We start from the raw sequence: 265,086 nt of genomic DNA, 5'->3' as shown, positions 1-265,086 counted from the left end.
ATCATTCTTAAAGGAGCTGACACTTCTAAGCATTTTCAGAAATCCTCGGACCTTGCATGAGATCAGGCAGGCTGCCAAAGCACGCCTCCAATGGACCGCACCAAGGTCCAAGGGAGCTGCTCAGCCAAGCAGGGTGGGGGGAGCTGGCCTGGTCCACGTGTGGTCAGGGGCGAGTCCTCCTCACTTCCCCAGGCCAGGGCCGCCGAGGAGGGCAGACCAGACCCACCCAGGCCACCGGGGCCTGCCTGGCTGCAGCGTGGCCTAGGTGCCAACAAGGGCCAGCTTGCCTCTCCTCCCTGAACCCCAGTCAATGCAGAGCCTTTGAATTTTTGTGAAGCCTGGACCCCAAATGTTCAACAGTGCCTGTAATCCAAAGTGGCTGGTAGGGGGAAGCTTATGGCTCGGCCTGGGGTGGGAGGGCACCGGGGTCTCTAACCTGGGTCTCTAAAAGAGTGAAGATTCCCAGATGGCCTAGCACAGAGCTGGACCTCCGGAAGCATCTGGTAATGACGAGAGGAGACACATAGCACATAAACTGAGTAACTCCCCCTAATTCCCACGTTGGAAACTAACCCCCGATGTGACAGTATCACTCTGGGAGGTGATCAGGTCATGAGGACAGAGCCCCAGGGATGGGATTAGTGACCTTATAAAAGGGACCCCAGGGCCTCTCTCACCCCCTTCTTCCCTGCAAAGACTCAGTGAAAAAGATGGCTATCTAGGAACCAGGGAGAGGGCTCCCACCAGACACCAAATCTCCGGGCACTTTGACCTCAGACGTCCAGCCTGGCTGTTCGGAAGCCTTCCATCCGTGGCCACCTGCTGGAGCACACCAGGACATGCCCTCACCATCGTGGTGAGGGGGACCGGGACAATGGGAGCCTTCAGGTGCCCTTCCATGCGGTACTGACGACGGTCCCCGGAGAGAGATGGTATATTCGCGCCCCCGTTAAAGACTCCCAGCCGAGGCTCAGAGAGGTGAAGCCTCCTGCCTCAGGCCACACAGCTGAGACTGGAGTCGAGCCTGGAGGCTGTGTCTCACCTCCTTCTGTGTCGGCCCGCCTGGAACTCAGAGGTCACCTTGCCTGTCCGGTTGCAGGTGCGGAGGACATAGAGGGTGTGGCCCAGGGGCCACGCGGTGAGGCTGGTACAAGCGGGGGCTCGGCCTCGGTTCAGGTGCTTTCCGGGGGGCACGGGATTCCTCTGTGAAACTGCCTCCTGGTGAAACTGCCTTCACTGCCCTCGCAGACAGGAGGGTGGGGAGGGGGCGCCAAAGGCCTCCCTTGGGGCCAGCATCTCACCGCAGACTTGGGAAGGGCCCCAGTGGCACAGCAGGGAGAGGACAGAGCCACCAGCCCCATGAAATGGCGAAGGTCAAAAGCAGCCCTGGTTACCGGCGCCACCCCCAAGTCTTTGTGTTGCCAAGGCAACGCTCCTCCTGTGCTACCCATCCTCGCACGGGGTCTGCTGCGACTGAAGCAGAAGCCTCTCGCACGCGGCTCCCCAGAAAGGGCTGGGCTAATGGGGAGCAGCTGCTCAGCACACCCCACACGGAATCGTAAGGAGCCGCCTTGGCCACTGTCCCCTCCCAGCCTCCCTGCTCGCAGGCGAGGTTCCAGCCGAAAGAGGCTGGTCCCCCCCTACTCTCCCTACCTGGGAGTGCTCCCCGCCTCCGTTGAGCAATGCTGCCCAGAGGCCTGGCCGGCCCCCGCCTCTCCCGTCCAGCCCCCTCCCTCCCAACTTCCCTCCCACTGCAGGGCAAAGAAGATGGAACCGGGGAGCCAGAACCTAGCGACCCAACCAGAACAGGGTGGTGGGGCTCTGATATCCTGATGTAAGACATGTCTATTAGGTCGGAGGATGGCGGCTGGTTGCCGGAGGAACCAAGCATGTGATTAGAGTTGGAGCTTTCAGCACCTCCGCAGGACCTCTGGCTAGGGGAGAGGGCCGGAGGGCCAGCTGGTCGCCAGCGGCCATGATCGAACCAAAGATGTCTATGTAATGAAACCTCCATGAAAACCCCTACATGACGGGGTTTGGGAGCTTCTGGGTGCTGGGAAGGTTGCACACCCACGCTCCTCCCCCCGTACCTTGGCGCGCATCTCTCCCCTGTGGCTGTTCCAGCCTTGTATCCTTTATCATAAACTGGTAACGGTAAGTAAAATGTTTCCCTGAGCTCCGTGAGCCCTTTTAGCAAAGGATCAAACCCGAGGAGGGGGTGGTGGGGACGCCCCTGGGACTTGCGATTGGCACCTGAAGTGGGGGGCGGTCTCGTGGGACGGAGCCCTTCACCTGCAGGGTCTGTGCTGACTCCAGGCAGCCGGTGTCTGAGAGCTGGAGCACTGTTATTGGAACCGAAGCCATGCAGGAGGGGTGAGGAGGGAGGGTCGGCTAAACCTCCGGTTCAGTGTCAGAGGTGTTGTGAGGACAGTGCAGAGGGTGGGGTATCAGCAGCTCTCAGAGCCCCCGGGGGTCCCCACTGCAGCCACAGAAGCTGTCATCGGTGTAGACCCACGGCTCTGCACTCACTCGAGTGCGCTGGAGTCTCTGGGGGGCTCTGGGAGCGCAGGGTCGCGCCCTATCCAGGGCTCCTGACTCGGTAGGACTGGGGACGTCCCAAGAATTTGCACTGCTGACAAGTTTCCCAGGCCACGCTGACGCTGCTGATCAGGGACCCCACTTTGAAAACCGCTGGTTTAGATGATCCCGTGTGAAGCTGACCTAAGCTGGCCCAACGTTCCACAGTCGGCTTTGCTTCTTCTCCTTACGACTGTACATGAGATTCGTGTCGTAAGAGTTTGGGTTTTTCCCCTTGGGTGCAGATGCGGTAGCGGAGAAGGGGGGCAGGTCTGACCGACCATGTATTTGAACACACGGGTTGGTTCCCTCATTCAACCAAGAGTTAGGGGCGGACCGTGTTCCTGCTCTGTGCTGGGCATTCCTGCGATCTGACCATGGAAGGATGAATTCTGGCTGGGGGCTGTGGGGACGGCCATGCCCCGTGCAGGGATCACTGCAGGGGGTCGTATCACGTTGCGGGCACAGGGCAGGGCGGCTGACTTGGCGCTGAACACAGAGAAGTGCGTTCCCAGAGGTCATGTGTCTGAGGGAGCTGGTTGGAGATGCAGAAACTCAGGCCCCTTTCCGCCAGAGCCCTGAGATCTGAGAGGTCCCCAGACCTGAAGGATGCGTGGGAATTACCTGGTAGAGAGGAAGAGAAAGAACGTTCCAGAAGAAGAAATCATCTGTGGGCGCTCTAAGAAGGGAAAGAAGTTCTGTTGGCCAGAGGGATGGATTTGGGGGTGGGCGTTGGTGGTTGGAGAAGCTTCTTTCCTTGGGAAGGGATCTGCCTTAGGGATGCACCTGGCTGCCCTCCACCTGACTAGGGCCACCAGACCTCTGGTCCATCAGGCTGTGCACTTGCAGTGGGTCATCCTACCCTTAACTGCTCCAGGAGGACGGGGGACCCCTCTCCCTGGTGCAAGTGCGGTGTTGTTTTGCTACAATTCCAAGAAGTCCACTCCGGCTTCCCCCTGGTGAAGGGGGCAAGGGTGGAACACATTTCAGGCAGCACTGGAAATGTGCGCTGGCCAAACTGTCACCGGGAGGCTCTGGAAAGGAGAGGCAGGTTGCCCTGGGTTCAGGGTGGGGACTTCAGAGATGGAAAAGAGGCAGAGGTCTTTAGAAGCCGGCAGGGTCCCCTCTGCACAAGAGGAGCCTGGAGGGTGGGGGAGAGGGGCCGCCGTCTGCTCAGCTGTGCAGCTGAGGACTGGGGCCCGGGTCCCTGGCCCCCCGGCCCAGTTTCAGCCCCCGAGGACGTCCCCAAGGGCCAGCCGTCCATTCCCAGCCCACTCTGATGGTTAGAATGTGCCTGGTCACGTTAAACCAAAACCTGTCTCTCAGCAGCTTCCCTGCCTCGGCCCTTGGATCTTTGAAAGATGTCCTGGTCCATGGTCCATGATCCACCCAACCCATTCGCCAGTCTCCGGGAGCTCGCCGATGGATGGAACAGACTCTCCTGCAGTGTCCAGGGGTCAGCCTCTCGGTCACTTCCCAGGGCCTAGCACGGGCAGGAGTGGGTGCCAGCTCCCATGTGCCGAGGTGACCGAGGCCAGGAAACTCGCCAGGCACGGGGGTCTCGTGAAGTTGGATGGGACAGTCCCTGACTCAAAGAAAGCTGATGCCAGGAAGGGCGAGATGTTCCGGGTCTGAATGTCCGTCCCCAGCCAGCAGGAGGGGAGAGAGCCTGGCATTTTCAAGTGAGAGAAGAAGTGCCAGAGGCCCCCAACTGGCCCTGGGCACCCAAGGGTGCTGTGGCAGGAAGGCGGGAGCTACCCTTTGGGACCAGGACCTCCCCTCGGCACCAGCAGGGTTCGGATTAGGGAAGGCATGCAAGAGCAGATCCACCCTTGCGCCCGGACTCTGAAGAGCCCCATGGTGGGGTGATGGTGTTCCCCCAAAAGATATGTCTATGTTCTGACCCCCAAGACCCGTGGATGTGACCATGTTTGGAAAAGGTCTTCGGAGATGAAACTAAATCAAGGACCTGGAGATGAACTCCCCCTGGATGTAGGGGGGCCTGAATCCAGTCACCGGCACCCTTATGAGAAAGGGCAGGGAGGCGGGAGACACAGGGGGTCGTGCTGACGGCCGCAGAGATGGGAGCCATGCCTCCGCACCCCAGGGATCGCCTGCAGCCAGCAGAAGCTAGGACACAGGTCCCACCCGCCCTGGGAGCCTCCAGAAAGAACCAGCCCTGCCCACATCTTGATTTTGCACTGTGCCCTCTAGAACTGGGAGAGGTGTCATTTCCCGCCGTGCGTGTGGGGGCGACTTGCGCCAGGAGCCCCGGGGAAACTACCGCAGGCCTGGATTCCCGCCCCTCCGGAGTCTGGCCTGGAAGGCGCGCAGCCCTCTGGATCTGACGCGGGCAGACAAGCCGCGGTGGGGCCCCTACCCCAGCAGGGCTGGAGGCTGGCTCTAGGGGGCGCGTGGGGGTCGCAGGTGCTGGTGCTGGCTGTCCCTGCTGGGCAGGTTCCACTCAGGAGCACGCAAGCCCAGTGACTCAGGTGGGGATGCTGTCCCTGCCTCAGCCTGGGGGCCCACAGCCCCTCTGGCTGCTGACCTGGCCCCCCCAGACCCTCCGTCCCACGCTTCTGCATATTGGCCTCTGCCCCCACCGTCTCCAGGACCCCCTCCCTCTCTCCCGGGAGGTCACAGCCTGCGGTGCCTCTAAGCCCCTGCGTCTCTTCTCCCTCGGGGACTCGCCGGGCGTGTTTGTCTCTGGTTGGCAGAGATCCCGGGCGGCTGACCCCTGGCCCGCTGCACGACGGCAGGCCGCCGAAGCGCGGGCTCTGTGCGCACCGAGCCACCGGGTGGCGGCCGCGGCCGTGCGGGAGGCGGGGCCGGGAACAGGGCTCTGCGTTCTTTCCCTGCCGTTTTGCAACGACCACATGCTTGGCGCCGAGCTCTGGCGGTCCCCCAGCAACATTCTTTCAGAGGATCAGCTGCTGCCACATCAAACCTTTTCTGTCCAGCTCTCACTGGGGCCCAGGGCCCGCCACCTTCGCCCGGGGCCACACGGGTGGGGCACAAGGAAGACAGCGCGCATTTCAGGGTGCCCCGAGCAAGTCTGTGTGAGGCCGTGGCCGAAACCCGAGGTGTGAGGGCCTGAGCAGCAAGGGGACTGCTTTTTAAAAAACTTTCCCTTGTGTCAGATTTCCTCAATAAAAAAAAAAAAAAAAAGTAAAAACCAGACAATAAAAACCTTTCATTGCACGAGGGATATACGAGTATTCTCGGGGTCAAGGGGTGGGCCGCGCATCCCCTCCCCCAGCAGAAACACGGACACGGGTCCCATGCTCCTCACCCCAAACCAATAACTGTGGCAGAGAGGGTGGGGGGCTCCGCTCGGCCCCTCCCTGGGATCACCCCACGCGGCCCAGTGGGGGAGGGGTGGTCCCGGAAGGAACACCTGAGTCATTTTGGGAAGGGTTGGGGTGGGGGGATGGAGACCCGGGAGACAGCCGGGAACGTTTCTTGTCTGTCGGTCTAACTTGATGTTGTGTCTGGAAGCTCTTTCGTGTGCACATGTGGGGCCACAGAGTCCCTCTGAACAGCTGTGTGATCTTCGCCCCGTCCCCTCCACAGAGGCTGTAATGTTTCAAACGTATTCGAACGTGCCCCCCATCTCCCTCCGCGTCTGGGGCACCTGCCGCTGTGTGGGCTGAGGCCAGGCCGCTGCTCCCAGGGGGCCTCTCGGGTGGGCAGCCCGTGGCTGGGCGCTTGCTGAGGGAGCACTGCGACAGTGGCATCCGGAACCCGGGCTCCCCGGGGCAGTGAGCATGTCCGTGGCGGGGCGCTGGTGGTCTCAGTTCCAGCCTCGCCACCGGGGTCCAGCCATCCTCAGCCTCCTGGCTATGGCTGATTTCAGATGGCAGCTCCTGCGGCGCCCGGGGGGCTCCGTCGGTGAGGCGTCTGCCTTCGGCTCCGGTCCCGATCCCGGGGTCCTGGGATCGAGCCCCACATTGGGCTCCCTGCTCGGCGGGGAGCCTGCTTCTCTCTCTGCCCCTCCCCTGCCCCGGCTTGTGTTCGCTCTCTCAAATAAGCTCTCTCAAATAAATAAATAAAATCTAAAAGATAATGAATCAAATGGCAGCTCCCCCACCCCCCGACAGGAGGTGGAGGCCATTTTCTCCACCCTTGGATCTACGGTGGCCTCGCATCGTGGAGCCCTGCCCCCACGTGCCCAAGCCTGCGTCAGCATTCACCAGGATGAGAGACCCCATGGAGAGAGGGGACCCGTGCTCCCAGCTGCCCCACCCAGGTGAGGTCCCCGACAGGACGAGCCCAGCCAACCCTGTGGGGGCAAAGAGGAGCATCCCAGCAGAACCCAGCCCAGACTACAATTCCCTAGGGCCATGTGCACACGAATGGTGGACTGGTTTGTTAGTGGGCCACTTACCTGAAATACTAACTTCCTTAATTGTTGCTCAGTCCCCGAACCTGGTTCTTCAGCCTTTCCATCCATTCTGCGAGCTTTCTAATTCCTTCCATAAACCCTCTTCTGCTTAGATTCACCAGAGTTGTTCTGTTGTTTGCAACTAGGAGCAGTGGCCGGTATAGACATTGGTGCTGGAAATGGATTCCAGGTGAGCGGCCCTCGGAGAACATTGGGCTGAAAGCAGAGAAACGCCCACAGACCCACCGCGTGCGGTGCTGGTGACAGCACGGGGCAGCGGGGCTCTCCCACGCCGTGGGGGTGGGGGCACTGGCACTGTCACCAAGGAAGAGGGTTTGGCAGCGTCCACGAAAGCGAAAAGAACACCCCATCAATTCCACTCCTAGGGGTACCCCCGAGACAAGTGAGTCCACGTGTCCTCCAAAGGGCACGTGCAAGAATGCTCACAGAGGCTTTACTCAGAATACAATGCTGGACACAACCCTGATGCTCATCAGCTGTGGACTGGGTTGGAAAACTGTGGCAAATTCATGTAATGGAATTCTGCTTTGCTGTGTGGAACGACATGCATGAACCTCATAGACAAAATACTGAGCCCAAGAAGGCTGATGCCGAAGGGTACGTACTGTATGATTCGATTTATGTGAGGTTCGGTGTTGACAGAAGTCAGAGCAATGGTTATGGGGGTGGGGCTGCGGTAGTACCCGGGAGGAGGCATGAGGGAGCCCTCTGGGGCTGAGGGAAGTGAGGAAGACTTTATACATATATGTGTATATAATTATGTGCATCTATCTATAAAGATACGTACGAATATACATATATGTTATAAACCAGTAAAACTGTCTCTCGAAATTCCACTGGCACACAGGACAGAAATCTGGTATTGCATGCAGTGCAAACCAGCTGATTCAGTTACTGCCTGTGGTCACCTGGACTTGAAGTACCCACCGGAGGCAAAATGTTGGGCACCCTATTGCTGCCCGTAAAATAGTATGAAGAACAAAGCGTATTCAAGGATTGTAGGCTCAGGGCAGTTGTTCCCAATGGGACTGAAGTAAGGGTGAAGCAAGTGAGCCACCTTACATGCAAAATGTAAAGATGCACTCAGCGTCAGGGGACAGACACCTTTTGTCCCTTTCAGCTACCTCCTTCCTGCTTCCCAAAAGGCAGACATGATGGCTGGAATCCCAGCAGCCATTATGGACCATGAAGTAACCTTGAGGATGGCAGTCACATGCTGAGACAGTGGTGTGGAAAGAGGAGGTGCCTACCTCCAGAAAGACTGCCTCATCTCTCCTACGTGAGAGAAAAAGAAAGTATCTCATATAAGTCACCGCTATTTTGGGTTTTCATTAGATGAAACCGGAGCTAAAAATACCCAGTACAGGTGCATCCATCAGAGATCTGGCTTCACTGCTTGAGTGTCTGAGAGTCATGCTAACTGTCTCAACTGGTTGATGGACAATGGGACTCCCCGGAGACCCATGAACTCCTCGATACGATGCAAATAAAGGAACTCAGGACCCAGGACCCTGAAGTGTGCACCTCTGCAGTTAATCCGTAGCCTCTCATCTGGACAGACCCGGACAGCTGTCTTTCCTGAACGTCCGGGGACATGGACGGGGCGGAGGCGCCAGGTGGCAGGGGCTTCCCGACTGCAAGGGGGAGGATGTGGCCAGCTGCCCGTGAGGTGCTCAGGACCAGAACAGATGCCTTCACGAGCTGCTAACCCAGGGGTGCTTGAAATTCACAAAGGCGCACTGGGGAGCGCAGGGGGCCTGGCGGGACGACCACCCAGGAGGTGTCTGGGGGTTTGGAGTCAAGTCATGCTGTGCCCTCTTCAGCAGGCAACCTCTCTTCTTCCAAGCCACGACCAGCTTTGAGCCCCAGCACCTGAACACGGGTCCTGAGCCGCCCTCCGTGAACTAGACGGGATCTGAGCCACCAGCAGCAGGCAGAGTGGCCCAATCAAGCCCCGGAGGCAGGGGTGACTCGCACCTACAAACTGCTGCTATCCTGCGTCTCAGCCCCCGCTCCCTCGGCCCCCTACAGGCTCACGGGGAAAATGCAGCCTGGTTTCAGGCGCACCACAGGCATTGTGGCCCTCCCTTGGGGACTGAAGGTTGAGCAGACATCTTACTCTCCATCTGGGTACAGGGAAGGGGGTCTGCAGCTACCTCGCCTGTGCAGGAGGCGAGGGGTTTGGTCAGAGAGCCTGGGATGGAAGGAGTACGGTGGGGGAGGAGGGACAGCAGGCTTTGGGAACTGGACGAAGACAGATGTCTTAGAATGGTCACAGAGGATGAGAACGTTTACGCCTGGGGACTGTTCACGGAAAGGCCCCCCTGCAGCATAGACTCTCCCGCCACAGGAGTCCGGCAGGCTGCTTAGGGGCGGTCTCGCCACCGCCCCCCCCCCCCCCCCCGCCCCAGCCACAAGGGCCTGCTCTTCTGGCTCTCCGGGTGGCCGTGGTGGCAGGGAGGGAGGCTTTGCCGGGGCTGACCTTGGCCTGGTCACCCCGGCTGATGTAATCTGACCTTTGCTTCTGAGCCCTCACCCGGCAGCTTATGAGGCTCCCCAGGACACTTGCTCACGGCAGACACCCCCCAGCCGAGGAACTGACATTTATTCCAGATTGGGATCGGCCCTCCTCAACCGTCATACTGGTGTTAGTGCTACCGACCCTGGACTAGCCGAACAGCATGGAGGCCGCCCCCCACTCACGCAGGAGCCAAGGCCCGGGGATTCGGTATGCGCAGCCCGTGACGCATCCGTGGCGCGTGGCTCGGGGTGACAGTGACGAAAGGTGGAAGACCCTCGATCCAGAGGCGTGTCAGCTGGGCCCGGAACCACCCTCCTTCCAGAGTCCTTACAAACCCCATCATCTCCTGCCAAACGTGTCAACAATGGCTCTCCAGCCCACGGCACACGCTGAGCCCGTGGCTAGTACGTGGTTCTCGCGGAGCCAGGGAAGAGAAGTCAGCGGTGCCCGAGCCGTCCAGCTAGTCACCGGTGGCGCCCTCGGAAACTCTGGGCCCTGCCGCGTCAGGGAGCTTACACCCGAGAGACCAATGTCTCCACCAGGAGACACCTCCATGTCCCACTGAGTTGGAAGGTGCCAGTCTCACCATGCCCTTGGGCCAGTCCAATGGGCGGAGAGGTGGCTCGAGGGGAGCCGGGGGAGCAGGGCTGCCGCGCAAAAGCGTGCGGAGGGTGGAAGGAACTCGGGCAGATCCTCGGGGGGCAGGGGGCCGAGTGTCCCCGGGCTGCGGGCTTCCTCACAGGCAGGGGCCCCGGGAACCGGGGCAGCATAGGAGAGGAGAGGAGAGCCACAGTCGGCGCCACCATGGGGCTAATTCCACCGGCGGCGTCCCCTGCTGCGTCCAGGGCGTCCTTACACCAATGTTTGCTCTCTGTCGTCAACGCACGATGCAGGTAAAATGATTGACTTGGACAACATCAAGGGACCGCCACAGGAGTGGCCAAGATGGTGGAGCAGGAGCTGGGTGCGCCATCGGAGCCGGGGGGGAGGGAGTTGAGGGGGGCAGGCGGGAGGCTTTGTGCCCCTGCTTTTGCGTCTGCAGTGCCAGTGGGGAGTTAGTGTGTGGCGGGGCCTGCTGCCCAGCGTCTGAACCCCCCTCCCATTGGCTGAGCTTGGTGCCGCCTCCCCTTCCCGAGGCCAAGACGGTCCGGAGGCTCGCGCTCAGACTTCGGCGGAGAGCGGGGGGCACGGGGCCTGGGTTCAGCCAACCAGATGCTTCCACCGGGGACCCCGGGCCTGGAGCATGTATCACAGAGAAGCAGGGACAGTCCAGAGTTCCCATCCCCCTCGCAGTGGGGACATTCTCACGGGGGCCCCGCCTCGGCCCCCGCCCCCGCCTAGATTCTGCGAGTCCCTCTGGCCGGCCCGCCCTGGCGCAGGCCTTGTTTATTTGTGGTCGGGCACCTTGCTGAGGGGCATGGAGGTTGTTCTCACAGGCACTGGGTCCCCGTCCCTGGGCACGCGTGCGAGGACAGACAGAGGCGCGGTGCTGAGCTGGGGCCGCTCCTTCTCCCTGGAGCGCATCCTCCCAGCCCCCCGCCCCCACCCCCCACCGCATTTCCACGCGCCTGCTGCTCTCATCTTCATTTCCCCCTGGAGATCTAACCCCAAGTGGGTCTAGCCCGCACCTTCCCCCGCACCTCCTTTGGTTTTCATCACCCGTTATTCCAATTTTAATGACCCCGCATGTTTGCCTACTTGTGTCCTGACGCCCAAATCATAGCTGCATGAGGACAGGGACTGTGCCTGCTCATTCTGCGCCCCAGGGCCCAGCACACCCAACGTCTGAGTGCAGAATGAACTCATGACTCTCCACACGAACACAGGAACTTGGGAGCCACAGCGCAATTTTAGTGATCTCAGATGGGGGACAGCAGAGGACAGGGAAGTGAAAGTCGGCGTGGAAAGTCCAACAGCTGCCCCAACCAGGTTCCCCTGCTTCTCCACCTGGAAACCAGCCGGACGGTGGGGGCAGGGGGGTTACTGGGACTTCTAGGCACAGTGGTGGCCATTAGTTGAAACCTTCCAGTACTTTCTCTAAGCTCAGAGAGATCAGTGGAAACAGGAGGGCCCTCTGGTGGCCGCCGTTGGGGGGTGGCTGCAGACAGGAAGCAGCGGGCAGTTGGGAAGCAGCTGTGGGGGGGCTCGGAGTGGCGCTGGGAGGCCCCTGGCTTCTCCAAGCTCCGGTCTAGTCCACGCCTGAGGAGTTGGTCAGGTAGAAGGGGCGGATGACCGCTTGGAAGCTGCTGAAGGAGCCTGCCGGGCAGGGGAAGAGGGAGGCGCTCCTGGAACTGTTGGTGCCCAGGGCGCTGGGGATCATGGCCTTCTGGCCCTCAAAGTTGGTGACATGGGCCACAAAGCGCCCCCCACAGAGGATCAGGGCTTTGTTTTCATAGCCGATGGTGGGCTCCGAGTAGTAAGACTTGGAGAGGTGCAGGAGGGGGACCTCATCCGAGGAGCATGAGAACCCATAGTTCCAGCAGCTCTGGAGGGTGGGAAGGTAGATCAGAGACCAGGAGATGAGCCTGGTTTGGAACAGGAAGCTGGGGTGCTGTGGGGTCTGGAAGGACCTGGACAAGGCCCTGGAGCTGCCGGAGACAGAGGCACTCCAGGTGGACGAGGTGTACAGCCGGGGCCGGTAGGCATCCTCGGTGAGGTTCAGGCCTCCGTGCTGGGCCAGCAGCCGCAAGGGCACGGTGTGGAATTCCAGCGCCTGCAGGATCTTCTTCTGGAACAGCGCCTCATGGCTCCAGTACAGGGACAGGTTAAACCGCAGCTCGAACAGGTCTTCGGGCAGCATCATGGGGAACCGGACCTTCTCCACCAGGCTTTCCACCTCCCTGTGGGAAGGCTGCTTCTCCTGGCTCCACACGTCCAAGGCCATCAGCAGGGCCAGCTCGCTGGGCACGGCCAGCTCACTCCTGGAGAGCAGGACCTGCAGCAGGGCCGTGGGCACGCCGGGCCAGGCCTCGGCCTGCGTCAGGGCCTTGAAGTTCCAGGCCAGGAACTGCACGCACAGCTCCTCCAGCACGGGGTCCCGCGTGGCCAGTGCATAGGTGTAGAGGTCCAGGGGCGTCTGGAAGGAGGGGTCCTCGGGGAGGAGGACGGCAAAGAGGCTGGCGCAGAAGCTCTGCAGCCGCCAGGCCCTGTAGTCAGACGCGAGCTTGTGGAAGCACTTCACGGACGTCAGGGAAATCTCCAGCCTTCGGGAGTAGAAGTACCTGGGAGGGGAGCGGAAGCTGAGCACCTGGTGCACCCTGCCCCTGCAGGACGACGGGGTTGCCCGGGTGTGTGCCGGGCCTGCCTCTCCAACACCACTGTCGACCATGTGTTTGCCACTGACCCACAGACACCCCCGGGGGTGCCAGCCATCGCAAGAGGCACTCCGTGCCCCATGCCTTTATCCTTCGGGTCAATCCACATTCCAGCCTCAGGCTGGCTCAGAGCCACGTGCACAGACAAGCAGGCAGACCCCAGGGCCCTGGAGCATGACGCTCCGTCCTCACCCAAGGGAGGCAGCCCCACCACCTCCTGTCCCCCGCCTTCCCCGTCACTGCTGTCCCCTCGGCCGGCACCGCCCCTTCCTTCCCGCTGGCACACCCCCCGCTGGACCCCTTCAGCCCTGCTTGCCCCCCGTCTGCTTCCCCTGCCGACGGGGAGCCCTTGCTCCCGGTGACCCAGGGCACGACCCCAGCTGGGCCAGGGAAGGCGGGGACGGGCACCTGCCCTCGTCCTCAAACATGTCACAGAAATGGACCTCACTGGGAGGGGCGCAGGCTAGCCACCAACTTCTCATACTTGGCTGGAAAGAAACCATTTTCATCTCATGAAAAATTGCCATTTGTTGTTTTCTCTTAAATGTCACTGCCTGCTATATAAAGCTTTAGGTCTTAAGAACAAAAAGGAGCAGTTCTTTTTAAATGGATGCTTGCTTTCTTTCTTTTGCGGGGGGAACCAGTAGTCTCTCTTTATTTTTTGGAAAGCACGTCTGCCAGTTTGGGCCGACACCTTTGGCCCCCGTAAGGCGGGGGGCCGGGGGCAGGTAAACGGATGCTTTCTGAACACCGGCCCCTGCGAGGCCCCAGCAGGGTGGCCTGGTGGCACGGGTGACGGCCCAGGCCCAGGACAGGCTGGCCCCTCGTGTCTCAGTTTCCTCATGCGGGGCACTGGCTCATGCACGCTGCCGAGCGTGTGCAAAGGCCCAGGTAAGACTTTCTGATGGGTGTGGAGTTGCAGGGGTTCTACCTTTCACACAAGCGAGGTCAGTGCATGAGGAGCGGGAGGATGAATTCATAACTAGGTTGTAGGTTCTTGGAAATACTACACCATATCCTTAGGTTACCTACGAGGTAGGGGTGGTGTGTGTGTTTCTGGGCCACCCGATTTCTCCCCTACCACACAGCTGTCCGGGCCCGTGTGATGTGGTGTTGCGAGGCAGGTGGCCCAGACCCGCGGCCTCGAGTGTGCAAGGAGCCTCCTGCTCCGGGCGACACCCGGGCCCCTTCCCAGCTCTGCCCCAGGCCCCTGTGGCAACCTTTCACCAATCCAGCCATCTTGTTCCTGGCGAATTCGTAACCCACAGAGCATTTGAGACCTCTTAGAATACTGGCAGTTCCCTCGGGAGATGTTTTATGCAGTGTTTTGTGGAAGTCGGTGTATCTGTGTGTGACAGTGTGGGTGTCAGTGCAGAGTATGCAAGTATACGTAGGAGTGTGTGAATGTGTGTGCATACATAAGTGTCGCAGCGAGTGTATTATGCACACGTGCGAGTGTGGAATGCACACGACTGTGAGCCCAAGCATGTACGCCCAAGCGTGTGCACAGGTGTGAATGTGGGTGAATGTAGGTATGTGTGTGGGGGTGAGTGTGCCTGTACGTGTGTGTCGTACACACGCTTGTGTCCACGAAAGCACCGATGTGCTCGGTGCCGTAGCCCCATGGTTTGCTGTCGGAGGGGAGGTGCCCAGGCCCTGGTACCCCCATCCCAAGGGCGGTCACCTGATAAAGTCTCTGACAACAGGCAGGCACTCTGTGTCCACCTCCATGGTGACCGTGGGGCCCGGCTCCTTCCACAGGGCCTGAGCCTCGGGGTTGGCAGACAGGATCAGCCTGTGGACACACAAGTCCAGGCCCTCCTCCTCCTGGTCCCTTGCCCTCACGCTGATGGACAGGTCACAGCCCCTCTGGCTGTCAAAGATCTGCTCAAGGGCTGCAGGGAGCTCATCTGACAGGTCAAGGGTGTGGGCATCTCGAGTTTCTAGAAGGGGCAGAGGGGAGCATATGGTTAGGTCAGGTGCTGTCACCGAGAACACTTCTCCTCCCTGGACTCAGGCTCCTCCCAGCTCCATCTACTCAGGAAGGCTCGGGGAAGACGAGGGTGCCATTCCCCTCTGTGGCCCAGAGCCTCCCCGCCCCTGTTGAACACCCCCGGTCAGATCCCCTGCTCCCCCACATTCAGGCAGCCCCTCCACTGACTTCCAGAGTCCGAGGCCCCACCCGTTTAAAACCCTGACCCATCAAACAATGACCCAGGCGGCACCTTCTAAAAACCCAGAACTTCTCCCTGGTTTGATGGTCTGAAGAGTGAGGGTCTTATGGAAACTCGATTTCGAGCTTTGGGGCCCCTAGCAGGCTCCCTCAGGAACCGAGGCCTAGAGAAGCGACTCCCCCCCACCAACAATCCCAAAGCCTCGCTGGGAACCAAACCGCACCTGCCCTTCCTTTGCCACGAATAGGTTTGAATCAGTCCTGACACGTCAGCCAGGCGGGTTCAGCCCCACTCCTCTGGCCCCCGCTCCCACATGGGCTCCCCACCACGACTGCTCCCTGCCCTGCACCCCAGGCCCAGGTGCATCTCCTGCCCGCCCCACCCCCCGTGACCCCTCCTTGTGTCAATGCTCTGACTGGCCCCCAAGCCCTGTGTGAAGCCCAGGAAGAAGGACAAGTGGACGACAGTAACACTGGATTCAGGGACCGAAGAACACAGAGCACCTGGCAAGGTCAGCACGCGTGGCGGGGCTGGGGGGGGCAGGGAGGGGTGCGAGGGCGGGCTCCCGCCAGCAGGGCAGGTTGAAGGCACATTCAGCTTGCTGTCGAGGCACGTGGGCGCATGAGGACCGACGACCGGGACAGGCTGGGGTTTAAAGAAGCGACAGGCAGGTGGCCCGTGCAGGCGGCCTGCGGCTCTTGCCAGATGACCCCAGGTGAACGTGGCATTTCTGAGCCGTGCCAGGGAAGGGCGGGGCGGGGGGGAGTTCGGGATCACTGCTGGGAGGGCCGGGCCCTGGAGGCTCTCCTGTCCCCTCCCAGCCAGGAGGGTGTCACAGGGGAACTGGGCACAGGCGTGCCCTCCGCATGGATGGCGCGCGCGCCCCGGGGCTCACCGTTGGTGCAGACCACGCCGGCGTCTTGGTTGTGCCTGCAGTGACTCTTCAGCCAGCCCAGGGACCTGCAGCTGGCCAGCGAGGGCTCCGTGCCCGTGCACTCCACCTCATCCAGCATGACCGGGCCGGCGCCTGGTGGCACAGCAAGGAGGACGGGGGCTGGGGCGTGGGGGGAGAGCACGGGGCTGCTCCCCCAGGAGCCATGGGAGAAGCGCTCCGCGGGCCTCCCGATCTGTGACCAGGGCCGCTCGGCCCTCACGCTCCCCTGCGCCGTCTGGCACCGGGTAGAACCTGGGGCCCCCCCATCCATCCGAGCCGAGCGGGACTTCGGGTTTATGCTTGGAACACTGTACCACGAAGCAGCCTCTGTTGGCTGTGTCAGGGGAGCTGTCCCTGCACCAGACTCCTCGGGGTGGGGAGGGGGGGCTGGGGGGGGACTGTTTCAGGAAGGGACGTGCCCTGAGGGAACGGGATGGCCTGTCAGAGCCCCTGCGGAACTATTTCAAATGTTTGCCAGTGCTCCGTGAGTTAGGAAGGCCATGTGCGTGTCTCAGGTGACAGTCCCTTCCTGGGACAGGCTGCTTGGCAGCGAGGCTCCGCTCTGGAGGACCTGGGGACAGGCAGGCCTACCTGGCCCAAAGGCAGCTCCGCCCAGAGCCTCGGTGGCATTCGCAAACCCCAGGGCCCGGCAGACGACGCTGGCATCCGTCAGGTCCCACAGGTTGTCACACACGGTCCCCCACTGGCCTCTGTAGAAGATCTCCACGCGACCCTCGTTGGCGGTGTCCCCATCGGCCAGCCGCATGTCCCCATCTTTCTCACCTACAAGGCTCCCGAGGGAACAAAGAGATCAGCAGGGATGAAGGCCAGGCAGCTGGGCCTCCATCGCCACAGAGAAGCACTACCTCGCCCCTCACTTCTCCCAACTGGGGGGGTTCCTTGTCAAGTTCCCCCCAAGGGGGTGCCCACTGAACCATCAGCTTTAAAGCCCCCCATCCACCCTTGAGGGCTCACCCACCAGGAAGGAGTGGAAGATGTGCACCCCCCCACCCCCACAGAGAGTAAAGCGCCTTTTCTTGTCTTTGAGGTCTGAGTCCTTCCTCCATGGGTACGAGAAGGAGCAGGAGGGGCAACTGGAGCCCCGGCACCTGAGGGTGGGGGAGGTGGGACCCCGGGGAAGAATGGGGGAGAAGGAGGGGCCCACGCTGATCCCACCTGAGGGTGTCTGGGGCTTGCGGTGCACCGTGCGCATCACAGCAAGGACCGCTGGGAGGCCTGGGGCGGAAGTCCTGGAGTAGCAGGCCCAGGGACCCCCAGAAACACCAGCAGAACGAGCCGGGTGTACAGAGAAAGTGGGATTGTTCTGGGACAGGGTCAGGAAGGAGCTGGGTGCCATGCTGGAGGGCGGTTCTCAGCTGGGGGAGTAGCCAGCCTCCATGAGGTCACCAGGACAAGGAAGGGCCTCCTGAGCCCGAAGGGCAGAGAGCATGAGGACCGGCGTCTGGAACTCTGGAAGTCTGACTGTATGGAAGGGCCCTGACTCATGACCCTCCCGCCCCCCGCACTTGGCCTGGCTGATGGGCTCCTACGCTCAGTCCCTCTGGTTCCCATAGGATGAAATGGAGAATCCTTTGGTATCCCCCCAGAACCTATAAGCCACCATCACTTAGGATAACCAGGGCTTCAAGCAGGAGAGAAGACCCGGGCTAAACGTTGCCTCGATTTTCTGCGACGGCTCAAGGCCACAGAACGGGGAGCGGCAGCTTCTCAGACTGCCGCTTTCAGCATTCCTGGGGTGCAGCTCACCTTGAGTCCCTGCAACCAGCAGCCACATCCAGAGGAGCGGTGGGATGGCCATGGCCTCTCCTGGGAGCGGAGGCCGTCGTCCTGCGACAGAAGGAAGCAGCAGAATCAGACAGCAGAGCTGGACAACCCTGGGGACTAGGCCCCCGAGTGTCCAGGACCCTTTAGACCCTACGTGTGGAGGACAGCAGACAGGCACAGTCCCTGCTCCTCTGAGCTGTGAGTGTGATAGGGGTCCCCCACCTGTCTGGGGCGTGGTCCTCCAAGGAGGACTAAGACTTCCCCAAAGGGGAGGGGACCTGGGGGAGGTCTCTAAGCAGCAAGACAGTGGGAACAAAAGTCCGTCTCAGAAAACCAGCCCTCGGCCTGGCCAGCAGTGGGGTTGGGTGGGAACAGTGGAGGGAGGAGTCGGGGGCATGCGAGCGAGGCCCAGACCGGGAGAGGCCTGGGTGTGCGTTGGGGGGGGCTTTATCTTCAGGCAGTTGGACCCCTGTGGGAGGGCCTGGAGAGCTATCTGTGAGCCCCCGAAGGGAGGGGACACATCAGGAGGCCACAGAAAGCCAGGCAGGAGTGACAGAGAGGGCCAGAGGAGGTGGCTGGGAGCAGGGAGGAGGGGGATCAGGGCTGAGGTCTGGGACTGACTCTGCAGCTGGGTAGGGGCTGGGGGAGCAGGGTAGGGAGGAAAAGCTGAGTGGGTGGCTGGGTGGGGATCTGCCCGATATCAGTGTCCCCAAGAAACAGAAGCTCTGATAAGCTGTGGCCACCAAGGCCACACAGTCAGACTGGGTGGGGCACAGGGAGCATGGGGAGGCCCAGCTCTTCCAACTTTTGCCTGGAGTTCTTGCTTCTCTAGAATTATTTGGGCTTGCTTTTCGTCTTCATCCCCAACCTGCTCCCCACCTGCTGTCCCTGCCATGTTCTGAAAGTGGAGAAGTCAGTCATTGTCTCTCCGGCTCATGAGAATCCCGTGGCCCCTGCACCACTCCGAGGCCCAGCAAGTAGAGCACGAGGCAGCTGTTGTGGGCACCCCTACGGGTGAGGGCCTGGTGGCCCCAAGGCAGCACCCCAGGTCTGCATTAACAATGGCCAATCATGCACCTGGTATATTGTACCCAAATGTGGCTGCCCTTGGGGTGGTCATGGCCACCTGCTGTAGACCGACTCCCTTGTATCAGAAGTTGGGATAGGGCTGCCTGATCCTGGCTCATTTGGTGCCTTTTGCAAATTAGAAAAAGATACTCTTCCTTTGGACAGGCATAGGCCTGGGCCGAAATGCACAAACTGGGGAGAGTGTACTGGGCTGAATTCCAAGCCTGCTTGCCCCTTCGTCCTTGTGCAGTGAGCAACCTGGGCAACTGTACATATAGAGACTCTATGGATCTGGGAGCAGCAATGATGGTCCCTGGGCTGAGGAAGAGCACCAGATCCCCAGTTGGGTACAAACAGGGAGATTATACCCACTAGGTGACATTGGGTAGAGAGAGGGACACCCACTTGAGAGCAAAAGGCATGAGCTTACCTGCCTGAGGCAACTACTGACGGCTGCCCTGGAGTCTCTCAGCTTCCCGCTGCAGGATCCCTCTGTGGCCTCTCCTTCAACCCAGAAAACCCTCCCAGTATGAAGTGTGGTCAGGCTGGTCCCAGGAAATACCAGAGAAAACAGTCTAGTTTCGATTTCTAGAAACCACCTGACTTGGGTTTCTTCTGCGATTGGCTGCCAACAAGGCTCCCTGGGTGCCCCCCCGCCCGCCCCTCAGCTCTGACTGCGGATGTCGGGGTGGCAGTGGCCCGAGGCAGGCAGCGTAGCTGACCAGAACCACAGCAAGACGGCCAACAGCTACACGTGAACGTAAACGATCTAAGCTGCACGGGCCCCCAGGGCTGGCGTTGGGGGAGGGCAGAGAGGGGAAGCGGGGGGACAGCGGGAGGCAGAGTGAGGGTAGGCACAGACAGGCAGGGTCTGCACCTGCCGGTGTGACTGTGGGCTCCCGTTGAATGCTCTGAGCCGTGTCCTGGGTCTGGCACACTGCCAGCAGGGGGGATGCCGCCAGGATGGCTGCTCATTATGAGTCTGCCTGGCTCTGAGTGCTTGGCATGCCTGACCTCCCAGAGAGGCCCCCCTCTGCGAGGCCACACAGAGTCGTCCCCCTGACAGTGGGAGGGAGGCCCTGAAACATGAGACAACATGCTCAGGTATGCAGCCAGCAATGGGAAGAGCTGGGCCCCACGCGCAGCAGTGACCCCCAGAGCCTGCGCTGGTCACCAGCAGAGGATGCCACCCACCCCCAACACTGGCTGTTCTCCCAGCGTCTCACCCCCGGCGGGGCAGGGGACAAAGCCTCTGGAGTGGCTGTAAAGTGTCCAGCCCCGCTTCCAGCCATCCCTGGCCTCCAAGAGGAGGCGGCACCCACGGTTCTCCCTTGGGGAAGCACCCTCTCTCACTCCCACGCTGTGCTCTGAGGACCCCAGGCTCCCCCAGAGTTGGACCCAGAACTGACAGCTCAGAGCCCTGCAGGCCCCTTGCCACAGGGATAGTGTCAGGGAGGAGCCGTGATGGCAGCCAGTGCGGCGACAGTCAGCTTCGGGCTCTTGGAGGGACCCTCTAGGGGGCATTTGGGCAGAGTCAGGACACGGAGGCAGGAGGTCCTGACGGTGGTCTGAGCCCCTGGCTCCAGCTGGCCTGAAGTCAAGGTCAAGTTCTGGGATTTGCGGTTAAATGAGGCAATCAATGCCCTCTATTGTTTTGGTCACCTGCATCCCAAGGTTCTGGATGAGAGCTGTCCCTTGGACTGTCCCCAGGTCTCTTTAGCCTTGCGGCTCTCAACCTGGTCTGCACATGAGAAGCACGTGGGAATTTTACCAACTCCCGATGCCAAGGTCCACTCAGTCTCCATCTCTGGGGTGGGGACATTCATGGGCATTTTAAAGCCTTCCAGGTGGCTGCCATGTGCAGCCAGGGCTGAGAGCCACCGGCAGAGACACACTTTCTCCCTGGCAGCCTGTGGTCCCAGGGACTGAGCCCCGAGGTCAAGCATTTAATGGCTATCTGCCCGAGACATATGGTTTTAGGGAGTGGCATGGTTCATCTAGCTCCCTCCAAAGAAACTGTAGGTATCCAGGAGGAGAAGCATCTGGAAACAGTGCTGGCAAAAGAGACCGTGGTGAGTTTTAAAATCCCATCCAGATCAAGGAGCTTCAGGTTTGTTGGCACAGAACCTCCGGAACCTTCCTTCACATAGTTTCCACGGAGTTCCGCCCAAACAAATTGCCTGTCAGGGAAAGGAGACAAAGGAAGTCCTTTGGGAGGTGTTGGTGGCGTTAGCTTTACAAATAAAACTGCCAGTTATCCTACCAGCAAAAATCAGTTTATTCAGGAATTGCAACCTGGAATAAGCAACCAATGGCAGAACCACAGGCAGGTCCACCAAACAAAGAGGAGGCTCTTCTATAGAGAGAAGGGGCATTGTTAGAGACAGAAAGCCCCTTGGAGTAAACTGGGAGTTAGAAGCATGGGGGTGTCTCACTGGCTGGGCTGTTGCAGGGGGAGGAAGAAACCTTCCTTCCACCAGGTGGGGTAGTCAAGTGGGGTCCCGGTGCAAGGTGCTCTCTTCCTGCTGGGTCTGCAGTGGGCAACAGGCACTGGCTGGGAGAGCTCTCCCTGCTGGCCGCCCCGCTCCATTCTAACCCAGTTTCCCTTTTATTAATGTTCACAGTGGCAAGTTTAAAACTCAAGATGCTGAATCTTTAGCCCCACAGTCCTGGGAAGTCCTTCGAGTTGAAGGGAGTAAAATATAAGATTGAGGCCTCTTCGTGGAATCAGAGTACCTGCTCCCCCGGGGCTTTCCACAAAGGGGACCATGGAACCGGCACTTGAGATGCCCCGCTCCTCTCAGTTCTGAGAAGGAGACTGAAAGCCCCGGACACCACGGATGCCAGGACCCGGCTGTGATGGTGTGCACAATGTTGCTGTCACCAGGAAGCCACTGCCACCGAGGCAGGAGAGAACGCTCAGCTAGCTTGTAGGCTACCCCGCCCCCTTGCCCAACATCCATGCAGCCATGCACTGCCACGGCCCGTCCACACGCATGATACTCAAACCCCGATGGGAAGCAGCTACTCTTCTTAACCCCCTTGTAGGTGAGAAGACAGAGGTGCAGAGAGGCAACATCGGCCCAGTTATCCAGCTGGAAGGGAAGGAGCTGGGATTCAAACCTATACTTCTCTTTTTAAAAAATTGGCTTGAGATACAATCTACATACAATAAAATGCATAGATTGAATGAGTTTTGACAAAGGTATATGGACAGCAACCATGACCACAACCATGATGTACAGAACATTTTCATCACCCCAAAAGTGCCCTTAAGCCCCTTTGCAGTCGGTCCTCATCCCTGGCAACCACCTATCTGCTTTGTGTGTTTTCATATAAATAGAAACATACAATATGTAATGTTTTGTATCTGGCTCCTTTTACTTAGCACGATGCTTTTGCTTTTGAGATTCACTCATGTCACTGCAAATACCAGTAACTGGTCCATTTTTGGTTCTCTGTTCTAGCCGCCCCCCCCCCCCCATGGACGGACTATAGTTTGCTTATGCATTTCTGCATTGACGGGCATTTGGGACATTCCCAGGTTGTGACTGTTATGAATAAAGCTCTTAGGACCGTTTGGGGAGCAGACTTGGTGTGAACACAAGCTTTGCTTTCTTTTGTGTAAAATACCTAGGGATAGGGTTACCTGGTCATATGACAGATGTTTAACTTTTTTTTTTTTTTTAAGTAGGTTCCAGTGCCCAGTGTGGGGCCTGAACTGACAACCCTGAGATCAAGGCCTGAGCTGAGATCAAGAGTCGGACGCTTAACCGACTGAGCCATCCAAGCGCCCCTAGATGTTTAACTTTTTGAGAAACTATCAAACTGTTTCCCACAGTGGCCTGGCCATTCTGCATCTCTACTGGTAATTGTCTGAGAGTCCCAGCCACTCTAAATCCTCACCAATACTTGGTGTTGCCAGTCTTTTTAATTGTATCCACTCTGGTGGGTGCGCAGTGGGGTCTCACTGTGGTGTTAATGGCTAATGCTGTTGAGCATCTCCTCACACGCTTGCCTGTCACTCGTACATCCTCTTTGGTGAAGTGCCTATTTAGATCCCAGGCACGTTTTAAATCGGGCTGTTTGTCTTATTACTGAGTTGTACACATTCTTTACATACTCTGGATGCAAGTCCTTTAGCAGATAGGATCTACAAATTTTGTTTTTATCTTTTCATGCCTTTTCATCTTAACAGCGTCTTCTGAAGAATGAAGGTTTCAAATCTAGATGAAGCTCAAAGTCTCATTCTTTTGGTGTCATGTTGAAGAAGTCTCTGCCTGGCCCAAAGGTCTGCTGTCTTCTGGAGTTTTGTAGTGTTAGCGCTTGGATTTAGTTCTAGGATCTACTCTGAGGTAATTTTGTGAATGGTGGGAGTTAAGGGTTTCAATCATTTGCTTCCATAGAGGTAAGACTTGTCCCAACACCACTTACGCAAAGACAATCTTTCCCCCACTATACTACTCTGGCACCTTGGCCCAAAATCCATGGACCACACACATATGGGTGTATTTATGGACTCTTTTGTGTTCCTTTGATTTACAGGTCTATTGTCCTGCCAATATAACAGCTTCGATTGCTTATAGCTTAATATATATTAAGTCCAGAAGCCAGACAGTAGAAGTCCTTTGACTTTTTCCATCTCAAAATTGAGTATTCTCATCCATCAAGACAGTATATTGTTCCACTTATTTGGGCTTTGATCTCATCCGTGTTTTGCAGTTTCAGTCTATAGATCTTGCACATGTTTATATGTAACTATTTATATCTATTTCACAGTTTCCAATTTTTCACTGTGGCTACACAGAAATAACTTAGTTCTGTATGGGCACTGTGCATCCTTTAGCTTTGCTAAACTCAACTGTTAGTTCTGGTAGCTATTTTTTTGAAGATTTCTTAGGCTTTTCTATCTAGTCAATCTTGTCATTGGCAAATAAAGACAGTTTTACGCTTTCTCTTCCAGTCTGAATGACTTTCTTTTCCTTGGCTAATTGCACTGTCTGGGACATCCCATCAGACGATTGTGAATAAAAGCGATGAGAGCGATGTCAGTTTCCTGGGCCTGATCACTGTGCTTACAGTCGTGGGAACTGTAAGGTGTTAGCACCAGAGAGGGCTGCATGAAGGGAACAGAGCTATACTATCTAAGTTTTACGTCTGTGTGGTTTAAAATGATTTCACTATAAGAAGTTAAATGGTGGGGGGGAAGTGGTGAAAGTGGCCATTCTTGCCTTGTTCTCAGACGTATGAGGAAAACATTCAGGCTTTCAGCACAAAGTATGACATTAGCTGTAGGTTTTTTGCAGATGCCCTTTATCAGGTTAGAGATGTTCCTTTTTTGCCTAGTTTGCTTTAGAGTTTTGTTTGCTTGTTTTTAAAACCATGAATGGGTAGTGAATGTTGTCAAATGTTTTTTCTGTATCTTTGGAGATGATCATATGGTTTTTCCTTCTTAGTCTGTCAATGCGGTGGATTACATTGGTTTTAGAATATTAAACCAACCTTGCATTCCTGGAGTAAATCACACTTTCTCATGAATTATTTTCACTTTTATATACAGCTGGATTCAACCATCTAAACTTTTGCCAAAGATTTTTGCATCTATGTTCATGAGGGATACTGGTCTAGATTTTTCTTTTTTTGTAATATATTTGTCTGGTTTTGGTATCAGGATGGTGATGCCCCCATAAAATGAGTTGGGAAGTGTCCAAAATCATGGAAGATTTTGTGTGGGCTTGGTATAATTTCTTCTTTAAATCTTTGGTACAATTCACCAGTAAAACCGTCTGTGCTCAGAATTTTGTGTGAAGGCATTTTATTTTTGTTTTATTTAGATCTTTTTAACAATTTTATTAAGGTACAATTTTACTTTGAAACTTACCAATTTAAAGTGCACATGACAGGATTAACATTTGGGAAGAAATTAATGTCACTTTTTTTCACTTAGTTCCAGTGTGGTTTTTGGGAGTTTTCTTTTTGCTCATCAGTTATGTGCTGTACAGATGAAGAGTACCGTGTGGGCCAAAGTCACCACCTGTGTGAGTCCAGAGGCTCATGGCTTCTCAGAGGGCTGAGGGCTGGTTTTCAGTTCCTTGCTCCTCCACTGGCAACTCCCTGTCTGGTCCCACCCCAGGCTGACACACTCTGGCATCTCCCTCACGGCTCTCCTGGAACTGTTCTCACGAGGGCTGCCAAGAACACCAGGTCCTCCTCGTTGCTCAGTCCACAGATACTTCCAGACCTTCTTACTTGACCTCCCCGTGGTATTTGATGGGTTAGGCTCCCAGCAGGAAACAGATGGCTCCAAACTGGGGTCACTAAGGAGGCTTTAAGAAAGGGGCTACTTACAAGGTGTGAGTGAGCAGGAGTAGGGGCACCACAAGGGGTAGAGTGGTATCTGGAGCTCGGACCACTCTCAGGCCAGAGGGATGAGGGCAGGGAGCAGTCACTGGAGCGTCGGCTGAGAGTAGAGGGACCTGCCTCGTGAGATCGTGCCGGAGGCAACCCTGCGGGAGGGAATCGGGGACCCCCCAGCTCATCCTCCTCCGTCCTGCCAGTCAGGATCTTCACAGAGGGCACAGGTGAGGCTCACTCAGGTCAGTCTCTGGGGACCAGAGCAGGGCAGGGAGGAGAAGGGGAAGGGAGGGTCTGAAGAGACAAAAGGGACTCTGCGGGCACACTTGGCTTTAAGACATCACACTCTCGTTCCTCCTATTCCAGTTCAGGCCTCTCTTCTTCATCGGCCCCTCCCTTTCCAGTGCTCCTGCGGCTTTGATGTAGAGCTTCCTAGGATCCTGCACGCCCTTGGGAATGGTCTCATCCCTGCAGCTTCACAGTCATACTAACGAAGCCCTAACGGGTCTAGACCTCTTTCCTGGGATCCTCCTCATCACCCAATCATCTGGAGCGCTCCACAGAGCGGGCAAGTGCACACAAACTAAGCATTAGGGGCTACTCACGACAGCATCTTCCCTTTACAGATGAGGAATGCAAAGGACAGAGAAGTTAGATAAGCTGTCCCAGGTCACACAGCACCAGTGTCAGGGCCAGGACTGGTGCCTGCGAGTGACTTCACAGTCATCTTCTTAACCATCATGACCAAAAGCGCTTCTTCAGATTTAGGAAAAGTCGGGACTGGATGATTCATTTTCCAGAAAAGGCTTTCCCCGTCTGTGATGGTGCCTGTCCCATGAACTCCCATGGCATGTCAGACCCCAGACCCCAAACAGAAGGACAGAGCGCACCCTTCCGTGAGCTGCGCAGGCCCTTGGCCTCCAGCCGACACAGACCAGGCGACAAAGAGAACACACAGTCCCCTCTGGCACTTTATTGTTTACAAAACAATGGCTCCAGCTGGAAGGAACACAATCATTATGCTGACAGCAGCAGACAGAGAAACAAAAAAATGTCTAGCTTTAAAAGAGTCGAAAATCACTGATGGTGAGAATGCTCTTCGGGGCACCTAGGCCGTGGTTGACAGGTCTCAACTGAGTGACTGTCCCAAGTCCTCCGACCTTCCTCACTTCACCTGTGTCTTAAAAACTCACAGCCCCAACATCAGTGACATTTATCAAGGAAGTGGGTCGGGAAGCCCGGCCAGGCAAAGTCAGAAAAGACTCGGGCCTTCCAGCCTATGTCCAGCAGGAGCCCAGTTCCAGAGAAACGTGTCACATTCTTTTGCTAGATGTTTTATAGTGGAAGAGACACAGCAGCGCAAAAGGGATCCTCGCTGGGTTCCTTCCTAGCAGGTGTATTAGAGTCTGTGAGAGAAGTCTGATGGCCCTTCCAGGGCCATCACAGCACCCCACATCCTCCTGAGGGGACAGGGAACTTCAGGAGAGGGGTGCTGTGGGCTGCTGGTGGGGCCCTTTTTGGCTCCAGTCCTGGCTGACCTGTCCTAAACCCTCTACCTTTGCCCTGGAGCATGGAGAAGAGGCTCAGGGGTGCAGACAAGCAGCGTTTGTGCGAAGTTTCGAGAGAAGACTTCAAAGCTCCCTGGAGAAGGGGAATAAAAGGTCAAGGGACAGAAGCCATCGGGCCAGGTGGGCGTCCTTGCTAACCCCGGAGGACAGAGCCCAGCGCCCAGGACCCAGGGTGGGCGTGGCAGAATGTAGGGTGCCACTTGGGTCAGGAAGTAAGATAATCATTTGCGGAAGTCTTTAAAGGCATGACAACTTCTGAGAGTTGCTCATAAAAAGCAACATTTTACCTTTGTGTCCTTTGACCAAGGATTTGGAAATGCTTAAAAACTTGTCTTACCAACTGTCAGAACTTAATTCCAATCTCCTCCACCACTGGAAATGAAGTTAACTATGGGACTTTGCTCTGTGTGATCAGATTTGGTGATTCCGAGAAAGGAAATTGGTTTAATTAAAGTAAGTTAATAATTACAACTTCAAAGTGCTGCATGGCCAAAGAATTTTCCTGAAGGGAAAAACTGGAGTGAGTCACATGAAGTGGAGACGGTCTGATGTGAGGCTGAGGACAAACGAGCAGGCTTGTGTCCTTTCCTGCAGAATTGGGGCAGATGCGTCCCTGGAGGCCTGCCCTCACCCACACAGCCCTGTAATTCTCTGCAGTGTAGACAGATTCTTTTCCAGGAACTTGGAGAAGTGGATTTAATGCACGAAGTTGACGAAGAAGGAAGAAAAGGAGGTGGCCTGGGAGTTCCTGACGGGCAGGTCCACTTCAGACTCGCTGTTTTCTTCCCAGAGGGAGCACAGTGCTTGACACATAGTAGGAGCTCAAGAAACATTTATTGAATGGAAGAATAAACAGAAAGAGGAGAAAGGAAGGTCGGATGGAAGAAGGGCAAGGCCGGGTTACAAAGGAGGGGGTCCCAGCTTAGGATGCCTGCAGGGACCAGCTCCCACCACCAGATGGCAGCGCACACACGGGTCCAGGCCCCGCGGGGACCAGGCCCCTTTCCCAGCTCTGAGGACTCCGGGCTCCGCCGCTCCAGGCACCCCTGGGCTGAACTCCCTGAATCAGGCACACACCTCGGAGTTTTGAAAAGGAAAAAAAAAAAAGGCAAAACAAAACACCAAAGAAAAGTGCAGTCCTCTGGTTTTTATAAAATTCGAGTCCTGATGGAGCTGAAAACCTGTCCACCTCTGGGCCTTGCCAGTTTGAGTTTCGTAAATTTAAACGAACTCTATTCCTTCGTATTTCACGTTGCCGATCTTGGTCTCTGGCAGTAGGAAGCGCCCGTCCAGCGTGAAGGCCATGATGTAGGTGGCGATCCGGCCCCTGTCCTCCTCAGACTTGAGGGCCACGATGATCTGGTCGTCAGTGTTGGGGATGAACTTGAAGGAGGAGAAGCCGTGTGTGGGGACCACGTCCCCCACGCGGCTGACGGAGATGTCGCCAAAGTCCTGGGCGGCGCTCAGGAGCAGGTTGGTGCCCTTGCGCTCGTCATCCTTCTCACTGTACTGCTCGTGGCTGGCCCGGCGCGGCAGGAAGAACCATCGCTGCAGCGTGTCGCTCCAGCAGGCGGACTCGTGAATGAGGTAGCCTGGGGACACACGACAGACCCACAGGTCACCAGACCACCCGGTGGGCCCGGCCCCACCCCGCCGACTGGGTGCGGGCAGGACTGAGCGCCACGCGGGAGCGCGCCTGCAGGGCCTCCTTCCCCGCACGGGCTTCCCGCTGCCGATGCCGCGAGGTGGCCTGTCCTGTCCACCGGGGCGGCGTCCCCGTTCGATCCTCTGTCCTACGGGCCTCTCCACCTGTCCTCGTTCTCGATTACCCAGGGCGACAAAGACCACACAGGCCGTCCTGGCCCTGGCACCCCATCTCTGGTCACCTGCGGCCGGGAGTTCTGTCTGCATTTCTGCTTCCTTGGTGCTAAGGAACACGGAGGGCGGGGCCGGGGGAAGGGAGCGAGATAAACAAGCGGGTTTGGTTTGTGAGGCAGAGGAGGCTCAGGGGAGAGGCTGCCCTGAAGTTGAAAAGGAAGTAGCATACCCCCTATCTGGAGGGCGAAGCAACGTCCTCAGCGTCATGCTCCCCAAGCCCAGAGCTGCCTGGCCGCTCCGAGCACCACAACTCCCCACCACAAACCCCGACAACTCTTGGAAGATGAGGCGAAGAGCCCAAGCCCTGTCCACCTTGCTTCTACTGGGTCAGGGGCGAGGCCCAGGCCCTGCCCTCAGGGAACAGCCAGAGAGCTCAGGCAGGAGGGGGCTGCAGTCTGAGATGGTGGGAGGCAATCTGTCAGGGCGAGTGAAGGAAGAGCAAATGGCTCACTTGTCCCCAGAAGCCACTGGCCTGCTGGGAGCAGCCATCACAGACAGAAATCATCAAAATTGAGCCCGAAACGACACTGCTGTGGTTTGAAGCAAACGCTCGGAGGAAGCGCACGCGCAGCACACCATCATCTGTCCGATGACCCCCCAGGCGGGGCCAGTCCCTTACCTGGAGGCTGGATCCCTGCCGCGGCCCGCAGAGCGTTATAGCTGGACACCCAATTCTCGTGGTCCACGCTGCCTCTGCTGCCCACCACCTTCACCCACTCTGGGTTTTCGTTCATCACTTCCCCCGTGCTGGTGGTCCACTCCTTGCCCAGGCCACCCACATACAGATGCTCGTCCTTCACAGCCAGCCACTCGGCTTTGAAGCCTGGGGACAAGGAGACAAGGGGGCGTGCCTGAGATGACAGCCACCCCTCGGCTCCCCAGGTTCCTGTGGGGTCCAGCAGCCTTGGGCATCAGAGGTCACCCATGATGGGTCTCCCGTGAGGCAATGATGAGAGGGCGGGGGGCAGGACAGCCTGGCTCTGGGCTCCATTCTCAGAGGGTCAGCAGCTGGGCACCTCCCTCCGCCTTCTATTCTCCCCCCCCCCCAGGACCGGTCACATTATCTTTGGCCACTCGATCCAGGAACCCTCTCCTGGAACAGCCTTTCCCAAACTGATTCAAATGGCTCCTCCTGCTGACACCTCACCTAAGCCCCCACTCCCAAAGGCCCAGCCAGCCACTTGTCAATCTCCTCTGATCCCCAAGCTCTGTTTCTCAAGCTGTATGCCCCAACCTCAGGATCACCTCCAACCCAGGGCAAGAGGAAGCACTTGGGGTTATGATTACGGCAGAGAGCAGTTCCTCACAACCGTGCCTGGCGCCCACGGAGAGCAGGGGAAGCGCCAGTAGCCGGAGCTAAGAGGGGCTGGCAGGGGCTCAGAGAGTCTGCTCCGATCAGTGCATTTATCCTCTTAGGTTTATTTGCTGTGAGCCCAATTTGAAGGTTGCAGCGCACTCAGGCTGGGTGGGATGCTATCCCCCTGCACCCTGTGTTCTAAATTGTGCTTGCTTTCCCAGATGTTTTGCAAGCTTCTTGCTGGTCCTGAGGACCCAGAGCTGCAGCCTGCCTCGAGAAATGACAGCAGCCTGCAGAATGCTTCTCTGCAGGTGGGTCCGGAGGGGACCTGCTGAGTTCCTGTGGTCCCAGGGGCCTCGCCAGCTTCCCCGGGTCACTTTTGAGAAAAGACCCTCTCCATTATCAGGCCTTCCATCCTTTCTGATGACCTGACCACAGGACAACCCAAGGCTCTGCTTTCTTCCTGATCCAACGGGGAAGAACAGAATTACAATGGCTGCCCATAAATGCTGACAGACTAAGGCAGGAAGTGGGCAAACAGTATCTTCTCTGAAACTTGGTCCAGATAGCGCCCTGCCCATTGCCCCAGGCTTGGGCAAGCACTGAAGGGGTTTTCTCACTGCGGGGAGGGCTGGCAGACAGCGTGTGTCCCACAGGCCCAGCTAGTTGCTTTTCTGATCTGAGAGAGGCCAGCAGCATTTAGCTTCCTGGAGGGTGCAGACACCCCCACCCCCCCGGGGAGCGGGGGCAAGCACGGAGGCTTTTGTCAGCTCCCCCCAACCACGTCCAGCGCCTCCCTGCCCCTTCCGAGTGGCTCCCTCTTGGAGCTCTGTGCTCCCCGCTGCCTGAAAGCCGTAATTCCTTTCCAGCACACGGCAGAGCAGCGGGTCACAGAGGATTTCCAAGCTCGGATCCCACTCGGGTGGTCACTGCCACTCACGCACAGACCCTCCTGCTGCTGTGTTTTCAAAAAGGAGTGCTAAACTGACTACGTTTACCTTTTCAATAAAGTCTCAGTTCAAAATGGGAGCAATCTGACACCATGGCTTTAAAGGTAAGACACTTGGGGGCTGTCATTCCCACGTGCTCTGAAGATACCTTTGAAGATATAAGAAGGGACTCGTTCCCAGGAGCGCCGAGAGCAGCAGTGGACAGGGCCCACAAACTTGTCCTGGAAAGGACCCGCTTCCCGGCCAGTCTTCTAGGAACAAGCTCCTACTGCAGAGACGACTGGTGTGAGGCTGGCCCTGGGGTGGGGCGGCCATGGGTCAGAAGCAGGAGGGAGATGGCTCTACCTGGCGGTCCCTCCTTCTGGTCGTGTGAATGCTTTACCACACATGTGTGCAAACCAAACTGGCAGACAGTCAACCCAAACCCGTCCCCCAACACCCCGGCCAAAGCCGGGAGACGGAGAGGGCCCGACTTACCTTTTCCCACGGTTCCATCGCCATCGGAGAGAATCACCCACGGCACGGCTTTGGTGCCCTCGATCTGGTAGATGACCCCTGTCCGGTCGTCCACAGAGTAGAGTCTCCCGTTGAAGACGATCAGCTCAGACAGCTCCATGCCCCGCCCCTTTTCAGCTAGGTGGGACTCCAGGACCCCGTGGCCTTTGTCCCACTCCACGGCCACCTTGTCCCCACTGTCTGACAGGGTCAAGTAGCCCTTCTTCAGGTAACTGAACCAGGTATTTTCCTCTTGGGCTCTAGATTCTGTGTCCAAGTCAGCAATAACCGCGATTCGGTACCGAGTCCCGCCCGGCGTCCTCTGGGGGGCAGACAGGGGGTAGGTGTCATTGTACTGGTCAGCAGGTGCCTGGCTGAGCCTCCAGTTGTGGGCGTTGGGTGCGGGGGGCCTGCCTGGGGGTGGGCGGTGGGAGTACAGCAGCCAGAGGACGGCAGCGCCCACAAAGGACGGCAGGATCACTTTCCAGCGGGGGCGGAAGCGGGGGTCTGCTGCCTTGGTCATGGACGCCAGCACCGGAAGGCCCCCCACACTTATCCGGAGGGAGTGCATAGGCTCATTCCATTCCAGGTGGTTGGAGGGCTGGACGGGCATCAGACTGAAGGGCAGGCGGGACCTGGGCACCCAGACAGAGAGGACAGGGGTCAGCGACCTGCAAAGCACAGTGGCTTTCTAATTACTTGAAGGTGCAGCACGGCCTGAAGGCTGCCTTACCCAGAACGGCACGGCCACTACTTTGTGGCCATTATTACCTCCTTGGCTTAATTAAACCTTGATTCTAGCAATATCTTTATTTACTCTTACTCAGCAGAACGAGAAGTCTTTCCAAAGCAAGATTATTCCATCTCCTCTGTCTCAAATGGCAAGATAGAAAGCTCAGTGAGGGCAAGTTCTGCGTAGGCTGGTGCTTTACCAGCTCAGAAAGAGGGAGCAGCTGCAGGTGAGGGAGGGAGTGGGTCTGGACGGGACTGGGGTCTGGACAGGACAGGGCAGCAGAGAGGGTCCAGATGTGTACGCTCATCAAATGTCACCTCATTTGAGAAGCTCTCCCTGAGGGCTCTGCTCCCAACAGCACCCCCATTTATCACCTTCCTCAGCATCTGCCACCCCTGCAACATCACGCTACGTAGCTATCGGTGCGCTCAACTGTGTCCTGCGCTCCTAGGACAGTGCACAGAGCAGATGCATGGTCACCCAGTGAGTCCTGACTCCCTCCTGGGCTAAGTTGCTGTAATACTAATATAAGTATAAAACGGATTTAAGCTAAATGGAAATACTTCTGTTCTTGACAAAGTCTGTCCTCTGGCGCCCTTCTATTAATGCAGTGTCTGGCCGGCCCTCACGGCCTGGAGCCCAGCATCAGCACACTGGCCCCCAAGGACGGCTGGCCTCACCTGGGCCTAGCTTGGCCTGGGCCCCTGGCCCTGCTCCCGAGGTGCAGCACCGCAGCTGGGCGGCGGTGGCTGGGAAGTTCAGTTTTGCACCACCTGCCCCCCACTCACGTCCCCAGCGTAGACCACGCAGCCTGGTCGGCGTGGCCACAGCGGCGCCAGGCCAGCATTTGTCTCAGGGCAGCTGCCAAGCTGGGGGAGCAGAATCAGCAGAGCATCAGCCCTGGGCTGCGGCTCTCAGACTCTGGCTTGAGCTGTCACTCAGTCTGTCCAGGCCTAAGACAGTCCCCTGGCTGGACCACGGGGGCATTTCTGCTTCCTGCCAACCAACAGCGGGACGTCAGGGGCAGACGCTCCTCTCACTGCCAGGCGGCAGTGGGGAAGGGCGAGGACCAGGCAGCTCCACACCACCCGGGCCCCTCCCCTGCACCCCAGTCCATGCAGCTTGCCTGTGGGGGCCACTGAGGAGCTCCCGTCCACACCACAGGCCGCTGGCACCGAGGGTGGAAAAACATGGCAACGGTTCCACGTGGAAGCCAGCCCTTCCCTTCTCTTGCTTTTGGACAGATGTTTAGGTTTTGACATAGGGTCAGGTGCTGAAAAGGGCCCTCTAAGGAGCGAGCAAGGCGCCAGGAGGGTGCCATGACTGGGGGTGGGGGGGCAGGCTCGGGAAGCTCTCCCGCTTCTCACCTCAGGTGCTGGTCCCAGGCTTCCTTCCTGGGCGAGGGCTCCCTCCTTCCCAGGAAGTGGCTCCGTTGTGGTCACAGAGCTGGTGGCTGAGCCTTCTCGGCTGGGAAACAGGGGTTCCGGCCGCTGCCCCTCCTCTGCTGCGCCCAACCCCAGGCCTTCACAAACCACAGCTGGGCCCAAGCCACCCGGCGTCCATCTCCCACATGACGTGGCCACTGAGCTCTCAACTCCTACATCTCACCTATTCCAAATTCTGCCTGGATTCCTGACGCATTCAGAAGTTACGACTGCCAAGTAAGTCTTACTCCCTCTCCCCACACCTCCTCACCCCCAACTCCTCCCTCAGGAATAGTGCTGGTGATGGGGGAGCCTCCACGTTTGCAGGTGCCCAGGGGCAAAACTTTCACTGAAACCCTGGGAGATGCCCTTTTCTGTGCGAGATTATACTGCGACCAAAAGTTCTGAACCACGAGCACCTTGAGGACCCTAGGCATGCCCCCCCCCCCCCGTCCTTCCACAGCAGCTGCTCTGACAGCAGGCCTGTCGATTCGGTCACCCCCTCTCCACCGCACCCACCTGCTGCCACGCCCCTCCCTGCCGACCTACTTGCCCCCCAACAGCCAGCGACCCCTGCTATCCACGCAAGCAGATCAAACCACGTCTATAGGAGTAAACCCTCGCCACTATGGGGCCCCTGCCAGGACCTCGCCCCTCTGAGCCGGCTCCTCTGCGGCAGACCACCCCTGCGGCCCTCATGCACCCCTGTCCGGCTGCCTCACTTTCTTTTCTGGATGTCCCTCAGGAAGACTTGGCTGCTCGCTCGGGGCCGACCCCCACGTGCCTGCTCACTCCCCAGCATGGCAGCCTGCTCCTTCTCTTCACCGCCCTCTGCAACTTACGTAACTACTTCAGCTCTGCCTTAGCGCCACAGGGCAGGGACTGGTCCACTGCGAGCTTACTCCCCAGGGGCCCACGGCGGGGCCAACAGTGGAAACTCTGCACACCTTTGCCGAAGGTATGACAAATACGCCCACACCTTCAACAGCCCGTCAGCTCCAGCCCCGGGCCCCACCCCGGTGACTGCAAATCCACAGCCCTGCATCTGCCCCCCCCCCCGCCCCCCGGCTGTCACACCGGGTGGTAGCCTGGTGTCACCATTGTGATGTGTCGTCCTACTGACCCTGGTTTGCCCCCTCTCCATTCCTGAGTCGTCATCCTGCCACTGGTCATCTCGTCACAACTGCTGCCCGCTGGCTTCCCACAGATGATGTGGGGACCGAGGGTGGAGCCCCTAGGGTCACACCGCCCGTGCATCAGGCTGCCTGGCCCTGGTCCAGGCGCTCCGGGGAAAAAGAGCCCCCATCCTGCTGCTTGGGGACAGTTCAGCTATGCCTGCTTTTCTGGTTCCTTCACCTTCTACATACCTGTCCAAATCTGCCACCGAGTGGCCATCTGATCTCCAGATTATACTCTCAGGTATGCTGAAAGCACCCAATAAATATTGTAGATGAGTGATTATCTGCGAGTGAACAGAGAACCACCCCCAACCCGACACCTTGGTCCCTTCCCGTCCCTCACCACCGTGAAGAGGAATGGTGAAGCCCCGATACTGAATAAATGGAGAGAGAACCCCTCCCAACCCTGTGACACCTTGGTCCCTCCCTGGCCCTCCTCACCCTGGAAGAGCAACCAGCCCTCGGTCCCTCCAGGATGCTCCGTGTCCCACAGCTAAACCTCCTGCCAGCAGGGACTGTGCGACTGCACAGTGACACCCCCCAGGTCCTCTTCCTCCTCTCGGGGTCCTTCCCTGCCACCCACCTCTTCTGACTCTTCCCTGAGATGATCTCCGTCGCCAGGGGCACCACCACTACACAGTGAGGGCTCCCCGTGCCTTCCTAGCCCGCATCTGTCCCCTGAGTTCCGGGCCCAGCAGGCCCAGCTGCGGAGCCTCCTCGTCTGCCTGCAGGCACCCGAACAGGCTCCCTCAGGGATTTACTGGCCACTCAAGGGCGCTCCCAGACCTCAGAAGGCATCCCAGGGAACAGCTGGGTCACGTTCTTGCCTCCTCATAACCCAGCAGGCGCCAGGAGCCCTTACTGGTCTGGTCTGTACCCCGGCTCCGGATTTGGGTCCCACCTCACCATGGCCTCCTGGTGAGCTAGACCATCCGGGTCCATCCGGCACTAGGCCATTCACCAGCTGCTCCAGCTGGCATCTCTGGGCCTCAGCTCCTTCGCATGTGAACTGTGACAGAACAGCGCCGACTTCCCAGAGCCGCGCAGCCAGCTGAGTCAGATGCTGCAGGACGCGGCACAGATGGCCTGCTCCTGTCGCCTGCTACCCTCATCACGTCACTAGCACCTCTGCTCACCTGCCCGGAGGGCCCAGCTTTGTAAGTAAACCCGAGGAGAAGGGGCTGGCCCATCCTGTAAGCACTGAGCATGGCAGCAATGTGAAGGACTCTACAGCCCGCGAAGTTGAACATATGGACTACCTGTCCCTCCACAGAAAAAGTGTGCCGGTCCCTGGTCTAGACCCTCTCAAATCCATTCTCTGCACAACTGATAGAATGATTTTTCTAAAAAGTGAATCTGGATCAAAGTTCTTTGCCAGATCCCAAAGCTGTCCCACTAAAGGACAAACTCCTCAGCTCCCCCCGCCCCGCCCCCCTGTGCTGGGCTTTTTACAATTCCGTAGCTCACAGCCAAGCCCCTGTGCGTGATGCTTCTCCCCCCTGGGATGACGATCTCTCTGACCACACAGAACCATCCGGAAGTCCCTGGCTGTGCCACCATAGTGATACTTCTGCTGTCCCTTTCCCCTCCTGCCCTGTATCTATGGTGAAGGACTCCCTCCCCCACCAGTGAGCTTCCCTCCTGTGGATACCCAAAGGTGTCCAGGCCTCACCCCTAAACCTGAGTGTCCCCTTATATGTCTATAAAGACTTTGCAAGATGTGACTTAATTAAGGATCTTGAGATGGGAAGATGATCCAGGGGAGCCCTAGATGCAACCCTGAGTGTCCTTATAAAAGGAAAGCAGAGGGACATTAGACCGTGACAGAAGAGGCCAAGTGACCAGGAAGGACGAGAGGGGAGTGATGTGGTCACAGCCCAGAAGGGCCTGGAGCCCCCAGAAGCTGGAAGAGACAAGGACAGATTGTCCCCTAGAGTCTTCGGAGGGAGCACAACCCTGCTGACTCCTTGATTTCAGCCCAGTGACATGAATAGTGGATCTCTGGCCTCGGCACTATGACAGAACACATGTGTGTGGTCTCCAGCCTCCATGTTTGTGGGAACTTGCCACGGCAGCCCTGGGAACAAACGCACCTCCTCACACACTGTCCTTTGTGCCCCCTCTTCTGGGACGGGGCTCTGTCACAGTGCGGACCGCACCGTACTGTCACCATCTGCCCTGCTCGACTCTGAGCTCCTGGAGGGCAGGGGCTCTGTCTTGTTAGGTTGGTTCCCAAGACCTGACCAACAGGCAGAGCACTGGGGGCTCCGTCACCTTTTGTTAATAAGAGAATGACCACTTCCAGTGATAGTGGAACTCTGCCTTCCAGAAAATCATATTTGCCACTGGAACCATCTCTCTTTGCATCAATACCCAACCTTGATCTTCATCCCTCCATTAAGATCCTACAAATTACTTTCATTTCGTAGAATAAAATCAGATGCCTTTCCATTTATTCTCCACAACCCCAGGCTGGCTCACACCCAGATGACGGTGAGCTGCCTGTCTTGTGCAGAACGAGAGCTTGTGTTTTTATATAAAAACAAAAACAAAACCAACCCCCCCACCCCCAAACTTCCAGCCATGAACACCAACTGAAATGTACCAGTGAAGGTGAGTGCCAAATGGACAAAGCTGCTCCCAGAAGAGGGGCCCGTGTGAAGCTCTGCCCTTGCCCACACCCCCGAAAGCTCGAAGCAGTTTAAATACTTGCTGTATTGTGACAAGAAGGTGGTCGGTCCCACCACCTGCAGCCTAATGGGCTGACTTTGTATCTCCAGAAAAATTAGAACCAAGCTGCTATGGTAAAACGTCACGGGTTCTTTGGCTGGCCACACTCACCTGTCCAGGTGGGCCTGCAACCAGGTCTCTCCCATTCAGAATCCCCCGGGGACTGCACCCCTGCTGGCTTCCTTTCTCCTGCGCAAGCCACGCTGCAGGGCAAGGTCCCTGGAAAGAGTCACCCAGAGGAACCAACACCACCCAGGCTGCTCCAGGCCCAACTGCCTTCCCCACCCCCTCTTTTTCAGACAGGTGTTAAGAATGGCTCACCGACACCCCTACATTTCTGGTTTCTTTCACTAGTACTTCCTTACAACACAGGCCTGAAACAGCAAGGTGTAACCCTGTGTCTTTCCACTCCCAAGCGGGTGCCTGGACTCCAAGGGGAGTGGCACTGCCAGGGAGACGCTCCTGTCCTGGCCCTTGGAGGGAGCGGCCACCCCTACCTTCTCGGGCCATCCTTAGACCCACCACAGGACTCTACAGAAGGCTCGAATGAAAGGTGGCAGCCATTCCCGACACAGCCCACAGCCTAGAGGGTCTCCTTCTCCTCTTCCTTCAGGTATGTGGCAGGTGGCAGAACAAACAGGTTTAACTGCAGCTGCTAGAGCAAAACTCCTCCCTTTCAGGATCTAGGAGGGGCAGGAAGCAAGAGCGCAGCACTGAGATAAGGAGGCCTCCTCTGCCTCCCCCCTCAGACTGTGCTTGGGCCCCTCAGGCCCCCCGTCCTGCACAGCGGCTGCCCCCCCGTTCCCCACCGCGGTCTGTGAACTGAACGGTCCTCCAGAGCTCATGTCCAGACGGCAGGCAGGTCACAGTCCCCACTCTGCTTTCTGCCTACGTGCACTTCCTGGCTGGAGAGCAAAGAGCTCAGCTATTGACCCTGCGCTCGTCAGAGTGACACAGAGTGACACAGAGGCCCTGGGCTTCAGAGTCTCCAAGAGTGTGGGTGTGTCTCAGGGGAGCGAACATCAAACACCCACTGCGGGCCAGGCTCTGAGAAAATGTTACCCAATTCAAGGCCTTCTCCCGCTTTGGACTCACCAAGGCTGTATTGTACTTGAAAATTTCATTTTGAATTTGGACGGGGGTGAGAAGCAGAAGGAAACCAGGAAGGAACAAGTCACACTAGCCAAGTCTGTCCTTCAGGGACTAACTGAGGTCCTCCTCCCAGACAGCAGTTTCCTTAACGGCTGAGACTCCACACCTCCCACCCCCTTACTCTGCATACAGCAGGTACTCATGACCGCTTCCTGAAGCAAGTTGAACGCAGCTCAGGATACCTTCTTTTTCAGCTGTGTTTTGTTTATAAGCTAAGCTCCTGAGAGAAGTGGGGTTTCTATTACTGCTGTGCGCACTCTGCGCAGATGCGGCGGCCTGACACCACACACTCACAGCCCTGCAGGACAGAAGTCTGATGGGCCCCACTGGGCTAAAATCAGGGGCTCCCACAGAGAACCCTCCTCCCGGACGGCTCCTCCTTCTAGAAGTGTGGGCGTTGCTTGACTTGCAGCCCCTCTTCACCTTCCAAGCAGCAACATCGCGTCCTGCGTCTTTCTGCTACCCCCACCCCTGCTCTTCTGCCTCCGTTTTCTACTTCCACCAGCCATGATTACACTGGGCCCACCTAGATAATCCAGGATGCACTTCCTAGTTCAAGGTCAGCTGATGAGGACCCTTCCTTCCATCTGCTACCTTCGCCCCCTCCCCCTTGCCATGTCACATACTTGCAGGTTCTGGGGGTTAGGACGTGGACATCTTGGGGGGGCTGTTATTCTGCCAACCACAGAATGGAGACAGGGAAAGGATGTCCAGCTTTCCCAGGGGCTGGACCGCCCACGCACAGCTCTGTCCACAGCGTGGGCGGCACAGCTCCAGAGCCCGGCACTGTTTGCATTTGTTACATCACAGGAGGGCTGTGTGTGAAGTTGTAGCGTCAAGATTATACATCAGGGGGACTTTCAGCAAAAAGTTACCCTTCCAGTCGAAAGCCACGTCCCAAACAACACTCCCCATTATCAGGGTTGTTTTCCAGAGAGCGTGAAAATAACGGGATGCAATAAAAATTCCACCATCCACCCAAATCAGTGGGGTTGCACCTGCCCGAACCCATCCTCTGTCCTGTTTTCCCCAGGGCCGGGCCCACGGACACAGCGGTCAGCAGGGCAAGACGCACACAGCCCCACACAGCCCGGCAGGACCCCCTGCAGCCATTCTGGATGCACTGGGATCTGACACTTCCACACTGTCACTCAGGGTCTGCGTGATGCCTCGTTCCCCACGGCATGTCCCCGGGTGAACATGGACGCAGCGGCACTCTGCTTGGGAACCCCAAGCTGTGAGTTCCAGGTAATGACTGCACTTGTTACCGATGAACAAGCAGGAGTCAAAAGAAACATGCACAAAAAGAAAAACTGAACATCTTCCCAGATTTCCCTATTATCAGGATGTTTTTGTCTAAATAATTGTCTTGGTCTCATGAGAAGGAAAATCCACATTAAAGTCCTAAAGCCACAGTCCAGAGTATTAGTGAAAGGAAACGAGCACTTGTTAAATTTTCCCTCCAGTGTCCCAGGTACCATTCCACAAAGGTCTACACGATACAGAAATGACGTCCCTGTCACGGTGCTGATCCATTTCAGGACACTGGACTGCTGTCTCAGATCTGAGATGCTGTTTTTGAAAGAGGAAACACTCAGGTCTCTGCATAGCGACTCCAGACGGCTGCCGTGAGGGTCTTAAGACTCAGATGAAAGGGGCTGGGTACTTGTGAGCCTGCCCAAGCCCACCTCAGAAGCCACACACAGGGAATGGGGGGGGGGCACACCACAAAAGGGAGGCCTGCTCCTGTCACACTCCAGGTCTGTCCGCATCACCTCTGTGGCTCAGGAAGCAGGGCAGATGAGGTGCACAGTTGCACCAACTGCTGAAACCAACACATCCACTACCTGGCTGTGGCCGTGGAAGTGTGGCAGGAACCACAGATACGGTACAGTTTTAGGGGGAAGAAGGCTTTAGCTACAGAAGGCATCAAATGCTCAGATGGACACCTTGACTGAGGGACCATAGGGGACACAAAGTGGCTCCTATACACTTGCAAGTCTAGGACTTTCTCCACCGCCCTGGGGTGTGACACGACTTCTATGATCAGGTCCAGTGAGCACACCAAGACTGCTCAGTCTCCAGGCCACCGCCTGAACAAACGCACGCTTCACGGGCGTCCTTCCCCCTCCCCCACCCCACCCCGCCCAGGGTGAGACACCCGCCCCAGTCCAGAGGGGAGAAGACTGGCCCGTCAATGTATCTTTCAGTGGGGCCCTGGAGGCCAGAATAGAAGGCTGATTGAGGCCGTCAGGGAGGGGCCCTGGGACGCCGCTGGCCGCTGAGCCCTCAGGTCCAGGCTGGACTGTCCTGCTCAGAGGCCTGTGGGGTGGGGCTGGGAGCTCGGGGCGGGGTGGGGGTGGGGGGAATCTGTCCCAGTACAGCTCCAAAAAGGGAGAGGAAGGAGAGGCTGCAGCACCTGCTTCCTCTTCACGGACCCTCCTGTGACCCTATGCTTTTGCCAAGTTTTGGTCCTTCCACTGAGGAGCCAGCAAGACGCAGCTGCCATCAGCAGACGCATGGTCCCAAACCTATGCTTTGTGGAAAACGTGCTAGGGAAAGCCGTCAAGCATGCACTCTGGGGCAACAGTGACAAGGGAGGCTGGTGTGCTAAGAGACGGTGGTTTCCCGGGGACACTAAGGTGCCTGGGAGAAAGCTGGACCTGGCAGACAGGAGAGTGACTGTGAGTCCCGGGGGCCCGCCAAGCCTGGAGACACACAGGACAAAGGGAAGGCACCAAGCAACAGGGATGGCGGAGGAGGCGCCACAACCCAGGGACGAGGGCATCAGGCCAGATGGAGGAGCGGGAGGAGGGTGGACGGTCGGGGTGCCACAGGAAGGAAAGTGAGGCCTGGGCTGGGGGAGGCTGGCCTGCTGCAGGTGTGACAAAGTACCAGACGGAGAGGGGAGGGCTCCCTAATGGGAGAGAGACCCGGCGTCACAGAAGGGGTACTAAAATCATGGTGGGGGGTGGGCAGGAAGGGACTGGACTCTGGGACAGCTGTCCCAGTGAGCCAGGAAAAGGAGTCCTCCAGGGTCCAAAGTTGTCCCATGATAGTCGGAGGGGGGAAGAATCCCTCAAGCCAGAGGAGGAAAGAGTCAGAGCAGGGTAGGAGTCCCCTGAGTCGGAGGGGGGAGGAGTCCCACGCCAGTCGGAGGGGGGAGGAGTCCCACGCTAGTCGGAGGGGGGAGGAGTCCCACGCTAGTCGGAGGGGGAGGTGTCCCACGCCAGTCGGAGGGGGGAGGTGTCCCACGCCAGTCGGAGGGGGGAGGTGTCCCACCCTAGTCGGAGGGGGGGGTGTCCCACGCTAGTCGGAGGGGGGAGGTGTCCCACGCTAGTCGGAGGGGTGGGTGTCCCACGCCAGTCGGAGGGGGGAGGTGTCCCACGCCAGTCGGAGGGGTGGGAGTCCCACGCCAGTCGGAGGGGGGAGGTGTCCCACGCCAGTCGGAGGGGGGAGGTGTCCCACGCCAGTCGGAGGGGGGAGGTGTCCCACGCTAGTCGGAGGGGGGAGGTGTCCCACGCCAGTCGGAGGGGGGAGGAGTCCCACGCTAGTCGGAGGGGTGGGAGTCCCACGCCAGTCGGAGGGGGGAGGTGTCCCACGCCAGTCGGAGGGGGGGGTGTCCCACGCTAGTCGGAGGGGGGAGGTGTCCCACGCTAGTCGGAGGGGGGAGGAGTCCCACGCTAGTCGGAGGGGTGGGAGTCCCACGCTAGTCGGAGGGGGGAGGTGTCCCACGCCAGTCGGAGGGGGGGGTGTCCCACGCTAGTCGGAGGGGGGAGGTGTCCCACGCCAGTCGGAGGGGTGGGAGTCCCACGCTAGTCGGAGGGGGGAGGTGTCCCACGCTAGTCGGAGGGGTGGGAGTCCCACGCTGGTCCTAAGGGGCAGGTGTTCCGCACTAGTCAGAGGGGGGAGGAGTCCCACGCTAGTCGGAGGGGGGAGGTGTCCCACGCTAGTCGGAGGGGGGGGTGTCCCACGCTAGTCGGAGGGGGGAGGTGTCCCACGCTAGTCGGAGGGGGGAGGTGTCCCACGCTAGTCGGAGGGGGGAGGAGTCCCACGCTAGTCGGAGGGGGGAGGTGTCCCACGCTAGTCGGAGGGGGGAGGAGTCCCACGCTAGTCGGAGGGGGGAGGTGTCCCACGCTAGTTGGAGGGGGGGGTGTCCCACGCTAGTCGGAGGGGGGAGGTGTCCCACGCCAGTCGGAGGGGGGAGGTGTCCCACGCCAGTCGGAGGGGGGAGGAGTCCCACGCCAGTCGGAGGGGGGAGGTGTCCCACGCCAGTCGGAGGGGGGGTGTCCCACGCTAGTCGGAGGGGGGAGGTGTCCCACGCCAGTCGGAGGGGTGGGAGTCCCACGCTAGTCGGAGGGGGGAGGTGTCCCACGCTAGTCGGAGGGGTGGGAGTCCCACGCTGGTCCTAAGGGGCAGGTGTTCCGCACTAGTCAGAGGGGGGAGGAGTCCCACGCTAGTCGGAGGGGGGAGGTGTCCCACGCTAGTCGGAGGGGGGAGGTGTCCCACGCCAGTCGGAGGGGTGGGAGTCCCACGCTAGTCGGAGGGGGGAGGTGTCCCACGCCAGTCGGAGGGGGGAGGTGTCCCACCCTAGTCGGAGGGGGGGGTGTCCCACGCTAGTCGGAGGGGGGAGGAGTCCCACGCTAGTCGGAGGGGTGGGAGTCCCACGCTAGTCGGAGGGGGGAGGAGTCCCACCCTAGTCGGAGGGGGGAGGTGTCCCACGCTAGTCGGAGGGGGGAGGAGTCCCACGCTAGTCGGAGGGGGGAGGAGTCCCACGCTAGTCGGAGGGGGGAGGTGTCCCACGCTAGTCGGAGGGGGGAGGTGTCCCACGCTAGTCGGAGGGGGGAGGTGTCCCACGCTAGTCGGAGGGGTGGGAGTCCCACGCTAGTCGGAGGGGGGGGGTGTCCCACGCTAGTCGGAGGGGGGAGGAGTCCCACGCTAGTCGGAGGGGGGAGGAGTCCCACGCCAGTCGGAGGGGTGGGAGTCCCACGCCAGTCGGAGGGGGGAGGTGTCCCACGCCAGTCGGAGGGGGAGGTGTCCCACGCCAGTCGGAGGGGGAGGTGTCCCACGCCAGTCGGAGGGGGGAGGTGTCCCACGCTAGTCGGAGGGGTGGGAGTCCCACGCCAGTCGGAGGGGGGAGGTGTCCCACGCTAGTCGGAGGGGGGAGGTGTCCCACGCCAGTCGGAGGGGGGAGGTGTCCCACGCCAGTCGGAGGGGTGGGAGTCCCACGCTAGTCCTAAGGGGCAGGTGTTCCGCACTAGTCAGAGCCAGGGAGAGTCCTGCGTGTCGGTCAGGGCAGGCGTCTCTCAAGTCGGAGGGGGAGGTGTCCGCCGCCCGTCAGATGAAGGAGACCGTTTCTCGGGAGTCTGAGGGCCGGGGGCGGGACGTGGCGGGGTGGGAGGGCGGTGGCGTGGGCCCGTCGCGAGGGAGGGCGCGGCGGCCGCGGGCGCAGCCGTCACTCACCCGCTGCAGGTTGGCTCCGGGGCCCGCGGGCGGCGGGGCCTCCCTGCGGCAAGGCCGGGACCCTGCGGGCGGCCGACTTCCGCCCGGCGCGCTCGCCTCGTCTCCGGGACGTGCTCCCGGCAGCCTCTGCTCCGCGGCTGCGCGCCGGCGCGGGCGGGACTGCTGGGAGCTGTAGTTTTTAGTGCTCGGCGAGCCTCTCCGGGGGCCGGGACTAGAGCGAGCGGAGCAGACGTGCGCCGGCACCACCCCGCAGGCCCGTCCCACCGCTTTGTTCTGGAACCCTGGCCCGACAAAAGCGGGAGGCGGGGGTAATTTCTCGAGCTGAGATTTTAGGACCTCTTGCCTGGCCCTGTCGACCCCCGTGGTCTCCCGGGAGGCGGGGAAGCGCGGACCCCTTCCTGCTACCCTCATTATCACAGAGCCCCTCTGCTCTTCTGATCGGCTACTTAGGAAAGCTGATCAGTTTCCCGAGCAAAGATCGGGGTGCAGGTCTACAGGCTTGGAGTGTCCTGGCGGGGAAGGGTGCTGGGGATGGGGGTGGGTTCCCTGCCCTTGATTCACAGTCAAGGAACCTCCTCCCAAATAAGGGTATCCAGTTCGCCCTGGTTCTCCAGGCCCCTCCCCGGCCCCTGAGCTATTTTAATGGACTATATTAAAAGGCATCCCTGCTCTCCACCACCAAGTCCTGCAAAAATGCCCATTTTAAAGAAATCATGAGAAAAGCCTGGTAACAGAGCTAGGCGAGGGCTGGTGCTCCGCGGGTCTGCAGCTTCAGCCATGATTTGTGCGCAATCACCCCAGGGCCTCTCAAGAGCCTTCCATTAGGTAACAGATGCACAAGAGAAAAATTCAAATTATGTAAATGATGTCCAGTGAAAAATACCCCTCCCGTCCCTGTTCCACATTCCCTGCCCGGAGGCAGTCATTATTACTAGTTTCTTATGGTTATTGTTAGAGAGATTTTGTGACACGCAAACAAATCATAAATGTGTATATTAAATTACCTTTTTAAAAAACCAAATGGAAATTTGCTAAACACTCGGTTCTGCATTTTTGGCGGGTGTAAAGGGGACAAACCCTTCTTGGATTGATTTGTTTCACGTTAGGTGAAACTGAGTTCTAACTATATACCATATAATTACTATTATTTTAAATTAGTCAAACCTTTTATTTACTAAGATATCTGTATCTATATACGCCTCCTAGCTTGACAAAGAAAAGGCTAGTCCTGCTATCTTGAAAGGTCTCCATACTCCTCCCCCTTCCAAATCCCCTCCCACCCCAGGAGGTGAATGCGATCTTGAATCACTCTCATGCCTTATGTTATAATTTTAGCAAATAGGTACATATGCCTCAACAGTAGAGATGCCTATTATAACTTGTACAAAAATGAAATAAAACTGTATGCAATGGATGGGAGAGCCTGTTGGTCCACAGATATTATCAGGTGTGTTCACTTTGCCAATCTGATGGCTTTAAATGCCTTCTCATTGCCTGATTGCTGAGCAGTTGTGTATCTTTCCTATATTTTTTGGCCATGTATATTTCTTCTTCTGCAGATGCCCCAACATCTCAGTGTCATGTTTAGGAAATAATCCATCCTTTCCCCACTGGGCATGTATGCAATGCCATTTTTTTGTCATAGATCAAGTTTCCATATATCCATGGGTCTGTTTAGGGGCTTTCTCTTATGTCGTATTGGTATAGTTGCTCTTGTCGGCTCCAATACCACTGTCTTCACTCTTACCTCTTTATAATAAACCTTCATGTGTTGTAGGACAATTCCCCCTCACCCCCTTCCTACATCCCATCCACCCCTAACTTTGGGGGTTTTGAATGGAATTGCTTTAAATCTACAGATTAATTTGGGGAGAATTGAGAGGTTTTTTTTTTTTAAAGATTTTATTTATTTATTTGACAGAGACACAGTGAGAGAGGGAACACAAGCAGGGGGAGTGGGAGAGGGAGAAGCAGGCTCCCCGCTGAGTAGGGAGCCCAATGCGGGGCTCGATCCCAGGACCCTGAGAGATCATGACCGGAGCCGAAGGCAGACGCTTAACGACTGAGCCACCCAGGTGCCCCGAAAACAGAGTTTTATGATGTTTAGCCTTCTACCCAAGAGCGTGGTTTGCCTTTCCATTTACTTAGGTCTCCGTTAATGTTTTTCAAAAAGGTTTGTAATTTTTCACTTCACAGCACAGCTTGTTCTGTGTGGTTATGTAGAGATGTGTTTCCTTCTCTACAGAGCTGCGTAGTAGTCCACTGTGTGGATGTCCTGTTATTTCTTTTACCAGGCCCCTAAGGATATGTGTGATCTTCTTACATTACAACAATGCTTCAGGGCAAATCCTTGAGCTCACGTGTTGGAGCACAACTGTGAGTATATTTGTAGGATAAATTGCTGGAAGGAAGATTACTAGGTCAAATGGTGTTCTCATCCCCTAGTGAATAAGACACTCGCCTTCCTGCCTTCCGGAGAGGCCCTGCCCAGAAAGTGCTCTTCCTGTGCACCTAGGTGTTGCTGTGATTTAAATTCTCCTCGCTTCCTTTGCATCCTTGGAGACGTCACCTTGGCCTTCGTCGAGAACTTTTCTCCCCCTTTTGTTTCTGTGGCTCTCCGCAAAAGACTAAAAAACCTTCATTTTAATCATCCATCGTGTGTTTACCTATGTCCTCGCTCGCTCATTTCATAGTTAAGGCTTAGAATGGAGCAGTCCACCAGGGGGCCCTCCCATTTTATTTTTCAAGTAAAATGCTGCTTGATGGTGCCGGCTACGTGTTATCTCTCAAAGTGCCAAAACAGGAACTCCCACCACAGGGATGTAAAACACCGAGAGATGGAGAAACTGAGGCATGGGACAGTGAATGCCTGTTTGGAGTCAGAAAGCACATAGATGGCAAAAGGCAGACTGCAAATGGTGCTTTCTTGTCCCTGACGGTTCGTCTTTGCGTCCAGTCCGTGGGGGGCTTGGGGGGCTTCCAGAGAAAGGCTTGTCCTCCTTAGACAGAAGTCTTCTACAAGCATGAGGGCCGGTGAAGCAGCAGATGAGCCTGTTCTGTCCTTGCAGCTGCCAGTCTTGATCCCCACCTGCCCCCAGCCTTCCAGAAGGCAGGCACTGCCATCCAGGAGCAAGGAGTGTGGGCCAGCAGCCAGGGCGGCTGAGTCTGGCCGCCAAGTTTCCATCTCTTCCAAATCTCCACGGAGACTCCCTCACCCCCACCCTTTGGCAGTGGGACGCCACCGTCTGAGCCTGCCTGTGGCCCCCTTTCCGAACAGAATGCAGAAGTTTTTGGTGCCGCTCTATGCCCTCGTGGGATGGCTGGGCAGCCCGGCCCAAAATAGCTGGGACAGGCAGAATGTTGGGGCCACAGTGGGAAAAAAAAAAAATCACAGTGCTGCTAATGACAGGCTGTGCTTATCTGGAACCCAGCGTCTTACAGACGTTAACCGAGGTCACATAGTTTTTTTCCAGGGATGAGAAAACAGATGGAGTGAGCAGCAGTGATATGCCCAGGGAGAGAGGAGGGATTGCCAGACAGGGCAGGACATGGAATAGGCTGCCTCCTGGGAATGTTCTCTGCCCCCCGTGAGTCTCTGAGCTTTACATCCCATGAGCTGCCCTTGTCTGAGGATGTAGGGCCACTTGGGAAGGTTCAGGAAGCCGTTAAGTGTTTGGCCCAGACGTCCTTGTGTGGGAGGTGTGGGATCCTAGGGAGTTCCAAGATGGGTATGACCTCTAACTCACTTGGGAACTGAAGAGAGAGACCTGGGGGAGGGGGAGGGGCTCATCATTCTGGTTGGCCCTGGCCTCTGACCCATCACCGGGCTGATGAAATCGCCCTCAGGCACTGCTGCTGGCTTTGGGTTCTGATTTGTTTTTTTTTTTTTTTTTTTTTTTTGCCAGGACTCTTGTCCTTAATTCTGGCCAGGACTTTCCAACGGGAAGATATTTGCTGAATTGGGAGCATTCCTCCCTGGTTGCCTGAGGGCACTATGGCCCTAAGAGAGGACCAACAATCGGGTAGTCTGCAAGACCATCCCTGGATTGCCCAGTGTCGCTTTCCTACTTCCAGTTTTAAGGCGGTGATGAAGTGGGTGACAGAGCATTTAGGGACCTGGCCAGCTCTGTGTTTGGGTGACAGATTTTGTTTCTTTCACTGAGGGTTGAACTGGCCTGGTGAATCTTTGCCCATTTGCCTGTTGGCTTGAGCTGTGGGCTGTGATGCCTGAGATGTGCTCTGACTGTAGTTTCTTTTTTTCTGGAAGTTTCCACGCCCCTGAGCCTTCTGTCTGATGCGACTATCTTGGGAAACTCCAGATCCTTGTTGCCACATTTCATATCAGTGCCCCTCACCCTCCTGGTTCCTGCCTCAAGAGATATGAGTAATCCCCTTCCGAACCTCCTGGGAGATGTGGGGGCTCGACCCAAGAGGAGGGAAGGAGGAAGATTATACTTACCATAATGACAGTTATCACGAACATTCTCGTGCTTTGTATCTGCTCTGTCAGGCCTTTCATCAGTCGTGTGACAATTACAGAGTCACAATCCTTTACCCCAAGTCCCCAAAATACGAAAAGCTCTGAAAACGTGGTTCCCCTGCCGAGTTTGGCGTGAAGGACTTTAGCAGAAGAGTGTGACCCGCAGTGTTGTGAGGGTATGCAAGCGTCGGGTGGGGGGGGGGGGCCCTGCCCCGGAGCCCGGCGGGGTGAGATGCGCTGAAAGACGTCTGCATCTTACTGTGAACACATCTGACTATGGATTAGAGACCCTGGACCTATCTCTGCTTTATAGACAAGGAAACTAAGGCCCTCGGAGGTTGGGGAGCATCCCAGGCTCAGGACTTAAGGCCCCCGGCTAGAACGAGCAGCTGCCGCTGGAAGACAGGGTCATTATCTGGCTGTATTTCTAGAGTTCTGCTCTCTATTGGGCCTCTGGATTCCCGTCTTGGAATTATCTTTAAAGTAACTGTCTTTCAGGGACACCTGGGTGGCTCAGTCGGCTAAGCATCTGCCTTCGGCTCAGGTCATGGTACCAGGGTCCTGGGATCGAGCCCCGCATCGGGCTCCCTGCTCAGCGGGGAGCCTGCTTCTCCCTCTCCCTCTGCCTCTCCTCCTGCTTGTGCGCTCTCTGTCAAATAAATAAATAAAAAATCTTCAAAAAAAAAAAAGATAACTGTCTTTCAGTTCTTCAACACTAAAGCCATCTCGGATGGAATAAAGAAGGGACAGATCTGCCTCTGTTTCTCTTCCAAGCCACATGCCCAGCTTCGTGTGTGTGGAGTCCTGGGGTGGAACCAGGACTCCCAAGGTCTGGGCCTCCGGGGTAGGGCAACGGGGAGCTTTCCCATTGCATTCAGGATGTTTCCTGGTTCAGAGGAGTTCTGAGAGACCCAGCTTGTCTAAGGTCCCAGATGAAGGCCTGGCAGGGGCTGCACAGAGAGGTGGCCTACTTGTCTCTCCTGCTTTTCTTGTGTGTCTCCCCCGTGCATCCCTGCAGCGAAGGCCAGCTGAGGACAGAGCCACTAGGGGAAGGTCAGCCAGTGTGCTAGGCCTGGGTCTTGTTGGCCAGGAAAGCGTGCAGGAACGAAGACGAGCTTATCTCTGGGTTTCCTGTGTCGATAAGCAAGCAGGGATGTGAGTTTTGCCAAGCCTCAGGCACATGCCAGAGACCATGAACGATTCCCGACTGTTGTAACGCCAGCCGAAACCCCATCTCCCAGGGAGACACGATCCTGCCGTAGTGTCCTTGAAGTTCTCCAGGGCCACTTGAGGATCAGGGCATCCCTCCCTTCATTCCCACAGGAGCCGGTGGGCTGCCCGGGTCTCTGTGGTGTGGCCGCTGAGTCCTCCCGGCTTCGCCGCCTGGAACAGGTGCTCTTCTTCCATCTCCACGTTCTATGCTCGGCTGGCATGAAGGTGTGCCTGCTGGGCGTGAGGCTTGCACGCCCCCCTTTCCTCTTGATTTCTCAGCCCTTCAGGCAGACACGTGGTGAGCAGCAGCAGGAAGGAATTTCCAAGGCAAGAGAGAGTAGGGTGCCGTCTCTGCGCTTTGCCCGGAACATCCCAAACCAGCACCCCTGTTTCTGCATCTCCCGTCCACAGGTAGCCAGAGACAGAGGCCCTTGGGAGAAGCGATGATGACAAACAACAAGCTGCAGGTGTGACATCCAAGCTGATCAGGGAGAACGTGGGAACACGGTCCAGAAAGAAGCAACAAGAAAGCTGTTGTCACCACAGCAGAATGTCATTACTCTGGCTAGGTCCTTCCTCTTCTTGCCATATAAGAAGCCAGAACTATAGGGGCGCCTGGGTAGCTCAGTCTTTAAGCGTCTGCCTTTGGCTCAGGTCGTGATCCGAGGGTCCTGGGATCGAGTTCCGCATCGGACTCCCTGCTCAGGGGGAAGCCTGCTTCTCCCTCTCCCACTCCCCCTGCTTGTGTTCCCTCTCTCGCTGTCTCTCTCTGTGTCAAATAAATAAATAAAATCTTAAAAAAAAAGAGAGAAAAAAGATGCCAGAACTATCCGCCTGACTCAGTCTGGAGATGGAGACCAGCCTGACCAGGGCAGCTCCGCAGAAGCCTAGAGCGCTATCAGGGTGCGAGGTGGGGCTGGAGGAGCCCCGTTAGAGCTTGCATCTGAGATGACGGAAAGGCCTGGGTTTCCTATCAAGGAACCAGAGGCTGATAGAGACCGAGCAAAGCTGACGTCCCTCCTGGCCCTACCCGGACCACACTGTTCTCTGGAAAATCTGCACCCCCAGCCAGGGGTTCCTAAACTTTGAATCACAGAGCTCTCTAAGAATCTGATCAAGCAAAAGACCCTCCCTGTTCCACAATGAACACGTGCAGGCACACACAGCTTTGCTTTGTTTTTTTTTTGGGGGGGGTCACATGTTCTCCAAAACCTGTCTGTGGTCCCTGGACCCCAGCGGGGAGCCTCCGGCTGAAAGCGTGTCTCAGGTCTGCCACCGTTTGGGGACTTGATCCCACAGGGTTGGCAACAAGTACCCCCTGGACTCCTTAGAACCGATCTCCCACCACCCAGCAACTCGGGGTCCCCCACCTTCTCTGTCCTGGGCCCCCAGCCGCCCCCACACCTGGAGGGACCTCCAGAGGCTGGGAGTGGTCACCTGCACCCCCCAGCCTGGGCCAGCTCCCCGGGCTGGCTGGGATGAGGGCAGTGCTGGCTCTCCCCTGCCCGCGGGCACACACACAGTTAATCCTCGGCGGCCGCTGTTTGGATAATATGCGCTGGGAGCGTTGGAGGCTCCGCGGCCCCGCTCACATCTGGCTGGGGTTTACTCTTTACGAGTCTGTCCCGCTTTCTTCGTCTCTTCCTTGACTTTCGAGAAACCGCGCTTCCGCTTCTGGCCGGAGAGACCTCAGAACGGAGGAGGTCAAGGTGCCGGGAAGGCAGGGACCCGCTGTTGCCTGCACCCGCCGCCCTTTCTGCACCTTCTTCCCGGAGGACTTTTTCCGTCCTCCTGGCTCTCTCCTCTGACAAGTCTGTTCTCCCCTCCCACCCCCGACCTGGCTGGGAGGAGGCCCCGCTGCTGGGAGATGCTCTAAGCCCCGAGAGGCCACCGCAGGATGCCGGCTGGAGGTAGGTAGGGGCCCTGGCGGGCGGGAGAGGACGCAGGGCTGTTCCACTCCTGCTCCAAGGCTTCAGCGCCGTGATTGCCAGAGCGGAGTAGGAGGGGCCGGGGTGGCAGCAGTGGCAAGGGGCAGAAGGACCGGGAGTCGCGGGGCTGGTCCGGCGCCCGGAGGTGCAGTGGAGAGCGGGGGCTCCGTCTCCCGCTGGGACGAGGGAGCAGGGGCTCTGTGGCAGCCGGATGCTGTCAGGAATGATTGTGCCTGCCTCTTCTTTGCAGGCTGTTTATCTTGCTTCACACTTCTCTAGGCGTGAGAGAAAAAGGAATGGTACCCAAGTCCCCTCTGTACCAAGCGGGGGGCCCCCACCCCGATACTGCCTAGATCGCCTGAGAGACAGATTTGCCCAGCCCTGCCGGTGGCTGATTTGGACCCCACACAGAACAGGAAATGCTGACATTGGCTCCCGCACCTAATGGCCTTGGTGCTCCTGGAGGGGATTCAGTGTGGACAGGGGAAAGTCATGTCCCTTTCTCCTGGGGGACCCTCCTGAGCTGCCTGCACCACTCAGAACCTTCCCTGGCTTAGGGCCGAGTCACCCAGCTGCCGTTAAGCTTCTAGACCTCCAAAGCCTCTCTGTGTCGAGACCCCACGTACAACCATGCTTTTCTAGGCTTTCCACGGGGACAGGTGTGATCCCGATCTGCCCTGGGCACCCACATCGTGTTAGCCTGGTTGCTAGCGTGCTGACTCCTGGGCAGCCCCGTGTCCTCTGTGGGCACGCACGGGCCCTCCCGGTCCACTTGGAAGGGACGGGGGAAGCGGCCTCCCTCCGCGACTCGTCTGTCTCTTCCATCTCACCGAGTTTCCAGGAGTATGGAGGCAGTTCGGCACACTGGAGCTGCTTCTTTCCAAGCTTTGAAAATGAGGCGTGTCCTGAGAAACTGAGTTTTCTCAACCACTAGCTACATCCTGGGTCCCCGGGGGGAGGATGTGAGGTCCTCCAAGGCTGCTAGGCCTTTGCTTTTTATAGTGCAGGAAAGCACGCAGTCAGCCCCACAAGCAAGGTTGCAAACACATGCACTTGACTGCTGCATTTGCTGCTGGGCGAGGCCTGCCCCAATGCCCCACTAACTAGAGGAGGGAAGAAACACACGGGAAGGGGAAATGGGGCTGAGGTTTGGGTTATCTCGTCCCGTCTCCCTTCCCCACTCTCCCTCTTGACCTGAGAGCCGAGAGGAGCTTAGGGTAAATGGCAGCCATGCGTGTCCCGCATGGCAGGCGCTGAGCAGATGTGGATTCAATTCTCGTCGAGTCTATCAATGGCACTCTCACCGCTGAAGAGCTCAGAGAGGCTCATGACTTGCCCACACGCAGTAGATGGAGGACGCTTGGAGGACCTGCATCTCTGTGCCCAGAGAAGGGGTGTAACTTGCTCAAAGGTGCACAGCTTTCCAAGCCGAGGCTGGGACCTGAGCTGCTTAAGTTTGCAAGTGTCCGCCTCCCAGCTGTCCATGGAGAAAGTGCCCAGGGGCAGGAAGTATAGCCAGGTTCTATGTCCCAGGGACCCCACCCTCTCTTCCCAGTCTCTCCCTCCTCCCTTGAGCCTCTTGTAATGCCAAGGGAAGTGCTCCCAGTGAGCAAGAGGTCAGGGAGACAGAGAAATGCGGGGGCAGGAGGTCTTGGGTGGGGCTTCCTCCGGCCTGAGGATATCGCTGCCTGTCCGGGACAGGTGCAGCCAGCCAGCAAGGGTCACACTCACAGGCGGGTGCTGAGAAGCTGATGTGGTCCCAGAAAGGTGCACAGCCAGCTCCCTCTTCACAGGGCAAACCCAGCTCAGCATAATTTTTTCAGAACATGCTTCTTTCTGTTGTTCTTCCTGGTGCCTCTGGTCCTCCTCCCCCCAAGCTGTAATTAGCATGACTCATAAACCAAATATTCTGGCACTGAACTTCACCCATCAAAACAAAGATGAAAAGAATTTTGTAGATACAGTTGCGCTGCTGGGCGTCCTCACCGGACATAAGCTTGCCACTGGGGCTTTGTCTGCCCGGGCTGGCCCCGTGTGGGGGACCCTGTTCTGGAACTGGGAGGGGGGGGCTGGGACTCCAAGGGCCCTAGGGTGGGGGTGACAGTTCACAAAGGAAAGGAAGAATAGAAAGGTCCTCGTGCCTAAGGCAACTCTGCTGAGCCACTGGAGAGGAAAATGGGTGTTTCAGAAGAAGCCTCGCCTCCCTGCCCAGAGAGCCCGTAGATATTTAGGTGGAGGTGATGCTCCCCACCCCTCCCCCAGGCGCTTCATCTTGGTGGTGTAACTACTGCGTGGGCCTAGGGTTATTAATTTTTTTTCCTGTTTTTACCTGCTGAAATCTGCCTTCTCTTTCTTAAAGTCAAGTGAGACAAGGCAGTCCCCTGGACATGACTGTGGGTATATCCCTGACTCCGCACTCGGTCTGCCCACTCGGAGAACAATTTGGAAAAGAATCATCAAAGCCTGCACAAGGCGCTTCCACCCTCTCTCTTGGGGCAGCCCAGCGAGCCTAGGATTCGGGATTGTCAGGGCCCTGCCAGGGGATCTGTGCCTGGTTCCTCAGCCTGGCAGGGTCAGTCCTGCTCTCCAGCACGGACATGCGGAAGCAGGCCCGCCGGTTCTCTTCCTGCTCTGCAAGCCCTGTGCTGGGCTTCTGCTGTGGCAGCCGGTGTCCTCTGACCCTCATCCTCCTGCCTCCTGGGGAGGGACTCAGGGGTGTGGGCAGGAGCAGGAGCTCTTGAGCCCTGGTGGGGGGGGCACGTTTATCTCTGGTTTTTCGTCAAAGTTGCCACGGAGAGGTCCCGTGAGCAAGAGACAAGAGCTCCCGGCATCCTTTTCAGCCACTCATCCTTGCCCACGCTTCTTTCCAGGACCGGGCTCAAAGTGGGTTGGGTGTGGGCAGAGGCACGGAGGTCCCCTAATGCCCACCCCTGCAGGCCCCTGGAGTCAGCCGCTTCTCCAGCTATGGACCGGACTGGCACAGTCCTCCTGGGGCATCCCACCCTGTCCAGGATGGCTGTCAAGATGGCTATGGGCCAGGCTGGGCCTCAGTGTCTGACCATCTCCCTGGCTCCTGTAGGAATTTTCCTTGAAACAAGACGGAGCAGGGCTGGAGACTGCGGGCAGGGAGGGTTGATGGGAAGGGAGGCTGGAAAAAGAGGCAGACAGGCGGGGGCAGGCAGTGGAGGGATTTGGGGGAGTGGAGAAGTCAAGTTCTTGGTGCCCAGGGCCTGGTCAAGGGCTGTTGCTGGCCACAGGTAGAGCCATACTTGGGGAATTCACCAAATCCTTTGCTTGGGGTTGTACCCCCATCCCAAGTGGGGCCATCTGGTTACCAGCCGCCCTCTCCCCTGGGGACCAGGGAAGGAAAAGGACCTTGTCTGAGAGAGCTGCCAGCCCTGGTGGATTTGCAGGTGTGTGCAGGCCAGAAGTTGGGCTGGGCTCGGCAACTGTGCCTTGCAGGTTTGTGCGGCTGGTCTGCAGAGTTGGAGAATGGGGTGTGCTCGGAAACACTGGCGCCCTTCCTTCTTGTGAGGAGTCTAAAAGTGGCTTCTGGTGAGAGATGGGTGGGTCTGAGTGGTTTGGGGGTGGCCCTGGGGCTCTCAGGTCTTTTGGCATTCAGGACACCCTCTTTCTCCACGAAGTTACGGCTATGAGAGCAAGACCCATGGTTCTGTAAAGTGGCCATAGAGCTCGGCTCGAGGAGCCCTTGAGAATAACACCTACAGAGCAAGCAGAGCTAGACCTGCTGGGGAGGTGAACTGGAGCCCGATGCCCACCTTCCCCTTTTTGTTCCCTTCTCTGCTCCTACATTCTCCTGCGTCGGCTCCCTCTCCGCAGGAGCCTCTGCTAGGGGCTCCACCCACGCCTGATGCCCAGGCAGCACCCCCAGGGATGCACAGACACAGGGCACCCATGCTGCTCCCCACTGCAACGTCAATTCTTTACCCCTTCGGTTCCTGCTAACTGCACTTGGCCGCAGGTCCCTTTGCAACCCAGTGCTCTAGTCGGCTTCTCTCCATCGGAGAGCACTGGGGGCCAGGTGAGACCATTCGCTATCCCTGCACGACATGGGCTTCCCCCTCCTCCTTTTCAGAGCAATGGGCTGTTTCTCTCTACCTTGCAAAAGCAAGGCTCTAAAAATGCACATTCAATGGGCCACACTTCCCACACCTCCGACATTTTGAGGTATGGGGTGGTGGTGGTGGGGTGGTCCCTGGTGATTCTGTGCCTAAATCCAAAGGAATTCAACTCAGTGGTGGGTTTTAAGGTGGCAACAGGGAGATCTTAGCACATGGCTTCCGTGACAATGGTTGTCGTGGATCTCCGTGCCCCCTACCATGCCTGACACAGGTGCTGCTCAATAATCTGCTGAGTGAATGAATGAATGAATGGAAGGCCTTGGCTGGTGGATAAATTCCTCAGGGCCAAACGCCACTGCTCCCGTTCCAGCCTTAGCCAAGTGAGCCCCGCAGGTGGATACCCAGACAGGCGGGAGCGCCCGCTGGACTGTGGTTTGGCAGGATGAGCCTGCCTACCTGGCATCTTTCTGGAGGCCCCTTGAAGTGGGATGGAAGGCACTTTGCTGTCAGACACATCTCTCTACCGTGGGGCCTGGGCTGAGTGGCTCCTTCACTCTGAGCCCATTTGCTCATCTGAGACATCGAGGTGCGTTGTAGGGGTCAAGCTCAACGGCATCCGGAAAGCACTGTGCCTGGAGCCTGGCACACAGTGGGTGCTTGCTTAGTCAACGGTAGTAGGGCTTTGTTAGAGGGAACCTCTGACAAATGACGGAGCTGCTCCTGGGCCCATTAACTCGCTTGGCCATTGCACAGGGTTCCTAAGAATGGGCTCAAGGATTTGGCTTCCTTCAGTTCCATGGACTCAGTAGCATATACCACCAGCGAGGGGCATGTCGAGGACAGAACTATCCCCCCTCCTAGAAAACGTGATCTCTCTACCGGGCTTGACTCTGGCCAAGTTAGGTGGCCCTCCCTGGCCTAAGCTGTATCCATGGTAACTCCAGGGGTTCTGCTCCCCGGGGCGGGGGGGGGGGGGGAGAGGCTGTATTTCCTTCTTATCGCCCTTTGTCCGGGGCATCCACCTGGTGCCAGAACTCCGGACTTGAGCGCGCTAGGTCAGTTTATACTCCACGCGGCCCTGCTTGTCCCCAGGCCCCTCCTTCGTGGTCCTTCTCTTTGCTTAGAGTCAAATCCCCTGGAATACACTAAATGCTCTCTGAGTCCCCAGGGCGGGGTTTATTTGTCATTGTTCTAAGTGGAAAATAATGTGTACTTAATGCAAAAAAATATGTGCCTGTTAGAGAGGAAAAAAATCAGAGAAGCCAAAATAAGAAAATGGCAAACATCCCTGTTTTCATTGCCCAGAGATAATTGCTGCTAGCAGCCAGGTGGGTGGCCTTCAGATCCCAGTGGCTGAGTGCATGGACGTGCACTGATGTGCGTGTGTTTCCAACCCAACCTTCACTCATCAGGAACATCTCTCCACGGCGGCAGTCTTCTGTTTACAGAGGTCGCTAATTGGCGCGGCTGGCTGAAGCTGCCCCTCCCCCACTTGTTTATTTATTTCTTTTTTTATTTATTTGCCTTTCTGTGAAGCACATATCTCCAGGTTAGGTGGCTTGTAACCTTGGTAATGGAGGCAAGGGCTTGTAGCCCTTATGAAGCAAGAGATTTTCGGAGTGCAGATAACAGGAGCATCTGAGGAAAAGGTGGCTGGATGGCCAGACCAGGACTCAGCCTTGCAACGGCACTCCAGAGCCCACCCTGGGTCACTCTCCTCCCTTCCCTCCTCTCTCCCCAAATAGCCCCCTCCCTGGAGCTAGAGAGAGGTCTGAACGCCCTGAGGCCCCAGCAGAAAGTGTGGGATCCTAGGTCCTGTTTGCACATTGGCTCTGCTGAAAGGTGAGTGTGGAGTTCCATCAGGGTGGACCATCAGACGGCAGGCACTGGGGACGTAAGTGGAGAGGAGACACAGCTCCCTGGGAGGGGCTCCTGGATCCGGGGGTAGGGACGCTGGGCTCGGAGTGCCTTCCTGGAGGAGTGCCCTCGGGCTGGGCTCTGAAGAACACATGGTGGATGAAGAAGGTGGTGGGGGAAGGGACAAGACAGAGGAGAGCCGGCGGCTGGTGTTGGGTCTGCGAGCAGAGCCCCGAGCAGCTCCAGATGGCTGGAGCCAGGCGGCGACGCAGCCAGAGGCAAGCCAGGAGCCAGGTGGTGAAGCGCCAGGTTTAAACATTTTCCTTATTTTCACGGGAAGCCTTTTACGCCCAGGGTGGAATTCGTGTTGGCAGTTCTGCAAGGTGCGTCTGGTGAGCAGGTGGGGAGACGGAGAGACAGAGCAGTGGGCGGTTGAGAAAAGAAAAGGTGAGGGGCTGGGGAGGAGGGGACTGGAGGCCCTCGGGAGGCCGGCTGACGGCTCAGAGGTGAGGGCGCACGGCCCCCAGATTTCTGGCCTGGGCGCCCCGTGTGAGCGGCGGCTGTAGCTTCAGAAGCAGGTATGGTGGGGACGGGAGCAGAGTTAGCTAGGGGCTCGAGGTGGAGAGCAGGGGGCAGAGCAGAGAGCAGGAGGTCAGAAGACAGATAAACCGAGCTGTCCCGTGGAACTTTCTGCCACCATGGAAATGTTCTCCCAGCTGTTCGAGAGGGCGGCCGCCTAAAACGTCCTGGTGCGGCTGAGAACCGAATTCTTCATTTTTGCTTAATTTTAGTGAATTTATACTTAGCAGGGGCTAGGGGCCACTGTTCTGGGGGGCGCAGGCCGAGAGCTCCTTGGCCAGGCCAGGGTGGGGACAAGGACTGGGGAGGTGTCACTGGAGAAAGTGACAGAAAAGTGTGTTTTGAGGGGGAGGAGCTGATGGCCGAGGCCATCGTCTGGGAGACACCTGTCCCTGAGGGCGAGACGGTGAAGGACAGATGCTGGCAGACAGGCTGAGCTGGAGCAGGGACGGAAGAGGAGGTGGCCAGCCCAGCACTGTGTGCATGCTGAGCTAAATTATATTCGTGACCTAGAAGCCACTGGGTGTGGGACAAATTTCTCTCTTCTGCCACGCTTCCTTGGGAGGTGTCTGTGGGATGTTGGGGTGATGTCTAGGTCCCAGAAGAACCGAAGACATTGGCACTGCTTGTACAGACCCTGAGGGCGTCCCGGCTGTGGGTAAGCGGGCCCTGGGCCAGGCCACCTGCAGAGCAGGCTCACGGCAGGGCACGAGCTGTGGGGGGCTCTTCTCTCTCATGCAGTTCTCAGAGCAAGGGCGAGCCTGCAGCCCAAGGCCTGACAGCTGGGAGGTGATCTAAGGACAGTGCTCTAGTCAAGGAGGTCTTTGTTTGCACTGGGATGGACTCGGAGCTGGGGAGGCTGGGCTGGCCAGGTGCCCCCGGAGGCCCGACGCCTGCAGCCCACGTGGTCTCGCTGTTTGCGGGGCCTGGGCAGAAGCCCGTGCCCGCTCTCGGCGCCAGGTGAGCCTTTCCTTGCCGAGGCACTGTTGGCCCAGGAGAGATGGAGAAGTTTCAGGTTGGGGGGACCGCTTGCCTTCTCTTTTCTTTACTGTTTTGTCCCGAGCCAGCCTCTCTGCTAGGCAGGGAAGAGTTAGCCCTTGCTTATTTTTTTTTTTTTAAAGATTTTATTTATTTATTTGAGAGAGAGAGAGAATGAGAGATAGAAAGCACGAGAGGGAAGAGGGTCAGAGGGAGAAGCAGGGAGCCCGATGTGGGACTCGATCCCAGGACTCCAGGATCATGACCTGAGCCGAAGGCAGTCGCTTAACCAACTGAGCCACCCAGGCGCCCTAGCCCTTGCTTATTAACCAGTAAGTAGCTCCAAAAGACCCCATCTCCATCCCTGGCCGTGTGCTTTGGAGGTCACCAAATAAACCCCAAAACCTTAAAAAGTAAACCCTACTTCTCTAAGCCGGAGAGCAGCTCCTTGGAGAAGGGAAAAGAAAGATTCAGTGAGTGGCACAGGTTCCAGGCAGGAACTGACCGATGTTCCCTTAATAAAGGGCCCTCATGCCCCCACCACTGCCTCCTTTACAGGGCGGGCGGGCGGCGGGGCGTGGAGCAGGGAGGGTCTGGGGCCAGCTAGGCTGCCTGGCTACAGAGGGGAAATTAGATATTAAATGGGTTTCTGAAATTGGTGAACAAGCGCCGCTTATCAACTGGAAGTCACTCTGCCTCCCTCCTTCCCGTCACCAGAGGAGTTTGGTGAGAGGAAAGTTAGCGTGACGAATGGCTTCTGGGGAAGGAAAGCAGGAGTCACGTGATGGTCATCAGGGCCAGAGGGACACCCCAACATGGCGCTCTCTCCTTCCTGGGCACCCCAGGATCTAAACCGAGCAGGCTTCCTGCAGCTGCTGGAGAGCTCTGAGCTCTTCAGTGGGAGAGTTCCAGCAGATGTCAAAGCGGAGAGGGGCAGCCTCGGAGCTTCCTTTCTGGTTGGGAGGATGCTGGGGAGCGGGAGGTGGCAGGAGCAGATGTGCGGAGGGGGCCGCGGCGGCGCAAGCACTGTTGACGCCACGCTGAAACAAGGAGTGATCGCATGCCACGCTAACTTGCATTCTTGGCCTAGAAGCCATGAGGTGTGGGAGAAAGCCCCGTTTTATGCCAAGCTTCCTCTGGAGCCGTGTGTAAGATTTTGGGGTAATGTCCAGGCACTACAAAAGCCAGACAAAGATATTTGTCTTGGGTGTATTGAAGTCTGGGCCCCAGCCAGAGCTCCTGGAAAGCATCACCTGGAGGCAAATGGCAGAAAGGAGGAGAGACCTTCAGGAGATATTAAAGGGGGTGGGTGACTGATTTGATGTGGCGGATGCATGAGAGGAAGAAGCCCAAATGACTCCCAGATTTCTGGCCGGCTGCTTGTTCTGAGCCCTGCTTCCTCCCCGCCCCCCCACACCGTCTGGTCCGATAGCGCTTCCTGCCATGATCGGAACGCTCTGTTCTGTGTCGTCCAGCGTGGGAGCTACCAAACATATGCAGCTACCGACGGCTCGGGATGCGGCTAGTGTGGCCGAGGACCTGAACTTCGAATTTTATTTAATTGTATTTAATTAGTTTAAAATGAAATAGCCACACACGGCACAGCGGCCGTCGCCCTGGATGGCGCAAGCCTTGAAGCTTCGTTACGCACTTTACCACTTTGATCCCACGTTCGCCATTCTGTCTTGAGCCGCGATTGAGTGCACGTCTGTCTCTTCACTGGACTGTAATCTTTTCAAGGTCAGGGAGGGAATTTCACATATGGTAGGATCGCTCTCTCCTGAGCTCCGACACAAGGCTGGGCACATCGTGGGCCTTCGGTGAGTCCAGGCCCATGCAAGACGTTCTGCTGAGAGGGAGGAAATGTCTTGTCTTCTAAACTTCTTATCCAGGGAGATCCTAGGCTTCTTGCCTCCAGGAAAAACTGGTCACCCGCTGAGGATTAAGGAAGAGGGAAAACCATGTTTATAAATGCTTTTGTCAGATGGCACTGGGCTGGGTGTGGCATCATGGCCAAACGCAAACATGTGGCGCCTGGGCTCTGGGAGTTTCCCGGCAGATCCCAGGCAGGGCAACACAGAGGGCGGTGGGACGGATCTTAAACAGACACCGGGAAACTGCAGTGTAGGTCCGAAGACTGTCTCTTTAAAGGATTCACCCCGCGTCCATCCCATGAGAAGGGATGAAAATTATTAACGAGGAAGTGTTCTCAGACCCCGTAAATGGCCCAGCTCCCTCTTTTGCACCCCCAGTCCTGCAAAGGAGGTTCTATCTCTTGGGGGGAGGTTAAGCTGGAGCTAGATGGGAGGGCTGAGGGCAGAGCAGCCGAGGAGCCACGGGCCTTCTGGGGCAGGGAGTAGGAGGAAAAAGGTGTTTGTGGAGTTGCCATGGGATTTGGCAAACGAATTTCTTCACAAGGTTTGAGAACGGCAAGTCAGGAACTTGAGTCACGTTGCAGTTGGCCTCAGATGCCTTGACCGCAAGGCAGCCTGGAGACTGGACCGCGTGGGCCAGATGGTGAGGGTTACACACCACTGGCCAAGAAGTCCCGGGGGCCCGGCCCTGCCTCCGCTGGGTGCAACGTGGTCTTCTGAGCGAACCTTCCTGGGGGCAAAGCCTCACCCTCTGTTGGTGACTTCATTTCACTGGAAATAGCTAAAAGTGATTTGGAGCCAAGTTTGTTTGGATGTTGGGCAATACTGTTTTTGCCCAAAAGTGACTAAAATGATCATAATGTCATAATGCTGACTTTTCTGTGGGACTTGGTAAAATGGCTTTTCAGATATTTTTGAAGAAGGAAAGATTTCACTCAGGGTTTGCTTTGTCCCCAAAGAGGAGGTTCTTGAGGAGAACCACCAGCCTCTTCTGCCCTTCACTTTGTCAGCCTGGTGCTTCTGACTCCTTGTCGGCTCGCTCCCCACTGATATCATCACCCTGAAGGCGGCTGCATCCAGGTCCCCACTAGGAAGAGACATACCAATGTGCCAAATGGTGCTCCCCCTGGGGCTAGAGCACTGACCTTCAGCTAGGGGGAATTCTGCCTTCCCAGGGTACAGACTTCCAGCAAAGTCTGGAGACGTTTTTGGCTGTCACAACAGGGAGTGGGGGGTGGGTATCAGTAGAATCCAGTGCATGGAGTCCAGGGATGCTGATAAATATCTTGCAGTGCACAGGACAACCTCCCACAACAAAGAGTGAGTCAGCCCCAAATGTCAATAGTGCCGAGGCTGAGAAACCCTGGGGACCAAAGAATCCGAGGTAGCTTTTTATGTGTGTTTGTTTTTATCTCCCGACTTTTCCAAGATTAATATATGTTACTTTGATTTCAGAAAAAAAAATGTTTGAAGAAAGGAAAACCTCTTTTCCTTTCAAGTGATGCAAGCTTGGCATTTAAAGGAGGAAAAAAAAAGAGTAATTATTGAGGTGCCAAGGTAAAACAGAGGAAATACAGAAAAAGGGAAATAGACAACTTTAGAAAAGTCCATTTCACAAACATTTGTTGGGCAGCGATCAAGTTCAGGGTGCTGCAGGATGCTCGGCCGGTCCAAGATGAACAAGACCAGGAGGACAGGGTCTGCGGTGCAGAATCTTACAGGCCAAGCAAAACTCTGCAGAACGAGACAACAGGAAAAACAAAATCTGAAAAGAGGACAGAGAGGTTTTGCCAGCTGAGGGTCTGGGAAGGCCTCGGGAAGAAGAGGAGGTGCTTGAGTTGGGTCTTGAGGACCGGGTAGCGTACGGATAGGATCTGAGGGCAGCCTGTTGAGGTCAAATCCGCTGCCCCCCTCCAGCCCCCACTTACAGGTTGGGTGGTCTGAGGCTAATCAACTTCTCTACATCTCTGTTTCCTCGTTTGTAAGTTTGGTAGAATAATGGATGAATATTGTCTCCTTGAAGGATTCACCGCAGACTCCTCCGAGGCTGCTGGTGGGATAAGAATTACTAATGAGGAAGTGTTCTCAGACCTAACCCTGACTTGTAAGATCAGAAGAATCAATTGAGATGATGCCTGGACACTCAGCTAGCGCCTGGGGCAGCTGTAGGTCCTATGAGGCTGGTTTTTAATAGAAGAGAGGAGGAGAATGGGAACTCCTGGCCAGGGGAGCAGGTTGTGTGCGGTTGGACAGATGCCAGGAGTTTAGGGGAGCGGCTGGAAGCTGGGATTCAAAAGCATGGTCCGAGGCCGAGGAGCACTGACAGCACCTGGGGCTTTTGGTAAATGTAGACCCTCAAGCCCTGTCCCAGACCTGCTGAATCAGAATCTGCATTTTAACCAGATTTCCCAGGTGGTATGTGTGTACATGAAAGTCTACAAAGCAGGAAGCTTGAGCACAGGATGAGGGATGCCGTACAATGTGGCTGAAAAGTGGGGACAGACTGGGGTGTCATGCATGCTCTGCCAAGGAGAAATGATGGATGGATGGATGGACAAATGGACAAATGGATGGACGGATGGATGGGTGGATGGATGGATGGACAAATGGACAAATGGATGGACGGATGGATGGACAAGTGGATGGATGGATGGATAGGTAGATAATTTTAATATGTATTTTATAAATTCACATAAACATGTACAGTAGAGATTCTGAGTGGGGGGCTGGTCCAAGTAGTCTCTTGACCACTGGGCAGGTCTCTGGGCCCTGACGCTTGGGAGGGATGGTTGGTTGGCAGAGAACTCAAAGGTGAGGAGGCCCCGCTGATCCACTGCAGTGGATGGGGTGGGGAGTCATGCAGGGATTGAAGACCCAGCAGAGGTGTGGGTGATAAGGGAGGAAGGGATTTCTGGGGAGGCAGCCTCCCTAGCTCAGAGGCTCATCACATCTCTGAGGATCCACCCAGAGAGCCTCTGGCTCCTGCTGTTTCTGTCCCAGGCTCTGGTTCCCAAATCTCTGTCTCCCCCATGTTCTCTTGATTTGGCATGGGGGCTTCAGCAGGGAGGGCTCCCAGGGCAGCCTCTCTTCAGCGCTGTAACGGCAAAACCACCGACATGCAGAGTAAAGAACAAAGCCCCAAAGTCAACCTACTAGCTACAAGGTCATGCCCCACCAGCTAGAAGTTCTCCGAGCAATGGGGGTGTTTGAGGGGAAGCCCATGGCCTCCCCCAGCCGACGAAAGGAGCCTTCATCTGTGTAGATGATTCCTGACAAAAAAAGAACACTGTCTTGGGATTTAATTGTCCTTAAACATAAAAGAGGAATTAAAGAAAAATCAGACATGGGACCTTTCGAGATCTGCCTCTCAGTAGCGACCTGGATCCCACTTGTAACTTGGCTTTCGAGGGGTGGGTGGTTCTTACTTCCCCCAGACCTCCGTTTCTCACGGGGCAGCTGAAAGGGTTGAACTCTCTGTCCTCACTGGGCCTGTGAGGTGCTGCATTGTATGTTTTGGTGAGAACCAAGATGGGTTTGGATCGCCCAGTTACGCACTCCTGCCGCGGGGAGGTTTCCCCGCCCGCCACAAACAGCCAGGCACACGGGACTTCTGACTCCAGACTGTGGAACATGCTCCCCGAGTTAGCTGGGGTAGACGCCTCCAACGGTGGAAAGGGATGGGATGTTTTGCCTATTTTAAGCCCAAGCACTGCCCCCTAATGGGCTCACTGGGGACCCACAGTGGACACGTCTTTCTAGAAGGGCTATTCTCAATACTGGCCGAGGAGCTGTCCAGAGCTTTCGCCTGAGAGGTTTGGCACCAGCCCAGCCGGCTGAGGCTCCATGGGCCAAATGTGTCTGTGCACGTGCGTGCGGCCGTGTGAGAGCATGTGGGTGTGCGAGCGTGCATGTGGGTACACGTGTGTTGAGAGTGTGCAGACATGTGAGTATGTGAATATGTGAGTGTGTGCACATACAGGTACTGAGTGTGCTGAATGCGTGTGGGAGTGTGTCGAGTGGGTGAGAATATGCACACGAGGTGTGTGACGATGCCCTGAGGTGTATGAGTGTGTATGAGTGAATGTGTTAGGATGGTGCAAACGTGTAGGTGCAGGAGTAGGTTCATGTATGTGCTAGCGTTGTCACATGTGAGAGTGTGTGAGTGCATGTGTGCACCTACCGCGCATGAGAACTGGGTATACAGGCACACGTGTTGTAAGTTCGAGAGCACATGAGTGTACACGGATGAGTGTGTGGAGAACGTGCGGGAGTGTGTGAGTGTGAGTGTACATGTGTGTGGTCACCCTCCCTGAAGGTGCCGTGGCTGAAGCATTCCGGGTTTCGTGAGTCTGGCCACGGCTCGGGCTGGCTTCTCTGCAGGGCCCGCTCCAGCCCGCGTCCTTCCCCGCGTGTGTTTCCTGGCAGGGACCGGCAGGAAGATGGGCTCCTGGGGACTGAGACTCGTGCTGGCGTGCTGCCTGCTGCTGGCCTTCGCCTGTGGCCCGGCGCTGGGCCGTGTGCCACAGGGTCCACAGGAGGTGCAGGAGCAGGAGGGGACCAAGGAGCCGCCGCTGGACCACGCTGAGAGGTGAGAGATGGGGAGGTGTGGATGCAGGAGCTTGGGTTTGGTGGGTTGAGCCTGGGGTCCAGGGCACCCCAGGGGGGGCTTGTTTGGGGCTGGACGTGAATAGCCAAAGCTGAAGGAAGTGTCCTTGCCGACACTGGTGCTGGAGGACAGCCCAGCCATTTCTCCTTTGAGTGACCCCAGGGCCTTATCTGAAAGTGAGGACAGTGACCCACCTTGCTCTAACCCCAAAGGGATTGGGTTTCTGTAAGGTTTTGCAGACACATCCTTAGGTAAAGACTTCCCCCAAACCCCAACCCCAGCCCTCCGTTTGTCCTTCTATTCTAGCTTCGAGAATATCTTCCAGGGCTCTGAGTGCTACTTGCAAGTAGGAGGCAGGGATGCTGCCGTGAGCTGGTCCGGGGACCCTAACCATCTGATCAGGCTGCCAGTGGCAGAGGATTGCTCAGGGCCGGCAGAGAAGTTGTGCTTTTCTAGGAAAATCATGAATTTCTCCTGAATGTCATCCTCTTCATGGATGTGACCTTCGATAATATAGAGACTTTGGGCTATTTGGAATATTTAGTAGGGATGCACAAAATGCTTAGGATTGCTCATGAAACTGTCATTCATCAAATGTGAGGTCCTAGACACCTGGGAGACAGGCTGATGCTTTGGATTTCTTCGTTATTCTGAGTTTTGGGTTGACTTGATACCCACGGCTTCAGGCTGTCTTCAGAGGATGGTGTAGGACACGCCGACATCCATCATCTCCTCCCCCTCAGCCCCTCCCCCACTTCTCCCCCTCCTCACTTTTCGTTCAGTGAACACTGAGTGCTTTTCATTCAGTGAATGCTGAGTGCCTACTATTGATCTGGCCATCTGCCAGGCACTGGGGGACATGCACAAATGACAGTTCTAGCCTCCAGGAGCTCTGAGGCCATGGGGAAGCAGACACACATGACCCAGAGCAGTGAGGTAGGCTCTGTAGTACAGGTGTGCCCACAATGCTGGGGGTGGGGGTGGGGGTGGGGGGAGAGACTGAGCAAAGGAGTGACCACATCTTGAAGGATACCTGTGCCTGGGGAGCATCCCAAGTTCAGGAGGAGCGTGTGGCCGTGCTAGGTGGGTTTGGGGTAATGGGGTTGATGTTGGAGGGTGGGAAGGGGAGGGGAGGTAGCCTGGTGGGGAGGGGTCTCTCCTGAACTTAATCCTACAGGGAGTCATGAGGGATCATCATGAAGCGGGTGGGGAACATCACGGAGAGGTTTCAATGTCATGACATTCCAGAAAGAATGCTGGAGAAGGCAGGATGACTGGGAGGTGTGGAGAGAGGCAGATTCCAGGAGAGCAGTCAGAATGGTAACGGTCCCCCAGAGTTGGGGAGGCCTGAAGGCCCAGCTTCTGCAGGTACCTTGGTGCTGGGGGTGGGGTGACTGCTCAGGACCTCATGAGCCTCAGAATTGGGTGGCGAGGCTGGAGAAGCCTCTTGAATGAGCCTCAGATTCCATTCTGGGTGACCGGTGATGGTGTCGTGAAGAGGGTTTAGAAAGAGAAGTTTCCAGGGGCAGAGCGATGGGCCGACACTTTTGGACACATCACCTTTGTGGGGCTTGCTGACCGTAGATGGGTACTTCTGGCGAGAGGTGGGGGTCCACCTGGGAGTCCGGTGCTTGTGCGGCGTGAATTTAGGGGGTACAGACCCATTTCCCGGATTGTCTGGGGTTTAAAAGCAGGAGCAGAGGTAGAGAAGGAAGCAGCCATTGAGATGGAGGGACCGTCTCGGAGATGTCACAGCTCCAGAGCCTGGAGCAAAGAGCGGAGGCCAGAATGAGCAGTGGGTGCCGTAAGGTGGCAGCGTGGAGCCCTCAGCGGCCACCTGCCCAGTGTCCCTAGTAAACAGTAGAGTGGCTCTCCAGGGGCTGCAGCTCAAACGAATCCCAAGATCATTTACAAATGAGTCAGCTTAATGTCGCATCTTCTGGAATCACAGTGGCATGAAGGGGACCCACGGCTTGGTCACACATCATCTGAAACCCCTCCCAGAGGGGCAGATCTCTCCGAGCAGCCTCTGTCTCGCGGGGCCCTCAAATTAGCACTGTTTTTGTAGTCACTGTTTCCATCACGAGTATTGCCATGACCAGAAGGCAGAGGAGCTCTTCCAGAAACTTCATGTAGGGTCCCAGAGTTCGCCCAGAGCCACTGCTGTCTGTGTCAGGGAAAGAGCACACAGTCTGGCACATCCAGGCCAGAGGGAAGGCGTGCAGGTAGACCAGACCCTCCGGCAGCAGAAGAGAGAGGGGGGTCCCAGCTCCCAGAGCTCGTGGCCTTCCCTGTAATGCCTTTATTCCCTTAGGGATGAAGAAAACCATGAAAAGTACAGCCCCAGGCAGGGTGAGGAGGCCCCTGCTTCCCGGTGCTTTCGCTGCTGTGACCCTGGCAGCCCCGTGTACCAGGCCATCCCCATGCCGCAGATCAACATCACCATCTTGAAAGGTCAGAGGGCTGCAAAGCCACCAAGGGGAGCTACCCCTGGGCGGGAGGGGGGGGTGCTCTGTGCTGAGCAGGGAGAAGATGCAGTGGTTAGGGTGGATGAGGCAGGTGCAGAATGGCTCCCGCAGGGCCCGGCGCAGGGGCAGGCTATCCTCTAGGGGTGAAGGAGGAGAAACTCCCATCTGAGGCTCTGCCCCCTCGCCAGGAGGAGAGATTGGAAAGAGGCCTGCAGAACCAGGACAGGGGGAGGGTCTCCCCCCAGGCTGCACCCGAGCCTCTGTAACCGCTGTTTAGAGGCTCGGTGGGCCCCGCCCCCTCCGCCCCCAGCCCACTTTCTGAAATGCCCCGGGCCGCCGCGGTCCAGATAACCTAGCACAGCCCTGCGAGGTCTGACTGAGGAGCTCTGGGGCGAGCCTGACATCTGCAGTTCATTTGTTCTGAGTCTGCCATGGGCCTGGCCGCAGTGCCTGTTGCATTTGGACAAACCCCCACGTTCCCTTTTCTTTGCCAGGACTTTCCAGAGGGGGGGGAAATGATCGTTTCTGGATGAAAATAGAACACTCCTTATAGTTGGGTCAGCTTGCCTGACACTGCGTGTTTTCCTGTCCTTTTAGGTGAGAAGGGTGACCGGGGAGACCGCGGCTTGCAAGGGAAATACGGCAAGACGGGCTCCGTGGGCGCCAGGGGCCACATGGGCCCCAAAGGGCAGAAGGGGTCCATGGGGGCCCCCGGGGACCGCTGCAAGAACCACTACGCCGCCTTCTCGGTGGGCCGCAAGAAGCCTCTGCACAGCAACGACTACTACCAGACCGTGATCTTTGACACGGAGTTCGTGAATCTCTACGGCCACTTCAACATGTTCACGGGCAAGTTCTACTGCTACGTGCCAGGCATCTACTTCTTCAGCCTCAACGTGCACACCTGGAACCAGAAGGAGACGTACCTGCACATCATGAAGAACGGGGAGGAGGTGGTGATCCTGTACGCCCAGGTGAGCGACCGCAGCATCATGCAGAGCCAGAGTCTGATGCTCGAGCTGAGGGACCAGGACGAGGTCTGGGTGCGCCTCTTCAAGGGCGAGCGGGAGAACGCCATCTTCAGTGACGAGTTTGACACCTACATCACCTTCAGCGGCTACCTGGTCAAGCACGCCTTGGAGCCCTAGCCCGGAGGCCCTTCAGCCCTGCACTGTGCTCGCTGCAGCCCCTCCCCAGGCCTGGCTTCCCTGCCCCAGCGCCCCAGCTTCGCGGCCTTCTACATGACGCCCCTCAAGGAAGGGGAAGCAAGAGCAGCTGTGCTTGCCGGCCACGCGGGCTCCTGGGTGGGCTTAGCAGGCAGGCACCTGCGAGGAGTGGGGGGGGGGCTCCCAGGTCCCCTCCGTGCGCATATCCATACGCGACCCCGCGGGCAGGCCGCCACATGGCAGGGTGTCCCAGAGTCCTCCTTGCTCCCGGGGCTGGAAATAATGAGGGAAATTCTAAAGTTTGTGAAAGGAGCAAAGGTAAGCCATGTGGGAAAAGGGAGGTATAATTTTGCCTCTGCTCCAGCTGCACTGACTCCCCGGGGAGGCTGCTCTCCCCTGAGCTTGCATGTTCCAGAAGACCGGAAGTAGACGCGGTGGGCCACGGGGGAAGGGGTGGAGGGCGTGGGGACCCTCTTAGGCCATGTATGAGCCTTCTTGGGCAACAGCTGGACTGACATCCACGTCTGGGGGACATCCTGGCCTTGCCCGCGGGATCAGCTGGTATTTCTGAGCCACAATAGTGAGGGGGTTCAGGTTCGGGTAGTGAATGTTAGCTTTCAGCCCTTGGCCCTGGTCTCTGGGCTGAGAGAAGCAGCCTGCTTGCCAGAAGCCACAGACTCCTGAGTGCAGCTGGGGACCTCAGGAGCCCCTGGGTCTGCAGATGTTTCCATGAGAAGCAAAGCTCAATACATCCACGGCACAGCCATCCTTCCCGGCACGGCTCTGCTCCACGCCCCCCTACGGCCCAGGAGCCCTGCGCAGGGCCTTCACTCCTGTCACCCCGGCATTCCTCCTTCTAGACGGGTCAGCCACGGAAGGCACTGGGGCCTTCGTTTTGTAGCAGGATCATGCTTAGATAATATTTTCTACAAAACCTCCTTGCACACCATCTCTGAGTCCTATTGCCCAGAGGGTTCAACACTCGGCAGCCCCAGGGCTCTCCCCCAGGCCTCTTTGGTCAGCAGCCCGAGACAACATGGGAGGAACTTCCTCTGGGCCCCAGAGCAGGGAAAAGCTGGAAGGGGCTGGAAGGCTCCCCCTCCACCTGTCTCGGAGCCCCCATGGGGTACCATCCCTCTGCCCAGGAGAGAAGGCATGTCTCAACCACTGGAGTCAGAACCCTCTCTCTGAGGTGGGGTGTAGATGTGCCCAAAGGGGCTGCTGCCTGGAATTGGTGCTCTGGCCTGTGGGTGGCTTTGGCCGGGTGGCCCTTCCCTGCCTCTCTCCATTAATGCCCAGGGCCAGAGTCCTGCCTCTACCTGCTCGGGCCCCTGAGCCCCTCCAGGAACCTTCCTTCCCACCGCCTGGTGACCCTTGGTCTTGACCCATCCCTCTGCTCTCCCTGGGCCTTGCCACCGGGTCGGGGGTCTGCACATCCTTCCCTCTGAAGGACTTCTGCTGGTCAGACTTGAAAAATGGAGTTTCTCCGGGCGTGCTGGTGAGCAGAGTGCCCGCCTCCTGCTTTGTGCTGTCCCAATGCTCTTTCAGAAAACATTAAACTTGGACCATGTGTCTCAGCATCATGGCCTCCTCAGTTTGCTCCTTGAACCAAACCCTCCTCCTTCCTCTCCCCACCCCTGCACCCCACCTACTGCCTGTTGGAAGCCTGGGGGTCCCCAGCTTGGCACCCGGGAACATAGGTAGCCAGCGGGCACAGCCTGGGCCCTGAAGGGCCTTGTTCCTCAGGGGAACACACTGTATAGGCTCAGCTGGACATGGTCGCATTGGGCACCCTGTGCTTAGCGGAGCCTTCGAGTGGCAGGCAGGAGGCAGGGCTTAGGCAAGGGTGGTCTGGGTCCCGGGGCTGCTGTAACAAACCGCCACAAGCCCGATGGCTTGAAACAATACACATTTATTCTCTCGCAGGCTTAGAGTCCAGGACTCCTACACTGAGGTGTGGACAGGGCCATGTTTCCTCCCAGGTCTGTAGGGAAGGGTTCTTCCTTGCTTCTTTTAGCTTCCGGTGGCCCCGGTATTCCGTGGCTGGTGGCCGAGTCACTCCGGTCTCTGCCTATCTCCCTCTGCACGTGGCCTTCTTTCTTGTGCCTGTTAGACCTTTCCCTTAGACACCTGACATTGGACTTAGGGCCCATCCTGAATCCAGGATGATCTCCTCTCAAGATCCTTAACTTAATGACATCGGCAAAGACCTTATTTCCAAGTAAGGTCACGGTCATGGGTCTCAGGGGTGAGGAGGACTCGGATGTACTTTTTGGGGGAATACAATTCAACCCACTACAGTGACCTGCGGGCTTGAATACCCCCACCAACAGCTTCCTTCGTGCTCGAGCCGTGAAGAGATGTTCCTTTCTCTTCTCTCTACAGCTTGTCAACTGGGTTAGCGGCCAGGGCCCTTGCCTGATGGCCAGCAGGGAGTGCAGTGTCCTTCTTTTGCCTGGTTCTAGGATCAGCCTGTGCTCAGCCCTGGGCTGGGGCCAGGTGGGAACCAGCAGATCCTGAAATTCTGCTCCCTGTAAGACAAAGAGCAGACACCGCCTCCACAGAGCCGCGGCCATCCATAGAAGGAAGTGCCTTCTATGCAGCTGGGAGGAGGGGCTGAGGGTATTCCCCAAAGATGTATGGGAGGAATGGGTCAGCCTCACCCAGGTGCCTACTGCCTTGGGGTACAGTCACACGGACATTGTTAACACCTGTTCTATCGCCCGCCAAGCCAACGTGGGAGACGAGGCGGCACCTGCTCCCAAGCCCACACAATGCCCTCTCTCGCGCTTTGAGCTCCCCCACACCCAGCCCTTCCTGCCGCTGTCTTTCCACTCCCTTCCTGATTGCATTTCTCACTCTCCAAATATTTACCCTGCATCTGCTTTGTGGTGCTAGGTGCTGGGGGCATCATGACACATAAGATGGGGTACTTGCCTTCCGGAGGACTTTTCGGGGATGTTAACTACAGTCCGACATGGATGTAGCCTTCTCAGAAGAACTGCATATGTGGCACTTAGTTATCGGCTCCTTCTGACTCCCCCCTACAAAACTGTTTACTTTGCATAGGCCCCTTCCCCTGTGCCCTGACCTTGGCTAGTAAGGCATTGTCTAGCCATTCCTGGAAAAGACCTGATAAACTCAGTTGCAAAACAGATACTAGTGTTTTAGCAAAAGGGGGTAGAGACAGCTGATGACTCAGCCAAAGGAGAGAACTGTTTACGCTACAACTTTTAGAAGGCTCTGTAATCAGGGGTGGGAGCGGTGAGGCGTGCACTCCCCATCCTATGGGGTTATCATGTGTGTGTGCGCACATGTGCGAGAATGCAATGGCATGATGGCAAACTGGGTTTTTGAGGCCATAGTAATGGGAATAAAATGAGACCTTCTCCCAGATCATGAAAACAACAACAACAACAACAAAAAGGTAACAGAAAATAATAAATAAAACAAGATGCCTTCGGATGCAAAAGAGTGGAGCTGGATCCCTACCTTACACCATATACAAAAATTATCTCAAAGCGGATCAAAGTTCTCAATATAAGGGCTAACAGTACAAAATTCTTAGAAAAAAGTATGGCTGTAAATCGTCATGACCTTGTATCAGGCGGCTGTTTCCTAGGTGTGACACCAAACCCCAAGTAACACAAGGGAAAATAGATAAATCAGACACTGCCAAAATTTAAAATTCTGGACTTCAAAGGACATGACTGAGAAAGTGAAGGGACAGCACAGAATGGGAGAAAATATTTGTAAATCATAGATCTGATAAGGGACTTATATCCAGAGTACATTAAGAACTCTTGCAACTCAATGATTTAAAAAAAAAAAACAAATTAAAAAATAGGCAAAGGGTCTCAATAAACATTTCTCAAAGCAGACTGACAAATGACCCATAAGCCCCTGAAAAGATGCTCAGTATCATTAGCCACCAGGGAAATGCAAGTCAAAACCTCAGTGAGATACAACTTCACAACCAACAGGACGGCTGTCATCAAAACGACAAATGTTGGCAAGGATGGAGAGAGGCTGTCACCCTCAGACACGGCTGGCAGGAATGTAAAATGGTGCAGCCACTTCGGAAAACAGTCTTGTGCTTCTGCAGAATATTAAGCATAGAGCTACAGGTGACCCAGCGATTCCAATTCTAGGTGTATCCCCAAAAGAAAAGAAAACATTGTGGATGAATGTCCTTGGCAGCATTATTCATAATAAAAAAAGCGGAAACAATCCAAATGTCCATCAGGTGATGAATAAATGAATAAAATGTGGTCTGTCTGTACGATAGAACAGTACTCAGCTCTAAAGAAAGTAGCGACACCTGCTATAGCCCGGATGAACCTCAAACACATGAAGCCAAATGAAAGCAGTCAGTCACAAAAGACCACTTATTATATGGTTCCACTTATGTGAAATGTTCTGACCAGCAAATCCATAAAGACAGAAAGTAGATTAAAGGTTTCCAGGGGCTGAGGTTTGGGGGAAGGGAGTGAGTGCTAACAGGGACAAGGTTTCCTTTTTGGAGTGATGAAAATGTTCTAAAATTGATGGTAGGGGTGGTCATGTGACTGGGTGAATATACTAAAACCATGGACTGCACACACGAAATGGGCAAATTGTATGTTTTGTAAATTATATCTCAGTAGTTACAAACACACACGTGCGCGCACACACACACACACACACACACACACACACTAGCACGCCTTGCCCTTCTCTGTTGAGGCCTGGGGAGTCCTGGAGCTCCAGACAGGCGACCTTCAGAGCCAGGCTCATTATTCTGGGCATGGATCAGGAGGGGGTCAGGGTCCAGGGTTCAGTGAGGTGGGATGGGATTGTCAGGCTTAGTTCTTCCAAGAGCATTACTTAACAAGCATTTTGGAACCAACTGTTGGATGAGATCACACAAACGCAGGAGGCTGACTCAGGTGCCAAGGGAAGCAGTCCACAAGGAACAGCTAATTGAGGACCATGTTCTCTCTGATGTCCCCACACAGCTGGAGTAGGGCTTGGAGAGGCGTAGCGACCTCAGATGCCCTACATCAGCTGGCCCTGGTAACCAGCTCCTCCTAGGGCAGAATGGAGCAGAGCCCATTTCTCTTTATGCAGATGGTCAGGCGAGGACAAGAAATTTCCAATTTAGAGATTTTCACAAATAAGAGTAGAAGTCTGTATACTCTAGATAACTCGGAAACCTCCCTGCTGAAAGATAAGAAAACGTTCCAAAGGTTTAACTGAGATAGGCACCAAGTGAGCCGTCCATTCGGTCTGAGATCCTCCTTACTAAAAATATCCAACCAGTGTGTATTGCAGGCTTGCCGTGCGGGGGTTGGGGGGGGGTTGGGTGGGAAACTCACAGCAGCATTATCACAATCAAGCATTACAACAGCTACGCTTGCTACATTTGAGGAGATAAAGGTAAGACAGAATTGTGGCAGAGAACTTGAAACTAATACTAATTAATACTAATAAATCAAAAGGAACGTCCAGAAGTGAGAAACAGAAGAAGAGACACGAAGGGCTCTGTGGCGGAGCATGCCAGCATGTTGTACAGAGTTGAAGGGAAAAATCAGTGACTTGGAAGATTAAATCAGAAGAAGATATTCAGAAAGGAGCATGGAGAGATGAAGGGAGGGGAAATACAGAATGGAGAACATATCTGCATGGGGGGGACGGTGAGAAAGCCCAACGTGAGGGTGGCTGGAGTGCCAGATTTGAGAAGAAAGCGGCTGAGAATTTCACTTGATGGATGAAAATCACGAAGACACAGACTCGAGAAACTCGGTGAATCCCCAGCGGCATGAATGACAGCAAGGGCGCGCCCAGCACAGACACAGTGGGGAAACTGTTACAAACCAAAGACAAAGAGGAAAGCTCAACCACAGGGGAATGTTTTCTTTCCCAGGAGCACTAATGAGGCTGACAGCTGACCTCTGGACAGAAGGAGTGCAAGCCGAGTGAGAGGGGAAGGGCACATTGGAAGGACTGAAAAGTCATAGTTGTTGATCTAAAGTTCCATTCCCAATGACAGTATAAAAAATCAAGACAGTTTCAAGCAAAAAAACTTGGGAGCCATTGACAATGGCAAAGCTGCACAAAATGAATGTGATCCCAGAGGGAAGGTCAGAAACACAGACTTGAATGACAAAATGGTAAATTGGGTGGTAATTCTAAACAAACAGTGCCTGTATATATACAAAATATGTCTTGGGGGCACCTGGGTGGCTCAGTCAGTTAAGTGTCTGCCTTTGGCTCAGGTCATGATCTCAGGGTCCTGGGATCAAGCCCCTGCTTGATCGCTGAGCGTGAAGCCTGCTTAAGATTTTCCCTCTCCCTCTGCCCTTCCCCACCCTGCTCATGCATGTGTGCGCGCCTTCTGTCTTGCTCTCTCTCTAAAAGAAAAAACCAACCAAACAAACCCACAAAACTATCACATCAGACAAAGTAGACAATAATGCACGAAGCGTTACTAGAAACAAAGGTGGTCATTTCACGATGATTGCTCAGTCAATTCACCAGGAAGAGAGAAGGTAAATTTAAAATCTACACGTACCTAGTAACACAGCCTCTAAATATGTAAAGGCAAATGAACAGGAAAGAACAAATGCAGAATCATAGTGGGAAATATTAATACACCCCTCTCAGTAACTGATAGAATAATCACATTCTTTTTTTCCCCTAAGATTTAGTTATTTATTCTAGAGAGAGAGAGAGAGAGAGAGAGTGTGTGTGTGTGCAAGCACGGGAATGGGCAGAGGGAGAGGGAGAGGATCTCAAGCAAACTCTGTGCTTAGTGCAGAGCTGGACTGGGGCTCGATCCCATGACCCTGGGATCATGACCTGAGCCCCAATCAGGAGTCGGACGCTCAAATGACTGAGCCACCCAGGTGCCCTTAGAATAATCGTATTCTTTAAAAAAATCAATAAATAGAGGATTTGAGAAATATGATAAGAAAATCTAACTTAATGGTCATTTTTAGAACACCAACTGCAAAATACATGTTTTCAGGTGCACATGGCCTATTTTTTTAAAAATTGACCCGGTTTTAGCCATAAAGCAAGTTCTACTTTCGAAGGACTGAATCATACAGAGTATTTTCTCTGCATATATTCAGTTATATACTCAACTATATAACTCAGTGATGCTAAAAATCAATGACAAAAAGCAAATTAGGGCACCCCCCTATGTTTGGGAGTTAGGAAATATACTTTGAAATAACCCATGGATTAAAAAACAAATCACAAGACAGTTAGAAGATATTTTGAAATTAATTAAAATAAAAAAAAACCCCACGATGTAGCAAAACCTGTGGGCTATACTAAAGCCATGTTTAATGTGCTGCCTTCACTCAAGCATCAGAGATGAAGAAAGGCTGAAAATCAATGAAACGGGCGTTCACTTAAAGAACTTAGGGTAAGAGCATCAAATTAACCCCAAGAAAGTAAGAGGAAGAAAACAACAAAGATAAAAGGAAAAAGCAATGAAATAGGAAGAGAAACAAAAGAAACATCACTCCAGATGCTGCAGACACGGAAAACAGGACGTGAATTTGAGGGACGACATTATGGTAACGCATCTGGAAAATGAGATGAAATGAGCACTCTCCTGGTTCCAAAAAACCCATCACGCGATAGTGATGCAGAAGGAAAGGGAAGATCTGAAGTCTTAAAAGAATCGAATAGACTCTGTAATTAAAAAGCTTTTAAAAGAATCAACTTGTGGGCTCAGATTGTTTTATGAATAAACTTTTGCCAAATGTTTGTGGACAAGCAAGCTTAATCTCCCAGAAAGGAGAAAAGGGCACATTCCCCACCTTGTTTCGGGAGATGATCATAATGTTGATGGCAGCACCCGGGAGAGCACTGTGGGAGGGGGCAGTGCGGGCAGGTCCCTCGCTCAAACAGAGGAGGGAGAATCTGCATCAGCCCCCGAAGCCCGCAGTAGGAGGGAAGACGACTTGTCACGAGCAAAGTGGGTTTATTGTGGGAAGACAGGCTTGGATGACATCGTAAGGTCAATGTGTTTTATCACATTAACAGGGACTTACAGTGAACGTGTTTGATGAGACCCAACCCAACCCTAACCCATTCAGGATAGAAGAGTCTTGGTAAACCTGCTATTGGCAAGGAGTTCCCTTGCTTAATAAAGCCCACCTTCGGAAAAACCGACAAACACGTAATTCCAGGTGAAGCGTGGAAAGTTCTCTCTGGAGACCTGGGGCAAGGCCGGGACTCCGCGAGGACACTTATCTGGCATTGCTTTGGAAGTCTCGGCCAGTGGGGTAAGGAAGGGAAAGTCAATGCAAGATGTGAGGATTTAGAAAAGGAGGAAATAAAATTGCCATTATTCGCAGTTGACGAGTTACACAGAAAATCCAAAAGAATGTGCAGGTTAATTAGCAGCTGATAGATGTAGGGTCGATATACAAAACCGCTGTAGCAGCAACAAACAGAAAATGAAATTTGAAAACAAACACTGGAGTTGTTATCATTTGTCCCATAATAAACCACTTAAAACACTCAATATCTTGAACAGACCCACAACTCATTGTTTCTCATGACTCTGGAGGGTGGCTGGGTGCTTCTTTCTGCTGGCCTTGCTGGGCTCCCTCTCCGGGTCTGCTGTGGGGTTGGGGCAGCTGGACGACGTCGGGCTCACGTGCACGGTTGGTGCCCGTGGGGTTCTCTCTCCACGTTGTCCTCCACCCCTTCTTTACAGCACGGTGCTCTCAGCAGAGGGGGCCACAGGGGCAGGGGCAGAAGCTGCACGACCTCCCGAGACCTAGACTCACAAGTCCCACCCCAGCTACTTTGGCCATATTCCACCAGTCAGCCCAGAGAAGTGGATAATAGACTCCATCCTTTGTCGGGAGGAGGGGAAGAGAATTTGCAGCCATATCTAACCCATCAGAGATGCCACTTACACGTGTCCTTTACCTACTGGGGCAAATCTAACAGCAGGCGTGTAGGATGTTTGTATGGAGCACTACAGAATATCATTCAGATGATATAAAATCTAAATCTGTGGACGGTGTGTTGGTTCTTGCCCTCCAAGAAGCAAACACCAAGGCAGGACTGGATGGGCATGAGATTTACAATTATAAAAGTCTATAGTCAGGAAAAGCCAGATGGAAGAGATGCATAGGGCAGAGGATGTGGGAAGGTTCCATGCGCTCTCCGGAGAGGGGGTGGGGTGGGGGGGCTGGGGGGAGGTGTGCCCCCTCCCAGCACCTCCATGGGCTCACCAACCCTGAAGCTCTCCCAACCCGGGAGCTCAGAATTTGTACAGAGGCTTCAGTGAATAGGCATGGTTGATTAAATCATTGGCCCGTGGTGATGAATTCAGTGTCAGTCCCCTTCCCCTCCCAGGAGGTGGTGGGGGTGGTCCCAAAAGTTCCAACCCTCTCATTGAGGTTGGTTCCAGGTCAAACCAGCCCCCAGGCTTAGGGGCTTTCCAAAAGTCTGGGAAGCCCGGCTCCCTGACATGAACTCTGGTGTGGCTGAAAGGGGCTTATTATGATTAATAAAAGACACCTTTTTGGCTCTTATCACTTAGGAAATTCCAAGGGTTTAGGAGCACTGTGCCAGAAATGAAGGCCAAATATACGTTTCTTTTTAAAGATTTTATTTATTTATTTGAGAGAAGAGAGAGAGCGAGTGGGGAGGGGGAGGGGCAGAGGGAGAAGCAGGTTCCCCACTGAGCAGGGAGGCCAACAGGGGCTTGATCCCAGGACCCCAAGATCATGACCTGAGCTGAAGGCAGGCACTTCACCAACTGAGCCACCCAGGTGTTCCCCAAATACACATTTCTTATTATGAAATCACAACACCACAGAGAACCCAAACAGATTCAAGCATGTATGGACACTGATTTTCCAAAAAGGAGCCCTGCAGAGCACTGGATGAAGGGCAGTCTTTCCAAAAACCACAGACTGACTGGAGATCTATATGATAAAAAATAAATTGAGCCCTCCTCCCTCACGTCATAAACAAAAGTGAATCCAGCTGCAGATCTGAAGGTCAAAGGCAAAACAGTAGCACTTCTAGAAAATAACCGGACGGAGCATTCCATATGGTCATGCCTTTGGGGTAGGGAAATACATTTTGAAAAAGACACGAAAGTACTAATCATAACAGACAAGACTGATGAGTTCTGCTGCAGCAAAATCAAGGGCCGTTCTGGATGGCGCAGAGAGAAGCTAACAGGATTTGTGAAGTATTTAGAACTTGATGGAAATGTCGGTGCTGCCTATGGAAACCTGTGGGACGCGGTGTAAGGCATTCTCGGGGAGACATGTGTTCCCCTGCTGCATTTATATGAAAACAAGAAGGATTTACAAATAAGTGAACCAAACTGTCCACTTTTGAAACAGAAAAAGAACAACAGAATAAATCCAAAGACAATAAAAGGAAAGAAAATAAAAGCTGGAGGTTAGGGAAACAGAAAACAAACCAAAAAATAGGACAAACCTAAGTGCCGGTGTTTTGAAAAGACTAATAAAATAGACAGTCCTTTCGCAAAAAGCGGCAAGGAAAAAAAAAAGACACAAATAAACAACACTGGAATTAAAGAGAGGGCATAACCAAGAGATTAAAAACTATGATCAGGAAGGACTTAATACCCCACATCTGAAAACCTTAATGAAACAGACACTTTTCTAGGAAAACATTTATTAGCAAAACTGGCCCAGGAAGAAAGAAAAATCTGAACAGGCCAAAAAACAAAAAAGGGAGATGATATGTTAAAGACCTACCTCCAAAGGCATCTGGAAGTCATATATCTGCAAAATACACACACCCCACCACTAAATGTGACAATTATTAGCTAAAAATGTAGGAGAACATCTTCCTGACCTTAAAGCTGGGACAGCCCTCCTCAATAGGAGAAATCAGCCAAGTCATAAAACAATGTTAATAATTTGACCATCTCGGATCTGAAATGCCAATCCTACGAGATACCTTGAAAGAGTTCAAAAGAAACACAGCACATAGGGCACCCGGGTCACTCAGTTGGTTAAGCATCTGCCCTGGGCTCAGGTCATGATCCCAGGGTCCTGGGATGGGGCCCCACATCAGGCTCCCTGCTCAGGGGGGGACCCTGCTTCTCCCTCTCCTCTGCTCCTCTCTCCCTGCTTGTGCTCTCTCTCTCAAATAAATTAATAAAATCTTTTTTTTTTAAAGGCGTGCAGCACACGTATTTGCTCCGTTTACATGTATACAAAGCAAAGTGTAAGTATGTGGGACATGTGATACACTCCCCCACATCAGTAAGGAAAAAATCCCAGCAGAAATGGGCAATGACTCCAACAAGATAGTCTCAGGCAGAAGGATTCATTTCCAAATGGCTGGCCAGCATTAGAAAAGCTGTGCAGCCTCACATTAAAACAGCCAATTATGTGCGCCCATCAGGTGAGCCAAAGATCCGGAAGTTAGCCAATACCAGTGCCGAGAGAGGTGTGCGGTGACGCAGACGTCCCCCATGCGGGGAAGAGCGTCAATGTGAGAGCCCCTTTGGACCAGCTCCTTAGGGGCTGACTGTTGAGTCTGGAAATGTGCGCGGGATTACTGTTAGCAACTCCTGTGTTTGTATCTGAAAAAGAAAAAAAGCACAAAAACCAAAAACCCTCTGGGTGCCCAAGAAGGTTTATGCGAAGACATTCATTTTAACATTTAAAAAACGAAAGCAAACACAAGCTTGCCATGGAAATGTCCACTGATGGGTAGCGGGGTAAGCGCATGCTGGTGCGTTGAAGAGGCAACGTATTTAACAACAGCAAAAATGAACGTGTTAAAGCCACATAAATCAGCATGGCTCGATTTAAAAAATATGGTGGGATGGGGGAAGCAAGATACGGAGTAATCTGTACAGCATGATACTATTTTTATAAGCCACACACCATGTTCCAGGTGCATACATGTGTGTGAAAGGATTTACAACATCTGGAAGGATACAGGCCCGACTGATGAAAACGGTGAAACACAGGGGCATTTCTGAGGGACAGAAGGCAGGGAAACCAGCAGGGCGGTGGGTTAAAAGGAACATTAGCTTTATCTGCAGCACTCTACATTTCCAGAAGGAGAAAATGCAGGTAATGTGCGTGTAGGGACTGGGCGAGGGCAGGCGCCCCACGTATGCCACTTTATTGTCACACAGTGAGCGCGAGTCCACGGCTGGAGCCACACAGGCAGGCCGTGTGCAGGGGAGCACGTCCTGGATTTTATCCGGAAATCTTACAAGGTTAAGGGTTTAGAGGGCCCAGCCAGATCTCAGAGGGGACTGGAGCCCCAGCAGGGACCAATGTGACCTCAAGGCAGACGTGCGGGCCTCCAGGCTCATCCTGATCCCCACGGAGACCAGGAGCCACAAGGGTCTGCCAGGAAGGCAGCAAGCAGGAGCCAACACACAGGCCACAAGACCCACTCTTCCCGGTCCCCCTAGACCAGAGGCCAATGCTGTGCAGACGAACAGAAAAGAGAGACCCGGGCATATTTTTCCCCCCAGAGACTGAGCATTACCTAAGGGCTGTTTAGTATATCTCTATGAACTATGTTTTGATTGTTAGGATGAAAAGTTTATTTATGTAATCAGGAAGCTGCAGGTAAGCACTTGCGAAGAGCTGGTTAAGTACAGGACAAATCAAGACTTTACATCTTGTGGGCTCACCTGATCACAGCTGGAGTGAGCTTCGTGGCCCTGCTCCCCCTTCTCCTGGCCAACCTCCCAGGGCTTTGCACTCTCTGTCCTCCCCGTGGACCGCTGTCTCCCGCTCTAGCTCATATTCCACAGCCTTAGTCATCACCCCACGCTTGGGGTTTATGGAAGCTTGGGGCCTCACAAAGTTCAAAGTCTGCAACCATAGTAAAGAGGCCACTCAACTTGGCTTGGGCAGCAGCTGCAGCCCAGCGCTGGACACTCCCAGCTACACAAAGGGTTTCGGTGGCGGGGGGAGGAGAGCCTCAGGCTGGCCCAAGCTTGGCCCTGTGGGCCCCAGCCCTGCATCTGGCCTCCTTGGACTTCCTGCTTCTGAAAGGGGATGTCAACCACCTCTATTCTGACCTCATTCTGTACTTTCTAATTGATTAAATTCTTCCTTGCAGCTTATCTCTTAACTCTGGCAAAAGACCCTTAACTTTGGCAAAGTATCCCTATTCCGAGTTGGGAACCTAAACTACCCCCTTAAGCCACAAACACTGCCCTGAGCCCGCAAGACCCCGCGTGATTGACCCCAAGACAATGATCAACCTGACGTTCGCTGCCCACCAGCACGCACCCACCCACCTTTGTCCCACACTGTCCTTATATAAACCTAGAAGTGTTTTCAGCACTTTGGAGACAGTCTTTGAGACGCTGTCTTCCCGCTGCTGGCCTCACTGAAATAAATTCCTTTCTCGTTTCCCCACCACTCGTGTCTCTGCCTTTGGATTTTGCCAACGGTGAGAGGCCGAGCCTGGTCTGTCTGGGACCCCGGGAGCCAGGTGCTCGTAAACCATTGGGCCCCAGCTATACTTCTCTTCCCTGCTCAGGCCCCCTTCCTCCACATTTACTGTGAACTGTACCCAGCTGGGAACTAGGACATCTGTGAGATGCTTTCAGGCCCTGTGAGCCTGGGGACCCTGCAGTTATTGCACAGCGCAGATTTGGGGGTAGAAAAAAAAATCCGTGCCTCAGTGGAACACGATGCATCGTCTACCATACGTCCTTTCTGCTGTTATGTGACTCCAGGCTCCGTCTCTTTTACCGCGTGCAGATGGTCTCTCTAGGGGTTCAGTGATCTCCCCACCCCCACCCTGCAGAAAACCTAGTTCTGCCTCAACTTAGATATTCATTTCAATGCCCCTCATCTATAAACAGGTCTCCTTTTCTATTTTCTTTGAACCGGTTCTAACATCCGTCTGACAGCTTCGCTGATTAAGGAGCAGAGTAAGTCTTTATCTCTTGTCCGTATTTACCTCCGACTGAGAATTAGGATTTCACCTCCTCCTGAAAATTATCTTTGAGTAGGGTTAGACGAACCGAGCTCAGATCTAACTGCTACAGCTTACCGACTTTGTAACCTTCGCGACATTTCTCTTCTCCAAAAGGGGGCTGGCGGAGACGGACACACAGCTTCGGAACCCAGGGCGCCAGCGCAGCCGCGGCCCCGCCCCCGCCGCGGCCCCGCCCCCGCCGCGGCCCCGCCCCCGCCGCGGCCCCGCCCCCGCCGCGGCCCCGCCCCCGCCGCGGCCCCGCCCCCGCCGCGGCCCCGCCCCCAGGCCTTCGTCCGACTACAAAGTCCCCGCCACCCCAGCGGAGCCCAGAGCGCGGACTGCTAGTCCGCGGGGCCGGACGGGGCGGGACAGCCGTACCGCGCAGTCCCTCCATTGGGTGGGGGGGCGGGCCCGAGCCTGTGATTGGCCGGTGGCCGGAGGCGGGGACAGGTTCAGGCCTGCGATTGGCCGGCGGCGGCGGAGGGAGCGGCACCGTGATGGAGGCGGCTGGGCCGGTGACCCGGTCGGCGGCGCGTAAGAGGGCATCCAAGATCCCGGAGGAGCAGCGGGAGCGGCGGGCGGCGCGGCGGCGACCGCGGAGGAGGTGGGCCGGGAGCCTCAGCGTCCTCTCCCGTGAGACGGGGTGGTGATGCCCTCCGCCGCCGGCCGCGGGTCCTCGCGGAGGGGGCCGGCTGGTGGCATTGGTGCCCTTGCAGGACCGGAAGGGGGTCGTGCCTGGAGCGGCAACATCTGAACTGGGTCTTTAGGGAGCATGTGGCGAACGGGAGGAAGGGTGTTCCAGTCGGAGGAACGGAGTGGGCAAAAGCTCAGAGGCACGAAAGGGGTGGACGCGTCCTTCTGAGCCCATGCTTGGTTCCTTGTTGGGGCATTTGCGCACCTGCGGGGAAGTTAGCAGCACCCCTATGGCCTTCTTGGAAGCAGCATCCCTAGCTTTGTTTTAAACCCTAAAGAGTGAGACCAGGGGTGTTTGAGACTGGACAGGGATGGCAAAGGAGTGGCTGCCGGCTGGTGGGGAAGACGTTTGCTTTTGGAGGAGAATGTTGAGATGGCTGGCTCCCTCCTGAGGGAGGAATAACAGGTGGCAAAGGTTATCTGGTACCTACTGACGGTGTTCTGATAGGTGCTGGAGCAGGGGAGCTGAAGGATAGAGAAATCATGAAGGAAAGGGGAAGAGCAGGGTGCAGAACGGAATTCTAAAGGAAGCATTTTCCCTAGTGCTTGCGCTTTCATGAGACTTGAATGTCTCATCCCCTCCACCCACCCAGGTAGTTTCAAGGTCCCCTAGGAAAGTTATGAGGAAGTGGCCGTGGATGTGGGAGACTTAGAGAATTTCCACTTTGAAGCCCGTGGCCAATAAACGGCAGCTGCAGTGTCTTCTCACGTTCTAATGATAATAATTGCTTTGAAAAGAAAGCTAATTTGGATTTATCCAGGGTTTTCCAACTCTGTGTGCCAAAGGTTAGAATCCTCCACGACAGCTGGGGAGTTAGCGTGGGTTCCACAGAACACATCCACGGAAACGTGGACTGGGGAGAAAGCCTGGCCCTGCTCTCTTAGGCCCTGAAACTCTAGTTCTGTGAGTTTTCTGGCCCCTTGGCCATAGCAGAACCTGTGGACAATGTGAAGTCTGACTTTGGTCTCTGCAGGGTGACATCTGGGGGGCTGGTACAGGGGGCTAGGTGTATTTAGAAGAGAGGAGAAGCCGTGGTGTGTCCAGGCGGAGGGTCCTAACACAGGCTGCTACAGGAAGATCGGCGCCCACTAGTCCCTCTGGTTTGATGGGTATTTCCATAGTTTGCTTTCAAAATGTAAGTCCGAGAATAGCAACCCGTCCTCCACATGTCTAGATGGGGCCTAGTCCATCTGCTTGTCAGTGTTCTTTTTCTTCATGCTTTTACTTGAAAAAAAAAAATTTTTTTTTTAACTTCCTCATTGCTTAGAATTCAGGAGCAAGAAGAAGCCGTCTTTCGTGAAGTGGTCAGTTTTACCCCGGATCCTTTGCCAGGTGAGACGGACTGAGGCTCTGAACACTGTCTCCGGGTTCACTCCTGGGGCTTCGGGGCAGGCCTGCCCCTTCCTGGTCTCGTTTTTCTCTCTCAGTTATTGTCAGAGCATCTCTGGGGACCCCATACTTTCCATCGGTTCCTCATTGTTCCCTCCTCTGACCAGCTAGATATTATGACAAGGACACCACCAAACCCATCAGTTTTTACTTCTCTTCGCTGGAGGAACTCTTGGCATGGACACCCGACATGGAGGACAGCTTCAATGTGGCCTTGGAGCCCTCTGAGTGTCGGCAGCCCCCGCTGAGCAGCCAGAGGCCCCGCACCCTCCTGTGCCATGACATGATGGGCGGGTATCTGGATGACAAGTGAGGCTTCGTGAGGACATGGCCCGCTGTTAATTCTACTGCCTGTTTTCCTTGCCTGGGACGGGGATGGCGGGGAAGAAGGCAGGGAGAGTGAGAGCCGTGTGGCAGAGAGCCCTGAGGTGGAGACAAGCCTCTGGACCGGACTGCCCTGTAAGAGGACATGGGTCAGGTGAAAGCTGGGGCCTCGGGCAGCCCTGACACCATTTGCTTCCGGGGACGGCGTGCCCTTGAAATCTGGTAGGCGGGGCGGGTACAGCAGCAGGCACCCCCTTCCCAGTCCTGGGCCCAGAGCTGTGGTCCTCACCCGACCCCTTCAGCTCTGACGCCATCCTCGGCCCGTCGGCTCCGGATGCCCAGCTGAGTGTCCCTCCCAGCCAGGGGACACTTCCTCCAGAGTGGCTGCGTGGTCCGCTCAGACGTATTAAAAGCCCATAAAACAGTCTTGGATGGGATGATAGAAGGGAAGGTTTAGTTGGAGTCGGTCACCAAGGGACAGGCAGAGGCAGGTGGCGACATGTCGGGTGCAGCTCGTGGCTATCAGCCCAGCCTTACATGCACGGAGACGGTCCTGGAGAAACTGCTCAGGGGACGGTGCGGGGACACCAGGCACCTGGAGTTTTTGCATGAGCCCTGCCCCTTCTCTTTTCTCCTTTGTCTGTTGAGGCTGACAACGCTCAGCCGCTCTGCCATCGGGTCCAGTGGTGACCGCCTGCCCATCTTGGTGAAGATGTTTCCCTTAAGACCTCCTGATCTCAGGGCCAAGGTGCAGTCCTGCTTCTAGCTCCACCCGGTGTCTATACCGCGCCGAGTGCGTAGCGAGCTTCTGTTTGTGTCGCCGGCCAGGACTGAAGAGAAGCTTCACCAGGGTCCCCGTGTCCTGGGTCCCGACTGCTCTGTGTCTCGCGCAGGTTTATTCAGGGCTCCACGGCGCACAACCCCTACTGTTTCTACCACTGGCAGTCCATCGACATCTTTGTGTACTTCAGCCACCACACCGTGACTATCCCCCCCGTGGGCTGGACCAATGCTGCACATCGGCATGGGGTCTGCGTGCTGGGTGAGACCCCGGGGCTTGCCTCCCTCCCGCTCGTGAGCACACCTGCCAGATGACCCGGTAACAAAAAGGCCTTTGTCTGCTTCTGAGGGAGTAGGGCTCCTCACCTGGGGCTGCCTTGATAGGTTAGGATAGGAAAGGCCAACTTCTGGAAGGGACCAGGCCACTTGGTCACTGTCATAACCAAGACAATGCAGCCATAAACAATAGGCGAACAGCCGGGCTGTGTTTATGAAATAGGTGGTGGGTGGACGTGGCCCACGGGCCCCAGGTGGCCAGTCCATGGGTGCGGTGGTTGCTTCTCAAGCTTTCTTTCCCCGCACCTGAATCATTTATCGGCCTGTTTAGCATTGACTGCTGGGCTCGGCCCACGGGGCGTTTGACTTCCCAGAGACCCGGGACGGCCGAGCATGTGAACGTGCAACAAGCTTGCAGGCCAGGCTACTGTGCTGTTGCAGGAACCACACTTTGCTAACTGCTGAGTTCGCCTGACCTCGTTTCTCCCCGTCCTGGCAGGGACTTTCATCACCGAGTGGAAAGAAGGTGGGCAGCTGTGTGAAGCCTTTCTGGCCGGGGACGAGCGCTCGTACCGAGCCGTGGCTGATCAGCTGGTCCTCATCGCCCAGTTCTTCCGTTTCGATGGCTGGCTGATCAACATCGAGAACTCTCTGAGTGTGAGCATAGCCTTCTCCTGGTGCTTGCCCGGCCCAGTCACCACGCACTGTCCTCGGCTCACCGTGGCCGGTTAGAGCCAGCCCAGACACCTGTGTCACTTCGCCGAGAGACAGAACCTTCTCCGGCACCGTGTCCAGAAACCTTGGTTGGCTGAGCTTTGCCTTGCTGCTCCTTCAGGGCGCCCCTTTCCTCCGTCCGCTTTGCTTGGGCTGCTCGTGCGCCTTCCCCTGGCACCACCCTCCCCTTTCATGGCGTTTCATCTTTTCTTCATTGTTGTACCCGTGTCCTTCCTGCTTCAGAAACGAAGGACAGTTGGGGCCTCTGGGAGGCTCAGTCGGTTATGCATCCGACTCTTGATTTCGGCTCAGGTCATGGTCTCAGGGTCATGGGATCGAGCCCTGTGTCGGGCTCTGTGCTCAGCAGGGAGACTGCTTGGGATTCTCTTCTCAAAAGTAAATAAAATCTTTAAAGAAAAAAAGAAAGGAAGGATGGTGGGAGACATCTGGCTGGACCCTCCCCTCGGTGGCTGGGGGGTTGGGGGACTCCAGCGACCGTGGCTTTTTTGTTGTCTGTGTTTGCTTCGGAGGTTAAGCTTCCTCCTGTCTGTCCTGCCCTGGGCTCTTCTGACAGCAGACGTCGCTGGGCCTCACCGAGGGTCTGCTCTGTCCCTCTCCAGCTGGCTGCAGTGGGGAACATGCCCCACTTCCTCCGCCACCTGACGGCGCAGCTCCATCAGCGGGTGCCGGGGGGCTTGGTGCTGTGGTACGACAGTGTGGTGAGGAGCGGGCAGCTCACGTGGCAGGACGAACTCAACCAGCACAACCGGTGAGGGTGGCCCTCTGGGCAGAGCGGGCGGGGGCAGGGTCGGAGACACGGGCCACCGGCGGGGAGGACCGGCGCGCTGTGCCGAGGGCTGCAGGCCGTGCACTCCCGGCTGGGCCCCTGCCGTGCGGAGCAGGCCGCGGTCTGGTCCTGAAGGCAGCCCGTCTGGGGGTTAGGATGGAGGCGAGCGGCGCAAGGGGAAGGAGGACGACGTCCAGGGTGGGCGGCCCCCCGGGCCCCTGCGTCCGGGCCTCATGGCCTGGCCTTGCTGCCTCGCAGGATCTTCTTCGACTCCTGTGACGGCTTCTTCACCAACTATAACTGGCGGGAGGAGCACCTGGAGCGGATGCTGGGGCAGGCCGGGGAGCGCCGAGCCGACGTGTACGTGGGAGTGGACGTGTTCGCCCGGGGCAACGTCGTGGGAGGCCAGTTCGACACGTACAAGGTGGGCGGCAGGCCGGGAGCTGGGGGCGGTGGCCTGCGTGCCTTCCGTGGCTTGGTTTTCTCATGGACCTTCCATTCCCATCTGCACTCAAGGGAAAGAGGGGCAACATTCTTCTCAGAGTGGGGAAGTTGAGGCCCGAGACACATGGGTGATGCCCCAAGGCCGGGCTGTGCCCTGAAACCCTAACTTCCAGCCCATTGCTGCAATCAGGTGCTGAAGGGTGCCGAGTGGGCGGTTTAAAGCATCGGGTGGGCTTGGGGAGCTCTGGCAGTGCATCTGTTCCCAGGCCGCTCAGGGCTAAGGACGTGGTAAAACAGCCAGTTTGGGGAATTGCTGGTTTAATAGTGAGTGAGATTTTTTCTGGCAAGGCAAGGCAAGTCACGTCGGCCGTGAGGAGAGACAGGGGCTTGCCGGCGCTGATGCATCTGGTGCAGGATAAGTAGGGAGTCCGCTCGTCTCCTGGGCCGTCAGCCCTGCCCCTTCCCCTGTGCCACGGGGATGCTCTTGCTCATTAATTAAGCTCTAAGTGAATAAATTAATCCAATAACTGAAGATTCTCTCCACCCGCTGTGAGTCTGATAACGTGATGAGAGGTACAGCGAGGGAGAGGCCCGTGCAGGCTGTGAGCCCCGCCCCCCCAAGCCCCCGGCCCGCTCACAGCCTTGCTTCCCACGGCTACGTGCTGAGGGGCTACTGGGGTTGAAGCCGCCCTCGGAGCTGGGAGGGAGGCCTCGGCAGCCAGGCTCTGCGTTCCCCCCTGACTGCTGTCTCCCCAGTCGCTGGAGTTGATCCGGAAGCACGGATTCTCGGCCGCCCTCTTTGCCCCTGGCTGGGTGTACGAGTGTTTGGAGAAGAAGGATTTCTTCCAGAACCAGGACAAGTGAGTCCTGCCCGTTCCAGGCAGGGGCTTGGTGTTGGCCGGATGGGGGCTCTGGCAATTTCTCTGGTTTCCCAAGGTAGTTCAGGCCTTGCTCTCCGCGGACCTTTCCAGGGCACGTGGGGCGGGGATGAGGGACTCAGCTTGAGAGAAGCCAGCCATCTTGGCTGCCTCCAGGTGGGAGGGCCCCAGCGACCCGTTAAACGGGAAGGGCAGAGGTTGGGGACCCCGGGGGACCACCCCCGCAGACCTGCATCTCCCACACATTCAGTGGGGTAGCTGCGCTCACTCTGGGAGGGGTGCAGGGGCCTCGAGTTGCAAAGTGTGAGTTCGGGATCCCCCTGCCCATTTCCCTGCAGGTTCTGGGCTTTGCTGGAACACTTCCTGCCCACACACAGCATCTGTTCTTTGCCCTTTGTCACTTCTTTCTGCCTGGGCATGGGGACGCGGAGAGTGTGCTACGGCCAGGTGCGTGGGCTTCCCGGTGGGGCCGCATCACGGCACACGGGCTGCGCTCCCTCTCGGTCTTTGGTCTCACCTGGGAGAGGCGGGGGGTTGGGGTGTGGGAGGGATGGAGGCTGCACTGCTCCCCTGACCCCTGGCGCTCCCCAGCCCTCCCTCGTGTGGCCTTGTCCTCCAGGAGGAGGTGGTGGGTCCCTGGTACCACCCAAGCGCCCAGGAAATCCAGCCCCTGTTTGCAGAGCACAGTTTGGAAGGGGCCAGGCGGGGCTGGGTGAAGACGCACTGCTGCCTGGTGGACGCCTGGAACGGGGGCAGCTCCCTGCTTGTCCGTGGGCTGATTCCGCCCGACGTCGGACATGTGGCCGTGAGGTAGGGGAATGAGTCGGGGAGCTATCTGTGGGACCGTCCGCTCCCCCCTTGCCCCGTCCATCCCTCACAGGCGGGCAGCAGCGGCCGGGAGGACGGAGGACAGAGCCAAGGGGGTTCTGGTGAAAAGCACATAACCTACAATTTACCGTCTTCAGCATTTTTGAGCGTGTGGTACAGTAGCGTTAACTCTCTGCCCGTCATTGTGCCACCGGTTTCCAGAATGTCCTCCCCTGTCCCACAGAACAGCTCCCATCCCCCCCCCCCCAGCCACCACACTCCGCTGTTTCGGTGGGTCCGACGACTTCTGATACCTCTTATAAGTGGAGTCCTGTAGAATTTCCCGACCGAGACTTTTCAGTCATGGGAGGGTCGCAGGCGGGACCAGAGTGCCCCCCCACCCCCAGCCCCGTGCTGCCGGACGCCCTGTTCCTGGTGGGCGAGCTTGGCGGGTATGACCCGGAGCCCGCGGGGCTTCTCAGCAGCTCCTGTGTGGCCGCTCATCCCAGGCCCTCCTCCGGCAGGTTATTCTCTCTGCAGGTCCCTGTGCCTCCCAAAATTTTCCTGTCCTTGGTATATAAGCTAGAAGGGCCTTCGGGTGTCGAGGTGGCGTTGGAGCTTACCACAGAGGACCCGGGCAGCTGCCACGTTGGTGGCATCCGGACACTGACTGGTGAGGGGGTAGGGCTCTGGCCTCCTGCAGGTGCCCTCTGTTGCTGGGGACGCCCTAGGGAAGAGGAGTCTAGAAAGTGCACCGGGCTCGGGGGGAGCTGAGGGGCGTGCAGAGGACAGGTGCTATCCTCCGTGCTGCTGTGGGCCAGGCCCGGACAGCGAGACCCACCCGCCAGCTGAAGCCTCTGGCCCTCAGCCCCCACCGGGCAGCACGGTGTGCTGTGGGGACCGGGTCCCCGTGCCGCAGAGACTTGGGGAAATGCCGCCTGCCAGCCATGGCATTGAGAGGGGGACATCTGTGGGGGCCTGGGGGGCTCTCTGCCTGTTCTCCCTGCCCCCCGCCCCCCGCAAGGCCTCAGCCTATGTGGCCAGGCCATGAGTGCCTGGCGCAGCAGGGAGTCTAATGGCCTTTGGGGCTCCCCCCCACCTCCCCCCCACACCCCGTTCAGTGGACACCTCCCTGTGTGGTTTCCTGTGGACTGTCTGCATTCTCAAGTCCCGGTCTCCTCCCCCAGCAGGAACAAGCTCCAGGCACAGTCCTCGACCCCTCCGGGTGCCCCCCACCAAGCTGGCCAGATGGGTGGACCGCTGTGGCCAGCAGCTCCCGGGGGGGTGGGTCCAGCGGTGAGTGCCTTTTCTCCTGGGGGGGGGGGTCTCCAGCAGGGGATGGCCACGTGGAGGGGCGGGGGCTTGCGTGAGGGGTCTTGGGTGAGAAGCCCCAGAACTGGAGGGATTGGAGGGGCCCTGGCTGACCCCCCTAGGATTCAGGCAGCCCCAGGGGGCGGGGGGCACAAACCCAGGAGGCTGCTGGCAGCGGTCATGGCCATGTCTTAGGTCCGGGGTTTCCCACCAGCCACAGGGTCCACTTTGGGGTGGACCTCCTTTCCAGTCACGGCTCGGGGCCTCTGAGCAGCCAGCCTCGAAGGTGCCGAGCGGAGGTGGGCTCCTTGTGACCGGCCCTCGTTGCCTCCCCTGTAGCTGCTACGAGGTGAGCCTGCGGGGCTGCCTCCTGCAAGACCTCTTCGTTAGCTTCGCGCGGCCTCCTGGCAGCCCAGAGGAGGCGAGCTTTGTCTGCCGTCTCGGGGAGATCCAGGTGAGGCATCTGGGCACGGGGGGGGGGGGCGGGCAGAGTGTTCCCTCTGCTCAGAGGGCCAGTGGGGTGGGGGTGCTGGGGAGCGGGACTGTGCGGGGGCAGGCACCCCAGGCCTCCTGTGGGCTCTGGGACCGTGGCGAGCCTTCTTTCTTCTGCCAGGTGGTGGACGCCAATAGCCTGCTCGCCCCTCTGCCCCGGGTGCAGGCCGTCACTGTGTCCCGCGTGCGCTGGCAGCGGGCCACGTCCGAGGAGGAGGGCCCCCCTGCCCCGCTGCGGCTCAGCTGCACTCTGCACTGGTCCCACCTCCTCTCTCCCGTCCGATGCTTCCGGATCCGCTGCCGCATGGGGACTGGTGGTGGCTCTCCTGGCGGGGGGCCGCCGGGGCCAGAGAAGCCCACGCTCCTGGGCCTGGCCTTTGTCAACCAGTATCGGATAGCGGAGCTGCAGGTGGCGGCCATGGGGCCCAGCGGGGACGGGCATGTGGAGTTCCTGGTGGAGCCCGTCCCCAAGGAGGGGTTTCTGGTGCCGCAGGCCGAGTGGGGCAGGGTGGCCCTGGTCTACTCCATGCCCCGCACCTGAGCCAGCATTAAAGCATGGCATCTCCCCGCCTCGAGGCTCAGGCTGCTTCTGCGCTGGGGCCCCACGCGGTGTGCGGAAGCCCACGGGCGCCAGGAGCCCACGGGCTGGGGCCGTTGTGTGGCGGAGGCCGGTAACAGGAAAACCAAGAAGTCCCTTTGCTGGGTTGATAATTTCCTGAGGTTAATGAACTCTGTTCTGCCTAATCCCTGTGCGGAGTATAGATTCTCAGGTACGAGTGACAGGATTTGGGAAAGCTAGTCCCATAAACTCCACGAAGGGTGTTTCCTAATAGGCCGAGAGAAGCTGATGCTCAACAGGCTTAAAGGGGACAGGAAGCCTCCGAGCAGGCCCTGGGGGCGATTCCCAGGCTGAGGGCAGAGGGTGGTGGGGGGCTGCAGGGGGCTGGGAGCCGGGGTGCACCTCCCCCCAGGCCAGGTGGGCCGCCCTAGTACAGCCCTTCCCGTTCGTGGCTCTGTTCCAGTCTTCTGTCCCGCAAGCAGGGCCCGTTTGTGGAGCCTTCCCGTCGGCCCCGTGCCCTGCTGGGTCTCTTCTGGGCTGTCGGTACTGGAGAAGCTTGCATGGAGCCAGACTGCGAGCCTCTGCCTCTGCCTGCTGAGCGGGGCTACCCAGGCTTGCGGAGCAGGAAGCCGGCCAGGGCCCCGGGAGGCCCCCGGCTGCAGCCTGGCCCAGCCCTGCCGCGGGAGCTCTGGCCGGCGTTCCTTCACGTCCTCCCGCCTCAGCCTCGCCCGGGCCGGGGGCTGAGGCCGCTGAGTGCCAGCAGAGGTGCTCTGAGGACCCTCTCCATTGGGCCCCCTTCCTCTCTTGCCTCCCTCTCTGTTGTCTAGCACCTTCCTTCCCTCTGCCTGTGCTGAGGCTGGCCGGAGGCTCTGCGCAGGGAGGAGGGGAGGGGGTGAGTGAACCGGAGACGGCTCCTCCCGCCACACAGCTCCCCTGTTGAGCCCTGGGCCACCGTGCTGGCCTCCTGGGGGTGGGCTCTCTGCACCCCGCAGCCTTGGGTGTCTGCCGTGTTGCCCAGCTCCTTTCCTGGGCCTGAGCCGTGTCCCTCGTTCTGGGGGGTCTCTTACCCCTTACCCCCGGGTCTCGTAGGGCCATCGATGGGGGCCGCTTGCCCATTTCTCTGCCCTCCACCTGTGCTAGGTGATGTGGAGTGGTGCCAAGGGCCAAGACACTCCCAGCTGGGGGTCCCACCTATGGCCTCGGGTGCAAGCCCCGGCCACGGACTTGGTTGTACGCTGTAGGGAGGGGAGAGGCCACCAGGTGGCAGTGCAGCCACACCACCTCTGGCTGGCTGTCCAGAATTCAGGAATCAGAGTGCAGTCAGGTGGCCTGGGAAAACCCGGCCCGCAGGACAGCAAGGGGCGTGTCCCTCCAGGGCTGCCTCCATCTCCATCCCCCTGGCCCGAGTGGCTCTTTCCCAGGGGGACAGAGGGACATTTTACTCTCCGTGTCCGGGACGTGGCCTAACCAGCTGGCTCCCCAGTGGGGGATGCTTCTGCCCAGCAGAGGGGGGTAGCTTAAGCAGGAGAGGAGGACGCCTCTGCTGCCTAGCCGGGGAAGCGCAGCACCCGGCACCCCCGACTGTCCCCGTGAACCCGGACGGCTCAGTAGGCTGGGGTGGGGGGGGGCACCTGAGTCGCTGCCGCTTGGAGCTGTTCCATCATCGTGTTCTCGGTTTGGACCGTTGGTTTGCTTTGAGCCTCCTGTTTTGTACCCGGGGATCTGGCCTTGCTCCCTGTGCCCCCAGAGGCGGGAGTCGGGCGGGGCAGGGTGCCCTGAAGTGGGCTGCTCTCCATTCTCGAAGCCTGTTGGCTTTAAGTGTCTGTGCCCCCAGTTTATGTAGAGAAGGAGGGAAACATTTGTAAGTGGCAATTACTTTCTTACAGTCTGGTGAACAGGCGATGAGAGGTGAGGGGCTTAGCAGAGCATGGCATGCGGCGGGGCCACCCACCCCCAGCTCCCCGAGAGCACCGTCCCCGTCCCACGGAGAGTAGAGGCTCGTGGGCAGGAAGATGAGTATGTTGGCATTTAAGCCTGCGCCCCTCTGGTGGGTGTAATCGCTCTGAAATAAATGAGGTGACGTGAAACATGAAGAGCTTGAGTTGGTGAGCGGCGTTGTGGTCGGGCTGTGAACGTGGTCCCGGCCCAGCCCCTCCAAGCCCAGGGCTTTGAATCTCTTGGCTTGACTTTGGCTTTCCTTCCCAGTTCCGCTCCCTCCTCCGAGGGGCTGGTGGGGGGGGGGGCGGCTGCCCGCCACCGCAGCCTTGCAGGGATGGGGACCCGCGCCCGTGGGCTTACCTTGAAGCAGCCCCCCCACTCCCGCAAGGAACCAGGGCTCCGCCCGACCCACATCACAGGGGCAGTGCCCGGGTGTGGCTGGGATCTGAGGGCCCTCTCTGGGACGTCCCCAGCCCTGTCCCCTCTCCTGCCTGCACCCGGCAGGCCATAGCTGCTGGGCAGCACAACGACGTGAGGCCTGGCGGGCATCTGTGTGCAGTAGCCGCTGCTCAGCTGGGAAGGGGCCAGGGCGGTTGTCCACCCTGGAAGCCGCTGTGAACTTCACAAGCCTCAGTGCCGTGCGGGGCAGGGCGAGAGGTGGCTTGTTTGGCTTGTTTTCGGTCGGGGTGGGGAAAGGAGTCTGGAGGATTGGGGCTGGCATCTCTTGCCCAGAAGGGTCTTCAGACTCCCCAATGGGCACCCCGCGGAAGGCCGGCTGGATCCTGGGACAGGCTGTGGGTCCTGGGCCCACCCTGGCAGGTGCCCGGTGCTGCACCCCGCCCTCCACCCTCAGGGCCCCGGGGGCTGCCAAATCAAAAAGAGTTGTCCTGGTTTGAAGAAAGAAATCTTTATTAATAATCTTAATACTGTTGATTTGAATGGTCACACCTTGGAAGCATACAGAATGGTAAGAAAGGAAGCCTGGGGCCTGGCTGCAGTCCTGGTGGGGGCGGGGGCTGGGAGGGCGGGGCCGGGGGCGGAGCTGCCGCAAGAAAAGGGTCCGGAGCAGCAGGGGGCTCTGGACGGGAGGGGCCGGGCGGGCGGGGCGCTGTACAACAGGAATAGAAAAGGGGCTCGTTTCAGGAGCTTCAGGAGCTGATGCTGAATATATAAAGTGAGGTGTGGTTTTTTTTTTTTTTTTTTTTTTTACTTTTTAAATTTCATGAGACAGTGGAGCCGTGTTGGGAGCCTATGTTTTGTATTTTTTGCTGCTTGTCGTACTCCAGCGATCCCTGCCTGGCGGGGGGGCTCCTCCCTGATGCCTACCTCTGCTCTCCCACCACCCCGGTGGGGCCTGACTCAGGTCCCGGGCGCCACTCCAGGCCTTTCCCCCCGCTCGCTCTCCCTGCTTGGGCCTGGCCATGCAGCCCCGTGGCACCGTGACTCCTGACCTCACCGTGCAGCCAGGCGCTGGCCCGCCCGGCCCTCTGCAGGACAGGGATGGGGAGGGCCCGGCCCTGCAGGTGGCCGGAGGTCGGCCTTCCCTCCCACTGACCAGGCCCAGGCCTGCCTCCAAGGGAACAGGAAACAGGCTGGTCAGGGCCAGAGCGCGTCCTCAGCCCCAAGGCCTCCACCCTCCCAATGCTAGCTCTTAGGTTCACGGTGTGATCCTGGCCAGGCTGCCCGGGAGCCCCCTCACGTGGAGCGAGGGGGGGCCTGGGCGCCCCACAGTTCTGGAACCGCGTCAGCCCTTAGTGTTGGGGTCAGACCCCAGGGCTGCTGGTCGGACGGACTCTGGAGGCCTACAAACTGCCTCCCCAGGCTTGCAGAACACGGTGTTGGCGGCATGGCACGAGGGGGAGCTGGGGCCCAGACAGCCGGACACGACGGTGACGGGCACGGGCCGAAGCCAGAGACCCCGGGAATGAACAGCTGCCCCCCCCCCCACCCCAGCCCAGCTGTCCCCTCCACTGGCACAGTTGGCAGCAAAGGTCAAGTCCTGCTGGCTGTTCTCCCCACTCAGGCCTGTGGCCTGTTCCTCCGCTGGGCCCCGCGCGCCCCGGGAGTGGGGGGCCGGAAAGGAAGACTTGGTAGAGAAGAGGCCCCTTCCCCTCCTGCGCTCCCCGCCGGCCTCGGGAGGGGCACTTCGGCCAGCACGGTGGCCGGGGAGGGGCGAGGGCCCGCGGCTCTCCTGGGCTCGGCGCCCTGCGGACGTGCTCCCTCGCAGTGGAGTGCGGCACCGCGCGCGACCTGGACGTGCTGGATGCTTCTTGGTTTGGTGGTTTTTTTTTTTTTTTTTTTTTTTTTGTTGCTTGGATCTTAACATCTTTTTTTTGTTTTGTTTTTTGTTTTGTGATTTTTTTTTGTTTTTTTGTTTTTTGTTTTTGCCCTTCATGGTCCAAGAAGGAAACGGTGGAAGCTTTCACTACAACAGAAACAGAAAGGCAGGACTTGCAGTTTCACCGAAGCAACGGCAGGCGTGTTGTGAGGACGGATGGGGTGCCGGGTGGGGAGGGAGGGTGCCGGGGCCCCGGGCTGCCCTGAAGTCCTAGCCCCCCAACCCCCACTTCTCCCCCCGCCCCCTGGCCTGTCCCCCAGGCCCAGCTTCCGGGAACCGGTGGTCCTGCGTGAGCTGAACTGAAAGCCGGCCTCCTCCTCTGGGGCAGAACGTGGGGACCGGTGTCGGGGGGAAGAAGGGGCAGCAGGAGCAGAAACCACAGGGAAGTGGGCTGGCTGGCGCAGCCTGTAGGCTCTGCTAGAGCTGAGCGGGGCAGGGGCCCGGCTGGCTCTGGGCGGACGAAGACGGGGCATGGTGGATGGACGGCACGGCACAAGCCACGAGGGGCCTGCGGCGAGACAGCGAGTAGGCGGTGCTCCCGGTGGTGGGAAGTGAGGGGCCAGCACCCAGGCCGTGATCCGCCCGGTCCGGCAGCTGAGAGCCGGTGGGCCCTGGCTGGTGGGGGACCCACACCCTCTAGCTGGCACCCAAAGCCCAGCTCTGGCATGCCAGGGGACCTGGGCTTCCCCGGCCCGAGACACCTCCTGCAACGGAGGAGGCAGGGTGTCGTCCTTAGCGGGCAGCCTACCCTATGAGGCTACCTGGGCCGTCTCGGCATTCGCTACAGGACCCCGGCCAGCATGTCCCCCACCCCCCAGGGCCCAGCGCAGCTCCGGGCACCATGCGGCTGCTCGGCCGCAGACCTAAGCACCAAGCCTCTCCGGACGGGAGGCTGGCATTGAGTGCTGTTTCGCCAAGAAGGCCGGCGATGGGCCTCCCCCTTGTGCCTCACCTGCTCACCCCTTCTGAAATGTACCCTGATAAAAGGATGTTTCCAAGCCTGGGGAAGGGGAAGGGTGCCGGGCTGGCCGGGACCCCATCTCGGGCGGTGCTGAGGTGCCGTCCTCGGAGCCTGGCTGGAGGGGAGAGCCCGCTGCTGGGAGGAGCACGGCGGGCTGGGGGCCCTCGGCTTTGGTGGGGGTGCGCGGGGGCATTTCTTCCTACACTTTCATTGCTTACAACAGAGGCTACGGAAGGAGCCCTGAGGCCCGTATGGCCGTGGCCGTTTCCGCCTGCACCGTATGCTTGTGACTGCTTCGGCGGGAAGCGTCCTCAAGAAACGTGAACCAGAAATGTTAGTTTCAGCTGTTTGCGGGTGAGGAGGGCAGATGCGGCTGCACCGGCCATCAGCTGGGGGAAGGCGGAAAGGGGGCATCGTCTCGGCCGGAAACCCCGCGTCCTGCGGACCGGAGCTCCTCCTCACTCCCTGAACCCCAGGGGACGGACAGTGGCTGTGGGGTGTCTTCTGTGGCTCCGTAGCCCCAGGGGATGGGAAGTGGGGGTCGCCCTGGCGGGCTCTATTGCTAGTTCTCGGGGAGAGGTCTTGTGCCCAGGCTAGCCCCTCCCGCTGTGTGCATACCGTACCTGAAATGGCTTGGGGGCACAACGTCAACAAAGTCAAAATAGGAAGCAAGGTTTCAGACATACAGGGGTAACCAGGGTCAAAGACACACACGCCATCGTGAGGGGCAGGGAGACCAGCTGGCTGGAGGTAAACCCTATGGGCTGTGGCGTCGCGTGCCGCTGACTGGGGGGGGCGCACTGTCCTCCTGGTGGCTGTGCCTGGCTTTGGACTGCTGGGTTTGGTGTGTACTGGGCAGTCAGTGTGAATGCTGCTAGGGGCTGGGCCCTCTTGCTAGTAGGGGGTGAAGCGGCTGTACCCTCCTCGGCACAGGCTAGCCTGCAACATCAAAGATGACAAACAGCCAATCAGTACCGCCTTTCGGTAGGGGGGCAAAAGCAAAAAGAAAAAAAAAAAAAAAGGAAAAACAAAAAGAAATCGCTAAATCCCGTTTTTTGCCCCCCTCATTAAGGTTTGCCTTGGGGAGAGCGGGTGCCGGTTCTCATGGCAGCAGGGGGCCCTGGGCCTAGTCCTTCCGTGGTGGGGGGACGATGGGGGCCGGGGGGCTGCTGGGGTCATGGGCCACAGCGCTCCTGGACAATAAGGTTGGAGATGTCTCTTGGCAACTCTCTTGGCTCAGGCCTGGCCCTTCCCCGGCCCCTTTCTCCTTAATGGGGGCAGGGGAGGTCTCGGTGCCCCAGCGGGGCTGCCTGCCCGGGGGGAGGGGAGGCAGGACTCAGGAAGGTGGAGGGACCTCTTGCCAGGGTTACACCAGCCCCTCGGAGCTTTAGGGGGCCCCCTAGGGCCCCTGCTCTTTGCCCAGGTCCTCGCCTGGGCCCTCCGTCCTGCTGAGCAGGAAAGGTCTTTGGCACACTCTTGCTCCCGTGTCCCTGGGCTGCCCTGGATCAGGGAGGTCTCCGGAGGAACCTCCTCCCCATCAACCAATTTCAACAGAAAAAGGAAGAAAAGATGGCAAGTGCCACGGAAAAAACTTGGAAAAAAAGAAAAAAGAAAATCCTACAAATAAAAATGAGAACGTAAGAGGGGCCCCTCTGTGAATGAATGAAAGCTTCTGGCCAGCAGCCGCACAGAGGGCCGAGCTGACCCTGGAGCCAAGGGGTCCACAAACTGCACTTTTGGGGCCCCCATCTGGGTGACTGCAGGCTGCTGGGGATGCCGGAAACTTGTTAAAAATCAAAAAAGTCAAAACAAAAATTGGAAGTAATCAAAACCAAGGGAGAAGGAACAATGAGTCCCTATTGGCTCTGGGCCTCCTCCCTCCTTGCCCCTCACCCCCCCCCGCCGCCCCCGCCGGGGGAAAATGTGTTCATCTTTGATGCTGGACGCCAAGCTAGCTAAAAACTGACACGAACAGCCCCTGGGGCTCGGGGTGGGTGGGCACAGGAGACAGGTATCCCCTGGAAGCAGGTCTCGGGGTAGAGAGTAAGCTGGGCTGCATGTGTCCACAGCTGACCATCCACACACATACACACAGACACACCGGCCCGCACACCTCTGGCTGCCACGGGCCCACCAGGAGTGCACGCGGCCTGGGGAGAGCGGGCCACAGTGCCGCAGAGGGGCCTCGTCCCGCTCCCTGACGTGAGGAAAAGGGGCGACAGGACACAGAGGGACCGCGGCGGACACAGCCCCACGAGTGGCGCGGAGGCCCTGCTGGCCTCTGGAGCCTCAGAAAACTGGGCAAAGCGGGCGTCCCAGGGTGCTCCCCAGAGGGCCAGACGTCCTTACTGGGCAGCTGCCCATCTGGGCGGACCTGCCTCCCTCAAAGTCCCCGAGGGCACCAAGGGGCAAGTCCTTCCCCAAACTTCCATCTAGGCCTTGGTCCCTCCGGGCACTGGTCAGAGGCCTGGGGCACTCCCCTCCCTCCCACCCCATCCTGGCTGTGGCGCCAGGCCCTCCTCGTCACAGCTGGTGCCCAGGGCCAGGCCGCCCTGCCCCCTTACCATGGTTCCGATGCTGTAGGTCGCTGCGGGGCCGATGGTGTGGTGGTAGGGGTCAGCAGCTGCATAGACTCTGCCGTAACTGGGGAGACAGCACAGGGAGGGAGGGGGGCGTGGGGGGGCGATGGGGGCAGGTGAGGGGCCACAACAGGTCTCTCGCCTCCTCCCAGACAGTTGGTGAGCGTCCTCCAGGGTGGTCCCGCCTGCCAGCCCCACCCCCACCCCCACCCCCTTCCTCCCCATCTTTTCTGCCCGTTTAGAAGGAAGGGTCCGGAACACAGCCGGGCACCCTCTCAATTCTCCCAGTGTCCACTGACCCTGACAAGGGGCCACATGGAAGAAAGAAGGAGTGCCCACAGAGCTGCTCTGGAGGGCAGAAAACCTGGACGCCCCGAGGAACAAGGGCCGAGCGCGGCAGAAAGGCTCAGAGCAGGACGGGAGGTCACCACGAAGGAAGTGGCCCTGTGTCCCCTACTCCACTTATTGTGTGTGTGGAATGCCAGCTTCTTGTAGGACAGGGCTGGGCCTGCTGTGCACCCCACAAACCCCCACTCCCCCCCAACACGTGCGACGGCGGGGGTCTGAGGGTGCCGCTGGGCGGGAGGGAGCCAGAGCCCACGCGCCAGGCACAGGGACTCCCACACGTCCCTAAGCAGGGGCTCTGTGCCCATGTGCCAGGCCAGGCCCCCCCTGGGGGGAGCCCTGGGGGCCTGCCCTCACGACCCAGAGCCACCCGCCATCCTCTGCATGTGCTTGAAGCTGGGCAGGAGGTTGGCTGCTCTCCAACGGCCACACTGCCCAGCTGGTGTCCTCAGACCCCCCCACCAGGAGGGTGCGCTCACAGCCTCTCCTCAGCGTGAAGGGGTCTCAGACCTGGCAGCCCTGAGCGGGGTCCGAGGGGCACCTGGGGGCAGAAGCAGAGCCTCCGAACTCCCCTGCTCACCCGGGGCCTCCAGCGCTCGGGGAGGGGCTCAGGCCTCCTGGGCTGGGAATCAGAGGAGAACTGAACGGTGGGGGGTGGCAGGGCCTCCCCCAGCCATGCCAGCAGGAAGTGATTAAAGAAATCGGGGGCTCGCTGGCTCAGCGCCCTCTGTCCAGACCCTGCGCCACCAGGGGGAGGCTCCCCCAGGCCCGAGCCGTGGGTTAAGTCTTCCCGTCTATCTGAGCCCACCCCTCCAGGGGCCTGTTGTCCTACTGTCTCTCTTCACCCCGACTACTGTCCCAGCCATACCTGTCGCTGTAGGCTGCCGCGGCTGCCGCAGGCTGAGCGTATCTGTAGGCTGCGTAGCCCCCCTGCAGGGAAAGGGGGAGGGAGAGACAGCACAGGGGCTTAGTGGGGCTGACGCAGCCTTTCAACCTTTACCGTGGCCAGGTGAGCACTGGCTGGCGCAGGCCTGGGGGCACATAGCTTCTGGTCTAGCAGAGGCCTAAGGACCGCAGATGGTCAGTGGCATGGTTCGAGGGGAGGCAGGGAGCACACATTCAAGTCCCATCCGTGGGCACCGATGATAGCGTCTGGCTGTGCTCATGGGTTTGGCACATGATCAGTGCCCACAGACCTGCCAGCAGCCCAGTGAGCCCCTGACTTTGATGCCAGTGGGTGCCAAGAACCCATGGGTGACTCTGGGGGCCACCCTGGACACTGAGAAGGCTCAAGGGCAAACTCAGATCATGTCTTGGCCCTGGCACAAAGGGACTGTCGAACTATGGGCAACCGCCCAGGACGGAAGCAAGGTCTCATGATGGGCTGGGTATGTGTGTGAGGTGGGGTCGGCAGCTGGGGCTCGGGGCTAGAGAAAGCAGTAGGGGCAGCCCCGTGAAGGGAGAGAGATGCCACAGGACCTCACCACGGGGTCCACCCTGGAGCCCCTGCCTCCTGGTCTCTCTCCGGGCCTCTGTACTAGATATGGGTGCCCAAGGGGGCTCACTCAATGTGATTAGGGACACAGGAGAGTCGCCTCTCCTGCCCCCATTACCCAGCGTCCTGTGGACCGGAGCACACGTGGGCACAGACAGCCCAGGCTCAGCTATGCCAAGGTCCCCAAGGACCCAGGGTCCTAGGCACGCTCACCCTCCCAGGTCCCAGGGATAGGGAGGGATGGGAGAGGAAGGGGGGCCGGGAGGGGAGAACCCTGGAAATCAGCTGAAGTCCTGGACCCCCCCCCCCCCCAGGGGGCTGCACTTACATAAATCTCAGCACCATAAAAGCCATCCTGATACACGACCCTGGAAGCAAACGGACAAGAGAGTGGTGGGAAGGCTGGAGAGGTGGGGTAGGCCGGCTCCGGCGTCTGCTGAGGAGGGAGGGGGCAGGGTGCCGGCCCTGCCCACGGGACTGGCATTTTAACAAGCGTTTGCTCCAGCGCCCTGTTTTGGTATAACAATAGAGTAACACCCTTGCTGGTCAGCTCCTCTCTCCCGCAAAGCCAGGGGCCCCTCGGCCCCTGGTGCTTACCCTCCCCCCACCCCAGCCCAGGCAGCTGTCCCCCCCATAGGGGCGGAGGGCACTGGGCCCAGGGTAACGGACCAGGGAGGGCTTAGAGCAGGCCCTCACCCAGCTTAAGGGCCAACCACCATCCCGTTAAACCATCCAGCAAGGTGCTGGGGCTCTAAATGTCCCCCAAATGCCAGTGACCCTTGGTGCCCATGGCAGGGTGGGGCTGGGGTACGATATGGGGGCAACTGCAGTGCGAAGGTCTGGGGGTTCCCACAGCCCCCCCCCCCCCCGCCGTTCTGGAAAAGCTGCCTAGCCCTTCTGGCTGCCCGAGGCCTCCCTCCCCACACCCCCTGGGCCTTTCTCCATGCCTCCCTCCCCGTGCCTCCCCAGGTACTCACGCTCCGTAAGTTGGGATGGGGGGCGGGGGCGGCGCAGCCCGAAACGTGTTATACACGGCCCGGCCCCGACCCCGTAGGTGCGCGCCCCTGTAGGCAACGGCTGTGCCCGTGGTGGGGTAGGGGAACCCCGTCACTGCAGGAAAGGGGGCCGGAGAAGAGGCGGTGAGAGGGAAGGCCCAGAGAGGGCGAGCGTAGGCCCAAGGGCCCGGCCTGGGCGCAGACACACCTGGCCCCGCCCAACCACACCCGCATGACCACGCCCCGCCCGGCCACACCCACCTGCCTACGCGCAGACCACGCCTCCCCCCTGACCACGCCCTCTGGCCACACCGCTTCCCACCCCCCCCCCCGCCCGGCCCTTCGCACCCAGAAGGAAGGCTCCCGCCTGTACCTGCATAGAATTCAGGCCCGTAGACTGCACCTACCACGGGATTTAGCTTCCAGCCTAGAAGAGAAGCAAAGAACCCCAATTACCGTCTTCCCCATTCTCTCCCCACCTCACACTATCCTGGGGCCTCCCACGTAAGGCGGGGCCTCTGTAGACGGCTGGCCGGACCGCCTCCCTTTGCAGGCAGGGTGAGCAGAGGAGACCCCGGCCCCACTCGGGATGCTGCCGCCTCACCGGGTCTGACCTTCTGCTCCCTAAATGCCGGGGACCAAGTCACTCCTGACCCGTCTGCCTGGCTGTCTTTGTGATTCATTTCAAACGGCGGCCCTCCCCAGCCTGCCCGGGGCCCCAGCCCGGCAGCTTGGAGTCTGCAGTCTCCGCCGGAATTAGGAAGGGACATCTGCAGGCCCACAGCCGGGATGAGGGGTCTGGCGGCGCCCCCGCTTCAGCACATGACAGAGCCCAGGCACCGGAAAGCTGTCCCCGGTGGGGGCCTGGCTGCCTTCCAGCAGGGTGGGAGGCTGCCGTGCGGGGCGGGGCTTCTGCCGCAGACCCCTCCCACCTCCTGCCCCACAGCTTCGGTCCCGGGCTGGAGCTCCTTCCCCACTGCCCAGTCCAGCCCTGGCCATCCCCAGAGCAGCCAACGGAACGGCTTCCTGGGCAGGAAAGGGCCTTGGGATTCGAGGTAATAATGACATTTCCTGAGCATCTCACCATGTGCCACGCTGTTCTAAACCCAGTCAATGAGGTGGGTGTCACACCCTCCCGTTTTCCAGATGAGCAAGTGGAGGCTCAGGGAGGCGCAGCAGCCTCACAGCCCAGAGACGGCAAGTGGCAGAGCCAGATCCAAACCAAACGCACATTCCTGGCCATTCCCTGGCCCCTAGCTGTTGGCAGCCGCCGCCTCTCCCCCTTTGCAGGTGGGCCGGCTCAGGCCACTGGCTCAGGGCCCTCCGCTTCTGGGCCAGTCTTCCTCTCCCACCAGGGACCCAGGTGCAGGAGTGAAGCCTGCTTCCATCTGAGGCCCCTGGGGATGGACACCAGCTGGCTTTGAGGGGGCTCTGACCCCAGGCGCTAGCTCAGATGGAATGGGCTGGGAGCGGTATATTGGACCAAGCCCAGCCCCCTGTCCCCCTCAGTGTACCTGGTCTTATGTTTGCAGGATGCCCTGAAGGCCCAGCTCCATCTCTCTCTTGACTTTGTGAAGAGGGACAAAACGAACTGAGCCCACTGGCCGGCTAGCAAGACACCTCTGGAGAGCATGGCAAAGGGCCAGACCAGGCCGTGAGCGTCAAGACTCTACCTGTGGGCCTCATACCCAGATTCTAACATCCCCACTGCTGGGTGGGTGGCCGGAAGGCATTCAGGACAGAGTGTCGGCAACCGTGTTCTTCCTGGGGGCCCATGCTCCACTTCCCATGAGACTGTGGCCACCTTCCCTCCCCTTCCAACATCACCTGACCAGTGTGGCTGTGTCTGAACATTCATGCTGAGACTCTGGAACCTTCTCTGAATCCCAGATCAGGAGGGAAGAAATGTTTCATCGCCTAAAAAGAACTCCAGTCCCAAGAACGTAGTCTTCTTAGTAAAAACCCATGACGGAGCAGTGTCCTAGAGCAATGACCCGAGCCCACCTCCCCTGGGCCCCAACCCAGTGGCTTTTCTGAGTCCATTCTTCGAGCTGGGACTTCTCTTGAGATGGTCCTGGCACATCCACCTGCCGATTCTGGAATCCTGGGCGTCTTTATCTGTCACTCTGGCTTCCTGGTGCCTCTACCCATTGCTTCCAGTCCCATTTCACTGTGTGGGACCCCAGATGACAGGCAGCTTGGAGACCCTCCTGGGTGTCTCCTTTGCTTCTTCTGTAAATAGTCTTAACACCCGGTCAAACCTGGTGAGCTTGACGGTGGACACTTCTGCCCCTCTCCCCCCACAACCAATGAATTTCTGAGGGCTCTGGAGTGTTCTAGAGTCTTCAAGCCACACTCCCAGGCCACCAGAGCCCGCATGCTGCACTTCACTGTCAGCCCACAGAGAACCTGGGGCCAGCCCACTGCGGCCCTTGTCCTTCTTGCTCAGGCCAGTGAGGACGCTTCGGTGAGACTGTTGCTGTGAGCCCTCAGCTGATCCTTGTGCGAGCAGTGCTGGTTCTGTGCCCGTCCTGGGCCAGGAACGCAGTGGTTCAGACGTGGACTCCGTTCTGAATTCCATGCTTCCTGACGTTCTCAGGCCTGGTCAGACAGCAGGGCGTGTGGCTCTTGGGTGAAGAGGGCATCTGGCTCCTGATGATCGTCCTGACCCTCCAAACATGTCTGTCTACCACTTTGCCTTCCGGTGCCAAGCACTCAACGGGAGTTCAGGACACTGGCAAAGTCAGGCACCCCCAGATTTTTAGGAAAACTGAGCTTTCATAGTCCTCAGGAAAGCAGGATGGGAGGCATAATAATCCAGCCTAAATGTGGCTCAACCAGACCCCTGTCCTGCTCCAGGAGGGCACAGAGGGAGGCCCTACTGGTGGGTCCCGCGGCAGATCGCCCCCAATGTCCTGCCCCTTGCCGGCCTGTCACCTGAGTCCCTGTGTGGCCGATCGCACAGGGACAGGAAGGCTGGGGGGTGAGAAGCCAAGCCCCCGCCCCGCAGGGAGACTGATCCTGACTGTGAGCAGGGCTGCCATTCCCTGGGATGGGGACCAACTCAAAGGGGCCCCAGGGCGTTGCCGGCTGCACGCAAACCCCTCCGCGTTGCCGGGTGGAGTCAAGACACGCAGCTGAGGGCCACCCCTCCACTCAGCCTCCGGGGTTCTGTCCTCAAGGAGGACCGGCTTCTGCTTGGGTCCGGCGCATGTGAGACCACTCAGTTGAAGCGCATTATGGACGGCAAGGCTCCCGTGGGGGCCTCAACCTTCCAGTGTCTCCACGGTGGGGGTGGGGAACTCTCCTAATCACCCTCACTTTCACCGAAGATTGAGTACCTCTAGCCCAGGCGCTCCCTCACTGCTTAGAAACTAAGTAATAATCCAGGAAGTGGCCACACCCACTGTGCCCGAAGCCTGTCCACGTGGTTTCTGGGTGCCCTGTGTGCTTGGGAAGGCCCAGGCGTCTTGCCAACTGTGTGGGTGGGGTGGGCGGCCCCAGCGGAGCTGGGACATGAGGGGGCACTTGGCATCCAGGGCGGTGGGCCTCTAGCGGCCGAGGCTCCTCCAGGGCCCGTGTCCGTGCTGACCGCCCCTGTGGCCTCCCCGAGGTCCTGGGCGCCTTACCGTTAGTGTAGGGGTTCGCAGTCTTCTTGTTGGTCATGACACGGGCTGTGGCATTATTGACCTACCCGGAGAGAAGGAGGGGGAAGGTGAGCGTGAGGGGAGTGTTGGCCTCCCTGCAGGCGTCTGACCACCCTGGTCCTGCTCTGCACTGTTTGTGCATGGCCACATGGAGGGGGGCTGGGGGCTGGGAGGAAGGCCCAGGACAGTCTCTGCTGCCCGCCTGGCCCCCCACCCTGGCCTGCCCTCCTCCCAGGCCGCCCCTCTCCACTGTGCTGCCCCCCCACTCCAGGGAGCCTTGGCCACCACTGCTCCCCCAGCCCCCGGCTCAGGTACCATGTCCGGCCCGCTGGTTCTTGCCCTTCATGTGCTGCTCCCACAAACCAAGCCCCAGTCTCTCTCTGGCAACCCCAGGCCACTGGAGAAGCTAGCTGGTGGACTCTCCACAAAGTGCTCTCAGCCCAACTGACAGACCGGCCCCCAAGACATTCTGTGCCCTTGTTGGCTGCTGAGGCCTTCCCAGTTGTGGGCACCCCTCTCATGGGGGTGGCACGCCATTCCCGAGGCCAGCAGAGAGTTCCTGATGGGACCCCTCGGGAGCAAGGCCGATGGGAGAGGGGGCGGGCGGGCGCCAAGGGGGTGGGTCCCATCTCAGCTATCTAAGACCCTCCCCCTGGAGGGCCAGGCTGGGGTGTAGAAAGGCAGTGGGGGAAGGCCTGTGTGGAAGGAAGTAGAGAACAGGGCAGGTGGTGGAACCCGGGAAAGGAGTCGGGCTCATTCTGCCTCTCCCACGTGCAGTGTGAACCCCTGGACCTCAGGTTGCATCCTCAGGTGCCCACTGGGCATGAACCACTGGCCGAGGTCAGGGCCTCCAGGACCCCTTCTGCTTCTGGAAGCCCTCCCCGCCCCCAGGCCTTTCCACTTCTCTTCTGCACTTGCTGCGGACCCCCTCCCCTCTCTGGCCACCCCTCACTGCCCTGCTTGTCCAGGAGCCCAGCTCCCAGATACCCAGAGCTGCTGCACTGGGGCGGGGGGGGGGATGGGGAGCCTACCAGAAAAGGGGCAAGGGGGGTTGAGAGGGGGCCCCTGACCTCCTCTCTCTGCTGCTCCGCGGGGCTAGGTCCCTTCCTGGCAGCTGGGGAGGGGAGGACAGGGGGCGGCTGCTGCTCCCTGGCGGACTAACAGCACCTCCCAGCTGGGGGACAGACTGAGCTGGCTGTGGTCCTTGGAGCTGCCAAGCCTCAAACACATGATTTTCGGGGCTCCTCCCAGGGTCTGGCTGATTCCCAGATTTGGGGAGCCTCCTCCAGAAAGCAGAGGGGGGGGCCCTTGGGTGCCCAGGAGGGCTGGCAGGAGATGGTCTGGGCTCTGGCCTTGGCGGGGCCCTGCCCTCCCCGCCCTGCCGCCCTGCTCCGGGGACCCTGGCCCGGCTCTCCGCAGGGTGGCCGAGGGGCGGGGGAGGGGGACCTGGGCGACAGTGGCAGTTCTCAAGGGCACGCCCTGCGCAGCGCACTTATCTGAGCACCTCAATTTTCCGTCCCTCTACGATCGTCCCATTCAGCTTCTCCCGGGCTCGGTCAGCATCTGAGCTAGTTTCAAAAGTTACAAACCCAAAACCCTGTGAGCGGAGAAGGACAGACACGGAGAGAGAGGATGAGAGGAAGGAAAACATAGGAGGAGTGGGGGGGGGGCGGGACAGTGGGGGGGGGAGAGGGTAGGGGGAGAGAGAGAGAAAGAGAGAGGGACTGAGTCAGGTGAGTTGAAGGAGAGGTCGGCAGCCCAGAGGCCTGCCCTGGTGCCACCAGCAGGATGCCCAGGAAGGGTGGGGCCCCAGGCGGGGGCAGCTGCTGGCCTGGCCCGAGCCCGGCCTGAGCTGACCGCCTGGCACCTCCCAGAGGACAGGCCAAAGCGCCAAGAGAGATGTTAACCCGGCCAAGGGGCCAGGACTGTCACCCTGATGCCCCCTGGGGGGGCAAGGGGGGCGGGGGGGGTCAGGACCTCCTGGGGACAGCCCCACCCCCCTTCCCCCCAGGAGCCTGCATGGGGGTCTTCCCTTGCCTGAGCAGGGAGCAGGGCTGGTGTTTGCCGGGCCCCCTCCCGCGGCCCACCCTGCAGCCGCGCCCCCGAGCCTCGAGCCTCGGGGCCAGCTCTCGGGCAGGCCAGCAGGGGGCGCCCCCCGGAGGAGCGGCTCGGCGGGCGGGGCCCGGGCCCGGGCGCAGGCAGAGAGGTCCCGGCAGCTTGGAGAGAAAGGAGCGCAGCAGCTGCGGCACCAACACAGGCGGCGGGGGCGGGGGCGGGAGGGGCGGAGGAGCGGGGAGTACAAGCACCCGTGTAGCTCAGGGGTCCTCGGGCGCGAAGCTCTCCAGGAAGGAAACGCACATTTCACACGTTAGCCTGGCGGGACCTACAGCCGGCGCTGTAATGGTGGCGGCCTCTGGGCGGCACCCACCTTGGAGCCCCGCTCGTTAAAAATGATCTCCACGTCTAAAATTTTTCCGAATTGCTGCAGAGACAGAGAGGGGAGGTGGGGAGACAGGGGAGGGTGGGTTAGGAGTGCCGGCCCCCCCCCCCCCCCCTCCCGGCATGCCTGCTTCCCAGGAGACCCTCACCTGCTGCCCGGTCCCACCCAGCCCTCCGCAGGGAAGAGGAGCGGCTCTTGGTGTGGCAGGGTCTGGGGACAGGAGACCCCTCCCCACGTTCTCATGAAGAGAGCTTTCCTTGCCTGTCTAAGGGCCAAGTGGGGGCTGAGAACCGGGGAAGGGGGCAGCCTCCCCCCGAGTCCCTGCCTGGACTCTGCCCCAAGTTACGGAGGATCACCTCTAATTCACCCTAAAGGGTAAAGGACTATGGATAGGTTCTTCCCAAACGGTAAGGTACTGGGAGGGGGGCAGGAGCCCCTGGGAGAGATGAAGTGCCGTGGAGGGACCGCATACAGCCAGCAGCCTGTGTTATCCGGGGCTGGGCTGTGTGGGGTGTGGAACAGCACTGACCCCAAACCCCTCTACCTGTCTGGGATGTGTTGGCCAGCAGGCCCCGATGCTGGGCCTGGCCCCTTCCCCCATCACTGGCCCAGGACCCCCAAGGGCAGCCCTGGCTCTCTCACTGTCACAGGAGACCGTGGACCTGTGAAACCAAATCCCTGCAATCGGGTCCCCAGCGGCCTGTCCTGAGGCCTCCAGTGTGTGTAACTGACGGGTGTCAAAGGGGGCAGTGACATGACACGGAGCAAGACAGCACTGCAATCCCAACTCTGATGAAGGCTGAAACAGGGAGGACGGTGCCCTGGTGCGGGGACAGGTGAGCTGACGCCCCAGTATGCAGACAGGTGAGCTGATGCCCTGGTGCGGGGACAGGTGAGCTGACGCCCCAGTATGCAGACAGGTGAGCTGACGCCCTGGTGCGGGGACAGGTGAGCTGACGCCCCGGTGTGGGGACGAGATGAGCTGACGCCAGTTGGTACCCGTTGTATGGGGACAAGGTCCCCGGTCAGGGTGAGCTCTGTAAGGCTGCTTTCAGTGGGGCTCCAGGCTTGAGGAGGCTGGCAGCAGCCTGGCCCAGGCAAGAGGAGCTGAATCCTGATGATTCCAAATCCCATCAGCCCCTCACTGTGTCTAAGCCCCACGTGCAATGGGGCCTGGCCTCCAAGAAGGGGGGTGGCTATTTGGGGTGAGGTGTGGGTGCCAGGGCCATCCGAGGCCACCCTCAGGGCACCTCCCCTTTGATGGATCCCATCTGGGCGGTGGGTGGCGTGAAGGCAGGGTTGGGTTCAGGGGCCAGAGCCTGCCTAGCTTGTGGCAGGGGTGAGGGTGGGCACCGTGCCGGCCGTGGGGAAGAGGGTACGGGGTGCGGGAAAAACCGTGGGCCAGGCGCACGAGGCTTCTGTGACCGCTCTGTTCTCGGACGCACAGCCTGACCGCCGCCCGCTCCCCCCCCGCGCCCGTGGGGCAGCCCAGCACGTAGTGGGCCTCGGCCCCGGCGTGCCGCTCAGGTCAAGCGGCAAGAAAGTAGCCACAGGATGTAAGGCCTGCCCTGCAGGTTCTCATGGCCACACAGCAGCTGGCCAAAATCCTAAAGCACAAAATCTAGGAACCGACCGGGAGAATCCAGGGAGCCAATCAGCCTGGGCTGGCTTCCCACGGCTGAAGCATTTGCCCGGAGCCCCATGGACACAGGCGCAGAGAGGTGCAGTGTTCAGCCCCTCAGGACGCAGGAGCGGCAGAGGACTGAGCTGCCCCTCCAGGTGGCCTCTGAGGGCACATGGGGTCTGGCACAGGCCTCAGCCCCGCGGGGACCCTAAGAAGCCCCGAGCACAGGTGGGGCGGTGTGGGGGGCAGATTTCTGGCTGCCCATCCCGTGGCCTCAGGGCAGGGCAGGGCTGGTCCCAGGAGGCTGTGGGATCCTGGGGGCGCGGAGCAGGGGCGGGTGGGAGCCGGGGGGGGCCGCACACACTCACCCCGAACATTTGCCGCAGGTCGGGGTCCCTGAACCGGAAGGGGATGTTGGAGACGTGTAGCCGCTTGGGCTGCTGCTTCTCTGTGGGGTCGGAGGGGTGCAGTGGCTGGCTGTCCGTCTGTGCCGCTTCGTCTGTCTGCTGTAGGCAGAGCACCGGGCTGTGAGGTGCCCCTCAGCTCCCACCCCGCGGGAGGGGAGGCTCTAGAGGCCAGGTCCCCCAACTCCCTGGACCTCCCCGTCCTGGGGCTGGGATCGGGGGGGGGTTCTGGGCGGATGATTCTCACTAGGTACCGCCTCGCAACCTCGGAGGTCCCACCGGCAGGCCTCTGCACGGGCTGCGCCGGCCGCCACCACGAGGCAAGGTCTCCGGGGCTGGGGGTGTCTCCACTCCCCCGGCTTGGCCCTGTCCACAGGTCTGACCTTAACGGTCCCTCAGCTCCACCGACTACTACGATCATCAAAGTCCTGGGTGTGCCCTTGGCCGGACACGGTCTAAGTGCTGGGAGCACGGGGGACCCGCGAGGCAAGGACCTCTGAGCCCACAGCCCCCGTGAGGACGAGGCCAGGACGGGCGCCGAGGCCACAAGCCTGTGAGGCTCCCCTGGGTGGACTTCTGCAGGGACAGGCCGCCATCACCACCCGGCTGGCCGTCAGCCCGGTTCTGTCGCTGCTGAGCCGCCGTGCCACAGGCATGCAGCGGGCGCTCGGTCAACGATGGGCCGAGGTGGCCACTCAGTCACCGTGACCCGGACGCCGGGCGCTCACGGGGACACACCAGCACCGCCCACCTCCAGCCCCGAGGCTCGTGCTGGCTCAGCTCGCTGGCGCGGCCTGTCGAAGTGCGAGTGTCCGGGAGTGGCCCTTAGCCGTTGACAGACACGGCAGGTGCACAGGCGGCCCGGCACCCACGCCTGGGGCTCCTCCGGGGCTCCACTCTGTCCCCGTGTCCCTGGGGGGCCGACAGGCTGAGAACGTGCCTTTCCCTGCTCCTTGCTCGCCTGCCCCAGTTCCCCACTCTTCTGTCAGCGTTTTCTTGGGATCACGTCCCTGGCCCTCTGCTTGGACTTGGAGCCTTGTCCAGGGTCTGCTTCTGGGACGGTGGGACCTTGGCCGGGAGCACGAGGCGTACCCCGGCTCCAGCACAGCAGTCCCGAGTGTCTCCGACACGCCTGGAGAGCAGGGGCGGGAGGCTCCCCTGAGGCCCACGCTGGAATTTGTACGAGGGCGAGTGCTGGTGGCCGTGGCCCCCCACGTGGCCTGAGAGCACAGGCAGCTGACCGGCAGTGACAGGCCGGCAGAGGGGAGACGCCCAGAGTCCGCTTCCCTTGGGTCTCGGAGAACCGTCGCGTTGCTTAAGCCACTCTCTGGTGGGTTTCCTTGCGGTCCAGCAAAGGAGTGCTGATGGGCACAACAGGCCTCCCGGAATTAGGGCAGGTGAGCAGGGCCAGGCCACTGTGCCCGAGGCCTCCTCCAGGCCGAGGAAATGGAGCCCAAAGGGTGGCTAGTGGCAGGAGGTCTGTCTGCGGACTCCTGAGTGGCTGCCCTCAATGGCCATCCGTTCATCCTCTCTGGAAGGAGGGGCCTGTTCCCCTATTCCGGCGCTCAGCCAGGAGGCCTCTGACCAGGCTCCCAGGCAGCAGATGCCAGAGGTGAGGGGAGTGGACGTCATCAGCTCCTGGGCTGGTGAGAGAGGCTGAGCACCTGCTCAAAGGTCCCTAACACTCAGGTTTGCACTCCTACGTCAGGAAGCAGCAACGGTGTGCGGTCCCCGGCATGGCTGGAAGCCACGGTCCTCTTGTTCACCTGGGGCGTGTATGACTTCTTCGGGTGGGGTGGCCGTCCTTTGAGGGGTGGCCCTGGTTCTGACGAGTGTGTGTTCTCGGAGTCCTCCTATCGGGCTGCCAAGTGATGCCCGTTCCAGGCTGGGGCTGGAGGTGATGCAGCACCTGGGCCCGGAGGTCACCAACCAGCCCCAGGAGCCAGATTACTGGAGCATCCATGGAGGAACCGCTGGTGGGTGGGGGTGGGTGGCAGGTCCACGGAGGCAACACCGGGCAGCCGCCTTTGGGTGCCTCAGGGACACCCGGGAGCTCCTCCTGTGAAGCCGGGGACCTGCGAATGCCCAACAGCCCCGCCTGCGCCCCCGTTTTCCTTCTCCCTTGGTCCCGCTCTTCCGTGCAGAGAGCAAGCTTGCGCTAGACCTCCAGAAGCTCGTCCGCGCCCCTGAATCCAAGCAGAACCCGCCGTGCACCTGCTGACTCTCCCACCCTCTGGTTACGACAAAGTGTGGCTCTTCCGTGCAGTGGTCAGGGTGCCCTCTGTCACCATGCCCCCACCCAGTGCATCTCATACACCCAATCCCGCCGCAGCTCCTGGGTGCAGGTGACTAAAGGAGTCACCCTGAATTTGGGAATTCAGTCCGAGAGGGGCATGTAATGCTGACTGCGGACCAGCAGAGGGCAGCGGTCAGCTCGGCCAGCGCACCCGGAGCACCCACGGAGCCCCGGGCATTGGGGGCCGTGGGGGGCCGCTGCCCAGGCAAACGTCCGGGCCTCCTGGGTTTCCCTTCTGCTTTGGGCCCACTGTGAGTCTCCACGTCCGGGGGGGGGTCCCAGCACCCCCCCCCCCCCGTGCTGCAGACCCCTCCATGGAAGCCTTGGAGGGGAGCCAGCTGAGGGCAAGGAGGGGGAATGGGGTGTTGGGGGGGCCCTGTGGAATGAATTGTAAGTGGGGCCAGAGCACAAGCACTCGGAAGGAGCCCCCTCACCCCCCAGCACAGCTACGGACAGAGGCAGATGAACGGGTTCTGTGACTGTAAAATCGTAAGATGTGTGGAGAAACCCCCAGTGTGAACAGACGGGCGAGGAGGGGCAGGGATGGGGAGGGGGCCGGCCTGTGGGGCCTTTCCCTGGGACTCCCCTTGTCTTTCCTCTTTCTCTTTTAAAGTAACCTCTGCCCCCAGTGCTCAAAGGCAGGGAAAAAGAAAACAGTGACCTACCCCCCACCGGCCTCAGTCACCCCTCCCCTCCCCCAGCTGGCCACAGGGGCTTTGCTTCCTTGTCCCTGTCACCTGAGCCATCATGCCCCCTCCCCCCACCCCCGTTCAAGGCCAGGATCCGACCCCTGGTGGACCAGGGGCAAGGTCCAGATGTGTCCAGCGCATCCCCCACCGTCAGAGGAGCCTACAGCCCCCCGTGCCTGGGCCTCCCCGAGCTTACTCGGCACAGGGAGAGGCCCAGAGAGCCCTGGGCAGGGGCTCATGGCTGGGGGGTCCGGTGGGGGCTCGGGCAGCAGGATGGCCTCGTGGCTGGATAGATCCAAGGCTTGCTGATATGACAAGAGGAAGAGATCCTGGAAATGTTTCTCTGCAGCCCCTCACGCCTGCTCCCCCAGAGGCTCCTGGACACGCATGTAATGACCATCCCCCGCTCGCCAGACGTGGCTCAGCTCTGCTGGGTGGCCAGTGCGCCTGGGGGAGGCCATCTCCACGTGTGGCCTCGAGCCGTCTGTTTATGACGATGTCTTTGTCATAACGGGCAGCCTTTCCTTGGGCAGAGCTGTGCGCTCCCACTTCGGACTCTGAGCGACAGAATATTCTAAGAGCTCTCTGCCGGCCACGCACCTGTTGCACTGATGCTGACCGAGGGTGTCGCCCGCTTGCCCCTGGCCGGCCAGCATGGCGGCGGTGCACAGCCGGGTCTCACCCCCGGTGGCGGGGGAGTGGGTGGGGGGGCTGGGGGGTGTCTTTCCATCTCTTGCACCGTGTGGCCTTTGGTCCCCTGTGCGCTGGCACCTGCTCGCTGGGGAGGGGAGAGGCCCAGGGGACAGGCCCTGGGAGGTTCAGGGCGCAGAGGAAGAGGGGGAGAGTGGGAGTAGCTTCTGAGCGTAGAAGCCCCTCTGGCTGTCCCAGGATTCGGGGAGGACAGGTGGGTGGGGAGAGCACCTGCAGGGGACCTGCGTGACCTTGAGCGAATGAGCACTCTGGGGAGGTGGTCCCCAGTCTGTACCCGTGGGTCCCTGCACAGTAGTGAGGAAGGCCCCGATCCATCAGCAGCTGCTGTCCCACACGGCACCCCCCGCCGCTTCTGCCAGAGATGACGAGCAGAATCCACACGCAGGAGACAGCAGGTCTGGACAGAAGCCGTAGCCCTCACCACCTGCTGCCCTGTACCGTCCCACCTGGACCCCAGGCTGCCTGGGTGGGGAGGGCCGAGAGGACGCCTCGGTGAGCTGAGGAGCCTTCATGCAAGGATGGGACATGGGACAGCTGACCCGGTGCGGAGGCGTTCAGCTTTAGCTGGGAGCACCGGGCAGCTCCTCTGGGAAGAAGGTGGCTACTGGAATCTTAGAGCAGGATGGGGTGCCCTTGCCCTCTCCGGCTCCTCCCGAGGGGGGACACCCGTGCTTGTAGCGATACCCAGGCTCTGAGCGCCCATGCCATCCAGTGGTGGCCAACGTCTTTGCCTGGGTGTCTTCGCGGCCTCTGCGTCTCCAGATGAGCCTGCAGGGGCTCATCTGGCCCCAGGCATGGCCAGGAATGGTCTCTCCTCTGTATCCCCGGATGGAAGACCCACAGACCCCGACGAGCTTGCGGGACTTGAAGAGACCCGGGCTGCTCAAAGGAAGGGCAAGGCGGCCCCGTTGACCAGGCTTGGGGCGCAGTTGGGTCCAGGCGCTTTCCTCAGGAGGCACTTGGCCGGAGAAGTGAGACTCCCACCTCTCAGTTGGGACGAATCCTTTCTGGGACTCCTGAGTCCCCTCCTGGGCCCATATTCTGTCACAGGCATGGAGGCCGCGACTGGCCCCTGTTGACTTTTAGGTCCCTGCCGGGTGGGAACTGGTGGCCACACCACAGGGCAGGGCTGGTCATCTCTTCCCTGTACCCGCCCGCGCCCCCCCAGTGCTGGTTCAGTGCATGGTGCACGGTAGGGTCCCCCCGACCGTCGGTCGAGGGGAGGAAGGCTTCATGCTCTTCGCGGTTTGGCTGCACCTGGCACTCCGGTGTCCAGGAGGTCTCCCGGCTCGTTCTATGGCGTAGGCATTCGCTGTTGCTTCTCCCCCATGGCACCTGCCAGTGTGACTGCCTTGTCTCCCGCACTCGATCCAGGGCAAATTCCCAGCCTCACCCTTTGTTCGTGAGGAGGCCTTGTCATGGGAGGTCTGGACGGATACACCCTGTCCGCCGGAGCCCTTCCGAAGGACGCCGTCCACCGGCCGTGATGCGGTCCCGCCGAGCGCTTCCGGCTCTGCTCTGAGCACACCCACGCCGTGGGTTTGAGGAAGCCAAAGCGGAGGCAGAGCGGCCCCAGAAGTACAGTTCGGCTCCCAGTTCGATGGCCCGCGGGCCTTGCTTCTTGCAGCTGCAGGAACCCCGGGTGGGGGGGGGGGGTCTACGGGTCTACGGGAGACTCCCCACACTGGGACGTGGGGAGTGGAAAGGTCTGACTTTGCTGGCGGCGCTCCACGCAGGGTGGAAGGGCACCGGCTGGCCCCCACATGAGGGGCCGGTCCAGCCCAGTGGGCAGCTTGGGTGGGCTCTCTCCCCAGAGAGCTTGGGGGGCTGCTATCCACACAGGGAGGGTGGGTAGTATCTGGGTCCCCACGGCAGCCTGGGAGCCAGGCCGGAAGGGCGGCTGAGGGAGCACAGAGGGGGGCGCCCATCGGGAGGCTGCTGGCCTCCTGCCCAGCCCCAGCCAGCCTGCACTGGGAGGGAGCCAGCGGGGGACAGCCGAAGGCCAGAGGTCGAGGCAGGGGTGGGCGCACGCAGACGGTGGGGAGGAGGGCCGGGGAAGGGGTGGGGCCAGCTGGTGGGTCCCAGGAGGGGCTGCGTCGTGGGACGCCCACTCCAGCCGGCCGCCCCTCGCCACGCTCCTCTGCTGTCCGGGAGCCTCTGGGAAGCGTGTGGCTCAGCACTTTCTCCTTGGAGCCACATTACAACCACATAAGTGAGGCTCTCTGATTGGAGAGCAGCCAAGCAGGTAGATTACGAGTGATTAGAAATGATCGCCGTGCCTGCCACCCGAGACACGCGAGGGGCCCTGAGCCTCCTCTCCCGTCGCCCTGCCCCCGCCTGTGCAGACACCCTGACCCAGGCCACACTGTTCCCCCCCACCTCCCAGGGACGGGTTGCTGGCGGCCCAGCTGGGAGGCTCCACTCAGGGGGTCGGGCAGCCATCGGGGTCACCGGCCACCCCGTGCCTGGTGTTAGATGAAGAGCTCCAAGGCGGCAAGGACCTGCCTGTCCATCTCGGAGGCCCCCGTGCGGGCCCTCACTGCCCCACCAAGCCTCCCCTCTGGGCGGGCACTGCTCCCTGAAACTCTGGGCTCGTGGGGCCCCTTACCGGCACTGTCTGGGCACCGGCGATGGGCTGTGTGCTGGCCTCGGTGCCCGGCTGCTCGGGGTGGGTCTGTGCTGGTGTGTACAGGGTCAGGCCGTGCTCCGGGGGGACCGGGGTCTGGCCCGAGTAGTCCTGCGTAGGATGTGGAGGGGGTGGTGCGTACTCGGCAGGGATGCCGTTCTGTGGCGGAGGGGGGTACTGGGCAGGGGGGTAGGGCTGGGCCATCGCTTCAGGCGGAGCCGTGGCGTCCTGATTGCCCTGCCGAGGGAAAGAGAGCAGGCTGGTTAGACGGCTGGCGGACCTGGACCCTGCCCCCTTCCAAGAGCTTGCAGGCTGGAGCGGGGGTTTCCAGAAGCATGGCCCAGACCCTCTGGGTGGGGGTGGGGGACTCCCCGACATGGGGCACCAGATCTGAGCCGTTGGAGGTGCCTGGGGAGCCCAGGCTTGAGACCACCGATGCATACTTTCAGACCCACATTAAGCTCGCGCAATTTTAAGAAGTAACACCATGTGATCCCGTGGACCCTCTACCCAGTTGATCCCGTCAAGATACAGAACGTGCCGGGCGCCTGGGTGGCTCAGTTGGTTAAGCGACTGCCTTCGGCTCAGGTCATGATCCTGGAGTCCCGGGATCGAGTCCCGCATCGGGCTCCCTGCTCAGCAGGGAGTCTGCTTCTCCCTCTGACCCTCTTCCTTCTCGTGCTTTCTATCTCTCATTCTCTCTCTCAAATAAATAAATAAAATCTTAAAAAAAAAAAAAAGATACAGAACGTGCCAGCAGCATGGGGGTCCCTTAGAGCCATGCCTTCCTCCCTTATGAAGGCTTCAAGCCCCGGTTTTTCCCATTGGTAAAGCAGGAGAAGGAGAACATCATCACAGCCTGCAGGGAAGATGATCAGAGTTGGTCCCACAGAACTGGGAGCCTGGCACCACAGGGCCCCCATCATGGCCCCGAAGCTGAGGTGCTGTCTGTGGGGCATGGAAGGTTCCAGCTCTGTCTTGAGACCCCCAAGCAGATCTCCAGAAGACCCCACCCCGTCCCTGAAGGCCTGCTGCCCCAGGGGCTTTTAGAAGCCATGGCCCTGGGGTAGGGTCCCAGCCACGTGGCAGGGCACAGGCTCTTCCCATGGGGCGCTTGGACCCAGAAGCCTCACCTGGGAGCTTGTCGGCAATGCGCACCCCAGACCTCCTGCAGCAATCTGGGCACCTGTGGGAACCCCTGCTGTAGCCCTGGGAGAAAGCCCCTCAGCCCCAGAGAAGGGACAAGGGTCCTCATGCTGTCGGGGGGGTGGAATAGGGGTGGGGTTCTGGCTTCTCCACTTGTTGTTCCCCATTGAGGATACATGCTGGGAGGGAGGGCAGGTTAGCAGCAGCCCCTCTGAGCAGGTGAGGCACTCTCTGACCTTCCGAGGGTGTCCTCGGGAGACAGTGTCCCCACCATCTGGAAGGACAGGTGCCATCCCTCACTTGAGTATCTCCCCAGTGTGGAAGGACTCTTGCACAGACGTGGACAGTCTCACCAAGGAGGAACCCCACGCACTCCTGCGCTGCCCCCGTCACCCTGGCCTTGGCATGTTTTGAGGTCTGTTTCCTTGCCCATGCCCCAGTGAGATGGGGGCTCCTTCCAGAGAACATGCCCGGTCTTGCTCTGTTCTTCATTGCTTACTACTTATTCACCCCACAACTGTTTATCAGGTGTCTGGGGGGGGGCGGTGCCAGGCCCGTGGCTCTGGCGGAGAGTGGAGCGGGATGGGCAGCCCCCAGCCTCTGTGGGCTCTGCCGTCCAGGGCAGGAGTGAATGCAGACAATTACCCAGAGCATGAGGTGACCTGAGAGGCCTGGCCTCCTGTAAGGTGCTGGTGAATGTGCACAAGACCTGGGCTGGGTGTTCTGCCTGCAGCCCAGGGCCCTGTCCCCCACTGACCGACCTGTCTGCCTGCCCAGCTCCCCGGTGGCAGGAGGCCTGAGGCCAACTCTCTGCCAGGGGCCCCAGCCCTTTTAAATCCCCAGAGCTAGCCCCTGCTCTCACTGCCCCTAAATCCTGGGGTGACCCCTGACCCTGCTGAGCGGTGGCCTCACGAGCAGAAAATTCTGTGCCACCCTCTGTCTGCAGAGCCCGAAGCTGGGGCAGCATCTGAGCTCCAGGCAGTGGGAGGGAAACACGTGTGTGTATCACACACGCTCATGAGTGCACACCCTTTGCTGGACTGCCCCCCCCGCCCCGCTCCAAAGTAGCCCACAAAGTCCCATTACCTACTGGGCAGGAGAAGGGGAGGGTGCAGGGTGAGGAAGGGGTGGGTTGGGGGAGGTGAGAGCTGGTGGAGGCGGAGGAGGCCCCGGGGTGGGAGGGACAGAGGCCAGGGCAAGGGGTGAGGGAAGCCGGAGGGATGAGGCAGAGGAGGAGGGTAAGGGAGAGGGAGCTGTCAGCAGCCTCGAGAGATCAATTAACTGATAAATATTTGATTAGAACCTACACCAACTCACATCTTCCCAGGGCCCCCACTTCCCCCCTCTTCCAAGGCTCAGGAAGGAGGGGCTCTTCTATCTGCTCGTTCCCACCCCACCCCCTACCCCTCCCCAGCGCCCTCTTCCCTGGGTCCCCTCGGGACTAGTGACAGCCGCCACTCCCACCGCGGCGGCTCCCCGGGCTGGAGCGCAGAGCCCAGACCACCAGGGAACCTACAACACAACGGTGGGATGGCAGGGTGGTGGGTTTGGGGCTCGAGTGCCCGTGTCTGAAGGGGTCTGGGTTGGGCAGGAGGCAGCTGGGAGATGGGGCATCCGGGGCCATTTGGGACGTGATAATAAATCAGCACATCTGAGCATAGAGAGCTCTCTGCCTTGCACACTAACTCACTGAATCCCCCTCCAACCCACCAAGCGATCAATAGCGCCCATTTCACAGCTGGTCAAACTGAGGCACAGGGACCGAGTGACTTGTCAGGCAGATACAGGAGGAGCGGGGATAGCAGCACAGATTGCCTGGCTCTCAGATCTTCACCTCTGCTCCTGAACGCATGACTGTGGCCCTTCATGGGGGGCCTGGGGGGTGTGAGGTTTCACAGCTCAGGGGCAGAGTTAGATAGAGCCTGGGATACACAGGGAGGGCTCCCCTTAGCCACCGGGTGGCCCTGGGTGACCATTCATTGTCTTTGAACAAATTCCCTCATCTGCAAGAGGTCATCACCGTGCCCGGACAGAGAAACGCAGAATAAAACCTAGCTAGTGTGATCTGGTGGGTCCTGGGGGAGATTCTCATCACCCCTGTGTGTCTCCTCCACATCCACGCTGGAGGTGGCTGTGCTCAGGTGAGTGGCCCGCACCCTGGCTGCACATCCCACGCCTGGACCCCTCCCCAGGGCAATTGAGTGGATTTACGATCAAACTTCCCCATGAGGTTCTGCCGTGCAGCTCGGGCTGAGGGCCCCTGGACCAGCCTTGGACGGAAAAGCAGAGGGTATCAGGTGCACCTGAGGGCGTGAAGTGCTTCATCCTCCTTCCTCGGTCTGCGGCGGCCAGAGTGGAAGAGAGGCTTGGGCTCTGCGGCATGAGCCAAGCAGACTCCTCCTGCTAGGCTGGGGCCTTGTCTCAGCTGGCCTTGTTTCAGAGCAGCTTGTGAACATATCTGGCTCCCCAGGGGACTGGAAATTCCCAGAGCACGAGGGCCACTCACTCACTCTCTGCTCCCATATCCCTAAACTCAGCACAGCACTTTGTTGAACTCAGAGAAGAGTCTCAATGCACATCAGATGAGTGGATGTGTGCATGGATGGATGGTGGATGGAGGGATGAATAGACAGATGGGGGCCTCCAACATCTACAGGAGAACCCCCTGGACCCAATGGCCCCTTCAGCCTACACACCCAGTTCGCTGCTTCCCTACAGAACAAAGTCTCTGGAATGAGCTGCCTTGATCTGCAACCCCCAATTCCTTTACTCCCGCTCTTTCTTAGCCCCACTCCAACTGGCTTTCCCTGGCACCATTCCCTGAAACTACCTTTGTCAAAGTTCCCACGTCTGCCATGTTGAAAACCCCACCGGACCTGGTCCCTCAGCAGCACTGACCCCTCTTTCTAGAAACGCTTTCCTCTCTCGGCTTGGTCACACCACTCTCTGTTGGTTCTTCTGCTTTACTGGAAGTTCCTTCTACATCTGTGTTACTGTTACCGTTTCCTCACATTTCCCCAACCTGTAGATGTTGGGGGCCCCCAAAACCCAGTCTTTGGACCCTCTCTGATGTGGCTAAAACTAAGGTTCTTAGTTTCAATTTAAAAATACCAACGGCATGTTGACCATCCCCAAGTTGTGTCTCCATTCTGGACTTCTCCCCAGAATTCCAACTACAGCCAGCCGTCTGCGCACCTAATACATAATTCGAGCTTGACCTACCCCTGAGGGGACTCCTGCTTCCCTCCTCGTTGTCGCCATCAAATCTGCCTCCCTTGAGGTGCCCCCGCCCACAGGCCAGTGCTCAGCCCTGCACCTGGGGTGACCCCTCTGTTGTTGTCCATTCCAAACAGTCAGGCAGGAAGTCCCATCCGCTCCACCTTTAACATGTACCCAGAACCCAACCATCTCGGCCAGCTTGCTGCTCCCACCTAGGTCTGACCCCCATGACTTCCCCCAGATTCTGCTTCTGCCCCTGCCCCTACAACCAGTCCTCTCTGAGTAAAATACAGAGTGCCAGCATGGCGCCCTGGCCCTGCATGACCTGGACCCTCTCCTCCTGGGCCCTCATGTCCTGTTTCATTCCCCTTGACTGTTCTATGCCAGGCATGAGTGTCCCTGCTGCCCCTTGAATGTCCAGTTCTGGCCTCAAGGACTCTGCGCTGGCTGTTCTTTCTGCAGGAACACTGTTCACTGCATACCCCACAGCAGTCTCACTTCCTTCAGCGTCACCTTCTCAGGGAGGCCCCGTTAAAATTGGGGTGCCCCCACTCTGCACTCCCCATCCCCTGGCCCGGCTCTGCCCTCCTCCATCTCAGAGTCCCGACATGGCCACCACGTCTTGTCTGCCTCCTGCCCCAGAACATCATCTCTAGGCAGAGTCTGCCTGGTGCTGAATCTCCAGCCCCCAGAGCGTGGTGACACGCAGTAGGACCGCGACAGACACGCACCTGGCGGATGAGTGAGCATGTCGTGACAGCGGTCACCAACAGTGCTATGTGTGCCCCGAGTGCCACTGCAGGGAGTCCCCACAAGCCCAGAGGCAGGACTCCCCACGGGAAACCGCAGACAGCCCACTCCGTGCCCCTTTATCTCCCGTTCGTTCACCGTTCCGCGGGGCAGGTATTTCGATGGCAGTTTTTACAGAGGGGAAATGGAGGCACAGAGGCAGAGACCGATAACGCCTGCCTGGGGCCCCAGGGCAGGGGAGCACACAGACGCGTTCCATCCCACACCCTCCACTGCACACGGGCCAACTGCAGAAGCAGGGCAGGACGGCACAAGGCGAGTCTGGAAGTGGAGGGCGGAGGGCGGCCCGTGCTGTGCGGGAACTGGCCCCTTCCAGCTTCTCTGGGCTCACGAGTGCAGACTGGGAGCATCTCTTTTCAGCTCCAAGTGTGGTGACCTCACCTTGGCAGCTTGAAATCGGCCAGAGTGGGAGTATTTACACCCCGAGAACTGGCGCGTGCTACCGGTCAGGGCTGGGTCTGTCCCAGGACAGGCAGCTGTTGGACGCCAGCACACCGCCACCTGACCCCCTCATCACTCCGCGGGGTGACTGTCAGGGCTGCCCTGGGGGCCGACGGCGGGGCACAGAAGCAATGCCAAACATGACACTCCGTAAAGCGAGAACTAGGTGCAGCCCAGGCAACATGTATGCAGCCCCTCCTCCCAGCCCGCATTTAAAGATGAGTCAGGTGCAGTCTGGGTCCGCGAGGAGTTTCTGGCCCGGCAGAAGCCAGCCGCTCCCAGAAGGCAGTAATGGATGCTGGAAGGTGGTAAGTTCCAGAAAGATCCATGTTCATGCATCTGGCAGAGGGTAACCGAGGAGGGCAGGTGTCGTGCGTGGCTAGCCTTGGTGGGGGGCACAGGGGCTCTCTGAGCGGCTTCACCTAGTGTCCGCCACCTGTCCAGCCAGCCCGGCTCTCCCCTTGTCTGAGAGGTGACTGGCATGGACTGCACCCCTTGCCCTCCAGTGTTCGGAGGGAGGAGAGCGAGTCCCCGGGAGGCTGTCTCGGGCTGGCTCTGCCCTGGACCAAGGCGGACGGGACCTCCTCTGCAGGCGGCCTGCTCCAGGACCCTCCCTTCTCGGTTCCACTCGCTGCTTCCTCCTCACCCCTTTGGGAGGTGGTGGCGGCTCTGTCACCACCAGCTGTGGGGTCCTGCACGGTCCCTGGCAGGCCCCCTCCACCCACCGTCCAGACACTTCTGAAAACAGTCTCCCTGTAAATAAAGTCACCTGGAATTACCCCAGGGAGTGAGAGAGCCACTGATACCCTTTCGGATCCTGATGATGTGGTGGAGGATGCAAGAACAGACCAGGCAGGCATCTCTGCAGGGCGGGCCCGGCCGGCCTCTCAGGGATGCCCCCCGTCCTCCCGCTTCGCCCCTGCCTTGTCTTGGCCCCTGCATTCTGCAGCCCTGCCTTTGGTACCAGGACCCTCAACTGCTGAGCAGCACTGGGCTCAACCTTGCCTCTTGGTCTGTGGAAGGGGGACAGGAGGGGAGGGTCTGGGTGGGAAGACCCTCATCTTCAAGAGCTCAAGCTAAGAACCTCCCTTCCCCCACAATGTCTGCCCACATCCCCCGGCCCAAAGCATTGTCTGCCCCAGCCTGAATTCCCAAGTCCCCCGGCCAGTGTGTTCCCGTCCTGCCGGGATGTGGGTCCCAGGGTAAAGGTGCAGTGATGGGCTGGCGGAATGCCAGGGGAGCAGGGGGAGGGGGAGGGGGAGCGGTAGCTGATGGAGCCCCGCCCGGACCCTTCTGTCCAACACAGTCCCTCTGGCTCCTGCTGCCCACGGTCCCTCCAGGACAATCAGGCTAATTGCCTCTTGGACTCCTCACCCCCAGGAAGGAGGGCGCCGCATGCCCCAGGCCCGAAGGCCAGGCTGCAGGGGGAGGCTGGCGGCAGAGGCTGGGCAATGAGCCATCTCTCCACCTCTGGGCAAAGCCAGCTTCCAGACAGTGCGGAGGAGGCGGGCAAGCAGAATGACCCGCGCGCAGACCAAACTGTGAGGGTGTGGTCGGCCCGCCCCACTCCGCCCCGAGGTGTCGGACCCTCCCCCTCACAGCCACGGCCCGCACATCTCTGTCTCCAGCACCTGCTGAGCCCCGCCACCAGGCACCAGGACACACCGAGGTGCACAGGCTGGGGTCTGCCCAATACCAGCGGTGAGCAGTGCCTGCCCTCGGTGCTCTGCAAACTTGGTGACCTCCTGGTGACCTAAGAGTTGGAGGTCACAAGCTGCATCTCACAGAGGGTACCCTGAGGCCACAGGCCACGTGGCGAGGGAGCAGGAGGTCTGAGACACTTGCAGCATGGAGTGATCGTTACATGGACGTGGGGAGAGGGCAGTGGGGAGAGGGGCCCGGGACAGATGCCGCTGCTCATGCTCCCTGTGGCCGGAACCATGATGGGGTGGACAGATGTCAAGATCCCAAGCCTGGGCCACAGCCTGCTTGTCCACAGGCACACGGCATGTGACAATTCACGGGGCCACGAGAATGGGAGGGCTGGTTTCCAGAAGACACCAGTCCAGAGAGCCCTTTGGGAGCATTCCTGGCCCGGCCCCCAGCTCTCCCCCGGTTCCGTGCAGAATCAGTGCTGGCAGGGGAGGCGGGTGGAGCTGGGGCTGACCTCCAGCAGGCAGGAGGTGTGGTTCAAGTCCCTGGGGCCTCCAGTGACAGCTGAGCCAGGGACCTCATGGCTCTGACCCCCCGTCTGGAGGGAGGTTCCCCACTGCCCCCCATCCCAGGCACATACACGTGAGCCAGTGGCCCACATCTCTGACCGTAGGTGACACTCAACCTGGCCCGCCAGGCAAACTGGGACTCACATTTCTCTGGCTCCCTGACAGGCACCCCCACTGGGTTCTGCTCTCGACCAACGCACAGCCTCCTTCGGTCTTGGAAGAGCTCTGCCAGAAAGTTCTTCTACGTACCGAGCTGAAATCTGCCTTCTGGAAACTTCCACCCAGCACCCGGCTCAGCCTCGGGGCCTGTACAACTGCAGTCCACGGACTCGCTCTCCCATGGCCGACCCTCCAGGGGCGAAGAATCCAACATGCCGCACCTGTCACGGCTCTTCCCCAGCGCCGGTCCGGGAACGCGCTATGGTCGTTCCCTTCTTACAGGTGAGGAAACGCAGGTGAACGGCTCTGTGTGGGTGTGAATCCAATCCGACCGTTCCGAATGGTCACCCTGGCTATAGTGCCTTCCCCTTCTCAGGTGTGGGGGACCTGGCGGACACCCACCTGTTGAGAAGGAGGCTCTCTCTGGCCGGGCCTGCCCAGGGCGGCTGGCTCGGGGGCCACGGGAGAGAGTCTCCCGGAGCAAGGGGACCACTCGAGAGAATGCAGGCACAGAGCCACGGGAGAGCATCCGGATGCTCAGGGTGACCGGCAGGAAAGGGGGGAAGAGTGGGAGAGACAGGAGAATTTTATTGGAGGGGATGGTCTTATTTTCATTTTTTAATGTGCCAACCATTGGAAAGTGAAGTTTTTGGGGAAAAAGAAGATGAAATTACAGAGAGGCACAGAGATGAAGCCGGGCCCACGATGATGTCAAGGGAACAGGCTGGATGCCCAGCGACGCCCGTCCCTGGCTGGATGCCCACCGACACCCGTCCCCGGCGAGCCCACGCGCCAGGGCTCTGCTTGTGTTCCTGCTACATGGCCTTGGTTCTGGGGAAGACGTCCTGCTGTGATTCCAGGCACACTGGGCAGGAGGGGTATCATGGGTTTTCTGGATGTCTCCAAGGATGGTGGAGCCTGGCCCTACTCTCAGGGGGGCCTGTGACAACCGGGATTCCAGAAAGGGACCCTGGCTGGGGGTGCGGGCGGGGCTGGCGTTCATGCATCTCTGCCAGTGGGGGTGCGAGCAACGGCGTGCGTGAACTTGATTGTCGAATACGCACAGACAGCCCACTTGGTGCCAGGTTCTAGGGGCCTGGGGCACACCAGGGAGGGTGGAGCCCGGCCTCCGGGAGCAGACACCCTCGTGGAGGCCCCCTGGGCATTAACTCAATTTGAAATGCATGATGTGATTTTCAGGAGCAGACAATTAGCCTCTCCATTGCGTTCAGCTCACGTTAACATTCGAATTTTCTGGCGGCCAACTGAGAGCAGAGGCTGGGACTGGAAGTGGCTCATGACTCAGAGAGGGGCTCCCCACGCATGGGAGTGGGGGGGCACCGATACAGAAATAAACAGTCCCAACAGTTTTCGAGGTCCTGCCACCATCCCAGAGAGGAAGAAAGGGCTGCTCTGGGATTCAGCTGAGGTCACTGACGTGGGAGGCAGGGGGCGGACAGCCACGGCACACGGTTTTCTCCCTCAACCAGGTTCTTGCCTTCTGACTCAGTTGCTTTCTCAGCCCAGAAACAGGCTGCTGTTATGACTCATGGGCTCCTGACCCCAAGTTTTAGGGCTCAGGCAGCAGCAGGAGAGCGTCCCTGCCAGACAGGAAGAGAGGTGCCCCCACTAGGCCAGAAACGCTAGGGGAAAGCCAGGTCTGAGCAGCGGGAAGATGATGCTGGGAGCCCTGGGGGGCAGGCTCAGTCCCCATTCCCATCCGAGACCCCTCCCAGCCCCCTTGCTCCCCGTCCTGCAGATGCACATCAGAGACTTCTCTCCTGGACACTCTCATGCCTCCCTCCCCAAGTTCTTCAAGATGTTACCCCAGAGGTGTTCGATGTGTGGGGGGTGGGGGGGTGTCCCTGCTGTCCAGCACCTTAAGGCCAGAGACTTTGGGATGGTACAAGAGGTGCTGGTGTGCCTCAGGGCAGAGCTGGGCTGCTATCACAGTACGGGCAACTGAGGTGGGCAGGGTGATGCTTTAGCACCTGAGCCCACTGGAACATTCCAGAACCTCAGTGGTAGGGGTGGGGTGGTGTGTGGGGAGGTGGAGCTCCAGACCATGAGACCCGTGAGGGCAAGGGCTCTTCATGAGTCCCCGGCCCCCTGACACAGTTCAGGCATACAGCAGGTACTGCTGAGTAATGCTGACGATTTGGGGAGTGACAGCCATTGGTTGAGGGTTTTTGAGAGCCCCGCAGTGTGTTAAGCAGTAAAAATGCGTTATCTCATGGAATGGTCAAATGATCTGTGAACGGGCATTCTCCACCAAGGGAAGAAACCCGGTGGGAAATTACTCACCCCCGTGCACACAACCAGCCTGCGGCAGAGCCGGGATCTGAGCCCCGGCCCGGCCGGCTCCGGGACCACGGGACACTGCCCGCCCCGTATGGACTGCTGTCCGAACGGGAGCAGAAGGGGTGTGCCCTCCACCCACGGCCTGTAAGAGGGTCCCCAAGCTCCTCGTGCTCACCTCCTGCCCCAGGACTCCAGAGCTCTGTCCCTGCTTCACAGAAGTCAGTCTAACCAGGTCACCAGCCAGGGTTTCCCCAGCTTCTGAGCTTGACGCTTCCCTCCTGGGGGCTCGCTTCTCCCCACCTTGTGGGGAGACAGTGGTGTGCTGGTGAGTGGTTAACAACTGGCTCTGGGGGTATGTGTGTGGTGATGCGGAGAGCCCTGCTTTGTGGCGTCTACAGTTCCCATGGTGTGAAGCTACCAGCATGAAGTCTCTGAACGCAAAAGCCTCATATGAACACCTCCAGAGACCCTGGGGAGGGGCCTGGGGCCTGGTTGACCTTCCTCATCCACGCAAGAGGAGGTCTGGGGAAGGCCAGCGACATGGCGCTAGGCGTGACGAGGGCTCTGCGAAGGGCTGGGGCAGGGGCTGCAGCGGGTGGGGGGGGAGCAGAAGTCGGGGTGTGGGGGATGGCACTAGGCGTGATGGGGGCTCTGTGCAGGGCCGGGGCAGGGGCTGCGGCGGGGGTGAGTGGGAGAGCAGAGGTTAGGGTCAGGGCTGGGGGGGGCTGGAAGGAAGGAGGGAGCAGGGCAGTGCTGCTTGCTGGGAGGGACGGAGGCTGAACCCACCTGAGAGACTGCTCCCACACCCCCCACCCCTGCCCCACCCGATCCATTCTGTCCCCTGGCAGCCACTTTAATATCCTTTATTAATTAGGCCTGTCAGACGCCACGTCACACTCCATATTACTGCATTCAGGGACCGTTTGGCGGAGGGTTCTGCAGCCACTGGCTCTCAGAGGTCCCTCCTCATTTCCTCCTTCCTTCTCTGGGAAGGGTCTGGGGCCCAGGCGGCCCCGACGCCCCGTCCCTGCTTTGTGTCTCTTTTACCACTGTCCCCAGCTGCTCATTTCCCAGTAAGGCCTCAAGCCTCTTCCTCATTGCCACTTTGGAGACTGCGGGTGGGCGATGGGGCCAGGTCACCCTAGCAACCTGCAAGGTCTGAGCCTGGAGCTCTGTGCACACCCCCGCACCCCAGAACACACGAGGCTTCCGTGGGGGCCCAGCCTGGGTTCCCCCTGAGCCCTCAGCACGAGGGCCCAACCCCCTGGGACGTCCTGGGCACCCTGCCTCTCTATGGACATGGCACGGGGCTGGGGAGCCTGGAGACACTTGTTCCGGTCTCCCCGCCGAGGTCAGGCTTCTGTGTCCGCACCATGAAAGCTAGCGGTGCTGGCCCAGAGCTGCCCCGGTGCCAGAGCAAGGTGCACGGCGCCAGCTAGTGCCTGCAAAGCAGCGTGCTCCATGCTCCGTGCGCACTCCATGCTCCCTCTTGTGCGTGCTTCTTATGAGCTCCGTGCGTGCCCTGTGCATGCCCTGCACCTGCTGTGTGTGCTCCGTGCAAGCGCCACGTGCTCTGGCAGCGTGCTGTCTGGGGGCGAGAACTCGGGACGGAACGATACCCTACCATCTTACCATCTTGCAGCTGAACTGTTGGCACTGCCCCTGTCAACCAGTGCGGCTGCAAGCCCAGGGCCTGAGCATTCCCCGAGACTTGGCCGCCGCCAACGGAAACCATGGGTCCTTCAAGGGTGTGGCAGACACACCAGCGTGTGAGCCCTGTGCTCACCCCAACTCCAAACTAGAGTGGTGAGCACAGCGGCCCTGGGCCTGGTTACTTCACGCAGTAGGAAAGATGCCACAGAGAGAATTTTACAGTTTTCTCGCTTTTGATAAGTGTATTTTAATAAAAATCGTTTCCCTCAGAAGGCTATGTATTGTAGGCACTTAGGATCATTTTCTGAGAAGGGGGTCCTAGTGCCTCACTGGATGCTAAGGGGGCTCAAGGAACAAGAAACAGTAAGAACCTCTGGCCCTGATGGACCCCAGGGGCCAAGAGATGTCACCCACCCACCCCCTAGAATGGAGCCAGCCACGCAGCCAGAGCCCACTGCCCCTTCGTCCAGACTCAGCCCCAACATGCTCCACTGAAAAGCCCCAGGCAGGGGGATGGATTTTCGCACGATTAAGCCGTAATTCCCTCCAAACCCACTGCATACAAATCATAAATAATGTGACTCCATAAATCCCCTTCTCCCATCAGCCGCACCTCCACCAGGCTCCCCTCCTGCCTGGGGAAATTAGCGAGGAGCCGTCTAGCTGATGGGGCTTGGAAAGTGGGGGGGGGGGCAGGGTTGGGAAGCAGGTTCACCCTGGACTGTCAATCAAGCCGGAATGAAACACCACCAACCAGTCCCAGCTCCTGGGTCCATGTAGAGCTCCAGGCTGCTGGGCTGGCCTGGGACCACCCCCTCCCCTCCATCACCAGCTGGGGCATGCCTCAGGCACCAAGCCCGGGTGGGGTCTCTGCAGGAGGTCGGGCAGTGGGGGGATGAGCACTGCCCTGGGGGGTAGCAAGGGAGAAGAGAGACTGCCCCCAATGAGCAGTGGTCCTTGCCCTATTTACAAATGCCCCCCGCGGGGCTCTGCCATGCTCTGAACCTACAGCTCTGGGGATGTGTATGCACGTGCCATGAAGAACCAGCAGCGGGCACCGGGCGCTCCCCTATGGGGACAGACGGGGCCACAGTCAACAAGAGACAGCGCTTCATGAAACCAGACCACTAGGAATGCCAGAGCGGCCAGAGGCAGAACTGAGGGATACCATCGGTCACCTGGGTGGGCCCCTTTGCAGAGCTTCCCCCTTCTGCCCCCGCAGGAGCACCGAGGTAAGCAGGTGCTGCCCAGCTCCCCCCAAGCAGTGGGAAGGGCCCCCATGTGGCTCTCAGCTGCTGCTCACGGGCCCCCCTCTGAGAACAGGAGGAAGGGGTACAGGAGATGAGCAACTCTGAGATTGGGAGAAGGGCACCCCCAGCTCTGACAGGCACTGGGAAAGCAGACCCTTCTGGGCACAGGGACCCTCTTCAATTGCTGGAAGGTGGGGCGCAGGCCCCAAGGAAGTGCTGTGTCCCAGGGATGATCCATTCACTGGCTTCTCCCCATTTCACAGGGGAGCCTAGTGGAGGAGGACCCTACCCTGTCCTGGAAGCGTTCAAACACCTCCTCCAGGAAGCCTTCCAAGCAATCCCTCACCCCTGTGATTTCCACTGCTCGGCTCCTCCTCCATCCTGCCCCAAGGCCCTCTGAGATGCTGCCGTGAGTTTATAACACGTGCCGTGAGCACGTGTGGACACCAGGCTCCTCCTCAGTGGGGTGGAGAGAAAACTGTCTGGGCCAAAGCTCCCTCCCAGGGCCTCGTGGGGACAGAGCTCCAGGACAGCTGTCAAGATGACCCCCAGCAGGAGTACCACCGGGAACCCACTCATGCTGACCCCAAGTGTCAGCAAGCAGCCCCCTGGCCACTCCCCTCAACCGTCTGGGGCAGCTGGCTCTGCATCTCTAGGAAGAGCCCTCTGCATCCACAGCGGCATCCCTGCGTCTGTTTCCTGCATATTCATTAAGGAATATTAGCATTATTAATGGCCCGTGGTCTTCAAGTAGCAAGTCAAACAGGATATTAAGCACACTGCCCCAGACACGAGGTGGGCAGGCGGGGGTGGGGATGGTGGGTGGGGGTGGGGTGGGAGGGGGTGGTGGGCAGGACCCATCCTTGGGTGTAGCCTGGGGTCTGAGCCTGGTGGCCTTGGGTCCTACACGTCCGCCTCTCCCTCCCACGTGCCCTTCTCCTAGTTACTGAGAGCTCTGCGAAGGCACACTCAAATGAAAATTCACAAAATGTAATTAGGAAGGTAAATTTCCTGGCAACGAAGATTACATAATGTGCTCCACAGTCAAACACCCGCCATGGATCTGGTTTGAGAACTGTGGGTTTATCCGTCGGTTGGGGTAACTCCCCCGGCGGTCTTTCTTCCCTGGGGACATTTGGGAGCTGGGGGTTGGTGCAGTGTCCCTGGGAGGGGGGACTTGGTGGGGACAGAACCCTTGGGTGCTCGTGGCCATGCACGGCAGATTATGTGGCTCTTTACAGCTGGACACAGTAAGGTCCCGGAGGTGGGGTCGGCAGGCCAGCAGCATGGCATGGCCTGGGAGCAGTTAGAAATGCAGATTCTCAGCCCTCCTGACCTCCCGACTCAGGATCTGTGACTCAGGAGAGAATTGCCACTACAGATCACAAACCCCAGACGTCTCACGAAGGGACCCTCAACCTCTGTTGGTGCCGACTGAGCTTGAGCCCAGCCTGCTGGGCCTGGGACCCCAGCTGGGGTCTGCTGGCCTGAGCTGAGGCTTGCAGAGTGGGGAGGAGCCTCCATGCCAGGGTCAAGTGATGTGGAGGGGTGGTCTCGCCTGGACCCTGGACAAGTCCTATGCCCGGCTGAAGGCACTGTTTTCTCTAGAGATGTGAGGCCTGGGCCTGCATCTCTAGAGAAGTGACCAGGAGGTGGGGAGGGGGCACTCCCACCCTCTGGGCCTGGGCAGACAACTGCTTAGCAGCATCAGGGGACAGTGACTGTGGGTGGACCCTGGCATTGGGTGAGCACCCGTGGTGCCAGAATAGAGTGAGTCTGGAATAGGTCCCCAGGGGAAGAACACAGGGTGGGGGGCTTGCTCCTGAGTCCCAGACAGCCCCCCGACCCCAGCACCGGGGGTTAGAACTTAGGAAGCAGCAGGGATTCTGCGTGACTCAGGAGGGACTCTGAGGGGCCTCCGCTGAGAATTACATAGATGTGCCCACAGGGGGCGGCGCCTCATTCCTTCACCTGTTTGCACCTCTGAGCACCTGTTCCGCCCATGGCCCCAGGACAGGGCTGCCCAGTGCAGCTCACCTGCAGTCCAAACAGCAAGGGACCCACAAGGAGGGACAGGCGAGGGGCTGGGGCTCCCTGGGAGGCCAGCTGGGTGGTAGGGATCCCGAGGAAGAAGGCGGGGCGTGACCTCCGCTCACACCTGACAGTCCCTGCCCTGCGGCCCACAGTCCTGCCATCGCCCACCTGCTCCGTTCACGCGCTGGGGAAGGCCGGCCTCCCCGCCCCTCCACCTCCCCCAGTCGGAGGGCCATCGTGGTGCAGCGGGGGAGGGGGCGTCACTGGGGCACACCCTTGAGCTGGGAGGTGGCTGGAGCCAGGAGGAAGGAGGAGCATTCAGGAACTGGACACAACCACCACTCTGTCTGGGGCGCAGGGAGGAAAGAGGGCAGGGCCTGGCCCAGGAGGGGAGCGGCCCCCATGCTGAGAAGAAGCTCCCAGGCTGCCAGACTTCTTGCGGTGGGGAGCCTGCTCCGGGGAGCCGGGTCCAACCTGTGTGGCCGGCTACTGCGCTTCCCAGGTGTCTGGTCTCTGCCTCTCCTAGCCAGGCTCTGTCCACCAGGGCAGCCAGGCCTCACTCCGCCCAGGCAGGGAGACACGGGCCCGGCCAGGGCGCCCACGGAAGGCGGCACCCACGGCGCCATCCCCTGCGATGGTGCTCACAGCCGGGCCCCTGCAGGTGCAGTCAGGTCTAAGGCACAGGGCGGGTGCGTGTATGTGGCCTGACAGGTGTGTCCTCAAGCAGCTTGTCGGGGGCGGGCAGAGGTCCTTGGGAGCTGGGGTCCAAGCTGTGCCAGCCGTGGCCTGGGCCTGGGAGGGGCGGCGAGGCATCCCATGTGCACCAGGCACTTCCCAGGAGACAGCTGCCCCAGGTCAGGGGTCGTTCTCCTCACAGCCCTGAACCCCCAGCCCACAAGTCTCTAAACGCTTCACAGCGGGGACTTTCCCTGGGGACCCAGGATGGCCTTGGGTGGGCTGGGTCCCGCACACCCAGCCACGGGCCTCTGAAGTCCACCCTTCCAACCTTCTCCCAGTCCAACAGGGGCCCAGCCTGCCCTCGCAGCCCCCAAGGTACCACGTGTTCTGTTCCGAATGTCAGCGGTTGGGCCACATGCTCCCTCGTGCACGCACTGCACGCACCACACGGATACCTGCAGCTGCGGGTATTCACACCTGCCCTGCGCTTGCCCCGCTTCCCCAGGTGCGCTTCCCACCAGGGCGGGGCAAGGCCTCTGGGCCTCACCCTCTGTGGCGGGCCGTCCTGTGCGCTGGAGGGCGTCTAGCGGCGTCCCTGCGCTCTGCCCGCAAGCCGCCACCCAGTGTCTCCTGACACTGCCACAAGTCCCCAGGTAGGGGCCAACCCAGCCTCAGTGCCTCTCTGGCCCTGACGCCCGCTCCGCCGCCCCCTCGCGGGAACACGCCTCCGTGTGACTGCGCACAGCGCCCACCCGCCCACACACCTGGCCCCTGGTCCCCCCCGCCGTCCTGAGAAGTGGCCCCGCCTTGCGGCCTGGGCACCCGGGCTTCCTGCAGAGGGAGCATGGCCCCGGGGGCGCGCGGGGGAGGGCGCGGGCAGGCGGAGGAGGCAGGCCGGCTTCCCTTCCCGTTTGGCGCCTGGCTCATGGAAGAGGCGAGCATGGATCTAATCTGCAGCTGATTAAATGTCCCTCATTAATGAGTTTCTTTAATTAATGAAGTTTTTGGGTCTGCTCCACTTGCTTTATTCCAGCCACACTCTGCCTCCTCAGCACAAAGCGGGGCCATTTCCTCCCGGGTAATTGAGGGAGCCGGGGCCGTTCCTGCCGACGCTGCACTTTGCTGATTGCGCCTGTCAACACGGGGCTGACAACTCCATCTTTAAGCATTTCTTCTCCAGAAGCCATGGGCACATGCATGCTTGCACAACACAGAGGGGGGCACACTCAAAGGGGCACCCAGAGCTTCACGTCGCCCAGGGCGTGCAGGGCACACGCCGAGGTGCGGCACATGGGCGCACACACGCCTGCACACGCACGCACGTGAGCATACCCGTGTGTGCACGTCACACACCCACGTGGCACACGCGCGTAGCACCAACTCTCACAGCGGGCACACTCACTCCCGGGCTCACGCACACCCACACACCCCGTCACACCACGTCCAGGTTCTAAGCGCCTCACGCACACCTCACCGACACTCGCACACACACACAGCCCAGCTCTCACGGTCCCGCTCCAGTGCGCGCTCACACCCACGTCCACACTCCTGTCTCCCGCATGCAGCACACATGCGCCCGAACCCACACCACTGGAAGCAGATGTCAGGCCGATGCCTCCTGCCCTCCCACAGAAGAGCTGGCTGGGGGTGCCCGGCACCCCGGGTGACCATGTCCCCAGGCCCACCTGTGGTCCGTCCAAGTGACCCTGCTTGGCTTCCTACCCCACTGTGACCAGGCACCAGCTCTGGGCTCCAGGGCCTAGAAGGATGATTTACTTCCTTTCATTGGCTCATGAAAAGCTCCCTGAATTAAAAACATTTATCTTCTCCTGCTGACGAGGATGCTGGACTCCACACCCACAAGGCTGGGCAGTCAGAGGCCACCACTCCACAGCCAGGGAGGGGGGACAAGCCATCCTTCTGATTCCTCTCTGGGTGGGACAGCACAGGATGATCCTTTAGGGCCAGGACTTGGAAAGAAGCAAACCTTCCCACAGGCAGAAATGGCACCGCCTGGGACTAGGTGCCAGCCCAGAGAGGCTTTGGCCAGGGCAGGACAGGGCACTCGGCAGGAATGACACAGAGGGACAGTCACACCGCCTGTGACTGGCCAGGATGTCCCACTGACTCATCATCCCACTTGGACAAGGTGGGCGTCACTGTCCCCACGATCCTGATAAGGAAGCCGAGTAGGGGTCCCATGGTCCGCCGGCTGGCAGGTGACAGGGCCGGCTCTGAGCACAGCCCCACCAGGAGCCCCAGCACGCACGCCAAGTCCCATGTCGCTGCCGGGCTTCTCCAGCTGGGGGCCTCCCCAGAGGGTCCTGGCAGCCCTGGGGGGGGCTCTGCCCACCCTGCCCCAATGGCCACACGCATTATCCCTTTACCAGAACCTTCCTGCCTGTTCTCTTAGCACCCTCCTCACCACACCTGAGAGGCATGTCTCATCTCCCAGAGGAGGAAAGAGGCTTGGCGTCATGCAGCTCACATAGGGCAGTTTCCAGTGTCTGTACCCAGGGCCACTTCCGTCCCACCACTCTGAGCCCCAGGCTCTGGCAGCAAGGCTGTGCCAAGCCCCTCCTGGGGCATCTGCAGGAAGCCCCGGACCAGCCGGCCGCCAGTCGCACATGTGTGCTTCCAGATGCCCGCGTGGGCCAGCAGCAGCGGCGTGCCGGCACGTCCGTCTACGTCAGCTGGAAAGCTCACAGTGGCCCCGGGAGGCCACGTCACCAGCCTCATTTTTGCAGATGGGAAAACTGAGGCTCTCAGAGGCGGGGCTAAGATCCCACAGCTCACAGAGGCACGGTGTGAGAGACGCCAGCCCACCCACAGCCCAGGCCATCTTCCCTGGACCAGCACTGCCCAAGTCATGTGCTGTGGAACTCCAGGCTCCTGGAATGTTCTAGGGAAGGCCCCAAGATGTTCTGTAGGAAAGAGATGTGTTTAACTGCCTAGAACCTGCCGTCTCCCACACTCCTCCGACCCAGAACTCTTTGCCCCAGGCCTACCAGAAGCAGGGGTCTTCAGGAACCACAGACTGATACCATGTGGGGTGGGACTGGGGGGGAGGGCATAAGGACCCCTGGACCCCGGTAGCGGGGTTGGGAGCTGCACCTTGCTGAGGGCCAGGAGGACAGGGGGAGGGGCCGAGGCAGTGAAGGAAGGGCTTTGGAGTGGGTCAGGTCCTGGACACTGCCTGGGGATGCAGTTCTGTACGTAGGGTATGGAGGACCCCAGGGCTCAGCAAGGTGGCTCAAATCAGCCGTGAATACAGACGAAAACAGGGAGCCTGGCAAGAAAGGATGAGACCGTGAGTCCCCAGAGTAGTGACCACAGCAGGCCGGGTGGGCTTGGGAGGGGACAAAGACCCTGTCCTTTAGTAACAAGCAAGAAGAATGGATTGGTCTGCTCCTAGTGTAGCTGGAATCAGTCATAACAACAAACAACAACAAACAACAACAACAAACCAAAAACCACAATCCAAAAAACCTGAACAAACAGGAAGCTGGAGTTGGGGCCAGTGAATGCTTCAGTGCGAAAGGCTGTGGCCAGCTGGGAGTCCTGTCTGCTTCCAGGAGTCACCTGGGGAGCACAGCCAAGGAGGCCACAGGCCGGGGCAGAAGGCAGAGGACCTGTCTGGGGGGCTGGAAGGGTGTCTCCCGGGGAACTAATTCTCAATTTGCAATTACATCACAAGTAGCCAGGCTTAGGTTTCTTTTTTTTACAGAGACTCAGAGAGGGTGAGCCTAGGGCCTGAGGTCACACAGCAAATCAGCAGGTGAGGGTTAGGAGGGAGGTAGAATGGGGCTGGGCATTCCAATTCCAAATATAGCGGAACCATAGCCACGCACCGAGGTCCTGCAGGCATGAGCTCCAGTCCTGAGTAGCGGAGAGTCCCTCACTGCTCTGGGCTTCTGTTTCCTTGTGGGAAGACAGGTATCCGAACAGAGCCCGCCCAGGCAGGTGGTTAATGCAGGTAAGTGGATAGCACAGTGCCATGTCGCCTCCGGGCCCCACAATGCAAGGCATGCTGCCGGAAAGGAGCGTGTTCATCGTAATTCCAGGGCCCAGACACCCCAGGGAGCTTTGGAGAACCAGCTCAGCCTCCCTTACCTGACCTCAGAGGAAGGCAGAGAAATGCGGGGAAACAGCCGGAAGAGAAGGAACACCCAAGAAATAGGGGTGCCTGGGAGCAGAGTTCGCGGGGCCGGGCACTTGCCTGGTGCCTTTGAGTTTGTGAGAAGAGAGGGAGGAAAAACGTTGGAGCTCTTTTCATTGTATGATGCTTTTCAGATGCCGTCTGGATCCAGGAAAATTAAATATTGCAACTTTTAACCGGAGCCACACAGAAAACACAACCTCGTGGTAAATAAAAAGACTTACCACCGTGACACTTTCACTGACAAAAGCCTCCGTGCACCTCACTTGTAATTATTCCCCAATTCGGTGACAATGGGCCCCTCCCTGGCCCCCAGCCCCCTCGGTCGATAATCCTCCCCACGAAGGGGTGGAGGCCAGGAGGCGGCAGGGCTGGGCCGGGCGGGTGAGGGCCACACTGTCCGGGATGGTGGGAAGGGGCCTGAATGTGGTTCATTATGACGGAGATTACACTGAAAAATCAATTTTTAATTGAATGTATTCTCTGAACAGGCCCTGTTGCCCATGGCTGAACACTAATGGAATTTCCATTCCAAGATGCCCCTTCTCTGTGGATGCCCCCTCCCGACCCTGCTGACCACAGCAGGACGGACCAGGCCAGGGGATCGCACCCCCCCCCCCCCCCACTGGGGCAGCAGCCTAACTACAGTGGGCTTCTGAGGGAGACGTGGCCACGTGTGGGTGGGGAGGGAGGGGGCGGCGGAGAGGCTGCCTCCTCCATGCAGACCGGTCCGTGGTGGGGTGTGCGACGCCTGGGGCTCTCACTAAGTGGGGGAGGGGGTCTGGACTCGCTGGGGGGAGGGGCAGGGCTCCCATGGGGCCTCCCGGAGCCTTACCAAGGGGCCGGTCTGAAGATGGGGGGCAAGAGTGCTGCCCCCTCCCCTGCAGCCCTGCACCAGGCCCCTCCTGGCGTCCCACAGAGTCCAGTCTGGGGGACAAGTAGACGAAGGTGACAGACCCCGGGTAGGGCAGGGCAGTGGGGTGGAGGGGGTATGGGGTGAGACCTGGAGCAAAGGGGTCTATGTCCCAGTACTTCTGCCCACCCTGCTGTCAGGGCGCCTCCGAGAGCTGGCCACTGGAAGAGGACGTGATTCTTGTATCTTGCTCTTTCCGGGGAGCTGGCCGGGTCTGTGGTGGACACGGGCCCCCGGCAGCATGGGCCGCGGCCTGCATCGTGGACAGCCCCACGTCTGAGAGGAGGAGGGACTGGTGCTCACCCTGCACTGGCTCTGCTCACCTGGAGCTCCACCTGTTCTCTGCGCACACTGGCCTCCATCCTGCACAGACAGCCCAGGGGTCACCCCGGCCCGCAGGTGCAGCATCAGGGTCACCCGGGCCTCTGGCCTTGAACCGTGCTGTCCTGGGGGCTCCTGCAAATCGGGTCTCCGCGGTCACTTTTGCCCTCCCTCCGACTCTCTTTGCCTCTTTTCCTCCCTTTTCCTCCACTCCTGGTTGGGCCCCAGCCACCGCATGGGGGTCTCCCCCAGGCATGTTACCTTCTCGACCTCGCAGAGCGGTTCCCAGCCACAGATGGGGGGGGGGGGCTCAGCTGCCAGAGCCACGGTTCCCTTGTGCCAGGGACACCTCTGTTCCAGCCCCCAGGGCACCCGCTTAGCCTGTCAGCCGACTCGAAACTGGCCCAGGGGCTCCTCAGGGATGGGAATGGGGGCACAGTCACCCTCTAGCCTGGAAGCCACAGCCAACTTTGAAAGGCAGTGGCCCTCGGAGCCCTTCTGGCAGGAAGCACGAAGTTGTAGAGACCCCTCCCCCCGTTCTTAGTCTATAAGGACCTTGACCCAGGGCTTCCGTGCCCCCCGAGGGGCAGGCCAGCACTGGGTGCTCCTCAGGGCCCGTCCATTCCCGCCTGCTCGCTGCCCCCATCCTTCCACTCAAGGACAGCCCATGAGGGGAGGCTGGCCCCCGGGGTACCCCCTGAGACTGGAGGCCTGGCTGGCCCACACCTGTGGCTCATTCTGCCAAGACACCCCCTGCAGAGGAGGATGACTGAGTGACCAGGCCTGGCGTTGGACAGGAGGAGCTGGGCCCTGCTTCCTGGACAGGAACGGCCCTGTGGGGGAGGACATGTGCTGAGTACACAGGAGGCTGCAGGCCCGCCCTTCCTCTGTGTCTCCACCGGGCCCACCCCCCGCGCCTGGTCCATCAAATGGGCAGGGGCACTGCTGTCCCCCCAACCTCCGCACTGTTACCAGGCTCCAAGGCAGAAGCCGATGGGCCCACGTGCCTGCTCAGCTGGCTCCTGCATGGGATCAGGTGAATCTGGAATAACCCGTTGGGGTTCTCAGCAGAACATTGCTGAACACAGCCCAGAGCGTTTAGGTGCTGCCTGTCCCAGTAAAATGCGGGGGGGTGGGGGGTGGGGTGGGGAACACAGAGAGAGCTGAGGAAAACAGCTCAGAAACCCAGAGCACAAGTCGGGGGCACAGATCCTGTCTGCCAGTTTCTGAGTGTGGGCTGGGGCCTCAGCACAGACACTGTATGTCTCACCCCTGAAGCTTCATCCGCCTCCCCGGGGGTCCTGCCAAGACCCTGACTCGGCAGCAGGGGGCTGGCCTGAACTTCTGCGTTTCAAACCAGCTCCCAGCTGCCCACCTGTGGACTGGGGGTTCTCAAACGTGGCTGCACACTGAAATCACCTTGGAAATTTTAAAAACTACCACTGCCAGCATCCCATCCCTGGAGGGTCTAAGCACTGGCTCGAGCCATGGCTGGAGGTGGCCTCGTGGGCACGGACTCCTCGGGGGCTGCCCTGCCTCCTGCCAGTGAGGCCCAGCCACCCCCGTTGGGCAGAGCCATGCCTCCTCGGGGCCTGCAGAGGCCCGTCACCACCGGCCTTTCATGGGGTGGGAGCTGAGGATGCTCTGCCCGCATATTCCCGTTTTTGTTGGGCCAGGTCTGGTCTGGGGAAGCCTGTCTAGGCCCCCGTAGCTGAGGCCTGCCCACCTCCTACCACGTTAGCTCAGGCCACCACTGACCTGTGGGGCTGGGTCCTTCTCCATGTGGGAGGTGTCCTGTGCATGGTAGCAGGCTCACAGCACCCCCTAGATGCCACTAGCACCCCTGAATTGTGCAATCTCAGCTCTCAAGGCATCGACACAGGTCCCCTGGGGGCCCAGTTGGCAGGCTGCGAACTGTTGTTTTCCCTTAGTTTCCCACTGCCATGGGGACCCCATGCTAATGGAGAGCATTAAACCTAGTCTGTCGATTCACTGTCTGGCCTTGAACTCACGATCCAGGGCCTGGTCCCCAATCAGCTTGAGGTTCAGGCTTAGCCTCCACTCTTCCGTTCCCTGAGTTGTTCTGGCTCAAACTTGGGCCCTGGAAGACACCGTAAGCAGCTGCCTGTCTCTAGGCAGGGCCCTTCGGTGCCCAGGTATTTGCAGGGCAGACTGGCATGCCTCGTGCCCACCTGGGGGGCAGCAGAGGAGTCTCCTGGCCCCTAGCCCACCGGCATGTAACTGCCATCCCCAGGCCCACTCCCTGGCTCTGAGGGGCCGCGGCCCACAGCGCGGGCTGGGCTGCACACAGGGTGACCCTTCTCACCCCAGCCGGGGCTGGCTCATGTGTGACATGAGGGGCCCCTCAGCTTGTGGGAGGGCCGAGTGCAGCACCTGGACAGACTAGGTCCCCAAGTCCTAGTCAGTCCTGGTGAAGGTCTGCAGCCCGCTTGGTTCCCAAGGCCAGTCCTGGTCCCCACCTGAGCCTGGGAGAGCTCGTTCGAAGGGTCTTGCCGCTGGCTGGTCCCATGGGACAGCCTGTTGAAAGCCCCCCTGCGGCGGCTGTGTTGGGGAGTAGGGTGGGCTCCTGCTCTTCTGGTCAATCTCACCACGTGGAAGGGGGCAGGTGGGCAAGTGACCCCAGCAGAGTGGGCAGCCCCCTGCTGCCAGCCATTGGGCAGGCCGTCCGGCAGCAACACTGTTGTCCCCTCTAGTCTTTCTTTTTTCAAGATTTATTTATTTATTTAATTGGGGGGGAGCCTAAGTGTGCACCAGCGGGGGGGGGGAGGGGCAGAGGCGGAGAGAGAGAGAATCCCAAGCGGAGTCTGCACTGCGCGTGGAGCCAGACACGGGGCTCGAGCTCATGACCCGGAGATCGTGACCTGAGCCAAAATCAAGAGTTGGATGTTTCACCAACTGCGCCACCCAGGTGACCCCCCCACCCCCTTCCGTGCTCCAGTTTTTAGTAAAGTACCATCAACATGGGCCCCTGCCTGGCTCCTAGATGCACCCTGTGGCCAGATCCTCGGCTTCTGATCTTACAGAGAAAACAAACCAAAACCGAAAAGCAGCGCATAAGCAGGAGGCCTCTCCCCCACCCAGGTCACCCCAGGCCCACCTCCCAGCAGTGGGCTCCCACCCACCGTCCGACTGTGGACATTGGTGCCGGTGCCCATCCAACCGGAACAAAGAACCTGCACATGTCCACCGTCAGAGATGGCACGGCCCACGTCAGCAGGAGCCGTGGTCACAGACAGGGGGTGGCTGTGGTGGTGGCTGTGGGTTTGGTGGAAACAGTGGGGTGCCACTGGGATCTGGGGCCACAAGGGGCTGGGCCGTGTGTGACCTGCCAGAGAAAGAAGGAAATCGGTTCAATACCGACTGCTGCAGATGCCTTTCGTGAATTCGAGACCCCATCCAGACCCACATTGGCCTGTGTAGCCCATTTTACGGAAGGGGAGGCCGAGGTACAGACACTAACTTGTGAACCTTAGCTGCGATTTGAACTCAGTGTGGGAAGCGGCTATGCGACCCTGGCCCCCAACCTGGGGTGTCCCGGGGGAGGGCGGCTGGCAAGACGCCTGAAGGGCCAGTAGCCAGCCCCCTCCAGCCCTGGCTATGAGCCGGCGGGGTCCCCCACCTGCCACCCCACGTGTGTGCGTGGAGGCCGGGGCCCCTCGGCCAGGCCCAGGCTATAAGGCCGGGGCTGGTCCCAAGCTCTGACAAGTGCCTTCTGATCCAGCCCCTCTTCTCATGCTAATGATCGTCAACACAAAGCAGAGGCTGCGAAGGGGAAGAAAATTACTTCCTGAAAAAGGAATCGACTGATCCCCATCATTTCTCAAGGAATCACTGACCTGTGAATATTTCATTACCCAAAATGCCGCGCTGTCCATACAAAGCAGCCGCCGCTGCGGCAGGGCCCAGGAGCTCGGCTGGGGCCTGGGGTGGACACGGCTGCTGGGTGCCTGGCGGGCGTAAGCCTGCGGCCCGGGGGTGGCAGGGAGGGTCCCGGCGCTCGTGCCTCCAGGCTGTGACTCACATCCTCGCCCGCCTGGGACCCTCGCCTGGGACCCTCACCTGGGACGCCAGGGCACATCGGAGGCACGGGAAGGGATGGGGGACAAAGGCGGATGCCAGGGCAACGTCCTTGTTCTCAGCCTGGGGAGTGGTGGCCGCCCACGCTCCTCGCCCCGTGTGCCCGGAGTTTCCAGCTCGCATCTCCCGAACTTCCCAGCCCCAGATCTGGAGTCCAGTTTCCTGCCAGGGTCTCTCCGGAGCCCTGCAACTGCCTCACTCAGAAGTTCTTTCCAGGTCTCCGGCTGGATGGATGACTGGGTCTGGGTCTGGGTCTAGATGTTTCTAGAAGCTGATGCCGCCCTGCGCTCTGTTGCTGTGGCCCGGGGGATGGGGGCAGCACTAACGCCGCAGATGGGCAGGCCCCACAGCCGAACCTGCTTACCCCGACGCTGAGACAAGGGTGGGGCCCCGGGAGGGGGAGACAAGGGTGGGGCCCCGGGAGGGGGAGACAAGGGCGGGGCCCCGGGAGGGGGAGACAAGGGTGGGGCCCCGGGACGGGGAGGAAGCATGTGCCCCACAGTCGGGCTGTGGTCCCAATCCTGCCTCTGCCGCTTGGCTGGCCACGGGACACCCACCACAGGCTATGCAGTCTCCCTGGGCCATTGCTGCCCAGGCCCCAGACAAGGCTAACAACTGGAGCCTAGGCCCGCTACCAGACGGGTGGCTGAGAGTGAAGTCGAATCGCAGCACCGACGTGAGCCGCGAGTCGGCCAGCTGGAAGCCTCTGTCGCGGGAGCTCAGGCTCAGGATCTCGGACCGTCCCCACGGGCGCCTCCAGCCCCCTCCGCAGGCCCACATGGACGGCCGGCCCCCACTGAACTCTCTCCGGAGGGCAGGAAAGGCTGAGACCACCCCCTAGGCATTGAATTGGCTCCTGTCTGTGCGTAAGACCATGGCGGGTGGAGAGGGGACAGTCTGGGGCTTTCTCCAGGAGTTTAAGGGCCTGGAAAACAATTCGTGGAAAAAACACTAATAAAACCCCTGTGCTGCCCTGGGCTTTGAGGGAATGTGAGGCCCACTCAGCTGACAGCCACCAACCGATGCCAGGGCACCTCTAAGACCTTCCAAGGCCTGAGGGTCCCGTGGCTCCGGAGAGAGACCCCAGCCGGTTGCCAGGGAAGGCAACAGCTTCATTATTATTGCCAGGGTTACGTTGGGGGTGGTGCTTCCAAATTAGCAAATGCAAGGAAGGAGGTGGAAACATCCATCTGGGGGTTAGTAGAGCATGGGAGGCAGCTCCACGGCCCCTCCCTGGTATGGTCCAGCCGCAGGGAGCCGGCCTGCTGGGGGGAGGAGGGAGCGGGGGGTGGGGCGGGGGTGGGGCTGGGCTCCCCAGCTCCCCCCACCCTCCGGGCAGCGACAACCACACTCTCCCTGCACCTCCCCTCACTTGCTCCGTGTGCAGACAGTGGTGCTGTCCGGCGGGGAGGAAGGGGGCTGGCCGGGACAGGGTTTGGGCTGCGGGAGCAGGGACTTAGGCTGGCAGCAAGGAGGCAGCGAGGCATGTGAGGCCCTGCGAAGTGTGACTTGGGGGCATCCGTGGAAAAGTCCTCCTGCAGGACCACACACAGGCCTCCTCCCCCGCCAGCCGGCACAGCGCCCCGTGCACTCTGCGGTGGGTGGCCCGTGTGCTTGCTGGAGCCTTCGTCCACCCCGCTGGACAGCCAGCGGGGTGGGGCTGCTGACAAAGGGACCTGCGGCTCCCCGAGAGAGACCAGTCGTGCAGGGTGAACGGGGTGGCGTGGCCGCCATCCGGCCCCGGGCATCTCTGCAGGCCACGGCCAAGCTGACAGAGACGGGCAGCCGGCTCCTTCCTCTCTGGAAGGGCAGGTATTACAAGCAGACTGTTCCTGCCTGTATGAGGGACTCCTGTTAAGTGCCAGGGGTAAGGAGGGGTACAGGGAGCATTGACTTGGGAGCAGACAAAGAGGGGCGCCCAGAAACCTGATGTCCCCTGGCCAGGACCAGCCCTTCAGGTCAGCATAAGAAAGTCTGAGGCATGGTGGGAAGCAGTGGGTGGCGGCGGGCCAGCCGGCCACAGCTGGGGCAACGGCCACACCTCGGGGAGACCGAGATTGGGGTCTGCGCAGGTTCCTGCTGGAGTGTCCAGGGCGGCCGTGCGAGGGTAGGGCACTCGCTCTGATCAAGGGACAGAGTGGGGCTGCTGCGGGGCCTGTGCATCCCGCCATCAAGGACACAGGCAGGTAGGGGCAGAGGTGGGGGGATGTGCAGGGAGGGAGAAGCCCAGGAGGAGGGCTCCAGAGAGAGAAGGCGGGGGAGGGGGGCAGGCAGGAGCGGTGGGGCCACATGGCGCCCACCCCCAATTTGTTCTATTTTCATTCCCATACTCCCAAGTTTCCCCAGCCCAAATGGCAGCCCCCGGGGTGACTCTGACACTCCTGTACCATGTCCCTGCTGTTCAGAATGGGAGGCAGGGGGTCCTCCCGACAAGCCTCACAACTACCCCATGGCCGTGATGGCTCCCCCCTTCTCTGAGGCCCAGGGCCACCACTGAATTTCAGACAGACGGCCACCTTGTGGGGCAGGGCCAGGCCTGAGGTAGCGGAGGCTGACCTCCTCTGTCCTCACGTCCCCATCAGTACCCCACCTGGCGGCATCCTCAGACAGCCCCCACCTTCCAGAGCACAGGTGAAGGTGGAAAGGGGCACTGGGGGCATCAGGGATGAATGGAATCCCAGCCAGCCGGGCGGATGCTCCTGTCTGGACACAGCTGTGTGACCTCGGGCATGTATCTGCCCTCTCTGAGCCTCAGTGTCCCCATCTGCACAGTGGGGAGAATGAAGGCTGGCTCACTCCTCATGCCATCCCCTGCCTGGGGAGACCTGTCTTTGCAAAGTGCCTGGTCTCTGCCTGCCACACAGAGCACCAGCTGGGAACCCCGGCCACCCCGCTGCTCCCCTGCTCTCCCACGCAGGGCCACCTCAAGGCCACGCTTGTCCCTCTGCTCGGCTGGGCACCCGGACACTCAGAACAATAAAGTCTTGATGGGGCCTGGGCATCAATCACGACGCACGTTACCAGTGTTACCCCCCAACACGCACAAGGAATCTGGGGTACAGCAGCCACGAGCAGCAGGGATGACACCTGCCCCGGGCGGGCTCGGCGGACACAGAGATGGACAAGACATGCACTCCTGTGGGGCAGGCCGTCAAGAAAGGCTGGAGGGCAGGGGTGGGACTTGGAGTCCTGGGAGCTGGGGAAGGGTCTTCCTGGCAGAGAGCACAGGCCCTGGGAGGGGGAGGGGAAGAAGGAAGAGAGGAGCTTTCACAGAGCCCACCCACCGGCTGCTCCCAGCTCCAGAGGGGCCAACACACAGAACCAGGGCGGCAGGAGGGGCAGGGAAGCCAGAGGACTCTGTTCCTACCCACCAGCCCCCAAATCCAGGCAGTGTCCCCCAAACAGCTGGTGGGCTACAGCTGGTCTGGGCTGGGAATCTGGGGCTGCCCACAAGGTTAGGGGTGGAAGGGACCATGGGAGCCCAGACCCAGAGGGCCCTGTCCCTGCAGGCTCCCAGCCGTGTCGAGGCCCCAGTGGGCTGCAGAGACCCCTCCCAGGCACCCCCAGCTCAACCACACTGGAGCCGGGAGGCGGTGGATATGGTTCAGCAAACACAGACACTGCCTCCAGATAAAGCAAAGCGCGGCCCCAGCTGCTGGCCCGTGCGAAGGAGCCGGGGCAACAGCTGCAGGGCCAGGGGGCCGGCCCCCACGGCGATGGAGAGGCCGGGACAGGGAGGGCACCTTCCGGCCAGGCCCGGGACCACCCCCACCTGGGGACGAGGGCGCTCCTTCTGAGTTTCACATCTGCAGGCTGCACACAAGCCATGGGGGTGGAGAATGCTGTGAGAGGGGGCTACTCCCAGACAAGCCCTGGGGAGGTCGAGGCACAGGGGGATGCCCCAGAGGGACATGGAGCGAGGAAGGCCGGAGAAGGCCCAGCGAGAGCGCCAGGCAGAGGTGAGGCAGGGAGGGCTGCAGAAGTGTGAGAGCAGCGTGTGAGAGATGAAGGGAGAGGGGCAGAGCCCGTAGGCAGAGCAGGGTGCCAGGCGACCCTGGGGGCTCATCCCCGCCAATTCTGTGCAGGAGAACGGATCCTGGTTTCCCGGACCTGGGCGCCTTTGCCCATTCCTTGTTCGGCGTATTCACTGCCCGTCCCTCTGCAGCCCAGAGCACGCCTAGGGACATTCCTGGCCCTTCTCTGGAGAGGTTGGGGGGTGGAGACGTGGGTGCCCAGGGTTGGCTGGGGGGGCTGCTGTGTGGCACACTACACCCCTACTCACTCCCAACGGTGCAGGGAGAGGCATCTGCCCTCTGAGAGGGTCTCTTCTCCTCCCTGCCCCCAGTCCTGCCCCCGCCTCACCCTGGTCCCAGCTGTGCACCGCCCTCTGCCCTGCAGCCCCTCCCATGTGCAGAACGTGGACCCCCTAGGTCCTGGAGCAGCCTGGGGGTGCTGCGTCGGGCACAGCAGGCTAGACAAGGACCAGAAGCAGGATCCACCAACCGTCACCCTGTTTCCCGGCACTTAATTCCAGCCCAGATGGGCCGACGGCATGGTCAGGGAGGCTAAGGACATGGGGAGTTCGAGAAGGTGTTGAAGGACCCTCATGCCTGATTGAAAGAATTTCCAAATTCCCCTGGCTGGGAAACTGTTTCTCCGTGAGAAGCCCACTTTGGCGCTGCTGGGGGTGGTGGTGGGTGCGAGCTCAGCTGGGGCTGCGTGCTAGGAATGCTTGCTGAACGGGGCTGGGGGCTTCAAGATGACAGAAGTGGTGAAAGCGCGCATCACCGTGGGCCCATGCTTCACATTTACTGGAGCCCAGAGAGGCAGAGGGACTTGCCCAATGACACACAGCACATTTCCCACGTGCTCCCTCACGATCTTGTTGCACAAACATGGAGAAGAAAGCAGGACAGAGTGACTGCAGTCCCAGAACCTCACCCCCAGCACCTGGTTTCCCGCCGTGGGCCGTGGGCATGAATGCTTCTGCCCACTTGGGACTGCGGAGGCTGCCACTCTGCACCTGCTGTTGCAGCCCTGCCCTCTCACCCTGCACCCCTGCCCCTTGGCGAGGACCTGCAGGCTGGGCCTAATCTTGGGCTGCCCGCCCTGGAACGAGCAGCTTCACCCTCCAACAACAGCTGCCGAGAGCCCGACTAACCCAGCGCTGGGGCGAGTCCCCCCCTGCCTCCGGCTCCCACAGCCGCCAGGGAGACGGAGTTAAAACGAAGCATATGTTGGACAGTGTCTCTCCATTACCTAAAACCTCTTCATGATTTCACTTCTCCTTTCCCTCTCTGAGAACAATTCACAAACAGGTCCACAAGGCCCTGCTGGTCGCACCCCTGCCTCCCTCTCCAACCCTGCCCTGCACACCTGGCTGCAGCCATTGTTTGGACACACCAGACTCCCTCTGCCTCAGGGCCTCCGTACATGGCATTCCCTGTGCCTATAATGCTGTTCCCCTCAGTCTCTCCATGCCCAGCTTCTGCCAGTCCTTCAGCTTAAACACCACCCCTGAGATGTCCTCCACGTCCACCCTGCCTAAAGTCAGTGGTGCCACTGTAGGCCTCCACCTTAGGACCCTGTTTTCATAGCGCGGAGGCCACTCTGCAAACAGTTTCTTAGTTTCTCTGCCTGGTGTCCCTGTGCGCCAGGGGACCGCAAGCCCATGAGGGCAGGGACCATGCGAATCTTGTTCTCTGCCACATCCCCAGTGTTGTCACGTTGCTGGGCACACAGCAGGTGCTCAAAAATGAATCAGTGATCAGATGGGTGGAGGGGACCGTGGGCAGAGGAAACGCGGTGCCTGTAGGAAAGGACTGGAACCTGAGTGAGGGGGCGGTCCAGGGCAGAGGTGATGGGAAAGGGCACCACAGTGTCAAGAGCAGGGGCCTGCTGCCTCCTCAGAGTTGCCACGTGGCCAGGAGATGGGGGTGAGGCCAGGCCGAAGTTGTTGGCACCTGTCCCATCAACCTGTCCTTGCTCTGATGAGGGGAGACCGCGGGCAGAGAGCAGTAGGGGCTTCACACTGCTCAGCTGGCAAGAGGCAGGGCCTCCCCAGCACCCCCTGGGAGCGAGCACCTGAATGGCCTGTAAACCCATCACCTTGCACAGGTGCACACACATACTCACGCACAGGGCCCATCTCCTGCCTCCCAGGACCACAGGGTTCCTCAGCCCTCCGTGGCCTCTGGCGCAGCAGCCTGGACTCGGGAGTTAGCAGAAGGGGAGGCTGCCGTGGCCGTGCCGTGATGTGAATGGAGCCAGGGCACCGTGGGGACAGCATCCGGGGCTGGGGCATCATGGAAGAGCAGCACATGGGTGCCCTGTGGCTCCTGCCCTCGCCCCAGGACTCTCTGCCTTGTTAGGATTTTATTCTGAATACCCAACCCACAACGTGGGGGTGTGGCTGCTACAAAGTAGCTCAGGACCCGCCGCATGCCCCCAAACCCCAACAGTCCCCCCAGCAACCATGGGACCCCTCAGCACTGTCTCCTCTCTCCGTCTCCAGCAACCCCAACTTGGCAGAGGGGCCAGCACTGCCCGCTCTTGGGCAGGAGGCGAATGGGCAGGGAGGTCCAGGCAGCAGGCTCCCAGCTCCATCAGACGGACACCTCGGAGCGAAGCCAGCATGAAATATTCATGCAGTAAATGGTGCAATTTTGTCTGCATTCAGCCAACTTCATGTATATTTCAGAGTATTATGAAATGATAATGTTGTACAACAGAGGCAGCGAGACCACGAGGACCAGAGCGTGGGGGCAGGGAGATCGGGGCAAGGACGGAGCACGGGGGGTGGGGGGGCAGGACACCCCCAGACCCCTGGCACTCCAGAGCACGGGGACGAAGAAACTGTCTCCCAGACGGGGGATGGTGAGGGATGGTCGGGGCGCCAGGGGAGCCCCTGAGGACTCTGGAACCTGAAAGGAGACGGTCCACCCTCCGCCCCTTGGGCGGAGGCTCCCCAGGCACCCTCCTGTCTTGGTGGCTCCCCACCCCTGCCCCTCCCCGCTCAGAGTTCGGGTTTCAGGCCAAGGCCCTGGTGCCGATTCAGCACTGGCTGCCCCCGGGCACGCAGCAGCCGGCACCTCTGGGGGATTCTGAGCTGCGTCTGCCAAAGAGGCCCCCGTGAAGCCCCTCCCAGCCCCTCTGGCTTTGCCCCCCAGCGGGGTGGGAGGCCAGAGCCAGGTCCTGCTCTCCTCTGGCCACGGGGCTGATCTGGCCGCTGCTCTGAGGACGGGCCCGCTTGAGGCTGTGGGTGATGGCCCAGGAAGGAGGGGATGCCTGGCTGGCCTTCTGGCTCTGAGATCTGAGATGAGCTCTGGGCTGCAGAGATCACCCGGTTAAAGGAGAATGCGTCTCTGGCCTCTGATGCCCAGGTGTCTGTCTCCTGAGCCAGGGCGCAGGTTTGGGGACCCACTGTGACTGCCCCGGGTTCCACGCAGACCACCGACTCTGGTCTCCCTGGGCCCCACACCGAGGAAGAGCTCCTGCCTGGGATGCTCCCCGCTCCAAAGGCTAGGGACCCCAGAGATCTGGCAGCCCCACGTCCTGCCTCCGCAGGGGAGGGAGGCCCTCCTCAGAGCTGACTGGCTTGGTGACTGTGTCTCCATGGCCCTGTCTCCAGACACTTCCCTGCTGCTATAGCTGGGAAGGCCTAGGGTACCACAGTCAGCTGGACCGGGGTACACGAACTATGGCCTGTGGGGCAAGTCTGGCCCACGGCTTGTTTGTGCAAATAAACCTTTACTGGAACCCGGCCCCACCCACTCACTTGCACACTGTCCGTGGCAGCTGCATGGTTCGTGGCAGAGCCGTGGAGCTGCCGCAGGGGCCGTGTGGCTTGCAAAGCCTAACCTAGGCAGGGCCTGGGTTTTGTGGCCCCCGAGCTAGACAGGAGGACGGGGGAGCTCTGGGCCTGCAGGAGTCCTCTGGCTTCTGTGGACGGGGACTGGCCCCTCAGCAGGAGTCTGAGAGCACAGGGCGCACGGCAGGAGCAGGGACTCTGTGCCCTTGGCTGGCAGCGTCTTCCTCCCCTCTGGTCACTGGGTGAGAATGAATTTCATCCCTGGCAAACCACAGAGCACACAGTCTGGTCTGCAGCCTCCCCAGCAAGGGAGGCGGGGGCGGGGCTGGAGGGTCACCCCGCTCTGCTCGTGGACAGCTTCCCTTCCCTCTAGCTTATCTCCCCTCGATGTGCTCTCACGCTCTCAGGCCCCACCCCGCACCCCCAGTCTGTCCGACCTCACGCTCTCTCTGGTTCTGGCCCGGGCACCGGGCACTGGCCAGTCTGCTGCTGGCCCTTGGGGCTTGAGAGTCGCCTATTCCTGGCCAAGAGCCTCTCTGCTGGCCCTTGACCGACAGCCGTCCCTCCCCTCGGCCACCAAGCCTTCCCCTTCTCCTTTCCTGGCTCTGAGAGGCCACCAAATGCCTCTTGCTGTCCACTCACTGGTTCCACAAACACGGACCACAGCATTTCTCCCGTGAAGCCAGAGGAGCTCCTGCCTCAGGACCCACTAAAAATGCAGATGGCTGGCTCCACATGGGCCGACAGAGCCAATGGAACAGCTGGTGCCATTTAATGATGTTTCCGAGGGGCTGGGGGGATGACGTCTGAGGACCCAGCCATGCCAGGGCCAGGTCTCCCCGAGTCCCGAAGAGCTCAACGCACGGGGCTCCCAGCGCACCCACTCCCGGCCCCGGGAAAGCTGTCTCTCTGGGTGGGGGGGCAGAGGTGGGGGCCAGGCAGTCCCTCCCAGGTGGTCGTCACCAGCCCAGACTGTCCACCCCCACCACCCCTGGAGGCCGAGGGCAGCCGTGTTCCATCCAGCTTGGCCCACTGTGGCCTTGATGAACAAGGGCACCCCACTCCCCGGCCACCCAGCCCCAGCTGGCTATCACGATTATTGATGCTGACGATAATCCCACGATGGAGTGGTGGCACAAGGGGGTGACTGAGCTCAGAAGGGGTTGGGCTGAATCATGTCTCACCCCCCCCCCGCATTAATGCTTGCATCCAAGTCCCAGCCCCTACCGCCTCAGCTAGGGGCTGTATTTGGAGAGAGGGTCTTTAAAGACGTAGTTAGGTGAAATGAAAAGGTTTGAGGGGCCTGATCCCACATGGCTGGTGTCCTTATAAGAAGAGGAGACAGGCACAGAGGGTGAGCAGGTGAGGACCCAGGAGAAGAGAGCCGTCTCCGAGCCCAGGAGAGAGGCCTTGGAAGAACCAGCACTTCCCGTGCGTGGATCTCGGCCTTCCAGCCTCCAGGGCTGCGAGACAATAAACGTGGGCTGTTTACGCAGTGGTCTGCGGCCACCACCAGACCAGCCCCTGCAGCGTGCCCTGCACTCGGCACTAAGTCTCTCCAGTAGGTAGGACGGGTAACAACGTGCCCGTCACAGCAGGGCTATGGTAGGGGGAGTGAGTTACACGATGCTCTGTGTCCATGTTTGCCGTTATGATCACTGCCCTGCACCCCCTTTCTGGGCCAGAAGACCCCAGCACCTTGCCTGGCGCTCTCACGCTGGCTGGCCCAAACAGCCCCACACTCTACCGCCGAAAGGAGAAGGGGAGCAGGGCACCTGCTCTCGAGCAGTGGGCCGTGGGCCGAGGCTTGGGGCCCACTGTTTTCTCCCTGGAGCGATTAAAATGTAAATGAATAAAAGCTCCTGGGGGCTACGTTTGCGGGGGGATGGTGCGCTTCCAGTAAAGGCCGGGCCACAGGCACTGCACTGCACCACGCGGTTACTTAGTTTTGGTGGCCAGGGGCCTGGCCCCGCCATGCAGGAGCCTTCTCCTGGAGCATTCTTGACCTAGGGCCCCTGGGTCCTACGCCGGCTCCCGGGGACGGGCCCCCACGTGTCTCTCGGTAACAGGCCACTGTGATGGTGGAAGGCTTCTCCACCCATGGACAGTGGCTGTGGGCCTGGTGAGACTGCCTGTCCCCAGGGGGACACCCGGGAAGAGGGGAAACGTGGGCAGGTATGCGGAGGGGGCAGCGGCTGGGGCAGCTGAGAGTGTGCACAGGCTGGGATCCCGGCAAGGGGCTGGTAGAGCCTCTTCCCAAACGTTGACGGGGAAGGAGCCAACCTTGCCCAGAGGGCAGACTGTGAAGAGAGATGCGCATCAGGCCCCAGGCCCCCCCTTGGTCCCGTGTCTGGCTGACAGCTCTCCCGCTGCTCAAGCTCAGCACCCGCTGTCAAAGGCAAGACAACGCCCAGGGAGCAGAGGGCAGCCCCATGGAGAAGGACCCCCACGGCACCCAGCCCTGTGCGTCCCTCTGGACAGGCCTGCGGGACAGGTGGGGGTCTCTCCTTGTCAGCGCTGGGGGGTCAGCCTGGCCCCCAGCTGCTGCGGCTAACGACATGCTGAACTAAACACGTGTTGAATCCATGGGCAGAAGGGACCCCCGGGGGCAAAGGAAGGGACAGCAAGGGGAGTGCAGGGCTAAGTCCTGGAGACACTGCTTGAGCACCAGCTGGGTACTAAACTTTCTCACGGCTGGGTGCCAGGGAATGACAAGGGACCCCTCCGTGAGGCCACGCAGGAGCAAGAGGGGGTGTCTGTGTGGCAGGTGGGCAGTGGGAGTCCCGGGTGTAGAACTTGGGACAGCTATGCTGGGCGGCCGGAGCGGCACGTGGATCGAAGCCCAGCGCTGCAGGGACCGGGCCAGCCGACCTGGGCGTGCCAGAGCATTCCCTCCTCACCGGCTCTGCAGGTGTGATGGCGATGACCCCCCCAACCCCAGCTCCCCCCACCTGACACCCCTCCCAGGCCAGCCCCCATCATCCCTGGACGATCTGCCTCCCAGAGAAAAGCTGGGCCCTGGAAACCGGCTAGCCGAAGCTCCCAGGGCCCTTTCCCTGGCTTTCCCTTTAGCCTTGAAGCAAAATTCCTTCAGGACAGTATCAACCTTGTTTCAGCTGAACCCGGGAAATTGGCCAGGTCTAGGTCAGAGAAGCTGGGCAGTCAGTGTGTGCCGGACCCCGGTGTGGTGGTGGGAGCTGTGTGTCCCAATCAGAGAGGGTCCCAGGAGGGAAGGGGCAGGACATGGTCCCTGGGACCCGCCCTGCCAGCCCCAGGCCCTTGGGCCCTGCCAGGCCAAGAGCAACACGTCTTCTAACGTGGCCATGGACATGTCCTCCAGTGTCCACACTCTCTGCCATCCTGGACATCCTGTGACCCTCAGCACATGCTCACAATGGGGTCAGCAGGGAGCCCAAGACTCTGGGAACGTGTGCATGGGGTGTGGGTTGGGCGCGACAAGACGGAGGACGGGCTGGGGACAGTGCCGGGTGCTAGCTGGCTTCAGGGAGGGGCGGCGAGGACAGGGAGGGCAGGCGGTGGGAGGAGGGCGGGAGGGCCAGCAAAGGACAGTGAGGCGGGTGACCAGCTGCCCTGGAGTCACCTTGGCACAGAGGGCCCTGCCCCTTCCATTCACTGCAGAGCCCTGGGCAGTGCCCTGGGACAGAGCTTCAGCCAGCTGTGGCCAAGACCGGTGGGCCTCGGGGGCGGACTGAGGGCGACCAGCCCTGATCACCCTGTCACTGACAGCAAGGCAAAGGGCTCTGCTCGCTGTGCCCCTGGGTGGACCTGATACCTCCACGTGGCCCCCGACACTGCCCCGTGGCGGGCTTCTTGCCTGGAGTCCTCTGTGGAACCAGAAAACAGGGGACCAGCCAGCTGACAGGACGAGACACAGCCTGCCCTCCAGCACCTGGAGCCTTGGTGCATGGAGCGGGGGCAGCTCCCTTACACCGGGCAGTGACGGGTGACAGGCCCCCACACCCACCCAGGCACACCGCAGCACGCATGTGTGCATGTCCACACCCCCCCATGCTGGTGAAGAGGGTGCATGAGGGGTCACTACTGCCACCCCCCCCCAAGGAGAACTGACCGCAACCGTTCCATGACCACGTGAGGGTCGCCACTGCGGCATGGCCTCTAGGACCTCCCAGAGCTGCTGAGGAGCTGGAGAACCCGCCCGGTCCTGGGGCTCCCTTGGCCTGGGGAGGGCAGGTGGGTGGCCCACAGGCTGACTTTCCAGGTGCTCTGAGTGATAAGTGAGTGTCTAGCTCTGGCCCTGGGGAATTCTGCCCTGATCCGAGGCGAGTAGATAAAGCTGAGGATTACGGAATGCGGCACAGCTCCAGGCTGGGAGGAAAGAGCCACACAGGATGCTCTCCCAGCCACCAGGCGGGGCGGGTGGTCCCATGGACCCCAGCTTCCCCAACATACCGGAGGGGAAGACCCGGGGCTGCATGGACACCCGAATCTGTGCAGAGGCCTGAACACATGAGCGCAGAGTAGGTGCCCAGGCCTCAGGCTGCAGGGATCTGAGCAGTACAGGCCCTCAGGGTGTTCTGGGTGGGGTCCCTGCTGTCCTGGAAGGCCAAGGCCCCAGCTGTGACGTCTGGGCAATCCCTGGGTTGAAGGGCAACAGCCAGAGACTGCTCTCCTTCAGGCTTGTACCCTCACCCTAGAGCCAGGACCCATGTCCCACCTGCCAGTCCTCTAAGCCAGAGAACTCTCAGAGGACAATGGGAGACCCACAGACCAGTCAGGAGAGCAGGAGTTGGGGCTCACTCCCTCCCATTCATCTTTTTCTAAAGAACATCTCTCGGGCCAGGCCCTGAACATCCACCGGGCCTCGCCGTCCAGCAATTTAGAGCTTAGGCCCTTCTGAAGACAATCTGAGGCTGAAGCAGGACAGAGGATACACCAGCTATCAGAGGGTCACCGGGTCTGGGGCATTCGGGGGGGCTCCCTGGAGGAGGGGGCTCTGCTGGGGCCTTGAAGGATGTGTAGGAGCGAGCAGAGGAAGGGTCAAGATGGGGGGGTGCAAGCAGAAGTCAAGTCACAGAGACAAGATAGAGACAGATGTTGGTACTCCCGGGCCCTGGGTGTGGGGTCAGGTTGGGGGAGGGACACCGAGGAGCCCCAGGAAGCTCCTTTGCTGCCAACAAACCCCACAGACCTGGAAAGAGGCCGGGGAACACGGTGTGGCTCTGGCACAGACCCCAATTCCGTCTCATCTTTGCAGACCAGCCTGCTCCAGCGCCCGGCGTGACCTCACCCCTGCGGGACCTGAGTCCTTCTGCACCACAACACACCTCTAGGGCATGTGGGGGTCCAAGGGCTTTCTCCCCAAAGCTGGGCTTTGCTCCCACGGCTTCGGCTTCCGTCAGAATCCACCCCCTTGCTCTTCCCGTGTGCTCCCCCCCACCCCCCTGCACACTCCTGCAGGGTGGGCAGCAGCCACAGCATCAAAACCCACAACTCCCGAGGCCGCCCAGGCCACCGCTGCCACAACGGGCCCTTTGGGGGCCGAGGTGGGAAGACGTTCGGGGACCAGGCAGATCAGAAAATAGCTCCCAGCCCTCCTCCCCTGCTGCCCCTGCTGAGAAGCTGGAGTGAGAAGGAGGACAGGCCTTGGCCGCCACTCACGCTCCCTGGAACCTCGGGTCCCATCAGACCAGCGGCGCGATCGCAGCCTCACCTCACGGAGCCCAGCATAATGGGGCATTAGAAGGGAATTGAATTTCCCTTTAATTACAATGGCCCACAGATACTGCTTAATCTGTAATCGGGGAGTTGATGTGGTTTCCCCTCTTGCGAGCACGGGGCTGCCTGCACACACATGGTCCCAGCCACACGCACGCCGGGGTGGGGGGGCAGGCTCCGCCCCTCGGGGGCGCCCACCCCGGGAGGCCACCCCACCGCACGTGGGCCGTCCGTCCGTGTGGCCATCACATGTCACATGGCTCACACATGCATGAACCGTCCTAATAGGCAGACGGGAGCATAATTTTTTCTCTGATTACATATTCAGCACTTCTGAGAAAATGAGATTTTAGTAATTCAATTGGACTGAGAAGCAGGGCTATAATAAAATGAAATTTGTAACAATCGTGCAGTTAAATTAGTTAAATGGAGAGGAAGAAGCTGTGGAAAATTGACCCCTCGATCTCCTAAGGACTAATCAGACATTTGAACTCAGTTGTGCTAACAAAGCCCTGGGGTGTTGCGGGCAGAGGCCCGGGGTCTGCAGCGGGTGATGGGGACAGACAGACAGACAGACAGGCGGAGAGCCTCTGGTCAGGGAGAAGGCCTGTGAGCAGCGCTGGGGGAAGGCAGGGAGCAGAGAACAGGGAGAATGCAGGTGGCAGCAATGGAAAAACCCCACAGCACGCTTTCTGCATCTGGCGGTTCTCAGACTCCAGTGTTTCCAGCACCCCCCGGGGCCACCTAGAGCGGGAGGAAGTTGCCAAGGGGACCCAGGTTGGTGCGAGAGAGCTTGCAAGGACATTTGGAACAAGAGCAGCAGGGCGGGGGCTGTCCGGGGGAGAGAGAGTGACAGCTGGGGACTGAAATTTCGGCGTCCCCATGCCACCTCCCACCCCAAAGCGGAGAGGCTCCAGCTCGGGGAGAGAAAAGCAACCTTCCCTTCGGCGCAGCTTCTACCCCGCCTGGCAGCGCCCCTGCCGGTGGCCTGGCCAGCCCCCGGCTCAGAGCCAGTGCACTGCAGGGACGGGGCGTCCGGGAGCTGGCTTTGCAAAACTCGGACTTGCACAGCCTGGCACAGAACTCCTGCCCGACGCAGCAGGCCTGAGATCTCTCTAGGGGAAAGGGGCCGCCTGGCTCAGCGCTCTGGGACCCTCAGTGTCCGTCGGCACCAACGCTGGGGAGGCCGTGGATCAGAAACAAGGGTTCAAGTCCGCCCTGTGGGCTGGGGCCTGCCTCTGGGAGGGGCGAGGGGAGGCCTGGAGGCATCCCGCACACCCTCTTTCTGACTCTGAGCCAGACCCTCTGTTTTCAGGGAGCTGTCATCCAGGAGAATATCCTGCTGGGAAGACCCAGCCAGGATAACAAGTCCCCAGAGCTTGAGAGCCGGAGGGCAGGACTTGAAAGAGATGAAGGTGGCCCGCCCAGCCCCGCTGCGGGGCCCAAGTTCCGCCTGCAACCACATACTGTGGGTTCTAAGCTGCCGGGGCGGGAAGCCCCGGAGGAAGGCCCCCGATGGGCAGCCTGTGCCGGCCTGCTTCCCGCCCGGCTGATGCAAAGGCCGTGCAGATGGGGTGCCCCCCTTTGTCCGAGCCCCCACCAGGGGCCAGCAGATGTGGCACCAGTCTCCCCACATTCAGCTTCTCTGTGCCCAGGTGCTCTGGGCAGCTCCTGGCCAGATGGCATCCAGACAAGTCTGCTGCAGCCCACCCTGCCCAGGCCTGCTTGGAGCCTTCACCCAAGTCTGTCCCTAATGCTGAGCCCTGCAAACAGGCTGGGCCGCAGGGAGGCGGCGGGCTCGGAGGGTGGGTGGGAGCTGCCCCCTGCCCTGAGCAGGTTCCAGAGTGTCAGCAGCAGAAGCAGCTTCCTCCTTCCTCTGCTGGCAGCACCCACCTTGGGGCCACAACCCACCCCGGCGACTGGGGCTGAGACAGAGGGGAATCAATAAGGAAGCCTAGAGGTGCCGGTGTCAGAATTCTTCCCTGTCTGGTTCTGGGGAGGGAAACGTCAGGAAGACGGCAGGTCCCAGGCCCTCTGGAGGGGTGGGGCTTCGCTGCAATGCTCAGGTTACCCGTGGGCCTGGCAGGTCCCCCCTGGGCAGGGCCTGCAGGTGGGGAGACCCTGGGGCAGGATGCTGAAGCCACACGTAGGGAGCTGTGGGGAGACAGGACAGCTCAGGACATCATCAGGTCTCCCCGGGTGCAGCCCCAGGCTGAACACATTCCAGGGTTATTCCATCTAATACTCAAACTCCCCCAGACGCAGCTGCCTGTGTATAGAGAGAAGCAGGAGGCTGTGGGGCCGCTCTCAGGGGAAGGCGGACGAGGTCGGGTGCCTCTGGGAATGCCACCTTTGCCAATGAAAGTGCCACCACTGGTGGCCTGCAGGGCAGGGGACACAGCGGGCCCTCCAGGCTGTGGACAAGGGTGGGCCTGGGTGGCCCTTCTCCGAGCCTCACCTGGGTGGGGGTCTGGAGCAGCTGGGCTGGGGGCGGGGGGCCGGGTCCGCCCTGAGTTACCCTGTCCCTCCTCTGCTGCACCAGCGTCCCCCACGGGACCCAGCGTCTTATTCATCTCCCACTCCTGGCGCCAGGAGCAACACGAGCATCATCTGCTAAGGAGAGACCCGGCTACACCCTGGTCTTCCCGGGGAAGAGCGAAGCGCGGCTGACACAGGCTCTGGAGCAGACAGCCTGAGCACGCGGGAGAGGGTGGCAGGGGCGGCAGCCCCCACCCTCCACCCCCTCCACCCCAGCCCTCCCGGCCGGCTCCCCCCTCCCAGGCTGCAGCGAGCCATTCAAATATTTATCCTTGTTTCATTTTCCAAAAGGGGAACAAAGAGAAAGCGATGGAGAGAGGAGAAAAAAATCCAAGTTTCTCATTTGAAAGTTAATTAGTCTAATTAGGTCTAATTAAGAGCCCCCAACACAATGCAGCTCGCAAATGAACTGCCGGCTCCTCATTTCCTTTGGTTCTCATTTCAGACTGAGTCAGGGAAGCCTGGAAGGGGAAGGCCACAGTGAGGTCCCCTCCCTCTCGGGGGGGGGGCAGATGGTGGGGGGTGCACCGAGGCAGAGCCCGTGGGCACGGATTCTCCCACAGAGGGCCTGGCCCGGGTGTGATGGGAGGGCCTTAGACCCTGTTCCCGTTCGTGTCCTATCTGCCGGCTCCTTGGGGCAGCAGCCGGGACAGGGACACTGTTCCTGCCCTCTGGTTTGACTTAACGCTTTGCACCCCTCTCCCCAGTTCTGCAGGCTCCCATACCTCAGGTGAGGTCAGACAGTCGTTAGGGGCTGAGTCCTGGTTTGGGGGCCTGGCACCTGCCTCCCTGGCTGGGAAGGAACAATGACCCTCAGGCCCTGGGTGTACGGAGTCCCAGGGAGGTGGATGAACACTGCAGGGCTCTGTCCCCAGCTCCCCCAGAGCTGTGATGGGGACCCAAGTGGGAGGGGTTACAGATCTGGCTTTGCCTCTCTGGCCCCCGTCCCCCTCCCCTAATCTCACTCCTCACAGGGCCAGGGCCAACCAAGCCCTGACCCCAGAAAAGACACAGGAGACCCTGCCCCACACAGCCCCCAAGGATGGGCCCACCTTCCTGCACTCCCGAGGGCTCCCACCCTAGCACAGCCCCGGGGAGGAGGGTGCCCGGCAGGCCCGGCAGGCCCACGGAGGGGGCGGTGCTCAGGACAGAGGCTAGGGCAGGTGTCAGGGGAGCCTGCTATGAGGGGCCGACAGCCCAGGGCTGCAGACCCAGCCCCAAGCAGCAGCGGAACGGCTAGAGGGCATGATTTCTGAACCAAGATCAAAAGAATTAAGTCAGCTTAGCTCTGAGCCACAGATGAAGGGGGTCCTTGAGCCCCCCAGGGGGAACTGATCTGTGGAGGGGGTGGGGGGGCTTCAGGAGGATCCTAGGCGAGGACACAGCTTCAGGGACAGGGACACCGGACACGCAGCCCCACGAGTGTGTGCCTGATCGGGGGCAGTGGAGTGGAGGGAGGCCCACCCACCCTGGCAGGCCTCGACCCGAACCTGGGGGAGCAGGGCGCGGAGCCTGGGTGCTCTGCCGGTAGTGCCCCAGGGCCAGAGCTGCCCCCATCTTCTTAGTCTCTCTGTGCCTCAGTTTTTCTTTTCTGTAAAATGGGCTGATAACCTCTGCCCCGGGCAGTGCCGAGCCAGGCACGAGGCTGGGTAAATCCTCCTGCCACCACTCTCTGGAGCCTCCATCAGGCGCCCTCCAAGGCGGTGCTGCTCTGGAGGGGTGTGCGTGTCCTAGCACCGCACTGCACACACAGGTCTGGCAGGGATGCACGGCCCCTGAGCCCCACTTCACAGACAAGGGCACCAGGCCCCTAAGCCGGAGTCTTCTGACCTCCCACCCCACCCTGTGCTGGCATCCTCACTCCTCACCCCAAGCCTGCAAATGGCCTGGGGCAGGTCTGCCTGCAACCCCAGAGGGAGAGTCCCTTGGTGGGTGCCTCGGTCTCCCTCGTGCCTTTGTGCTATCTCCTTCCTGGATCTCTGGCTCTAGATTCGCAGTTAGCCCCGCCCAGGGTCCTGGCCCACCTGTAGCCACAGGGTAGCTAGAGGTGCCAGAGGGGCCTCAGGAAGCTTTGGATCCTCTTAGGGTCTCTTCTAGTCCCCTGCCCAGGGGCAGCATGGAGCCTGCAAAATTCTAGCAATTTCCAAAGAGGAGGGAGGGAGAAGATGCACAGATATCAGCTCTCCGACTGAAGAGGGTGGGGGTCCCAGCTTGGATGCAAGCCAGAGGGCTGGGTGGGGGATAGAGAGCTAGGGGTGGTGGTCGGCACCGTATTTATAGGAGCTGGAAAACAGCAGAGCTGCATGAAAGACTCAGGTGCCCCGGGGGCTCTGGACTCACAAGCTCACTGCAACATCCTCCCCAAGGGGCCCTCACCACTCTGCCCCCCAACTCCTGGGGTATCCTAGCACCCACTGGGCCCCCTGGGAAGCTGCACAGGGTGAGGAACATTTGGTCAGGCCTCCCATGTACACTTTCAATTCTGAATTAAAATAAATCCCATCATCAAGTGTGAATAGCACAATTACACTGCATTTGCTCAAGCATGGGTCTAAATTGTTAATTTGCTAAATGGAAATATTTAAGATAAACTACACACTTTGTGACCTTATTTTAGCAATTCCTATTTCTGGATTTAACATATCTGCAGCTCTAAAGAGGCCAGCGTCCATCAGGGCTGACCCCATCCCCAGCCTGGGACTGGCCACTTTGGCTGTGCCGTGCCATGGTCCCCCCACCGGATGCAACGGAAGGAGGCACAGCTATCCCATGTGCCCGGGAGGAAACAGACCAGAATGGTGAGGTGCCAGGGTCACGGAGCCAGTGACCGGCAGGCCCAGGCTGCTTGCCCCTCTGCACCCTGCTTCACTTGCCCACCACGAGCCTGCACTGGACTGGCTGGGAGGATGGAAGCCAGGCGTGCTCGGGAAGGCCTGGCTTCGGGACAACTGAGGGCCCTGCAGGAGGCTCCGGGGACTGGGACAGAGAGGGTGGCCGGGCAAGGGACAATTCATGGCCTCCTCTGTCAGCCTGTGTAGGAATGAGGGCCACTAGCTGGCTCATCCTCCCTGGCCCTGTCCTGGCGCCCACCTGGGCCGCGGCGCACACATCCAGGCCGACATGCCAGGGTCTTGAGCCGCTCACTCTGCACTCTCCTCAGTCCCCAATCCTTAGCCATGCTGCGGCCGATTCAGACCTGTAGTCATATGTACGCATGGGCCACCCCCGAAAACACCGCATCAAACATGCACATGCTCTCGGCAGGCTCCCTCCAAAACGGCCACCTGGGCCCCTGCCCCACTGCAACAAAGGGCCTGCCGCACAGTGCTGGAGCTCAGGAGTCCACCAGGGGCGTGGGCCGGAGGAGCTGGGCTCTGCACGAGGGCTGGAGGAGCGGTGGCCGTCAGGCCCTTTTAGCTCAGGGGCGGCGCACGCATGTCTGCTCGGGCCCAGGCACCCACTCCTTGGGCATCCGTCGTCTGGGCTTCATCAGAAGAAACCAATTTCTTCCCACGCACACTAGGCAGGGCCAAGGCTCAGACTGAGATGCTAGAGTAGCAATAAGGAGACCAAACTGGGAAAGTTTAGGGCCCCCCCATCCCCCGGCTGTGCAGGGGCTCCTTCTCTTCATCCCAAGCTCACACACCCACCTACCCTATGCAGGGTGAACCTCTCCTGCGAGGCCCCTCTAGAGGCCAGCTCAGGCTGGCTCCGTAGGTCACACCGGCCCGGCACCCGGAAACCTGCTGCCTCCCCGGTCTGTGAGCCCTCGAGGGCAGAGCCCGCTGCTTCCTGCGGCAGCCGCCCCACACTGCAGAGCCCAGACACGAAGGACCCCGTATTGAGATTCTGTTAACATGCAATTTCCAGAATAGCTAAATCCACAGAGACAGAGAGCGAATGGTGGTTGGCCAGGGGCTGAGGGGAGGGGTGGAGGAGCGGCTGCTTAATGCCTATGAGACGAGAATGTTCCGGAACTGGACACCAGTGACAGTCGCAAAACTTTGTGAGTGTACTAGAAAAGGACCACAGACAGGAACCATATAGACAGAAGAAACAGTGGACGGCAGAGGAGATGAACCGAGCTTGCTCAAGCCTAGAACATTCCTGCTCTTCGAGCCTCAGAATCCCGCAAGGGCTGTGAGGGAAGACCCGTTCACATCTCTGGGACTTCTCTGCTGGCTGTGCACGTGGCCGGGCACAGAGCCGGGGCCTGGCTTGTTGGACAGGGCAGACCACTTGCCCCCCGAGGCGGCCAGTGAGGGGGGCGGGTTCTCCATCAGCAGGTTTACTGAGCACCTGCCTCGTGCCAGGCACTGTTCTAGGTGCCGGGGAACCAGCAGGGAACAAGAGACAAGAAGTCCTTCCCCTTGTAGAGGCAAGCAAATAAACCAGTAAAACACATAACGTGTCAGATATTCATAAATGCTATGAACAAAAATATAGCAGGGGAAGGCGAAGAGAGAGAGAATGAGGCGGAGACGTGGGGGGCGGCTCAGTAACAGTCAAGAAGGGTCTCATGAGAGAGAGCAAAGTTTTGGAGGAAATGAGAAAGCAGGTCTGGCAGGTGTCTAGGAACTGGCACTCCTGGGGGAAGGCACGGCAAAAGGACAAAGGCCAGGAGGCTGGAGCTGCCTGGTGAGGACCAGGTAGGAAGACACACCCTCAGCCCGGCTCCACGGGCCCTTGTATGTCAGCCTGTTTCCACCCCCAAGGCCCCATGCCCGGCATCGCCCCCACCCCCTCGTCTGTGAGGCCTTCCCAGCTGGTGCGCAGGTGAGCTTGACCTGTGATCTTCTCGCCCCTCCCTCAGCTGTGTGGGCTCCAGTCACCTTCCACCCTGGAGGGTCTCACAGGCTGTCACCTGGCCCTGAGCCCCTGCTGTGCACTTCCCTGGCCAGGTGTCTGGCGGTGGCGGGGGACACTGGGGCGCAGGCGTGGGGCTGCCGCTTCTCTGGAACGAGGCTGTTGGCGGCCCCAGCTACCTGGCAGAGAAGCTCTGAGCACATCTGAGGCCAGGATTCAGGAGGGCCACCCAGGCTGCAGCCGGGCTCAGACCAGATGTTGAGGAAGAACAAAAGGTGAGGCGTTAAGCTTCCAAAAGGGCATAGCAGACGTTCACGTCCGTCGGGGGCACTCTCTCTGGTCCAGCTGAACATGCCGGAAAGGAGGCCAGGAGAGGGAGCAGGACCCGGGGGTGCTCCGCTGGGACGTGTGGCCCAGCCTGGCACCAGCAGGAGGACTCCTGGGGGCCCGCAGAGGAAGGCCTTTCTCCACCACGGAGCCAGGGCCCAGGGCGTATGAAGGCCGAGTGCACAAGGCCAGGGTCAGGGCCATGGCCACCAGAATGGCCCACCCACCATGCATCAGCACCAACCTCAAGCCAGAAACCACCGATTCCACAGGGACTCTCTTCTGCATGGCCCATGTGCACAGGGGATGTGCACTATCTTCCTTATTCAGCCCACCGTATCCCTCTGCCCGCCGCCCTGCCCTGGGCCAGACCCCACCGTCTCTCACTCTGGCCTGCAGTCTCCTTTCCCATCCCAGACTAACCTTCCTTACTCACAGACCTGATCACGTCACTGCCCTGCTCAAGGCTTTCCGTACTTCCCTACCGCCTACGGAGAAAAGTCCAAACTTCTCGGCCACGACCCCAAAACACTCCTACTGTCACCCTCTCCCTTACTGTCCAGGCGCCAGGCCGTCCAGGAAGCTGCCCTGAGCCCACCTGCCTCTGTATCTCTCCATATAAACTGCTATATCCCTTTGAGATGGTTCAGGTTCACCACGGACCCCCAAGGCAGAGCCCAGCTGCTCTGAGCCACCTCTGCAGATGCCCTGCTGGAACCTTCCAGACCTGGCCACACGTGGCTACTGAGCATCTGAAAGGTGGCTGGTCTGATGTGCAACGGGCCACAAGTGAAAAATACGGAGTGGATTTCAAAGATTTAGCATGAAAAAAGAATGCTGGATATCTTGGTCAGGTTTAGATTGATGAGATGTTGCAATGAACATATTCTGGGCTGGGTGAAATAAAAGATATCATTAAAATGAATTTCATCTGTCTCTTGGCACTTTGGTAAAGGGAGCTTCTAGAAAACTCAGCCCCCACCCCGTGTGGCCGCCATTATACCTCCATGGACGTCGCTGTTCCGGGTCAGAGGTTGGCAAAATTTTCCTGCAAAGTTGCAACCTTTTCCAGCAAATATTTTGAGCTTTGCAGGCCATATGGTCTGCACCACCACTGGTGAACACCGCTGCTCGTGGAAACTTCCGCAGACAGTGCATGAACAAAGGCGCGTGGCCATGTTCCAACAAAACTTTTTTATAAAAACAGACGGTGGGATGGATCGGGCCCAGCGGTCTCTGCTGTAGATCGCTGGTTTCCAGACTTTTGAAGAGGACTACTTAGTAAAACGTATTTTTTAGAAATGGGGAATGGGGGAGATCAATTCCAATGGCCAACCTTTTATTTTGCCAAATAAGGACACCCCCCCCGAAAAAAGAAAAAGAACAGGTATCATCGTAACTTAACTCAAACGGGCATTTTATGCACAAAAACAGATTTATGCTTACGGAAAACATTGCTCCATTCAGAGTCTCAGCTTTCTGACTCTGCCATGGGCAGGTGGAGGCTTTGTCAGGGACGCAGACCGTGTGCAGGTTGGTGCTGGCACAATCTGGAGGACGTGATGGGGCTCTCAGACCTGCGGTCACAGGAGGGATCACAGGGCCACCCCGTCCACACCCCCCTGAAGGACACCGAGTTCCAGAGCAGTGCGACTCCCCCAGACCTGCCAATCCATGCCGATTCTGATGGAGGAGGGTCTGCATTTCTAGCTGGCTCCCTGGGCTGCTGGTCCAAAGACCAGACTGGGAGTCACGAGACCTACTGAGTTCTACGTTATCCAACGGAACTTTCTGCAATGATGGAAATGTTCTAGCTCTGCTGAGCAGGGTAGCCACGACCCCGCATAGGCACAGAGCCTTAGACGTGTGGCTGGTCCAAACAGGTATGTGCCGTACGTGTACCAGACTTCAAAGACTTAGCACAAAAACAAAAATGTAAACCACCTCGCTAAGAACTTATACCAATCACATGTCGGGGGTATATTTGGGATATACTGGGTTAAGTAAGATGTAATACCGAAGTTCATCTCTTCTGCTTCTTTTCGCTTCTTTTGAGTGGCTACTAGAAAGGGTAAACTTTCCTATTGGCTGGTACCACATCTGTACTGGAGAGCATCCCTCTGGAGCCTCTGAGACAGTGAGCCAGTCAGCCTCTGTTGAATTCCTCTGGTGACGGGGAACTTACCACCTCCAATAACAACCCATGCTAAAGTTGGGAGATTATAGTTAGAATTGTCTTTCGAGATTTTCCTTTAAAGCCACCACCCCTTCCCACTCTCTGGTCCTATCCAGGCGCAGAGGACCTGTTCTCCCTGACGTGCCCACCTGCTGGCCTTCGAAGGTGGTCAGACTCTCCAGATCCTGGCTGAGCCTGGGATGCCTTCAGCTGATCCTCCTGATCAGCCGCCCATAAACGTGCCTTCCCTGCTGATAACGGAACAAATCCCCGCACACAGGCTCTCCATTTCCAACCCCACTTCCCAGGTCTGGGCAGCCCCAATGGGTCCCTGCGCTGGTTTACTGTGAGGAACTGAGGCCCAGGAGGAGGACGGCAGGTCGGGCACAGCTGCGATCGGAACACGACCCTTCCTGATTTTTAACCCAAGCCTCACCCCTGCGCCTCCCCACGCCGCTGGAGATGGTAGTGAGCTCCTGCTGCGCTCCCCTGCTCCTGGGCGGTTTCTGCGTGTGCCTCATCGTGGGGCCTCCCCTCCCCGTACTCATACTGAGCCCTGCACACATCACCAGCAGCAGCTGAACCAGAGGGAGGACGGCGTATCAGTGATGTCTCAGTGACCCCCCAACCCCAGAATCACCGTCTGGAATGGGTGAACAGGGCCCCTTTCTGGGCCAGGAGGCCCCGAGTGGAGGCACAAGGGGACCCTCCCTCTGGAACATCCCCAAATGCTGGGTGCTAGGTTTCCCTGGGGCTGGGGCCGTGTTTTCACGGTGGCTTCCTTCTGCCTTCTCAACACAGGTGTGTGCACACACACACACGTACAACCACATACACACACTCACACACGTACGCATGCACAAGTACACAGTCACGTGCACACACACACGTACTACTATAGACACACACGCACAAGTACACAGTCACGTGCACACACACGTACAACTACATACACACTCACACACACACGCACGCACAAGTACACAGTCATGTGCACACACACACAACCACACACACGTACGCATGCCCAAGTACACACAGTTACGTGCACACACATGTACAACTACACACAGACACACACACGCCTGCACGCACAAGTACACAGTCACGTGTACACACACGTGTACAACTATATACAAACACACACACACACAGCACTTGCAGCCCCACTGACACTCCCCTGCCCGACACACCGAAGTTGCCTACTCGGGGTGCCCGAGACTTGGACGCCACATCTGAGTTGGTGTTGACGGGACAGGCATGGGCTGGGGGGAGCACACATGAGCCTCTGCAGCCCCCAAAGCCCTCTGGAGGGGAAGGAAAGAAGACATAAAGTCCCATCTTAGAGACACAGAAGCCTGGGCCTGGAAGGGAAGACACTCTCTGATCACACGGTGGGCTCTGTGCACACCCTCACGGCCACGGTGGGAAGAGATGCGCTCACCACTCCTGGAACTAACTGGTCGTGACTGAGTTGAGCCTGTGGCCCCAGGAGGCATAGGACCCGGGCAACCCGGGGCCTACTACAGTGCCCGGTACAAACAGCCGCTCCATGAATAATTTGTGGACGCTCAGGGGACACTGACCTCCCCCTCCTCTGCTGACCCTCTGAGCTGCTCAGGGACCCGAGAGGTACAAAGACCTAGGCAGCCCCTTGGAGCTCCCGGCCTGGGGGAGGCTGGGGCTTGCTTCCACGGCCTCTCGGGGCTGCCACAGGTGGGCGGGGCCCCTCCCCAGGGCTCCCGTGAGCGGGGCCTGTGGCCCACCGAGCTGACCAGCCAGGGGCCTCCAGCCCCCACCCCAGCCCCAGCGGGTCTCCTTCCAGAACTGGGCTCCCTCTCTCCGGGAGCCCAGACACCGCCGCTGCGCGGGCGGCACCCAAGTCTGGGCACGTAGTCCTGCTCCAGGCTGCGCAGCCCCTGATGGAACCGCATAACCATCTGCCCATGGGCTGGCAGGCCGTGGAGGGGGCTGCAGGGGGTTGCACGGGTGGGCCAGAGTTCAGGGGAGAAAGAGGGGCTGGAATCCCCTGGGAGGAAGACGGGGTGAAGGGGAGAAGCAGAGGGAAAACGAATTCGGGAAAGGAGAGAAAGTAGGCCGGGAGGGAAGAGCGGGGAAAGGCTTAGAAGCATGGAAAATTCTGGATTCGAGAACAGACATGAAGGCAGAAGACAAAGGCTGGAGGCCAGTCAGGAAGCACAGAGAGAGACTCTAGGAGGAAAGAGGCCAAGGGCAGGTGGGGACAGCCACGGACAGCATCACCAGGACCCCAGAGGTCTGGGTGGCTGGCCAAGCCCTGCCCTCGGGGAGGAGGGGAGCCCCTTCTGCAGTTGCTGCATCTTGGGGTCTGGGTTAGAATCCACCCTTGGCCACAGAGACCCCCAAGGGTCCCTTGGTCCCATGCCACCAGGAGCTTTGGGCCTGGCCCACAGGACCACCGCCTTTGGCTCTGGGCCCGAGTTAGGCACCAGGGGTCATGGGCACCATCCCAGAGCTGCGTGAGGCGCTGCTGGCCCCTGCTCTCCCTGGGGCCCCACATTCTGCTCCGAGCCACCGTCAGGCAGCTGTCCCCAGGACCAAAGTCAGGAGGCAGAGAAGACTTGTGCTGGGACCTCAGCCTCACCTCCTCCAAGGATGGCAGCCACTTGTGATCCCTGAGCTCGGTGGCTCAGCACTGGTCGGCCCGGTGCGGTGGGCACAGGCTCCGGGCTGTGCCGGGGGAAGGGCCAGGCCACGGGCAGAGTCTGCCCTGCTGCAGTGTCCTTCCCTGCCCTCTGCTGACCTCCCAGCGTGCCAACCGCTGTTGGCCGAGCCCCACGGACCACCGTGTCTGGTCCTGCTGGCCGCAAACGGGTCCTCATGTGGGGCCGTCGGGAGGCGGTTTCTCTGTACTCAGTAAGCACCTGGGGCCTCGGTATAGGTGAACCCCCTTCTCAGACTCACTGGGGGTCAGGAGGCGGGAAAGATGATGGCCAAGCCAATCCTTCACTTGTGATTCCGGGAAACGGGGCGTGTCATTCAAACCTCAGTCACAAACTGTAACTATGGAAAACAGACGCAGGCCTCCTAAACGGAACTGGAAAACCCTAGAAACGCTGTCCGGAGAAGAGTTAGCCACTCCCCACCTGCTTCGAGGACCAGTGACTGACCTGGCCACTCCAGCCCCTCCAGGCCCCAAGACACGCACGTCTGTCCCCATTATGACGCACTGGCTCGGGTTCAGAAGATGCCCCGCGCCCCCCCACTTTTGGGCAGAGATGCCCCAGGGGGTAGCCGGGGGTTCCAGGCCACTCTGCTCTGCACAGACTTCATGCTCGGCTGGGTCTGAACATGGAACATCCTGCCACCCTCCACAGAGCGGCCCTCGACCTGTGCCCCAGGCTGGATCTCCCTCCGGGCCATCGCTCCTTGCCCTGCCCATCTCCCGTGCTCACCCGGCTGGCATACCAAGCTCCCTGCTCACGCTCTCCAGGGAAGCCCACTCACCCCGCAGGACAAGAGTCAACAAGGCAGGCCACTTCCACTCTCCCCAACCCCAAAGGAATCTCCGAAATGCCGTTGGCTGAAAATCTGCAGGCAAGATGAGAGCTTGTGCCGCATGAAGGCTCCAGTCGAGACACTTCTGCTTTGCATGTGGCTGGGAGGCGGTCAGAGGGCAGAATCTCCTGGGTCCTCGATACCCGTCAGCCCCAGACACACCTGAACCTTGATTCTGGGGTGGAAGCCAAGCTCTGCTCGTCAGTGGCTTTATGAGTCGGCATGACTCCTAACCTCTCTGTGCTTCAGTTTCCTTAACTGTGAGATGTGCATGCATGCTCGGCAGATTTTGCCACAAACGTGAGCTGTCAGAGTGCAAACCGGGTAGGAACCCACAGAAATAACTGAGGTACTTCAGCAACCAGACGACACCAACGGCCCAGACCTCAATAGCACGTCTTTCTGAAGACTCGAACAAGCTTCTGTTGTGTGCCTGGCCCTCCCACTGGCTGGGGTGTACTCACAGGCATGTGATGTCACCAGGAGCAAGCATGTCTCAGACAGGGGTGGAGTCACACCAAGGTGACAGGCCAACTGCCCAGGGAACAGACAACAGCCCAGGCACTCTTAGATGGCATGAGAAGCCGAGGTGACTTTGCGACGGTAATTAATCCTACTAAAAGTTCCCGCGATTAGCGGCGTTGCTACCCCCAAAAAACGATTATTAATAAGAGAAGAGCTTCCTAATGAATCTCAAGTAGACCCTAGAATTCCCTGACTGCCCCCAGAAGTCTTTGGGTTCCAGAGTCCGAGCGAGCGCTCCTTGCTGTCAGCAACTCCAAGAAGCAACTGGCCTCATGCTGGTGGCTGGGTGGAAAGACCACATCTTCCATGGAAACTTCTGGTGGCTGCCAGTGTTTTCGAGGGCAAGCAAGGCTATCTGTGATTTCATCTCGATTAAGAGCAGAAGGAAGATGAGATCAACAGCGCTCAGAACACAGCCCTTAGGAAGGTCCGGGTGCTCACAGTCTCCAGGGCCCACTTTCCCTCTGACCAGCCAGGCCCCTCCCCTCCATCACCAACACTCCTTCTTACGAAACTTCAGGCCCTGTATCTCACCCCTTGCTGGGCTGGCCGTAATGCACCATGGACGACAATCTTCCTGTGTTCCACCCCAGGATCCTTAGGAGGGGCCAGATGTAGGGGGACCTGGGCTCTGGGCTGCCCTGTGGGGAACCGAAGGGCTCACAGGGAGCCCTAAGTGGGCTCCAGTGGCTGGCTGGGCAGGTGGGGAAACCGAGCTTGCCCGGGGCCCCTCGGGTAAGCTCTTAACAAATACCAGAGCCCAAACTGCAGCTGGAAGTCTCCTGGTGTCGGGTGACCTGAAGTTCTCCAGCGGACAGTTAGGACTCTGACAAATATCAGCCCCGCTGGGAGGAGGGACGCCTGACAATGAGCGTCTCTAATGAATTCCAGAGTCGTGTCTCGGCGGGGACAGGACCCAGGCTCCGCACACGTGGGGTCCAGCCCATGCAGCAGGAGAAGGCTCCGTTCTCTGTTGTCACGTTAACAGAGAACGGAATTCTGTTGGTTGAGGTTTTACCTTCTAATTTCAAGTTTGAAAGACTGTATGTTTCCAACGCTTGCCTGTTTAAAGGCTGCATCTCAATGTGCCGCAAACCACATCTCTTGTCTTGCTTGATTTCCCGTATTTGCTCCTGCTCTCAGGCGTGCTGCTGAGACTGAACACACAGCCTACATACAGCACCGGGGCTCACTCATGCAGACCTGCGACTCCTCAGTGGGGCTGCAGATAAAGTGAGCTCCGAGACTGGATACCTGCCCCGGGGCCGCCCTGGGCCCCCTCCTCACGTGGCCTCCACTTCCAGGGGACTTGGGAGGCTTTGTCTCACTCCAGAGGTGGTTGGGGACAAGCAGGGTCTCCAACGACCCATCATTATTTGTTTCATATTGACCCTGGACCACCAGAGCTGTGTGTGCTCCTAGAAGCATGTGTCCCTATAGACAGCCAGGAAATGGCCGCGTTCAAGATCTTTCCCGGCCCTCGGAGACCCACGGCCACCCGCTGCGGACTGCTTTGGAGGAAACAGGGTACTTCAGAGCCTGACCCAATGGGCACACTCTGGTTTTCCCAGAGACAGTTCTGCTCATGGCTGACACCCACTCGGGATGGCTATGGCTCATTGGCATCTTTTTGCCTTACCACTGCCCCTACAGAAAGCTCCAAATACCCCCAGTTGGGGATGCATTCACCCAGCCCTGGAGGGACTGGTGTGCCTTCCTTACAGGTCGTGTGGGTACATTCAACTACCAGCACAGGTCTGACACCATCAAGACAATGCCAACATCCGGCATTTTTCAGAGGCTTGATGCTACTTCGTCTTAACCCTCCCGTTCAGCCCAAGAGGACGGGATGCTTTCGTTGTCCTTCTCAGAGGAAGATCCTGAGGTTCAGAGAGGTGAACTGACTTGCCTAATGCAGCCAGTAAATGGTGGATTAATCTCTAATTCCACTGTCTGCCTTGGGAGCTGGGGTCTCCTGGGGTCCGGCAGCCCCGGGGCCTTCCTGTGTGTGGCTGTGGGGGCTGGGGCAGATGCTCCCTACTTGAGCGGTCTGCTCAGTGACTTCACCTGTGAGCTTGTTAGAAATGCAGATTCCTGGGCCCCACCCCAGAGGTCCCCGAGTGATTGTTGCACTCATGGGAATTTGGGATGCCCTGGAAGGCCGACCTCCCAGGTCCACCCTGACCATCTGCAACTCAAATGACGATGGGGAATTCGGGGAGTCAGCCACGGCTTGGGCTTGGATACCTGCCTGCCTGGGGGCACGGGGGCCCCCTCAGCAGCTCTTGTTGCCACTGAGCTGTGCTCAGGACTGCCCAGATGTCACAGGTGGTCCTAGGGAGGGTGGGAGCAAGGGCCAAGGTCTGTGGGCCACAGGCCACTTTGGCGGCCCTTTGCTCCTCACCACCCGGCAGTCCCGTATCCCTTCCTTTGCAGCTGCTGACACGTTCAGCAATGCCCGCTGCATGGATCCTTGTAAGGGGCTGACCTGAGCGCCCAGCAGCCCAGGGACTGGCTGACCTGGCTCAGCTCTGAGGGCCTCATCTTTCCCTGCGCTGTCCACAGCTCCTCCTGAGCCACCTGCAATGGCCCCTTCTTTCTTGGCTCCCGGGAGAGCCCAAGGGGAACAAAGAGACAAGAACCCACCATCCAAAGGCCCAGCCCCACCTGGAGCCTGTCACCGTCTTCAAGAAACACACCTTCAATTGCATGCATGGGAGAGGTGGTAGAAGTACATGTCCACTTAGATTATCAGGCCTGGCCTGACCCGGACCATCAGCTTTGACTTGATCCCCTCTACCTTCTGCCTCCCAGCTCCACACCCAGACCCAGGTGCAGACCCAGTCCTAAGGGAGTCCTCCCGCTGGGGTGTGCAGGGCCCAGGACAGTCAGCCTGAAGATCTCCAGGCCTGTCTTCCCCCTTCAAGCCCCAGGTCTCTCCAAGCAAGCAGCCGCCCCCACCCCTGCAGGCCCAGGCAGAGGTTCGGGGTGCTAAAGATAAAGAAGGCAGCCCCAGAGTGCCAGGACGGAGGACAAGCCCTGAGGTGTGGGCGGCCAGGGTGGGTGAGGCAAGGTACTGCAGCCCCCAGCCGGCTGTGGCTGGGCTGGCACTGGGAACAGCAGCCCAGAGAGGCCAAGGGGCCTGGGGGAGGCGAGGAAGTCCCCCCCTCCATCCCCAATGCAGGCCTGGGACCGCACTGATTCCGCATTGGGTGGGATTGCAGGACCCCCGCCCCGCACACCACGGCAGGCGGGCAGGCAGCAGCTGATGCTCTGCGCGCACCCCCCGTGGAGCTCCTGGGGATTTGGGGGCTCAGAGTCGCTTGGCTTTCTGCCCGCCCCCCCCCCCCCCGCCAGCCCAAGCTTCCTGCGCAGCCCAGCAGATTGCAAAAGTCTGGCCCCAGCCCCCTCTTCGGGGCCGGAGCTCCGGGGTCTCCCTCGCCAGCCCCACCAGGCAGGTGGCCCGTCTCCCCCGAGGCCCGCGCGCGGTCCCCGCTGCAGCAGAGCTCGGCTCCCCCGCCGCCGCCGCCTCCGCGCGGCCCCCCGGCTTTCCCGACGCGGCCGGGGAGGGGCCCCGCTCCCCGCCTCCGCGTCCCCCGCGGCCCGGAGCGAAGTTCCCCAAAGTGACCGCGGCACCGAGAACCCCCGCCCCCTCCCCTCCGGCTTCCCTCGAGACTCCGCCCGCCGCCCCCTCCCGCGCCTTCGGAAAAGTTGCAAGCGACGCCCCAAACTCCGGCCCCCCGCCCCGCGCCGCGCGCGCCCCGGGCGACCCCGCGCTCGGCCGCCGCTCCCCCCCGCCGGGCTCCGGCGCCATGACGCGGGGAGCGCAGCGGGGCCCCGGCGGCGGCGCGGAGGCTGCCGAGCGCGGGGTGGGCGGCGGCGCGGGGCGCACGTGCGCCGGGCGGGGGGCCGCGCCGGGCCGGGGGCAGCTTACCTGTTGGAGGTAGAGGAAGGCAGGCGGGCAGGGCACGGAGTGCGGGAGCATGCTGCCGGAGTTGGACAGCAGGAGGCAGCCCGAGTTCGCCATGGAGCACAGCATGGGGCGGCAGGGGGGCGCCCGGCGGCCGGAGGCAGCTCTGCGCTCGCTGCGCGGCTCGCACCCTCCGCGCGTCCCTCGGTGTGTGCGCGCGCCCTGCCTCCCGGGCGCCCTCTCGGTCTCCTCCTCCTCCTCTTCCTCCTCGGCCCTCCCCTCCCCCTCGCGCCGCTTCTCAGGAGGGAGGCATGGACGGCGAGCGGCGCGCCTCTGCCCGGTGCTCCCCTGCCCGGGCGGGGATGCTGGGGAGAGCGCGCGCGAGAACACGGCCCGGCAGGCTGTGTGCGCGAGAGAAGGGATGAGGGCAGCGGGGGAGCGGGCACCCGTCACTTTGGAGCCACCGGAGCCCGGTCTGCAAAGAGTGGTGCGTGTGCGTGTGAGTGCGCGCGTGTGCGCGCGTGTGTAGCGGTGGGAGGGGGAGTCCCTGGCGTACTCCAACATCAAACAGAGCCCCGCACCGAGGGACGAGAATCCGGAACGACGGCGCGACAGCTGATCACACACTTAACCCCTCGCCCGCCGGCGCCCTTCCCCGGGCCCCTCGGCGGCCCTCGTCCTCCCCGCATCCAGCGGCTGCCCCGGGCGTGGGGTCTGGAATCTCCCTCCGGCCCCGCTCAGTCCGCCGGCCGCTGCGGAGAAGAGAGGCTCTGCCGGCTCTGCGGCCCGACCGGAAGGCGCTTCGTCCTGCTTGGCGTTCAGAGAGGCGCCTCTCAGAAGGGAGGCCGGCTCAGTGGCGGGGATGTCGGTGATGTAATGAGGGCATCTACGCAGAGGCTTCCTAGCCGGGGACGCTTCTCCGCTGCCCAGAGCTTGGAAACCCAGCTGGAGCCGCCGGAGGCTTCTTCTGCCCACCCCTTGGCCCCCAGACCCCATTTACACCTTAGGCCTGCCACAGGCACATGGTCTTGTGGATATTTAATAGGGGGAGGGGGCGGGAACAAGGGGCCCTGGCCACGATGCATCCTCCCGTCGCCATACCCGAACACGCTGGACTTGGTGTGTACACACAGTGCAGCAGGAGTGCGCATGTACCGACCCCTGGACCCGGTCACGGCTTGGCACGGGTCCTGACTGACACAGGTGTGTGTGTGCATGTGTGTGTATCTGCAGCTTCGCCAGCCACACACACCCCCACCGGCCTGCTGCGCATTCACACTCGACAGATGCCCCTGACCAGGCTCAGTTAACCAGGACAAGCCACAGGTGAACCTGTGAGGCTCTGAGGGACAGTCTGCTACCTGCCACCCTTAGAGGTAGAGACAGCTGGGGGACATACCCAACCTTTTGCCCCACTTACGCACGCTTCTCCGGGAGAGGGGAGAATCTCACGAATATCCAGTACCAATTCTGGACTCACCTATCCTCCCTGAGGCACCTGTGATTCTCTTTCTTTCACTTCTGAGAGTGAGCCCCACTCTGGAGGGAGGGAAGGCTGAGACCACCTTGTAATGGGAAGACCACCAACCTGAGCATCACATGGAGGCCCCTTCACTTGCTGTGTGATTTTAGGAAAGTGGCTTGTCCTCTCTGGGCGTCTGTTTCCACCCCTGCCCTGAGAGGTTGGGCGGATGATGCCTGAGATGTCTTATTGTGCTCCCTGCGGTACACGTCCGTGAGGTCCATTTAGGAGGAAGCAGCAAGGAGGATCAGAGCGATGGGCAGAGGATGGGCTTCCTCCAAGCGCTGTGTGGGGACAAGCTCAGTTTGAACAAGGCAGGCAGGTGTGTGTCCCTTGGACGCCCCTCTGTCAGGCACCTCATGTCTCTCAAAGCAGCCTGCAGTTCATCTTCCTTAGAAGGAAAGGGGGTGCAATGTCTGGAAGGAGGCAGATGGCAGAAGGGACAAGGGTCAAGGGAGAGACTACAGTGGGGAGAGCTGGTCCTGCGGCAGGTCGCTACACTTGCTGACCCTTTTCGGGAGCCCCTCTCTGTGATCCCCTCACGGGTGGCACGCTCGGCTATGGACTTGCAGAGGAAGTCCCCTGCCTTTGGGCTGTGAACAGTTATTAACTCATCTCCCAGAAGAGGCACCCCGATGGCCTGCGACAGTGGTGGGGTGGTCCTGCGCTGAGGTCTGGGACACCTGGGGGTTGGAACACATGGCTGGGGGTAGCATTTGAGAGGGGAGCGGGCGGTCCTGTGGAGGGTGGCGCCACAGAGTGGTCCTGGCTCCAAGAACAGGGGCGGCCCTGGGGGCCGCCTGCCTCCCCAGTCCTGCTGTTTTAGAAGCCTTCCCTCCCTTCTGCTGTCCCCGCCCTGGCTGCTTCTTCCCCAGAGGACATTCGGGAATCTGGGGCAGCTGTGTAGCATTCACCCCTAGCCCTGGGCTCTAAGTCCATGCTTCGTGTGAATCATTCACTCGTTAATTTGCCGTTGTTACCAAGTATCTGCTGAGATGGAGGCTTTATCCCTCTTATAAGAGGATTTGAGGGTGTCCTAAACATTGTCCAACCCACAGAAGACACCCTTTGAGTTGACTCTCCTGCTTTTCCTTACCGAGAACCCACTACGTGCAGACAGATACCGCACCAGGTGCTGGAACTATAGAAACCAAGTGCTCTGCTCTGGAGTGAGTGCACCGTCTGGTGGGGAAAGCAAGCCAACACACCAAGACTGCAGCTTCCTGTGTTGAGACCTATGATGGCCCAGGATAGTGGGAGCCCAGATCTGGGGTGAGCTTAGACAGGGGGTGGGGTTGGGGAAGCTTTCCTAGAGGGACCCCTGAGCTCAGTCATTGGCCCCAACAATGCCAGGCTTGGTGTTGGTATGGCTTCCAGCATCCTTGCCCCTGGTCATCTGTGGGACCTTTCAGCCCAGCCACCTGGCTTCAAGCCTCACCTCCAGAGAGTGTCAGGGCCTGGGAGCATGTCTAGACACCTGCCTCCATCAGTCAGTTAATCACACCCGGGCTCCAGAGAGACTGAGAACAGCAAAACAGAATTTAAAAAAAAAAAACCTCCAGAAGAAAGATTTGAACAACGTGTGTGTCTGGCTTATTTCTCAGGACAGGGGCTGTGTGCCCACCACCTCTTGTGCTGTGTCATGGGCTTGTGACTTCCACTTCGAGCCAATTACTAACTGACAAATTGAGAGAGGCCTCTGTCCACGGGGGGGGGGTGTCTTTGGGGGGTTAGGCCACTGAATAGCCAAACACTGTAGCCCATCGGGTCTTCCTCTCAAGAGTTGAGGGTCAGGAGGGCAGGAAACCTGCTGGCTGGGATGCACAGCATCACCCCAGTGCCTGGAAGGGCACCTGGCAGGGATGAGTGCGGGTGTCCCTGCCCCCACACCCACCCCCACCCCAAGGCCAATCCGGATGCTGAGGCGGCCACAGTAGCCAGTGGGGCTTAGCAGCCTGGGTCCTGAGAAGGCTGGGCAAAGCTGCTGCAAAAAGCCCCTCGGGTTGGGGTCCTGACTGCTTGGGGTGTCAGGACCATCTCTACTCCACGGACTGGGGGAGGAAGGAGAGGAGGGGCTTGTGCTCTTCCAGTGGTGCTCCCGGGGGCGCCACAACAGCACAGAACACATCTGCTGTAATTGTTTCTGAGTCTGTGCCATGCTTGTCCTCTTCACCTCGGACCTCCAGTGCCTACACAGTGGGGTACAACATTCTTCAGGTCCCCGGGGCCCCTCACAGCCCTCCAGAGCCCCTGGTGCCTCCCGAGTAGCGGGTGGGGGAAGCCCAGGGGCCTGGGGCTCTGCTGCCCCCGCTTCTGGGGTGAAGGGAGGCTGCGCACTGGGAAGGCTGTCAATCCAGTGCTAATATTCACTACTTAAAAAAAGCCAAGGAAAAAAATATCCCATTCGCCCTGAATCTGAGAAAGGCCTTGTTAGGAAGGCAGGAACTGAGCTGTAATTATTTCTGCGCTCCTGGGCACCACTATAAATATCAGGCAAGGAGGCACCTCAAAAGGTCTGGACGGTTCCAAGGCTTTGGAGATCTCCTGGCTCCTTCTTGCCCCCCCAACACCACCACGTGTCACCTTTCCGAGGAAGCCCTCCTGGGTGCAGGGGCTGCCCCCCTTCCCCCCTGCAGGGCAGGGCCTGCCTTTCCCACCCTCTCTGGGAGACCCAGGCCTGAGTAGCCTTGCAAACATCCTTAGTCTCTTTGGTGTGTCCCTCTGTGAAATGGGGACATGGAGTCTCTTTGGGAAAGTGTATGCCAAAAAGTATTCAAGATGGCCTGTGTTTTTAACAAAAGGTGGGCAGTTCTGTGGTCAAATGATCTGATGTGCTGTTGCCTATGACACTCCCCCCATCCTTTGGAAATTCCCAAGGCCACACGTGGGTATATTCCCACAGGAAACAAAAAGCTCCCTAGTCCCTTTAGAGGAGGTTGGGTGGGGGGCTGAGTTACTCAGGGGCTTGCCCCTCTCCTCCATTCTCAGTGCCCAGGCTGGCGTCCTCAGCCTTCACCTATGCGCGGAGGACAGCCTGGAACTTGGCAAAGGCGTGCTAGGACAAGGGGTGAGCTCACAGTCTCCAGTTGCAGCTGGGCCATGATCTACAGAGACAGCGTGCCCTGTGCTTCTAGCAGAGCCAGAGCTCCCTGCCCCAACTTCAGGGGGTTGGGCACAGGCTTGGGCATGAGCACTGGCGGCACCACGGAGGCAGGAGTGCCAGAATTGTGCATGGCATCTCCATGGCAGGGTGGGCTAGGATGGGCATGGCTCAGGGTGGGTACAAGGGAGGCTGGGGTGACCCGAGAAACCTCCTTCAGGTGAACCAATCAGACACCCACGCAATTCCCCCTGGAAGTTCTCTTCCAGGGGGTTCACACCCCAATTCCACAGCTATGGGAACAGGAGCGCAGTCAGGGGCAAGCCCCGAGGTGCTGGGGACGCCTCCAACAGACCTCGTTGGGGAAATGTCAGGTTGAGGACAGGGAGGTCCTTGTCTCCCTATAAAATATGGGAGCCCCTTAGATTCCCAAAGGTGAGAGCTTCCCTATTTTAGGAGTGGGAGGCCATTTCTGCTTCATCCTCGTGTGTCCAATTCACCCAGAAGGGCAGAAGAGTTGGTGGGGGAGCGGGAGCCCCTCTGAGGAAGAGGATTCCTAGAGGCCAGGGTGGGAGTGAGCCGCCCTGGCTGTTGAGGCCACACTGGCCATGTCCAGCAGAGGGCCCACTCACACCGGCCAGAGCCTCCCCTCTGTGGCCAGGCCTGTGAGGCGGGGGCGCTGGGGGTGCTCCCCACCCGTGGGCTCCTCTGCACCCCTGAGCCACAGGGCACTTGGTGGTGCAGAGGGGAAGCCAGGCCCTGTCCCGGCTGCCGGGGCCAGCACCTACCTTCCAGCCCTGCGGCACCCCCTCCACACCCACCAGTGCTGTTCCCCTGGTCTCAGCAGACCGCAGCAGAAGTAGAAATCCGCGCGCAAAGGAAGTTTATTTATCTGTTTAATTAAGAGGCGCTTTCCAGCCACATTCGGGCCCATCACCTCACTTACAACCATGTCCCGGCAAAATTAAACATAATAAATATAGGGAGACTGAAAGCAAAGGGCACACTCGAGATATATGGGCAAAGCCAGAAGTTGCACAGGGTTGCAGTTATAAGCACATCTTTCTTTGGCGAGTTCCCCTCCCCTCAGGGCCTGGGAGCCAGAGGAAGGCTCTAAGAGAAGGGGCTGTGGGTGCGGTGCGACTCTGCTCTTTCCACTCAGTACCGATGCCAAGCTTTATTTATTTTAAATGAGCCCCCAGGACTTCTCCCTTCTCCTCTTCTGGAGAGGGGGAGAGAGCTCATCACAGAGCAACAAGAACATCTGAAACCAGCCAGGGCTGTGCTGCTCTAGCTTGGGGCTTGGTGGGTAAGAGGCCTCGGCAGCTGCAGCCCTGGAAAGCTCTTTGCAGGCTCCTGCTGCATCTGGACCATGAGCTCCTGGCAAGGAGGCGGAACGGGCGAGAGAACTCTGGAGAAACAGATCTGTGCTCTATGGTGCCAGCTATGGCCAAGCCACCATTCACGGTACTGGCCCCAGAATGCCACAGAAGCCGGAGGAGGAGGGGGAGTTAGATTTCGTATTTCTATCTCTGATGTGAAGCCTCAAGAACCTGAAATGTTTGCTTAAACATCCCAGGAATGAGAGTGTCCACGGGGAAAAAAAGATGGTGATTTATTATCGTTATTGATTGCCAACCATAACAATACCTTTTATTTGCTCAGTGCTTTCCCGACTTTCCCAACACACCTTAACGTGTCTCATTTTCCTGGATCCTCACAAGGTGGCGAGGGAAGGTAGGATGAGGCCCACATGGTATGTGAAGGCACTTCGAGGATCACAGAGGTGGCCCAAGGTCACACAACTAGTCAGAGGCAAGGTTTAGGCTGGAAATCGAGCCTTCTGGCTTGAGGATTCACACAAGCCTCTTGCCTCCTTCCTACAACTGTGCTTGGCTCGTGCCATTCTGTGAGCATCCCCATCATTAGCCCTTGGCTCTCTCTCCTAACAGGATCAACCCCAAACCAAATCTGTTAACGTAATCGCCATTTGCAATAGCTTGGGCATTTACTAATCACACCACCGCTCGGTCTGCACAGCAATTATCTCAAATTTCCTCTTTCTCATTAGGCAGGAGGTCGTGAGAACTCAGTAGGGTTGCTGAACCCTATGATCAAGCCAAGGAGAGAAGTTGCTGTTGGACAGAGGAAGGCCTTCCATGGGGTTTCTAGCTGCGCCACCACGAGACGCTTGATTTCCTACATATCCTCATCCCACACTCTGAGCCTGGCCCACCACCGGGAGCCTTCCCGTCCAACCTAAATCTGTGCGTGTCTACTTGGTACCCTGTGCCGACACCTCAAATGGCCACAGAAAAGAAATAGTCCCAAGAGGCGCAGGAAGGCTCTGTATTTGCGTGAAGATGAAGATTCTAGCTCTGATTGCCCACCATGGAATGCCCTTGGATGGCTGGGTCCCCAGGGCAGAAAGGACCGAAGCGAGTCAGGGCAGGGCTCATGTTACGTTTATCACTGGCAGAGGTTGCGGGGCTGAGGAAAGCCTACATAACTCACGGCTCCCTGCAGCCCACCCAGGCTCCGCACTAAAATTACCCTTGGCCTCTCCCACCACCCGCCTTGCTGACCTTCAGCACCAGGGACAGCGCCAACCCCTTGCTCTCACGTCTCTTCCGGGGGAAGGGAAAAACACAGGGCTTCCAGGTGCGGGCAGTGGAGCTGGAAGGGAATTCGGGATCATACTGTCCAGTCCTCTGCCTTCTAGCTTTCAGGGACAGGCGCTGTCTTTTTAATTTTTTTTCTTGAGGCACTCCACCGAGGGAGACCCTGACATCTCTCCGGGGAGCCCATTCAGATTTTTATCACCCTGACTGTCAAGAGATTCTGCCTTGTGTCTCAAACAAACCTTTCCACTTTAATTTTTTTCAAAGGGGAAAAGCCTTGAAGGAGGGCCAAGGGGGAGCTTGGGCCAGCAGCCGAAGCCATTGTCCTGTCCTCTTAACTCCCAGGAGGGGCGGCAGGTCACCCAGCAGAGCCTGTAGAACAAGGCTGTGTGCTTTTGGGGCCCAATGGCAGCACTGTGTGCTTCAGGTGTGGGAAAGGGAGGACCGTGCCCATGACATGGGCGGCCGCTTGGGGACCTCCCATGGCTGTGACTGGCATGAATTTGTGTCAAGTTCAGTTAGGATTGAACTGAGGAAACGTGGCATGCAGGGCTCCTAAGCAGACATCCACGGGAAGGGGGTCAAGGTTTGTTCTTTCATCCGCCACAGATGGGGCTGAGCTGCCCAGGGGGGAGGCAGCAAGAGCCCATCCTTGGGTTTCCTGCCTCTTTCTAAAGCCAGCAATTGAAATAGTTGGCCTCTTCACTTTGCCATCAGTTAAAATAAATCTTACTTAGCAGAGAAACCATTGCTCCTTCCCTCAGCATTGGGTGAGGAAAGGCCGCTAAAGGATAGATGCAGGGCAGCCCTGTAGAGAGGGAGTCACCTGGGCCCAAGGACGGTGAAAGTCAGGTCCTCCAAACTCTGAGCGAGTCTGAAAGACTGAATCGAGCATCTGCTTCTAGCCCCAGCCCTAGCACTCAGCTAGTTAAGAAAAAAACAGCCTCAAGCCTCAGGAAGCAGAATGTGAGGGGGCTGGCATTCCACTCTTCCTCTGCCCCTTTGTGCCCCTTAGAGCCAAAGCATCAGCTCATTAAAAGCTCATTAGGAGCCCAAGGCAGCAAAGGCCCAGAGAGGCAGTGCTGTCCTGGCAAAGCGCACGGCCCAGGGGAGGCGGGTGCACTGTGTCAGGCGGCCAGTGCCAAGCTGCAGACAGGAGCTGAGTGATGGGGTGGTGGGAGGTGGGGCAGGGGGTGGCGGCTGGGAGGTTTCTCACATGGAAGCCTCATGGGAGCTGAGCTTGTCCCAGGACTCATAGGGGCGAGGACAGGCCTGTCTGTCAGGAAGCAAAAGAATGGATATTTACATGCAGACCCTCTTCCCCACACCCCCAGCCTGAGAGGAGCCCAATCTCAGGCTTTGAGAGGAGGGAGCCAGGGCAGGGAGGAGGGAAGGGTAGGCAGGACCCTGGCTAGCGTAAGCCGTGCCTGGCAGCTTGGAGAAGTTGTATGAATTGCTGCCCACTGTGAGTACAATGCAGCAGAGAAAGGGGCAGTGGATGCTGCTTGTTTCATCAGACTCTCTAAAAGGCGCCAGGAGCAGGGGAAGCGGGACATCTCTGGTGGAGGTATGGGGGCCTTGGGCGGGAGCTTATTCTGAGGCGCCCACCCCTGCTGGCCCTCCATCCTTCTGCTCCCTGTCACACCTGAGGGGGGGAAGCCCTCCTCGTTCCTGATCTACTCTGGCAGTGGGGTCCAGCACTGTTTGGCATCAACACAACCCTCCAGTGCCAAAACACAAGGTTTCTGAGAATTCACTGGCAAGGAGGTTTAGGGAAGGCTGGCAGCCGGCTGAGGGCCTGTGCTGTCTTAGCAGCTCCCAGGCTTTCCTCCTGCTGAGAGTTGCTGCATTAGGACAGGGGGGGCCGTCTGTGCCTTTTCTTACTTCCCTAGGATGCTGTGACTTTTGATTCCTACTTGATTAATATACAGCCAACAGGGACTGTATTTAAGGCAGCTTTAATTCTCTCAGGTCACCAAACTCAGGGGCAGCAAAGCTGCAAGGAGCCAGCCCCGCAATAGATCAAACACTGGGACCTTCAAATCGCTCCATGGCCCAATTTCTCACCGCTGCTGCTGCCTGATAACCCTCCCAGCCTGGAGCCAATATCCCCCTTTTCTAGGAGCGGGGACAGGGACCGGACTTGGCAGGCGGGAAGGAGAGCTGGAAGGACTCGGCACTTGGACCTGCAGCACCAGGGACAGCTCCAGCCAGACCAGGGTGTCCAGCACTGCCTACTTGCCTTCCTGTTCCAAGGCACCAATGGGTGTAAATGACCTCACTGTTTTGCTGGATGTGGCTGGTGGCTAGCCCTGCTGATGGCACCTTTCATGGAAACATCCTCCCTGGCAGATGAGACCCCCTTGAAACCCTGCACATTCTCACGTGTGCGGTCTGTCTTTAGGCTTTCTCATTCTTTGACCACCTGAGACACCCCCCACCCCCCGCCACCCCAAGGAGAAACCGGCTGCTCTTAGGTAGGACTACCTGGCCAGTCTCCCTGCTGGTCCCTGGTGCCCATGGCTTCTGCAGGGCCCCCACAATTTCCTTTCTGGCTCAACCTCATTCCCTTTACAACTTGCCTCATTAGCATCTCCTGAAAGGCAGGCTAATTTCTCTGCTTAGCACCTGGGTCTTCACTTGCTTGGTGGTGGGGGGGGTCGGCGGAGGAGCTGGGGGGGATGCCTGTGTGACTGCCATTTCCTTCGTTCCTCCAAAGCATCTTTTATAGACCTGGTCCTTGTTGAAATTCGGGGAGGCACCGTGGAGCAGTACAATGCGGGAAGATTACACTCGGAAGCCGGGCTTGTAAATCACCTCCCAGTGGGGGCAGGGAATGCGCCTGTGAGTGGAGAACCCCGTGTGCAAAGCCATTCTCATTTAAGAGCAGGATCTTCCCGGATCAGACTCTGATCAATCCTTGCTGCCACCAACATGCCGTATATTAGGAAGAAACGTTTGCATGGAAGTTGAAAGAAGCCCCAGACTCGCCTTCTCATGCTCACCACCACTGCTGTTCCATTAGGGTTTCCTCTAGACCTAGCCCCTGCTGGATTTATTGCCCCCACTCTGCCTCTATCCACTTAAAAATATCGTCTATAGATTTTCAAATTATTGTTACACTTTCTAAGAGAAGGATGAGGTGGTTAAAAATTAACAGCAAATTTATAGGAATTCTATATGGCAATTACAGAATTATAATGAAGTGGCTGCCACTTGGCCAAGTGTGGGTAATTGGAAATCCACGCCGGGAGACTAGAATCTTTACCGTATTGGAATTGTATTTTTGAGAGTAAATGCCGTGGAGAGGGTCAATGGAGGCTTCAGCTGGCCAGGTTCTTCTCTGGAGGACGGAGTAGCTGGTTCACCACCTCTCTGGAGGCAATTTAGGAGAATCACGTAGCTGGCACAGGTGAAGGTGGCCAGACACTAATGGGGTAAGTGGGTGTTCTGGGCTGGGGTGGGCATCCCTGATGCCTCCCAGCCTGGTCTGGAGAAGGCAGGAGAGACTATGAAGGAGAAACTGTTATCACCAGCAGAGCAAAAGGGATCACTGAGATGGAGACAGAAGGCAGCGCTGGAAAAAATCTGGTGTTCTTTCCATCTGGTGGATCAATTCTCCTTGCAAAAAAAAAAAAATGGTAAGAGAAAAATCAGATAGATCACTTTCTCAAGATGCCAACTTTGTCCATATTCCACATGGCTCAGCCTTCATTCCGACACCTGCTGTGGCAGAAAGGGATGTGAGCTACTTTCTCCTCTTCGCTTCTCTTTAGGATCCCAGGCACCAGATGGCCCAAGGGGGCTTCTTATAAGGAAACTCTAGTCTTGAGTAAGGGACTTCTGCCAGGAATTTGGGTGCAGATCGCCTCCGGGTTCTTCAAGAGTTTTCTCTGGACCTGGTGTTGTCCAACACAGGCGCCTTGAGCTCCCGCGAGTGCAAAACACAAGTGGGATTTCAAAGACTTGGAACAACGAAAAAGAATGAAAAATAATTTGTGTATCTGACTACTCGCTGAAACAGCAATATTTTGGCTATGGCAGGTTAAATAAAGTATATTGTTAAAATGAATCTCACTGGTTTCTTTTCACTTTTTGAACATGGCTACTGGCAGGGGACACAGGGACACCTGTGGTTTGTGCTGTATTTGCAGCTCGCAGCACTGGTCTGGAGCTCTGGCGCACGGGGTCTTCACACTCAGCCTGGCTCCATCCTCTCCTTATTGTCACACTGCCTGTGACAATGGCTGCCCACGGCAGGATGCAGAAGGAATAGCGAGCTGGGCCTCCTCTTGGGGTGGGACCCAGAAAACCCAAGTCTGTGTTGGCAGGACACACACACTGATTCGCCCGCCCCAAACACAGATGTCCAGCCATGTGGTCTGCTCCATTTAAACCCTCCACTTGCTCTGTCCTGATGCCTGGGACCGGGGTCATTGTTATGTCCCACCACGGTGGCCCCACCAGCCCAGAAGCCAACGGTAGCTTTCCTTCCTGGTCTCCTTCCTGCCCAGGATGGGACAAGGAAATGAGCACACTATGCACTGCTCAGCTTTGGCGCTTAGCTCATGGCTGGCACTTCTGCCTCCCAATCTGCACTGGGAGAAAGCAGCCCAGCAGCCAGCTCCCACGTGGCTCACCTTGTTTGCATTCGGCTCCTGGGTGAGCACATTGATTTTCCTCTCCAGTGTAGAATGAGAGGACTTGGAAATTTCATTCCAGTGATACAGGGCATGGCAATAATTATCGTCATCATCCCAGTGTTTTGGACAGATAGGTTCCCAGGCACCCAGAATACCCTCAGCCTCATTCTACACCCCAGCGCCCCCAGAGGGCAGGGAGGAAGAGGTAGGAGAGTGCATCTCATTCTCTCCATTTCATCAGATGGAAAAGAAACAGAGCCCTTCTCTTGAGACAGAGAGTAGACAGTGTCCTGGTGGAAAGTGGGACCCTAGAGCCGTGGGGTCTGAGTCATTGCCCCCTTCTCCTGGAGGCACAGAAGCAGAGCTGAGCTTGTAGGAAAACTGCAATCCCCTATCTCCTGCCTTCCACCACACACACAGCTTCAGCCTTTCTGGAACCCTCCACCAGCAGGAGGTGGTGCACACTCAGTCTTGGGACCCACCCTGACCTGGAGGCAAGCCCACTTCCGCTCTGACCAGCCATGTGACTCAGAGCAAGTGGCTCAACATCTTGAGCTTTACTTTCTGCATCTATAAAAATGGGACAGCGATATCTCCCTCAAAGGTTGTGGGGCTTCAAAGACATCCTGTATACAAAGGAGGTGGCACACAGTAGATGCTCAATAAATCATGCTAATTAATTCAACAAATATCTATTGAGTGCCTCCAAAAGCCGGGCTTTGTTCTAGGCCCCTTCTCTCTTCAGTGGCCAGATGAGTTTCCTTTCTCTCTACCTAGATGGACCGAATTTGCTCTGATCATCTCCCAGGCCTTGGTACGGAAAGTACAGTTAACTCTCAATTATCTATGCAAATGGAGTGGAACGTTCCACTGATAATTCAGAAAGAGCAGAGAGTCCACAAATATTCTTATTTGAATTTGAAATGCATTATGCTTATTTTTGCATCGGATTTACCTTCCTAATTACTGTTTGTTCTGGCTTATGCTCAAACTTGTTTGCATTCTCAGAACTCACCCTGGTTGGTGGTGAGGGGCGTGCCCTAGGAATACGCGGGCGGGGCTGCAGACCACCCCCTGGGGAGTACCGACATGTGCTGAGAAAGAAGCAGTGGATGCCAGGGCTCCCTCCTGATGTCTGCTCAGCCCAGGAGGAGGATGGAAGACACCTTAGTTTCTGCTTCAAGGCTTCTGCCTACGTGGGTGGTGGGCATAGGCGGGCAATGGGGGCCACACTGGATCCCATGAGCTGAGTTTTCTCTCCCGCAGAGGCAGAAGCAGACATGAGGTATGCACCTGCGTGCAGCCCTCCCTGGAGGGGTGTCCACATTTTGTTCTCTGTCTCTCCCTGGGCTTATCTCTGTGTCTCTCCCTCTGTCTTTCTGTCTTTGTGTGTGTCTCTCCTTCACTCCCCACGCCTTCTTCCACTGGTGCTATTTCGAGCTCTCTTCTCCCCAGGGCAACCCAGGAAACAGATATCTCTTTCAGTAGACACATCTTCCGTGCGCCGGGGCAGGGAGACCTGTCTTCTCTCTAGAACTGTGTGTTCTGGTGGCCAAGGTGGTTGTATCTAACTGGATAACCCTCTTTATGGCCACTCCATGTCCCTTTGCAAGCAGGGCGGGAAGGAGAAGACACAATGAATCTATCTTTCTGTCCCCTCTCTTCCCCATCCTTGCCCCCCAACACAGAGATCTCCAGGTATGGGGGGGGCCCGACGTGTCTTGACCCTACACAAGGCAACCAAGACAGTATGCACCCGTGACTCTGGTATGTGCTTCCAATTTTCCCAGCATGCTGAGTGACTTCTCCACCTGGGGGCCTTGCTCTGCGTCAGGAGAGTGTGGGGTGAGCTGTCCTGCAATGGCACACTTGGTCATTCTCTGCGCTGGACCAGACCAGAAGGCAAGTTCCCTAAGTGGCTGCTGCTTCCTGGGAGCTTCTGCCCTGTCCACGCCCTGGCTCCTCTCCATCCATGCAGCCGTACCTGGGCGGGGGGGGGGGGGAGGTTGACTCGGATGTCCTCCCGGCTCTCAGGGGCTCCAGTGCCAAGGCCACAGTGACATTTGTGTCCTGCACTCCAGCCCATGAAGCTCATTCACATATGTCCCCTCAACGCGCCCCAAGCAACCCTGTGAGATGGACAGTTACAGCAGGGGAAACTGAGGCTCAGAGAAGCTAAGGCACCCCCCTCCCACCTGCAGCCTGTTGTCCGGCCTTCTGGCCACTCTGGTATGATTTTCAGGGAAGCCAGCAGCCCCTTCCATGCCTCTGAGCTATCTGAAGCCTCATTCTCTACACTGTCCAGGACTGAGATACAAATCCACTCCCAGAAAGATGCTGAGCACACAAAGCTGAGAATCATCTGCAGCTCAGCTGGGAGACTGTGAAGGAGAGCTAGTGCCCAGGGAGAGGAGGAGCAGATCTGGAAGACCCTGGGCCCCGTGGAGTGAGACCCCACAGAGAGGGTGCAACCGAGGTAACAGGATGGGAAGATGTGCCGTAGGGTCTGAGGGGCTCAGCCTGTCTTCTCTGAAGGGAGAGGCAGGGTGGCCAGTGGCTGTCAGAGAAGGAAGCTATTGATCACTGCTGCAGTTGAGCACCAGCCACTCTGGGGAGGGGCACCCCCTCTCCCGCAAGCTGGTGTGAAGCAGGCCAGGCCCCTGAGAGGGCTTCACACCTGCTGTCTCACGAGGACGGGTCCCTCCTATAGCTCTCCCTTATTCTGCCCTCCCCCCAGCAAGGGTGGGCATCAGAATCAGGGCAGGAGTGCGCCTGGGGGCCCCACCATGCTGAGCTACAGATCTTTCCTCTCCGGAGAGGGAAACTAGCCCAGGTGAGAGTCAAGGGAGAGGTGAAGGCCAGGCATCTGGAGTGTCTGAACCCAACAGCGGACTTTGAGGTGCCAGTGATCTCTGCGTGGGAACAGGTGACTCAGAACAGCCTGGTTGAGTCCCAGTTCTGAAAGTAAGTAGACGCTCCTAAGCAAATCTCTAAAGCCTCAATTAAAATGAAGTCAAAGTGAAGCTCTAGTTCTTCCATTGCACCAGCACATTTCAAGGGGTCAGTGATCACATGTGGCTAGCGGCTACCGTACCGAATGCAGATATCAAACATTTCCACAGTTCTAGAAAGGTCTACCAGATAATCCTGTTCTAAACCTTTCCAAGTCTGTTTCCTTATCTGTAAAATGGGGAGAAAAGTATCCTAACTATTGCCCAAGGCTCAGTGAGGTGGCAAATGGCTAAAGCACATGTGTCCTAAACAGAGCACCCTCACGGTTTGGGCTCAAGCTGTCAGTGTGTTTGAAATGGACAGGAGCATCAGAGGGCCCCTGGAGAGTGCCAAGCCCACAGGACATGTGCTCTTGGCCACGGCCAACCCCAATGGGTCAAAAGATGGGGTCCCAGGGGGAAACCCGAAGTCCCCTTATCAATCAGCAGGTATGGTGGTCGGCCATGTCACTAACGCTGCCCCCTAATCCAGGAGTGAATATAAGAAAAAGAAGAAGCAAGCGCCACAGATGGAGACACAATGGTGTGGGGCATAAGCATTAGGGGTTGCCTCAGCAGAAAGCCAAGAGGGGCAGAGGGGCCCCCAGGAGGCTAGTAGTGAGCGAGCAGAGCCCTGTGGCTCTACACCATCTAGCTCTTGCTGTACCGGAGAAGGGGCAGTGAGCTGGACCAGGAGGTTTCACGGGGCGTGTCCACAGGGAGTCGCTGAAGCCAGGAAAGCTTCACTGGGCTGGCAAAGCCCCACACATCAACTCAACAATAAAAAAACCAAAAGGGAACTTTGCACAGAGAGCACATTTTTTGTGAGGGAAAGGGGACAAAACCCAAGAAACTGACCTCAAGAATGGGTCTGATTCCCCGAGCCCCTGCCTTATGCAGAGACAAGGTGCAGAGGCCATGTGGGGGAGGCCAAAGCAAAAGAAACCCACGTAGCCTTGGGCATCTCTGGAAGTGGGCAGCTGGGCCAGCCACGTCCCAAGTCCCTCAGGATGAGCCCATCCCAGCCTCCAGCTCTCCACCGCCTTCAGCTCCTTCTTCATCCATCCCCACACCTCTGTTCTTCCTAAGACCCCACTTCCGTCTCCCAACCTCTCCTAGTTTCTTATAAACATCACCTCGCTTCCCACAAAAGAAAAACAAAAAGGGCCACGTAAAACCATCTTGACCCAATTCAGCTGTAAGTGGGGCAACAGAGGTGACCCTAAACAGTGTTGCCCAAACAAGGAGCCCTTCCTTCCACCCAGGGTTACTGTCTCCTGTTTGCCAAGTTGGAAGAGATCTGCCCTTTTTGGCTCCAAAGTCAAGGGGCCGAGAGAGGGAATTCTGGATACTTTTAAGGGGAATGTGGGGAGGTGTATGGAGTGGGAGAGGTGGGAAGAGGGGAATTGGGGGATATCTTGCTTCCTGCAGCACCGGAGATGGCTAGCTAGCTCTGCTGGCTACAGGAAACCACGCTTCCCGCTGTGAGCACAGGTGGGATTTTCAGGGCATAGCCAAACAAACACAGGCTGCTCAAGACGCCCAGGCCGCTGTCCCTGGTCCTGAACCTGCCTGTGGGCGTGCAGGCTCTTCCGGCTCTGGGTGCACTGGTGAGTTCCGTCCACCCTCTCCAGAGATTTCCATCATTTTAGAGCATGTACAACGCTTCTGCAAGACGATCACGTTTTTGAAACCATAAACTCCTCCCGGCCTCCGGAGATGTTGGAGGTGGAACCCCTGTCCCTCCACGCTCCCCCAGTGCTGTGCTCGCAGCCCTGCCTCCTCACCCCTTCCCACATGTTTCCTTCCCCGCCCCGCCCCACCCCCCCCAACTTTCTGACTCCACTGGAGGCTGGGGGAGACTGACGGAGAGCTTGGGGCAGACTCGGGCAAACCTGCTGAAAACTTTTCTTCAACTTTCAGACCTCTGTACCTTCTCCCTTGTGGCAGACAACCCAAATGCTCTGCTTCAAACCAACGCCACCACCTCTCAACAGCGGCTGTCTCGTCTTCCTCCCTGCCTGCTTCACTGAGCTGTCACAAGCCTGGGGTGATGACACACATCTCTGAAACATCAGCAGTCATTACTGGGAGAATGCCCTCGGTCCCCTGGGTGCTCTCGGAGGGACTGACAAGGCTTCCCTCCCGGCACCGGGGGTGGAGTGGGGCAGAGGCCAGCTGGGGGAGGACTGCAGAGGGAGAAGCCCAAACCCCAGGGTACATCTGAGGTGTGATGTGCTGCCTCCTGCTGTCTAATCTACAGGGACCTCTTGTCCCATCGAAAGTGGGGAAGCCTGGGGATCAGAGCACTACAGGAGAGGCAGCCCCAGGAAACCGTGGGGGCTGCCTCCAGGGTGCAACCTTCCTGCACAATGACAGCAAATCCCTTTTGCCAGGGCAGAGCTGTATAGTTCACAAAGCTTTCACCAGCACCCATCTCCAGTGATTCTCACACCCCCTGGAAGATGGTTATTAATAATCCAGTGCTACACACGGGAAGAGTGAGGCCCAGGCAGGGGACCTGCCCAAGGTCTCCCGACTTGAGTCCACGCATCAGACAGTTCCCACGCACTACCTCCCACCCATCTTTTCTGACAACGCCACCCCCCAGCACATTGCCCATCGCCCACTCTCTGCCCGTGGGCTCTTCCGTTTGGGACACCACCAGGAGCCGTTCTGATGCACAGGCAAACCTGGGAGTGCGGGGGGGTGGGGGGCGAAGGCTGTGTGGAGCAATACTTGACCAGAGGATAATGCTCGCTCTTCCATCCCTCAGGTCGATTCACTCCTGGCTCTTCCTAAGCTCCCTCTTGGGACTGCTCCGGTTGCCCACAGGGGTGATCAGCTCAATGACGTGCCCTTGCATTGGTTCTCCCTCTTTCCCTATTTATTATCCCCAGTGCCCCTCACTCCTGTGCATTTCCCACAGTACACTCCCTGCCAGTCAGCACTTCTCCCGGAGCCTGGTTTCTGGGGGGAACCGAGCTAAGGAAGTCCTTCAGGAAGGGATTCTAGAGCTGGGTGGTCAAAATCAGACACTGCTGAGGAGCCCATTGCTGATGCCAAACAGGCTTGTGACAACCGCTGGGGACACCCCACCCAGCATGGGAAAACTGTGGAGATTAGACCCGCGATCAAGATTAGACTTGAAGGAAGCAAGGGTGGGGGTCCCTAGCATATCCCTGTCACATTCCCCCACAGGGAGCAGATGAATCATGGGTGGAGGATGGTGGGCTAGCATGCAGGTACCCACGCCTCCAAACACGTAGACTGCATGCTTCTTCCCCGGAGCTGACCAACACTGCCTGCATCACTTGGGACATGGTCACTTGAGGGGTAAAAGCTCTTTGCTTTTATACAAAAGGCACAGCAACACACATGTGCTGTCTTGCCACAGGGCTGTTAGGATTCTGTTGCTTGTTATCACGCTCTCCGGTCATTTTGACATTCTATAGAACACCATGCTCATCCACCATGCTGCTTGGATCAGATGGGCAGGAAGAGGTAAGTACCCTGAACACCCCAGGAGGACATACGTGTGTCTGGGGGTGAGAAATGAACTCTAGGAAGATCCACAGCCTGCCACGTCGATGAAGCACCTAGAGTCCGGGGCATTCTGGAACATCGCCTTGACGGTTATGCAAAGGCAGGCTGCCGCGTCCTAGTCTCCTCCCACCAAGAAGGAGGCACTTAGCGGCCTCTTTGGACCCAGAGGCAGCGTATATTAGGGTCTCCAAAGGCTATCAGTTTTGAGGAGGTCCTAGAGCCAGAGAGGCTCTGCAGCGGGTCCAAGACACAGCCCATACATTCCAGTGGTGCTAGAGGTGTATCTACTGCGGCGAATAAGGATGTGGTGAGGCTTCTCTGGCTCATCTCAAAAGGAGAGATGAGCGCTGACTCCCAAGGGGAGCTGAGGCTGGCTGCCACCTTGAAGGGTCTGTGATGGACTGGATATGACATGGGGGTGCAAGAGGTGGACAGACTCATGTACTTCTTGCGCTCCAGCCCACTTCCCTCCAGCTTCCCTTTCTGCCCCAGCTTTTACTCCAGCAATCAGGGCTCCCAGGGTGTACCCTGATGGCCCCTTGCCTGACGCATCTCTGTCCGCCCCCCGCCCCCCGCCCCGGGCCCCAACCATGCGGGATGTCTGCAGGAAGCGATGCAGGAGCAGACCTGTTGGTACGTTCGAGTGCACACCCTGTGGTACAACCCTCCCAATGGGCTATGGGGGTCGGCAGTTACAACTCCCTTCCTCCACCCCTCCTGTGGACATTTTGGGGGTGCATCCCCAAGTCCTATGGGGGTTGAGCCCCCTGCCCTGTTGCCCCTGCATTCAAATCAATCATCTACCCTGGATCAGCCTCCCTCCCCCCGTTTCCCTTTTCCCAACCCCCTTTCATTTGGATCACTTCCCAAAATAAGCCTCCTGCACACAACACCTTACCTCAAGCTCTGTTTCTGGGGGGAAAGATCTAGACTAAGGCAGCCAAGATTTGAAATCCAGAGTTTTTCACTTCAAGAAAAAAGAGCCACAACGACTTTTTTCTTCTTCAGTCTCCCTAATGGTATTAATTATTTAAAAACATTTGTTGGGTTAAAAGCACTTCTTACTATTATAATTAGGTTTTTTTTTAAATTAAAGAAAAAAATATGAATATGATTATTACCAGTGACTAGTGATCTTCTTGCACTTCGGGGCTGATGATTACATGGCTCCTTCCCACCCCACAGTGACAGGCGCAGAGTGAAAACCTTTCTCCACGTGTATTTAAGATTACTGCTGGACCTGAGGAGGCCCTCGGTTCATCCCCCGCTCGTGGGCTAATGCCAGAGGCTCTGGGTGCTGTGCCTCCCAGACACTCACCCATAGCAAATGGAGCCGGTCGGTGTGCCTTGCAAACACAGCCGGAAGGCTTCCCAGGCCATTCCCAGGGACCGGGCCGTTGCTGGGACCCTGGGCCAGTGGACTGTGAGGTCAGCCCCTGGGGCAAAGGGACCTGGGTTTTCTCGGGATGCCCCCCAGGAGCAGGATGCTCTGGAAGAAGGGCTCTTCACACAGGCCTGCCTGGGCGCCTCTCCTTTGCAGCCCCGGGGTCCTGAGCCAGGCACCCCCTTTGTAGGGGGACATCTGTCCAGTGTCAGGGCTGCCCTCGGGGGAGCATCTGCCCTCATGGAACTTCCTCCCAGCACACACCGGGGCCCCAGGCACCCTTGTGTGCATGCTCTCTCTCCCTGGTCCTTCTCCTTTTCCAATTTTAGCTCCTTCCAATCTAGCCAGTCTTGCCCCTGCATCAAGGAAATGATGATTTATTTAGTTGTGCGATTAATCAACGTCTTGCCTCTCTCTGTAAACAATGTGGGCTACAACCGCCCGAGGGAGGTGGCGCGGCCGGTCTGGCTGGGCTCTGTGTCCCCGCTCTGTTCTCATCCCACCGCCTCGCTCCGGCCTCTGTCCAGCAGCTCCAGGGAAAGCCTTGTTACGGCCACTGCAGAAAAGCTGCTCTAACTTGTGCCAGTGCAGCCATGACCCGTGGGCGCAGCGGAGCCGAGGTGCTCCCTGGCAGGCACGGTTCCCCATCTGCGGGCCCTGCTCTGCAGCTCTCGAGGTGGGACTTGGGCCCAGCACCACGGCTCTGGTCCTTTCTGCCTGCCCGAACGTCTCCACCACAGCCTCACCCGTCAAGGGCAGCCTAGCCAACAGCCAGAGGTCCCCTCCCAACAGAGGGGAGCCTCAGGCTCAGCAGCACTCAGGGACTGGGCTGGGGCAGGGGGCATCGAGGCACTGGCTTCCCTTCTGTTGTGGTCTCCAACCACCGGCTGACTTCCCCTCTCTCTGGACAATTTCCAGCTTCTGGCTGGTTCCTCTGTGTCGTCTTTGTCTGAAAAAAAACAGTCACCTCTTGGCCTTCTCACGGAATGTTGGTCCCAGGCAAACAGAACTGAGTAGCCCCGGATGAGGGATGCCCCTTGCTGGAGCCTGAGGGAGAACTGTCCCTGGCCACGTCCCCATGCTTGGGGTTGCTTGTGCTCTCTCTGGCCCCGCTCCCACCCTGCCACCAGGTGAGATATCACCATGCATCCTGGCTCGGGCTGCTCTCGGTCTGCACACAGTCTTTCCCTTCTTCTGCCCAGGCCACCCAGCTGTGGGCCTCTTCCCTCTGTGTTGGCTCCTTGCACCTGTGAGCACGGAGACTGGCCTCATTCGTGTTCCCAGTGACCCACACAAGGGTCATCGCTGCCTCTGCTCCATAAAGGCACGGCCTGGGGACACTCAGCCAGAGGTGGTGTGTACGGGCCTCACGTCGCCCATATAAGGACAGCATTTCCACGATGCAAGGAAGGTGCTTTAGAGAACCCGGCGGCCAATGGGACAGACGGACCTGGCTCCTCCCCGGCTGAGATAACCCCCACAGCACACGGGGCCGGGGACTTGGAGGGAGACTGTTTTGTTAACTTTTACTTATTTCCTCTATTTCTTTTTCAGAGTTAGACCCCCCAACCTCTTCATCTTAAGCCCACCATCTCTATCTCTCTGTGGCCTCATCTGAGCTTTATCTCTGTGTAATTATAGTTTTTACCTAGTTGTAATCAGGTGTCCCACTTTTTCACTCAATGATATTTCAAAGACACCTTCCCCGTGTCCAGGCTTCTTGCGTGTCAGGTTTAATGCTGCATACTATCCCGTCGAGTGGCTACTGTACAGTTCACGTAACTATCACCTGGCTGCCGGACAGATAGGATCTAGCCGGTGGGGCTGCTTCTGCAGCTATAAATATCTCGGTGCTTCGAACTTTTTTCTTCCTTTGAGTTATTTCCTGAGGATCCGGTCCCCGGAGTGGGATTATGGAGTCAAAGGGTCGGGTTGCTCTTGTTTTAATCTGCCAGGTTGCCTTTCAGGAAGATGGGGCCGAGGTAGGTGATGCGCGAACGTCCACCTGCCCTGTCACCGAGCATCTCGTGCCCCGCTGGCTGTGCAGGGGTGGAGAAAGGCAGCAGCCCTCAGCCTCGGCTTCTGGACACCGACTTTCGGAGGTTACCTGGGCCCCGTGGTCTTAAACCAGCCCACACGCCTCGTGTGGTGAAGCAGGGGCGGGGCGCGCAGGGCTGGATGGGAGGCGTCACAGGAAGGAGGCTTCCCCACAGGTGGAGTGAAATGAGCAATGGGGCCGTACTGTCTGTGTCCTGGGGGGGCTGTGGCTTTGGGCATGTGGGAGGGAGAGGACCGAACCAAGACTCTGCCCCTGCAAAAGCCGGCCCAGGCCGCATCTCCCTACTCCCCTCCAGCACGGTGCACGGGATGCTCCACATCCCGGCTGCCGACAAGCGACGGCTGGAGGGAGATAAACGGAGGGGTCCTTAATCCCAACTTCTTTCCATAATTAGGTTTTGAAATCACAGTGAACAGAACCGTGGTTTTGGCTGAGCAGATGGATTGGCTCCAGGTGAACGCTGGCGTGGGGCCCCGGGGACGGGGTGAGGGGGCGTGCCTGCCCTACCAGCAGCTCCGGAGGACCCCTACGCCCTGCCCAGCCAGGAGGCGTCCCGTTCCTGGGGTCCGATCCCTGGGGGCCTTCGGACACAGATGCCCTGAAGTGAGAGTTCTCAGCCTCCGGCAGGGCCATGTCCCGGTTGCTCCCCACTTCTGACTCCCTCTTGCCAGGATTTACTTCCCACTCTCCGGGCATCTCAAATGCCTTCACCAGAACCAGGGGCAGCTCTAATGGCCAGGCTCGCCTTGAAAATGCTCCACGGCGCTTGCCTGGTGCTCTGTGAAACCCCGACATCCGCTCGTTCCCTTGCTCAGCACCTGTGTAGGACGCCTACGGTGTACCAGGCTCACGACTGGGCATAGGGACGTAGGACAGGGAGCTCCCTGGCCTGGCTCAGGAGGCCCTGGACACGCCAAACCCCCCGAGGCTCCGGCCCCCTGTGTCTTCAAAGACAACCAGCCAGCAGCCCTCCCTGCTTGGGTTCTGCTGCATTTTGGGAATTGACAAACACCAAAGCCCGTGGCTTCACCTGAAGATCCTCAACCACACCAGGGCCGGGGTGGGGAGCGGGGGCAGGGTCCTCCGTCCTCCATCCTCAGAGAAGACATCCAAGGCTCTAGACTCCCTGGCCACCCCCGCCTCCTCAAGGCTAGAGTGGGTGTCCTCTCGCCCCTGACTGAGGTTTGTCTCCACCCTCTCTCCTCGTAGCCATTCAGCCCAGTGGAGGGGTCCACGCGCGAGGAAGCCCACTCCCCACTCTTTCCTGATGTGCCCCGCACCCCCCCCCCCAGCTGCTCCTTCCTTCTCCCCGGCAGCCTGGCTTCTGTTCCCAATTTCTCCTTCCTGGAGGACCCCTGCCTTGCCTCCTGCCCCCAGGACCCCCACTCCCTGCCCCCCACACTTGCCCACTCGTGCCTCGTTCTTCATTAGCTGCAGAGATTAGATTTCAGAGCAACCTGCTTCTCTCGGTAGAAAACCCAGACACCACCCGCCCAGCCCTGCGGAGTGTGTGTGGCTGCCATCACGGTCCTTACTTCTCGGCTCTGTGGGAACCACAAAGGTCCCTCTGTCCCCGGCTCCCCACCACTGCCTTGGGGTCCGGATGTGGATGTCACCTCAGCCTCGGTCCAGACAGGAACACTTTAATAATGGAAATGGGATAGAGTCCCCCATTTCTCCTGTGACCAGATTAGGGCTGGCGGGGGTGGGGGTGGGGGGCAGGTGGGATGCATCTCCCTGCCTGTGTCTCCCGGGGACAGTGAAGGATGTGGGGAAGGGAGCAGGTTCCTGGTCTAGAGGCCTTGGGACTCAACCACCCCGAGCATCTTTGTCTTCGCCCATCCGTTCGGGCAGAGTCCCACATGATTTACCTGCGCCTCCTTCCAGAGCCCTGTGTGTAGAGATCGTCGAACTGGGCCGGACAAAATGACGGCAGAAGGCGAGCAGCCCTCGCCTCGCAGTCCCTCCCCAGGAGCCTGTGGCCAGTAGGCATGCCTGTGACTGGGGTCAGCACGGCTCAGAGCATGGCTTCCTGCTCTCCCTGGTTTATTCCTGAGCCTGCTGTTTTGCAAGCTTTCTGAGTCCTTCCACGGGCGCAGGGACACTGAGCCTTCCCCGGGACTGCTGACCACTAGAGCCACCTCACACCCAGGACACTGTATCCACGGCGGACCCGGCGCTGCCAACAGGTGTTGATGGGCTGTGAGTGAGATCGCTCCTCCTGCCTCCCACCACCCCCCCCCACACACAGACACAGCACCTGGCACCTTCGTGCCCCAGGGGCAGATGGGCTGCTGGGGTCACAATTGGACTGTGTGGCCACCCCGGCCCAGGCATCTCCTCCTGCCCGTCTGCACCTGCCTGGATTGGGAATTGTGGACAAGGGGGAAGCTTCCACATGGGGGCCGCCCGCACCAGCCCACGAAATGCCATGGCATCCAGACCCATTTCTGCACTTGAAGGCATGGCCACGGGCTGTTGGATGGACCAGTGTTGTGAAGCCCCTCCATGAACAAGGCCAGGGTCAGCCTGTGTCACACGCAGCCCCAGCACACTAGAGGCACACGAAGAAACGGAATCTGGGGGGCTGCATTTCTTCTCCAATGGCCTAAGACGGAGCTCCCTTGGGGGCTCCTAGCCAGAGCTTTCCAAACCGGGTCTGGGCCCTGCCCGAGCGGCCTCTCCGGCGATGCAGGGGGCTGTCTCCTACCCTATTCTCCCTCACCACTTGAAAATGCCTGTGCACTTGTTGCTGGCATGAACGAACACTTGGCTTCACAATTTTAATCAAACCAGACATCATCCTGTAGGTGCCTCATCCAGGAGTGCCCATCTCCTCATTATTTAGACAAGCTACCCCCTCGCTGGCCGAGGGGAAAGGCAGCCGGCAGGTCTAGGTGACCCTGCGGCTCTCGGCCTTGACAAAATGAGCCAGGGGCGGCTAAGTCTTGAGCAAAGGGATTCAGACCCAGAGAATCCTGCTGCGGCCTGGCCTCGCTGGCTGGAAGGAGGAGGAAAGGAGGGGAAAGGAGCAAGGAAAGCAAGCCAGGCAGGGCAGGGGGTGCAGGGCTCCTGGAGGCCCCGGGCACCATGGGGCACCTGCACCTGCCAGGGGGTGCTGAGGCTGCATCCAGTCCGGCCCAGGGTGGGTTTGCAGACTCCTGGGGGTGCCCATCCTGAGCTGCCCAGGAGAGAGGAGGCTGGAGACCCAGGGGCCCCCAGATCCCAGGCCTCAGGAAAAGAAGGCACTAAATCCTCATTATAAGGCTTTTTAAATGCACAGACAGGATATTAGCGTTTAAACAGCTTCTATTACTCCAGGGCAAACTTTAAAAAACATAATATTTATAGAAAACCTCATTCAGCTCGCCCTGTTTGCTCTTTATTTCTTCTGCAATTACTGCTAATTTGGAGAGTTTTGCTTTGGCATCTCTGCCTGTTGCCAGTCAATTACGAAGCCACCCACCGGCGCCCCCACCCCCAGCCTCTCCTGCCAGCCAACCTGAGGCTGCAGGACTGAGCCCCGCTCCCAGTTCCCTATTCCTCCTCTTCCTGCACAGGGGCAAATGCCAGCCGCCCCTCCAGGTGCTCACACACCCTGGGCCCCTGTCTTTCTCCCCAGGCCATCTGTCTGACCATCCGTCTGTCTGAGGTCTGTCGGTTCCCACGCCCTAATCTTGTGCACCTCTGAGCTGAGCCCAGCCATGGTGGGAGGCCGGCCGTGGGCCCCCTGTCTGCTCTGGACCACAGCCCCATCAACCACTAAGTCACACCACACTCTGGCCCCACGCCTGGGATTTATGCAGGAGGCGGCTCTGGAAAGTATTCCTGCTCATGCTCAGCTACGGCGGGTATGCCGCTACTCACGGACGTGCCACCACCAACCTGCCCCCTTCCACCCCTCCTTCCTTCCTTCCTCCATCCCTCCCTTCCTCCCTCCCTTCCACAAGTGTTTGCCGAGCTCCTCCCTGGGCCAGGCATGGCTAGAACAGCGGTGCAGACACATCGCCTGCCCACACACGGTGCCCTGTCTCGTGCCAACCGTTAAGAGAGGATCGACGGTCAGGGCTTAGGGAAGACCTCAGGGGGGCCCCATTGGGTGCAGAGGGTTGACGTCAGCTGTGGACTGGGAAGAGGTGGGAGGGGAGACCCCGCAGGAGTGCACACCCCGAGGCCAGCGGGGGCAGGAAAGCCTTTGGTGGGAGAACTGGTTCCAGTCCCGGCTCTGCCTGAGGCAGCTAAGGGACGCTGGACACCCTGTCAGCCTGCATTTCCTCCTTGCACATCCTGTAGGGTGTCGGGGAGGAAGGTGGACCCAGGCCACCAATAGCACGGGCCCAACAACAGGTGTAGACTCTGTCCCATAGCAGTGAAGCCAGAGGAAGCTTTTGGGTGAGGAGATGTGTCCTTGAGCAGAGCCCAAGTGGGTGAGAACAACAGAAGGTCACGCCAGCCCAGGGCACCCTGTCCCTTCTCCTGCTGTGATGGGCACGGAATCGTGACCTGTGTCTGATTCTCGTCCGTCTGCACAGTGGCATCAGGAGCTATTCTGCGGACGAGGTACCTGGAGCTCAGAGAGGTCTGGTGACTCCCTGAAGTCACACAGCTCTGAGCAGCAGAGCTGGAACCCAAGCCAGGCCCTTTCCCCCTCAGGCCCCTCTGTATCCCTTCCTCAGTGGCAGGCCTCCTTCAGCTGAGTCCCCAGGTCAGACGGTCCAAAGACAGAGATGCCCCCAAAGCAGGTGGCAGGCCTCTCTCACGGAGCAGTGGCGAATTCACCACGAAGCACCCCCCCATGGCTGGGCTGGACAGGCCAGGGACGGCTGGTCCCTTCTGCATCCAACCCCAGCTTTACCACGGCCGGGCCCTGGCCCCAGCTCATCACTGTCTCCCTTCACCACGAACTGTGGGCTGCAACTTTGTCAACTTTAAAGTGGGAGCAACAATACCTCCAATGTCCCCTTGAAACATGGTGTACAGAGCATGGGAAGACGTGTGGTCAGCTGGGTGACTCTCAGCTCGAGGCCAGCTGGGGATGCCTGGGAGGGAAGGGAAAGGCCTTCAGAGGCCCCACCTTGCCCCTTGGAATGTACTCGTTCATTCATTCTAGCGCACAAGGTTTCTGGAGCCCCCGGAAAGCGGCAGTCACAGTGTGGGCATCAGAAAAGGCTGAGCAAGACCCAGTCAGGGCCCTGGAGGGGGCTGCTGGAGGAGAGATGGCAGAGTATATGGGTAATGATAGCACCCTCCCACCAGTGCATAAGTGTAGGAAAAGAGGAAGGAAAAGCACCTCGCTGTGGGGTGGTCAAGGAAGGCTTCCTGGAGGGAGTGACATCTAAGCTGCCTTGGCCCTTGCCATGCCACAGCCCCTCCTGTCTCCCTCCCAGCAGGCTTATCCTGAAGGGAAGGGAGGAGCCAGCTAATGGAGGGGAATGAGTGGGGGCGGGGGGCGGGCGCTGATGGGTAGGGTGTTTTAGGAGGAACATGCCTGGGGAGGGGGGCAGCTCAGCCCGGCTGCACCACAGGGGTCATGGGAAGGTAAAGGAGCTGCAGGCGCTGAGGCTGGGACTAAGCAGGCCCCATCGGAAACAACTTTGTGCTCCAGGCTAAGAAAGTTAGACGTGACCCGCTGGGACAGGAGGGCGTGAGGGCATGACCCTGGCTGCTGGTGCTGGGGCAGGGAGGAAGGGGGTGGAGGAAAACGACAGAGCCCATGGGGCTGGCTGGTGCAGGGTCCCTCCTGCGATCCGTAGGGCAAAGAAGAAAAAACTGGTCAGAAGAGAACTGAGCAGCTTCAGTCGGCTGAGTCTGAGGAGCTCATAGACACCAGGAAATGTGTGGGTCTGGGGCTGGGGGGTGCTGACTCGGGAGCTGGCAGTTTGGGTGCCCTGTCACAAACTGGGGTGGGGGGGCATGGCTTGGGGAGGCGGATCCAGGAGAGGAGATCCCGTGCATGCCACCTGTACCCACCGTTCTTTCTAGGGCATCGGCCCCCTGCCTGGACGTGGAGCCTGGCTCCGGAAGATGAGATGGGGAGGCTCTCCCGGGCAGGCTTCACCCCTGTCCTAAAACAGCCTCAAAGATTCAGCGAGGGACCATGCGTCCCCAGGGCCTGCCAGGGAGTGTGGGCAAGGACAGACAGCACTGGTGGAGGGAGGAGGTTCTGGGAGGCAAGACCCCAGAGGAGCCGGCAGCCCCATGAGAAGCAGAGTGACCCCTCTGCCCCCACCCAGTCCCCCGGGAGGATCTCCCGCCCTTGCCAGGCTCCGAAGGGACTCTCAGGCCACAGAGGGGACCAGGAGCCAGCTCACAAATGCCAGGCTGGTGCCACTGCTAAGAGTCGAGATGCAGAGAGGATGCTGTTCTGCCTGCGTGTGCAGGGATGTGTCCCCTGGGCAGTGCCCCCTGAGGCTGGCCTTGAAGGAGGAGGAATCTGCAGAACAGACAGGAGCTTGGCTACTGGGGTACGGGGGACAGCTGGGGCATTTACAGCAGAGCCAATGGCCTTGGCAAAGGATGGAGACCTGGAGCCTCTGGGCACACCCTGGCCCCAATTCTGCCTGGACTGGGAGTGGGGTCTGCTGGAACTTCCTGTGACTACCACCAGGAAGCTGATCACAGTCATCCTGGCTCCCAGGGGCCACTGTTCCCTTCTCTGTGGCCATCTGGTCTCTCCTGCTGACTCCGGGCCCAACCCTGGTCCAGCCGCCCAGGGTGGACCCCACAACACCTGTTCCCAGGTCAGTTTCTCCCAGTGGGGTCCCCTGGGCCCTTGAGCGCTTCCCCTGGAGCCCGGGACAGGCTGTGGTCCTGGATGAGGAAGCTGCAAGACAGGCTGAGGGCCAGGAAGAAGCACTGAGATGTGGGGAAGCCCATAGCCTGGGAAGTGCTCAGGCTGGGGCCACTGGGCTGGGCCCAAGGGAAAAGTTCTCTCTCAAAGGAAAGCACAAAATTCACATAGATTTCCAAACCACGTCCATGGGAGTCTGGAGGCCAATGATCGTGGGAAAAATGTGCCCGTGTGCGCGCGCGCGCACACACACACACACACACACGCACACACGCACACACCAGTCCTCTCCTTCCAGTTCAGCCCAGCTTAACTGGAAGGATGTGTTTCTCCTCACCCTGCAGTGGGGGCCCTTCCTGCCTTGCCTCCCCACTGCCCCTTGCCCAGGGCTGGCTGAGACCCCCGCCCTGGCCTGTGCTACTGTCATTTCCTTTGCCAAGGGTGGGGGAAGGAGAGGGTGTGCTGGCTCAGAGGCTTCCTCTCACCAGGGGGGTCCCTTAGCTTCCAGGGTCCTCCCACTCCCTTGCTCAGAGCACTGGGGCTGTTGGCTGGGGGCTCACATTTATGTTCCCCATTATTTTTTCCAAGATCCAGTTTTCCTCCCTGATTTTGTAGCTCAGGGAGGAAGGGAGGGAGGAAGGGAGCAGATAAGATGGGGGGCTGGGTGTGCTGGATCTTGGGAGCCACCCCAAGTTTGCCCTGGGAATTCGAGGAAGGGCCAGGCTGGGGAGCAGGGAGAGGGGGACAGACAGTGCACTCCACGCAGGGCATTCGGGATCTCCACCCAGCCCATCTATTCGGACCCCCTGCCCCCCACAGGCAGCACTTGGCCCGTGGGGACACCCCTGAGCCCCACACCCTGCTGGCTGGGTCCCGCGGAGAGGCGCGGAGGGTGCACTTGCCGGCGCGGGAGTGGGCAGGCACTCTGCGCTTTCTCAACATCTCAGCCCCAGGTCTGCCAGAGCCAAGAACACGACTCAGCGGTCCCCGCTTGGTACATACCCAAAAATACATCATCTCGGACCCTTGACTCCAGGACAGGCAGGCTCGAGGAGGCGGCGGGGAGGAGGCCCACCTGGCGGCGGCGGCGGCAGCGGCAGCGGCCTGCGCTCCTGTGCTCTGTTCCCTGGGCACTTGCTGCTGGGTTAAGAAGTGCGGCTCTCCTCTATGCTGCCCTGTCGCTCCCGCTCGCCAGTCCTCTCCCCTCCCTCCTCTCTGGGTTTATTTCTCAGGGTGTTCAGCTCTGTGCCTGCCCTGGGGTCAGAGTCGAGCGTCCCATGCAGGGGGAGGCTCCCTCAGGGGTGGGGCAGTGACTCCCCCAGCCTGATGGGTCTGCGGGGCACTGGGTGCCGAAGGGCAACCGGGTCTGAGGTTGGAGAAAAGTCTCACGGCTGGGAGACGGGAAAGTGCCGCTGTCGGGGAACTCGGAAGGTCCCTCCTGGCTTCAGAGGGTGGGAAGGTGGGGGTTAGCAGAGGCAGAGGGTGCCACCAGCCCCAGCCCCCAGCCCCAAGGCTGCTGGGCGGCAGGGAGGGAAGAGGAGGAGCAGAGCAGGAGTGCCTGGCAGGGCCGAGCAGAGAGGAGGCCAGCCCACAAGTGCAGAGGTGCGTTGGGGTGTGGGGGTCATAGGGTAGGGGTGCTGGGGGTGGGGCTGCCCGCATCTGTCCTGCCTCAGGTTCCACGCTGCCCCCCCCCCCCGGCCCTTGTGCTGCTGGGGGTGCGGCCTGGGAATCCAGCCTTCCGGGATTGCTGTTCAGCCGCCCGTCACTTGCAGCCAGCGCTGTCTGCGGGCCACAGGCCACCTCAGGACCCAGGCCGCTCCACCCAGGCTGTCGCCCCCTCTAACAAGGGATGACAAGGAGGAGAAAAAAGGAAGCCCTTCTTACGGTCTCTTCCAGTGAGGGAAACCGAGGCCCAGAGGCTGCACGTGGGGGTGGGGGTCCTCCACACTGGAGAGTGAGAGCAGGTGGCAGGCCTCCCGTCACTCGGGCATGGGCTGGTGTCTTCAGGCTGGGAATGGCAGCTCAGCACTTCTCTGGACCGCACGGTGGCTTGTGGCCTGGGCAAGAAGCGCCTCCCACCCCGCTGAGGCCAGCCATGGAAAGGTGGGGAGCACAGGGAGGTTCATGAGTGGGCTCCGTGGGGACCACCCCAGCCATGCCCCATCACCCCCACCCGAAAGGGACCTGGCTGAGCCGGAGGAAGGCTGGACGGGGAAGGGAGAGGGGGGGTTTGGTGGTGGGGGGCCTCGGGCTCAGCACCCTGGCTCCCCTCCAAGACCTGGCCTGTGGCTCCCCGGCTGGGTGAGCTTAAGGGAGGTGTCAGGATGGAGGGAAATTTGAGCTTCTGGGGTTGGCAGGATGCTGGTGGGCATGGGGAAGGGGCTCACACTGCACTCTATAGAACTGTTTCCCAAAACCTTTCCCAAGCTACAAACAGTGGAGGATGGGAAAGGAAAAGCTCAGAGAAGGCTTCCCTCCCCGGGGACCCGCTCCCTGACTTACAGCAGGTCTAACGATCTCCTCAGCCCCCTGGGGGCGCAAGCACTTAGGAGCCAACCTGTGCCAAGCAGTGAGCCTGGCCAGAGGGTCTGGAGGCCTGAGGGCCACCGAACCCAGCTCTGCTACTCACAGCCCTGCCCTAAGCCTCAGTTTCCTTATTTCTAAACTGGGGCAGTAGCACCAGCTGCGCTCCCAGGCGTCTTCAAATACCAGACGGGATTAGCCAAATGACACGCAGAAAAGCACCCTTGCACGCCGGGAGAGTGAGGGACCCAGGAACAAGATATCGGGGCTGAATGGGTCTCCTGCCTCCCTGTGGCTTGAGGAAGAGTCTGGTGACCTGTGCTTTTCAAAAGGCCAGAACTCCAGGGATGGTGAGGGAGCAGTGCCCCACGCCCATCCCCCGTCCCTGGGCGTCCTTCTCTGGGTCCGGGCCGAGCTGGATGAGCAGCCACACCCTGTGGACGCAGCTCAGGGCTGGCACCTGCTCACATTTCCTCTGGGTTTGTCCAGAGAGCCCTTTGGAGCTGGGCTGTGGGCTCAGAAAGCTTACAGTGGACCCACCACAGATGGTCTTGAGCGCCCGTCCTTACTTTCTGTGGCACCCAGCCTGCTCACGTGGCCTCGTCATTGTGCTCGGACATGCTGCTCTGTCCTGGGCAGATGGGCGGCTCCTGGAGATCAAGGGCTCTGCCACGCCCCCGTCTAGCTAGGGCAGCCAGCCTGGGGCTGGGCACAAGGCAGGTGCTGGTAAAACGGGGCAGATTAGAGAACCTAAAGGCTACTCAGCCTGGCTAGGCTGCCTTTAGTGGGGGTGGGGGCCCCTCCTCGTGCGGAGAACAAAGCAGTGACCTCTGCGGTCTGGGTCTCCCAGCCTAGCATCCACTGGGCTCCAGGCTGAGGGCTTGGGGGACCTTGCACCACACCTCTGGGGAGTGAGTGGGGAAGCCTCTTCTCCTCTGTCCCCCCTTTTGACTGCTCACCCTTTCTTGCATGCTGCTCTGTCCCCAGAAACCTGACGATGTTGCCAGAAGCTTCCCCAAACAAGCCACATGTCTCCTGGCAGCCTCTAAACTGTGGGGTAGCCACACCATCTCCCTTCCTGGAAAGATGGGCTAAGACGGCCACATCTCGCGAATAGGGCCTGTGCCGAGTTAAGCTCTAGGAGGCCTGCTGTACAAACCCTCACCTGTGTGCACACGTGGGCATGCAGACACCACATGCACACAGAGCTGCATGCAGATGTGCATGCACACGCACACCGATGCACAGGGCCCTCTCGCACACACGCACGCGCGCCCACGTGCACAGCACCCACACCTACGCGCCAACCCTGCCCCCATAAACACACCAGTGTGGCACACACATTGGAGTGACCCCCCGTTGGCAGGCCACTCCCACACATGCCCTGGAGCTGTTCAGTTGGTCAGCTGCCAGGGGATGTCCCAGCGCAGCACGTGGAGATGGGGCCCCACACCTGGGCCAGGCCATGACATCGGCCACAAATTCTGTCCACAGCCCTCCAGGCTGGCGGCATGGATGCAGCATCCTCCGGTCAGAACGCCAGTGTTTATAAATAAATGATGAGGGGAGCAAGAGGAAAGGGGCTGGGAGCAGCACCCCCCACCGAGGGGACCGGGGAGGGGATTCTAAGGGCCACTGTGACTCTCCGGACTGTGGACCCATTCCAAGCTCAGCTGCTCTGCGGCAGCGCCCCTCCAGCGCAGCAATAAAGCAAACAACACTTCCAATAATTCAGCAGCAGGAGAGAGGATTTAGGAAGGAAAAACCCACCCTGGCATCGGGAGAGGGGGCCAGAGGAGCCAGAGCAAGGGGGCGGGGAGAGCGGAAGGAAGCAGGGAGGGCCAGGGGAGGCAGGCTGGCTTTCAGCCTCCCTCACACCTGCCGGCCCCTCTCTGTGTCCTGACTGAAAGCAGTGCTTACAGATTCTTCTTCCTGAGCAGTGACATATGGTGGCCGCTGAGCCCTGCCTCCCACGAAGAGCCTGAGGAGTCCTCTGGCCCTCCCCTCCCAACACAGGAACTGCCTCTGTAGACTCTGAGCATGGGGAGGGAATTCAGGCAGCCCACCTGTCGCGGGCCAGCTGTCTTCCCTAGAAAGCTCTTCTTTGGGCAGCCCCTGAGATCTGCCCCCCAGGACTCATCACATCAATCTTAGTGGACCTGAGGCCCTCCCTTGTCTTCTGCAGGCCAGCCCTCAAATATCCGAGACACACCATCAGGCTGCCCGAAGCTTCCTCCTCTGGGTGAACAGCCCTCATCCCTAAAGCCATTTCCCTGGGGATGACCCCTGAAATGTCCCCCTGGCTCATGGCAGCCACCTCCAAAGTGAACCCAATGTTCCAGGGAGGCTCCATCCGACCAACTTCTACCTCCCATCATCTGGGAATGTGCCTTTACTCATGCAATCCACATAAAATTGGCTTTTGAGGGCTGCCACTACACCTAAGGTGACCACACCCTCCAGCATGCCTGGGACACCCCTGGTTTACGCCATGATTAAGAGAAGGGCCCCCAGCTCGGATGATAAGTTACTTGGTTACCATGATGCACTCAACGTGTCCCCCCAGCAAAGTCATACATTGAAGCCCCACTCCTCTGTGCGCTGGTGTTTGGAGGGGGGCTTTGGGAGGTGATTACAGTTGGATGAGGCCATGGGGGGTGGGGCCCCTGTGATGGGATAAGCGCCCTAATCAGAGTCACAAGAGAGCTTGCTTCCTGCCTCGGCTTCCCGCCACGTGAGGGCGCGATGTGAAAACTACCGTCCACGGTCCAGGAGACAGCCCTCACCGGAACCTGACTGTGCCGGTCCCCTGGTCTTGGACTCCAGCCTCTGGAGCTGCAAGGACCACGTATCTGTTGTTTCAGGCTCCCCAGTCCGAGGACTAAGACAGTCCTCCTAATCACACGAAACTCACCATCAATTAAAACCTCTAAGTCTTCCTCCTCTTACACCCATCCATTTAGTATTTCTGGACCCAAGAGCAAGATTTTACATTAATTCTCATTAAGTGTAGTTAAATCTCAACTATGCTTCTAGCCAGTAGACCAGGTAATCTATTGCTTAATCCTCTCAGCTCCAGACTGACTAGAATCTGATCACTATGCCTATGATATGCTCACGTAAATCACCGATAAACATCATCACTAGGATAGGGTTGAGAGCAGAGCCTTGTGGCATACCCCTAAGGACATCTTGGGAGCCAGCATTCTTTGGAGGTAGTCATTCAGACAATTCTGAAAGCACCCAACCATAACGCTATCCAGTCCTTGATTAGAAGAGAGGATGGTCAGGCTGGGCCTAATTAAGGAGGTGATCTGTAGGCCAATCTGGAGGAGTGAAAGTCTCTCCTGGGAGAAGGAGCCCAAGGCAGAGGCCCTTTCATGGGATGTGCCTGGCTATTCAGAGAATGGGCAAGGTGGCCCAGGAGCTGGAGTCATGAGAATGAGGGGGAGCTGTAGGAGAGGCGGTCAGAGGAGTGATGGGGCCAGATCACATGAGGTCTTACATGGGAGGGTATTGTGAGGACTTTGCCTTTCTCCAAGAGAATGGGGAGCCATAGGAGGATTTGAGCAGAGGAGGGGCACAGTCCAATTTAGACTTTAAAAGCATCATCACCACCTCCAGTAGCACATTCCTTAAAAAGATGGGGAGGGCCAGGTGTCTAAGGAGGAACACCTCAAGATCACCTCCACTCACCCTGAAGATTTCTTCAGAGCCAGTGCCCACGGAGAAGTGGGGATGACTTCTTGGCCTGATTAGCAGTCCTCTCCTACCCTTCCGACCTTTATCAAGAGACATGTGGTGTGGCTTTGATGATGCTGAGGTGGGGGGACCCTGGATCTGGCATCACTCAGACCTGGGCTCCAATTCCAGCTCTGCTGACTCACTGTGTGGCTTTGAGCAAGTCATTCAACCTCTCTGAGCCTCAGTTTCCTTTTTGGCAAAGTGAGGATAACAACTTTACCTTTCAGGATGGTGACAGGGCTTCAGAGTCACTGAGGTGACAGGCCTGGTGCACAGGAGTGTTTGAGAAACGATCAGCATTATAGACCCAATCAGGGGAAATCAAGGAAGGGGAGGCAAGGGAGCATATGCACTGTGAAGCAGGAGAAAGAAAAACCCAGACTCTGCCAAGCTGCCGGGAAGGCGCTGGGGCCCGGCCAGCCTCGGGGACCCCCCTCAGCATTCTGCAGTGGCCTCTTGCCTGGCCTGGGCGGGGCAGCTGCAGAATTCTGCAGCAGAGACTCCGCTCCTGCCCTCATTCCTGGGTCCCCCTGCTTCCCTCCCCCGCCAGCTCATCGGCAAGGGTCAGTGAGCTGGCAGGCTGGACTCCCAGCAAGGGAGCCGTGGCGATTTCCTGCTGGTTTTGGCAGAGATCACCCATGCTGTGAGCCGAGTCCCAGCAGAGGAACAGCAGAGTAAGTCCTGCGAGATGGAGCTGCAGGGCAAGGGACTATCTGCAGAGGTGAGCTGGCCCTCCACTTTTGAGTGGTTTTCCCTTTGTTCCCACAGACTTGCTGGAGGTGGCCCCAGTGATGGCAGAAACCAAGGACCGCCCCCCCCCCCCCACCGCCGCCCCGGGGGGAATGATGATTTGCTGGAGTATTGGTCTGGTTGGTTCAGCGTATCCCAAGCACTGAGCACAGCACCTGGCGCACAGTAGGTGCTCACGGCACGTGTGCTGACGGGTCCCTGTGCTGCATCAGGCCTGTCCCTTCACAGGAGGATGTGGGGCAGGGGCGGGGCCCTGCCTGTAGTCTGCCCACTGGGGTGGAGGGGGAGGGTGGCGTGGAGAAGTCCACTTAAGGAGTTGGCTTAATGACAAATATTTATTACATAATGTAAAACTTTTCAGAAAAACAATTTTTAAGTTGCTTAAAGCGAGTGTATAGTCGCTCCAGGCTCTAGTGTCTGGTGTCTGCCTGCAGCAGTGGGAGGCAGGAGCTGGGTGGGGTGTGACGGCTTAGGAGAGAAGCAAAGTGCCAGCAAGACCCTGACCGGCTGGAGGGGTCCAGGGGGTGGCCCTGGTGCTCGGGGGAGGGTGGAGGGACCGAGAGGCAGAGGGACGAGTGGCCGGGTCCTCTGTGCTGATTCTTCCTCTCCAGCCATCTTGCCAAGGCCAGCAGGGCCCTGAAGTATAACCACCACATTGCCAGGGACCTCTGCTTTGCTGCGTGGTGAGCATACACAGGCACTGATCTTAGCCATCAGCAGGAATAGAATCCGCCCTCTTCTGGGACCTCCCCCCCCAGAGACCACCTGCCCTTCTGTCAGCCTCCTCGAGGGCCAACAAGATCACAAGGCATCAGGTGTGGGCAGCCAGGCTGGCCTTCCCCCATCGAGGACGGGTATGCAAGTGCCTGGACCTGCACGGGCCTCTCCCATCATGGCTTCTGTCCTGTGAGGATCATGGCAGGGCCTCGCCATCTCCCTTCCCTCCCCTGGAGAGCTCTCCCCGTGCTCTGCTGGGCACGTGCCTTGGGCAGACCTGTCCACCCTGGAGTAGGGGGGGCGACTGTGAAGTCTGAGAGAGAGATGTGTGTGTCTTGCTCTCTGCACCGTGACCTGCCTCCCGCTTCCAGAAACCGGATGATAAATTACTCTGCCCAAGCAGAACATGCCCGGACAAGCCTCCTTTCCAACTGTAATTAATACCCTGGGGAAAACACAGACTCGGGGTTTTTATACTTTCGCACAAACACGCGCGAGTACACAGACTCTGCTTTCAGTTACCCTCCAAACCCCTCTCAAATATTTAATGTCCCGCTTCTTTTGTGGGTAGCACAAAACCACCCAACTGGATATATCCCGAAATCCAAGGGAGGCATCAGGGACCCTTTCCAGTTCCTGTGACACAGAACGTGGGAAGTTGGGAGCTGACTTTCTGGGCCGTGGTGCTCGTGTGGCTGATGCAATATAGCTTTGGCCTTAGCAGAGTCAGAAAGGGCCATGGGCTTGGGTGAACTCTTTGTGGTCAACTTTTTTGGGGATCTCCCCCTACACTTTTCTTTCCATCATGGCAGCCTAACTAATGCACTAGTCCAAACAGATGTGTGCATACAGATCAGAGCGCTCCAAACATCAGATATTCCTAAAAAGGCTCTGCAATTAGTTAGGAACTTTGTAGTCCCATGAAACTAGACAGCCAATGACCTTGACAATGGAAATGCTTTCTCGAAGGAGAGCAGAACCTTCATGGGCCAGAAGGGGTAGAGTCCTCTGTGTCCCATGCTGGTCAGTTGGCTTCTTTGGTGTGGCAGGTGAGGCATCTATGAGAAAGGCTCAGACACTGAAGCTCAAGAAATCCATGCTCTCTTACCAGGAGCATCAACTTTGCTCAAGGGAAATTCTCAGCGTGAAAAGAAACCCTGGATAGCCAGGGCTATGGTCTTGCCACAGCCACTTGCATCGGGAGCCTGGGCAGATCATTTGCCCATCCTAAGCCTCAGTTTTCCCATCTATAAGATGGGTCCTTCTGTGAGGGTCAACGTGTTGGATGTGCTGGTGGCTGTCTGAGGTCTTCGGACAAATAAAGGTAAGAGTGTGTCTCTGTCCATGCCTAGATTGGGAGAGGAGGGTGTAGGAATGGGGATTTGGAAGAGCAAATGGCCTTGGCCTCAATAGGCCCTCCTCCCTGCTTGGTTTCTCCAAGGCCCCAAGCCTCTTGGGGTGAGGAGGACACTGTCCACGGTACGCTGTGATGTGCTTACACAGCGAGGCGGCGGGGAGCTGGGGCTGGTGGGGGCTCCAGTTTTCTGACCTCCCCTCCCACTGAGGTACTATTCCGCTCCATATTCATCAAAATATTCCTGAGAAGAGGTTCTGAGAAGAGATTCTGAGAAGGGGTTCTGCACTTTGTAACCATCTTTCAAGAGCTAAGCTCCTGCTACCGCAGATTCCTCCTCATTGAGGAGAAGGAGGCCAATCTCAAGACAAACAAAACAATGGCATTTGTCTCTGTACTCAGACCATGTGTTCCCAGGCCTACAAGCCTCAAATCAGAGCTACAAAGGGGAATGGGGACAAGGGCCAGGAATGCACTTGTGCATCCTCGGGGCTGTGTGTGTGTGTGTGTGTGTGTGTGTGTGTGTGTGTGTGCACACGCGTGCGCGCGCGTGCGTGCATGCACGTCTCCAGACAGGCCTCCTGGTCACTGTACATGACAGGATCTGTGTTTAAACAGGAAGAAGGTTCCATTTCCAGTCAAGATGGAGAAATAGGGACTGACTTATTCTCCCACCTGGCACAAGAGCAAACAACTCAGGAATGGTTTCAAGACACAGGACAGCAGAAAAGGAAGCACTGAGAGGCGGGAAACCATGGAGGGGAGCCCCCATGGCTCACGGTGTGCAGAGCTTCCAGGCCAAGATGCAGGGACCCCAAGTCAAGTCCAGTGAGCTCCCTGAGCTGAGGAGTCAGGGATGAGAGTCCGGGGACACCAAGATGGCTGGACTTGTACAACAGAGAACTGGACAAGAGAGAGCTAGAGAGCTGGACGGAGGGAGACCCTGGAAAACCACAGAGGGTCCCAGGAGTGTTCAGCTGAGTCCTGATCACCATGCATTGGAGGAAAAGCCCTGACGCTCAGGAAAGGACCACATGAAAGGATTATGGGAAATGGTGCTCATGCACATGGGGCCAGGAAAAGTGCGTGTCCCCACCTGACTGACTGGAACCCTTCACGGTTCATGGAGCAAAAGGTAGAGTGTTCAGAGGGCCTTGCCTTGGTAGTGGGATTATCTGACCTAGACTAACCATGGCTCAGGCCCATCTAGCAAATCTTAGAAGTAAGATATGAGAGAAGGGGATCAAACTGTATCCAAGTAATTGAACCATGTCCCAGAACAAAACTCAAGAATGTTTATAGGAATAAAAGTAGCCAGCACCCCACGAGGTAGAATTTCAATGTCCAGCATCCAATCAAAGATTACTAGGCATGCAAGAAATGAGGAGAAAAATCAATCCTTTGAAACTGACCCAGAACTGACACACGTTAGAATTAGCAGACAAGGACATTAACACAATTATAACTATATTCTACGTGTTCCAGAAATTAAGTAGAGACATGTAAGATATAAAAAAATGTGCAAATTAAACTTGTAGAAATATAAACTACAACGTCTGAAGTAAAAAAAAAAAATATGTTGGATGAAATTAATGGCAGATTAAACACTGCAGAAGAAAATATTAGAAGGAACCAGAAAACAGGACACACTTTGTACAGAGGAACAAAGAAGGGAATGACAGCAAGCTTGGAAACCATGGGAGCCAGGAAGGCCCTGAACCTTTGTAGCATTGAGAGAAAAAGCACCTGTCAACTCAGACCTCTACATCCTGCAAAAATGTCTTCCAAAACAAAGTTGAAATAATGACTTTTTCAGACATACAAAAACTGCAAAACTGTATCCCCAGTAGATTGGTGCTGTAAGAAATACTGAAGGGAGTCCTTTGGATAGAAGGGAAATGACACCAGATGGAAATATGGATCCACAAAAAGGAATAGAGACCACCAGAAATGGGAGCTATATGGATAAACATAGGAGATTTTTTTCTTATTACTTAAATCTCTTTAAAATACAACTATCTAAGCAAACAAATAAAAATAACATTGTGTTGTAAGGTTTATAACATATGTATATAAGGCCAGGAGGGAGAAATTGAAGTATGATTATACTGCATGTGAAGTGGATTAACATCATTTGAAGGTAGACTGCAACCAGCTTAAAAACCCCATGAGCTCTAAAGCAACCATCAACATAAAAAAACAAAGAGCTATAACTAACAAGTCAAGAATGGAATATAATACGGAATACAATAATTTTAAAAACTCAATTCAAAAGAAAACAAAAAAAAGGGAAAAAGGATATAAAGAAAAATAGGAAAACAACAACAACAACAAAAACAGTGAGTGATAGACTTGCGTTAAGTTCGAAAATCAACCAATCTAATCCATCAAATTAACAAGCTAAAAAACAAAAAGCATCCAATCATTTCAATAGACACAGGAAAAGAATTTAACAAAATTCAACATCCATTCCTAATAAAAACCAATAAAAACCCTCAGCACACTGGCGATAGATTAGGGATGAAAAGGAATCTATGAAAAACCTACAGCTAACATCGTAATTAATGGTCAAGGAATGACTTTCTCTTTACTGTCAGGAACAAAACAAGGACATCTACTCTCATAACACTTCTATTTAACAGTGTACTGGAGGTTCTAGCCAGTGGAACAAGGCAACAAAAAGGAATAAAAGACATCCAGATTGGAGAGGAAAAAGGAAAACAGTCTTTGTTCACAAATAACATGATCCTCTGCAGAAAATATGATGAAATCTACAAAAAAATCTACTAGAACTAGTAGGTAAGTTTGGTAAAGATGCAGGGTACAAGATCAATATGCAAAAAATTTAAAAAATTTCTATACACTAGCAACAATCAGAAATTGAAGGAAAAATACCATTCAAAGTGGCATAAAAATAAAAATACTTAGGGTAAGTTTGACAAAAGACGTGCAAGACCCATATCCTGAAAAGTACACATCGTTGATGAGAGAAATTAAGGAAGTCTTAAATAAATGAAGATGCATAACTTGTTTATGAGGCAGAAGACTCAGTATTATTAAAATATAAATGATGCCGCCGTTGATCTACAGATTCAGTGCGGTCCTGATCAAAATCCCGGTAGGCTTTTTTTCCCCCTACAATTCACATGCTGATCCCAAAATTCATATGGAAATTTAAGGGGCCTGGGCGCCTGGGTGGCTCAGTCAGTTAAGCATCTGGCTTCAGCTCAGGTCATGATCCCAGGGTCCTGGGACTGAACCCCACATCGGGCTCCCTGCTCAGCGGGCAGCCTGCTTCTCCTCCCTCTGCCCCTCTCCCCCCGCTCATGCTCTCTCTCCCACTCTGCTCCATCTCTCTGTCAAAAGATAAATAAAATCCAAAAAAAAAAAAAGGAAATTTGAGGGGCCTAGAATAGTCAATACAATTTTGAAAAGCAAGAACAAAGTTGGAGGGTTAACATTACCTGATTTCAAAACTTGTTATAAAGTTACAATAATCATGAGAGTGGGGTAGGACCTCAAGACAGACTATATATAGATCAATGGAACCGAAAGTGGACCCACACATATATGACAACTGATTTTTGCAAAGGCAATTCAAAGGAGAAAGGACAGTCTTTTGAATAAATAAAACTGAAATCAACACACAGATTCAGTGCAGAAAAATAAACTTCAATCCATACCTTGTACCATACACAAGAAGGAACTCAAGATAAACCAGAGACTGAAATACAAAATCTAACACCCATAAAATGTCTAAAAAAAGTACAGGAGAAGAAAATCTTTGTGACCTTGGATCAGGCTAAGATTTCTTGGATACAACATCAGAAGTATGATCTATAAAGAACAAATGGATAAACTAGAATTTATCAAAATTTAAAACATTAGTTCTTTAAAAGACACTGTTACAACAGTGGAAAGACAGATGAATTAGGAGGAAATGTCTGCAGAGCATGTACCTATAGGGAATTGTACTCAGTATATATAAAGCACTCCCCAAACGCTACAATAAGACAGATACCCAGTAAAAAACAGGCAATGGTTTGAACAGACACTTCACCAAAGATGATGGACGTCAAACAACCCCATGAAAAGATGCTCAGCATCACTCATCATCAGGGAAATGCAAACTAGACCACAATGAGATACCACCCCACGCCTGTCATAATGGCGAAAATCCCCACAGCCAACAACGCCGAGGATTGGAGAGGATGTATAACAGCAATCCCCACACGTGGCTGGTAGGCGTATGACGTGGTGGAACCACTTTGGAAAACAGTTTGACATTTACTTTATGCTCACCAGAAAATCCAGCCATTTCTACCCAAGAGAGAAGGCATGTGTCTCTACAAAGATTTGTGCAGCAATGCTCTCAGCAGCCTTATGTGTAATGACCAAAACCTGGAAACGACCTGGCATATTTCCAGGGATGAATGGAGGAATACCCTGTGGTGCCTTCGGAGCACGGAATACCACTCAGCAATAAAAAGGCATGAACGCACACCGTGACCTGCGTGAGTCTCAGAATACACATGCTTAGTGAGAGAAGCCCACCAACAAAGAAGAGTACATCTGGTGTGATGTTAAATGTCTAGAACTCCAGGGAATACAAACCATTCTAGAGCGACAGGATGCAAATCAGCATTTGCCTGGAAGGGGGCCTGGAGAGCACAGAGGAAGAGACGAAGGGCCCAAGGAAACTTCTGGGGGTGATGGATACGTCCAGCATCTGGACTGTAACAATGACGTCATGGCCATAAACGTGTCAAAACTTACCAAATTGCACACTCTATAATACGCATAGTTGATTGTATGTGCATACCTCGGTAAAGCCGTTTAAAAAACAAATGTGCAAGAATCTGAGCTTGCAAGCCAGACAAATCACATCATCCCTTAGAGGGTGGAGGCCTTAACCTACAAACAGATTCACCCGAGGCCTCCTTTGGTCGCTTCCCCGGAAAATTAAACTCTGTTTACAAAATGGCACATATCAAGGAGGCTGCCTTGCAAGGGCAGACCGTTTTGATGAACGTGAGGCTGATGCGGTACCCTCTCTTCATCTCCGCCCACTTAGAACTGAATTGAACAATGACAGACAGGACAGCCACTCCCAGGGCACCCTGTCATGCACAGGAAGAGGAGACCTGAGCTCTGCTTTGCTGTCCCCATCCCACCAGTGAGTGGAGCTTGAGCTGCCCCCTCCCCGAACCCATGTGGCCCCGCGGTGACCGACTTCCTGGACAGAGCTCCCTAGCCATTTGGGCAATGCCCACTTTTGAGGCACGGGTGTGCCTGGGGCAAAAACAATACAAAAGAGGTCACCAAAAGAAATCTCCAGTGTTTGGCTCAGGAGGACATCAGACTCTGCCGCCTGACAGCTTCACATTGCGCTTCTGATCTGTGGACAACTCTTGGCTGTCCTTGTGCACAAGGCCTGAGAGCCAGGAGCCCGGGAGGGGAAGCCGGCTGGGGGCCCAGGGTTAAAAATACATGGCAAACCTGCATTTTCTCATTTGTTCACAACAAACATACATTACTTCTATGATAAAATTTTCCCCCAAAGTAAAATTTGCAAGTGAATTTGCAGAGGGGATCGGCGGCAGGCGGGTGATGAAGGCTTGGCTGCGAGGAGCACGTGGACCGAAGGCTGGGGTCAGGAGGGTCCAGTGCGCCCCCATGAGGGTGACCACTGGGAAACTGAGCCCATTCCACAGCCTATCCCCGAGGAGACCAGGCCAGGCGGGGACACGGACACCGGGTTCTGAAGGCCTCACAGTCCGAGAGACATGCAGCTGCGGGCCGAGTGGGGGGCGCGGGGGTGGGGGTGGGGAGGGACTGCTTCTCTGGCTGGTGGGAGTTGTTAAGCAACGTTGCTCATGAACGCATTCCTGTGCTCTCCTTTCCCTCCTGGCTCCTCTGGCCCCCAGTCCTGCCTTCCCCGCACAGCTGGGGCTGGTGCTTTGGGGGACAAGAGAGATGTCATCGACGACGAGGTGCTAAACAAGCCAAACCCTCCATCCTCTGCCCCCAAGCCGCCCCCCGCCCCCACAGCGAGCAGGAAGCCCCAGAAACCCCCGGCATTCATCGTCAGCAGCTCCCAATATGTTCAACATGCTCACATCTGTCAAAAACTATTCAGGAAAAAAAAAGAGAAAGTCTTTATACCTTTTATTCAGCCAATTTTTCCCGAGGCACTGTGGGCTCTCTAAGAAAAGAAGAAGAGAGAGGAGAGAGAATTACAATCAATGTTGCCACCGCGCATCTGGTTGCTGGCTGCTATTTGCTCACTGACTAGTCAAGTCTGGAGGAGGAGGGAGCGTTGCCTCCCCCGGAGCCAAGGAGACTGGCCCGGAGAAGCCCGTCCCCGTCTGCACCTGGAGCGTGGCTGGGAGCCCACGTTCCGTTTAACAAAGACAAAGGAAAACAGGACACCGTGGGCCTGCGGTCCAGATTTTCCTAATGCATCGTCTCTGTCACTGGGATATTCTGTTTTCTCTCTCTCTTCCGTTGGCCCCAAACTCAGAGTGACCCCTTTCTTCTTCTTCTTCCCCACCCCACCTGGTTCTGAGGTTACCCACACATGGAGACTTTGCAGACTACGAATGGCGGCATTTAATCCCAACCTGGGCCCTGCCCCGTCAGTCGGCACGGATTTATCCCCGCCTCCCAAGGGTCACTCTGTATGGGGTCATGGCATGTAGATCGATTTTAATATTAGTCAAAGCTTAACATGAAGAAAAGCAGACGGGCTACTCTTGCTTAAAGAGAAGTAAGAGAATCCTAATCCGACAAACACATGATTTCCTGCCCCTTCCTCCGAGGGCCCTTCAGAGACTAGAAACAAGGGGTGTGTGCGTGTGGGCACGTGTGCGTCATGTGCTTTTTTCTGGACTTAAATGTTCCTTATTTATGTTAATAACGTTTCAGAATTTTTTTTTAAGATTTTTATTTTTAAGTAATCTCTACACCAAACGTGGGGCTTGAACTCACAACCCCGAGATCAAGAGTCAGTAACATGCTCCACCGACTGAGCCAGCTGGGCACCCCTAATGTTTCATAATTTTATGTGCACATATTGCGCACATCTTTTTTAATTGTGGCAAAATTTACCATTTGAACCATTGTCAAGTGTACAATTCAGTGGCATTAAGTCCAGTCACATTGCTGTGCAACCACCGTCTGGTTCTAGAACTTTCCATCACCCCAAAAGAAAACTGCACACTCATTAAGCAGCCCCTCCCTCTTCCCCTCTCCCCACTGTGTGCATGTGTTTTAAACTTATCATAAACAGGATAAAAGCAAGCGAAAAGTCTCTGGAATCCAAAGGCAATCAGAGTGGGCCTCTTTCTTGAGATGGAGAAACAGCACGGTCATTACCGCCATCAACATCGCCACAAAGAGCAGGTTGCCCCTGTCATGTGCTTTGCACGTTCTATGCACCAGGCCCTTGACAACTATTGCCTCATTCGGCCCTTGTAACCCTAAGGAGCGTGCGCCAACTTCTGTCCCCCTTTTTCAGATGAGAATACGCACAGATTTGGCTAAGCAGTGGTGCCCCCAGTTGTGGGGACACCTGGCTCCCTGGCAGGTCCCCGCCCCCCCCCCCCCGTCACCCCCTGGTGGACAGCACCCTTCTCCGCAGGAAAGGAGCATTTAACTCCGTAGAGCCTGCCCTGCATGCTGTTGGAGTTTGTGCGAATCACAGTGGCTGCATTTCCCAATCTCCCCTCCCCGGCCCGCCCTGCACCCCCCTCACCCCCTGGGCTGCAGCAGAGCGGGCTGTGGGCCACGGCGCGGGGCGATCTTTTATGACGCGGTGGGGAGGCCCTCATTGAGGTGGCCTGCCGCAGCCTGTTTGTTGATCGGCAGTTTCCCTCTCCAGCAAAAAGGCAAGAACAACTTCTGGCACGTTTCCACGGGCGGCTCACAGAGCGACTGTGAGGAGGGGCAGATGGGAGGGGAAGGCCCCGCCAGATGAGGAAGGCGCCCTCACACAATGAGATGGATTGAATCAATCAACTCGCATCAACCGCTGCTTTCAGTTGATTTGGGGGTTTTCTTATTGTTGACTTTTTTCTTGGTTTCTTAAAGTCAGTTTTCCTCCCAATTCAATTCAATTTAGTTCCATTTAATTCAATCCATCCAGCCCTGGTGAGCAAACAGCCCAGAGTGCACAGCTCGGGAGCTGGGTGAGACGAGTCCGCTCCTTGGCCCTGCGGGAGGCTCTATCAGGGCTAGCCTGGGGGTTTGGGGTAGAGCGCTGCTCCGGCCCTGCCCTGCGCCCCTCCCTCCCTCTCCCACGTCCTCCTCCGCGTCCTCTGTTCTCCAGGCTCTGTGCCCAAGCTGCAAATCTCCTGCAAGTGCCGGGGACGCTCTGGAATTCCCAGCCAGGCAACATCAGCGCAGGTCAGAGCTGGTAGGGCATCCCCATCCCTACCCGCCTGTCCTGATCTCCAGCCACCCCTAACAGCCTTGGAGTTCCCCAAAATGTCCCCCGTTGTCACCAGCGTCCTCATTTGGTCAGAGCGAAAATATCTGGTATGAATACCAGTGTTACACCTGCTTGGTCCCTGTCCGGAGACTCAGAGGGCTGGGACCCGTGTCCATCTCCAAAGAGCCTCTGTGTTTCCAAAAATCCAGAGCCAGAGGGACATCTGGAAGGCCTGCTGAGCCTAATGCCTCCACCATTCGTGGCCCACGAGGGTCCAGCCTGTTTTCCCAGCACTTCAGGCCAGGAGTTCCCCTGGCCCCTCCTTGTCCTCTGTTGGGGTACGGAATCCCCGGGGTAATGGGGCTCTCCCCCACACCTCATTTTGTGGAAGAGAAGCAGCTCCCGTTTGGACCCACTCCTGCTGTGGCCCGGCCACCCTCCAGGTGTGAGCCAGACAAGGACAGGTTGCCCCAGGTGGGGCCTGCCTTGCATTTCTGGTATGAACATTGGCGTCCTACTGTCTTCTGCTCCGTCATGTCGCTGACCCCGCCCCACCACCCGCGCTCGGGGCGAGGGAGGGAGAGGGAGCGAGGCGCCTGGGGCCCTGCTGATGACACCCCAGGACAAGCTCGTGGGTTGGGAAATATGGAGCCGGTTCTCAGCCTCACTGTTAGCAAACACTGCTCTCCGCTGCTCAGCAGGATAATCAATTATGGTGATTTTTGCCTGGCTGATCAGGTTTCTAGAGGGACACAGCTCATTAGGCCAGGGGTGCTGACTTCCCCAAGTGCGCTTGTGGAAAGAGCCTTCGGCGAAGTCCAAACAGAGCAAGGCGCAACGACTGAGCTCAGAGGGTCTTCACCCAGCCCACCCCCATCGCAACAGCCTCCATGCAAAGTCTGTGGAGCCACGAGAGGGGGCGGTGACTCAGCTTGGGGGGCCCTGGTGGGCGTGGACTCATGCAGAGTGGGGCTGCTCTCCACCTGCAGGGGTGGGAACTCCCTTGGTCCAGCTCGGCCGCCTCCCACACTTGACCTCACACCCTACGTGCAGAGCCCGGCACGCAGCTGCCCTACAGAGGAGGCAGTGCATGTTGGCTGAATGAATGAAGGAACCAGACAGTGAGCGTTTGCCTCCAGGGACCCGAACTGCACTACTGTCGAAGAAGGGATCGGGTCCTTCTAAAGTGCTCTTTGCTCCTGGGGATCCCCGTTGTAGATGTGACTCACCCCCCCCCCCACCACGGAGACCATCTCCCCATCTCCCTGCCTGCTTGCTTCTGCTTTACACCTGCGCCGACCAGCTCCCAGCACGCGACCGAACCCGTGGCCTCAGTCTAGGCCCCTGCGTGCTGACCCCGCGGTGGGCTCTCCTTTGCAAATCTCCTCTTCAAGAGCACTTGCTCCTCTCTCGACTCAGCTCCATCCAGATGACCCAGGGGACCCCGGTGACCCTACTTCCTTCTGTCCATAAAACGTTCTGTCCTCCAGAGATTAAACTGCTGCCCACCTGTCTGGCCTTCATCATGCCAAGAACACATGTCCACGAGTAAGACCAGTTTTTAGTGTGGATAATGCCAAACAATTGGCCAGAAAACCTCTCCTAAGTTTGTAGCACAGACCCTTCCCTCGTGACGGCTCCCTGCTAGCTGCCGCCGTGGCACCCCAGGTGGACACAGACTCACCCCGCCGTGGGCAGGAATGGAGAGAGCTGGACAAAGCAGAACAAGTATTCGTGGCGGGTTGTGACTCGTGTTTGCTGAGGGGCCTCTCTCGTCACCGTCTTGCCTCTGATTTACTGAGCAACTCTGATGTGCCAGACACTGAGGGTGCGTGGCAAACCCCACGGCAGTCCCACGAGGCAGGCGTTATTGACCCTGATGTCTGGGGGAGAGAAGAGGCCGTCGTCACACGTGCATCCTGCTCTGAGCCTCCCGCAAGAATAAACGAGTCAGCTACAGTGCGCGGCTCTAGGGCGAAGGGGAAGCGGCCTCTCCTTGCAGTGAGGTCCAGGAGGGCAATGCTGGCAGACGCTGAAGGGGTAGGCACATGGCCGGAGACCACAGACCCATTTTTGCAGGAGGAGGCTCGGGTGTCTGGAGCAGGGAGAGGGAGTCTTCCTGCGAAGACACAGGGTCCTCATCTGCTGGGCTGCCGTAACAAAGTGCCCCAGCCTGGGTGGCTTGAACGGGGCCAGAGGCAGGAGGCCCAAGGTCAGGGTGCCGGCAGACGGGCGTCCCGGGAAGAGCCTGCTTCCTGTCTTCCCACTGACCTCATAGGGCAGGCACAGAGTGAGCTCTCGTGTCTCCTCCTCCAAGGCCCTTAATCCCATCACAGACGCCGCCCTCACCACCTCAGCTAAGGCCCCCCAACACCATCACAGTGGGGGTTAGGATGTCGGCCTGGGCATCTGGGGGACACGCTCAGTCAGTCCGGGGCACCCAGAGGGCCAGCGCACATGCTGGGCTTTGCTCCGTCTGCGTTTCCCCGAGTGTGAGTGCCGGCTCTTGGGGACAGTCAAGGCAGATTTTCTTTGGCAGTGCCAGGAAGGGCCTTGGGGGCCCCCTGCCCACCTAGGTGGTGGCCCTGCCCCCTGGGGGAGGGGCAGGGCCATGTTGGGGGGCTTGGGGTGGCTGTACGAGGTCTGCCCGCCGGCTGGTGCTCCTGCCGTCTCACCTGGGATTTTGTTAAATGGCCTGTTTCGTGCTCTAAGGGGAATTGGAGGTGAAGGGCGCAATTTTATAAATAAAAAATTAACTGTGGGTGGCTTAAACATGACTTTTGATGATGAAGATCATGATGGCACGGCCACTTCAATTTAAAGGTTTTTTTTTTTTTTTCCCCCTTCTGAAAAGAAATTCACCTTTGGAGAGGAGAGAGGGGGGAGAGGAGGGAAGGGAAGGAGGGGAGGGGAGGCCAGCTAGCTCATGTCTCAGAGGCCTCAAGCTGCTGCAGGAGAGGCTGGGAAGTTCTAGTAGGTTCTGGCTATCAGCCTGGCTGCAGGAGCGACCTTGGGTTCTGGGCACACAGCCCACTCAGGCCTGAGGGAAGGGTCCCCACCCCCCACTATGGGCCTCCACAGGGGGCAGGGCAGGACTGCATTTGCTCTGTGCTTGGAGAGGCCCAGGAAGCCTGGTGGGGCTCAGGGCCCACCTGCCAGAGTGCCCCACCTAGGTCCCCCCAGGCCCCTCCAGTGGGGGCAGGGCGCACCCCAAGCTTTACTCGCCTCTGCCCGCAGGGACAAACCCCGGGCCCTGTCATCACAGCTATGCTGACACCCTGTGCACGTGGGCAAAGGCAGGTAAAGCCCACCTGGCGGATTCGCGAGCCTCTGGCCTCAGCATCTGTGTGAACCCTCCCATCTCTTTGTTCCCCAGGCCCTGCTTTCTCTGACCTTCTGTGACCAGCTGGCTCTCCTGGCTGCACTGGGCTTTGTAACAACCTGATGAATGCCAGGCCCAGCCTGGTGGCCCCTGTGCGGCCTCAGCCCGGAGCTCATGCCATAGAAGAGGCTCTGTCTGGGGGGGTGGGTCTGCGGGCACTGTGCCCTCGGTGGGGGGGCGTGGGGAAGAAGCTTCCGTGCGTTAGCTGAACTCAGCACAGACCTGGGAAGGGAAGTGAGCCCACTGGCTACAGGACAGGTGACCGTCCGCAGCCAAGGGGCACTGACAGCATCCAAGGTGTCCACGGGCATTGCTGCGTATCACCCTCCTGCTCCTGGATCAGCCTGGTGTAGAAACTGAGGCCCCAAGGTCCCTAAGGCCGACACCATCCAGAGGCCCTGCTGTGGACGTGGACATTCCCAGTGTCCCCCAGTCATGGAAGGGAAGCAGGGGGGTGGGCCTTTGGTGGGGACCCCTGTTGACCCGTCCAGCATCGGGTTGTTTCAACACGTCTGCAGAAACCCATGGGGCCGAAAGCACACAGATGAGATACCAGGTGTCCTGGTAGGAATGTATGCACTTATCTGGAAACAGGGTCTTTGCAGATGTAGCTGTTTAAAGGTCACAACGAGGTCGCCCTGGATTAAGGGGGGCCCTAAGTGCAGTGAGTGTGCCTCTAAGAACCAGGCAGAGGACAGGCGTGGGAAGCAGGGACGCGGCCGCAAGCCCAGCAACGCCTGGGCCACCAGGAGCTGGAAGAGGAAGGAAGGATTCTCCCATAGGGCCTCCAGGGGGAGGCCGCTGACCCCCAGGCCTGTGAGGGAATCACGTTTCCTGGTTTTAAGCCCCCGGTCCGTGTGTGGGATCTTGTCACAGCTGCCCGGGTCGTTCCTCTTGGGGCCTTCTCCGCATGCCTTACAGTGGCCACGGCACTTGTCCCGTGGCCTAGCACGTCCCTCCCCCTGTGTGACCCTCTGTGATCTGACTCCTGACATGCCGACCCCTGGGACGCTCACCTCTCCCACAGGGGTCTTTCCAGTGCTCTTCTCCGTGATCTGGGCGCCCACGCTGGTGTCGCACAACAGGACCCTGAGAAAAACCTTTCAGTGTGGAGGCCCTCAGGAGAACAGACAGTCCCGTGGCAGGTATTTTGAATCCACTTGGTTTTTGTTTGTTTGAATTTTTTTTTTTTTTTTTTACTCTGGTAAAATATACATAATAAAATTTATAATTTTAACCATTTAAGTGCACAGTTCAGTTCATTAAGTACATTCTCATTGGTTGTGCATCCATCTGCCTCCAGAACATTATCATCACCCCAAGCTGAAACTCTGTCCCCATTAAACACAAACTCCCTGTTCTCAGCCCCCGGAAACCTCTATTCTACCCTTGGTCTCTGTGAATCTGACAACCCCCGGGACCTCTGTAAATGGAGTCACAGGGTCTTTATCTTTTGGAGACTGGCTGATTCCACGTACTGTAAGGTTTTCGAGGCCTGTCCATGTTGTGGCAGGTGTCAGGATGCCCTTCCTTTTTATGGCTGGGTAATGTTCCACTGTGTGTGGATGGACCACAGTTTGTTCATCCATTCCTCTGTCGATGAACATTTGGGTTTTAAGCCACGTTGGAGGACGAGAATCATACATTTGCCTATGTTTCCCATTTGGCCGCCTGCAAGTTCAGAAAACCACAGCAAAAACTGTGGCCCAACCTCACTGGTTGAATTTCAAAGCCCCACAGCCGTCTGTTTCTGTTCTATCTTTCCTGGTCTCTGGTCTTGACTTTTATCTACTGACACATTTCCATTTTATTTCATGTCATTATGAAAATGGATACAAAACCGTCCGTAGCACACAATGGGGATGGAAGCGGCGAGCGACTGAGGCCTCATGTTCTCACGGTCGTTCTTGATGTCACACTGGGCCGTGCTCCTCCTGAAGAGCGGACCCAACCTCACAGCTGCCCGGTCTCCAAGTCTGTTTACCCATTCAACGATATCTATCGAGTCCAGGCGGGAGGGGCACGGCGATGCGTGAGACGGATGCCGTGCTCGCCCCTGGAGAGTGCGCGGACCGTGGGTCTTGCACATCTTCGGTTGCCTGGTTTCCTGGCCGCGTTGGCATGCTGGTGTCTGATTATGCTGAGGAGGCTGTTCTTTCTAATGCAAACCAAAGGGGCAGCAGAGGCCCGGTCTGCGCAGCTCCACACGGAGCTGGGCATGCACGCCATGTTCTCTTCAACACTCAGCTGAAATGGGGTTCAGCGATGGCCATGTCTGGGCGGCCGTCCAGTCTCCACTTGGCTGCTCTGTCTTGGCTCCTGTCCCTTCTGTTTCTTTAAAAGCTGGCTCTTGAGTACCTAGTCAGCCTGGGCTAGGTTCAAAGCCATAGATGGGAGGTGTCTCCTATGCTAGTCAGTTCTCAAGACCCATCCAACATCCCCCGCAGGTGACCTTTAGAAACCTGAAGATGCGCGACCTCTCCGCAGAGAGAGGCAGGTCCGCACGGAGAACGTGGCCCCTTGGCAAAAGCGCTGGGGGGGACGCGTGGGGTTGGCGCTGCCCCGTTGGGTCTGCGGGCGGCACCAGTGGGGGATGGGAAGGGTGGTGGAGACAGGCCAGGGAACTGAGACAATGCACCGTGCAGCTTGCAGACGACCCTATGCTGGCTTCTTAGAGGAAGCATGTTTTCTATCAATAATTTAGACATGCCCTTTCTCCTTTGGGAGATGGGCAAAATCTCATTTCCTGAGCAAATCCCCTAAGAAACCAACCTGTTCATTCCTCTAAGATTTTCAGAAATCGGTCTCGATCAACCTACTTAGAAAACAAAAGGAGATAATGGGCTGAGAGCGCTGGGAGCTGGGTGTTAGGAAAGCTGTCTGCAGAGTCCGCGGGCGCCCGAGGGCCCGGGACCCATGCGGGACCACGTCGGGAAGGTCTGTCTGCCTCCTGCATCTCCCCTCCTGGCTTCTGTAACGCAGGGAGATGCAGAGGACAGGGCTGTACCATTCCAGTTTAACACAACAACTAGGGAATCACTTGTAGAAATAGAGGAAAGCGATGCAGAGATTTCCATTTTGGGAAAAATCGTGGGATGGGGGACCCGCAGCTTTTTCCAGCAGCCCCCAGGGAAGGGAAGACCCTGGCTGTGCTGGGTGCTCACAGCAGAGGGTCAGGCCTGGCATGCTTGTTAGACCTTCAGAGTACTCAGCCTCCAAATGCCTCAGTTTACTCTCCTGTAAGGTGGGGGTGAAGATACTACCGGCTCCTTAGTACCCTTGTGAGGATTAAGGGAGAGCAGGTGCCTGGCCTGTTGCTGGGGAGGAGGTGGCCGGCCATCCCCAGACAAGAATGGCAGGACCTGCTCCCTGAACCTGCAGCCCACCTGGGCTGGGTTTCCCCCAAACAGGAAGGAAAGGGTGCAGCTGTCCCATGCCCCCAGCCCGGGGGCACAGGGGAGGGAGGGAAGTTTGCAACAAACTCCATGGATGCTCCAGAACCTCCTGGCCCCAGACGGATGAAGAGGCCGGCAGCTCCCCACACCCTGGGAGGGTGGGGGTTTGGAGACTTGGGTGGGCTTCATTTGCTCCAAGGTGCCCCTCTGTCAGGAAGGAGACTCAAACCCAAACGAGCGTGGCACCACCTGCGTGAGCTAAACTGTGTTCCCCAAACTAGCGGGTTTACCCAGGAGGTGACAAGTATAAAGCAAAGACGAGCGGTTTTCATTTATCGAGTCTGTGCTATGTTCCTGTGGTTTAGGAAGCACTCGGCGCAAATCATCTCAAACCCTCCCCAGGGCTGCCAGACGGGTGTCTTTGTCCCTGAGCGCATGGGGGAAGCGGAGCCTTTGCTGGGTGGCCACACTGGCAGTGGCTGGTGGCCTCGGGTGGTAGGGGTGTCACTGTCACTTTCTCTGGGGGATGAGGCTAGAAAAGGCTGGTGGGTGTTGACTGTGAGCTGAGACCTGCCCCTGCAGGGCCAGGGCAAGGCCCCCTCCCCTGGAAGAGCAACATCCCCTGCCTCTGCCCTCTTCCTGCAGCTGACCAAGGACTCCCGAGACCCCTGAGCCCTGCAGACCCACTTCTGGAGCCGCCACGGAGCCTGGACACCCAGCAGCCACAGCCACCTGCTTGTGCACCAGCAGCCAAGGTGCGCTTGGGTGTCCGACGCCCCCATTTGTGCTGGGGCTGCGAGTTTATACAGGGAGGTGCTGGGAAGAAGGCAGAGCCCCCTCTTAACTGACCCCCTCTGTCCAGCTCATCCTGGGCTGTTCGGCTTCACCCCTACTGCATAACCAGGCTTTTTATCTTCTGTGTCTTGATGCTTTGACTTCGGGGTCTACCTGACCCTGGAGGGGTCTGGCTAATTCCTAAAGACAGCAGACCACTAGCCAAGGAGTATGCCTTGAATACACAAACCAACACCCAGAGCCTCTATGCACTGGAGGATGCTTTCCCCCTGCCCTCATCGCCCCAGGGCCAGCCCAGACGAGACAGTCCTCCTGTTCCAGAGCCTGCTGCAATTACTCAACTAGACAGTCCTATGCCTGTCTGCCTGCCTGCCTGCCCCCCACCCCGGTCCTTCCCATGGAAACCACAGGGAAGGCTCTTGCCCACACTTTCCTGCTCCCTCTGCCTCCTGACCGACCCTGGTGCTTCCCCAGGAGGGGCACCTCCTGCTCCTGGGGAACAGTGAGCATAGAAAAATTCTGTCCTGACCATCACTCCTGTGTCTGTGTGTCTTACCGTGCCTGATTAGACAAATCCTGGGTCCCTTTAAAGCACCTGCTGGCTTCCCCCTCGGGATCTCAGCTCTTGTAGGGGTGAAGCTGAGTGCTTCCCCAGGGGGCGAGGAGAGAGTTAGGGCACAGCCCGGCTTGGAGACTGCCTCCCCCGACGGCCGCTGCCACCTCAAAAAGTCCTGTTCAGTGACTCCCTTTTGGGATGAACACATCTCCACTCACCTTACCAATTCTGGAGTCTTCTGGTGGAAGTGGTCTCAGAAGTGGAGAATGAATGTGGCCTCCTATTACCCACATCTTGGCGAGCATCTGCCTGTGACTGACCCACATTGACAAGCGGCTAATTTGCAGATTGTGCCCTGTATCGACAGTTCTGTTTATTTAATAATAGATAGTGGCTGTCCTCCGCTCACGCCCAGAGTCTTTGCGGAGACAGGAAACATGATAAATTGTGAACGTGTTTATGCTGACATTCCCGAGGCCCTGAGGCTCACAGTCAGGACTTTCAATAGTAATTACAAAAATGACTTTTTTTTAGGGGAGGGGCCCCTGAAGAGGACAAGGTGTGGGCAGACCGGCTTCCGTGGTTGGTCCATGCTGGACGAATATTCGCTTTGACAGACAGACAGACAGACATGCTGGGGTGAGGTTCACAGCCCTGCCTGACCTGGAGGACATCTGATTTACAAACACACTAGAGTGCAGCTAAGGTTCACAGGGAGGATGCCTGGCAAGGCTCGTTGGACAGCTGCCCCCTTCCCTGGCTCTCCGTGCCCCCCAGCCGCTGGCTCAGCCTCTCGAGTGAGTGAGCAGCGCCTCTGGGCTGCCTGCCCTTTGCCCCTTCCTTTCCAAGCAACACATGCCCCTCATGTTTTCCACGCCCTGGCTCCACCCTCTGCGGACTCCTGCATGGAAGTCTCCAGCCCAACTGATGCGGATCCAGCACCCCAGGCTCAGAGACTTGCTCTCTCTGCTCCTCCCTGGTGTCCTCCCCGAATTGCCCCCCTAGCTTCTACCCACCCTCCCTCTGTGCACCTCTGCACTGATCTGTGAGCCCGGCCTCAACGCTGCATCACAAACCCGACCACATTGGACACCTTGGCAGCCGCCCGCAGGCTCAGTCAGGAAGGTTGGGATGGTCCAGACCCTCAACTGGTAGCAGCTCACGCCGGGTGCCAACCTGCCTTGTAGCCCCATATGCCCCAGCTTCCCTGTCACGGCTTTGCCCTTGAGCCAAGTAGAGCTTCTTGTGGTTCCCTGATAAACTCATTCATGCTTCTGAATCTTTCCTTTCCCTGCTGGAAAAGACCTACCCCTTTCTCTCCACCAACAAACTCATTCAACAGAATTATCAGGTGGCCTTGGTCAGCCTTGTCTTTCTCAGCAGGACGTGGGCCTGTTGACTGGACCCTCCCTCCTCCCTGAGCAGCCCCTGTCTTGCACGGGACACCCACACCCGGTCCCCCTCCTGCCACTCCAGCCCTTCTTAACCCATCCCCTTTGCAGCTCCAGCCTCCTCCAGTGGGTGACGGAATATCCTGGCTCCCATGGGCTCAGTCCTGGCTCTTCTGTTCTTACCCTGTGCCGTGGCCCCATGCCACACCGTCCATGCTCTGGCCGTGCCCCCACCTGTGCGCTAGGGAGGCCTGATGGGGCACCTCCAGCCACAGTCCCCCAGGGTCAGGCCAGCTCAAAGTGCACCTGTGCTGGAGTGTCTCCCAGACTTCTCCAGCCCGACACGCCCAAGGCTCCAGGCCCTCCCAGAAAGCTGGGCCGCTGTCAGTGTTTCCCATTTCGGTACATGGAGCTCTCACCCACTCAAGTGGGCAAGTCGTCATGCCCATCATCCAGCCCATCACTGATTCTGTCGGCTTGACCTCTAGAGCGCATCTGCAGTTCACCTACTTCTCTCCACCTCGTGCCACCTCCCATCTCCCCAGCTCGGGCACACACTTCCCACCTGCACTGAGTGAGAGGTGGACAAGTGGTCTCCTGCACCCACTCAGGCTCCCACCAGTCTGCTCGCCACTTAACAGCCAGGGAAATATTTTCATGATGCAAATCGGATCATGCTCCCTCCTTCCCATTAACACACGTCCATTGCTTCTTGGAAAGGCTCGGCCTGGCATACAAGGTCCCGTGTGCTCCAGCCCTGCAGCTGCTCCTGTCTGCCTTTCCATGTGGGCTCCAGCCATAGGGACTTTGCTCCTGCCCTTCCTTCTGCCTGTAGCACTGTCCCCCTCCAGGCAGCGGTCCATCTTCCCACCTCAGGCTAACACCCCATGGGACCATGCAGGATGGCTTCTACTTTCAAAGCATCATGGACCCCAGCCCTTTGACCCTCGCCTCCCCTTCTCCCTAGTCAGGGTATCTTCACCCCACTCCTTAATCCCAGGGCATTGTCTGATCTTAGGCATGAGAACACAGCTGCATGAAGCTATCACCAGATCCTCAGGCCCCGTGAACTGAAGAGATGCCCCAGGTTCACATGCGTTTTGGGAGAGGCTGTGTTTGCAATAGGGGTAGGGGGAGCCCTGTGGTCAGAGAACAATGCTCCCCCGCCCTCCCCGATGTCCACGTCCTAGCCCCTGGGACCTATATCCATGTCAGGCTACAAAGGAGGATTATGGTAGCAGATGGAGTTAAGTTTGCTAATCAGCTGACCTTAGAATAGGAGGGTTATCTTGGATTATCCAGTGGGCCCAGTGTAATCACGGGGTCCTCAAATGTGGAAGAGGGAGGCAGGTTCAGAGCAAGGAGGTTCAGTGTGAGAAAGACCCGGCCGCGCAGGCTTTGCCGGAGGAGGGATGCGGTGCCTCCGGAGCTGGAGAAGGCCAGCAGGCAGACTCTCCCCAGAGCCTCCAGAAGGAGCCCTGCGACACCTGGACTTCAGCCCCGCTGAGACCCGCTCAGACTTCTGACCTCTGGAATCATGAGGCAACACACTTGTGTTGCTTTAAGTCACCACATTTGTTACGGCAGGAACCGGAAACTAATATGCTCTTCTTAGGGGAAAGGCCCCAGAAGCACAGCAGATCCCGGCTCTGTTTACCATTTCCAGCCAATCTCTCTGTTGGTCTGTCTGTCTTCCCTCTCCCTTCTGGCCTTTACAAGCTTTACCGCTTACAGAGAACGGGACATGCATCCGACCTCCCCGGATGAGCAACCTGGCACCAGAGGAACAGAAGCACCACGGGGAACTGAAGGTCTCAAAACCTCACGGCCCCCCAGCCCCCTCCTCAGGACTCCTCCCTCACACAGAGGAGGAGGGTTTCCTAATTCCCCTTCCTGGGGCACCGCCCTGAGCCTTCTCCCACGTCTGTGGCACAGTCTCAGAGCCCAGAGCTCTGCGAAGTTGATGGAGAGCAAAGTTTCTCCCCATCCTGTTTCTCTGGATGGAGCCCCAGGCTGCTGACCCCACTGTGGGGGTGCCACTTGGGAGGGGCGCAAGGAAGCCTGACACCAGGAGCCTGGGCCAGCCCTAGTAGCACCTCGGAGGAGGGGAGGACATCTGGTCTCCTCCTGACCTCCTCCCAGCCTCTCCCAAAGAAGGGCTACAGTCAGTGGGGGCCCCCTCCTCCCCCTCCCCCGCCCCAGACAAAGCCAGGGGGAAGACACAGATTAATTCAACTTTTAATTACATTCACTTAAAAGATTATCCAGCTGAGGTTAAAAAAAGAAGTCTGCCTCCCAGATGAAAAAAGCCCTCTCTTTATTTATATCCAGAATATACAGAACCAGAAACGAATATTTCTTTATGGGCCATTTAAGATTTAATGTTTAATTTATAGCCACTTTCTCTGGCGGGTTGTCCAGGCACAATGTCAACATTTTTAATTAACTGAAAAAAAAATTTTTTTTTTTTTTATCACAAGGAAGATACGTATTTGAAAAGCCACATTTGAACCAGTTAGCAACGGCCCTGGTTCGCTGCTCTGGGATTTCAGACCATAGGTTGGGCAGTTTGTGTCCAGCTGGTGAGGCAGCCGCTGGAGCCCAGCAGCGTGGCCAGCACAGGAGGCTCCCGGTTGTTTGTTGAGCACCTACTGTGTACCAGGCACTGTCCCGGAAGGTTTACAAATGCGTGCATCTTTAATTCTCCCAGCTATCGCAGATGGGGAGGGCAGGGAGAGGGAGGGACGGGCTTATCGTCAGCCAAGCTCAGAGAGGTTGAACACCCTGCATGAGAAGCCCACTTGTGCATCAACTTGAATTTCCAAACCCAAGCTCTTTCCTTTCTCCCCACAGCCCGCTGAGCCCAGGCTCAGGAAGGAGCCTTCTGCCCAACAGGTATCAGGACCTCTGAGTCATCAATGGCTAAAGGAAGTGGTCCAGATAGTTGGGCTAGGGCATGCAGCTGTGCAAGGAAGACCAGTTTACTGTTTGGTTCCTAGCATCCAGGCCAGGAGGCTGCGGGTCCCTCACACCCAGGCCAGGAGGCTGCGCGGGTCCCTAGCACCCAGGCCAGGAGGCTGCGGGTCCCTCACACCCAGGCCAGGAGGCTGCGGGTCCATAGCACCCAGGCCAGGAGGCTGAGGGTCCCTAGCATCCAGGCCAGGAGGCTGTGGGTCCCTAGCACCCAGGCCAGGAGGCTGCGCGTCCCTCACACCCAGGCCAGGAGGCTGAGGGTCCCTAGTACCCAGGCCAGGAGGCTGCGGGTCCCTCACACCCAGGCCAGGAGGCTGCGGGTCCCTAGCACCCAGGCCAGGAGGCTGAGGGTCCCTAGCATCCAGGCCAGGAGGTTGCGGGTCCCTAGCACCCAGGCCAGGAGGCTGCGCGTCCCTAGCACCCAGGCCAGGAAGCTCCTAGAAGTCATTGGGTGAGGCTGAAGTTCAGGAGGGTGTGACATTCCAGAAGGGGCTCAGGTGTCCTGATGTCAGAGAGCAGGGCCCCTGAGGTCTGGAGGAGGCCAGCGGCTACCCAGGACTGACCCCCGTGGTTCACAGCCCTGCCCATTGGCGGTGGCAGGTGAGGAGCGTCACTCGATCCCGGGGCGCTCTGCCAGAGCAGTCCCCACCCAGAGGAGGCCCCGCCCAGCCAGGGGCGGGACACAGATGACACTGGCGAATGACACTCGGGCACACCAGCATCCGTCCTGCTACAGCTGTTTGAGGACGTGAGCTCTCAGGGGCACAGTCCCTGTCCCCCCACGCTGCACTCCAGAGCGCTGTCCCCAGCAGCTGTACTCAGGGGCAAGGCCATGTTAATTGGAACCGAGGATGAAAACAACAGGCAGCCAGGAGCCGAGGCCGGCATAAGCCAGCAGCTTTAATGGGGTGCTCTGTCTTCCCCTGGCGTTCGCATCTCCTGGGGAGGACTCGGGAAGACGCCGAGTCAGCACCAGGACGGACGGATGGGGGCCACAGCAGCTCAGCAGCCAGCACTTGGCTTGGCCTCTGGGTCTGGGAGTTTGCATCCTGGGGGCACCACAGTGTCCCTGCATTTCTCCCTGTCCTTCCCAGAGAGCCCGGGATGGGAAGACCCTCTGTGCATCCTGAACACGGGTGTGCTGGAGATGGCACCGGGGTCCAACCGAGCTCGACACGTTCATCCCCTGTTTGGGGCCAGGGCTCCTGCACCTTCTGCTGCTGGAGCCAAGGATGAGCTCAGCTGCCCTCCAGCCGTTGCCTTGGGCTCTTCCAACCTAGGGGGGCTGGGGCCCTGCCACCCTGAAAACTCTTGGTCACAGTCTCTTAGGGAGGTACCTTCCACTGCATGAACTTCCATGGTCCAGAGGAAGGGGGTTTGCTGATGGACCAGCAATGGGGGTCCATTTTAACCCACCCCACCCCTCCAAGGAGTGCCCCCCGCCTTCCTCCACCTTCATGAGCTGTCGAGGTCCGAGACGTATCAACTCTGCCCTTCCCTGCAGGGAGGCGGGCACTCTTGTCTCTGGGGCTTCTATTCCCATAAACCGACCCTTCATTTCTCATGTGAATCCACTTTAATTACAAAGCTAAATAATGAGAAGGAAATATTAAAATTTAAAAAAAAAAATCCCTACACAAAGCAAGTTTGCTTGTGCCGGCCACCAGCTCCCAGAGCCAAGGCCCAGAGTGAGAATGGCACCCCGCCACTCACTAAAAGCATGAGTGTCACTAAATCAATAATTCATTTACTTTAATGAGATAAGTACTTTGAAAACTAATTGCAAACCTGCTCCATTTACTCCGACCCGTTATAGCCCTTAATGTAAATCGCAGAACCATCGCTGTGGGAAGGAGAGATTCTTTAGGTGGAAGACACCATGTCACCTCCCCCTTCCTCCTAAGAAAAAGAAAGAAGTTCTGGGGTGGGGGGTGGGGAGAAATGTGGGAACCAATGGCTCCGTCCCTCCACCTGCCCAGTGCCACACCTCCAGCCCAAGGGGTGATTTGCCTCCTTCCACTGTGAGAGGGGGTCATCAGGAAACCAAAACACAGCAACACCCCATGACGCTGGGAAGTGACTGTCCTGGGGCCTCCGGAGATGCTGATGGTCCACTGTGAGCCCTCAGCCCTTGGGGGCTGCACACAGCTTCTCCCTGGAGCCCCGAGCCTCAGGAGGAGCACCTAGTTCCAGAGAAACCCATGCAGGGTGTCATGTTCAGCTCACCCATGGCACGTGAAATCCTGAAGATCCCCAGTGTGGCCGCCCCAGCCTGCAAACCGGGGCCCAGAAAGGCGCTCCAGCTAGCTGGGGCAGTGGAATCAGGCAGTGCAGCCTGGGCTGAGCTGCATGCACCCCCAGCAGAGCCCGCTGGTTTGTCATCAGCTGGGGGGCTGGCTGAAGAGCCAGAGAACCCCTGGGGTCAGGGAAAGAGACCCGAGTTCTCCTCACTGTCCCTGGCCATTGTCTTGGGCAAAGAAAAGCGAAGAGGGCACACTTCTCAGCTTCTTACGTTGAAGAGTTCTGAATCAGCTTTTTTCTGTTTTCTCGTCTTACCGAAAATAGATTCCAGTTCCTTAACTTAAGTCCAAGATGGCTTCTTGACGTTTTCAGGGAGAACCCATATCATTTGGAGATTATGCAGAAGAACCTCTGTTTGCTTGGTGGCTTGGCGCCGGGCTGGTCTGGCTCTCAGAGCCGACCTGGTGCAGGGAGCTCTGCACCTGCAGGCGAAGGCGAAGCCCGGGGAGCGGCCTGCAGTGGCACTCCCTCCATGAGGGAGACCCCGGAACTGGACCCTGAGCCTCACAGCCCACTCATCCCCCCTGTACTGAGGCGAGAGCAGCGGGGAGACTCTGGCTCACGCAAAAAAGCCGGGTGGGTAGCCACAGACCACCGTCAGCGCTGCCCTTACGAGTGTGCGAGGCCAGCCCTGGCTCACGGGCTCTGGGGCGGGGGAGGGCGGGGCTCCAGGTGCTTCTCAGGTGTACGGAGCAAGAGCCGGGCAGACCCTTCGAGGGGTGGTGCCCCGGGGCTGTGGGAGAGGATACCGTGGCTCCCACGGACTCCCGCCTGGGAGTCCTTGAACTTGAACTTGATCAGACCATTTTCAGCCTCCCTGGGAGGAGCAGCCGTCCCAGCAGAAGTGGCCCCAAAGACCCACGTTCCCGGCTCTGCGCTCGAGGGAGGGCAGCTCTTTCTGCGGCCACAGCTGGCTTTGCAGTTCTACCTCCAAGACTAGCTCAGAAGCAGAAATGTCAAAATTCTCTTTCCTGAAGCGTGTACGGGAGTGGAGAGAGCAGGGCAGCCGTGTGTGCCAAATGCCGTTTTTCTGTGGTTGCACTTCCCTCTCCTCTGAGACACCGACCTGATACCCAGAGTGAGCTAAAGACACGGCCTGGCATCTTCAGACTCTACCCCAGGGGCTGTGCTCTCTTTGGGTTGAGGACAGTGCAGGACGGGGTGGGCACAGCGCCCTTCCTGAGTGGAGTCGGCCGGGCAGCACCTGCTACGGTGTGGAGGGAGGGTGTTCTGGGTCCCCAGTCCCCTGGGTCGAGGGCACCTGCCCGAAAACACGGAGGCATATGGGAAAGGTATCAGCAGGGGAGGGGCCGTCACCTAGAAAGAGCCTCTCCTATTGTTCTGAGAGGCAGACATGTTGCAAATTCAGTCTCATCTGGGAGACGATTCATGGAGGAAGAGGAAGAGCAGAACTTTTAGGGACTGGTGGGAGAGAGAGGCCGCTTTGCAAACTGGAGGGGAACGCTCAGCTGCCGCAGGGGTGGGGGGCTGAAAGCGGGCAGAGCAGGGACATGCTAGACGTTTCCCTGTGATGGACTGGCAATCCTGTGCTCCCCAGGAGCCCAGGAGAGGCCAGGGCCCGGGTGCAGCAGTGAGCCTGGGCTGCTCTGACCACACAGGTCTGGAGTGGCCCCCTGGACACGTGATCCCAAGCCCAGACAATCTGTGCACTCTGGCGACAGGGCATTTATTAAGAACCCAGCTCTGCCGGCTCCACACACATCAGTCTGGGCCTTCCAGGGCCCTTCTGGCAGCCTGCCAACTCTGCAGGTGCAATAGCCCCGAGCTGGAGCCAAAGGTCAACAGGGCAGGTGGCCTGAGGGGCCACAGGCTCTGGGAGGGGAGGGCAAACTTTCCAAAGGGCCCTGGGGCCTGGGGCCAACTCGCAGGGGCTTTGGCTGATAGCTGCCAGCTCCAAGGGGCTCATTAGCGGGAGGAAGGCCACCAGCTGCACGTGTAGCTGCTGGAGCGGTGAGGGGGCCAGTGGGGTTGCCCCGACCTCAACCCGCTGGCTGAATGGTGAGTGTCCCAGAGGCTGGGAAATGAGCAAGCAGGTGCAGCAGGCCCATCGCCCATCCTGCCCCTGCCGGTGCCCTGGCGGCAGGGGTGCCTTCCGAAAGCCAACCCTGGGCCTGAGAGCAGGGTACCCGCTGGGTCTGCGCTCTGGATGGGGCTCCAGAGTAAGAACCGGACAAGAGGGGCTTCAATCAAGGCCCTGCCACATCGGGTTGCAAGGCCCCAAGCAAACCCCCTGGCCTCCCTGCACCAGTTGGCTTCCCGCACGTCAGGGCCCAGAGCGCCCCCTGAACTCAGTGCCGATCCAAGCGCTTTGCCGAGTCGGTTCTTGAGTCACCCTCTGGGAGCCCCTAAGAGGTGCGTGTGAGCATCACCCCCGTTTTACAGATGAGGAAACTGAGTATGAGGTGGCGGATGGGTGCCTGGACTCTGAGCCCCTTCCTGCTGTCACCCTCCGGGAGATGTGGAGCCCTCTGCGGGGGCAGAACTCCATGGGAACCCCTCCTTGCCGTGTCTCGCTGATGTGTGCAGAGCCCCCACCTCCCCCACCAATGCCTTGCCCAATCCACCTGCCACCTTGTGTAGTCACCAGATAAGGACGTGCAGGGGTGAGTCAGGGCGTGAACCCCCTTTATCCAGCCTGCATGCCCTCTCACTCCTCCCCACCCACTGCCCAGAGTCGGTCCTGGGGAGTCCCGCTGCTCTGCTGAAGCTCAGCTTCTTATGGGGGGCCCTGCCCACAAAGTGGGCCCAAAGTGCCCAGTGTCCCACACTCCCCACAGTAGGTCTAGCGCAGACCTCAGCTCCCACATGCCCTGTATCCCTTGTGGAACCCCCACACGGGGCCCTGCTCTTCCCTCAGCCCCTCAGAGCTAGGACCCCTGGGAGGGAAGAATGTGGGCCCACGGTGGGTGCTAAGCAGAGTCAGAGGTGCCCACAGGCTGCTTCTAAGAGTGAGAGGTCAGCTGACTAAGACCCTGACTCTGAAGGGACTGCTGCCTGCCAAGGCCAAAGCTAGCACCCCAAGGACCAGTCCTCTGCCCAGAGAGGCTTGGTCACATCGGGCCTGTGGTGGAAGATGCAGCCGAGCTGGAGCCAGCTTGCTGTCATCTGGGCCTGAGGGATGTCCAATGCCCTGACCACCGGGAAGAGGAGAAATGGCCAGCGGGGTGGCCATTGAAAACCAGGATGTGAGATTTTCAGTCTGCATCATAGATTCATGCTCAGAATAAACCTTAAAGTCCCTCCCCAGCTCTGAAGCCCCACTTGCTCTGGTCTCTTCACCCCCAGACCTCATCACGCTCCTGCTCTGCAGCACTGGCCTTCTTACTGACTGTGGAGCTCTCCAGGCACACTCTACCCCAGGGCCTTTGCACCTGCTCCAGCTTTGCCCCTGTCCCAGCCAAACCCCACTTCCCTGAGTTCTTTGCAATACATTTTCTCACCTGGATTAAAATCACAATTCACCCCCATCCCCCACCCCCTCCAACACACACCTCCCATCCCCACTCCATGGCTCTTAGCTCCTACAGGCACAATGCAGCTTGCTTATTTGCATATTCTGTTGACTGTCCATCCCCCCCCCACCCCAGCGCAATGTAAACTCCATGAGAGACTTTTATCAGTTTTGGCCACTGATGTGGACACTTATGTGTCTCTAGAGTCCAAGACAGGGCCTGGTTCAAAGCCAACACTCCATAAATACGTTTGAGTAAATGAAGGAGGAAGCATGAGCACCCATGAAATAATACGCACAGAATTCCCCCCGCTCCCCACCACTCCCAAGCCCCTGCCCCACAGCAGAGTGATGTTAGAAAGAGAAGGATGCAAAGTGAGGAGGGGCCCTGAAGCCAGAAGTCATTGGTGGAGAGATGCCTACCAGATTCCAGAGTCCTCCAGGACTGTGCTTGTCAAGCTCTTGTGTGAGCACGAGTCTCCTAGGAATTTCCTAAAACGGAGATTCGACTCAGCAGGTCTGGGGTGGGGGCAGGGAAGCCGAGGGGCTGCATTTCTCACAAGGTCCCCAGTGAGGCCCAGGGCCCGGGTGATGCAGACACGGCTGGAGACGGGGCCACACTTTGAGTCTGGCTCAGACACCACTTGGGCGGAGAGCAGAATTCTGTTCTGTTCTAAACTGTTTTATTTTATCTGCTCTCCACAGCAACCACAGTCAAGGGATCAAGCTGGGCTCAAAGCCTGCAGTCCCCCAGGCTTCCTTGCTCAGGCAGAGGTCCCCAGAGTGGCTTCCCCTCCTAGTCTCCCCGAGGCAGTGCTTCTCTCGGTTTCTGATGGAGTCTGGAAAGTCGGGGGCGGGGGGGGGGGGGGCTGAAGGTATAAGAACACCTGTCGTGTTTACACAGTACCTCTGGGGCTTCAGGGCCATTCACAGTACTCACACTTTGAGTGACTCTGAAATTCTTTTTCTGCCTGGGCTGCATTCTTAACCAAAATAACCACTTTGGAAGGGCTCCTCCTGGGTCATGGCTTTGTAAGAATTGCGAATTACATGGTGAAGCCACGGCCAGGTCAGGCCCAGGATGCGGGAACTCTGAGCCTCAGTCCTGCCCCAGAGGCTCCCCATGATCTGAGTCTGCTGAGCCCCCACAGTGGCTGCAGGTGGCACCCTGGAAAGGAAGGGCATCCGTGGCTGGCCCCACGTGCAGATGAGGGGGGACACAGCCCCTGCTCTCAGTTCCCTGCTGCAGGGGCATACGAGCCCTTGTCCCCTGCTCTCTGAATTCTACCTCGGCTGTTCTCTGAAGGAAAATCAATGGGAAGATCTCAATTAATCACACAGGGGCAAATTGATTAGGGTCCTAAATTAGGTCAGTGCTGCTGTCTGCTCAGAGGGTAGGACCCCTTAATCATGGTTTCATTCTTGCGAGGTGGACCGCAGGCGGAGTGTAAAGAGCTGTGGGCAGCCTCCATGGGCTCCGGAGAGCAGACCCCCCCCCGGGCGGCATCAGAGTGGCGGGTGTCTGTCCAGGCCCAGTCTTGCGGCCCAGCCCTGGAACGTATCCCCGCCTGGGGCACAAGAGAGGCCAGGCCGTGACTGCTTTAATAGAATCACCCTTCTCCTTCCCACTCGATGGGCTGGGCGGATGAGTTCAGCAGGTAAGACCGGTTGTGGTAAGCGTCGCCACCACCCCCAAGAACTTGCCCTTGCTTGGTCCGGATAGCCGCCACTTGGCTGAGCGGGCTCGGGGCCTTCAGCTCAGGTAGGGTAACACACCCAGGGTCAGTGAGGCATTCCAGAATCCCCAGGGCTCTGAGACGCTCAGCGAGATCCCTCCCTCTCGGACCCAGATGGGTGCTGGGCCCGTCCCCGGGGCTGTGGGAGGCTTAGGGTCCCGGGCACGTTCGGGCCGGAGTGAGAACTGCAGCAGAGGCGAACGCTCTCATGATTTCTTCCCCATTCCTTTCCCCCAGCACAACAGCATCTTGGAAGGGGGCCAGTACTTTTAAGGAGCAATCCAAGCGAAGGTTGGTACTTTATAGGCACTCTGTAAATTCTATAGCACTTTGAATTGATGTGATTTGTTGGGAACGCTGGAAAGGCAACAGACTTTCCACTGACAGGGCGCCTTCCTTTCCCGGTCAGGTGTTCACCCGTCACGGAGGCCCGGCTGCAGACCCCTGCCCTGAGCCGTGGCAGCTCTGTGAGTGGCTGCCAGGCAGAAGGCTGTTCTGACACTATGTGAGCTACCCTTTCCTTCTTTCTAGGCCAGCCAGGTAAGAGTCACCTGGATGGCAGACAGAGGACGCTAAACGCCCCCACACCCCCCTGCCTGGAACCACAGCTCTGTGAGATCTAGGACATTGCCGACGGCTGCCCAGATCCCCGGTGCCTAGAACAGTGCCTGGCACACAGTAGAGTCTGGTAAGTATCTGCTGGATGAATGCATGCTCACGCCCTGTAGAGCAGTGAATTGTGTCTCCCACAAAGCTATGTCCAAGTCCTAACCCCCAGAACCTGTATTTGGAGAAAGCGTCTTTGCAGATGGATTAAGTTACACATCCAGAGATGATATCATCCTGAATTGAGGGTGGGCCTGACGTCCAATGATGGGTGTCCTTATAAGTGAGGGAGATTTGGGACACTGACACCTCAAGCCAGCAGCAGCAGCTGGGACAGGCAGGAAGGACCCTGCCCTGTAGGCCTTGGAGGGACTGCAGCCCCACTAGCCCTGCAATTTCAGGCTTCGGGCCTCCAGACGGTGAGAGAGGGTTTTAGGCCCCCTGTTTGTGGTCATTTGTTACTGCAGCCACAGGACCCTTGCACACATGCTCTGGTCTGCAGCTTAAGCCTGGCAGGGCACCTTTCCTGTGTACCTTCCTGAGGTCACCCTACCTGGATCCTTCTGTCTTACTCCTGGGCCTCAGTAAATATGGGCACGGGTTATGGGCATCTCAGAGGACAGGTGGGAGCTGCTACCTCCTTGTCGTCTCTTCCTGGACGTGGTCCCTTTGGAGGAACCAGCCCAGAAGGGGGTCTGGAGAAGGTTAGCATTTAGCCATCGGGTCGTCCCTGCTGCCCTGGGGGACCGTCAGCCCAGAAGAAGGCAGGTTTGTGGCAATACACAAAAATAGCACCAAGCCCGGCCAGGAAGCAGCCCGTGCCGCAGGTGCCCAGAGCTGACTGCGGACCACCTGCTCAGCAGGGACGGTGCTGGAGCAGTTCAGGGGAGAGTTGGGGGCGGACGCCATCCCGGCCGGCATTTCAAAGACTCAAAGGCAGAAGGCAAACAGTTCTGAAGAACAAAACTCCTCACTGCTTCTTTGCCTGTGGAAATGCTCCCAAGGAAACTAGACTTCATGAGGTCGCCCTTAAGTTCTTAAATTTAATGGTGGCTTCCTCCCCAAAGCCAGCCCGGGAGGGGGGCGCAGTCCACGATGAATTGTCCTTAGGCAGTTCTGGGAACAGCTGGCCCCAGGACCCCTCTCACTAATGAGGGGCTCCCTTGCAGTGGACCGTCCTTTCCCTGGTCCCCTGGCCTGATGGGCTCTCAGGCAGGACTCATCAAAGCTTTTCGAAAACCCAGGTAAATTATGTCCACTAGACTGCCGGGATGCCTGCCATTTGATTAACTTTTTAGAGGGCTCTGGTGAGTTGGAGAGCCCGATTTCCCTTCAGATCCATGGAGCGGTTTGACCTCATTACCTCCGGGCACACAGGTCTGTAATTTCAGGGTCTCCCCGGCTGATGTGAGCAACTTTCCAATTTCCAGAAGGGGCTTAGTTTCTGAATCCCTTTCAAGATCACCGCTATTTTATACTTTTTAATTCCATTAGGTGAATCCACTCCCATTCCGGAGATTTACTGGGCTGGGATTCCGCAGGTAAGCTTATAAACTGCTTCCCGAGAGCCCCAGGCCGGGAAAGCCGGCCAACCCTGGGCAGGCCAAGTGCACCGGAGGCTGCAGGTGATTGTGCACAGGTGGCCCGGAACTGGCTTGGAGTGGGGCCCCACGCAGTTCAAGTCCACAATGCCCACGGCTCTGTGTCCAGCTTGCTCAGACAGCAGGAACTGAGATTCGCTCGCTGGGCGAAGACCACCCCAATCGCAGGCGCTGTAACAGACTCACACCGAGTGGCTTTTCTGACAGGGCTGCTTCCCTGGGACCGGGGAGGCGATGCTGTCCATGCCAGCTTCTGTTGGGATGTCCTGCCCCCAACCCTGCAAGTGATGCCTTCCATCTCCACGTGCAGAGTGGTCCATCGCCCGAGGTCAGCTAAGGAGGTCCCTGGGCACCGCCGTCCCGGCCCATGTCCCCCCGCTGCTGCAGGGACCCGGACAGATGGCTGCCCCTCTTCCCTTGAAGGAAGTGTCCTCACTGTCTTGGCCTGGCCGGCACCTTCTCCTGTTACGCCTGGTTCCTATCAGCCTGCTCAGGGGTCTCGTCCAGGTGACGTCTGTGCTGGTGGCATCATTCTGGGAGTGGAGTCCGTGACGTCTGTGCTGGTGGCATCATTCTGGGAGTGGAGTCCGTGACGTCTGTGCTGGTGGCATCATTCTGGGAGTGGAGTCCGTGACGTCTGTGCTGGTGGCATCATTCTGGGAGTGGAGTCCGTGACGTCTGTGCTGGTGGCATCATTCTGGGAGTGCAATCCTCCTGGTACTTCTCTCAAAGGGGATTCCTGGCCATTGTCAGGAACGGGACCGTCTGGCTACGTTCGTGTACCTGGGACTGCCAGCCTGACCCGAAGGGGGTGCTGCTGGGCCGGGGTCCTGGCAAAGAGCCTCACGACCCTGGGATGTCCTGAGTGACAGGAGAGTCTCTGCTATACTCAGGGTGGTCCCCCAGGTAGCTTCAGGATGGGGGCAGGTCACCGACCTAGTGATTGGACGGCTGGAAGCTTGGACCAGCCCAGGCTCCTGGATGGGGTGCGAGACTGAGTTCCGTCAAGTGGCCAATGATTTAATCAATCATGCCTATGTAATGAAACCCTCATACAAGCTCTGGGCACTGAGGCTGGGGCAGCGTCCTGGTTGGTGAGCCCACGGATGTGCGGGGACAGGGACACGCCTGATTCCATGGGGGGTGGGCACGGAAGCTCCCAGCTCCCTCCGGATCTTGTCCTGGGTACATCCTTTATAATAAAACTAATTGTAAGTACAGGGCTTTCTTGAGTCTATGAGACATTCTAGCGAATCATAGAACCGATGGGTCATGGGAACCCCTGAATTTATAGTTGGTCGGTCAGAAGTTCCAGTGGTCTCTGAGACTTCTGGCTGGCGTCTGTGGGGGACAGGCCCCTGGCCTGTGGGGTCTGTGGCTAACCCCGGGAATCGGTGCTAGAGCTGAAGCCCACCCACTGGGTGAACACGGGCACCGCATCCGAGCCATATATCCCTGGGTCTGGGTCCCAGTCTCAGCTCTGAGTCCAGGGTGGCACAGTCTTGGGCAAGTAGCTTAACACTGTGGGCCTTCCTGTCTCATCTTCAAGCTGACAGGGTTGGGATCCAATCCAAGACCCCCAAGGTGTGTCTGGTTCTGAAACACTGTGACCACCTGTTCTCCTGTCACTCTTGCGGGAAGCCACCAGGGGCCCCCCTGCCTGGCCGTGCAGAACCTGGCTGCCACCATTCCTCCGGGAGAGCGGCCCCTGAGCCAGGGGGAAGCCCGGGAAAGGGCCGGGGACGGAGGCCGGGGCGTCCTGAGTGCAGGCAAGGAGGAGAAGCCAAAATGCCCAGCGCAGGAGAGAACACGCGGTTCCAGCTTCAGTTTCTGCTGGGCTTCCCCACATCCCATCCGCAGTCACCCCAACTGCAGGCTTCACCTGCACACGTCACTGGAGCCCTCTGTCTCACCCATGTCCCTTTTCTCTCCTCTCCCCTCCCACCCAGGCTGGCGTGTGGACGCTCAGGGTCAGCGGGGTGTTACGGGCCCTCCAGCCTGGCCCTGGCCAACCCCACATCGCCTTTGGTGCGACCCCAGCCCGCTGGACCTCCCCTCCCACTGCAGTCCCAGAGACTCCCCTTGTTACAAAGTTCTTCCCTGGGAATGACTGAGGTTTGCTCCCAGTGATTTCCCCGTGGTCTGAGCCCTGCCCTCTGGACCACAGAGGTCAAGTTCAACCCCTTCCTCCAAGACAGATCTCTGGTCTTTTGCCCCGCTTGGGGTTGGTTGTTCACGTCCCATGTCCCAGCCAGCTCCTTCCACCCCTCGGCCCTCACACTACCGCCCCGTGCCCAGCACACTCTGTCTCCCGAATTCACCGGGCAGCTAGGTCTCAGAGAGGCCCCCACCCACCAGACCTGAAGTGTGGCCCAGGCCTTCCACAGCTGTGCGGCACAGCCAAGTGTCCCATACGGTTCGTTTATTTGTGGGCTCACTGTGTACCCCCCCAGACTATTTGCTCCATGAGCTTGGGGACCCCGCTTGTCTCCCCCATCACTCTGCGGCCTCCCAGCCCCTGCACAGTGCTGACTGCAGAGCTCGTGCCCACCGAAGTGGGGGCAGGGGTGGACCGATGGTGGCTGTTTTGTGGGCGGCCGGCAGGCTCTCTCCACGGAGGCCAGCCATCTCAGTGGGCAGGACGAGCAGGTGCCCATCAGCCATCACCAAATGGCTTCCGCTCCTGGCAGGAGGCTGGGACCCTGTCCTGCACACCTATTGACCTGCGTAACCGAGGTCACATCGTGAGTTTGGGTGAGAGGTGAAAAGCGCATTCAGAAAATGCCAAGACGGCCAGGGAGTGGCCAGGAAAGAGGTGGCCCTCGGTTCGCTCAGCCCTAGAACAAGGAGAGCTGATGTCTCCTTTAAACATACAGTTACCACATGACCCAAGAGAAAAGAAAACATATGTTCAAACAAGCATATGCATGTTTACCGCAGGGCTATTCACGGTGGCCAAACAGTGGAAGCAACCTGATGTGATCAACTGGGGAAGGGATGAAACGTGGCCCATCCACGCAGTGGAAGGTTGTCTACTCAGCCACAGAAGGAACAAGCTTCTGACACCTGCTGCATCACTGATGGACCTAGGGTCCCTGTCCTACACATAAGAAGCAGACACAAAAGACCACATAGCATAGGAGTCCACTGGCGAGAAATGTCCGGAATAGGCAAATCCACAGAGACCAGAAGGTTAGTGGTTGCCTGAGGCTGGCGGGTACAGGGAAACGGGGCGGTGACTGCTGATGGGTACAGGGTCTCTTCCTGGGGTGATGAAAATGTTCAAATTGAGGGTGGTGATGGTTGTCCAACTCTGTGCCCACACTGAAAACCCTGGTGTTGTGCACCTGACGTGGGTGGATTGCACGGGGTATGAATTGTTATCTCCAAAAAAAGCTATTATTGGAAAAAAAGAAAAAAAAAAAAGGAGTGTTTCTTGACTGTCCTAGCTGCCACGCTTGTCTGAAGCATCTATGTGCACAGACTACCCCTCTTGGCCACACCCGCTTCAGGATGAAGGGCTACGGCCCTCGGACAGGTGAGGAAGCTGAGATGGAAGCATGTACTTGCCCACACTTGGGGTCTGGGGGGCTAGCGAGGGCAGATGCAGGATTTGCATGCAGGTCTACACAGCTCTAGCACCTACAGCGCCCTACCCCTGCCCCCACATCAGGGGCCAGCACGGGCGAGTCTGGGATGAGGCTCTGGGCTCCGGAACTATCTATTGCATGTGGCTGAAAGCGGACGGCGATGCCAGGGCAGGTCTTGTCTGCAGGACAGAGTGAGCAGCGGGCGGGCACTGGGCAGCCTGAGCCTCACATTCCTCCAGGGACCACACAGGGCCGGAGTGCGGAGCCAGGTGGCCCTGCGGTTCCAGGAGCAGCCTGCCTTGCTCCCTGGGCTGCCCCCATGTTAGACGGCCCTGGGGCTCAGGATTGGGTACCCCCCACTGCCGCCCCACTGCACGGCCTGGCTCTGCTGGAATCCCTTCAATGCTCTGCACCACCAAGGACTCCACGGTGGGGGTGGGGGGGTGGGGGCCTGCAGCTCATCCTGTACCTTGTACTGTAAATACAGATATTACAATTTAGTTTAATATTTAATACAATCGGGTTAATACACATTCCAAACTCCATAAATAATCATTAGCAGAGGGTTCTAATTGTGCTGGCGGGATCCGACCTCATGACTAATTTAAAGACCAGAAGACATTCCCATATTCAGCTCCCTGAAACACCATAAATTAGCCCACAGCCCCACCACTGCAGTCGGAACCAATGGGCTGTGCCGAGGAGAGGGCATGCTGCTGTGGGCCTTTGCCCACCTGCCCAAGCTCGCTGCCTCACTGGCAGGGGACTGGCGGGCTGCCCAGCCTGGGAACTCAGAAACCCCACTGGTCAAGGGCCAGAGCAAGCTGTTGAGGGTGGCATGTTGGGAGGGGGCCAGCTGGGGCGGGGGTGGGTGGCCGACAGTATGGGCTTGCTTGCAGAGGAAAGCAGAGGAGGGTGGGTAGGGCCTTCTGGAAAAGCCGTGGGCTCAGGGGATGCCGTAGGCCAGTCAATACCTTGGCACTGTCCACTCGGCGGCCCGCGGACCCTGCTCGCCCTGGGCCCGACGGCTCCGGGAGGGGAGCAGTTTTCTCTGCGGGACTCCGGGTATGGCAGCCCATGAAGGCTCCAGGGTTTCTGCCCAAGCAGAACCCCAAGAGCTACCCTGGTGTGGGAGCAGGTTTCTAAACCCCAGGACAGCTTAAGCTGCAAATAGACACACAATCCCGACCGCAGGTGTGTATGGCCTTACTAAGATGTAGCTATGTCTGCAACTGGGATCATCCCAGACAACCTAAGACGAGGGCTGGCTGTAGGCCAGGGGGCTTCATCCCCTCTGCTGATCCTCAGGCTTCCCTTCCCAGTGCTGGGAGGTGGGCCTCCATGCCCCTGCCCCCAAGCCCCTGACAGCTGTCCCTGGTCCCACAGCGCCAGGCTGCCTGTAGAAACAGTGTCGGAGGAAAGAGCTGAGGGCCCAGCTCCTGGTGCCTAGGTTGAGGGGCAAGGCCCCCAGTGCTTGCTGCTGGTATCTTCCCAGTCTAGGGGGTGGCTCAGGTGCTGGCCACAGAACCCCTGTTTCCAGGAGGTGGGATCTGAAATCAAACCCTTCCTGACCCCACCCCGTGGCTGCTTCAGGCTGGCGGGAGCCCCCTGCCCGGCAGGATCCCACCAGGAAGCGGCACACCCAGTGGGGCGGGAACCAGGGAGTGAGCTGGGCCCTCCGGCCTGTGCACTGTTGGCACTTCCCCCTGCACTGGCCCAGCCTGCAGCCACAGCCCTCCCGCCAAAGGCACTGCCGAATTAACCCTCCTGTCCCTGCTCTGGATGAGGGTTGTGGCCACACCCCGGGGGCGAGTGAGCCGGGTCGGCCTGGCTGAAGTACCAGGGTGCAGGATGCAGGGAAGACACAGAGCAGTCACCCAGCCCGCCCCTCCGGTGAGCAGAGAGGACATGGAAGGATGGAGAGGACGGGGCCATAAGTGCACGGCCAGCTGCTGGGCCTGCTCCGGACACTGTCACCTCCCAGGGGAAGTGACACCAGCCATCAAGCAGTGGAATGGGGACGAAATCCTGGTCTGCAGGATGTGGTCCTGCCTGTGATCAGGACGGGGATGGGGAGGGCAGCAAGGCGCTGGTGGTGGGGTGACACAGGCTTGGGAACTGTGTCCCTGATTCTTGGGATCAGACTGGCAGGACGTGTGTCCCTACTTCCCCGGGCTGGGCACTGTGGGGACGCGAGACCTGGCACATAGTAGGTGTGTGGCGTTCACGGACACAGCTGAACAGCACTCCATCTGTGCCTTCTCCAATGCTGAGGGTCCTCCTCTTAAGTCTGTGCTCTGGAACCTCCAATTATGCCACAGCTCTTAGGTAAAGCGAGGGTCCCCCCTGCAGTGGGGGCATGGGGCTGGGCATGCGGCGGGCGCTTGGGGAGCCCACACCACGCATTCCGAAGGACTCAGGAGCATTGCTTCTGGGCGGCCGTGTCCCACCACCCTTTCCTGTCCAGAAAACACTTGCTCAGGGAACGGAAACCCAGCCCCACAACTAGCCAGGCTGGTCCACTGTGGGGGTATCAACCCACCACAGGGGAGCTCTGGGCTCTGCCTGCCCGCCCCAGCAGGAGAGGGACACAGACTAGTGTGCGTCCAGCAATGTCTGGGGACGAGTGACCGGAGGCCTCAGCAGCCCCAGCTCGGGAGAGACACCTGTCCAGGAGAGCCTGGTTTGGGGGCGGGGGGTGGTAGTGAGAAGAGGAGAGGATGGTGGTGGTGGAGCGATCCAGAAAAGGGACTGCTGGGGACTGAACCGTGTCCCCCCCAATTCAGGTGTTGAAGTCCTAACTGCCAAGGTGACCGTGTTTGGAGATGGAGCCTTTAGGGAGGTGATTCAGGTACAGTGAGGTCAGAGAGTGGGGCCCAGGACTGTTAAGAAGAGGAAGAGACCCAGAAGACCCCTCTCCCTGTCCCCAAGAACGCAGGGAGGAGAGGACACAGCAAGAAGGCAGCCACATGCATGCCAGGAAAAGAGGCCTTGCCAGAAACCAACCCTGCCAGTGCCTCGATCCTGGGCGTCCGGCCTCCAGAGCCGAGAGAGGGAAGTCTGCTGCTCCAGGCCTGGGCTGTGCAGCCAGGTGGCGACAGCCCCAGCGGGCGGATGCAGAGGCAGCCCCCCAGGATGGGAGGGCTGGGCTTGGCACACAGGGAGTGCTGGTAATGCAGATACCTCCACTCACAAACGCCGCTGCAAGTAGGGCAGATGGTTTTGTTGTCCAATTGTGAGACTCGTGCTCGGCCTGTGTTATGAAGCTGCAGGGCTTAGACTGACACTCAAAGGCCTGATGGTGAGCGGGGGTGCCGACTGCCCGGCTTGCCCAGGGCTGGATGGGCAAGCATGCCAGGCATCTACGGGATGCACCTCTGCCATGAAGCTGGGTGGGCGGATGAAGGGACCCTGTGCTCCTCAGCTCCTCTCCCCACCCCTAGCTCCCTCAGGGCTCATGGCAAGGGCTTGGGTGTTAAGAGCAGCTGTGTGTGTGTGTGTGTGTGTGTGTGTGTGTGCGTGTGCACGCACGCACACGCATGTGGTAGGGCCTTCCTACAGCAGCAGTGCATGGTCCAGAGGAGAGACCCTGCATCACCCATAAGAATGTCACCTGCTCCTACAGGAAGACCTCAGCACCAGCTGCTGGTGGAGACAGAAGCTGTGTCTCATGCACACGTGCACATGTGTACACACGACTGTGTAAGAAAACCACCAATGCATCAAAAAGGAAACACGTAAGTCCCATTGAGTGCACGTGTGAACCAGCCTGGCGCTGACCCGGGGAAGGGAGATGCGGGTGCTCTGGAACCCGCGGGTTAGCTGGGCACTGGACACGCGTGCCCACGCACACACACATGCACACAGAGTCAGGGAGTACCGGGCCTGATGTGCTTCCCTCTGGAACCTTCCAAACCAGCTCTGCAGGCCCTTCCCAGGGGAGCTTCACACCTGTCCCACGCAACTGAGAGCACCTTTGGACGTGCTCAGCCTCTCCAGGTGACACCTTTGGAGGCGAACACACTCATTCAGGCGGGTATGTGTTCTACAGTGAGTTGAAATTAAGGTCGTAGTTGCATAAATGGGTGGAAGGAACCCATGGGCCAGTGGGTCTCTGGAAGGTGGGATCAGATGCCACGTTGTATGCATGCCCCTGTGTGGGAGCAGGGCAAACACGGCAAACGTCATGTTTCCTTGGTACCCCCCCAGGAACGCATGTCCACATGTCCTTGTGAGGCTGGGGACAGAGTGTGAAGCCAGGGCAGACCAGTTGTGCGTGGGATTCCCCCACATTTCTGTTTCAGAGAAGCTGTGGGCACATGGGCCATGGCTCTGCCATCCATCATGCATTGCCTAGAACATTCCAGGCAAAACCTTCCATAAATCAGGAGTGGAAGAGAAGAGGCAGTGAACCAATCATGTGAGTGAGGGAAGGGACTGCCGGAAAGATGCCCACGGTCACCTGCCAACCATGTGCCGCCCCCTCCGTTGGCAGCTCAGAGCCTCCAGGCCCCAGCACAGAGTGGCCATGTGGCCTTGGGACTGCCTCTCATCCTCAGGTTCCAGTTTCCCTCCCCATGAAATGAGAAGGGCCTCACCACGCTGGGGAGGGACGTGGACCATGATGAGAATTCTTCCGATGTCTGGGGCATGGAAGGGCTGGGTGCTGGCGTGCGGTCATGCGGGGATGGCCCTACCACCCTTTGGGTGCTGTGTTGGCATTCAGGGCCCTGCACGGCCAGCATGTCCTACCCAGTGACTGAGTTGGGGGATCTTGCTGGGGTTCACACCCAATGGTACATGGATTTAACTGCTGTCCTCAAGGGCTTTTAACGCATCAAGAGGTCCTAAAATTGTTGAGTGGCCTTGGGGATACTGCGTTTCTTTAAGTGAATATGTGCACCGTCTTTCCCTTGGCTCTGGCTTCGGGCGCTCAGAGACCCTAATGGAGGGGCAGCTGTCAGGGATAGGAGCAGCCGTTAGGCTGAGAACAGACGCGTCAACACAGACACAACCCATTAATGTGATGGTTGTCGAGCTGGTCCACAGACTTTGCTGAGACACATATATCTGGAAAGCAAACTGCTGGCGGGGGGGTGGGGTGGGTGGGGACGGCAGGAGAATGACAGTAATTCAGAGGCTGCTGTGCTGGGTTGCAGTTTTATTTGCTTCTTGAGAGTGCTGACCAAATGCCCTACAGCTTATGACTGACCCTGGCAGTTCTGGAGAGGGCTGGGGAGACAGAGGCCCCAGGGTCTGGGGCACAGTGGGGTGGCGATGGGGGGGGGGACTTCCTGCAAATACAAATCAAAGGGAAGGTTGACTGAAAACACAGGCGTGAGAGAAGAGGGGGCCTGGGGGGGCGGTGTTGTGAGAGGGAGCCTCGCTGTGCTGGCTGAATAAAGTACAGGAAAACTTCCACGTCAAAACGTTTTCCCCCTAAGGGATTCGCTGATGCATTTCCTTTTTAGAAAAGGGTTCTTTTCTGCTCTCCGGAGCTTAATTTCATTCAAATGAAAAATGACAAGAGTGGATTGGACCAGCGGCTTGGAGCGGACCGAACGGCTGGCTCACAGCACTTCCTGTTTGCTTAGCTGGAAGCGGGTTGGGGAGCAGTTGCCGAGCTGGAGATGAGGAAAGGGGTGCGTGGGGCGGGGGGAGCGGGGAGGGTCATGGCTTGAGGAGCAAGGCCCTCTCTGCTGGGGGAGGGCAGCGCATGCCGCACACCTCCCCCCGGGGCTGCCTGGACCCCTCGGGATGTGCCCCACGTGGCAGGCTTCCCCACTCTCCCTGGACCTTCCCTGGGGACCTTGGTCAGAACTGTCGCCCCCCCCCCCCCAAGCCTGCTCCAAGCCTGGCGATCCATGGATTCCCCGAGCAAGTTGCGAGAGCAGGTCCGAGTGTGGGGGATGGCCTGACCCGGTTCCTGGGCCTGCAGGGACTGGAGGAAGAGGGAGCCTAACTGCCCCGCAGCAGCCCCTGGTGCTCATCAGCACCCACGTCTCCGAGGTCAAAGCCACCCAGCCCATGGCTCTCCTCTCTTTTGGCTTGTAGGTGCAGTGCGCCGACAGAAAGAGGAGTTTTAGCTCCCACCCCACGTGATCCCAGTGACTCTGCCTTCGGAGTGGCCACGGAAAGTTTCCATTCTCAGGAAAGCCACCGAGGTGGTTGGGGAGGAAGACTCTGCCAGAGTCACCAAGGCTCTGCCGTCTGCACGGGGAGCAGCCCTGTCAGCGGTGCTTGCTTTCTCTCCTGTTTCGTTGTCAGAGCTTCTAGAAGAGGTGGAATAGATGCGTTTCCCCATGCTAAGACAACATTCCTACTTTCTACACGTGAATGTGCTCTGGGCTGGGAAAGGCACCGGACCCAGGGGATTGGCTGTAGGTGCTGGAACTGGTGAGAGGTTTGCAGAGACCCCGTGCAGGGGTGGGCTTCTGCCCCACGGTCGCCGGGAGCCCCTCTGAGCATCAGAGCCAAGGTCCCCTGGGCGCTGGCCCCCGCATCAGGTGGTGCCTTGAGGGGTGGATCCAGCTCCTAGAACTGAATGTTTTTAAAACAAAAGTATTCCCCTCTGTTCCAGAAGTCCTATTGTGCCCTTTATTGGCTTCAGGCTTTGAGGAGGTGGTGCGTCCCAAAAGCCAGCTGACTTCGTGCATTTCTGCGGGCACGTGCCTAATGTGGATGGTCCGGTCTCCCAAACAGCGTTGTTCTGGAGAGCTGAACATACAGTCTGTGAGCGGTTTGGGGCCTGGAACATATTTGGATCAAGTCTGGGTGATGCAGTTTTATAACTTTCTTGAATGTTTTGTGTATTTTCCCTAAATCCATAATCCGAATGTCTTGTTCAGAAAACAATAGCAATAATCACAAGAGAGTCACAAAAGTGGGGGGGGGGGTCAAATGGTGATCAAGTCGGAGATCCCTGCCAGAGCAGAAGGAGACGGCTGGGAATGGGCTTGCAGGTAGACATGGGGCCATGGAGGGACTAGAGAGACAGCAGGCTTGGGGCCCTTAATCCTCTTCCAGGCCTGGGTACTCAGAAGGAGAGGAGCCCAAGCTTTGTAGACGCTCTTGGATTTGAAACCCTGCCCGGGTATTTCTGTCTGTGTGACACCAGGGACACAGTCTCACTCACTGAGCCTCAGTGTTCCCATCACTAAACAGGAGAGGCACCAGCTGCCCCACAGGGGTGTCAGAGGGTCAAGGAGGTGGTGCTCGCAGACCATCAGCCGCTAGGCAGGCCCTGGGCACAGAGGCCACACCCTCCCCTGGGTCCTCGACTTCCTCCCAGCTCCGTGTCGGAAAGCCGGTGCCCCCCTTCCTGCCCCAGCCAACTGGATATACCCAGGACTCGGCCACATGCCCACAGAGGTCCCAGGGCGCTTTCCTGGCCCGCGTGGATGGACATGGCCTAGTTCAGAGTCACGTGCTCCCACGGGGTCACGTGAAGATCCAGGAGATGTTTATCTTCATTCAGACCCTCTTCAATTAGCAGTGGCTCCACATCCTCTAGCATAAAATTGTCTCTGCCCCAGAGCCACTCCGTCAAGTAGGCAATGATGTGCAAACAAATATTTAAATGCACCGGAGAAGCCGGATTCTACAGGAACCGCGCTGAGTCCTTGTGGTTTCTCGAAGACCATCGACGGTGCCCCTAAAAGCCGTTCCGCTCCTCTATCTGCACTTCTGTGCATGGGGCTCTGATCAGGTGGGCACGCCTGTCCCACACAGAACGTCGATGGGCTGGCAGCACGGTGTCCTCCTGGAAGCCGGGCGCTGATGCAGAAGTTAGCAGCCACTGCTGATAAACGGCCCTGTCTCACCTCTCTGCTGGCAGGGACCCTCCGACATCACTTGGGGATACACTGATTGTCACTGTAGAGGCCAGTTGGCTCCTGTCCCATAGTGGTCACTTGGAACTTTCTAGAACGTCCCACCTCTTGGGAGTCTAGCAGTCCTTGGCTCCTCAGCTGCAGGGCTTAGACTCAGTTGAGTGGGGCCTTGACCCCCTCTTGGAGCCACGTTCCCTGTGTTCCCCAATGCCAGCTGCAATCCTGCCCAGAAAGGAGATGGCCACCCTCCTGCCGCCCCAATGTCAGTAGCCAGCTCGCCTCTCTGGCAGCTTGTTCCCAAAGGCCGGCAAAGCCCGGGGAGCAGAATAAGCTGCAAGGGAGGTGCTTAACGCCCTGCTCCTGATACTTATTAGCTGCATGGTGAGTTTGCACATCCCTAGGCTGGTTTCCTCCTGATATGTGACAGAGCTCAATATGCTGCCGCTTCCTGCCTCACGAGCCAGCCCGAGGGCAACACATCCTCGCAGCCTTGAGTGAGCCCCCTGCCGGGGCAGTTCCTCAGCTTTTTGGTCCTCTCCCCTGGCTCTGAGGAAAGGAGCCGGTGGGGACGGGAAGAGGAGGAATCCAGGCTGCGGGGGAAAGGCGAGCTGGAGCGGGATGCCCACCCAGCTGAGCCACTCTCCTAGAGGTGGACGTGAGCCGCAAAGGGGGCCCCCGGAGCACACCCCTTGCTCCTCCCCCCACCCCCGCAGAGGCACTGGGGGAAGCCTGGTCAAGTGGGACGCCTTGTGGAGACAGTGTTCGCCACTGATCCTGCAGGTACACATCCGTCCTTGCCCTTGGACACAGAGCGTGTGAGGTGAGGGCCTGGGAAGAAGCCTCCCTCCCCATCACGGCCTGGACATGCGTAGGCCCCGCACGGGGACAACAGATGTCCACAAATGAGCACCACTGGCTGCTGGGAGACCTCTGAGGGTGCCCTCTGTACAGTGAGGGCAGCTTTCCATCAAGTGGACAATGGGCCTCTGTACCCTGGGCACCAGTGTGCCCGGGGACCCCGCACTAAGGCCAAGGGGGTCCCTGCCTTTCAGCTCACAGGACAGAGAACCGACCAGGAGACACCTCTCCCTAGAAATAACTGAGCTCCCACCACCTCCAGCTGAACCGCATTTCCCCAACCCACAGGAGACCCTGAGTGTGGAGTGTTTGTGCAAAGAGAGAAGGAAATTGGGTTTCAATTGATTCATTTTTCCTCTAGATTAGGTTTGCATTGAGTGGGGGAGGGGAGGGAGAGCCGGAGGGGCCGGATCAGCGGGGTGCCCGGGACACCCTCTGTGCTTCAGCTCAGCGTTCTTCCTCTCTGCTCCCCGGGGGCCCAGATGTGCTTGGCAAAATCCACAATGTGGGAGCCTCACCGGGGCCCTAGGCAGGGCCAGGCCCACAGACGAGAGACCGGGTCCACAGCAGGTACCTGGGCCTGGCCGGTCAACTGGGGTCCCGCCCACCCCGAGAATCAGGTTCTCAGGCGGGCTCTGTGCTTTGTGCTGGCAGCTGATGGTCAGACCCCACAGTGTCCGGGGAAGAGCAGACTGCCTCTCGGAAGTGCCCTGGTGTGCAGCACGGTGCTGACCATGGGTACCTCCTTGGAACTGCAAACTTACGGCCTACCTCTGTGGTTGCAGTACACAGCTGTGGGAGGCAGGGGCCCCAGAATTCTCCTTCGGCTTGCTCTGGGGACGGGGAAGCCTCCACGCCCACTTTCCCACAACACACACTGGTGTCGAGTATGTCTTGAAGGGGAACACTCCACGCATTGCTCACAGCAGCAGATGCATGATGATTCCATCTTTGTGGAATGTTCCAGAATCCTTAAATCCATAGCGACAAATCCAGATTGGTGGTTGGCAGGGGCTAGGGGAGCGGGAAAATTGGGGGTTTCCTGCCTATGGGGAGTGGGGTTTCCTACCACCAACAAATGTTGGAACTAGATTGTGGATGTGCTAAATGCCATTGAATTGTTCACTTTGAAACGAATGATTTTATGTTATGTGAATCTCACTACAATAAACTCTTCAAAAATCAAATTGAAATGAGGAACACTCTGTAGCAATTAGGGGACTATCCTGGGGTACAAAGTGAGGGGGCTGGGTCAGCTGCTTGCATGTTTCCAGCTCCTCAACATCCTCATTCATATTTGTACCTGGCCAAGGGCGGGGGGGGGCACAGAGACAGGATCACTGGTGTTTTCTTTGGCCTCTGATGGCCTCTCCTCACCCTCCCTTGCTCACAGGACTTCAGCATTTGGGGTTTGCACCCGCTTGTGGATAACACTCAGTGATATCCTTGGTCCTAAGAAATCGGGAGTCTCTGGACCCATCTGCAAACATTTGAGTTTTCTTGGGCGGGAGCGGGGAGGCGTTCTCCACCACAGTGTGCTGAGAGGCCACAGCAAGACGATTTCAAGGCGAGCGTAACGAAGGTAAAGACCCCGCGCCTGTGGGTGACGCATCCTGCCTCGCACCAGATCCCTGCCTGCGCTTTGGGCTGTGGGCGATGATGGGGATAGAGGGGGGTGTGTGCAGGTGCAGTAAGGTGGGGACAGGGATGAGCTGTAAAATATCGTGATGTCAGAGTCCTATCAAACTCGCTCAGAATGCTCCGCTTGGAACCAGGCCTGAACGTGGCGCCCTTGGATCCTGTGTTGCTGGATCAGTTGTGTTTCCCGGGATTTTGAGACGCAGACTGGTCTCTACTATGCTCTGTGCTGCCCTGGGCCATCTGCTGGGCTACGCTGCTGAAGGCTGCAGGAGGCGGGGTGGGGAACAGAGATGGGATAGGCCAGTAGTGGGAACGTTCAGACACTCAATCGCTGCAGGTGCATTCATTCCAAAGCAGGCTCCAGGTCCTCCCTGCCAAGCTCCGACGAGGCACCAGGGGGAACGTCTTGGCCCGGACCCCAGACTGCTATGTCCACCTATCTGCTCATCCTTCTACCTGCAAGTACCCCACACTCAACACGTCTAGAACCACATCCCTGAGAGCCAACCACCCGACCTGCTGCTTTACTGTCTCCTCGTGTGGCCACAGCCACTGGGGACGTCTGAGACCCGGGTCTTTCTCTCACACCCCACTCTCAGTCCATCAGCAAATACTCAGGGGTCCACTTTTGAAACAGATCTGGAATTCCACTCTCTGTCACCTCCATGGGACCACCACAGGCCAAGCGAAGCCTCCCCACCTGGTCAGGCTGCTTCCGGTCTGGCCCATGACTCACCCGCGTAAGGTACGGGATGGCACCGTGGCCTTGCTAGAACCCCTCCAGCGGGACTCAGCGCAAAGGCCAAGCGCTCTGAGGGCCCTGACTGATCTGCTCCACCCTCCTCCCTCATTCTGCCCTAGCGTGCTAGTGTCCTCACTGTTCTACCTTCGGTCTTTGCTCAAATGTCCCCTTCGTGGTGAGATCTGCTCACCTCCTTACTTCCTCTGCCTTCCTCTGCCCCTGCCTTCCCCCCACCTGGCATATGACTATAAGCTTCTGGCCCATAGCCTGTCCCCTGTCTGTGCCATGGGAGTTCCTGGACCCCTAGCACCCAGAATGGGGACTGACAGGTGCTGGGAGCCAGGAACGCTCATGATGGAAAGGAAAATGCGCCCCCAGGCCTCCCGGGGAGGTCTGATGGGGAAATGAATGCCTGCAAAGCAGAGAGGGGTGACAGGTGCAGAGACACACTCCTGTCTGCCAGCCAAAGAAAGTCCTCCCAACCTGTCTTCCCCTTTCCAGACCCAGCTTCCCGGAGGTGTGGCTCCAGAGCCACCTCTCACCACCCCTCACCTCCAGCCCCCCGCAGCCTGGCTTCCGGCCCCTCCATTCTGGTCAAGCAGCTGTCCCGAGACTCCCCAGCTCCCAAACCTGACAGTTGTGTTTCCATCCTTACTTACAGTGTCCCCCCATGGCCGATCACTCCCTCATTCCCGAGGCTCTGGGTCTGCCTCTGGGGGCTCCGCCCTCCGGTCCATGCGCTCTTTCTGCTTCCCTGGCCCTGGTCTTTGCTTTGCTGGCCTTCTCAGGCCATGGCTACACTCCACCAGTATATTTCATTCATCTGATGTTTCAGCTCCCCTTAGTTGATAATGACCCCCAAATCGACAGATCTGACCTACACCCTCCCTGATGCGAGTTCATCAGAGAGGAGTGTGTTCTAGACACAAGGAACGCTTTACGGATCCTGAGAGAGAAGTGGCTTGTGCAAGAAACCGAGCTGTTTGGTGTGGACGGAATGCCAGCAGCAGAATGAGGCCAGACGAACACCGGGGGAGGAGGTACGGGGGGCGGGGGTGTCGGGGGCAGGGGTGTGGCCCACATGGGAAACAGGTGACATCCATCCTGGCCATCTCCTATTGCTTTCACATCTGGGAAATTACACCACCAGGACGTGTACTCTCCAGCCTTCTGCTGCCCATCACGTCCCCAAAGAAATCCCACTGGAGGCAGAGAGAGGGACTTCTCTGACAGGTCTGGCACAGCGTGTCCCCCACCTGTGGTCTCAGGCCCAAGCCATCAGCTCAAGCCATCCTGGAGCCCTTGCTGGTCCGAGGCTCTGTCCCTTCAAGGCTGAGACGCTGAAGGCAAGGCATGGTGAGGTGTGTGGAGTGTTCTCGAGAACCAGGCCCTGTGTCTCCCCTGGAGAGGGATGGGGAGGCGAGGACCAGTGTTGCTGACCACTGGGCACTGAGATGCGGTGGCCCTGCCAGCGACAAGCCCCTGCCTTTGCTCCCGGCCACCCAGGCTTGAGGGCCCCCAAGAGCACCCCTGTCTTTTGTGTTCCCTGCCTTCTTCCCTCCCTGGGGCCATTCTTCCCCACAAGCGACTGTAACCCCTGGCCCAGCTCCCTGGCTCAGGGGATGGGTCTCCCGGGGCTCCTCCTTTGGAGTCATCTTTAAAACTGCCTCCCAGCTCTTAGCCTCTGGTTTAGAGCTTCCCCCAGAAAGTGGTGTATTTTATCTTTACGTGTCAGGATTTATATAAAAAGGGGATAGTTCAACTCTAAATGTAATGAGTTGGAAGAACAGCTCTCCGGTGGCTTTCTCCAGTGAACGCGGCATCAATAACATTGATTGCTAAAAATAACTAATAACCCTGGGCTGGGGGTGGCCAGGGACTGCTCCAACCCCGCTTCTAAAAGGGATGCAAGCAAAGCAGGCTCCTGCCTCTAAGTACGCCCCCCCCCCCCAACAGGTGCGTTCCCGGAGGAGCTCAGCCTGAAGCAGGAGAAGAAGCACATGCCCAGTGGATGCCGAGGGCCGCCAGGACCTTCTAAGGCCCTGGGGGTGCCCTGGGGATCCAACGCAGTGAGTCTCGCTCTCCTCATCTGGAAAGCAGGTGCATGATTCCTCGTGTTGTCCCCATACCACAGGTTTCCTGTGGGGCTGCCAACGACACAGCCCACGTGCCGGTCTCAGCCTCGGGTCTGACGCACAGGACCCGTTCCTCACGTGCTTCTCGTGGCAATGCTTATCCCTGACACTGTCAAAGGAGGGGTCCCAGGCACAAGTAGCCAGCAAACGGAATCTGAGATGGACACAAACGACCCTCGCTGAGGGTCTTCTGGGGTCAGGCCCAGGGGAAATAAAGGATGTTTAGGATTAAGGTTTGCCCAAATTAGGGAAGCTATAGTTTTTGACAAGGCGGACGGAGCAGCATAGATTATGTGCATCTCATTTGACCTCCGGAGGCTCCTTTTCTGGGTTTGGTGATGGGTGGACGGAAAGGCTCTGCCATATATGCAAAGTCAATTCTCCCATGCCCTCAGCTCTGGCCACTCTGCCCTTGACAATGCTAGTCATCTTCTCCCAGAAATGGCCAGTGTGTTTGGACAGGAAACTATGCTGGGGTGGGGCCGGCTCTCTCGTGGCGGGTCAGCTCAGCTTGCAGCTTCCTGTGTTTCTGGAAGGATGTGTGTGCCCAAGCTTTCCTCATGCCCCTCCCCGCCCTCCCCAGGCTGCAGGAGAAGCGAAGTGTTGGGGAGGTGTTGAGGACCGGGGGAGTGAAGGACCGCCATATGAAGCCAGCCTGCAGGTAAGGAAAGGGGCTCTTTAGCTGGCCCCAAACAAGTCTAAGTTAATAGAGAAGAAACAATGTGTTTTAAAATTAGTAGCATAAATGTCAGCTCTGATGGCCGGGGTAGTAAAGCATATGGTCACTGGAGTTCCCTTTGTGAGGTTATTTTCTGTTTTGTGTGTGCCCTGGGCATATGGCAAGAGCCACGGCGTTCTCTGCAGTGAAACATTTTGGATTCTGGGATAACTTCATTGGTTGAGTTGGAGTGTGGGAGAGGAGAAAGTTGCTGTGGGGTTGCATATTCAGTTAGCTGGCCCACGTGAATTTGTAATTAAATATTGGAGGTGTCTATAGCACTCTGATCAAGGTGTGGGAATTTACTGAAGTGCCTTGCAAAAGCTCTTGGTCAAGGGATGCTCCTCCTCCTCCGGGCAGGAGGAATGGGGCCGAGGGCACAGCCCAGAGCCCTGTATGGTTAGTGCAGCCCCTTGAAACTAATAGCCCCATGTGGCATCAGTAATGAAACCTGCAGAACCACAATGGCTCACGGCCTGGGCAGGCAGGACCAAACACCAAGCTTTCTCTGAAGGCTCCTTTGATCGCTGTTCTCAGGGACCAGCAGCAGTGTGGGAAAGTCCCTGCACTCACGGATCACAGTGGAAACCCGGCCCTTTCCCCCGGCCACTCCCAGAGCCTTTCTGGATGGCCCCATGTGGTTCTTCTATGTTCAGCAGGAAGAAAGTAGATGGTCTTTGCAGGCTAGCTGAGGGAAACTGGGACAGTGTGTGACTTAGGAAGTCTGATGTAGAAACGTTACCGTGCAGCAAAACCTTGAACTTCACAATGCTTGGCCTCACTCCCAGATTGGACCATAACTAGCTCCCACCACCTAGTGAGATGTTACAACTTAGAACCCCCAAAGCCAGACACTGGAGCCCCACCACCGATCTCCAATCCCTCATTCTGAGGCTTGTGTCAATTCCAGTTTTTTGGAATTGCTCTGTTTTGTTATGAATCTTCCAATAATCATGCCAAGGTAAGAAGAGAGGGGGTTTGTCTAAAGCCAGAGGGAGCCATGAGCTCCAAGGACACCAGGACACACCAGAGGACAGGACCTAATGAGCATCTATAGGTACGACTAGGAGAGAAGCAGAGGGGAGGGAGATCAGTGTGCAGCACCCTTCACAGAGCCCGAGAGCGCTGCCAGAGAGCGTCCATTATGCTCTATCTTGATCATCTGCACCCCACTGCACTGAAAGCCACCAGAGGATGCAGAGGCTGTCACCAGCCCCTGGCATGGCCCCAGCACATAGAAGGTGCTAAAAAAGAGCAGTTGAAGGAAGGAATTAAAATGTTAGTCTATGGTAACATATTTATGCTGACACTGATGCTTGGCACTGTAGACACACACGCACTCACACACAGACTCAACACGCTCTGCCCCTGGAAGTGTCCAATGCTGCAGAGGGTAGCGCTGGGCTGCTTTTGCTGGATAATGAGAGAACAGCGGTATGCCAAATGCTTAGAACAGATCCTTTTGCTTTCTTCCCTCCGCTGAATTCTGCCACCAGAGACCTCTGACTATTGTATTCTGATTCCACCAACGTGAAGCTGCATGGCTGGGGGGCGGGGGAGGTGGAAATCACCCGCTCTCTTTATATTAGCAAAGTAAGAAGCAAACAGACTTCATTTTGGAATCCGGCCTTTCTTTTGGGAGTTGGTAGAAAAGACCATTCCTCCCTGAGGCCTTGCTATGGCTTTATGGGGGTTTATATCTAATCCCCCCCATACACCCCTCCTGAAAGAAGGCCCCTGAAGCACGTGCTTGGCTGGAATATCAGACACGGAGGTCTCAGAAGCCTCTTCTCTTTTACAAGGCTGTTATTCTTAAAGCCATATGTTTATATGGTAGGTGCACAGTTTTTCAAAGCCACTTAAAGGTATTGTCTCATTTGATCCCTCCCAACAGTCCTAAGGTTGGAGGGGTGGGTCTCATCATCTCCATTTTACAAGTGAGAACACTGAGAACATGGGGAGGCAGTGACTTGTCCAAGGTGGCGTGGGAGCCACAGGATTGTCCCAGGTCCTTGTCTGCTGTCTGTCTCTTGTTAATCTGCTGCTTCGGGGGTGGGGCTGTGACAAACAAGTGGAGGGCTGCCCTGCAGCAACAACGTGGTCCCCAGTTGAGCCCGAGGAAGGAGATGAGACACACAGAGAGGGCCGTCAGGGATTCTCCCTGATTAGGAGTTCAGCACCAGTGGATGTTACAGGGTCGCAGAATGAAGCAGGGCGGAGAGAGAGTGCTCAGCTAGCGTGGGCTTGGCTGGACCTTGGGAAGCAGTGACAGTCTCACACGTGGTCACCCGTCCGGCTACCAGAACAGGTAAATATCTCCACTGAAGACTACTAAGCTCTCCAACCATGGCCGCATGGCCACCTCCTGTGGCTGGGAATGCAGGACCAACCGAGCCAGCTTTCTACTCCCCTTCAATACATGACTGCTTTTTCTTAACAGATTCTCCACCCTTGAAACGCCTTGGCAGAATCTTGGACCGGAGGGCAGTTTATCAGATTATATTGGGCACAGTGATCATCAAAGCCCGGGGTCAAGTAGCTGTGCCCGGCTCCAGCCAATGCTTTCACTTAGAGAGAGAGAACAGGGTAGACAGGGGCTGTGGGAGGGCTGGGGTTCAGCACCATGGACAGTAGCTGGCAAGTGCCTTGAGCCCCGGGCTGGCGGCAGGTAACAGGGTCTCAGTTTATCTCTGCGCCATGCCTAGAAACACATGGCACTCACTTATTACCTGGAGACAGCATCCAGTGCTCATGCAGGCTCATGCCACCGCTGGTCTGCCTTCATCAAATTCGAAACATGATTTTCTGTCGCCGGTTTTAATTCATTTCCCCCACCAACCCTCCATTTGAATAACATCCTGTTTTCTTCATCAGGAGAAAGAGATTCTTCCCTGGAGGAGGTGGGTAGGAAGAGACCACTGCCCAATTCAAACAGCCTGATCTCCTACCAAGATAATGACGTGCAGAAGGTTTGCAAAGAGCCCAGTTCATCTTTCCGACGGTGCTTGGTTCATGCCGGAGGCTCCGTGAGAGAAGATGGCCACCTTGGGGTGTGCTCAGATTTGGGGAGCCTCTCAGAGGCAGCAGTGGCTAGGGCCCATGAGGCGTGTCGTATGTAGATAAATTCTGCCGTGTGTGTGCTCACTAAATCCACCATGCTAGAAATGCATTTGGAGGCAATCCTGCCTGCCCACAGCAGATTTTCCAGATCCTGGCAATTGGAGCATGTTAAGGACGAGATACAGCTGCCAGGTCTGATTTCTTAAATCAAGATTCGTTTCGTGGGGAGGGCAGGAGGAAAAAAATTAATGCACAACCTAGCAAGGTGAGGGAGGGAGGGAGGGAGAGATGCCTGCCGCCTTGGCCTCTCTGTATGCTTTGGGTGGGAGCCAATTCCTTTCCATCAAGTGGCTTCCAGCTCAGGAAAGAGGGAGGTGCTTCCCATGGGCAGCCTGACTCCAAACTCCAAACTGTGGGGTCTGAGAGTGAGTGAGGTAAGGTGCTGATGGAAGGAGCAGAAGTTGTTGGTTTATGTTTTGTGTTATTTGTTTTCCCCTGAGTTTCGGCCATTCACTCTTGCCAGTTTGCCCTCAGTTTCCTGCCTCGTCTCCTCCTCCCAGACTCCTCGCACCCACTGGGGACCCGTGGGCCCAGCAGCTACCTCGAGCCCGGCTCAGGGAGTAGTGTGGCATCCCTGTGCCCCAGCCGAGAGGGATGGGGAGTGTGTGAGGATGGCTGGCATGTCTGTGTGGGACCAGGTGACAGTGCCTTCTGGGAGTGCTGGGGTGCATGGGGTGCAGGGGCATCTCTGGGAGGGTCTGTCTGTCTGTGGCAGGGCAGCAGGACAGGGCAGCTATCCCTAAATAATAGTGAGGTTTTACATACTGGACGCACCAGCGTCATTCCCAGCGTGGATGGCCAGCTCCATTCTTCCACTTCTCAATTACAGCTTGTGGGGGGTTGAGTGTGGGGAGTCGAGAAGGGGCTGGAGGAGGGCAGAGGCAGACACAAGGCGAATTAGAGAGACTTTTGTTGCACTTAGTATCAGTTCATTTCACGACTGCTGACACAGCCAGATTCCACAGCCCAGAATTTATGGGGCTCCCCAGTGCGCAGATGCACAGACTCAAATAGAAAATACAAAAGAACTTTTAAAAAATGACCTGCCATCAGCAAAAAAAAAGTTTAAATTTTACACCCCCCCAAAAAAGCCACCAATGTCACACACACACACACACACACACACACACACACACAAACACACAGCACAATCTGATTTTGATTTTCTTATTGGTTTAGGGCACTTAATCTCATTATGTAATAATCACATCATTTGCCAGAGTCGGGCCGTGTTTCATTACTTTATGGGCAGACTTTATATTAGATACACATGCAAAAATGATTAGTATAATGAGAATGTCAGGAAAAGAAACACACTGAAGGAAGGGCACAGCCCCTGACCTGGAGGACAGTGGTTGTTCCTCTGTCCCCTCCCTAGGGCCCTTGGCTCCCAGGAAAGCACCTGGCAGAAGACTCCATGCCTGGACTGAGCGGTGTTCTTCCACAGCCACCGACTATGGCCCTCCTCCCCCCCCCTCCTCCCCTTTCTTCTCCCCCTTCCCTCCTCTGGTCTCCCTCCTCTTCTTCCTCTCTCCCTACTCCCCCCTGTCCTCCTTCCCTCTCCCTTCTCTCCCTACTCCCCCCTGTCTCCCTCCCC

The 265,086-nt window shown here is 58.3% G+C and overlaps 5 protein-coding genes and 2 long non-coding RNA genes across 12 annotated transcripts; 3 read left to right on the top strand and 4 right to left on the bottom strand.

Annotated features, from left to right (window-relative positions):
* Positions 1-11,333: 11,333 nt before the first annotated feature.
* Positions 11,334-19,360, bottom strand: LGALS3BP (galectin 3 binding protein). The gene is made up of 6 exons (XM_028112890.2): positions 19,209-19,360; positions 17,693-17,773; positions 16,517-16,708; positions 15,887-16,018; positions 14,502-14,760; positions 11,334-12,724 (listed from the first exon to the last, which is right to left on the bottom strand). The coding sequence occupies exons 2-6, from the start codon at positions 17,742-17,744 to the stop codon at positions 11,692-11,694; spliced, it is 1,668 nt and encodes a 555-aa protein (XP_027968691.1). The 5' UTR covers positions 17,745-17,773; positions 19,209-19,360; the 3' UTR covers positions 11,334-11,691.
* An 86-nt stretch (positions 19,361-19,446) lies between these two features.
* LOC114216322 (uncharacterized) lies at positions 19,447-24,576 on the top strand. 2 transcript variants are annotated; one of them, XR_003610753.2, is made up of 4 exons: positions 19,447-19,538; positions 21,403-21,826; positions 22,473-22,646; positions 22,977-24,576. It is a non-coding gene; the product is annotated as an uncharacterized LOC114216322 (long non-coding RNA). The 2 variants fall into 2 exon arrangements; XR_015769292.1 differs by having other exon boundaries at positions 22,470-22,646.
* A 1,509-nt stretch (positions 24,577-26,085) lies between these two features.
* On the bottom strand, positions 26,086-44,094 carry CANT1 (calcium activated nucleotidase 1). Of its 3 annotated transcripts, none has more exons than XM_028112892.1 (4): positions 44,001-44,094; positions 31,303-31,955; positions 29,198-29,401; positions 26,086-28,292 (listed from the first exon to the last, which is right to left on the bottom strand). In XM_028112892.1, exons 2-4 carry the CDS (start codon positions 31,931-31,933, stop codon positions 27,922-27,924), a joined length of 1,206 nt encoding a protein of 401 aa, XP_027968693.1. In that variant the 5' UTR covers positions 31,934-31,955; positions 44,001-44,094; the 3' UTR covers positions 26,086-27,921. The 3 variants fall into 3 exon arrangements, with proteins under 3 accessions (XP_027968693.1, XP_027968692.1, XP_027968694.1); XM_028112891.2 differs by lacking the exon at positions 44,001-44,094 and adding an exon at positions 37,497-38,068; XM_028112893.1 differs by lacking the exon at positions 44,001-44,094 and adding an exon at positions 33,421-33,899.
* Positions 44,095-65,429: 21,335 nt separating this feature from the next.
* C1QTNF1 (C1q and TNF related 1) lies at positions 65,430-69,212 on the top strand. Its single transcript, XM_028112734.2, has 3 exons — positions 65,430-65,578; positions 67,911-68,050; positions 68,662-69,212. Exons 1-3 carry the CDS (start codon positions 65,430-65,432, stop codon positions 69,210-69,212), a joined length of 840 nt encoding a protein of 279 aa, XP_027968535.1.
* Positions 69,213-80,415: 11,203 nt separating this feature from the next.
* On the bottom strand, positions 80,416-83,351 carry LOC148163353 (uncharacterized). Its single transcript, XR_015769104.1, has 3 exons — positions 83,274-83,351; positions 81,895-82,078; positions 80,416-80,820 (listed from the first exon to the last, which is right to left on the bottom strand). It is a non-coding gene; the product is annotated as an uncharacterized LOC148163353 (long non-coding RNA).
* A 335-nt stretch (positions 83,352-83,686) lies between these two features.
* ENGASE (endo-beta-N-acetylglucosaminidase) lies at positions 83,687-94,746 on the top strand. The gene is made up of 14 exons (XM_028112736.2): positions 83,687-83,802; positions 85,160-85,224; positions 85,389-85,590; positions 86,499-86,647; positions 87,161-87,318; positions 87,996-88,144; positions 88,421-88,586; positions 89,363-89,466; positions 89,823-89,931; positions 90,104-90,294; positions 90,816-90,964; positions 91,479-91,587; positions 91,942-92,056; positions 92,216-94,746. Exons 1-14 carry the CDS (start codon positions 83,696-83,698, stop codon positions 92,633-92,635), a joined length of 2,193 nt encoding a protein of 730 aa, XP_027968537.2. The 5' UTR covers positions 83,687-83,695; the 3' UTR covers positions 92,636-94,746.
* A 2,187-nt stretch (positions 94,747-96,933) lies between these two features.
* Positions 96,934-239,566, bottom strand: RBFOX3 (RNA binding fox-1 homolog 3). 3 transcript variants are annotated; one of them, XM_088028105.1, is made up of 13 exons: positions 239,334-239,566; positions 218,380-218,419; positions 117,724-117,978; positions 111,384-111,521; positions 109,380-109,433; positions 108,456-108,548; positions 106,934-106,994; positions 103,678-103,731; positions 103,287-103,419; positions 102,638-102,677; positions 101,683-101,744; positions 100,455-100,533; positions 98,266-98,829 (listed from the first exon to the last, which is right to left on the bottom strand). In XM_088028105.1, exons 3-13 carry the CDS (start codon positions 117,943-117,945, stop codon positions 98,785-98,787), a joined length of 981 nt encoding a protein of 326 aa, XP_087884231.1. In that variant the 5' UTR covers positions 117,946-117,978; positions 218,380-218,419; positions 239,334-239,566; the 3' UTR covers positions 98,266-98,784. The 3 variants fall into 3 exon arrangements, with proteins under 3 accessions (XP_027968544.1, XP_027968546.1, XP_087884231.1); XM_028112743.1 differs by lacking the exons at positions 98,266-98,829; positions 108,456-108,548 and adding an exon at positions 96,934-97,016; XM_028112745.1 differs by lacking the exons at positions 98,266-98,829; positions 111,384-111,521 and adding an exon at positions 96,934-97,016.
* Positions 239,567-265,086: the final 25,520 nt, after the last annotated feature.

Source organism: Eumetopias jubatus, unplaced genomic scaffold (assembly GCF_037043125.1).
Source record: "Eumetopias jubatus isolate StellerSeaLion01/CBP00866 unplaced genomic scaffold, mEumJub1_p1.0 scaffold_10, whole genome shotgun sequence".
Taxonomy (NCBI): Eukaryota; Metazoa; Chordata; class Mammalia; order Carnivora; family Otariidae; genus Eumetopias; species Eumetopias jubatus.
Note: the sequence above shows the minus strand (reverse complement) of the source record. Positions and strands in the feature narration are given on the sequence as shown.

Excerpts from the sequence above, each read along its gene's own strand:
- LGALS3BP (XM_028112890.2), bottom strand. The coding sequence starts at position 17,744 with ATGGCCATCCCACCGCTCCTCTGGATGTGGCTGCTGGTTGCAGGGACT. Across the intron at positions 16,709-17,692 it reads GCTGGTTGCAGGGACTCAAG|GTGAGAAAGATGGGGACATG; the intron begins GTGAGCTGCACC and ends GGAGCCTTGTAG. Across the intron at positions 12,725-14,501 it reads GTTGTCAGAGACTTTATCAG|GTACTTCTACTCCCGAAGGC; the intron begins GTGACCGCCCTT and ends CTCCCCTCCCAG.
- CANT1 (XM_028112891.2), bottom strand. The coding sequence starts at position 37,531 with ATGGGAGAGACCTGGTTGCAGGCCCACCTGGACAG. Across the intron at positions 29,402-31,302 it reads CGATGGAACCGTGGGAAAAG|GCTTCAAAGCCGAGTGGCTG; the intron begins GTAAGTCGGGCC and ends CCTTGTCCCCAG. Across the intron at positions 28,293-29,197 it reads GGCAGGGATCCAGCCTCCAG|GCTACCTCATTCACGAGTCC; the intron begins GTAAGGGACTGG and ends GTGTGTCCCCAG.
- C1QTNF1 (XM_028112734.2), top strand. The coding sequence starts at position 65,430 with ATGGGCTCCTGGGGACTGAGACTCGTGCTGGCGTGCTGCCTGCTGCTG. Across the intron at positions 65,579-67,910 it reads CCGCTGGACCACGCTGAGAG|GGATGAAGAAAACCATGAAA; the intron begins GTGAGAGATGGG and ends TTATTCCCTTAG. Across the intron at positions 68,051-68,661 it reads CAACATCACCATCTTGAAAG|GTGAGAAGGGTGACCGGGGA; the intron begins GTCAGAGGGCTG and ends CTGTCCTTTTAG.
- ENGASE (XM_028112736.2), top strand. The coding sequence starts at position 83,696 with ATGGAGGCGGCTGGGCCGGTGACCCGGTCGGCGGCGCGTAAGAGGGCA. Across the intron at positions 86,648-87,160 it reads GCATGGGGTCTGCGTGCTGG|GGACTTTCATCACCGAGTGG; the intron begins GTGAGACCCCGG and ends CCGTCCTGGCAG. Across the intron at positions 88,587-89,362 it reads GCCAGTTCGACACGTACAAG|TCGCTGGAGTTGATCCGGAA; the intron begins GTGGGCGGCAGG and ends CTGTCTCCCCAG.
- RBFOX3 (XM_088028105.1), bottom strand. The coding sequence starts at position 117,945 with ATGGCCCAGCCCTACCCCCCTGCCCAGTACCCCCCTCCGCCACAGAAC. Across the intron at positions 109,434-111,383 it reads ACCTGCGGCAAATGTTCGGG|CAATTCGGAAAAATTTTAGA; the intron begins GTGAGTGTGTGC and ends CTGTCTCTGCAG. Across the intron at positions 100,534-101,682 it reads GCGGCAGCCTACAGCGACAG|TTACGGCAGAGTCTATGCAG; the intron begins GTATGGCTGGGA and ends CTGTCTCCCCAG.